Below are 288358 nucleotides of genomic sequence, written 5' to 3' on the forward strand. Positions count from 1 at the left end.
CTGTTAAGCAGTGATGGTAGGGTTTGTATTGAAAAATGAAGTATACTTTGTCCTAATGGCAACCCTACAGTTAATAGAATAAAATATAGCGCGGCACGGATCTTGCTTCGGAGAAACCGTCGCGTTGGATCGCTTTGGAGGTGACTTACCATTGCGGCGCCAGCTACACTGGGATCGAAGTTGTTGAAGTATTTGCGCGCTGACCCGAATCATTTCTAAGTGTTGTAATGTACTTATCAAGCATTTTTGTCTGCTATACGTACAGGGGTGTAGAAATAAGTGGATAGGACGTTCTTTGTTTGCAATGGATTGGTCAAACGAGCACATGTTAAAATCTCTGAATTTTATGAAGAAGCAGCACTGATTTGGGATCAAAAACCCGTCGCACGTGATTGTAATAAAGTACACAATGTGTAGAAGAGGACAAATGCACGTTTGAAGAAGATTTTTAATAATTTTGCTTTTAAAACTTTAGGCGAAAAAAAGGATGTTTTGATGTCAACATTTAGAAAACTGTTACCGAAAGAAAAGCGATATATGAAGACTGGTAGAGGGAAGAGAAAAGGCACGAATATTCGTATGAAGTTGTGAGCTCGCCTTGCCTTACTTTTTAAAAGATAATTCATCCACCACCGGTGACGTTTCTTCTTATTATTATTCTATCCTTTAACAGGAGAAACTTTCCACATGAAGAAGTAAACATGAGGAAGTAGCATCCTTAGCAGCAACTGTGCCCTATTTTCCATATCGTCGACAGCAGAACACAATCTATACACGCCAGCTACAGTAGTTGTCCGCCGTATGCCGCGCCGAGCCGCCTCGTGTTTTCATTTTCTTTAATTTTTCAGATCCAAAGGCTAAACATATGATATCACGAGTGTTACACGAACCACGTGCCATCTGTAGTCACGTTTGAAGTGCCGGCATTCTAAGATCCGATATTTGCTTAGTGAGAGTAAGACCGGGTCCGCCTCTGTGGTTTAGTGGTTAGTGTGATTAGCTGCCACCCCCGGAGGCTCGGGTTCGATTCGCGGCTCTGCCACGAAATTTGAAACGTTGTACGAGGGCTGGAACGGGGTCCACTCAGCCTCGGGAGGTCATCTGAGTAGAGGTGTTTTCGATTCCAACCTCGGCCATCCTGGAAGTGATTTTCCTTGGTTTCCCACTTCTCCTCCAGGCGAATATCGGGATGGTACCTAAACGCCACGGCCGCTTCTTTCCCTCTTCCTTGTTTATCCCTTCCAAACTTCCCATCCCCCCGCAAGGCCCCTGTTCAGCATAGCAGGTGACGCCGCCTGGCGGAGGTACTTGTCATCCTCCCCAGTTGTATCCCCCGACCCAATGTCTCACGCTCCAGGACACTGCCCTTGAGGCGATAGAGGTGGGATCCCTCGCCGAGTCCGAGGGAAAAGCCAACCCTGGAAAGTAAACAGATTAAGAAGCAGAAGAAGAAGAAGAAGATGATAGTAAGGCCGGTACTATTGCACGTGCATTTGAAACTTGGTCACAGTAAATAAATTATGAGAAGAAACTAAACTTTTTTGAAAGCAAAACCTTGAAGTACATTTATGGAACATCGGAAGATATGTTCTTGCTTTGCGCTTGGTTCTTGGAAAATCATAGTTACTAATTTCGTACCGGGCGAGTTGGCCGTGCGCGTAGAGGCGTGCGGCTGTGAACTTGCATCCGGGAGATCGTGGGTTCGAGCCCCACTGTCGGCAGCCCTGAAGATGGTTTTCCGTGGTTTCCCATTTTCACACCAGGCAAATGCTGGGGCTGTACCTTAATTAAGGCCACGGCCGTTTCCTTCCAACTCCTAGGCCTTTCCTATCCCATCGTCGCCATAAGACCTATCTGTGTCGGTGCGACGTAAAGCAACTAGCAAAAAAAAAAAAGCAAAAAAAAAAACTAATTTCGTGTACTTCGAATATAAAGTGGGTGGTTGTGGTGTATTTGTGTCAGTAATTAGGGCCTGAATCGAGAAGGAAATAGCCGAGTTAGAGATCATTATGGTATGATAATTGCATGTGCCTATTTAAGCCTGCTTCAGGCTAACTAACTGCAAGATTTTGTCACATTTAAGCACCCTGAGAAATGTCACCGACCTCAGCCATGATCCAGGTCGCTATGCTGCGAGCAGAATGCCAAACGACTGCGGTGCTAAAGCCTATGCTGATTACGAAATAATCTTGATAGCTTGAAAGATGATGGTCACAAGGCTCATTCTAAAGTGACATTCGTGCTACGCTAAACAGAAATGGGTTCACTTTTGACAATCGCGGTAGGGACTGAACTGTGATAACTCATCTCCTATAAGCTATCGTTCGAAGAGAGTAGCACCGTTCTTTATCATTGTGATCCATCAGACCGGAAGTTCCCTCCGGAGATTCGCTCCAGTAAGTCTCACTGGGGGATACTGGCGTGGCACTCACTCGCCAGCAGGCGGTGAAGTAAACACTACGACATATTTCAGTCTTCTGGAAAGAATGATGAGGTTGGCTATGTCCCCTACTTTTTACAGGCTGTGATCTACGAAAAGACGTCAGAATACAAGCTGGATGGGATGAAAATATTGTACAGTGAATTGCCTTCCGTAATTCTTGACGTAATGAGAACGTTGTCATTTTTAATCTTATTTAACGAAAATTTATCACAGAGACAACCACGTTTTACAATTGGCTTTACGACCCATGACATCCCTCGACGATGGCATAAGAAGGGAAGGAAGTTTTTCTTTTTACAATTGGCTTTACGTCGCACCGACACAGACAGAGAAGCACCCGTGGCCTTAATTAAGGTACAACCCCAGCATTTGCCTGGTGTGAAAATGTGAAACCACGGAAAACTATCTTCAGGGCTGCCAACAGTGGGTTTCGAACACACAATCACCCGAACACTTGCCGCACTTAAGCGACTGCAGCTACTGAGCTCGGCGGGGGAAAGAAGTGGCCGTAGCCTTAATTAAGGTACAGCCCCAGCATTTTCCTGATGTAAAAAAATGGAAACCACGGAAACCCATCTTTAGACTTTCCGACAGTGGGGTTCGAACCCACTATCTCCCAAATGCAAGCTTACAGCTGAGCGCCCCTAACCGCACGGTCAACTCGCTCGGTGACACAACCACTTCAAGAGATAAAATATACAAGAGGTACTCTTTAGAGTGAAGTTTAATGATTCATCTTCCAATTGTATTTAATAATAATAATAATAATAATAATAATAATAATAATAATAATAATAATAATAATAATGTTAATTGCTTTACGTCTCACTAACTACTCTTTTACGGTTTTCGGAGACGCCGAGGTGCGGGAATTTAGTCCCGCAGGAGTTATTTTACGTGCCATTAAATCTACCGTCACGAGGCTGTCGTATTTGAGCACCTTCAAATACCACCGGACTGAGCCAGGATCGAACCTGCCAAGTTGGGGTCAGAAGGCCAGCGCCTCAACCGTCTGAGCCACTCAGGCCGGCAATTGTATTTATTAACATATTGTTCAGTGTGTTTCAATAAACCTATGGTTGATTATAGTACAGTAATAATGTTACTGGTTTTATGCCCTACTAAATACTATTATGGTTTCTGGGGACGCCGATATCTCGGAATCTTTCCCCACATGTGAATATTACCCGACTTGTGCTCTTTTATGTGTCGGCAAGTTCACCTACATGAGGCGGACGTATCTGACCACCTTCAGATACCATCGGACTGAACTACTATCGAACCTGCGCTCAGAAGGCGAACGCTCTATCATCTGAGCTACTCAGCTCAGCATATTGCTGATCCTAAGACTAGCACATGAGAATGATTTGTAAGAATGTTAATGGTTTCATCCAATACTAGATTACCTACTTGATGAGTAGGTCTAATAGTCTTTTTCAAAACGATAGAAAACTAAAAAATGTGTGCGATAGCAATTTTAGATTCTGTCATTAACCATTCATCAATGTCACGAATACTGTTTCAACAAAAACTGTAACGAGGCAGTCTTTGTATTCACGCTGATCAGATAAATGAAATGAAATGAAATGGCCTGTGGCCTCCGGACAGGCCAGGTGCACTCTTTGATTTGACTCCCGTAGGCGACCTGCGCATCGTGATGAGTATGAAATGACGATGAAGACGACACATACAGCCAGTCCCCGTGCCGGGGGAATTATGGTTAAAATTCGCGACCCTGCCGGGAATCGAACCCGGGACCCCTGTGATCAAAGACCAGCACGCTAACCATTTAGCCATGGAGTCGGACACGCTAATCACATGAAAAGTAGGAAGAGGACCGACTTTTCGAAGAGCGAATATATCGGGAAGGGAAGGGCCACGTTGGCCGCTAGAGTGAAATCATTTCCAGTCCTACTATACTTACTACGGAGTAAGAAAAGACGAAAGAGAGGTGCCCGCCTCAAGATAGGAAACAATACCAGATGTATCAACAATTTGTCATAACAGAAAGAAATATTTCTTGTATATAGTAGTGTCACCTTTGCGACGAGATAGCTTCCCAAACAGGCGAACGCGTTTCGACAAATCCATCCATCCATCCATCCATCCATCCATCCATCCATCCATCCATCCATCCATCCATCCATCCATCCATCCATCCATCCATCCATCCATCCATCCATCCATCCATCCATCCATCCATCCATCCATCCATCCATCCATCCATCCATCCATCCATCCATCCATCCATCCATCCATCCATCCATCCATCCATCCATCCATCCATCCATCCATCCATCCATCCATCCATCCATCCATCCATCCATCCATCCATCCATCCATCCATCCATCCATCCATCCATCCATCCATCCATCCATCCATCCATCCATCCATCCATCCATCCATCCATCCATCCATCCATCCATCCATCCATCCATCCATCCATCCATCCATCCATCCATCCATCCATCCATCCATCCATCCATCCATCCATCCATCCATCCATCCATCCATCCATCCATCCATCCATCCATCCATCCATCCATCCATCCATCCATCCATCCATCCATCCATCCATCCATCCATCCATCCATCCATCCATCCATCCATCCATCCATCCATCCATCCATCCATCCATCCATCCATCCATCCATCCATCCATCCATCCATCCATCCATCCATCCATCCATCCATCCATCCATCCATCCATCCATCCATCCATCCATCCATCCATCCATCCATCCATCCATCCATCCATCCATCCATCCATCCATCCATCCATCCATCCATCCATCCATCCATCCATCCATCCATCCATCCATCCATCCATCCATCCATCCATCCATCCATCCATCCATCCATCCATCCATCCATCCATCCATCCATCCATCCATCCATCCATCCATCCATCCATCCATCCATCCATCCATCCATCCATCCATCCATCCATCCATCCATCCATCCATCCATCCATCCATCCATCCATCCATCCATCCATCCATCCATCCATCCATCCATCCATCCATCCATCCATCCATCCATCCATCCATCCATCCATCCATCCATCCATCCATCCATCCATCCATCCATCCATCCATCCATCCATCCATCCATCCATCCATCCATCCATCCATCCATCCATCCATCCATCCATCCATCCATCCATCCATCCATCCATCCATCCATCCATCCATCCATCCATCCATCCATCCATCCATCCATCCATCCATCCATCCATCCATCCATCCATCCATCCATCCATCCATCCATCCATCCATCCATCCATCCATCCATCCATCCATCCATCCATCCATCCATCCATCCATCCATCCATCCATCCATCCATCCATCCATCCATCCATCCATCCATCCATCCATCCATCCATCCATCCATCCATCCATCCATCCATCCATCCATCCATCCATCCATCCATCCATCCATCCATCCATCCATCCATCCATCCATCCATCCATCCATCCATCCATCCATCCATCCATCCATCCATCCATCCATCCATCCATCCATCCATCCATCCATCCATCCATCCATCCATCCATCCATCCATCCATCCATCCATCCATCCATCCATCCATCCATCCATCCATCCATCCATCCATCCATCCATCCATCCATCCATCCATCCATCCATCCATCCATCCATCCATCCATCCATCCATCCATCCATCCATCCATCCATCCATCCATCCATCCATCCATCCATCCATCCATCCATCCATCCATCCATCCATCCATCCATCCATCCATCCATCCATCCATCCATCCATCCATCCATCCATCCATCCATCCATCCATCCATCCATCCATCCATCCATCCATCCATCCATCCATCCATCCATCCATCCATCCATCCATCCATCCATCCATCCATCCATCCATCCATCCATCCATCCATCCATCCATCCATCCATCCATCCATCCATCCATCCATCCATCCATCCATCCATCCATCCATCCATCCATCCATCCATCCATCCATCCATCCATCCATCCATCCATCCATCCATCCATCCATCCATCCATCCATCCATCCATCCATCCATCCATCCATCCATCCATCCATCCATCCATCCATCCATCCATCCATCCATCCATCCATCCATCCATCCATCCATCCATCCATCCATCCATCCATCCATCCATCCATCCATCCATCCATCCATCCATCCATCCATCCATCCATCCATCCATCCATCCATCCATCCATCCATCCATCCATCCATCCATCCATCCATCCATCCATCCATCCATCCATCCATCCATCCATCCATCCATCCATCCATCCATCCATCCATCCATCCATCCATCCATCCATCCATCCATCCATCCATCCATCCATCCATCCATCCATCCATCCATCCATCCATCCATCCATCCATCCATCCATCCATCCATCCATCCATCCATCCATCCATCCATCCATCCATCCATCCATCCATCCATCCATCCATCCATCCATCCATCCATCCATCCATCCATCCATCCATCCATCCATCCATCCATCCATCCATCCATCCATCCATCCATCCATCCATCCATCCATCCATCCATCCATCCATCCATCCATCCATCCATCCATCCATCCATCCATCCATCCATCCATCCATCCATCCATCCATCCATCCATCCATCCATCCATCCATCCATCCATCCATCCATCCATCCATCCATCCATCCATCCATCCATCCATCCATCCATCCATCCATCCATCCATCCATCCATCCATCCATCCATCCATCCATCCATCCATCCATCCATCCATCCATCCATCCATCCATCCATCCATCCATCCATCCATCCATCCATCCATCCATCCATCCATCCATCCATCCATCCATCCATCCATCCATCCATCCATCCATCCATCCATCCATCCATCCATCCATCCATCCATCCATCCATCCATCCATCCATCCATCCATCCATCCATCCATCCATCCATCCATCCATCCATCCATCCATCCATCCATCCATCCATCCATCCATCCATCCATCCATCCATCCATCCATCCATCCATCCATCCATCCATCCATCCATCCATCCATCCATCCATCCATCCATCCATCCATCCATCCATCCATCCATCCATCCATCCATCCATCCATCCATCCATCCATCCATCCATCCATCCATCCATCCATCCATCCATCCATCCATCCATCCATCCATCCATCCATCCATCCATCCATCCATCCATCCATCCATCCATCCATCCATCCATCCATCCATCCATCCATCCATCCATCCATCCATCCATCCATCCATCCATCCATCCATCCATCCATCCATCCATCCATCCATCCATCCATCCATCCATCCATCCATCCATCCATCCATCCATCCATCCATCCATCCATCCATCCATCCATCCATCCATCCATCCATCCATCCATCCATCCATCCATCCATCCATCCATCCATCCATCCATCCATCCATCCATCCATCCATCCATCCATCCATCCATCCATCCATCCATCCATCCATCCATCCATCCATCCATCCATCCATCCATCCATCCATCCATCCATCCATCCATCCATCCATCCATCCATCCATCCATCCATCCATCCATCCATCCATCCATCCATCCATCCATCCATCCATCCATCCATCCATCCATCCATCCATCCATCCATCCATCCATCCATCCATCCATCCATCCATCCATCCATCCATCCATCCATCCATCCATCCATCCATCCATCCATCCATCCATCCATCCATCCATCCATCCATCCATCCATCCATCCATCCATCCATCCATCCATCCATCCATCCATCCATCCATCCATCCATCCATCCATCCATCCATCCATCCATCCATCCATCCATCCATCCATCCATCCATCCATCCATCCATCCATCCATCCATCCATCCATCCATCCATCCATCCATCCATCCATCCATCCATCCATCCATCCATCCATCCATCCATCCATCCATCCATCCATCCATCCATCCATCCATCCATCCATCCATCCATCCATCCATCCATCCATCCATCCATCCATCCATCCATCCATCCATCCATCCATCCATCCATCCATCCATCCATCCATCCATCCATCCATCCATCCATCCATCCATCCATCCATCCATCCATCCATCCATCCATCCATCCATCCATCCATCCATCCATCCATCCATCCATCCATCCATCCATCCATCCATCCATCCATCCATCCATCCATCCATCCATCCATCCATCCATCCATCCATCCATCCATCCATCCATCCATCCATCCATCCATCCATCCATCCATCCATCCATCCATCCATCCATCCATCCATCCATCCATCCATCCATCCATCCATCCATCCATCCATCCATCCATCCATCCATCCATCCATCCATCCATCCATCCATCCATCCATCCATCCATCCATCCATCCATCCATCCATCCATCCATCCATCCATCCATCCATCCATCCATCCATCCATCCATCCATCCATCCATCCATCCATCCATCCATCCATCCATCCATCCATCCATCCATCCATCCATCCATCCATCCATCCATCCATCCATCCATCCATCCATCCATCCATCCATCCATCCATCCATCCATCCATCCATCCATCCATCCATCCATCCATCCATCCATCCATCCATCCATCCATCCATCCATCCATCCATCCATCCATCCATCCATCCATCCATCCATCCATCCATCCATCCATCCATCCATCCATCCATCCATCCATCCATCCATCCATCCATCCATCCATCCATCCATCCATCCATCCATCCATCCATCCATCCATCCATCCATCCATCCATCCATCCATCCATCCATCCATCCATCCATCCATCCATCCATCCATCCATCCATCCATCCATCCATCCATCCATCCATCCATCCATCCATCCATCCATCCATCCATCCATCCATCCATCCATCCATCCATCCATCCATCCATCCATCCATCCATCCATCCATCCATCCATCCATCCATCCATCCATCCATCCATCCATCCATCCATCCATCCATCCATCCATCCATCCATCCATCGTGAATTTTTTTGAATGGAAAGTCGTATTACTTCTGGTCACGATAATTATTCACTCAAATTCTTGTATTGTTGGCGAATGAATATATTTGTTCCCAGAGATCTCTTGTAATGATTGGTTAGGATGAACTTCGAACGCACTGTGAGATTAAAAAATATTTCTTGGATGCCAGAAAAATGTTAGGCCTAATCTTAAAAAGATAAGTGTGTGTCTGTTATTTTGTCTGGAATTGAGTTCTTCTAAGCGTTTCGAGTCATTCTGTGACGCCTATAACAATTTCGTCCGCAGTCTTACTGTCTCTCCTTATGTTTATTTGTTTGTTAACTCGACATGGGAAGGAGCTGATCCAAATTATGTGAAATTTTGATCCGCGTTAGAGCAAATTATAATATAGGATACGTAGTGTTTTGTCGGTCAACACGGGACGGAATATGAGGTTAGGGGAAGGTTAGAGTATCAGTGTGGAGAAAATGCAAAGATATTTTAAGGGATTCGATGTAAGAACAAAAACTCTCAGGCCCTAAGGCCATGCAAAGTATAGTTCAAAATCCCAGGACAAGCTTGTTGCTTGTTAGTCTCGTGGACCATTCCTTACCATTCACGCCAACAAGGTGACCGAGTTCAACCGCTTGCCAGTAGCCTTCCGTTCGCTGTTCGCTTGGAGTATTGAGTATACGCAGTTTAAGAGCGTACTGTGTTATATCAGAGCGCTATGTCGTTAGTTTAGTCTCTTTTTATACCTATGCTTTCATGTATTGTGTTAAAGCGACTACCTGCCACTCATCCACACCATTTCAGCATTCCAGGTTCCAATCTCCGGCGTTACGCTGTAGGCGGAGCAGATTTCCTTCAAAATCTCTCCTTCCCTCTGTCAGGGATTTCTACCTGCATCTGAGGGCTGGTTCGAGATCTACTTAGCTTACATGATTACAACTGAGGAGCTAAAGCAGTGACATAGCGGCCCCGGTCTAGAAAGTCTCGTAATCTGTAGGCCTTCTTGCTGAGCAGTGGTCGCTTGGTGGCAATGTCCCTTCGGGCTGTTGCGCCATGGCGTTTGGTTTGGTTTGGTTTGGTTTTGGTCAACGTTTCAACTGACTTCCTTCTTACAGTATACTGTTAATCACAAGTACGAACTCACTGCATTAGCTTTGCTGCACATTGATTCAATCTCACTTTCTGTACTACAATCCTGGGAGAATACATATACTAAATACTTGAAGTTATCTACCTGTTCCAGCTTTGTATTCCCAAACTGTCGTTCAATTCTCACAGGTTTCCTACTTACTGACATCACCTAAGCCTTGGAAAGCCTAATTTTCATGCCAAACTGCACCTATTTTCAAGCTCCAAGAAATCAGACTGCTCGTTTTCAGCACAGTTTGCCATCGCGAAATATAACCAAATATAAAACGTTTTCACATGCATCATTGATATTATGTTTCACAGTGTCCTTAAATATTCTAAAATCCTTTCTTCCTCGTTGTAAGCGATGGAACGCATCCTTTGCTGCACCTGTAGCCATTTCCTTCTCAGCTTTCCTCTTGCCGTTTGTCCTTGGTATAGTTGAGTTAGCACTGCTTCAGTGTCGCTTTGTTTTTTTGAATATCTCTGAGAGCTACATACACTGCCGGAAAAAAATGTACACCCTCATAGAGTTTTCCAATTCACTCAAGATTTATCATTGAAGCAGTGCATATAGAATATAGCCTCCGTGGCTCAGGGGGCAGTGCGTCGGCCTCTCTCCGCTGGGTTCCGTGGTTCAAATCACGGTCACTCCATGTGAGATATGTGCTGAACAAAGGGGAGGCGGGACAGGTTTTTATCCGGGTACTCCGGTTTTCCCTGTCATCATTCATTCCAGCAACACTCTCCGATATCATTTCATTTCGTCAGTCATTCATTAATCATTGCCCCAAAGGAGTGCGACAGGTTTCGGCAGCCGGCACAATTCCTATCCTCGACGCTGGATGGAGGCTTCATTCACTCCATCCCTGACCTGGTCGAATAACTGGAAACAGGCTGTGGATTTTCATTTTCATTTCATAGGTAGTATATGAAATGATTACTTTTACAGATCAATACCTCAAGCGGTACTGAGCTACCAGGTGTCGATCCATGCTGAAACACCCACATTAGTACGTGGTGTATCCTCCACGGGTGGCAATGCAGGCGCTGATTCTGGCATCCAATCGATCATGCAGATGGCGAATACTGTCTTGGGATACATTATTCAACGCCTGTTCGACCTGTTCACGTATTTCTGCAAGAGTTGTGGGTTGAAGAGTCGCACGTGCCAGTTGTCGTCCCATCATATCCCACACGTGCTCGATGGGAGACAAGTTCGAAGATCGTGCTGGCCAGAGAAGTTGCTGCAGGTCTTGCAGAGCACGCTGAGTTTCACGAGCAGTATGGAGCCAAAAATTTTTCTGTTGGAACAGCACATCACCTCCTGTTGCAGGAATGGCAAAAGAATGGGTCTTACAACATTCTGCACGACAGAACGCTGGTCAGCGTTCCCTCCACAAACACCAAAGATGAATGAGAGCTATAGCTTATCGCACCCCAGACCATAAGGCCTGGGGTGGGGCCAGTGTGTGTTGGACGAATGCACTCTACGTGACAGCGCTCGCCAGGTCTACGTCGTACGCGCAAACGGCCATCACTAGCGTGCAGGCAGGATTTGCTTTATCGCTGAAGACCACGGCCCGCCGTTCCATCTTCTAAGTGATCCTCTGACGATACCAGTCGATGCTGTGGCGTGAGTGGAAGACGGGCTAGAGGTGTGCGTGCCCGTAGTCCCACTGCTAGTAACCAGTTGGCAACAGTTCTTGTTGACACTTCTGGGCTCACAAACCCTCTTAGCAGTGCTGTGGTAGCTGTACGATCTGCCACTGCTGCCCTCACAATGCGACGATCTTGATGGATGTCTGTGCTGCGTGGACGTTCAGTACCTTGTCTGCGGGTGTGAGAATGTTCACGTGACCATTGCAACCAGCATCGTTGCACAACTGAAGCAGCACGTCAGAATTTTGTGGCAGTTCTCCGAAAGAACCATCCCGCCACTCGAAAGGCCACAATTTGACTCCTTTCAAACTCGCTCAGTTGGCTGTAAGAAGCGCGAGTGCGTCTCCTTGGCATGGCGCCTGTTTGCATCACACGCTTGCATCACACTGAGCCTTATGCCTGTAAGCATTCCCTGTTAAAGGGTAAATGCAGATTGCGCTCTGCCAGATATGTCACTACGCTATCTGTTGGCGAGCGACGTTGAAACCATTATCAGTACATTTACTATCCCCCAGGTGGCATCTGCCGTCATCGGATCAAAATCGATGTCGTCTTTCCAGTTGTACTAACTTTTTATTTCCGGCAGTGTATAAGGAAGGCTGATATCTTTGTACAACTGACTGGAACGCGTTATACCGTCTTTCAGAAACGTTACTGGTACGATGTTCACCATGTATTATCGCAGAATAACAATTCCAGTGTAATGGAGGGAATCTCGGTATTTCAGGGTAACTTCTTCATTTTCCAGTTATACCAGAGACGTACGTGGTCTTAATGTAAGATGAAATTTCACTAAGTTTTTAAGACATTTCAACAAGCAATTCTTCATATCCATGTAAAACATCTTCGACTGGTATGATGGCAAGAGCTAACATGGAAGGTGTTCCAGTTCTTAATGCTCTATCATTAGGATCATTGAAAATTCCTTGCAGTACCTACTTCACTTTATACCTTACGGTACACTGACATTGTTTTCCATATTGTTTAGGAGCACGTCTATCTGGAAAATGTTAAAAGCACGAATTTTGATGTTCTGACGAGAAAAGAGGGTAAATAAATTGAATTTTAAGGTTTCATTCCTTGTGGATATCACTCGAAAAATAGTGAAAATCTGTGTAAATATGTTTGGGGTAATCTGGAGGCACCATGAACATACCTAGTCCCTGATTTCAGTAGAAGCTCCGCGTTTCTTCTTGTTCCAAACACCAAAACTCGTTCTCCGCCAGGTTTTAAATCTTCCTCTTCACAGGAATCATTAAATAAGGAGTTGCCGTATCCACCTGTACAGCATCCATAATATCCGCATCCACAGTCGATTCGGATTGATCGACAGTGACGGAGGTGGTCGATTGCACGGCGGTCGCACTCCTCCGCGCGCCGCTCTCTCACATTCCCTGTGCAGTAGGCTACCTCTTTAGCCTCTCAGCATCAGAAAAGGGCATCTATTTTTTCTTTTTGATTCACCATGATATATTTCCTAATGACCACATCATTTGGACATATGATCAGTAGAAGGGCCGGCAGGGTTTATTCTCTACACTTCCCGGTCCGGTCAGTCCCACTCACGGCTAACTTTTACCATTCACTCCAATCGGTTTAAGCACAGCTTCTCGATTTTGACTTGGGTGAATCAGCCATTGTAACACGATGTTACGCCAAGCTTCCAGTAACAGTTTTAAACGCGCAAAAACTTCAAACACTGGGCGAGTTGGCCGTGCGGTTAAAGGCGCGAAGCTGCGAGCTTGCATCCCGGAGATCGTGGGTCCGATCCCCACTGTCGACAACCCTGAAGATGGTTTTCCGTGGTTTCCCATATTTACACCAGGCTGTACCTTAATTAATGAAACGGCCGCTTCCTTCCCACTCATAGGCTTTTACTCTCCCATCGTCGCCATAAGGCCTATCTGTGTCGGTGTGACGTGAAACAAATCGTAAAAAAAATCCTTCAAACCCCCTGCCGATATTCGTTGCGCTAACGTTTCTACCGGGAGACCGAATTATGAAACGCTTCACATCGAAACATTCTGCTTTCACTATGTTGGTGATAACTATTTGCAATAGTTTCACCAAAAGCATGTTTATATGTTTTTTGTAACGATGCACAGTTAGGTGGAATTCTAAACATTTGGGATGAATGTATGCTTAATTGCAGACCCCGCGGTGTAGGGGTAGTGTGCCTGTCTCTTACACGGAGCCCCGAGTTCGTTTCCCGGCCAGGTAAGGAATATTTCTCGGTCTGAGGGCTGGTTCGAGGTCCAATCAGCCTACTTGATTACAATTGGAGCTATCCGACGTTGAGATACCGGCCCCGGTCTACGAATTCAAGAATAACAGCTAAGAATTTTCGTTGTACCCACCACACACCTTGTAATCTACAAGGCCTTCGGGCTGAGCAGCTATCGCTTGGTAGGCCCAGCTGGTCCAAAAAGTCATGGGGGTTGGGTTTAGTTTGATTTGGTTTGGTTGGTTTAATTACATCTTACGGTTTGTGGATATAGAAAGGAAGAACTGAGTCATATGATTTTGGACCACACTTACAAACTATCTGTAATATGATCTCATAAATGAAACAGTGTTACAGCACGAGAAGTACGTTTTAGTGATTAGGCGCCTGTAACGACCACTTGGTGTAGAGGTAACGTATTTGCTACTCACCCGAAGGCAATAATTTTTCTATTAATAATAATGTTATTTGTTTTACGTTCCACTAACTACTTTGACGATTTTCGGAGACTCCGAGGTGCCCGAATTCAGTCCCAGAGGAGTTCTTTTACGTGCCAATAAATCTACCGATACTAGGCTGACGTATTTGAGCACCTTCAAATGATATTTCACCAAGCAATAATCAACCAATTATAACTACGAGGAAATACGCGTATTGTATTTAAAATACACATAATTTCTCAAGTCACATACAAAAATAAATTGAGTCAATCCTAAGTGCAACTTAAAAAAATATCTATATATTTCAAATGCTGTCGACTATACCATACATGTTGATGAGAAAGTAGAAAATTATGCTTGATCGAAAGGAAGTACAGTAGTAGCTACGGGCATGACAAATCTTAGGTTTTTCTGACTTCATAGCGTTCGTTTTCAATTTTTAAGATTGTGGAATCGAATATCAGCTCTACGGTTGATATCTGGAATGTTTTGATGAGAGAAACGAATCACTAGAGAGACCGGCACATTAGGTAAACCTTTCCCAAGGCAATACGTCAACACTTCAGCAGCTTTAATTTAAAGAAATAGCAATCAAGTAACCGTTTCGAGGAACGATAAAATAGGTTATCAAAACATGTGTTAGTTGTTAATATACACAATTAGACTCTTTTCCGTAGTTCTTAATTCTATGGATCTGCTTAAATGTTATTGATTTTACGTCCCACTAACTGTTATGGTTACCGGGTGAGTTGGCCGTGCGGTTAGGGGCACGCGGCTATAAGTTTATATCCGGGAGATAGTGGGTTCGAATCCCACTGTCGGCAGCCCTGAAGATGGTTTTCCATGGTTTCCCATTTTGACACCAGGCAAATACTGGGCCTGTACCTTAATTAAGGCCACGGCCGTTCCCTTCCAACTCCTAGGCCTTCCCTATCCCATCGTCGCCATAAGACCTATCTGCGTCGGTGCGACGTAAAGCCACTAGCAAAAAAAATTATGGTTTTCGGAGAGAGAGAGTGCAGTGCTGAGTGGCTCAGACAGTAGGAAGTATTTGAGAAACTTAAAATAACACTACACTGAGTTACAATCAAAACCGCCAAGTTAAGCTCAAAAGACTAGCCGTCTGCGAAATTAGTGTGGTATTTTAGCTGTTGGCATTCTACTCGGACGACGTAAGTTCACATCTTGGTCGATCCTAGGTTAGAATTTTCTCTAAAAATTCATGTATCAGGAAGGGTATCCAGCCAAAACCCAAAATGAACCAGGCTCCCTAAAAATGCTAAACTTGCCTGGGATAAGGTGATTAATGTTCTTACTGAATCCTAATACCTGATGCTTTTTTTTTTGCTAGTTGCTTTATGTCGCACCGACACAGATAGGTCTTATGGCGACGACGGGACAGGAAAGATCGAATATGTTGAGAGAGAAGAGAAGCAGAAGAGAAGGTCAAAACTCTTCAATGGAATATCTCTTTCGCTGAATTATGATTCACTGAAAGGATTTAAAATGAGTTGAAATATGGCTAAAGTGCAGGAGGAGGATCGAAGTATTATCATTGCATACATACTAGCAAGCATATATTTTGTAATAATAATAATAATAATAATAATAATAATAATAATAATAATAATAATAATAATAATAATAATAATAATAATATTCGTATGGTCTTAGTTATCATGTGCAAACATTTTAATTTGAATTCATATAGGCTGCCTGCGTGTCAATTTTAATGCTCCGCTTTATTCTACCAGATAGCAGAGTACCTCGGATCTCTCTAGGGCGATGGCTGAGTTTTAATTGATTTTGCTGGGTAAACCCCAAATGTGTGTCACCAGGGATCTCTTACTTGCCAACATCGTACGACATGGAGTGTCGAATGGACTATTTTTCATCCCTCAAAAGTTGACTACCTCTGCCAGGTTTGAACCCATGATTTTCGGATCCGGAGGCCAACACTCTACCAGTGATTCTCAAGGGGAGCTTGGTCTGCAGAAAGGAGGTAGAACGTAGAAGTGTTCTTTCAATTACCTTGATGTAGGCAACCTACATTACGTACTTGTTTGGAGGATCTGTCTAATGCAGCTCTTTTCTAGGAGTCTTTCATGTGGCTGATCTACGAAAACGTAAAGCAGCCAAGTTAACAAGTCTTACTGACTTACTGCTGATGTGAAACTCATCTGTATATGGCGTGCTTGGTGAAAAAAATACAACCTGTGATATAATCGACAGCCAAGCGGGTAGAAATATTTAGATGAGATATGACTAATTTCGTTATTCGTACTAGTTTCCGTGTTTCAGTAGCTGGTTACTTTCCTAATGTTCTGCGATTTGAGGAAGAGAAATAATTGACATCTTGTACATTTTCGTACAATATTGAGTTAAAATACAAATAATTTCATTCATGAACTACCTGTTTTTCTGAGCAAGCTTTAAATCCTCTTCTACCACAAAAATGGAAACAAGATCGTTATTAGTATCACGATACTGCTATTAGTACAATGAGAATGATTTTCTCAGCGATTACCATGCTTCTTGTGTACTTTAGGAAAATAATGGGCTTGTACATTCCGGATAAACTATTCTCCCCTTTATCGCCACGGCCAAGTGTGGCCGACATCTGGTAATGTATTACACATAACCTTTAATTTAGAAATGTGCTCTGCGATTTTATGTAACTAATTCATATCCAGTGTTCCTAGCAGTTCTGACAGTTTTTTTTACATTTTTCTCTATGATTCTCCTCATCTAGAATATCTGGAATGACTCTGCTTTAGGTAACACAGTGCCATAACACAGGACTTTTTAAAGGTATAAGAAAGAATGCACAACAATTAACAAGACATGTAACGCATTCAAGATAAATAAATAATTAATTTTCAAATAACAGAATTGATGTTTATATCATAAATAACCTTTATTCAATATACAGTCATAAATATCGGCAATGTAATCACAACAGCAATATGTATATGAAAGTAAACATGCCAGAAATTCAATAATCACTTCTAAAAGTCCTACTGAAAGATGGTATTCATTTTGCATATTTCTTGTGTACTTTACATAAACAACGGGGTTGTACAGTAAAGTCTGGAAAACTTAAGGTATAACTTGAGTATGTGAATATTTGTCATGGAGGCAGTCTAGAAGAATGCGTTTTATCTACTCACTATTCAGCTACCAGAAATGAACACCTCCCGATATATTATTTCTAAGATTTATATCATTGTTATAATGATACACGTGTATCATTGCTTAACTCAGAAAAATGCAAGAAAAGGAAGAATTATATTTCGAAATTAGTCAAAGTAATTAAATAACCATGACTGCTTGGGAGAAAGTTGAATATCCCCCTGCCCTCTTCTGAACTTCGTTGTGCGGCCTTTGCGTTAAGCAACAATCACGGATTAACTTTTCCTCGATACCACATAATACCGGAGTTTTGGATAATACATGCATTAACCTTTGCATTACTAAGGTAAGAGCAACAATCCACGACGCATGTTTATACTTGTCCCATATTTACAAAGGAAATGAACAAAATCTGTGAAATACTAGTGTATTAAAGTAATTTGTGTAAATTATTCAATAAAACTTACAAATCTAACTAAATGTCTCCAGAAGTTTACAGAACAAAATTTAGAAGAGAGAAAATCCCATGGTTCAACACCCCGTTTGGGTCTTGGATTGCCAACAGGACTGCCACCTTGCCACATACCTTGTAGATACTAAAACCAAACCCCATGGCACTACAGCCCTTGAAGGGCCTTGGCCTACCAAGCGACCGCTGCTCAGCCCGAAGGCCTGCAGATTACGAGGTGTCGTGTGGTCAGCACGACGAATCCTCTCGGTCGTTATTCTTGGCTTTCTAGACCGGGGCCGCTATCTCACCGTCAGATAGCTCCTCAATTCTAATCACGTAGGCTGAGTGGACCTCGAACCAGCCCTCAGGTCCAGGTAAAAATCCCTGACCTGGCCGGGAATCGAACCCGGGGCCTCCGGGTGAGAGGCAGGCACGCTACCCCTACACCACGGGGCCGGCTCCTTGTAGATACTGCAGTGCCATAAGGTCAGCTTGACGGCATCCTCAGTCGTATTGCTTTGATATATTGACCATGTCCACAGCGAATCGTATCAAAATGCTCCTCAGTTATTATCACGAGGCTGAGTGAGCCCTTTCTAGCCCTCAGTCCAGAATTAAAGTCCATAATCTGGTCGAGGATCGAAGCAGAGCCTCTTGCTAAGAGGCAGACATTCAACCTCCATGATTCTCCTCATCTAAAATATCTGTGTAGCTGTGTTAGAGTACATTCGAGAAGGGAAAATTATTCGTGCTCAGTAGCTCGTGGCTGAACTAAGGTTGAGAGGGATGCGTCACAGCCATACAGCTGACCGTTCGCTGACCATGACGGAATGACATTTTAAGAAGGTACATCAACAGAAACATCCACTGGTAAGGGAGGTTTTGACTCGAGAGGATGTTGTCAGCTGACTTCGTGCCCTGGTTGCTTGTCGAAAATATTTTGTTTGTAAACATAACCGCGTGTCCTGTACTGCCCCGTATAACACATTTATTATTATTATTATTATTATTATTATTATTATTATTATTATTATTATTATTATTGCATTATTTTATTTTTACCCTTTTGAGATGCAGAAGTAAATAACAGCATGGAAATAGCTTGTAAGTTCCATAAATTATAAACAATATTATAGAAATTAACGTGATGGTAAGCTTTTGTTTATAATGACGTTAGGGCAAAATCTAGCGAACTTCAACACCTAAATAATGCAATTTATCAATGCCGTTATATTATAATTAATTTGAGGATTATAGTCCATCGATAGCTACAGATTTGGATCATCTCCGCAACCAGGCCGATACGTACTGCTCAAGGGCATTCCATTGCGTTTGATCTCTAGGCTGTTAGCGACACAGACCCAATCAGACAAGAGCTTCTAGCCGCTACACAACACACGGACCACAATAGGTTATGCGCAGGTAACCACGTCTGGAATGTGCTGGCTCTGTTGCAATGGATTTCTGTCAATGAAGAAAGCATTATTGAATCTCTACTCAATGACCCTTAACATAACAAGACTTCAGGTCTACCATACGAATATTCTTTGTTGTAGAAGTCACCACATTTTTAGTTTCCTCTGCTTATTTACGTTCTCACTGAAAGTATAGTCGCTCAAAGAAAGAATGAGCGCATGGTATTGTATAAGTTCCCGGCAGGTACGCTTTTCTCGGAAACAACTGAATCTATAGACGTGATTTTTGAGTATTTTCACAGGTTCTGTATATACGTAGGAGGTTAATTACTTTGATAATTATTGAAATGACGTCTGATAATACTAGAAACATACAGTACAGTACCATTATAACAAACAACACAGTGACACAGTTATTCAAGTTTACATGGTTATCACATTAACACAGCGAACAAATTTGATGACTTACGTGGCTTTAAATAAATGTCTGACTAGCTCAAGTGGTAAAGGCATGATCGGAAGACCCAGAGGGCTCTAAGTTCGATTCTCTGTCAGAAAATCGAAAATATTAGAAAGGGGATTTTCCCCTCCTGTAGGGGTATATAGCCTTGAACTGTGAAGTAAAAATCAGCATTTCTTATCACGACAATGTCCGACTCGTTGGCTGAACGGTCAGCGTACTGGCCTTCGGTTCAGAGGGTCCCGGGTTCGATTCCCGGCCGGGTCGGGGATTTTAACCTTAATTGGTTAATTCCAATGACACGGGGGCTGGGTGTAGGTGTTGTCTTCATCATCATTTCATCCTCATCACGACACGCAGGTCGCCTACGGGAGTCAAATAGAAAGACCTGCACCTGGCGAGCCGAACCCGTCCTGGGATATCCCGGCACTAAAAGCCATACGACATTTCATTTTTTCATCACGACAATGTGCCAGTGCGCGTATTGTTACCGGTTCGCATCTTTAGCTTCTGGAGATACACTTGTGCTGATCTGCGATATGATAGGGCCAGTTATGTGAACAAGGTACATCTGCGACGCATTACGTCAACAGAGTTCATGAATAATCTACTATCCGTTTTTTGGGTAATGGAAAGATTTTAATCTTCCTAGTAAACGCAGTAGAGGAAATTTTTGAAATGGATTGGTTTTACGTGAGAATGTCCTTGATCACTATCGTTATTGAATTTATACGTTACAACCTGTGGAATCATCCATACGATGTTGTATACGATGGAATATTTAATATTCTCTATCGGTTGGCATATATGATACAGTTGTAAGAGTATTGCAACATTTGTCTAGAATGATTGTGTAAGACCACGCAGGAAATACTGTACTCGATATCTGCTCAAGGATTGCTACTTGTGATGATCAAAACACTGAATGTACCGTACGCGCACCTTTTAGCGATACATGGACACCCTAGTGCTGAATAGGTCGACATCGGGTATCTTCGAGATTCGTACTGGCAACCTTTGAAACACAAACTATGAATCGCTTATGAATCGCTGTGCGACATCTGGCGTACACTTTACGTACTAGTACTATTGCTGTTTACACAGCAAAGCCAAACTATAGAATTCATGCTGGGAACAAGATTCGCATCGACAAATGTTATATTATGTTATATAATGTGTGTATGACACAGTTGTTGGCTTAAGATAATAAAGGTTTAGAAAATTCATATCGATCGATCATATTATCGATTTAATTCAGCTTTCATTTCCATTCAGTTGTCAGTATTACCGGAACCGGGAGAGCTCCCTCCTTACTCCTCCTACCAGCACAAAGAAATATCGCTAAAAGGTGCGCAGACAATAGGTGTCTCATGTTTTCACGAAATAACATGCTAAAAGGTTGATTAGATTTACACATCATGCTCAAGATTGTAGGAAAGATAAACGGTGCAGTCACTTGGCATTTAAATGCGCTTAAATTCGAAAGACCCCTGAGAGTTGATTTGCTGATATGTTAAGGAACCTTTTTTAAGGGGTATAATATAATAATTTCGTGTGGCTATTTCTAGCCGAGTGCAGCCCTTGTAAGGCAGACCCTCCGATGAGGGTGGGCGGCATCTGCCATTTGTAGGTAACTGCGTGTTATTGTAGTGGATGATAGTGTTATGTGTGGTGTGTGAGTTGCAGGGATGTTGGGGACAGCACTAACACCCAGCCCCCGGGCCATTGAAATTAACCAATGGAGGTTAAAATCCCCGACCCGGCCGGGAATCGAACCCGGGACCCTCTGAACAGAAGGCCAGTACGCTGACCATTCAGCCAACGAGTCGGACTTTTAAGGGGTAATATTCCGGTAATTGTGTGCCTCTTTAAAACTGTAATAAAATGCGTAAATGAAAACACAGTTCAGCCATCACAGTGGTTGGGAAGAACTTTTCCAAGGCCTAAAAGAGCTCTTCAGGTCGGCTCAGGACAAGTGAAGACATATTCATCATTTATTTGATCAATATTCAAGGGGTTATATATCGCGAATTTGTGCAACTCGGACAAACTGTTGATCAATGGAAAAATGTGGACAAGTTGCGACATGTGACAGAAAATATGAGGAGGAAGATACCCGTGCTCTGAAAAAATAATCAAATTAGGTTTCCCTGGTCACGACAATGAGCGGATGTACGGCCCCTTGCGAATGTTGTGGATGCACACTATTTCCACCGACTCGATTACATCTTATTGGGTATTTTCGGGCGTATTTATCTCCAGAGGCTAGAATAGGGAAGACGACGTACTCGGTTATTACTCATAGAGCTTGCCGTACCCACTTCCTCATTTTGTACAATCAACCGCACAAAAACTAGTCGGCAAATAAATATTCCATTATCCATCTCGAAACGCGAGACACAGTATTCCTAAACTGTGGATTGCCGGTGGCCGAAGAAATGATAATCAGAACTATAGCACCTATTCTGAAGGTTCATCCTTTCACACAAGAGGATTTTGAAAAGAAGCCAATTTTGAGCGGTTGAGCGTACACAGGGTCTCTTATTCAATGCTCTTAGATTTACTCTTGTTTCGTCAGTGGTACATTGTACAGTATTTGAATTAGAATACTGAGGTATTTTGGAAAATTTCACAAAATTCTCAATTATTTCACAATTGTTTATGCGCCTAGCCACGTTTCCTCACAAATATTATTGCGTAGAGGAAAGGAACGACGCTTGGCAGTACGGGGTCTCGAGTTCTACTTATTTCACCACACTATCTGAGCTCCGATTTCACCACAAAATGGTGAAAATGATGGATGCGTAAGACGATCACTATTCTGCCACCTGACCTTGAAAGCTACTTGGGTAGACTCCCTGAACCTTCCTTTCGGTTATTAGTTATTCTATTTTTGCTAAGTTTTACAGTTTTCAAATTATTGAAGGAAGGCTGCTATACAAGTTTTTCGGACACAAGGGTATTACGGAGGGCCCAGTACTGGAACGAAATGATGGAACAGAGATGCTCAGCTGGGCGCTCGTTAAGGCTAGCCCAGTACGGCTGGAATGACATGACGTAAATGCGGGCTGCTTACGTAGCAAGCATATGTCTCTGTGAAGCGAGAGACCGAATGCACTTTGTAGGGAAGGGAACAGTGACGTTCGATTGTCATTACGAAGCTGTCCTCCACTATTCAGCGAAATGCTGAATGGGATACAGTAAGGAAACATCCTATAACCGCAAGAACACCGACCTTTTGAAGATATTCCGGTTTGATTTATACTGCGATCGACATAAACAGTCAGGTTTATTTTCTTACATTTATACATTCAAAGCTGGCCCCATGGCATAGGGGTAATGTGCCTGGGTGTATTGTGTTGTCTTAATCATCATTTCATCCTCATTACGACCCGTAGGTCACCTACGGGAGTCAAATAGAAAGACCTGCACCTGGCGAGCCGAACCCGTCCTGGGATATCCCAGCACTAAAAGCCATACGACATTTCATTTCATCGCCTGCCTGCCTGCCCGCCCGACTACAGCGCCGTGGGCCCGCGGGACGAAATACCCAGCGTGAGCACCTCTGTGTTAGAAGCTACGTCAAAAGAGATTGTTAGGAAACTATTACCAGGTCTTTGATTTTAACCAGTGACAGTGAACGCGACTTGAATCAACCAAGTGCAAACAGGGAGGCGGTCATCAATACTTCGCCCTGCCGGTGACAAGCGGGAGTAGAGTGCGACAGTAAGTCTATTTACTCGTTCAGCGAGGAGCCGGCAGCTTAACACGATTATAAGTTGCGGCGCGGCGCCGTGCAGCGGGGAAAGCTTTTGGTGATCATTATTCAGAAAGTATTACGCTTGTGTTTACTGACAGCGCTTTCAAAATGTCCATCAACACCAAGAATCTCTTCCCTTGCATACTTCCTCATCAATTAACCTCTTTGGGATGTTACGTGTATCCCGACTCCAGAGTCCTCATTAAAAGCCAATTAAAGTACGAGTGGGGTGGTGGGGGGGATTTTGAATACATGACGGATGTAAGGAAGGAATTAATGTAAGTATTAGGATATCCCGGGACGTCATTAAAAACTAATATGAACAGAAATGAAATCTGTCACTCAGCTCTTTAGATGTTATATTCCATCGTTATACGTTTATTTAATTCATTAATTTGCGCTGTGCGTAACAGGGTGTACAGAAATTATTACCTCGCTTTCCTATCATCATCATCATCATTAAAATTATCTGTAGAGTGGAAACTAAAAGAGCTAAGTGTCCAAAGATTAGTTTAATTTTAACTTTTAGCACAAATATATTTTTATTTTCAAAAATGAACATGTTAAATTCGATTGTTTTTCGAAATATCTCATATGTTGTTAGTATTCTGGTGCTATATATTTGAGAATAGAATAACTTAATAATAAGTCAAAAATTTAATGCTTTAACTTATTAATAGACCTAACCCTGTTTACTTGAGTCAGCTTGATATCTACTGAAGAATTAATTCTGCACTAAGAACCTTCATTTTCTTCGAGAACGAACCATAGGTCTGGAGGAGTGGTGATATCTTAAAGCTTCTAATTCCATTGATTTAATATTTTCCACTGTTAATAACCTTGTAGAAAACACGAGAAGTTTCTCACTTGGTAAATTCACTGGTTTTCTTTAAACATAATGACACCAGACCTGTCTTTTAACACCCTCAGCCATGATACTTTTGATATTTTCACCTTGGAACTGTTTAAGGCTGTTTCTCCTTCTGCCTTTTAGAATTCATATCTAAGACACAGGATGGTCTTATTGTTGTTATTATTTTCTTTATACTTTCCACTACAATGGTCTTTCCATTTTTACGCTCTGGTGTTGCCTTTTTCTAAAAGATTTGAATGTTTTTGCATCTGTAAAAGCATTATTTTCAACTATCATATTCAATGTTATATACAGTACATATGAAATTATGGAATATGGAATGATGCAACAAAAAATTAGCTCTCACTCTGCGAGGGGTGCCGCTACTCAGTGCTATATCTCACCCCCCATACAAAGGCACATAGACTCATTAGCTCGCTATTGACCTTCGCACATAGCTCGCTTGGCCAGAAAGAACTTTAAAAAAATTCAATTTTGGTTCTTAGATCCACTTTATACGCCTATGACATTATCCGATCGAATGTTCCGTGATGCATCGTATGCTTTCCAGATCAAGGAACTGCGCATCTTGAACTATCTAATGTATCAATTAGTAGTAAATGTAAAGCCTTCATGAAGTCCTTATGTCGATGTTTTGACTTGCCTCTTGTTAACTTCAGGTTGATAGACAGCACTAGCTACGTTGTTAGATTCATCACGTATTATGAGGTCATACCGTATCCATAAATTACAAAGCTACCTCTTTAACGGCTCTACAAGTGCTATATATTTTAAGAGGCGTCAGGATGCCAAAATTTGTCTTGCAGGAGTTCCTTTACGTGTCGGGAGGCAACCCATAATTGTCACATACAGTATAAACACCTTAACTCATCGACCGCAGCCAGGATTAAGCCCTTTATCTAGGAGAATCGATAAACAAAGAGTAATCCAATGAGTGACAACTTAGCAAGAACACATTTACCAAAGACAACGTGCCTATATCTTTAATATTAAAATTAGTTCAATGATAGGAATGAAAGGGAATTTAACATCTATCTCTATATTAAAAGAGTTCACTACAAACAGTTTTGGCAAATCCATCTGTCCGTTCTACTGGACCAATTTGCTTCATTTTTGCTTTTTCTGTCCGGAATTATCTGCGGGTGTCTCTGATGTCAGCCCAATTTGAGTAATCATAAAATCAAACCATTAAATGATCACTCCAATAATTGCAGGCGAAGCTTATCCTAACCCGCAATACATTCTGTAGTCAGTAGGTTGCTAAGCGACGAAAACTTTTATTAATATTCTGATATACGTGATTTTCATTCTAAATCATGTCATTGCATGTACCCTTGTTTGATTACTACCTGTCAAGCCAGAGAGTATACACTTTCTCTGATCAGGGAAGAGTGCTGTTCTCTGCTACAATAGTCTTCGACTCTTTAATCCTTCCCAGTTTCCAAATATATTCAACAGATGGCAGACGTTCATGCTGCTAAGAGAAAAATGTCTACGTACAAAAAGACCCATTCGTGACATACGCCTTAGACATTATCTGGAAACACCTATCGAAGGACAACCTAGCTACACTACAAAAGAGTGAAGGCCATGTATCTTATTTATTTATTTATTTATTTATTTATTTATTTATTTATTTATTTATTTATTTATTTATTAATTTGTGTCTTTATTAAGTGGCGAAGTTAGGGCTCTTGGCCCTCTCTTACACTTAACCACATACAGCTTTTTATTTTTACAGTATTAATATAAAATATCACTGTAATCAATTACTGTTATTGAGATATGAAAGTCAGGTAAGGAATTGCAATAATAAATTAAGGTTTCTACAGATGAAAAATTATAGGATAAATAGAGAGTGGATAGTAAAAAAAAATATATCAACTTAAAACCTAAAGAATATATCTACAACTAGCTTAAAAGAAAACTTATTCAAATATAAGGCTAAAATAAATTAACTGAATATTAGTATGTTACAATCTGAGTATACTAAAAATTGATGATACTATGTAGTCTATTTATACGAATAGTCTATAGCCTTAAATGAGAGTAGTAATTCTCTGCCTGGCATAAAACTCTCCTTCGAGACTATGAGCTCACAAGGCAATCGTTCAATATAGAACTGTGATTAAAAATTCAGTTGCCTTCTACGACAGAATACTAAGCTTCACATCAAGAACTGCTGGAAAAAGAAAGCTAATATATGGATGGATTTTTACCAAACAAACGGCATGATGATGTCATTAATTCTGATTACGAACTCCGGCATACCATAAAGTACTTCCTATTAAATGTTCATAAAACCATTGATATGGGCAGACAATGCAATATACCTACGACAGGTATATCAAGACGAGTTATCTGACCTGTTTATAACGAATGTTGCTGAGCAGCGCGGCTCCTCTAGTTATTGCGTGAACATTTTTGTTTGCTACTGTTTTAACGTCGCACCAACACACCGAACGTTTTCGGTGACGTAAAGACGGGAAAGGGCTCGGATTGGGAAGGTAGTGGCCGTAGTTTTAATTAAGGTACGGTCCCAGCATTTGCCTCGTGTAAAATAGGAAACCACGAAAATCCATCTTCAAGGCTGCCGACGGAGGGAATAGAACCCACCATCTCCCACCAGCTCAAACCTACGCCAAACCAAACGTATAGCCATCTCACTCGGTTGCATTTTAAAGCTTTTACCATCATCCGGTTGGATGTCATACTCCCTATAAATCGTCTTCTGCCGATTAAACGAGTGTACGCTACTTTACACATTGGTCCTGGGTCGCAGCTTCAAAGTTCCCATTTTCTTCAACTGAAACTTGACCTTCAAAAGCAGAGAATTATACTGCTCTATAATGTTTGGACTATTCACTGATGCTTTCAGAAAAGCTGGCTGACAACGAAAATTAGTTTGAGGTTTTTTTCAGTATAAAATTTCTGATCTTCTACAATATCATTTTCCAGAAAACATAGTCTCAAGATAATTGAAATCATGTAGGCCTATTTTCCACCATTGTAAGGTGTTGATTTCAGGAAACATACACATTTTGATTATTATTGATGTCTTATTCCAGAAAAGGATCTAAGAAGATTATTGAACATATTGAAGATATCCATATTCTGTATGATTATCTTCTGTAGATAACAAGCCCTTTAAAACAAAAATCGTCATATTTCTGATTAATTTCATACAAATACACTGACTGACAGAGCAAATGCAACACCAAGAAGGAGTGGTTCGAAAGGGATGAAAGTTGGGAAAAAAACAGAGACGGCACGAACGAATAATTGATGTTTATTTCAAACCGATATGCAGGTTACACAATGCGCACGGCATCGACTCAGTAGGATGTAGGACCACCGCGAGCGATGCACGCAGAAACACGTCGAGGTATAGAGTCAATAAGAGTGCGGATGGTGTCCTGAGGGATGGTTCTCCATTCTCTGTCAACCATTTGCCACAGTTGGTCGTCCGCACGAGGCTGGGGCAGAGTTTGCAAACGGCGTCCAATGAGATCCCACACGTGTTCGATTGGTGAGAGATCCGGAGAGTACGCTGGCCACGGAAGCATCTGTACACCTCGTAGAGCCTGTTGGGAGATGCGAGCAGTGTGTGGGCGGGCATTATCCTGCTGAAACAGAGCATTGGGCAGCCCCTGAACGTACGGGAGTGCCACCGGCCGCAGCACATGCTGCACGTAGCGGTGGGCATTTAACGTACCTTGAATACGCACTAGAGGTGACGTGGAATCATACGCAATAGCGCCCCAAACCATGATGCCGCGTTGTCTAGCGGTAGGGCGCTCCACAGTTACTGCCGGATTTGACCTTTCTCCACGCCGACGCCACACTCGTCTGCGGTGACTATCATTGACATCACAGAAGCGTGACTCATCGGAGAACACGACGTTCCGCCATTCCCTCATCCAAGTCGCTCTAGCCCGGCACCATGCCAGGCGTGCACGTCTATGCTGTGGAGTCAATGGTAGTCTTCTGAGCGGACGCCGGGAGTGCAGGCCTCCTTCAACCAATCGACGGGAAATTGTTCTGGTCGATATTGGAACAGCACGTGCTGAAGAATGGCGGTTGACGTGGCGTGCGGGGCTGCCACCGCTTGGCGGCGGATGCGCCGATCCTCGCGTGCTGACGTCACTCGGGCTGCGCCTGGACCCCTCGCACGTGCCACATGTCCCTGCGCCAACCATCTTCGCCACAGGCGCTGCACCGTGGACACATCCCTATGGGTATCGGCTGCGATTTGACGAAGCGACCAACCTGCCCTTCTCAGCCCGATCACCATACCCCTCGTAAAGTCGTCTGTCTGCTGGAAATGCCTCCGTTGACGGCGACCTGGCATTCTTAGCTATACACGTGTCCTGTTGCACACGACAACACGTTCTACAATGACTGTCGGCTGAGAAATCACGGTACGAAGTGGGCCATTCGCCAACGCCGTGTCCCATTTATCGTTCGCTACGTGCGCAGCACAGCGGCGCATTTCACATCATGAGCGTACCTCAGTGACGTCAGTCTACCCTGCAATTGGCATAAAGTTCTGACCACTCCTTCTTGGTGTTGCATTTGCTCTGTCAGTCAGTGTATGTTAAATTATAATGTAAAACAGTTGCTTTCACTTTTTGATAGTGGTTTAACGTCCCAATAACATAGCGAATGTTACCGGTGATGCACGGAGGATTGGGAAGGTAGCGACTCTGTAAGGTATAGCATGGTGTGAAAGTTGGAAACCACGCAAAACAGTCTTCAGGACTGCCGATGGTAGGATTCGAACCCATCAAACGCCGAATGCAAGCTCACAGCTAAGCTACTCTAACCTTGCGACCAAGTCACTCGGTACTAAAAATACATGAAAAGTTTAAGGTTGCCGACGTTCACATTAGTACGGTGACAAACGACAACCATCGACCCATGTTCGTCTTTGAAAAAGTTTACAACTGATATAACTACGGTATTAAAAATTGTTTCTGGTTTACTGAATGAAACGTGTTATGAATCAAGGTTTTCATTTTCATTTCCTTCTCCTTAGAATTAAACTCAAGTTCCCATTTTACCTTACTTCATATCGATAGAATGGGACACATTCGACAAACCATTGATCCATGGTGTTCTACATCGATTCTACAAAAATTATAGTCAATTGTTTTAGTACCTGGTTTTGGGTTTGGTATTCCATTGAGGCTCAACTTGTAGTATTCCAAATAAATAAATAAATAAATAAATAAATAAATAAATAAATAAATAAATAAATAAATAAATAAATAAATAAATAAATAAATAAATAAATAAATAAATAAATAAATAAATAAATAAATAAATAAATAAATAAATAAATAAATAAATAAATAAATAAATAAATAAATAAATAAATAAATAAATAAATAAATAAATAAATAAATAAATAAATAAATAAATAAATAAATAAATAAATAAATAAATAAATAAATAAATAAATAAATAAATAAATAAATAAATAAATAAATAAATAAATAAATAAATAAATAAATAAATAAATAAATAAATAAATAAATAAATAAATAAATAAATAAATAAATAAATAAATAAATAAATAAATAAATAAATAAATAAATAAATAAATAAATAAATAAATAAATAAATAAATAAATAAATAAATAAATAAATAAATAAATAAATAAATAAATAAATAAATAAATAAATAAATAAATAAATAAATAAATAAATAAATAAATAAATAAATAAATAAATAAATAAATAAATAAATAAATAAATAAATAAATAAATAAATAAATAAATAAATAAATAAATAAATAAATAAATAAATAAATAAATAAATAAATAAATAAATAAATAAATAAATAAATAAATAAATAAATAAATAAATAAATAAATAAATAAATAAATAAATAAATAAATAAATAAATAAATAAATAAATAAATAAATAAATAAATAAATAAATAAATAAATAAATAAATAAATAAATAAATAAATAAATAAATAAATAAATAAATAAATAAATAAATAAATAAATAAATAAATAAATAAATAAATAAATAAATAAATAAATAAATAAATAAATAAATAAATAAATAAATAAATAAATAAATAAATAAATAAATAAATAAATAAATAAATAAATAAATAAATAAATAAATAAATAAATAAATAAATAAATAAATAAATAAATAAATAAATAAATAAATAAATAAATAAATAAATAAATAAATAAATAAATAAATAAATAAATAAATAAATAAATAAATCTACTAAACTAGAACATCTAACTAGCAATAGAAGATAGCATTAGTATATGTGGTGTTTTTCAGCATCAATTATACCCTCTATTATGTTGTACTCTATATTTTCCAAGTGAGTGACAAAACCTTAAGATCTGCAAATTTTTTGGTGTATTATGTTTGATCCAGACCCGGAAAATAAGCTCTGTCCATTAATAATGTACAGTCACTCAATAAAAGGGAACGAGCGGAAGGTATTATACACGTTCCTCACACATTCACCTTTCTCAGAAACAACAGAACCTATCACAGAAGATAATTATATTTTGATAATCACAATTGCCTGATGAAATATTATTCGAGGAACATAGAGTACCATGCGCTCATTCCTTTTCTGAGCGAGTATGCGTTCGTTAGATATGTTTTCATCTAATGTGAAGGTTCTCCACGTGGGAAGAGTGACCTTTTGGCACTTGATTGTGTGCCATCGATTTTATGTTGGCTGGTGCCTCCCCCGGGACACGATACGTTGATAGGTCAAATAAGGAGTGGGAGTTGAAGTACGGGTGAAGAAGAGGAGAGTAGAAACTAGTAAAGGAGAAAATAAAAACTAAGTTTTACTGCCAAGACGTAAAGAAAAAACTTGAACCACTTCGCTTCAATATCTCGGTAAGTAGAGAAATGTAATGATTTATTCTCGCAGCACGTACAGCCGATAACCTTATAGTTTTATCCTCCAAAAAACAAGGATCATCATCCGTAAAATCAGCAATAGCACTTACTTCTCATATATTTTCCGATCAATGCAACATAAAAATATATTGGAAAAAACAAAATCCCGGACACCATTATCCAGACCGTAGCAGACATTGTCTTTGGCAATTGTTAGGCACCATTTTTTGTATTCCCTGACTTAAAATACCATGCAATGGATTTTCTTTTTCTAATACGATGTGAAAAAGAAAATCCGCCTAATGGTTCGCCAAATTTAATCCTGAGTTTTAATCCAAGCCCTACTTACATCCAAACATAAAGTAAAAAAAAAAGTTCATGTCAACTGATCAGGAGGCCGATCTTTCGATTCCCTAACACGGGCGGCTAGCAGGTAGTTTAGATAGATGCTCTTGTTCTTCTTCTTCTTATTTTTAAGTCAGTAGGGAATAATAATATCCCTCTTAGGTTCCCAAATATGACGACTACACCTTCAACATTATAGTATCGTAATCTTCGTTACTGCTACCATTATTAGCTGTCGTCCTCGGAGGCCTGGGTTCGATTCCCGGTACTGCCAGAAATATAAGAATGACAGGAGGGAGGATATGCGGTTAAAATGGTAAATGCCGATCATCTCCCCTGGGAGTGTGCGTGAAAATAGCTGCAACACCTCAGGATGAGGACACGAGTATACATTTTATGTTCGTTACTATTGAAGGAAATACGTCTATAATTTTTCGAACTGTCCTTAGACTAGTGAGTATTACAAAAACAAGAAAGTTTTGAAATCAAAATAACTTCTAGACAACAGGCGTGACAATAGTATTCAATATTTTATTTCTTTACTTATTTAATTATTTATTGTCATTATGTCTTTGTAGGTGGGGAATTTAAGGGCACACTTAACCAGAGTACATAAAAATACTTCAATAGGAACAGAGCTTACTGTAGTGTACAAAAAGATATACCAGGTGGTCACCAGCCCCTTTAGTTTTCGGAGGTAGGTAACCCAACTAACGCGTATATCATAGTCATGCGAAAAACAATAGTACCTGCTGCATTAAGTTATGCCTTTTTTTTTGTTATTTGCTTTACGTCGCACCGACACAGATAGGTCCTATGGCGACGATGAGGCAGGAAGGGGCTAGGAGTGGGAAGGAAGCGGCCGTGGCCTTAATTAAGGTACAGCCCCAGCATTTGCCTGGTGTGAAAATGGGAAACCAGGGAAAACCATCTTCAGGGCTGCCGACAGTGGGGTTCGAACCCACGATCTCCCGAATACTGGATACTGGCCGCTCTTAAGCGACTGCAGCTATCGAGCTCGGTTCTTTATGCCTTAGTACAACCATATCGTTTATATAATGCTCGCGAGTATGGTTGAAATCATTAGCGGCAGTGTTACTTCTATTTTTTAATAATAATAATAATAATAATAATAATAATAATAATAATAATAATAATAATAATAATAATAATAATAATAATAATAATAATAATAATAATAATAATAATTATTATTATTATTGTAACGGGTGGTACACCTCCACGCCGCTTATTTAAACTTTGCGCCAGTTGAAACTCCTCTACTGGAAGAAGTCTGAACTTTGTCTTATGTGTTAATTTTCAAGTTACCCTGAAGATGCCACTACTTGGAAATTTTGAAGTTTCTGAACTGTGTTGTTTTCGATGTAATTTTGTTTTGCTTGTAGTAAGAAGTTTGAACTTTCTCTTCTAGAGGACACTATTGAAGAACTACAACGGTGCACCCTAGTGCGAAGTGAAAGAACTGTTTTTTTGGAGAAAATTTAATTTCAAAAGTTTGTTCTTTGCTAAATTTCTTTCTGTCATTGTTTAAGTTGGCAATATTAACCCTTTCTTTCCCCTTGTTTTGAATTTAGCCAATCCCGAATTTCTTTAATTAATTTTCCACCAATAATATGTTTCTTCTTCATATTGTGTAGGGGGTTTCTTTATCCACCAATAAAATGATTGTGGGCGGGTGTTTTCCTTCCTGAAACGCCTCGAACTTTCCGCGAGAGTATATAAACTGCTGATTTTAGGGTCTCTGCGCCACTTCAGTACCATCTTTCAGTGTGTAAAGTACATAGCAGGGGGCGGGAGGCGCCTCTTTCTTCGGGGAGCAGTTCTACACCAAGGTAATGGCCTTTTAATAACTTCTTTTCTTGCTAGCTCAGCAGTTTAACTCTCGGGGCAGGTCCGAAGCGTTTCTACCATGTAACTTTCCCTAAAATGTAAAGACTCTTAGCATCTATTCTCTTTTAAAGCTACATATTGGGATAGAGAGTGCTTAACCCTCTCGAGCTCCCACTCATATTGTTTTGAGGTGAACTTATTTCTCACAACCGATTCTCCCTTAATGTAATGTAAATTGTTCTTTTCTAAGTCACCTCTGTAGTATGGGATTAGCCCTTGCATTAACGGCCTAGAGTCAGATTAGGTTTTAAACAAATGTATTAGGAGTGCTGTTCGCCTCCTCTCAAATTGTTATTCTAGAGGTCATGTACTTAACCTTTTTCTCACTTAATAGACCTCAGTAGGTTGGGTATGTTACCCCTGTGTATATGTCCTTAGAGGACAACTTGAAGGTGGAGTTTGGTGTGGCCTTTGATAGACTTAAAGTTGAGAGCGAGTGGCTCTTTTTCGAAAATTGAGTGTTGTATGCCTCGAGGAGGCTTTACTGTGTAATCTGGAGCAAGCGCTCCTGGGCTTGATTGGGGTCTTCTGCCCCTTTGTTGAATTCTGTATATCGTAAAGTTGGGCTAATTGCTCAAGAATTGTGTGTCTGGCTCTCGGAGCCCAAATCATGTAATTGTACATTCTCGATTAGTGGTTTTGCTACTCTGTACCTGCCATTATTGTTATTTCTTGTTTTTGCTAAGAAAATATAACATTGTTCAATTTTAAATTCACGTTAATTTCGTAACCTGAGACCTGTTCACCCCCCGCACCTTCTTTCACCTCTAACTACCACGGAAGACTCCGTAACAAGTGGTAGCAGAGCGTGGTTGAATGGGTCTCAATTTAGCCCCTTTTGACTGCTAAACATTGTTTTGATTCGAACTCTAACAATTTTCTCTGTTGCTGGAAATTTTGATTTTTTTCTTTTTCAAAATTGTTCTGTCATCATGCCCGGCCCTCGCGATGTTCTCCATCTTAACTATTTGCGCAAGGAGGAGTTGATCTATGAATTGACTATTAGAAATGTGCAATCTGGAGGCACGGTTGCAGTAGACACAAACAAGCTTAGAGAGTCCCTTGATTTGCCCATTTCCATCCCCCCTTTGGGAGAGAAAGAAATTGACGACTCTCTTTCCACGATCACCGAGAATACTACTGGGCTAGCATCTGTAGTTAGTTTTTTTGACGAAAATGATTCTTCTCCGAATCAAATTAAGCGGGTGCAAGGCAGGCTATTTCATTTTTCAAATAGAGTTAACGATCTGTTGTCTCTGAAGTTGAATGACGTTCAGAGGAAGGAAGCTAGTACGTTGCTTGAAAGTATTTCTGAATTATCCAGTAAGGTTACCCAATTGTTAACTGGGGAAGTTCCTCCCAAAATCGATCAACCCACCACGGTGAATGTAGGTAGCGAGGAAGAGCCTCCTAAGAGAGAAGTCAATAGGATAACCGTTGGAGCTCAAACGATCTCTGCCCCATTGGACAACGAGTCTGAACGCCGTGCATCGTTGAATAATGTACGTTCTGAATTAACTTCTTTGCCACTGAAACCTTTATCTACGATGTCACCTGGGTTCAGCAGCTTGCCTCATCCATTGGCAATGTTGCTCAGAGGTATCTCGAAGTTTTCTGTTAATACCACCAGTGAAGTTATTTCTTTCTTAAGGTTTTTAGTTGAATTTCAGGATCATGCCCTTGTTTTTTCTCTTTCCCCATGTCAGATTTTGCAAATCATCTATCCCTATGCAATAGGTATTCTCTCAGACAAAATAGTTAGAGCCATTGCCGAGCAATCATCGATTGAAGACTTCCACGCCCACTTGCTAGCTAACTTCATCCCGGCTAGGGCAAGGTCCTCCCTTATTCAGAAGTACTATTATCGGGTACAGCGCTTGGATGAAAACTTGGCAGATTTCATCCAAGATATTAAGTTCTATACTAGGGTGTTTGCTCTTCACTTCCCTGAGGATCAGATTGTACAAGCTATTGTGGAAGGCATTTCACCATCCTATAGGTCATATTTGTGTTTCGCGGCGTGCCCGCAAACTTTCTCTGAACTTGAAGCATTGGCCGTCTCAGCGGAAGGAGTTAGATACGCCGATTCTTTGCGTGTCGCGAAAGAACCCCCTCCCTCTTTTAGTAATCTTCGGCCTCCACCTCGCCGACCAGTCAATCCCCGTAAATGTTATGCTTGCGGGTCGCCTGACCATCTTCGCAATAAGTGTCCACTGATCAAGTCTAGTAGGGCAAATAATGGAGCTGGTTCATCACAAGGCTGTTTTAAATGTGGGGCTTTCTCACATATCGCCAAGAATTGCCCAAACTCAAATAGCACCCCCTCCTGCTCAACGTCTGGTGCAAATTCAACCAATGCCAATAATAAAAAATGACTAGTGGCTTCGGCTGAGTCGACTAATCCCTCTTCCCGAGGCTCAGCCCCTGGTAAACAGGTCGAAAATGCAGGGAACGTTCAATCTTCAAATTCATCTTTTGAATGCCCCAAAGAATGTCTTAGGATTGCGGCGGATACCCCCGCACCGGTCCCCTTTCTCAAAATTGAGTTAAATAATGAACCAATAACAGCTTTATTAGATTCAGGCAGTGTTTGTTCAATTATTTCGGATCAATGGTATTCAAAATTGAAATCTGATTGTAAACTACCTGACTATGGTTCATCTCCTGTTCAATATGTTTCGGCTAATTCATCTCCATTAGAAATTCTCGGTTCTGTAAATGTCAAAATTCGTATTTTTAAATTTACATGGAAAATCAAATTGTTTGTGGCTAAGCACTTGTCTTGCCCCATCATATTGGGAGCCGACATTATTTCTCACACTGGTCTTGTGCTCGATCTTCAGAGTAGGTCGTGCACTTTCAAATTTGCTTCCAATTGTAAAATTCCCTTGTTAAAATGTAATTCTGCATCATGTTTATCTATTTCGCCTACCCAGGATGAGATGTTGTTAGACCTTAGACATCTACCTGAGGAGCAGGCTGATAGTATTCGTAAGTTGTGTCAGTCGTTTCCAGAGGTGTTCTCTGATACTCTTGGTGTTACTGACCTTATTGAATACAAAATTGAGGTCACGGATTCGATTCCTGTCCGTTTTCCACCTTATAGGCTATCTCCACCAAAAATGAAGGCTCTGAAAGAAATCATCGATCAGATGTTGAAGGATGGTATTATTAGGCCCTCTAAGTCGGCGTATTCTTCACCTATTTTTCTAGTCCCGAAACCCCAAGGAGGCTTCAGGCCTGTCATTGATTATAGGGCTCTCAATCGGAAGGTGGTGTTACAATCTGTGCCCCTTCCTGACCTTCATTCTTGTTTTTCATGGTTTCGTAAGGCCAAGTTCTTTACTATCTTGGATTTGAATCAGGCCTACAATCAAATTCCCCTAGCGGAAGAGTCTAAACATCTAATAGCGTTTGCCACGGATTGGAATTTGTATGAATACAACCGCGTGCCTTTCGTCCTCCCCACGGGAGCAGCTGTACTCACTAGGCTGCTAGATAGGGTCTTCTCTGACATCAAATTTGAGTACTTGTATCACTACTTGGATGATGTCGTCGTATTTTCGGAGACCTTTGAAGAACATCTAGATCATCTGCGAGAAGTTCTCAATCGCCTTCGTAAGGCTGGGTTAAGTGTGAAGTTGTCCAAGGTTGCCTTTGCTAAGCCCTCTATGTCGTTCCTAGGGCATATTGTGTCACCGGATGGTGTTGCCGTCGATCATTCTAGAACACAGGCCATCCGTGATTTTAAACCTCCCAAGGACATTAAAGGTATCGCCAGGTTCATTGGTATGGTGAATTTTTTCAGGAAGTTTATTCCTAACTTCGCTAATAGAGAGGCGCCCTTGAACCTTCTTCGTAGGAAAGGCATCAAATTTGAGTGGGGACCTTCTCAACAAGCCGCGTTTGAAGATCTTAAATTAGCTCTCTGTAATGCCCCTGTACTTGCTATGCCTGATTTCTCGAAGAAATTCATCGTCCAAACCGACGCGTCGTCGTCGGCGGTAGCTGCAGTCCTTCTTCAAGAGACTGAACTAGGGAGGCGACCCATCGCCTATGCATCTAGGATGCTATCGGCTCAAGAAGCAAAGTATTCCATATATGAGCTCGAAGGTTTGGCAGTCTTATTTGCCTTAGAAAAGTTCCGTCTCTATCTGGAACATGTCAAATTCGACCTGGAGACAGATAATCAAGCCTTAAGCTGGGTCTTAGGTAGGCCGCGTCGTACTGGTCGTATAGCCCGTTGGGCCATCCGTATTTCCGCCTTCCAATTCGATGTCAGGCATATCAGAGGTACCGAAAATGTTGTTGCTGATGGACTCAGCCGTATGTTTTCCAACGAGGTCGAGACCCATGATCCGGTCGATAGTTCTTCTCCTCCCGAGTCCATGCTATCTGATGTTAATGCCATCTTAACAAATGCTCCCCTGCTCTTTAGGGATATCGAGAAATACCAACGTGAAGATCCGACGCTGGCTCCGATAATGGAAACCCTTTCTTCTGGGGAACATGTTGTCCCTTATGTTCTGAGGAATGGTGTTTTATGTTGCCCATCAAGGCATGATAAGATGATGAAGGTTGTCGTTCCAGCTGTTCTTGTACCTATGATCTTCAAGTACTATCATGAGACCCCATTAGGGGGGCATCTTGGATCTTTAAAACTGGTGAAAAGATTCGTGAAAGGTTCATATGGAAGGGTATGGACGGTGAAATCCGTGAACTAGTAAAAGCTTGTAAATCTTGTTTGCTTAGTAAACCCACCATGTCCACCATGGTCGGCCTTTTGTCTTCGCATCAAGCGTCGCGCCCCATGGAACGCCTGTATATTGATTATGTAGGACCCGTCCCCCAGTCAAAGGGAAATGCCAACAAGTTCATCTTTGTATGTGTAGATGGTTTTACAAGATTTTCCTGGTTATTTCCGACTAAGCTGGCTACCGCTCAGTCCACCATTACTTGCCCAAATTCTATTTTTGCTTCTTTTGGGCCGTGCCAATATATTGTGTCTGATAATGCTAAGGCGTTTACATCAAATCTTTTTCGTAAATTCTGTTTTGACTTGTCCATCTCTCATGTGACGACTTCCGCTTATTACCCTCAACCATCTCTGGCTGAACGGGTTAATCGTAATCTCAGGTCCGCGCTTATTGCCTATCATCATGAAGATCATTCTAGGTGGGACACGTCCCTGCATTGGTTAGCTTTTGCTTTGAATTCGGCGGTTCATGAATCTCACAAGTTTACTCCAGCTTCTTTGATGTTTAAGTTCGTTCCCAACACGCCGCTCTCTAACCTCTGGACTCTGAGTGACATTCTACCCGAGACAATAGATCCGGATAATATCAAAGATCTTTGGAAGAAAGCTAAAGCCAATCTTAAGGTGTCTCATGAAAAGGTTAGGCAAAGATATGATCGTGGACGGAGACCCACCAATTTGAAGGTAGGTGACCAGGTGATGGTCAAGAACTTTGTTCCCGCGGGCAAGCTTGCCCCCAGATTTCATGGGCCGTGTATCATTCTCGATTTCCTTACGTCGGTTACGTTATTATTAAGTAATCCAGCCACCGAGAGGATATTTAGGGTTCACCTGTCACAGGTGAAACCGGTGTAATTTCTGTGTTAACTTGCTTCATAATATTTTGAAAGAAATAGGAAGGTTATATATATATATATATATTTTTTTTTTTTGAGGGGTTTCACCTTTTAGGCCTTCTGCCCTTGGGAGCTGTTGCCTTTATGTGTAATTATTTTGTGTAAACCTCCCCCGATTAGTTAAACTGCCATCCTGTCCTTGCCACGACCATTACCACGCTCCCGTCTCCTGCTCCCCACACACTGTGGCTTATAAAACGCCATGGATATCTGCAAGCCGCTGGCCCCTCAACCTCTCCACCAAGCCTATGCCCTCAAAAAAAAAAGATGATGGTCCAACACAATTCTGCCGCCTAGCTTTATGTTTCAGTGTTCCCGCAGCCGCGCGGCGCCGTGCAGCGACTGGGATAGAGGAAGGGCCCCCTCTACTCCAGCGAGGACGACAGGTGCACGGCGAGCCGGAGCCATCGTCCCGGCCAAGGCTGATGTGCGGCCCACAACCTGTAACTGGCCCGCGACCTGCATGTTCACCGCGGGCGCGGCGTGCTTCAACACCACTGCTCCCCTCATAGTGCGGGCGAGCGGTATCTCAGGGTACTTGAGGGGTCCGAGCGGCCGCCTTTGGACACAAGCTGCAGCGACTGGTCTGGCCGTCAAAATTATCAACGTTTAAATTACATATCCAACTACATGGACAATTTGCTATCAGCAATTACTACACTTGGGAATTCTACTGCAATATTTGATGGACTTTAAAAATTTTTCTTCACTTTCAAGTATTAAGAGATTTTCGTCTGAATTTAATTCCTACAAACTTAAATACATTAATTCAACGGTTACTACAAGAATTTTTGAAACTGGATCAAATCAAATTTTCACTATTTTTGATAAACGCTTCTGCAATAGCAACAGCATAACTTGGACCTTGTTTTCAAACAAAAGTTTATGTTCTTCTGTGTTACCCTTTAGAGGAACTTTTGGGGGGGAGGTCTGTACCGGGCGGTACACCTCCACGCCGCTTATTTAAACTTTGCGCCAGTTGAAACTCCTCTACTGGAAGAAGTCTGAACTTTGTCTTATGTGTTAATTTTCAAGTTACCCTGAAGATGCCACTACTTGGAAATTTTGAATTTTCTGAACTGTGTTGTTTTCGATGTAATTTTGTTTTGCTTGTAGTAAGAAGTTTGAACTTTCTCTTCTAGAGGACACTATTGAAGAACTACAACGGTGCACCCTAGTGCGAAGTGAAAGTACTGTTTTCTTGGAGAAAATTTAATTTCAAAAGTTTGTTCTTTGCTAAATTTCTTTCTGTCATTGTTTAAGTTGGCAATATTAACCCTTTCTTTCCCCTTGTTTTGAATTTAGCCAATCCCGAATTTCTTTAATTAATTTTCCACCAATAATATGTTTCTTCTTCATATTGTGTAGGGGGTTTCTTTATCCACCAATAAAATGATTGTGGGCGGGTGTTTTCCTTCCTGAAACGCCTCGAACTTTCCGCGAGAGTATATAAACTGCTGATTTTAGGGTCTCTGCGCCACTTCAGTACCATCTTTCAGTGTGTAAAGTACATAGCAGGGGGCGGGAGGCGCCTCTTTCTTCGGGGAGCAGTTCTATACCAAGGTAATGGCCTTTTAATAACTTCTTTTCTTGCTAGCTCAGCAGTTTAACTCTCGGGGCGGGTCCGAAGCGTTTCTACCATGTAACTTTCCCTAAAATGTAAAGACTCTTAGCATCTATTCTCTTTTAAAGCTACATATTGGGATAGAGAGTGCTTAACCCTCTCGAGCTCCCACTCATATTGTTTTGAGGTGAACTTATTTCTCACAACCGATTCTCCCTTAATGTAATGTAAATTGTTCTTTTCTAAGTCACCTCTGTAGTATGGGATTAGCCCTTGCATTAACGGCCTGGAGCCAGATTAGGTTTTAAACAAATGTATTAGGAGTGCTGTTCGCCTCCTCTCAAATTGTTATTCTAGAGGTCATGTACTTAACCTTTTTCTCACTTAATAGACCTCAGTAGGTTGGGTATGTTACCCCTGTGTATATGTCCTTAGAGGACAACTTGAAGGTGGAGTTTGGTGTGGCCTTTGATAGACTTAAAGTTGAGAGCGAGTGGCTCTTTTTCGAAAATTGAGTGTTGTATGCCTCGAGGAGGCTTTACTGTGTAATCTGGAGCAAGTGCTCCTGTTCTTGATTGGGGTCTTCTGCCCCTTTGTTGAATTCTGTATATCGTAAAGTTGGGCTAATTGCTCAAGAATTGTGTGTCTGGCTCTCGGAGCCCAAATCATGTAATTGTACATTCTCGATTAGTGGTTTTGCTACTCTGTACCTGCCATTATTGTTATTTCTTGTTTTTGCTAAGAAAATATAACATTGTTCAATTTTAAATTCACGTTAATTTCGAAACCTGAGACCTGTTCACCCCCCGCACCTTCTTTCACCTCTAACTACCACGGAAGACTCCGTAACAATTATTATTATTATTATTTCGTGTGGCTATTTCCAGTCGACTGCAGCTCTTGTAAGGCAGACCCTCCGATGAGGGTGCGCGGCATCTGCCATATGTAGGTTATCGTGGTGGATGATAGTGTTATGTGTGGTGTGTGAGTTGCAGGGATGTTGGGGACAGCACAAACACCCAGTCCCTGGCCATTGGAATTAACCAATTAAGGTTAAAATCCCCGACCCGGCCGGGAATCGAACCCGGGAGTGACTGAACCCAAGACCAGTACGCTGACCATTCAGCCAACGAGTCTGACATTTAAACTATAATGAATGTGGAAAACCATCACAGCTGCGAATAACATTATATTACAGGAAGTGTCTATAAGAACAACAACGTGCTAGATACGCACCGAGTGTGGTGATAGCGAAGGTGGCTAAAGCATGTGTCACTGCTGTTGCATCAGGAAAGCTGTGTGGTAGTAGGTTCGAATTACAGGCTGGTAGACTTTATTTTTTCGATTAACGCCGTTTACAGTGACTGTATTATGGCCGCGTTTCATCCTGTTCCAAAGAGTGAATTTTTATTTGGTCCTGAAAAGGACCGTTTTATCCGATGTTACGTAAACAGGTTGGATTACGACGTGATGCTCTGTAGAAAGGAAGCAGTGTACCCTCCATACTCAGTGTAACAAGTTGTCGAAGTGTTGACCACTTCAGTGTTCATTTACATTTTTACTATTACGGAGCACGTGACATATATTTTAATTCCACAACACTTTCTCCATAAATTAGAAACACTTCAACGTACTCTTCATAAGAATACGCCATGGGTAAGTGAATAAGTGCTGTGATGTGACCTGGTAGGTGTGGATTATTATTTGTGCGCGTTGGATTCGATACATTGCGGATTTGAATCCCATGCTGGCCGTCTTGAATACGGTTTTCCTAGGTTTCCCATTTTCACCACTAGGCGAAAGCCGGGACGGTACCTTAATAAGAGACCGAGGCCGATTTCCTTTCCAATCCTTCCCCCAGCCATCCTTGAAGAAAATACTCCAAATCAGAGCGCACCCCTTAAAACTCATAGCAAAAAAAAAAAAAAAAAAAAAAATTATTAGTGTATCCCCACTATAATGGAGCACCTCTATCGTCCAAAACGTTTGCCTTATGCCGGATTCAAACCACTACGCTGCCGATACTCACACATCCTGTGCTCCAGCCCTTAACTGATTCAGCCACTAAATCATCATACACAATGATTGCTAGTACTTAAGTACGGCCGTTGCACTTCGAAAGTTAACATACGTGTCAAAATATTCAGTGAAGGTTTACAGTGTTCATTTATCTTCCTTACGCCATAGAGCACGTGGCGTAACCTACTAATCCGATCGTATTACTGGTACCTGTGTTATTTCAAGGCGTCCTTTGCTAGGTCCATAGATCAATTTACAGTGATGCCACACAAGCAGGCCTTATTGACCATGAGGAGAAATGTGAAGTTATTTGGTGTTCATAAAACTAAATTATAATGATCTTTAGGTTATACGCGTTATTTGGGTTGCCTGTCTCCGAAAAAATAAGGGGCTGGTGAACCACCCGGTACTTAATGAGTCTACTTATTAATACATCACACTTTATTTACTCAGAGTTATTCACACATTCAGTCATACAAGTTATTCAGCTGCATTCAGCACGTGTTCCCGGCAAGCGGTCTTAAATTCTTATAATTTGTTTTTACAAGTTGATTTACGTCGTACCGACACAGATAGGTCTTTTGGCGACCATGGGATAGGAAAGGGCTAGGAGTGAGAAGAAAGTGGCCGTTGCCTTAATTAAGGTACAGCTCCAGCATTTGCCTGGTGTGAAAAAGGGAATTTCGGTAATGAGGTATTATCTCTAACACTGACAGTCAGGGAATTCCGAATCTGGAATCCGTCACAAAAGGTTGTTATACACAGAGAATCGGTGGATAGGGATAGAAAGGGAGGAACATGTGTAAGGAGACAAGTATTTAAGTTGGGATGAAATGCATATTGGTGTACCTTCAGTGAACAGCCGATATATCTCAACAATATATAAGTTCGTCGATTAGTAGGTTCACATTGTAAGAAAATCAGTGTGTGACCTATGTGATGACGTCATCTCTTGATGCAATAGCACCAGCATCTTGAGGTACCAATCGACCTGTCAGTTCAGGGATTTGGATGTGTTATTGACTTGAAAACATACCTATGGACATGTGGATGCTAAATATGTAATATGGTTAAAATATCCCCAGTCGTTTTCTAGTTATAAGAAATATGCTTTACAGGCGCCCCCTTTTGAGTTAAGAAGACTTAAAAACCGTTCGTTAATGATATCTCCCTTATTAATCCTCATATCGAAATGGTGTACATCAGAAAAAAGTTTTAGAAATTGATTTCCATTAAAGCAGGTAGATTTCCATTTAGTTTGCGTATATTTTGTGGGAGTAAAAAATCGCGGTCTCGGTTTTGTATAAACCTTCAGTCATTTCAGGGATTTAGAAATAATATTGGCCCTCAAATCTACTCAAGGATACGTGGATTGTAAACATGAAGTTTGGTAGAAATATATCCAGCAGTTTTCATGTTACAAGAACTCAGAAAAACAGACACCAAAGCTAAAAAATATGCAAATGATCGTTATTAGACCAGAAACAGATAAATGAACGGAAATTTCGCCAAAATAGTTGTGTACAGACACGCGGTTGTTACAATTTTATTTATATAGATTAGGAAGAAAATGCCAAAATTACTGGAGACTATTTCGACGAAATCTACCACGCAGTACGTATTTTACGGCAAAACGGCCGTGACCTCGACACAGCACCTTTTCACATATTAAATAATACTAATGAGTCTTATTCTTCTTCTTCTTCTTCTGACACTTTTACTACTCCCTGGTTGGACCGCGCCTGCGAACAGTGTCGCAAATGTGGATTTCGCCCTATTTTACGACCGGATGCCTTTCCTGCCGCCAAACCTAAGTAGAGGGATATATTCACTATTCTGTCTTTCCTGTTGGTTGTATGGTGTGCATGATATATTAATATGTATAATGAAAAACATAAATCCCTGTCCCCGAGTCACGGGAATTATTTAGACGTGGCTGAAATCTCCGACCATGTCGTGAATCGAAACCAGGACTCCCCGAACTACTGACCATTCAACCAAGGAGCTTCATTTCTATGCTATGCAATACTCAGATAATATTTAATTTTTAAAATAATGGAACCTAAACACATTTCAAGATTGTCTGTCGCAAATATGTGTTACAGCTTATAATGTTTGGTGAAATGAGAAGATTACGCGAGTCGCGTAATGGTCATACTATACGTACAGTTCCAGTTATCCTGACCGCAACGATCCGGCCGTTGCGAAAGCCTATGGATGTCTTGTTACAAGAGCTGCCAATATGTGATACAGGTCCGCATTTAGCCTTTCGAACCAAAACGCCGAATTTATGAGTTTCCTTAAGGGGTCTCCGAAGTGAAAATGGCATGACGCCATGTGTGGGCTGTAGTGTGAAAGTTTCAAAATCTTCCGTGGGAGTTTGCGCAAAAGAGCGATTGTTTCGTGGGAGATAGACCTATGTGATCTAGTGTTATCGTATAAAAACACTACACTAGAGCTTAACATTCTAGGTCTGTATGGCTGCACATAAACGATATAGCGTCTTACATTTCGTTCTACTGTTCATGGTAGCCTTTTGCTGGAGGAATGTTTAATGCCTAACTCCTTTCTGGATTGCTGCTTCTTTTTCAAAGCCCTCGATTCTTATCACTGCAGACTGATTTTTATCATCATCATCATCATCATCTGTTTACCCTTCAGGTTCGGCTTTTCCCTCGGACTCAGCGAGGGATCCCACCTCTACCGCCTCGAGGGCAGTGTCCTGGAGTTTCAGACTCTTGGTCGGGGGATACAACTGGGGAGAATGACCAGTACCTCGCCCAGGCGGCCTCACCTGCTATGCTGAACAGGGGCCTTGTGGAGGGATGGGGAGATTGGAAGGGATAGACTAGGAAGAGGGAAGGAAGCGGCCGTGGCCTTAAGTTAGGTACCATCCCGGCATTCGCCTGGAGGAGAAGTGGGAAACCACGGAAAACCACTTCGAGGATGGCTGAGGTGGGAATCGAACCCACCTCTACTCAGTTGACCTCCCGAGGCTGAGTGGACCCCGTTCCAGCCCTCGTACCACTTTTCAAATTTTCGTGGCAGAGCCGGGAATCGAACCCGGACCTCCGGGGGTGGCAGCTAATCACGCTAACCACTACACCACAGAGGCGGACACTGAGTTTTATACAGATTGTAAATAATTCTTCGTTCTCGGTATCTCATCCCGATCATCTTCAGAATCTCAAATAGCATGGCCCAATCAACATTATCAAATGCCTTTTCATGTTCTACAAACGCCCTGTGTGGTGGGCTTGTCCTTCTTAATTCGATCGTCTAAAATCAAACGTAAAGTCATGATTGCTTGACGTGTTCCTACATTTCTTCTAAAGCCAAATTGATCTTTTCTAAAAAAAAAGTTACAATTTGTCTTTTCATTCTTCTGTAGCTTTCTTGGGAATAGGTATAACAACATTTTGCAGAAAATAAGGATGGCACTTCTCTTGCCTCATTCACGTTACACACTAAATGAAATAATCTTGCCATGCTGGTTTCTCTTAAGGCAGTCAGTAATTCAGAGGTAATGTCATCAAATCCAGGTGCCTTGTTCCTATTTAGGTCTTTGAAAGCTCTGTCAAATTCTGGCCTCAAAATTGGGTCCCCTATTTCATCAGCATCAACAGCCTCTTCGTATTCCCGAACCATATCTTCTACGTCTTTACCTTAATAAAACTGTTGGATATGTTCCTGCCACCTTCAAGCCTTGTCTTCTTTCCCTAGAAGTTTTTTCCCCTCTGAGCTCTTAATATTCATACACCTAGTTATCCTACCACCAAAGGTTTCCTTGATGCAGCATCTACCTTTCCTAGACCATACAACTTTCAACATCCTTGCACATCTTCTTCAGCCATTCTTCCTTAGTTGTCCTGCATTTTTCATCCACTTCATTCTTTAATCGCCTGTATTCAGTTTTTCCCTCTTCATTATTTGAATTCTTGTACATTCGTCGTTTATCAATAAGCTCTAGTATCTTCTGAGTCATCCATTGTCTCTTAGGTGATCTTTTCTTTCTTCTTACAATATAATTAACAGTAGCCCTAGAGATCTCCATTATTCCTCTATTGTGTTACCTTCAGCCTTTTCATTTAGTCCTTAGCTGCCTCTGTGGATCAGTGGTAGAGTGTCGGCTTCCGGATCCCAAGATAGCGGGTTCAAACCCGGCAGAGGTAGTCGAATTTTTGAAGGGCGGAAAAAAGTCCATTCGACACTCCATGTCGTACGATGTCGGCATGTAAAAGATCTCTGGTGATACATTTGGTATTTACCCGACAAAATTAATTAAATCTCAGCCATAGACGCCCAAGAGAGATCCGGTTTACTCTGTCTGCCATCTAGCGGACCTAGAGTAAAACGGAACGTCGAAATTGACGAGCAGACAGCCAGATGGCGTCAAATCGAAATGTCTGCACACGGTAGCTGAGGCCATACGATTATTATTATTATTATTATTTAGTCCTTGTGCAACATGCTCCTTGAAACAGTCCCTCACACTCTTTAATTCCACCTGATGTAGATCCCATCTTCTTGCATTCCTTCCCTTATTCAATTTATTCAACTTCCGGTGGCATTTCATGTCCAATAGGTTGTGGGTAGAGTCCACGTCTACCCCTGGGAAAGTTTTTCAAACCAACAGTTGGTTTCTGAATGTATGTCTAATCATAATAAAGTCTATTTGATACCTTCCCATGTCTCCAGGTATCGTCCACGTATACAGCCGTCGTTGGTGGTGTTTGAGCCAAGTATAAGCAAGGACTAAAATATGATCGGTGCAGAATTCAACCAGCCAACTTCCTCTTTCATTCATTTGCCCCAATCCAAATTCTCCTACTGTATTATCTTCCCTTCCTTTGGCCTATCACTACATTCCAGTCTCCCATCACAATTCTATTCTCGTCACCTTTTTGCGTATTGTATTAAATCTTCTTTCTCTTAATATATTATTTCGATTTCATCATCATCTGATGAACTAGTAGGCATACAGGCCTGCATTATTGTGGTCGGCATTGGTTTGGTGTCTATCTTAACAACAATGATCCTTTTACTATGCTGGTCGTAGTAGCTTACCCGCTGCTCTATTTTCCTATTCGTTATTAAACAAACTCTTTAATTTCCCCCGTTTAAATTTGTGTTGACAATTCTGTAGTCGCCTGGCCAAAATTCCCGCTCTTCCTGCCAACGTACTTCACTTATACCAACTACATCTAACTTTACTCTATCCATCTCCCTTTCCAGATTCTCTAATCTACCACAGCGATTCAAACTTTTAATATTCCACGCTCCGACTCGCAGAATGTCAGTATCCACCTTCCTGATGATTGCCCCCTCTCGTGAAGTCCCCACCCGAAGATCCGAATGGGGAACTATTTTACCCCCGGAATACCTTACCGGGAGGAAGCCATCATCAGTATATCATTCATCCAGAGAGAGCTGCATGTCCTTGGGAGTTAGTTACGGCTGTAGTTTCCCCGTTGCTTTCAGCCTGCAGCAGTATCAACACTGCTAAGCCATGCTGACTATTATTACAAGGCCATATTTAACAGACACTACGAGTTCAGGAGATCGGTAGGTAGCATACTGTATATGCTTGCACACCAGAAATAACTCATCACGTTGCCGAACTTTCGGGGATAAACCCTGATAATATATGAAATATTGTAAATTCAGGGTGCTGTCCTAGTGGGAAACCTCTTCATGAATACCGTCAACAGACAGTATTATTTCTGTTAAGCAGCTTTCTGCTGCCGGATATAAACTTTATCCAGTGGTTGGATTTTCCCGTAGAACCAGGACGAAGCTACAGTAACTATGGTCATGTTTGGAGGAATAGTTTCTAGAGAAGTCTTATCACTGCAGAAATCGAAAAGCAGGACATAACTGTCTTCTGAAAAAGTTAAAAAGTTTCTTGTTAACCATTGTTTTAACTCTATTTTTCCTATTTTCTTGATTTTGTGATAATAACAACGTACCGGGCGAGTTGGCCGTGCGCGTAGAGGCGCGCGGCTGTGAGCTTGCATCCGGGAGATAGTAGGTTCGAATCCCACTATCGGCAGCCCTGAAAATGGTTTTCCGTGCTTTCCCATTTTCACACCAGGAAAATGCTGGGGCTGGGGCTGTGCCGCTTCCTTCCAACTCCTAGGCCTTTCCTGTCCCATCGTCGCCATAAGACCTATCTGTGTCGGTGCGACGTAAAGCCCCTAGCAAAAAATAACAACGTTGTTATCTTTACATAGTATTTCAGAATATTTGAATAAACATTCCTCTCAGTTCCTGAACCACAATACTTTTGATAATATAGATCCTTCCACACTGACTGCGGACATTGTAGTTTGCGACTCTGTACGACTAATTGATTGGGGTACTATGCGAATACTCCCCTTCCCCAACTAAACAAAAAGAACAGAATTCCGTTTTGTTGGTTATTTGCGTTCAAATACACTTTGGTCTGTGTTGTAAATGGAAGAGAGAGTGTAATGAATAAATCGCTCCCTGCGAGATTCAAGAAATTCCCCCGCAGCCTATCGTTGTCTGGTTAATCGTGAGCATGGAAGTGGGATACGGATCTCATAATTTTATTCCCCTTAACTTCATGTTCCTTCTTGAATCGACTGATCCAAGCATATCATGGAAGGGAATATGTATTTTCGGTATTGATTTCTCGTGAAATTGCCATAGTCCAGTGACATACGTTTGCATCACCCGTTGTTCACTGTGGTCTAATAGCTTCCTCAAAGCGAGAGTGCAGTTCCCACACACTATATATATATATACATTTCCTAGTGGCTTTACGTCGCACCGACACAGATAGGTCTTATGGCGACGATGGGATAGGAAAAGCCTAGGAGTGGGAAGGAAGCGGCCGTGGCCTTAATTAAGGTACAGCCCTAGCATTTGCCTGGTGTTGAATGGAAAACCATCTTCAGGGCTGCCGACAGTGGGATTCGAACCCACTATCTCGCGGATGCAAGCTTACAGCCTCGCGCTCCTAACCGCACGGCCAACTCGTCCGGTACTAAATATATAACGTTCAAGATGATAGAGCGGCATAATGGAAACTTGTCTCTTCCATAAATAAAGTTGTCGCTCTGATGACACCATACGAAAGTTTCTGTGGATATTTGATAGCGAACGTCACTTCTTGCCACTTTCATACAGTCAGAAATCCACAGCTTTCCTCTTGTATTCGTTACTTATGTTCAAGTTAATATTTTTTTAGCGGACTGACAACATAACTAGACCAGGAGGGTTTGCAAGGTGAATGACTGATCACTTGATTGCGGGGATTCCATCTTTCTGCTGAAACTCGTACTGAAGTCAGCAACATCCTGCGTTCGCAGAATTGGCGTCATGATCATTATCACCGGATTCATTTTTGTTGCCTTCCACACGTATCTCGAGAACTGTCTCGGACAACACACGTCTAATTATTTTCAATCAATTATATCATATAAAGCGGCCGCTTGGTAGGCCAAGGCCCTTCAGGGCTGTAGTGCCACGTGGTTATGGTTTCTATATTTCATATTGGGCCATTTTCTTGACTTTCGTGTTTTATATTTCCGGTAGAAGAAAAAATCGTGGAAATTCACAAAATAAAAACATATGGATCCTGCCGTTCACAATCATTGGTTCACAGTGCGACTATTCTATGTACTGTATTTTTAAACTACCTGTGATAGATATTATAATGATTTCACGAACAGCAAATCAAATGTCAACAAACAGCTTGATCTTTATCGCAATTCAACTGATTTACTTCCTTCTCCAGGCATTCCTCGCAGTCAGGCGCGACCATTCCGGTCCAGCCAGTTGTTATTTGCCTGCAGTTTAAATGGATGGTGGTTTGGAGCTAGATTTCGGAACGCAGTTTAAACTGGCAGCTAAGTTTTTGTAATATGGCATTCTTATTGTACATTGATTCTTCCACTGAAATTTCAACCTAGGTTTCGGCTTGACATGTGTGATACTTTCCGTGTTAAATCAAAGGTCTCTAGCTTCCAAAGACTGCCGGTAAGAGGATGTGATATCCGAGGTTATGGCCTCCTTAGAGGTTATCGATGAAAAAAAAAAGGAAAGGAAAGAAAGACGAACGACTGGAGATGTATATGAATGCAGATAGAATGCCTATGTTTGTGGACAGTTTATGGACCAATAAACGGATACAACTGAAGCCAAACAGTTATTCAGATATCACTGATCGTTTAAGGAGAACCACCTTAATAAAGTGTGGTTAAAATAAGCTAACCAAATAACGCCAGTCAGCAAATTCCGTTCACAATGTATTTGGGGCGAAGGAGTGAAATGGAGGGAACATCACATTGCTCAGGCGTGGAGAGGCTTGGACAGGATGGAGTTATGGTATATTACTGGCACTGTCTTCTTTTGGGTGATTGTGATTTTAATTTTTTTTTTTGCTATTTGCTTTACGTCGCACCGACACAGATAGGTATTATGGTGACGATGGGATAGGAAAGGCCTAGGAGTGGAAATGGAAAACAACGGAAAACCATCTTCAGGGCTGCCGACAGTGAGATTCGAACCCACTATCTCCCGGATGCAAGCTCACAGCTGCGCGGGCCTAATCGCACGGCCAATTTGCCCGGTGATTTTAAATTAATCATTTAATTATATTTAACTTAATGTTTGATGAAATTCGATAGATAGATAGATAGATAGATAGATAGATAGATAGATAGATAGATAGATAGATAGATAGATAGATAGATAGATAATAAGAATGATAGCTGCTAGTTTACATTGGACCGGGCGGGTTGGCCGTGCGGTTAGAGGCGCGCGGCTGTGAGTTTGCATCTGGGAGATAGCGGGTTCGAATCCCACTGTCGGCAACCCTGCAGATGGTTTTCCGTGGTTTCCCATTTTCACACCAGGGAAATGCTGGGGCTGTACCTTAATTAAGGCCACGGCCGCTTCCTTCCAACTCCTAGGCTTTTCCTAACCCATCGTCGCCATGAGACCTGTCTGTGTCAGTGCGACGTAAAGCCACTAGTTACAAAAAATTTACATTGATTTGTGTATAACATTTTGAATTTCTCTGAAGAGCGATTATGATTTCTGTGAATGAGAATTATGGCTCAGTATTATCACAGTCTGGTAGTGCTTGGTATCTCAGTTATTTTCATACTAAATTTGCATTCAGTCTGTCTAGCCAATTTTGTGCTGATCTATAGCAACGGAACGACAATGACAGACAGACAGACAGACAGACAGACAGACAGACAGACAGACAGACAGACAGACAGACAGACAGACAGACAGACAGACAGACAGACAGACAGACAGACAGACAGACAGACAGACAGACAGACAGACAGACAGACAGACAGACAGACAGACAGACAGACAGACAGACAGACAGACACAGTATAGATTCTACTTTTTTATGAAAATAGTATCAATTGCATTCAAATTTGATGACGTAATATCGATTCTGAAGGGTGATGTGCTGTCTCTTATGTTATTTTCAGTTTGATACCGCTACGTACTATTACACGAAGCCGAGTTAACGTGATGAACATTATGCACAGTGAAAGCTCTGTTAATGGAGATAGCTATAACTTACCCTAGAGTAGTATTTGGGATTACCTTGTTAAACCAATTGCTGCAGCATGTCGATATACATTACTGTTATATGTTGTCGGTGTGGTACATGCACATTGTGTTATACGGCGATATTGTAACCTTCGGAATAACTAACAACAGCTATAGATGGGTAACGTGATTTCTATTTTCCGAGCACTTGTATGGATGCTCCAAGGCCCTGCCCTAGTTCAGTAACCGGTTTTCTGCTGAGACTGACAGTGATCTTCGTATTTTTCTAACATGTGTTTACTACACGAGATAAATTTCATCGCAAAGCCCATATATCGTAAGAAATTACTTGTGCAATTCTTAATCATGCACTCCATCTTTACAGTACAAATTGCCTGTCTTTATTAACATTACATTAAAGAGCCGATGCATGTTTCGTCCTTTATCAGGACATCTTCAGTCGAAAAATAAATGTACAGACCTTAAAATTGTAGCAAGTATATTAAACATATTAAATATAAAAATTCGAAGATGATTGCGTCCAGCTACAATGCGAGGTATGAAACGCCATGTCATAACAATACTAAAATATCAGTGAATTTAAAATAGCACAGAGAAAATCTTAGGTGAGCCTGTCTGTGTGTGTAATGGTATCATGATCTAGAACGAGGTATACAATCAGTCACTACTGATCTGCATTTAGGGAAGTCGACCAGGTGGTAGATTCCCTATCTGTTGTTCTCCCAGCCTTTTCTTAAACGATTGCAAAGAAACTGGAAATTTTACTCCAATCCCTAACTCCCCTTCCTATGAATGAATATTTGCCCCAGTTTGTCCTCTTGAATTCCAAGTTTATCTTCATATTGTGACCTTTCCTACATTTTAAGACACCACTCATGCTTATTCTTATACTAATGTCATTCCACGCCATCTCTCCACTGACAGATCGGAACATACCACTTAGTCGAGCAGCTCGTCTCCTATCTCTGAAGTCTTCCCAGCCCAAACTTTGCATCATTTTTGTAACGCTACTCTTTTGTCCGAGATCACCCAGAACAAATCGAGCTGCTTTTCTTTGGACTTCTTCCTGTTATTGAATCAAGTAAGCCTGGTGAGGGTCCCATACACTGGAACCACACTCTAGTTGGGGTCTTACCAGAGACTTATATGCCCTCTCCTTTACATCCTTACTACAACCCTTAAATACCCTCATAACCATGTGCAGAGATCTGTACCCTTTATTTACATTCCCATTTATGTGATTACCCCAATGAAGATATTTCCTTATATTAACACCTAGGAGGTACTTACAATGATCCCCATCAGGAACTTTCACCCCATTAACGAAGTACTTAAAACTGAAAGGACGTTTCTTTTATGTGAAATTCACAATCTGACTTTTAACCCCGGCTAGCTATACGGTGACTATGAAGAGCTATCTGATACAAAATGCAGCAATTCTGATCATGAAAAATGACGCTGACAATATTGAAAGTCACCCGGTTGATGACGTGATGACAGAAAGGTAGACATTAGCTCGTAGGCGTGGGCTGCTCATTCATTTGGATCTGTTTATTTATTTGTATAATCAAGTTCTCAGTACTTTAGACGGAACGACCGTAACAAGGAAAATAATAATAATAATAATAATAATAATAATAATAATAATAATAATAATAATAATAATAATAACGTTATTGGCTTTACGTCCCACTAACTACTTTTACGGTTTCCGGAGACGCCGAGGTGACGGAATTTTGACCCGCAGGAATTTTTTTAACTTGCCAATAAATCTATCGCACGAGGCTGACGTATTTGAGCACCTTCAAATACCACCGGACTGAGCCAGGATCGAACCTGCCAAGTTAGGGTCGGAAGGCCAGCGCCTCAACCGTCTGAGCCGCTCAGCCCGGCAAGGAAAATAAAGCAGAGTCTGAATAGCTGCATAAGATACACCTTTAATCCGCTATACGATGTTCATTTATCACCGTATAATAAGGAGCTGTCATGGCTTCGTGTGCAACAGTGCCGTGAGCTTAACATATTATCTTTCTTACACTGCTTTTCACAAACGTTCTCAACAATCTCTCTTCACACTTTCCTCACGTCTCTTCCTATCATTATTCTAATACAAAAACCGCCTCCTCTCTTACCGTACTCATAAAACCACACTGCTGTCTACGACCACTCTTTCCTGATTACTGCGTACAAGTCGTTGACTTTACATCTTTTCACGAGTTTAATATGGCCTGCTGCGACCCCTTACTGAAAGGATTCTACCGACTTGCTGGATGTCGTTGAATGACACGGATGAATAACTGAGAGTATTTCTTATTTAAGGGAAAACTGCTCACCACGTTAAAATTAAACAATACTGACATTCAGCGAGTCGGAGCGTGGAATGTTAGAAGTTAGAATTATTGTTATAGGTTAGAGAATGTAAAGAACAATGGATAGACTAATATTAGATGTAAGTTAGTTGGTACAAGTGATAAACGTTAGCACAAAGAGAAATACTTTTGGTCTGGCGAGTACAGAATTATCAACACAAAATCAAGCAAGGGAAATGCAGGAGTTGGTTTTATAATTAATGAGAAAAGAAGGCAATAGGTAAGTTACTATTGCCAGCAGAGTGAACGGATTATTGTTGTCAAGGTAGATACTATACACTGCCCACCACAATATTACAGGTCTATATGCCTATTAGTTCAGCCGATGATGAAGACATTGGAAGAATATAAGAAAAGAGAGAAGATGTAATACAGTATGTAAAAAGAGATGAGAATCCAATTATGACGGGATGCTGGAATGCATTTGTAGGCCAAGGAAGAGAAGGTACTGTAAGAGAACTTGGACTGGGTCAAAGGAATGAGAGAGGACGTCGGCTGGTAGAATTCTGCACCGGTAATAATTTAGTCCGTGCTAATACTAGTTTGAAAAACCACAAACGACGGGTGTATACGCGGCCAAGGCCTGGGGACACTGGAAGATATCAAGTATACCTCATTGTGATTAGGTAGAGATTAAAAAACCAGGTGTTGGAGTGCAAGACCTTCCCAGGAGGAGACAGACGTAGACTTTGACCACAACATGATGGTAATGAAACCCGTCTAAAGTGCAAGAAATTGAAGAAAGGAATGTAAGAAAATGGAATGTGGACAAGTTGAAGTAAAGAGAGTGAGGGATTGTTTCAGGGAACAAAATGCACACGGACTAAATTAAAAGGCTAAGAGAAACACAATAGATGAAGAGTGGATAATCCTGAGGAACGAGATCAGAATGATGAAGAATTTACAGGAAGGTTCATCCACTCCTTGCGACCTAGTTTTATTCAACCCCCCCCCCGCATTTACTGCAATTCTGAAATACATAAGTCCCCTCTTCCTAAACTGGGATAACATAACTATATATGTGGATACGGGCTAGACGACAGCTTGAATCGTGAGCGCCACTATTAATTCATTATGTGTACATTCCAGGCAATTGGCGTTCAAAAACCTTTTGTGGGATTCGAACTTCTGTACCCTCGAGCACTGTCCACTATCATACCTCCGATCGCGTCCCTGCCAAGAGAGCTATTACGAGATTTAATATGAGCGGGCAGTTTGGAGCCCTATGTCTTCTGGTATGGGCTATATCAAATTTGTTACTTTCATTGACCTGTCTCAGTCTTATACGAGGCTTTGACAATATGAAAGTGGCTGAGGTATGAGTGACGCTAGTAATGCCATTCCTTATGCAGCCAGTCCCTGCTATGAATGGTGTGAAAATGTCACTCACAGGGTCAATTGGTGCACGCATTTCAGTGGGCTTGGCAGACTGATGTGCAATAGCAACTTCTGGCTCAGTGAGGAAAGCAACGGGAAAATACCTCACTCCTCATTTCCCTAGTACGCCTCTTCAGTGACACCTAGGCCATCTATGACAGTTAATAGTGAACCTGTTGAGGATCCAACCAACCTTCGGGCTGAATACCCATACAGTACTTGTTCCTGGTCTGTGTGTGTGCACCTCCTGTTGTAAGGCAGGCGTTCTTCGTATCTATGGTCGTTTTACGGATTCATTCGGAGTACCCATAAATAATTAATAGTGGTGCTCACGATTCCTGCTGTCAACTAGCCCGTAACCGCATATCTCATTTTATTACCCCGGTTTAGGGGGAGGGACCGATGTATTTCAGAATTGCGGTAAACGCGGGGGTTGCATAAAACTAGGTGGGTGGACAACCCGGAATAGGCAGAAAGGGAAGATCAAGTAAGACTCAATGGATAATCCATGAGATACTAGACCTGACTGGCGAACGGCAGACGAACAAGAATGCAAACAAATAAGGAGGGCGGAGTAGAATACAGACAATTAAAGAATGACTCACATAGAACCTGCAAGACAACTAAGAACGAATGTCTGAAGAAGAAGTGCAAGGGTGTAAGAAAGACGGATGCTACGTATGAGAATCTCAAGGAAACCTTCGGTAAAACGAATGCTAGATGTATGAATGTTGGAAAAACAGACTGAAAATCACTTCTAGGGAGAGAAGGTAAGGCAGAAAGATGACAGAAATATTTTAACTACTACTTAAAGGGAAAGAAACAGATGGTAAATTTCTGGAACAAGAAGAGACTGATGGCAGACCTAATTTTGACGTCAGAATTCATCGGAGGAATGCACCTGGAACTGACGATTAACCGTCAGAATTACGGAGTGCCATAGAAGAAACCGGCATGGCGAAATTATTATTCCGTTTAGTATGCAAGATGTATGATGCAGGAGCAATACCATTAGATTTTTTTTTTTGCTAGGGGCTTTACGTCGCACCGACACAGATAGGTCTTATGGAGACGATGGGATAGGAAAGGCCTAGGAGTTGGAAGGAAGCGGCCGTGGCCTTAATTAAGGTACAGCCCCAGCATTTGCCTGGTGTGAAAATGGGAAACCACGGAAAACCATCTTCAGGGCTGCCGATAGTGGGATTCGAACCTACTATCTCCCGGATGCAAGCTCACAGCCGCGCGCCTCTACGCGCACGGCCAACTCGTCCGGTACCATAAGATTTTAAAAATAATATTGTTATACCTCTTCTGAAGAAAGTTGGTGCTGACAAGAGTGAAAACTACCTCACCGTTAGTTTAATGTCTCACATTTGCAAAATTTTAACACCTATTACTTACAGAATAATGCAGAGCAAATGTGAAGCTAAACTGGGAGAAGATCAGTTTGGCTTCAGAATAAATGTAAGAACACTCGAAGCAATTCGACTTACATCTAATCTTAGAGGATCGAATTAAGAATAAAAAGCCCACGTACATGGCATTCATAGATCTAGAAAAAGCATTCGATAATGTTGATTGGACCAAGCTATTTGAGATTCTGAAGGTGATTTCGTTTAGACACCGAAAAAGAAGACTTATATAAAATCTGTACAGGAAGCAGTCTGTAGTGATAAGAATTGAGGAACATGAGAAAGAAACAACAGTCCAGAAATCTGTGAGGCAGGGAACGTGCGATAAAGGAAATTAGAATTTAGAAAATGAGTCACGATCTACGGTAGGTTCATAAAAAACTGACATTTGCCGATTATATTGTTATTTTATCTGAGTCTGCAGGAGAACTGGATACAATTGCTGAATGATATAGATACCGTCTTGTAGGCTGAATACAAGATGAAAATAAATAAATCTAAAACAAACGAAGTCAGGATGCGGGATATATTAGATTATGAAATTAAGTCTTAAGGGAGGCAGACGAATATTGTTACTAGGATTGCAGAATAAATAACGATGGAAGAAGTAAGGTGAACATGAATAAATGAAGTATGGAAGGTCTTTCTAAAGAAAAAAAATGTTCACTTAAACCATTAATATACAAACTGGAAAGGTGTTTTTGAAGACTTTGATCTGCAACATAGTATTTAGCAGGGGAAAAACCCGTAGAGGAATTAATGGTGGAATTTAAAGCAAGCACAAAAGATGGAAGTTCAGTATCCCATAGCTTCTGATTATTGGAGTGAAAAATGGATAGGAAGGTTTTCAAATTCCTATGGTACCGTTCAACAGTATTGGCTTGAGGATGATATGGAGAAGTACAGATTTTTTTGATACCTAATGAAAAACAAAAATTATAAAATAATTTCGACGTGAAAATGGATGCATTGTCAGAAATAAGAAATTTAGGGAGACCAGTAATTGGAAAAATATGGTTAGACAAAATATTTATAACAATTTGAGAGGAAATATTTCGCAAAGGGCGAACAATGAGAAATTTGGAAAAACCATCTAATAAAGTAAAAATATAAGAATTTGATTTAGACGATTTGACAATAGGTCCGACAATGTCAACATAAAATTTGTCACAAGTGTAGGTAGCGGGAGAGGCGACAAAGGTGCCATAAGGAAGGTGATTCAATGGCTTATGGCGTTGACAAGAGGCACAAGAACGCACCCATGAAAAAATATCCTTGCGCATTTGGGGCCAATAGAATTGGGAGGCAAGGCATGCATAAGTCTTAGCTCTCCCAAAATGTCCCCCTACAGGAGAGTCATGAAAGTATTGATAAACCATGGACCGTAAACTGGAAGGAAGAACAAGGCGAGGAGTGGCCTTGGGAGTAGGCTTAAAAATAAGAAGTTGCTGCTGATGACGAAACGGGCCAGAATAATTAGGGGAAACCAGGTCACGAGAAATTTGTTGGCAGTAAGGGTCAAGCTGTTGATGTTGTAAACACGATTGAAAAGAAAGCGGAAAACTAGTTAACGACGAAACAGAAAAAAACAGAATTAACAGGAAGTGAATCGAGCTCAGAGGGTTGGAAATGAGGTTCTTCAAATAAACGAGATAAAGCATCGGCAACGGAGTTGTTATATCCAGAGACGAATTTAAGAGAAAATTTGAAACGTGAGAGGCGGAGTAACCAACGACCCGTACGACCAATTTTCGGGGCATTATGGAGGAGCCAAGAAAGAGCCTGATTGTCGGTACTAACAATGAATGGGCGGTGGTCAAGATAATCAGCGAAGTGTTCAATAGAGAGGATGAGGGCAAGAGCCTCTTTTTCGTAGGTAGAATATTTACGTTCGGCAGGGGATAATAGACGGCTAAAATATGCAATAGGGTGTGTGCAATCATTAATAGTTTGTTGGAGAACGGCGCCTATAGCAGTATCAGAAGCATCGGTGGACAATTCAAAGGTGACGTTAAAATCAGGAATCTGGAGAAGAGGTGCATGATATAATTTAGTTTTTAAAAGGTCAAAGGCAATTTGTTGTTGAGAAGACCAATGGAATTTAACACATTTACGTTTAAGAGCATTCAAAGGTTCAGAAATAGCAGAAAAATTTGGGATGTATTTGGCATAGAAACCGACCATTCCCAAAAAAGATCGTAAATGTTTTAAATTAGAGGGAGGCGGAATTCTAGTAATAGCAGAAACTCGTTCAGGGTCAACAGCAATACCACCAGAACTTAAAATATGACCCAGAAATTTAATGGAGGTTTGAGCGATCAAAACCTTAGACGGATTTACGGTTAAGTCGACGTTGCGGAGACGTGTAAGGACTTCGCGAACGTGCGACAGATGAGATTCAAAATCGAGAGAAAAATCAAAATATCATCAATAAAAGGGAAAAGGTATTTGTACTTAATATCAGAGAATAGGGAGTCGACGAAGCGTTGCATAATTTGGGAACCTAAATTCAAACCGAAAGGGACTTTTTTAAATTGGTAAAGGCCATTAGGGGTAATAAAAGCAGTATACCGGGAGCTAATGTCATCCAACGGGAGCTGGTTGTAGGCCGAATTAAGATCGAAAATCGAAAAAATTTTGAACCGGAAAAATGTTGAAATGCAGAGTTTAATTTGGGCATAGGGTACGCATCATAAACAATTTTCTCATTCAACTTACGAAAATCAACAATGAACCTCGCGGAGCCATCAGGCTTATCAACCACAAAGGCGGGCGTGGCGTAATCGGAAGATGATGGATTAATAGTATTATCATTAAACATTTTCTGTATTAGCTGATTTAAAACCTTCATCCGAGGAGGACTAAGGAAATATGGAGAGGAGCGAACAGGGGTGGAATCATTAAGATCAATATGGGCAAAAAAATCCTTGACAGTACCGAGCTTAGGGGTGATGACGTCCGAAAATTCAGTGAGAAAAGCTTGAACTTGATCGGAATGAATAGATTTAATTATAGGAAGGGGAGAATAGAAACGAGAAGGGTAGTCAAGAGTATGGATTAAGGGAACAGATTTATCAGAAAATGGAAAAGAAACTTTAGAATGCGCGGAATCAAGAAGAAGACCAATATAAGCAAAAAAGTCATACCCCAAAATGATAGGGAGAGATAAAGATTCAGCGATAAGGAAGGTTAACACTTTATAGAATTGATAGCTGATAAGAGAAACAGCGGCACCTGAATCGAGAAGGGCGACAGAAGGAGAGTTATTGGCAGTAACTAAGACATGACAAGTGGGAGGTAAAAATGAAGCCAAATTTGAAGTGGATTGGGAAGATGCCGTTAATAAAGGAGGCAGATTTTCCCCATCTAAGCGTCTACTGCCTAGCGACGCGGGTGGAATTCGTTTCCCGAAAATGGAGTAGTACACTGACGCGCAAGGTGGCCGGGAAGTTTGCACCGATAACAAGTGATAGGAGGGCAGACAGCGGGAAGGGAAGGTACGGGTAAAGCAGAATATTAAGAAGTAGAAGGAATAGTTGGAGGAGGAACAGATGAATAGAACGAACGATCTCCTAAAGAATTTATAGTGTGCTGATGGGCTAAATTATAAAGTTGCAGAAGGGAAACAGGAGGAGCTAGAACGTTAAAGAGCATGCGAAATGAGGGAGCCGCGTAAAACTGTATAATAGAAATCAATTCCTGGGTATTATGTGATATATTCAAAACATCGGTATAAGTTATGATAGAGTCAAGATAATCATGAGCAGGTTCATTAGGTAACTGATGTCGTCTGATAAATTCATTACTCAATTTATAACGTACTTCCAGGGGTAGAAAATAATTATGAACAGCGTGCCTCAATTCGTACCAGTTGGAGAAGTTGGACATATTATCAAGCCAAAATGTGGAGAAAAACCCGTGGTTTTCGTGGAGAGAAGACCAATCAGTTGAGGAAAGGAAGCTACTTTAATATTTAAAAATTTACGGGCTGAAAATAACCAAATTATAAGATTATGAGGATCTGTTGCTGATAACTGGGGGAATTGAAGTAAAGATTGTTTAATAATCTGAATATTGAGAGAACTATCCACCGAAGTGGTAGGAAGAACAGGGGTAGGAGGGTATGGAGGGGGGGCATAGGGTATCGGAAGGGAGGAGATTTACTCTCATCAGATGTTACATCAGGCGCATGATCAGTAGAAGACGGATAGACTGAGGAAGAAGAAAACGAAATTAAATTGGGTACAGAAGGATTTGGAAGTGACAAATTTTGAGGAATTGGTGAAGATAGTAGGGAAAGGTCGTCCCCTAAAGGGAAATTATCTGAAAAACAAGCCATGATATACAGAATAATAAAAGAAAAGGACTGAAGTAAAGGGTAATCTGCTACCATATGTAACGTTCTTTGTACTTGATAGTGTCTTTGCTTACTATCAATTTGGTAGAAATTGCGTTGTTTTTGAGGTTTGCTTTTAAGAGAGTGCCCTTGATCGGGATACTAGACAACAAGATATCAAAGTACTCAGAACTGACAGTACACAAGCGCGCAGAGTGCCGAGAAGCGTGCAACATGAGAATATAACAGTTCAATACATCGTGCCAACATTACCGTAAACAGTGCAATTTAGAGCTCCATACATGTGCATAAACAAGTTAAAGGGCCGCTACCCAAGAGAATTGCCGTGGTAGGTACACGTGGAAACAGAAGTAATGGGGGAAAGGAACTCGTGAAAGAGAATTTTGGAAAAGAAGTTTGAAAATAACAAATATATTATACCAATCTCAAAGGGGTAACAATTTATCTTTACATCAGAACAAATAGTATGAACCAGCATATGGCGTAATAAAAGCGTTAAGTTTGATTTTAAGACACGTAGGTGATACAAAATTTGATTACATCGTCATAATCGAATTAAGGACCAATCACTACAATCTTTGGACATATGTTCCAACACTTCAATTAGGGGAAAGGAAAAAAGAATGGGGGGAGGGGAACCCATAGATTCTGAAAACAGTTTCTTTGCATTAAATTACACAATACGCTAGAAGGGAGGTACATCAAATAAAGTTTCAGGTTCGTGCCGTAGAATACAAAGTTGGTAGTGTCATATACTTGCTAGATTACAATGTTTACAATAGGACATTGTAATGTAACCTTATGCCAAACAATTCAAGAGATTCAGAATTGAAACAAACCAATCTCCAGTCCAGGGAGTGATCCTTTTGGTAGATTAGAAAGAAAAATAGGAATTCTGACAAGTGATCCCAGAAGGGATTAAAACACACACGCATGCGCAGAAGCGATAATAAAATTTAAACTAACCGATGAACATACAAATTAAATTAGCAGACCACATCTTTTGAGCAAGCACCATTTTTACGCAAAAATGAACAGATAGATGGGATAAGAAAAGAAATAAAGATAGGTAGAAGATAAAGGATAGAACAAGGAAATAAGAAACGGAGGAATGGGATAGGATAAGGATCAAGCCGCCAAGTCCCCAGCACTGACAGACGCGATGCAAAAGTTCATCTCAGAAGGTAGGAATGTTTATGGACTAGAATTTTAAATCAGCTGTCCAGTACACCATTTACACCACATTTTAGGAATATAAATGTCCAAAAGGCAGAACATTTGCGCTGCACGAATACTCAGATGCGTGCTGAAGGGACCAAAGTTCAATTTTCGTTACTACGGCGAAGCCCAAGTATAGCAAGGTAGGGCACGTTAAATGATAGAAAGAAACAGTGTCTGCTCACCCTTGACAGAAGTCCAGCACGAAGTTCACAAGTAAAATGGACACGGTCCAGCCGTGTTCAGAGTTCCAGCTCCCACTGTCTTTAACAAGGTTATACCACAACTGACCTGCCGAATGAACGACACAAGGCCATATATATATGCGAGCAGGGTAGATCGAGAACATACTATAGGCGTGACGTCAGAGTGGATGCGCCATGCAGGCGAGCAGTGACAGCAGTAGTACAAGTAGCTGGGAAGCCGACAGTTCGTAACAGCAGACGGAGAAAAGAGCACCAATTCGAAGGAGAGAATTTTATTACGTAAGGTAAGCACAAACAGCTCGCAACAAAATTAAGAATAAAAAGCCCACGTACATGGCATTCATAGATCTAGAAAAAGCATTCGATAATGTTGATTGGACCAAGCTATTTGAGATTCTGAAGGTGATTTCGTTTAGACACCGAAAAAGAAGACTTATGATAGAAAGAAACAGTGTCTCCGTACAGGAAGCAGTCTGTAGTGATAAGAATTGAGGAGCATGAGAAAGAAACAACAGTCCAGAAATCTGTGAGGCCGGGAACGTGCGATAAAGGAAATTAGATGAATTTAGAAAATGAGTCACGATCTACGGTAGGTTCATCAAAAAACTGACATTTGCCGATTATATTGTTATTTTATCTGAGTCTGCAAGAGAACTGGATAAAATTGCTGAATGATATAGATACCGTCTGTAGGCTGAATACAAGATGAAAATAAATAAATCTAAAACAAACGAAGTCAGGATGCGGGATATATTAGATTATGAAATTAAGTCTTAAGGGAGGCAGACGAATATTGATACTAGGATTGCAGAATAAATAACGATGGAAGAAGTAAGGTGAACATGAATAAATGAAGTATGGAAGGTCTTTCTAAAGAAAAAAAACATTTACTCACTTAAACCATTAATATACAAACTAGAAAGGTGTTTTTGAAGACTTTGATCTGCAACATAGCATTTTATGGATGCGAAACCTAGACAATAACTAGTTCAGAAAGAATCAGAATTGATGCTTTTGAAACATGGTGGTCCTGAAGGTGAAATCAGTAGATAGAATCAGGAATGATGAGATACTGAATCGATTTGAGGAGAGTAGAACGATTTGGGAAAAATGACTAAACGAAGAGATGCAATGTCAGGACACATTTTAAGACACCAGGGTCTTTCCAAAGAAAATAAATTTGCTCACTTAAACCATTAATATCCAGGAAGTAAAGTTGCAGCTATTCCTGAAGATGCGACTGCTACGGCAATCATTTTTTCTGAAAGTATTTCGGCCAGTAAACGATTTATCAAAATATCTTGCCAGTACCACCTGCAGCGTCTAAAACATATGCTCTACCAGCGTTAGCAGCATTCAGACTGTCAATGAGGAGTCGGTAAACTTGATTTTGTTCGTTGTTTAATCTTGGTTCATTCTGATTTATCGTATGCTGAAGTTCAACTGGATCAATATTTGTGTGTTCAATATTTTCTCTGTTCAAATTATCAACAATCCCATTGGTCACTTGTGGAGATGGTAAACCATAATGAGGGAAATTATTATGGAAGGAAGAATGTCTCATAACGCAAACAGAGCACGGTTAGTAAAGTTTTGTAAATGAGCATTTATGTCTGCATCTGGGTAATGTCGTTGGAGGTCTTTTATATAATCTTCCATGAAATGATCTTTAAACTTGTCCCATCATTTTGAGGGATTAGAAACATTGCAGAATACCAATATAATGGCAAGTAGCTCTCGCAATTGAGATGAGCTGTTTCTTATACTGGCATTTGTTAATGTGTCGCACCAGTGATTATCGCCTTCTAGTAAACCAAGTGCAAGGCATGCTACTTGATATTATGTAGAATGTAAAATACCATTCATGATTTTGAGAATTTCGAAAGAAGTTCGTCCCTTGACAACATTTAGTAACATCCTTAGATGATAACATTCCTGATTATTAGAATGAATTGCATAAATTCTGCCAAGAGTATGCTCGTGCAGCATCCCTACATGGAAGTACCTCGGCGTCGCCGTTGGAATGTGCCATTTTTTTAATTAAATGTGTAATAAGCTGGTAATTCTTCATACAATAAACTGGCTGCAAATTCGTCGTTATGACACAGGGCGAAAAACGCCATCAATGTGGTATTCCTTGTATTCTCTACCACTCCAGAGGCATTGTCTGGATCAAAATAAAATTTCTGACCATTTTCTAAATGGATATCCACGTGTGTTACTGCGGGGAACTGTTCGTGAATCGAAAATGACAATATGCGCCAGATTGCTTCGGAAGTACTAATATATCTTGCATTTTTATGTGATGTCCACCGTTATCATTTTGTACCCCATTCTTCATACATGGAGATTGAGGATTGTATAGGCCACATGGATCGTGTGCCATCAAATAGCTCTGGATAAACTTCTCTGTCTGGTAATTCTGCTCGAATAAAATCATCAATTTGCTGTGATCTCGTTTCGTTTCTGACCATTCTAACCATTTCTGCCATATTTCAGTATACATAACACAGCGAACGGAACCGTAAATTTTTTCTTTCACCAGGAGATCAATATTTTACCCCTCGTTTTTGTTCAAAACCTCCTGCTACAACATCATGCCGATCAGAAGCTAACTGCCCAGTAAAACGTTCGTTTGTAATTTCATTCCATTTAGTGTTGGTCGTGAACGTTTTTAAAATATCGGGACGTCCACATTTCCTAACATAACAAAACGCACCCTGTGTGCGTTGGTGCATATATTTGGGTCCTCCCGTAAACGATGAAGGTAGAATAACTAACTGATCCAAGTCCTCTACATTTTCGTTATGATTGCGTCTTGAAGGTGAATATAATTGTCAACTCGAAGCTTTTTTTTTAATTAGTTCGTATAAAAATGAATCTCTCTGTTTCTATTTTAGTGTATAGGTGAACTAAGTATTGATTAAATAATTGTTTGTAATAATGCAAATGATTGTACTCATTCTCTCTAATCATTAATAGGTAAGAATAGTATTGTACTGCGGAAATTTTTTTGTTGTTCATTTGGTTGGCCTGTGTTTGGGTCGACTTGATAGACCGGAAAGTTATATCCGTCTTCCCCATAAGCAAACATCTGAGGATACTGTAGGGCATCATAAGATTTGTGAGTTTCGGCGATTCTCTGCAATCTATTGTCATGTCTGCGAAGTACTATGTCCCGTTTATCACAATCTTGATTTGCCAGTAACACATATACTTCGTTTGTTGTCGGTTCGTTATGGCGGCCTCTGTGCTCTGCTGAAGGCCGCCAATCAGAATTTATAACTAATGGATAGTCATTTTGGTTTGAATCTGTTTTGAAAGGTTGAAGAACAGTTTTGAAATCACGAATGTAACTGTTTATTTCAATAAGCATACTTTGCAAGCTTTCTACTAACGAAGTTGTTTAGATTTGTAAAACATTGTAATCGTGCGTCCCGTTGAAGTACATAATCGCTAATGAAATATATTTGTAAAAAACGATTATCTCGCATTATCTATTGGAAGAAGGGAACCAATTAAATGATACACCTGCCCCTGTATTTTAAACGTGGGAATATAATTTCCTTCATGAACTTCTTTTGCCCCGAAGGAACTCATTTGAAAAGCCGAATTATAACGTCTAATATTATTCATGAAATGTTGAGATTGATCATGTTTGCCACATAACAAAGACTTAAGTGGCTCAGGTGGCTGCTGAATAGTTCAAGCGCACTTTCCCAGAAGAACAAAAAAGTCCTTTTGAATCATCTTTCCATCTTAAAGCTTTACAGTAGTTGCAGCAAACATTCACAGGCCTATCTCTGATGCTGCAGAATAATTTATTTGGCATCAGAACTAAACCCACTGTTATGTTTTCCTGCCATGCAATGTTACGTCCATTAGTTCTTATTTGGTCATTATTCAGCCGTTGTTGCCGGTTCTCTTCACTTTCAATATCCCGCATAGCACTTGTCGATTGTCTGGCAGTAACCAGACGCCTTTCCTAATCAAATTTTCTTTCTGACGGATGAATGGTACTCACAACATTACGGAGCTGTGCTAAGCGCTCAATTCTCTTTCCTAGTGATTTATGATATCGATCACATTCTTCAGTAACACGGATGCCATGTTGTTCTTGACCTTCAAATTCACGTTGATTTTGGTGATGACGACGATCACTTTCCAATCGCTGGTCTCTAGAAACATATGTTTCTAGATATCGCAACACAGAGTGTCGAATACGGTCGTCTTTTAATCGCTGAATCATCCGATTCCAGAGATTGCAATACAGAGTGTCGAATACGGTCATCTCCTAATCGCTGCTCTTAGAGAATCGCCTGATTCCAGATTTTGCAACACACAGTGTCGAATACCGTCATCCTATAATCGCTGCTCCCTAGAATCATATGATTCTAGGCTTCGCGAGACAGCGTGTCGAATACGATCGCTTTCTATACGCTGTTCTGTAGACTTCTGAGATTCTTGACTCCTTAACAATGAATGACGGGTTCTATCTAACTGTAATCGTTCGTTCCTCTCAGAACTATTTTCATTCGACCTAGACATGGTTTGTCTCAATCGACAATATGTAAGACGACATTCTCTATCTTATTGAGATTCATTTTCGCGCTGCAATTTTGACTTTTGGCCTTTCTCGTGTTTTTAGAGAGATTTTATTTTATTTCAGGCATGACTAATAACTTTACTCATTAAGAACGAACACAAGCACGGCTCAACCATCCGCAATAGCCTGCTCGTGCGTACTGAGCCCGGGCGGCAGTCAGCCTTTGTGGTAAGTCGTTTGAGGAGGAAGCGGTGGGAGGCACCTTTCGATGCGGCGAAGGGGAACGCGTGGTACTGGACAGTGAGACCACCAAGATGGCTCTCAGTACTAGGCCAAGATCTGTTGTCTTAGAAACGCTTTAATGGAAGAGTGGAGTTATGTATCTGGTTGTTAGTAGTATCTATGGAGCCGGGCTGAATGGCTCAGACGGTTGAGGCACTGGCCTTCTGACCCCAACGTGGCAGGTTCGATCCTGGCTCAGTCCGGTGGTATTTGAAGGTGCTCAAATACGTCGGCCTCTAGTCGGTTGATTTGCTGGTAAGTAAAAACTCCTGCGGGACTACATTCCAACACATTGGCGTCTCCGAAAACCGTAACAGTAGTTAGTGGGACGTAAAGCAAATAGCATTATTATTAGTAGTAGTATGTATGGAGACCAAGAAACTTTAGCGAGTTGATGGTAGTTAGGGCAAGGTTAGCAACCAGTGTAAGTTATCTATGGACCAATTGTAGCAAATTTCAATATGGAGGCACTTAGTTCAATAAAATTAAAACAAAATATGCCCTCAAATCAATTAAGACAAGCTGTAGACTTCTAAGATAACACGTTCACATAACGATCATACCAAGTAAATGTGTACATATTCCCTGATACCCACTAACACTATGCAGAACACGAGAAAATATGTTAAGATCGCGGAGCTCCACTACACATTATCTCTTCCAGTGAGGCTGTACTTCGATCTTAGCCAAGGAAGCGTTTCTGTCATGTACCGTTCATCAGCAGTAAGTCATGTCGACAAACCGACTACGTCATAAGACACCTCGTTTAGCATTCTACATGGTTGGGTCTATGAAATTTTTTCGTATCCCCTGTATGTATGTGTTAGACTGAGTTAGAAAACATTTGAATAGGGTGACATTCGAGGTACAGTTTTCACACATTGCTTTATTTTTCAGGTACAGAAGTACAGTAATAGCTGCAATCATAATTTTGGGCTTAAAACGGCCACTGGTTATCCCAATACGTGTGCCGAATTTGATTATTATATCCTTCATTTAAGTGTGACAAATTATAAAATATACGTGTTTAAAAGTACAAAATTGACCTACAATTGAGAAACGAAGTTCCATTTAACGTATAAGAGAGATACGAAAAAGCGTCATAGGACCAAAGTTGCAGATCTCTTCATGTTGAGTACGACTGTGTTATTTGCTTTGTGATACGACTTACGTTAGAACCTCCAATTACCCAGAAACCAAGTTCCGCACCGTCATTCAATTTGCCTCGATATTTCCGTACTTTTCATGGGAAAATGATAAACATTTGAACAAGTTCGAATTTTTCCGTCGGTTACAGGTTAAAATCTATAATGTTTCAGAATTTCAATGTTCTAGCTCGTCTGGCAATGTGTGCCACCGTAATGATTTGCGGGGTAAAAATTAGGATTTTTAGGAAACTTTCAATCCCATGAAAACTATAGGTCATCGTACTAGGTATATTTATATTTCACGCTAGTAATATTTGTACCATATTTAGTTGACAGCTTTGTTGGAACATACATACATACATACATACATACATACATACATACATACATACATACATACATACATACATACATACATACATACATACATACATACATACATACGTAATATCGGTCATATTAGTCATTTTTCACCCTTTATCACCCTGTATGCCAAAGGGGGCTGAACTTGGACTAAAAATTTTTCCAGAGTGTCCTATTCATCTCAGCGACCCCGAAAACTATGGATTCGACACTATTTTCGATTATTTTTATACCTCACCCCCTGACCCCCTAAACCTAAATGTGCTAGGGGTGGCTACTCCCACAGTGATCGTCTCCAGATAGTAAGTGTACCATGTTTGGTTGAAATGGCTCCAGTGGTTTAGGAGGAGATGTGTCATTTACATACATACATTTTTTTATATATTGTAGATAGATTATTTTTGTACTTTACCCCCTTACCATGCCTACCCATATGGGTGCTATGAATGTCTTACCCATACAGTATAATTTTTACAGATAGTAATTCATATGTGTACCAATTTTTGAGTCGCAAATCTCGCTGCTGTCGAATCTTTAAGCTGACTTTGTTATGGTTACAGCTGGTCGTTTCTTTATCGGATTCCTAGAGCAGGGGTAGTGTGGTTCCAATATCTCCGTAACGGTTCTTTTAAGGGCCTTAAAGCACGGTTTTCGGGCCCGTAGGTCTTACCGAATTTTGCCCTTTGCGTGAAGAGTCTTAAAATGAGCTTTGTCTCGTCCCTGTACGACAAATTAGATATTTCGCCTATTATTCTTATTCCCCCCCCCCCCCCGTCGTCCCCTCTAATTGTTTCGAAAACTTAAAAGTAGCCTAAGTTATACCTTATACTATCAGCTATCTGCCAGTGAAAGTCCTGTCAAAATACTTCCAACCGTTTCGTAGATTAGACAGACAAAAATTGTGAAAAATGGTTTTTAGTTGTATCGTATATACTTTCATACGCACTTCGTAAAATGCTGTTACTTTGACATTACAAACAAACACTTCAATTTTATTTATTTGATAATGATGAAGATGCCTGTTGTTTAAAGGGGCCTAACATCGAGGTAATCGGCCCCTAATGGCACGAAATGAGACGAAATGTACGGACAATTAAAAATCCATATTCCTCCACTGACCAGAATTCAAAGCGTGAGGATGAAGAATGAATGGATGGATATGATGTTAAAACAATCAGTGGATCCGGCCCGCAATGCTCCACATTCCCTGAAAATAGCGTTAAACAATAGTATTACTGATCAAAGCACAATACTGAATCGATGGTGCTTGTAGTCTAAACGGGTCCAAAATCCAGGTCATCGGCCCCTCATAATGGTACTTATCACTAAGAAAGTAGAACCATAGTATTTGTCATGTTGCGGTACTAATCAAAAGTAGCGTCGACTTGCGGTAATCCACACATTACGATACTACTCACAGGTTATGTAATGCGCAGATGTAACACAGACCTATGGTGTTTCGCACATTGTGTCCCTATTTACAGGCAATGCAAACCTATACAGGCAAAGCAAACCTATGATGTTCTTCACATAAGTGGACTAACCACAGGGATTCGTACTATCCTGCATTGTTCCTCACATAGTGGGTACTAATCATAGGCAAGGTAGAGCCATGGTGTCGCTCATATAATGGTACGAATCATAGGTGCTGTAAAATGAATCCTGAGCACATACTGTCGCTACTAATCACAAACCTATCGTGTACCTAACATAGTGGTTCTACGCGCAAGCAAAAGCGACCGATGGTGTTCCCTGCGCGGTAGTACTAATTACAAGTAGTATCATGGTTCTATTTTGATCATCCCTTGGTCGTCCCATTTTGTCGCCTCTTACGACAGGGAGGGGATACCGTGGGTGTATTCTTCATCTGAGTCTCCCACCCACAGGGTTTGTGTGTTTGGTCCGCGAGAGGTATTTTATTTCCCTGAAGTTCACCAGCAAGCCGGTTAGGAACCCCCTATCCGCCACCTGGGACGCGCCACGTGGAAGTACCACCTCTCCCTCTGCTACGCCAGCGTAGTAGATTCGTGGTTATTTATTCGTATATATTGCATGTCTCTTAGCACTATCCGAGAAACAAAACAGGAAGGACCCTGTAGGTTGTTTCCAATGTAAGGTGCGCATTGGGGTGTTTTGATGATAATGGCAGGTCACATTTCCTACTGCCATTCTTAATCGCGTTCGGGAGTTTCTACTATAACATCAGGATCACTTCTGAACTGCCATTCACAATAGTGATGAGAAGCTTTGATTACAAAGAGAGGCCCCTTTTCTACTGCCAGTCGAAATCGAGTTGGAGATAATTGATTATAATGGAGAAATGCGGCTCTATCTAACGTACACGGAATCGAGATACGGCCAAAAGTCATAGGAACAAAGTCGCAGATATCTCCAAAGTGAGCTGCGATTGCATTATCTGTTTAGTGATATGACTTACCAGTTAGCCAACATTTACCCCCAAAACGAAGGTCTGCACCGTCATTAAAATTGCTTTCATAATTCGATATTTTTCGGACCCAATCTATATGTTTGAACAGCTTGGAATTTATTCCCAAAGGAAAGTGTCCAGGTTTCGGCATTATCACTCGCATACACACGGAGAAATTAAGGAAGAAAATATAGAGTTAAGAAAGTTGACATTAATACAAAATAGAATTATAACTGCCGAAAACCGGATATGACATACAATTATGTAAATACTAAGTGGATGTGTTGGGAAATGAAATGTCTCTCTCTGAATTGTACTGACATGAGCTACGGAATTCAGAAAGCGTTAACAGAGGAGATGTTGAGGCGCAGGGATTTTTGGGTAAGCAGATAAGAAGATGACTTATGGTGTTATTACTTAAGCCTAAAGAGGCAAGGCAGAGCCAAAAAATTAAAGCAGAAAACAGAAGTAGAATAGAAGTACAATAAAAATTACAGAAAATGCCAGGAAACAACTTACGGTGCGAAATTATGGGCTACACACTGCGGTGGTGTTCAAGTGTTAACAGCCACTGTTAATGCTATTCGAAGACGATCGTAACCTCTAACGGTATTCGGTAACTATACTGCAGAATAACAGATTGAACAATCTCTCACTTTCTACCCCAGGAACAACCACGAGTGTACAGGAATGGTGACGAAAATAGAATAACGTTACTTCCCTGGTCGCAAGCAGCCAGAGACGTTGCCGTAGGAACTGGTAGGTTCGTTGTCGGTCTGTCGGTTACTCTATTAATATTAATTTTCTGCCTCATTTGAAGTGTAAGCGAAATTATGTAAGAAACAAAAATTGTTTAAAATGAAGGGACGTTTTACATATAGTCCACGAATTTTACAGAAAATCAATAGTATAAGAGAAAATTGAAGAAAACGGTTCTAGCTTTCCTATAAAGCACCAGTCTATACAAAGATTTTAAAATTATACGCATATTTAAACCCTTCCCTGGATGAGTATACTCGAAATGTGGAGTTTGGTGGAGATCTATCCACCCGTTTCACCGTGATGGTGGAACAGACGGACAAAGAAACAGACAGACGCTGATACGGTCTTGAGTTGACCTAAACGGATAGGGCCTAAATGTCTGAAAAATGGGTTATAGATTATATTGCGAGCCTTACTACGAATAACTTTATCACGTTTCCTTTTACTTGACTGTAACATCGTAGTTGACTCATCCACTGACAAGTGACTGGTTTCCTGGTACACACTGTAGGGATCTAAACTCTTGCCGTCCGGGAGCGGCCCCAGGACAAGGGATGAACGTGGCAAGTTCTATGCCACTGACATCTACTGCTCCCAAACATTTTTCCATACAATCTTTTTCTAAAAGTATTTCTTCATTTTAGTATTTTTCCCTTGTAGTGAACATATTTCACTAAACGCAATCTCTCCTCAGATTCCTTTAAGATACAAACAGTTAAGAAGTCACGCAGCAAACGGGCAACATGCAGTTGTTGCTTGGGAAAATCCGAAGTTTAGTATTTAGTGCATATACCTAATGACTAAGAGCGGTCGATGTTGAGTTGTCACGTTTCAGTTATTAAGGCACTAGTGACAAAATATGTAATAAACCCATGAACATAAAAATATATATCGTTAAATATTATTATATGCTAGACTACATGGGATTATTATAAGATTATAAATTTTAACTATATCTATGCCATTGACATCTATTGCTCCCAAACATTTTCCCATGCAATCTTTTCCTAAAAGTATCTTTTCATTTTAATATTTTCCCCTTGTAGTGAACATATTTCACTAAATACGATTTCTCCTCACGCATTATTGGCCAAAGTTAATCTTCCCAAAATCATTTACTCCCTGGCCATTTTTGTTTGTTTTTCGAACTGAGCCTTTATGGACTCTGTGTTAACAACCAATCTCATTTTCAGCGGCTGCGTCTTATTCGTCTGCCGGCTTTAGCATCCTCCCCGTCCGTCTTCTGGGTTCTGTCGCCACGATAAAACCCTGTTAGCTTTTCGTCATCCTTCTGAAACTAACCATGTCATTGATTTTATCGACCGTAAGGCCTAGCTTAGAACTTTGACAGGTAAATAACTGTCAGCTAAGGTTCAGCACTGTGCAATGATCCTCAATGAATTCTCATTCTATGAGATGTGTGCTGCAGGTCAGTATTCCTCCAACAACATCGTTACATAGGGGCATTCGCAGGTGCAACGACGACAGTTTATCAGGGTATAATACTTCCCAAAATAAGAAGGAAACAGCAAAGCGTCCATTTCAATTTCAAACAGTAAGGCAAAACTCCATGGGCAAGGAACTCAATGTCGAAAATATCTTAGGGATATGAGCTACGAAGTTTAGGTAAATTAAATATAATGAAGTATGAGAATATATTATTTATTTATTTCCAAAAATTACAATCCTTTTCTTAATCACCATTATCCGGTCGATTAGATTAGCAGTATGTCTTTTTCTACCAATACGAGCCGTAATGTGAGCCAATGTATTGTTTCATTTAAGTACCACTACGAGCGCTAACGCGAGTCAACTCAAGAGTTTCACTTAAGACCTTATAACTATATTCGGTGTGAACATTTTTCAAAAAGTCAAAAAATAGCCTGAGGGTATTGAACATAGGAACGCATTACAGAAGTATTATGTAAATGCGTTAATTTGACCAGGATTTGAATAAAAAAAGAAAACGAATAGAGAAACAAAGCGATTTTAGGCTGTTTTTCTGGAACTGAATTTAGGCCGGAAGTGATTTTAGAAATTTGTTTTTTTAGTTTGATAAAGCTAACCAAAACTCACAATTTGAAAACTTTCTAGGTCTGTTAGCCCTTCAACTTTCGGCACAATTGAGGAAATTGCTTAATTTTACTGTTTTTCGTAGTATGGGACCTCTACTTTGTTTGCTGAGCAATGTTGTCAACATTAGAAACTAAAGAACAATTACTCTAATTGCAATAAAGTAGCCAACGGCCGTAGCCGTGTTGAAACACTGGATCCCGTGAGATCTTCGAAGTTAAGCAACATTGGGCGTGGTCAAGATGTGGATGGGTTGCCAAGCGCTATTGGTGAGGGATAAGAGAATGGAGTAGCGGAAAGGAACTGGCCATCCTACCGTACGTAAACTCCGGTTCAGGCACACCTCTGCGGAGGTACGAATCTGCCTTCGGGCAGAATACACCCTTACCTTACCTTGCAATAAACAATACGTTCCACAAACATACTACAATATACCTACAAGGAATGGGACACGATTTCCCATTATTTAAGAGCTCTGGGCTAAATTTTTTCACATTATAAAATATATTGTGCTTTGTGTTCAGACTGATACTGATTTTGAAATAAATTACTGTAAAAGAAAAAAATATTCTGACGGTATTGGGGAATATGTATACGGAAAAAATGGTTGTAAGAATAAAAGGTATTGGGAAAAATCGTGCTGGGGAAAATGATCCTAGAGAAACCCTCCTTAGGGTAATCCGCCGGGAATCAACAACTTCATCTCTCAGGAAAGATTCAGTAGCGGCGATTGGGAATTAGAAGTGTGGGGAGGTGGGAGGCAAACACATTTACCCACAACAAAAAGTACCCGGGGGAAGGGTTACGGTATATATACATAAAAATCTCTGAGGGAATTTCTTTTTTATTTAATAAGTTGCTTTACGTCGCACGGGCACTGAAGGTCTTACGGCAACGATGGGATAGGAACGGGTTAGGAGTGGGAAGCGTCCGTGGCTTTAATTAAGGTGCAGCCCCAGCATTGGCCTGGTGTGAAAATGAGAAACTACGGAAAACCATCTTCAGGGCTGCCGACAGTGGGGTTCGAACCCACTATTTCCCGAATACTGGATACTGGCCGCACTTGCGCGACTGCAGCTATCGAGCTCGGTGAGCGGAGGGAATTTAGACAGAGAGGTAAGAGTTGACAGTTTACCAGCTTATGTACGGTAATTTTAATTTTTTCGAGATTTTGATTCAGTACTATACAATGAAAGAGCCTCCGTGGCTCAGACGGCAGCGCGTCGACCTCTCACCGCTGGATACCGTGGTTGAAATCCCGGTCACTCCATGTGAGAATTGTGCTGGACAAAGCGGAGGCGGGACTGGTTTTTCTCCGAGTACTCCGGTTTTCCCTGTCATCTTTCATTCCAGCAATACTCTGCATTATCATTTCATAGCATTCATCAGTATTAAAAATCACTTTGGGAATGGCGACCCCATCTTACTAATAGCCTTCATTCATTCCACCCCTGACCCGGCCAATGACTAGAAAACAGGTTGTAGGTTTTCATTTCACTCTACAATGAAACTTTCACCAAATATTAGTCTACATACGTATCGCAATTACATAGAAGTATGGCGTGATTGTACATTTAAAATCATTTAGTATTTGAATACACACTAAGAAACGAATAGACACTAAAGAGACTGCCAGAGTGACGATTGCTCACGGCAAGCGGGTGAATCATACCTCAGCGTCCATGACCATGGCAAAAAATATACCCCAGCTACCCTTCCTAATAGAATATGCAAAGTGTCCACTACTTGCTGTGCCGCTATACAAATTGGTCAGCCACGATAAACAAACGACATATTTTGAGTATTTCTGCTAATAATTTTGTTAATAATTTAAAATGAAGTAAATAATTAGCTGATAAGACAACAGGGCTTGTACAGGTGGCTTATTTGAATAATTCCTACAATTTCCAAAAATGTTATGTTTTCTCTACAAAGTGGAATGGGGATGGGGGGGGGGGCGACTGCACCCCTCACCATCCCTAATCACCGCTACTGCAAAGTTTGTCTTCACTTTTCCATGCGGTATAGAAGATAAATAATGCACGGGAAATTAGTTCTTTCTTAACCTTACCTGTCACACATTGGCAGTTCAATCCCGTGAGAACGGACTCACCTGTGAACACAGAAAATAGCTATACATTCAGTGTGTTAGCTAATATTACATAAATGTAATATCAATGACAAAAAATACACACTCAACCTAAGTCGAAACGAAGAAAGAAAAGAATTCCTCTTTAACAACAACAAATGAACACACACACACACACACACACACACACACACACACACACACACACACACACACACACACACACACACACACACACACACACACACACACACACACACACACACACACACACACACACACACACACACACACACACACACACACTAGTTTAGTCGTCATTCTGTTCTCAGAAATGCCATGTTTTACCCTAGCAAGATTTATCCCAGCCGAATATGAAAATTGCATACTGTTACCTTCCGGCACCTTAAAGGATTCTTAGGAAAAATGAATTCCTTTGAACTGCAATACTGATTTTTATTATTATTATTATTATTATTATTATTATTATTATTATTATTTTTTTTTTTTTTTTTTGCTATGGGCTTTACGTCGCACCGACACAGATAGGTCTTATGGCGACGATGGGATAGGAAAGGCCTAGGAGATGGAAGGAAGCGGCCGTGGCCTTAATTAAGGTACAGCCCCAGCATTTGCCTGGTGTGAAAATGGGAAACCACGGAAAACCATTTTCAGGGCTGCCGATAGTGGGATTCGAACCTACTATCTCCCGGATGCAAGCTCACAGCCGCGCGCCTCTACGCGCACGGCCAACTCGCCCGGTGTTATTATTATTATTATTATTATTATTATTATTATTATTATTATTATTATTATTATTATTATTATTATTATTATTATTATTATTATAAAACTCGGAAAGGAAAACTTCACTCTATTACAGACTACAACAAATCATAATATCATTACTGACAAGAATTCTGCTATGAGAGATATTACACACTTACTAATCCAGCACACTTCAAATACAGGTGAAGTGACGCTAGTAACCTTGTTTTCTCTTTCTTTCACGTAGATAAATCACGCGAATTAACTATTTGTAATAAGTGACAGACGATAACATCAGTTAAAGAAAGTAGAAGGAACAAGTGTGAAACAGTCCAATTTATAATCAGGTCGCGTCTTTCTTTGGTTGTTCAAATTTCAGATACATAAGGAACGATGTGAGAGTAACAAAATCTTCCTCACTTTGTTTCCTTCTTCGGCTCCAGTCATGTAGAAGATCATTTCCCACATTTTATTACAGGAAAAGAAAGGAAATATTTGCGACGTTATCAAGACATTTCAGTTTGTCACTATCTTTTCCACTGTAGCGAAGAAATTCGTGACATGACAGTTGTTATTACTGTATGTACTTTATGACAGCTTCAGATGTTCTCTGCCTGTTTCATTTCACATCTTCCCACGAGATAACATTACACCAATGGAAGTAAGACTGTCCTATTTCTTACAAAGTGCTCTTGTCTCGCCATTGTGTAAAGTATTGTGTTCATAGATGATGAAGTTCGGGAAATAAAAATTCTTGGCAAGAAGTAAAGTCAAATAGCAACTTCTCCTATACATGCCAAACTAGTAAGGCTAGGAAAATTTAGAACTCCGAACACTTAAAACTTTCCAATCAATTATTTGTGTATATGTATGGTAAGTGTTCCATTTTATCATCCAAGAGCGTATTTCTAGGATCAATAGTTGAAAAGGAGAGAAGAATTTTCATGATCTTCTTGATAGGCCTATACAAAATATGAATTGCCATCTAAGAATAATACTTCAAATGAGAAGACAGCTTCATGCCTATATCCGTAATATTGAAAGGAGCATTCTGACAGACAGGACTGGAGAGAGAGAATTACACGTGTAAATACACGGTGTTGCCACATTCCTGTATTCTTTTCTCCTTCCCCTCGCTTCTGGCCCACTTGTTTGGTCAGACCGCTGTGTTCTATTGTACACAACTCAGCAGTGAGAGGTTTGGCAACTCCAATCAACACGAGCTGGTCAGCAGGCTTGTCTCAATGGCAACCGCAGTGGACCAGCACACGTTTCCTTGGCAACCAAACCCCCTACTCCCTTCTTTCCACCCAGGCCTCCCTCTAAGAAATGTCAGACTGCTTCTTTGAATATTACGACCTTAGTTCATACTGTGTAAGAATCTTCATAAGAATTCATCTGAGTACCTACCATCCAATTAAGATGATTTACCAATGTAAGAAACGTAGGAACCATATTCGGTAGGAACTTTAATTGAGGCACTCACAATTGAAGACATGAAAGGTAAACTGGGACTTCAGCATGAAGAATCCAATAGAGTGCGTATCAACTCGAAAAATGGTATAGCTAAATCGAGTCCTAGAAAACCAGTTCTGACGAGTGTTAAGTAGCCGATGTCTGTACTAATTTTCTCATCTGGCAGCCCATTAGTACTACTCAGAAAACACCAAGTGGAGGTTGATTGATAACAGTTTAAAATAATTAAAATGTCTGACGGTAAAAATTTCAAATAGATTGTCTTCGCGAGTAAAAATATAGAAATTTCTTCCGTTGTCGTCAGTGTCAGTGTGATAAACTATTACTTTTCATTTCCATTTTTAGTATGTTTCCCTGTACTACTAGACAAAATACAGATTTCTGATTGAACATTTTTTAATGTGGCACTGAAATTGAAAAAAAAGAAGGGCGACGTTGAAGGGTGAGCGATTTAAAAGCATGAATTGAGGAAAGAACGAAAGATTCACATATATTGGTAGTTCTTTTTTTTTGCTAGATGCTTTACGTCGCACCGACACAGATAGGTCTTATGGCGACGATGGGACAGGAAAGGGATAGGAGTGGGAAGGACGCGGCCGCGGCCTTAATTAAGGTACAGCCCCAGCATTTGCCTGGTGTGAAAATGGGAAACCACGGAAAACCATTTTCAGGGCTGCCGACAGTGGGGTTCGAACCTACTATCTCCCGAATACTGGATTGGTAGTTCATTTTGTAGAGGTTAGTGCTTGTTTAGCCCCAGTCGAACACATCTCGATCTCGAATATATGTAAATCTGTTTACAATTAAGAAATAAAGTATCAATGCCGGGCTAAGTGGCTCAGAGGGTTGAGGCGCTGGCCTTCTGACCCCAACTTGGGAGGTTCAATCCTTGTTCAGTCTGGTGGTATTTCAAGTTGCACAAATACGTCAGCCTCGTGTCGGTAGATTTACTGGCACGTAAAAGAACTCCAGCGGGACTAAATTCCGGCAACTCGGGTTATCCGATAACCGCAAAAGTAGTTAGTGTGACGTAAAGCTCTTATTATTATTATAAAATATCGGCAATAAGTAATGAATAGATACATTATTTGACAATACCTACAATTCTAAACCAAACCTAAGGTCGTCCGCCGTAACTTTGAAACGCTCCCGATAAGCCTTGGTGATTTTGGAATTTTTTGAATTCTCAGGAGCCACCAAATTCTCTCCACGTGTTTTCGATAATTTTGAAGTCATTCATTGTTCATATGCGAAACAAAGAAATGTTTTGCAATTCTTACAGCATAATTTTCCTAAATCTTCAGTTTGATTTTCATTTTCCTGATACGGTTATAACCAAACGACACCTTTCAGGACGTGCTACCACTCTGGAGTGCAGTACTGCACTATTGCTAGCCGCAGGATACGGTAAGTTTAGTACCTCAAGATGGTAGCACTATTTCGTAATTCAATGACGTCATACCTCTGTCAGACTCCTTTTGTTACACACATTGTTTCTTGCTATTTAAAATTAGATATTGAATGTCGTCGCACGTGTTTTCTGGAAGAACGTTTCCGAGTTTGTGCGACGTTAAAATAAAAGCAAATAAAGAACATTTGGAAATTTCGATTTGAAGACTTTCATGTTTGTGTAATGCTCACCAGCTAAAGTGATGTTCAGAAACTATAGGCGTATTCTGCTCCAAACAAAGATCTGCGCTTCCTTAAACTGCTTAACTGCGCCGTGGTCCCGACACAACCTAATTTAAGTTCTGTTTTAAGGCTTACAATATCTGAGGGCCAATTTGATATATGCTCAATACATTTTCCTTAAATGTACTCACTTCATGACTTACATTTTTTCCTCCATACGACTATTCATGATTGTGATTTTCAAAATTTCCTTTCTTTGCTCGTGTATTAACGTCGTCCCAATCCTAACAGATTTTTGGGTGACGATGGGATAGTGAGTGGAATGATCGTGACCTTATATAAGGTAAGGTCCCGGCAATTAACTCGTATCAAAATAGAAAACAACGGAAAATCATCTTCAGGTTTTCGATAGGAGGGTTAGAATGCATCATCTCTCGATTGCAAGCAGATGCACTACTCGAACCATGCAACCAACTCACCCGGTCAAATTTTCAATTACACTGTTATCTGAATTATTTTGACAAACCAAAGACCTAATACACCGAGATAGAGGACTCCATCGTTAAATTACGAGATTGGAATCACCCTGACCCATCAAAGTGAAGTACAGTACTGTTTCGTCAATACAACTTTATACCAGAAGACTTTCAGATTCTGACGCCGGATTTTTATTAACTCAATAAAATAAACAGTTTTTCCGACGTGAATTTATGTTACGATCATGCGTGTTTTCTTCATCTTCTCCTCATTACTTTTCTTGTGAACGGCAGGTACTGGAATTTTGTCTCATAGGACTCTCCTTACGGGCCGGTTAATGTACCGACATGAGTAAGACCTATTTGAACTCCGTTAAATACCACCGGACTGAGCTGGAAATGAACCCGCTAACTTGGGCTGAAACGACCGGCGCTGTACGGTCTGAGTGGCTCAGATGGTAGAGCGCAGACTAAAATGAAAATATCTGCCTCTTGAACAGAGAAGATATCGTAGAAAGAAAGGCGAGAAAATGAAAGCCTCCCTAGTTCGTAGTCATCTAATTCCATCGAATTCAGGAGAGGACACAAGTGAATGAAGGGTGGCGGGACATGTCAGGTGAAAACGATGAGCATGGAAAAATAAGTGGGTGTGGCGTCACACACAGCAGGAACCCTGTGCTCAAAATTTGACGCTCACAAGTTGATAAACTCTAGTGGGGCATTTGTACGAATTGTGTATGTCTGCTGACTCATTACTAAATAATATTACTAATAATGTTGGCGGTAATTGAAGTTAATGGGAAGAATGATTTAGTGGAAGTTTATTTTATTTATTTATTTAGCGTATGGCCCATACAATCAAGTTGAGTTCAGAAATAATAATAATAATAATAATAATAATAATAATAATAATAATAATAATAATAATAATAATAATAATAATCGTATGGTCTCAGCTACCGTGTGCAGACATTTCAATTTGACGCCATCTGGCTGTCTGCTCGTCAATTTCGACGTTCCGTTTCACTCTAGGCCCCCACTAGATGGCAGGCCGAGTAAACCGAAACTCTCTTGGGCGTCCATGGCTGAGATTTAATGAATTTTGTCGGGTAAACACCAAATGTGTCACCAGAGTTCTTTTACATGCCGACATCGTACGACATGGAGTGCCGAATGGACTTTTTTCCGCCCTTCAAAAATCCGACTACCTCTGCCGGGTTTGAACCCGCTATCTTGGGATCCGGAGGCCGACACTCTACCAGGCAGCTAGTTCAGAAATAAATTATATACACATTTACATAGCAAGAAAACAATGAACAAGAAAAGGCTCCCTACAACTGAATGTCAAGATCATTGATCCACTGTATTGCTTCTGGAGTTGCCATCAGAAAATCCACTTAGCTGCCTGTGTATGCCCGCGTTTCACACTCTCTGACAATAGGACGTATGGTGTGTCGTGCAGCTCCGCAGTTACACGCAGGTGTCGGCAACTTGTTCCATTTAAACAACATGTCTCTGCATCTACCATGGCCTGTTCTTATTCTGTTCAGAGCAGACCATGTTTTACGTGGTAGTTGGAATCCACTTGGAAGTTTGGCATTCGAGAACATACTGTGCAGGTGCATCTCCGTTGCTGCTTCCCACCATCTTTTCCACTCTGTAGTTGGGTTGTAGCCTCTAGCAACCATGTCTAAGGCGTTACGTAAAGTTGAATGGCGTGAACGTAATCTGTTTTGGGTTGATGTTGCTCACGTCCGTAGGTTTCTCAAAATACCCTACACGTGACCCCTGGGTGGTGCTAAGCGAGCAACAATATATTTGGCAGCCAGTCTATCACTGCGATCTCCTGGCAATTACATACAATGAGATATCAAACACGTCTCAACAGCTCTTTGAAGAGCTCCCTAACAAGAAACATTGGACCAACGATTCGACTCCTCCAACTGAATGTCGAAAGTATCAGCAAAGCAAAGTGTGAAGTGGAAGTGTTCGGGCACTGAAGAATTTAAGTAACGGATAAAAGAAAGAATGAGCAAAGAATGGTATGAAATTGGAACGTTCTTTAGGACTGTTAATCATAATATTAGGTTTAGAGGGGACCAGAATTTCTCCATGGAAGTCAAACAGAAAAATAAAAAAAGAGGAGTCTAATAGCCGAAAAACTACCAGATTCACCTAGAGACTCGTGATCTCCCCACACGGTGAGCACCGCTTCGATTAGATGTCTATGAGAGATCTAGCACGTTAAAATTGCTACAAAATACTGAATAAAAGTTAAGTTTGTTATTTTATTAGCATTATTCACTGTGTTTTCTCCGTCGTGACATCGACTCTGTAACAGCCCTCATCGAGATCAATCGCACTGATGGACTTTGCGATTTGTTTAGTGGTACGTGGGTTGAAACTGTATTGGCGAGGTTAAAAGGAGGAGAGAGGAATTGAGAGGACGTCGAAGTCCGCCCGGGGATCCCATCGAGAATGCAGCCCACGGCTGTCGACTGTCCCAACGCAGCTATCAGAGCTGATACGCACGATCTAAACTCTTCCCCTCGGGCTGGGTTTAGAGAATTCGGTTACAGAATTTCCTCACAACCAAGAGAGAGGCGGATAAATTGGACCTGCGACGGAGTTACGTAGTCTAATCTCTCACTGCTGCTAGTGAGAAAATTCAGTGGGCTCCAAAATTGTTAGCTTGGGAAGAACAGAACTAAAATAAATAAAATGAAACTACCTCTTTCATTGCGTCAGGCCAACCTGTAAAACAATGCATTTGAAGAGAAGCCTTGGTTCAACCCAGAACACTGCTTGATAGCTTCTCTCATTGTGGATATTTCGAATACTCTCTACCTGTCGCTACGCAGTCCCCGTCTATACGTAGGCCCTGGCATTGTTTCCACTTGTGCCAGGCCCCTCAATTTCATCCATGATATCCGAGCTACCCTGATTAACTCATGTACTTCTCGAACCCGACGATATTAGGCTTGTGAGGTCTAAAAAGTCTCGTAGCGCTTCCATTTCCTTTCCAGATACCTATAATCTTAGAAGTGTCAAAACCGGGTGAGTTGGCCGTGCGCGTAGAGGCGCGCGGCTGTGAGCTTGCATCCGGGAGATAGTAGGTTCGAATCCCACTATCGGAAGCCCTGAAGATGGTTTTCCGTGGTTTCCCATTTTAACACCAGGCAAATGCTGGGGCTGTACCTTGATTAAGGCCACGGCCGCTTCCTTCCAACTCCTAGGCCTTTCCTATCCCATCGTCGCCATAAGACCTATCTGTGTCGGTGCGACGTAAAGCCCCTAGCAAAAAAAAAGGAGTGTCAAACCTCACCCCTTTTCCCCTTCGATTAGAGTTAATAGGGGATGGTTGCCTCGTGGTAGTTACCCTTGAAACAGTAATCACCACCATCATCTACCAACCCCAGCGATGACTCACTTTTATTCCTCTTTTCATGTATTTTCTCTTTTTGTAATCAGATGCTCTAATTCGTTAGCGGTCTGACGTCTTCCTACTTCTACGATTAATAATGAGAAGAGATGATAATGCCTCTATTTTTCTCCCATAGAAGACCGTTATCACCTCTGTATCCCCAAAGCATCCTGTAAAGACACTCCTTATCAAATAATTTACAAACAGAATAATCAATCAATAATTCATTCTCATTAAGATTAGAGGTTTTTAGCGTCCAGTTCTTAAGTGCTCGTGGACAAATTTTGTACTTTAATAATCTTCTTTACGCAGACCACCTTTCTGCTTCCATATTCGTAACTTTGGAATAATTAAATATGTATTAGAACTATTGCCTTCCAAACCTCCCTCTTCTTCTCTTATGTTCGATATCTGAATAAACATGTCTACCAAGTAACCTTCCGTTCTCCACTCATCTAACACGATTCCACCATCCAAGCTGACCAACACTGATCAACTGAATTTGTAAATCAAATTAAACCGGTACGCAGAGTGTAGGGACTTCCCTCTTTCCCATGGCACATATGTACCGTAAAGGACCGTGGTCTACCAAAATAACTGCTGCCTAACTAGTTCGTCTGAAGATATCATAAAGTCTCATGATCATTGCAACAACATCCTTAGCCACAACTCTTGGGCTTGTTGACTTGGTTGACTTCCTCTCATATAAAAAACTTCTCAGTTGCTCACATGAGGCAGAGTGAAACCCTATGTAGCCTTAAGTCCACGATTAAAATCCTTGAGCAAGCCGAGAATTGAATCCAGGACTCTTAGGTAAGAAGCACGTACGTTACCCCTATGCCATGAGGCTGGCCAAAGAGTATTTGAAATTTAAAATATTTCTAAAACAGAATAGCTTGTCTGGTGTCTTACAGAAACACGAGACAATGAGGAATTAATTGCAAAGTGAATAAAAAAGTAAAAGATAAGTTCGAAACTTCCTGTTAACAAATATATTTTTGTTTAGATGATGCTGAGAAGATTAATGAAAGGTTAATTAACAAAGCTCTCCGTGGGCATTTTACCGTGTGGATACAGTGTCAGGTAATCCACCACTACTGACTATAACTATATTATAGTAAGATATTTGGCATTCTTTCCAAAGCAATAAAATTCAGGACTCTCAATTATATATTATTAGCGTTAAGTACAATCGTTTTATCATAATTTCTTCAATGATATGCAGTAATGATCACACACACTGGTCAGGTGTACTTTGATATTAAATATCCATAGTTTTGGTCTGGGCACGCGTGAGGTCTTCTTGGGAATTCATGTGTTGTTTCAACGTTGTATGGAAATAAATTATATGCGATATGTACGCCTGTTCCTTGGATTTCTCTAACGTTTTTGATACGTGTCTTCAAGGCAGAATTACCAGTGAGCTGATGATCACAGGGGTGGATGGAAAAGACATCCGTATAATCTGAAACCTTTACTGGGGTCAAGAAGTAACTATGCGCGTCGAAAACAAACCCACGGAGCGAGTCACGTTCACATTCTTGTTTTCCATTGTAATGGAACTCGTCGCAAATAGAACAAATTTTGCTCTGGAATGGAATTAAGGGATTCCTTTCCGATAAACTCGTAGCCTCCTCTTCGAAGAATTCTCTTGCAGCACATATCATTTCCCTTCCTTGGTGATGAATTGTCACACCATGGCCGGCGGTATTTTTTTCACGAGGTGGACGAGTCCTGGGCCTCCCTCTCCCTCGAGGAGTATTCATCGTACTCAAAATATAAATACAATGATTGCACGTGCGTACGTACGTAAATAGTATTTAAAATACAATTAGAAACTTACTAACGGCCACTCACACTGAACTGCTTGCAACAAGATCTAGCTCACAAGTGAAGTGAGAGGTTTGGCAACTCCCAGCAAGACGAGCCTCCCAGAAGTTTTATCTCCATGGCAACCGCAGTCGCCCCACCCTCGTTTCCATGGCAACCACACAGCCACTCCCTTTATCCCGCCTCGGCAGGCAGTAAAAGGACCTCCCTCTACGAAATGTCACAAGCCATCTCTTATTATTAGAAGCATGCGACACGGCCGCGTGCTGTCCCCACAGCCGCTCAACCTACACAACGGCGAAGTCATCAACAGCATACGGTATGCAGACTGTACTCATTGTCGACAGACAAGTATGCCATGCTAGCCTTCAATATGGTCTTGATATTAACACATTAAAAGACAAAGTAAATGGTCATCAGGAAAACTGAATTGTCACTCGATACACTCAAGGCTAACAGTCGATCAGTTGAGAGGGTAATTAAGTTCACCTTAATTGGGGGTTACCGTAACTTAAAAGCGAGATCCTTTTTCTTTATAAATCAGATACCACAAAGAACGAACAAGAAACACCTCTATTACAATGAAAAAAAAAATGCTACGTAGTCATGACCTTGGCTAATCTTGAAGAGGTTAACAGTGATGTGTTGCGTCTACTCCTCACATCGTTACGGTATCGAAGCTTTGGCACTAACCGATGCCATGGAGAAGAAAATCCAAGCGTTTGAATATGTGGATCTACAGGCACCTACTCAAGATTACGTGGGTCAAACTAAATCATGTTTACCATTAAGGAGAGGAAACTGCAGTACCAAGACCTTATAAAGCGAAATGAGTCCAAGTACCGCTCCTTGCAGCTCTTTTTGCAAGGAAAGTTGACAGGAGAAGATGACGACCTGGGAAGAGAAATACTTCGTCTTTGGATAACGTTCGAGGATGGTATGATATGACGTTTGAGAAGGTCTTCGGGGGGGGGGGGGGTGTATCAAAAGACAACATCGCCAAGACGATCGCGGACATCGACGACGGATATGGCACCAAGAACAAGTAGCAGTTTCGATCAATATACCTGACTAATTAAACGTTCGCAATGCTGATCTGGAGGATTTCATTTCTATAGGAGTCTTTATTTCTTGGTAACCTCGTATAAATTGCCAGTATAATACAACTTATTTAAACAATTTCAAACAGTCACCATTGATCTGTATTTACAGCTGTCGCCCAGGTAGCATTTATTTACCTAGTCTTTTCTTAAATTATTTCAAAGGAGTAATTGCCCCAATATGTTCTCTTCAATTCGTCAATTCCAAATTTTCCTTCGTTTTATAATCGTTCCTACTTTCAGAAACTATTCTCAAGCTTATTCATCGAGGCTACTAATGTCATTCCAAACCATCTCTCTACAGACAGCTCGAAACATTCGCTTTAGTCGAGCAATTCGTCTCTCTACATCCAAGTTCTTCCCAACACAAAGATGGCAACATTTTCGAGACACAACTCTTTTGTTGTAAATAAATAAATAAATAAAAATAAATAAAAAATAAATAAATAAATAAATAAATAAATAAATAAATAAATAAATAAATAAATAAATAAAAAAATAAAAAAGAAATAAATAAAAAATAAATACATAAAAAAATAAAAAAATAAACAAGCAAATAAAAAAAAATTGTAACTGATGTGCATTTAGGACTGTCGCCCGGGTGGCATATTCCCTATTAATTGTTTACCTAAACTTTACTTCTATTATTTCAAGGAACATTGACATTTATCGAACATTTCCCTTGATAAATAATTTCATTCCCCAATTCACCTTCTTATAAAGGAATATTTGCCCCAAATCGTCCTCTTGAATTACAATGTTATCTTCATATTATGTTCTTTCCTACTTTTAAAAGCTTCGTTCAAGCTTATTCGCCTACTAATGTCATTGCATGCCATTCCTCCACCACATACCGCTTAGTCGTGCTGCTTGTCTCCTTACTCTCAAGTCTTCTCAGCCCGAAATTTGTAACATTTTCGGAACACTGTTATTTTGTCGTAAACCACTCAAAATAAATCGTGATCCTTCAGATCCGTTCCATTTCGCGTAGCAAGTAACCCTGGTATGGGTCCCATACACTGGAACCCTGCTATAATTTTGTTCTTACCAGAGGCTTATACGCCTCTCCCTTACATCGCTACTGCAACCCCTAATTACGAACAGATCTGTAACTTTTATATACAGCCTCGTATATGTGATTATCGCTGTACCAGGTGGTACACCTCCACGCCGCTAATTCAAACTTTGCGCCAGTTGAAACTCCTCTACTGGAGGAAGCCTGAACTTTATCTACAGTGTTAATTCTCAAGTTTATCAGAAGATGTCCCTACTTGTAAATTTTGAAGTTTCTGAACTGGGTAGTTTTCGATGTATTTTTGTTTTGCCTGTAGTAAGAAGTGTGGACATTCTCTTCTAGATGGCACTACTGAAGGACTACAATTATGCACCCTAGTGCGAAGTGAAAGAACTGTGTTTTTGGAGAAATTTTGGGTTCATAAGTTTGTTCTTTGTTAAATTTCTTTCTGTCATTGTTTAAGTTGGCAATGTTAACCCTTTCTTTCCGCCAGTTTTGAATTTGACCAATAAGGAATTTCTGTAATTAATTTTCCACCAATAAGGGGTTTCTTCTTCGTCTAGTGTAGGGGTTTTTGCCATTAACCAATAAAAGGCTTGTGGGCGGGTGTTCTCATTCCTGAAAGGTCTCGAATGTTCCGCGAGGGTATATAAACTGCTGATTTTCGGGTCTCTGCGCCACTTCAGTAACATCTACCATTGTGTAAATTATGTAGCAGGGGGCGGGAAGCGCCTCTTTCTTCGGGCAGCAGTTCAACCACCAGGTAATGGCCTTTTAATAACTTCTTTTCTTGCTAGCTCAGCAGTTTAACTCTCGGGGCAGGTCCGAAGCCTTTGACCATGTAACTTTCCTCTAAAATGTAAAGACACTTGGTATCAATTCTATCTTTTTAAACTACAATTTGGGATAGAGAGTGCTTAACCCTCTCGAGCTCCCACTCATATTGCTTTGAGGTGAACTTATTTTCACAACCGTTTCTTCCCTTCTAATGTAATGTAAATCGTTTTCTTATATAAGTCACCTCTTTAGTATGGGATTAGCCCTTGCATTAGTGGCCTAGTGCCAAGTAGGTTTTAGTAAAGTATATTAGGAGTGCAGTTTCGCCTCCTCTCAAGTTGGTATTTTGGAGGCCACGTAATTGTCCTGTTTCTTCACTGAATAGGCCTCAGTAGGTTGGGTATTTTTACCCCTGTGTTATTTGTGTTTGGAGGTCACCTTGAAAGTGGAGTTTGGTGTGGCCTTTGATAGGCTTGAACTTATGAGCGGGTTGCTCTTTCTTAAAATTTATTTCTGCGTGCCTCGAGGAGGCTTTACTGTGTAATTGGGAGCAAGAGCTCCTGGGCATGATTGGGGTCTTCTGCCCCTTTGTTGAATCTTGTATATCGTAAAGTTGGGCTCATTGCTCAAGAATTATGTGCACTGTGAATTATGTGTAGCACTGTAATTGTACATTCTCGATTGGTTGCTTTGCTACTCTGTACCTGCCACTCTTGTTATTTCTTGATTTTGCAAAGAAAATATAACCTTGTTAAATTTTATCTTAATTTTAATTTCGTATTTGGAGACCTGTTCGCCCCAGCACCTTCTTTCACCTCTGCACATCCACAATACTCCGTAACAATCGCCAATGAAGATATTTCCTTATATTAACACCTAAGTACTTAAAGTGATCCCCGTGAGGTACTTTCACTCCATCAACACAGTAATTAAATCTGAGAGGGCTTTTCGTCTGGGTGGAACTTACAACCTGACTTTTCATCCCACTTACCATCAACCCATTGTCTGCTGTCTATCTCACAACACTGTCGAGGTCGTTTTGCAGTCGCTCACAATATTGTAACTTATTTGATACTCTTTACCGCTACAGTATAACTTCATCTGCGAAAAGCTTTATCAAATTAGTACATAATTAAATATAAAGGTGCAAACTACAGGCCAGCGGTGGGCTACTTAATCGCTGCAGGATCAGATAATGCCTCACCTAATCTAATTCTGAGAGTTAAATTTTTTGGAAATTTATCCAACCATACCGTCACTCTTTTGTCTATTCCAAAATCCTTCAGTTTCATAAATAATCTTCCATGATCTACCCTATCAAAGGCCTTGGGTAGGTCAACCGCGATAAAGTTCATTTGACCTCCTGAATCTAAAATATCTGCTAGATCTTGCTGAAATCCAACAAGTTGAGCCTCACAGGAGTAACCTTTCCTAAACCGAACTGCCTTTCATCAAACCAATTAGTAATTTCGCAAACGCGACTAATATAAACAGAAATAATGCTTTCCCAGAGCTTACATGTAACACACATTAAGCTCAGTGTTTATCACCTTTGAATTTATACACTCTACATTCATTTTGTTTATCTCATTTCTTGCAAAGCGTAATTAAATATGTACATCAGATATAATACTATATCCCAACCCATCTCCAGAAATCTTATCAGCTCCAGCTGCCTTTCTAGTATTCTTTTGTAATTATCTTTGTTACAGGAAAAAGTTTGGTTCTTCGGTACATTATTCTTCTATCTTAAGGTGTTGACTAAATACTTCTGCCTTCTGTAAATCCTCACACATACACTCCCCTTGGTCATTTATAGATCCTGGAACGTCCTTCCAGCAACCCTTTCCTGCCCTAAAGTATCTGTACATATCCCCTTCCAGTTTTTACAAAAACTCATACTGACTGCAAAATATGTTTGTCATCACGTTATCCTTAGCTGACGTTTTTGTTGAATTCAATTTCCTCTTACTTCCATAACTTTTCCTAACTCTATTAATTTCCAATCTGCACTTCATCCTTAATTTATTTGTTTCTCTACTATAATATAGTGGATCTTTGCCATTACTTACCACCTTTAAAGGTACATATTGTTGGGAGATGAAAAGAATGCAAGGCTGAGGAATGTGGCTTCAAGCACGAATTTCCTGTCCTACCCACATCGATATACTTTTTGTCTGTTACTTAAAAACACGGATTCGAACTTAGTAAAGTTCAACCTCTTGCCTGCGAATACACAAAGTGTCATGTATACAGTAATTAAGGGAGAATTTGTTCACTCAGGTGATTCAGTGTGCTACAACTACGAAATCGCATAAATAAGCAACAAAAGAATTATTTCGGAAATATTATTTCAGCATGATACGAAAACACGTGTTATTGTTGCCTCAAAAAACTGCCTGGAAAACTTCCAGCTCCAGAGTTAGAGACAAAGGTTCAAAGTTTATTTTAAAGCAAATCTCAAGTTATTAACGCCATTAGTTAATTGGAAAAAAGGAATGTATTTAGATGCGGTCGCCGTTACTTCAAAATGCTTGAGGTTCTAGGGAAATAATTATTCTCCAAAACCAAACCAAACCAAACCCCATGGCGCAACAGTCCCGAAGGGCCATGGCCTACCAAGCGACCGCTGCTCAGCCCGAAGGCCTGCAGATTACGAGATGTCGTGTGGTCATCACGACGGATCCCCTCGGCCGTTATTCTTGGCTTTCTAGACCGGGGCCGCCATCTCACCGTCAGACAGCTCCTTAACTGTAATCACGTAGGCTGAGTGGACCTCGAACCAGCCCTCACATGCAGATAAAAATCCCTGACCTGGCCGAGAATCGAACCCTGGGCCTCCGGGTAAGATGCAGGCACGCTACCCCTACACCGCGGGGCCTGCACAATAAGTATTCTCCATAAGGATAAAATGTGCTGAATGTAAGGTCTAACATTATTTAGGTACACATTTCGTGTTCTAATATTTTAATATACCTTATATTGCTATTTCAATTATGTCTGGTTATCCTTGGAATAACACTCGTCCGTTAGGACATAATGATGTTTGTTTTCTAACTCTCTGTTGCGGTACATTAATTTGCCATAGCAATGAATCAGCCACACTGGAAGAATACACGTAACATACAATGGTGAGAGTACATTCTTCAGAACAGTAGTAACCTGACATCTATATAATTTTTGATGAAAAGTCATTAAGGTATATCAGACATACACTTGTATTCTCTCTGGACACCGAGCTCGATAGCTGCAGTCGCTTAAGTGCGGCCAGTATCCAGTATTCGGGAGATAGTAGGTTCGAACCCCACTGTCGGCAGCCCTGAAAATGGTTTTCCGTGGTTTCCCATTTTCACACCAGGCAAATGCTGGGGCTGTACCTTAATTAAGGCCACGGCCGCTTCCTTCCCACTCCTAGCCCTTTCCTGTCCCATCGTCGCCGTAAGACCTATCTGTGTCGGTGCGACGTAAAACAACTAGCAAAAAAAAAATTCTCTCTGGAAGTAATTATAAGGTGTACATATTTTTAATGTATTTTAATTTCATGCTGTTTAATAATATGACTTTATTATAGAATTATTATACCTTTCGTGATGTGGCATCAGTTATGTAATTATATCCACAAAAACATAATATTAATATTTATCTGTTAACCTTCCCTCAAAATTGTTATTGTGTATTATTCTGTGTCTTATGGCAAATCTAGGGTGTCCTGGATCAGACTAAATAAATAAATAAATAAATAAATAAATAAATAAATAAATAAATAATTAAATAAATAAATAAATAAATAAATAAATAAATAAATAAATAAATAAATAAATAAATAAATAAATAAATAAATAAATAAATCAGTTTACAACGCATACCGGTAATTAAAAGACTTTCTGTCAAAAATCTTAAAATGAGCAAGTATTAAAATAGCATAAAGATTATCAATATGATGCACAGAAAAATGCTTTATAGGCAACGCGAATATATGAAATTAATGAAGTCAGTTGGATGTACGGTTGTGTTCCAGTTTCCAGTTTATGACTGAATAAACGCATAACCTACAGTAGCCTACTGTGGAAAAAGTGAAGTGACGTTAACTAAAATGTAGATGGGGACACAGTAATTTTAGAATTTGAACAGCCATAAAAGCATTAAAGATGAGAGTGTGTAACAGGATTTTGATTGATCACTTTCATCTTCGCTCCCTTAGAGTTAGAATATGAACCACCAATTCCCCGTCGTCGTCACTGGAGTCTAGCATACAACGAAACTGTATATACTGCACCTCCCAACTACCCACCCTTCTCCCAGAACGCGTTCTCCGCTTTCATGACGTGTTGACATGAATTCTTCCCAGTCAGCATGTGTCACAGATGCGATAACATTCAACGTCACTTCCTGAGAAGTTCCTATAGTTTCATTAACGAGGTGTCAATCGTAATGTTTTGCTCTTGTACAGTTCTTTTGATTTTGGCCTAGGCCAGCTCGATGGAAATCAGTTCATATATGCAAGGAGGCAAACATAGAAAAGCGTGCTGATATAATCTCAGTAATTCACCGAACCTATATTATTTTTCTGGATTTATGATCTGCTGGATCAGTACAAAAAGCTGACATTTTTTACATTCATTCACAAAACATCCCTTTATTCTCTTGTTATCCATTTCATCACATCACTCTCAATGGCATACGGAGAGGGTGCTTAGTTTTCTTAACTACCGTGGTAAGGGGCATTGTCAATTATTGTAATACTTCTAGAGGGGACGTTAGGAAGGTGTTTATCACTCAACCACTTGCAAGAATTGACGTTGATTCATTTGGCCACAGGAATCTTCTGCATCATTTCCTGCTCTAAAAATCAACTTTGCGCCATCGATAAACCTATTATTAGAACCAGCATGGACGGGCATCAGTCTGTTTGAAGAACTTCTGCTGGTTGGAACTCACTGAATACTCTTACTCTGTCAATATTGTAAAAGTATTTGTTTCACGTCGCACCGACACAGACAAGAAAGGGTATAACTAGGAAGGAAACAACCATGGCTTTAATTAAGGTGCAGACCCAACGTTTACCTGGTGTAAAAATGGGAATCCATGGAAAACCATCCTCAGAGCTGCCGACAGCGGGGTTCGAACCCACTATCTCCCGAATGCAAGCTAACAGTACTTGACGCAAACTGCGTGGCCAACTTGCTGGATCCAACATTTATTCAATGTAAGGTTATTGTCTACTCAAGATTCATCAATATAAATTATGTTCATGTTCTGAGAACGATAAATTTTCATGCGTCTTAAATAGTTTCCTTGTCAATAAGCAACATGTGGCCAGTGCCATATTCCTCTTACTGGCGTCTCTTCCATTTGACTTCCATATTATACAAGAAATTTCTTAAAGTGTGCACCTTCCACAGAAAGTTTATTTTCTATTTAACTGTCGTCAGTAGCTTAGTTGCTGTGAGAATAATTATCTGCAATACATAGAAGTCGTTTATGATTCTCGTATGACTCTTATCAAAGCCATCAAAATGAATGTATTCCTCAGATCTAGGCAATCTTTTTCCTGAAGTAGTCTACTCAGTGGGGAGTGGAAACTCACTAGCGGAAAGTCCTTCCCTTAGGGTGATTGAGATCGTTCGACTTGATACATCATCGTAATTTGCAGCTCGCAAGTTACTCTCTTTTACCAAATACAGGAATTTTCCGTATTTAGTTTCCTGAACAGACTAGTTTATAATGTTCCTTATCACTTCTCTAGCTTCATTACGAATCGTTTCTCCATTCTTGCTAACGACAGACATTACAGAGTCTTTACAAAACAATTACTCCCACAGACATAAAAAAGGAAATAATGGACAATAGCGGTAATAACGGATATATGAAAATAAAACGAAGGAAGAAATACAAACGAACGCGAAATAATGCAATGGTAGTGAACGTAGAGACTGCTGGATTGCAACGGATAGCGCCTATGTAAAAATAAGTCGCCTGGATTATAACGGGATTGCTACAGTAAGGATTACGTCACTGGCTTGGCTGGCGGAAACCCCTTCTCCGCGTGCCTCACAGGGCATAAGCTATGCATTCTTCTCGTCTCCCAACAGTACCTGCTTTTACACTCCTCAAGAATTGCTTTAAACCCATCACAAAGGTTGTTTATATTTTTATTTACCTATTTCCACAGATTATAATTACTTTTAAAAAAACTTCTTCATGCCTTCCTGATCAGCAATATGGTACTGCCCAATATTCTTGCTTTTACAAAACTTCCTGTTTATAACATTTGTTTTAATAGTACTGTAAGCCTGTCTTCGACATTAGAAATTTCTGTATATAGAGTAATTTGGAAATTCTAAGTGGATTATTAATATTTCTTATACATAAATGTAACACTTTCCAGGTTTAATACGGCATTTGAATGGAATTAAAACAGGTTTCATAGCATTTACTTACAAACTATATGAGTGCAGTTGTAGCTTGGAGTTGTACTTTGACGTCCATGGATCTGAGTAAAAAGCTATGTACAACTGTCCAAAACACTGGGGAGACTCACCCCATCTTTATAGTTTATCCTGATGGCTTATTCATTGTGAAAGAGAAGGCTAAATGTAGAGAAAATTGCCTTCGTTAAAGAAGGAATGGTATTCCCGCATTCAAAGGTGCTAAATCTATTCTTGGAATAAAACACTTTCTTCTTGTCGCTAAGCCCGTATGGACTTCTGCATGAACGATATTTTTGTCAAGCTTCCATAGATTCATAAACCAGCTATGTTAACTTCAAAAATATCATCGCACACTATGGAATCAATGGTAATGTAGCCCCAACGTTATTTGGTCATCTTTAAAGTTATTCAGAACCTATTGGTTGATGGTATTAACTTGGTTTTTTTCGGCAAAAAATTACTTCTTTGGAAAACATTGTACTCTCATTTGGATGAAAAGAAGAACCAAGTGAATCTCGCAGAATATTTTTTTATTTACCGTTTTGTTGACTCTCGATAGTGACATTTGGCCTACTTATCCGTATGAGCAACAAAATAACAACCTCACGTCGTTGAATGAGAGGAATTTTAAAGAGAAAGAACCAAGCGTACGAAATTCCAGCTCAGCCGAAACATGTTTCTGGCATAAAAACACTTGCAACGAAGCATTGAAAATCAACATTTGCTAAGATGTCATTCCTCAAACTTGTATGTACAACCCGTACGGGGTCGGGTATGAAGTGAGATGAATCTTCGTAGCGAGTTTTTACGATCGGATGCCCTTCCTGGCGTCAACCTCCTCAGTGGAGTTAATGAGATAAAATGAATGATGTGATATATGATAGTGGGAAGGGAGAGGTTGAAACCCCTGTCGACACACAACCTACTACTGTCTAATAACACCAAAAGTTCTGTTCAAGGCTTTACGTCTCTATCCGACAGACGAATAACCATCAACAGCGTCATATGTCCTCACGATATATGACTACTCCGAACATGTTTGGAATTTAATCCAGGCTTTTGGGACGCATTATACCCTACTGGCCAATATTCTAATGTTGTTTTGGATTAACGGCACTTGTACTGGCTAACCACGGTGTCCGATCATTTTGCCTGCAAGCCTGAACAATCATCGCCACCACGCGGGCTGTGCTAGACCGCGTGCTTTTATACCCCAGAATGAAAACAGAATTCATGCATTTCACTAAAAGTATTTTTCATTAAATAGTATGATCGCCGGCATTGCATTGTTCTTGTAATCCAAATAACTTCGTTCATAGAAACACATTTTTCTTAAAAAAAAGTACAAACGCCATGGCCATGAGAGGTTCATTGCATTTTCTTGTAGAGTAAACAAAACAATCTGTAACTGGTAACAATTTCGGCTATTGAAATCTTCCTGTTTTCTCAATATCGCTGTGAATGACAGACAGAATAGGCATTTTGTATTTATAGACTACTGCTCTTAACTTAATTTGAATAGCTACGATATGAAATGATACAGCTACCTCAACACCAAATACCGTGGTTTTTATTAGAGAGATTTGAATAAGTTAATGGTGATCTCCTGGTTTCAACCTTCATTGTATTCATTTTCTGTCTACGGGCTAATATTCAGGTCCTACTACGAATTCAAGATACACTTAAGAAAATGGAAATTGCAACACCATGAAGACATTGGTCGTTTGTATTGATTTTCAAGATATGGAACGATTCTATGTAGATATGTAAACGATCAAAGTTTCAGACCCATTGGATTGTTGCTACAGGTCTCCCCACGTGATTGGTCGCGGAGGAATCAACTCCAGTATACGGACTCTGGTGTAGCGTAGTTGACTTGCAGTCTGTACAGTGAAGTGTTCCCTGTCAAACATGCCTCGACGACAGAGAAAAGCACGCTGTCAACAACTGTCACCGTTTGAGAGGGCTCGGATAATTGGGCTGTGTAAGGCTGGATTATCGCTAAAGACTGTCGCTGCACGTGTTGGCCGACAGGCATCTACGGTACAACGTGTATGGCAGCAGTGGTCAAAGGAAGGTACCCACACTCGTAGTCCTGGCACAGGCCCAGCGCGAGAGACAACTGTGAGAGAGGATCGCTGCGTCATTCGGATGGTCCGGATGGAACCCCATGCAACAGCAGCAGAAATTCGAGCAACTGTGGCAACTCACGTTACACAACAGACAGTTGGTAATCGCCTGCGTGCAGCTGGCTTACGAGCCCGTGTCCCTGCAGAAGGTCTTCCATTGACCCCACAACAGCCACGTGTAAGGCTGGCCTGGGGTCGAGAAAGATCGACGTTGGTCGACGAATGGCATAGGGTCGTCTTTAGTGATGAATCGCGCTTCTGTCCTGCGTGCAGTGATCGCCGGAATCGTGTGCGCCGACGTACCGGGGAGAGGGGTCGCCTAAATCTTATTGTCGAGAGGCACACAGGGTCAACACCAAGCATTATGGCCTGGGGAGCTATTGGCTTTAATGTGAAATCACAATTAGTGCTTGTTAAGGGCACTATGACTGCTCTACAGTACGTTGATAGGGTACTCAATCCAGTGGTTGTCCCTATGATGGCGAACATTGCTAATGGGATGTTTCAGCAGGACAATGCCCGGGTTCACACTGCACGCATCTCCAGAGAAGCTCTCAACGACATCACAACCTTAGAATGGCCCGCCAGATCCCCGGATCTCAGTCCTATTGAGCATGTGTGGGACATGATGGCTCGACAACTGGCCAACCGTCCTCAGCCACCGACAACTCTGGAACAACTGACCCGTGCAGTGCAGCAAGCATGGGCCACAATTCCTCACGAAGCGATCCAGGGCCTTATTGACTCCATGCCTCGACGAATTCATCAATGTATTGCAGCTCGTGGTGGGCACATCCTGTATTGATTGTTGTCCAAACTTGCGGTCAGAGGGACCTGAAAGTGTAATCATCGAAGCACAACCGAACACTCGTCCTGCATGTTCAATTGCAGCAATGTAGCACAATTCCTTCTGGGTGTTGCAATTTCCATTTTCTTCAGTGTTCGTTTGAACATCGGTGATCGGATTTACTCGTGAAGAAACTCATGCGGCTATCTCATCGGAAAGGGTGATAATGTCAAGAAATCAATCGGCCAAACAAAATTTATAAAAACTGGGCGAGTTGGCAGTCCGGTTAGAGGCGTGCAGCTGTGAGCTTGCATCCGGAATATACTGGGTTCGAATCCCACTGTCGGCAGCCCTGAAGCTGGTTTACCGTGGTTTCCTATTTTCACACCGGGCAAATGCTGAGGATCTACCTTAATTAAAGCCACGGTTGCTCCCTTCCCACTTCTAGGCCTTTCCTATCCCATCGTCGCCATAAGACCTATCTGTGTCGGTGCGACGCAAAACAAATTGTAAAAAATAGTTTATGTAATAAATGTTACTATATTAAAAGAGACACAAAATAGGACATAATATCGTTTCACAACGATTTTCTTTAAGGTGTCATGTCATAAATTTCCTTGATGTAATCTGGTTTACCCTATTGAAATTGTTTTCACAGTCCACCTTTTGACGAGTCGACACTTCTAGCCAGTCAGATTATCTGAAGAATGCAAAACAGAAAATAGTAGACCAACTGAAGAGCTCACTAGGTTAGTCACTCGATTCCCGTGATCATGATTACGATATGGATCTCCGGAACAGTCAGTTAACTCGTATTTTAGAATAGAATTTCGGTCTTCCAGTGCAAGTGTGTTCGAAGGCGATAATTAGATGAGAGGAAATTAAACAAGCAGCATTCTCATCATTGCCACATCACTGAAATAGTAAAAGGTTGCTTGCTTGTTGTTTAAAGGGGCCTAACATCTAGGTCATCAGCCCAATAGTAAAAGGAAAGGGTGTAAATATATCAATAAATGTGATAATAGATTGGGGTCAACTGCCACTACATTGAAACTCCTATAAATGTGTAGGATGGAAAATATATTGAAATATGACGCACGCCTTTTCCATCGGCTTACACGTACAGGAAATGAAACCTAATCGATGCTATATTTTAATCCATATGGAATTAGTTTCACATAAAGTAATGGAACTTTTCAACGAATCCCATTTTTGCTGCAAATGCGAGGATGCTTGTAAGTTTCAGATATGAGCATCATTTCGGACGTATACGTGATTACATTCAATAGTATGCTTTTTTAAACAAAACTGCTAAGGTAAACAAAGTACGTTAATTGAATACATGTAACTTTAGTACTTTCTCATTTTGGAACGATTGTCAAGAATAGATTGCTTCAGGATTGACAAGTGTAAATCGCGGTGGCACCATGTTACCAGAGAACTGTATTCATACGTAGTAGACAATAAAACTGTCATATGTCATTATTAAGAAGTATTTTTAACATCGACGACACTGTATTATTATTATTATTATTATTATTATTATTATTATTATTATTATTATTATTATTATTATTATACCGGGGGTACACCTTCTCCGGCCAGTTAAACTGTGCGCCATCTATAAGGCCATCCATGTAATTTATCTTGAACTGATGTTATGCAAGATACTTGGGTTTTTAAGCGTTAGATATCTCTGTCATCGGTTTTGTTGCTCCCCCTGGCGGGTCGAACTCTAATTAATTTTTTAAGAAATTTGTATTGTGACAGGTGGCAAACTTTAAGATTTGAAGTTTGTTTTGTTAATACGTAAACTTTGTTAACACTTCTTCTGGTTCCTTCCTTAATAGTGATCAACCAATCAGAAATTTGTAAATATTTTCGCTAGCTAACTAAAATTGGGGTGTGTGTACAGGAATCCAGCCTATCTGTAAAGAGTTCTGGAAACTTCCTCTCGAAATACTATAAAAGCTGGGCGCTTTAGGGCCGTGTTGTCATCTTCAGCGCTCCAGCTTATTGAGTGCGGCGTGTCACAACGGAGGCAGGGGCCACTGGCGGCTTTTGGAAGGCCCAGCAAAGCAAGGTAATGGCAGAATTTCCGGCAGATAGCTTGAGGGGAAGGTTTAAAACATCTTATTTATGTAAAGTTCTAAATTCGGTGGTTTAAATGTAGAATTTCGACAAGTCTGAGGACTCTGTTATTTTCTCTTCTGAGAAACATGAAAACTAAGAGAACAAAGAGTGATTACCTTCTGTTGATTCCCACTCAAACTGGAATGGGGTGACTAAGATTTCTAAAGCTCCAAATTTCTTAACACTATTTTGGCATTTAATGTTTCTTATTTAATCACCCCTCTGTATAATACGCTTGGCCTCTGTATCATTGGACCTATAAACCCACTTACGGTTTTTAACCATTTCTATAAGGAGGGCAAGAGTTTAGCCTCCTTTTGTTTACAGGCCAGTCTTGCTCAACCTTTTATTTTTCACATTAAGGCTAGTAGTCTGGGCAATCATGCCCCTGTTTGTTAGATAATAGTTTGTGGTGTGAAGTTCCTGTTATGAACAGCAGGTTATGAAACTGTTGAGCAATGACAAGCCCCAAATCAGGGCTACCTGATTGTGAATACCTTAATTGAGGACCCCAAGTGTAGCCTTGTGCGCAACAAGAAATGTATGCCTATGCGACGCTGGACTATATTACCGTTTGGAGCTTGTACTCCTAGGCGATGTAAGTGAGTGGAGCACGGTATGTCCTTCTTGAACATTGTACCTGTCTGGAGCAATTAGGCTCATTATTGTGTAAATTATCACTTCGATGATTCTGTAAAGTTTTGTTGTTGTTGGAGCTGACAAACTTATTCTCATTAATATTGTTGTTATATGGTTGTTGATCATTAAGATTTTCTGTTTCTCCAATTTTAAACTAAAAAAAAGAGGAAAGAAATAAAATTCCAAAATTTGTTGTATTAAGTTCTGCTATTGTTAATTACTTTTCCACCCATTCACCCCTTACGCTTCTTATCCCCCTGTGAGCCACGGAAAGCCCGGAATAATAATAATAATAATAATAATAATAATAATAATAATAATAATAATAATAATAATAATAATAATAATAATAATAATAGTTTTACGTCCCACTAACTACTTTTACGGTTTACGAACACGCGAACGTGCTGCAATTCAGTCCTGCAGGAATTCTTTCACGTGGCAGTAAATCTACCGACACGAGGCTGACGTATCTGAGCGCCTTCACATACCACCGGACTTAGCCAGGATTGAACCTGCCAAGTTGAGGTCAGAAGGCCAGTGCCTCAACCGTCTGAGCCATTTAGCCCGATAAAAGAAGGAAGAATACCTCACAGGCCTTCGGTTTAGAGGGTTCCGGGTTCTATTCATGATCGGCCCAGGGACTTTAGCGACGCCTGATCATTTCTCCTAACACGGGAACTGGTCGTTGGTGTTAATTCGAAAACACAACACTTCATATAGACACAACACCTAACACTACCAACAACCACATCGGCAGGCAATAGTGAATACATCCCTCTACGTAGGATTGGCGTCAAGAAGGGCATACGGGCGCTAAACTGGATAAATCTACGTGTAGCGCCAAACTCAAAACGATCAGGAAGTAGAAGAGGAAAGAAGACAGTCTTAATCCTAAGAATCAGTACATAGTTGCAATCTACGTCAGCAATTTACAATATGGAGGTTTCCTTCAATATGTAGTTTCCCGTGGTTAAGTTCCAGCCAGCTTTGATATTGTTTTTCTTCTAATTTCTTATAATTTCCCAGTCCAGTTAGAAATTTTCCTGTACGTTCCTCCATGCCCTCTTGTCACAGTCATTAGTTTCAAACTTACTTAGAATAAGATTTACCGTACCCTACACAATGTACTTCAAGTACATACCTAGTTCTGGATTATGACTCTACTACTACTCCACTTGACATTTATTACGTGGTCAATGAAGAATAAATAAAAGGTAAGTATTCTAAAATAGTAAGAAAAGTCGGCGAATGCGTTTTCTTAGAACCTTGTGAATTTCTTTTATTACGAATTTATTACCTGCGAGCATTTTACTCAGATACGGTATTAGAATATGATATTGTTTCATGTATATCTCTTACATGTTTTGGAAGATTATTGCCATCAGCGTTGCGGGAAAGATACGAATTATGCATAATGCTGAAGCAAAGCTCACGGGAAATAGAGTGATAAATGGTTTAAGTTTCCTTGTGGTTAAGAATGCTAAGTAGAATTAATTTTAGATCTGCTTCACATTAAATAATGACTGGAAAATAATCATAAGGGGAAATTGCCTGTGGAGACTGTAAAGGACAATCTACGATCATAATATGTTTCACTAATGAGAAACCAATGCCTGTGGCGATCACTAATGGGAGATGTTTGATAAATTTCGAACTTCTTTGAAATCATTTATGAACAGACTAGGTAAAGAACTGTTAGGCTATGTGTCACCTGGGCGACATCCCTAAATGCAAATCGATAGTGATTGGTTGATTGATTGAGAAGTTAAGTGGAAATACTTGCATGTAGACAACGAAGTGGAGCATACAGCAGTCTAATGACTGAAGTAATTACTCTTCACGGTTGGTCAAACTTGTTAATCAGTGGAGAAGCAGGCATGTGTGTGTCCAACCCCTACTCCAGTTTCACGACAGCGGCAGGGGATGAAATGTTATATACCACGATTATACGGCTGGAATCCCTTCCTAACGCCAACCTAAATGGATGAGCTAGTGAAGGTGAAATGAATGATGGAGAATTGATTTGGGTAAGGAGATGGAAGGAATCGATTGTGGCCATGAATAGGGACTGCGGAGGCATTCGTCTCAAAGTGAAAATGGGAAACCAAAGAAAACCATTCTAAAGACGGTTCGAACCCACCATCGACGCGTTAACACACTCCACTCGGTTAAAGAAGCATGCAAGTAATAAAGAGAATTCGATTCCTGTACACTGTAAAGGAGTGTTATTTCTTTTTACCTCACAGGTAGGCTATATCGATATCTGAACACAGTCATGTTTCTGAACATAGTTTAGAATTTTGAGATATATGTCTGACGTAGAATTTTTACTGAAGAACAGATTTTAGACATAGTTATCTAATTAAGAAAACTGGAATATATCATGTGTGAGTGCTGTTAGCCGCTGCATTGTTGTTGAAATTTGGAAAGGTACAGAATTCTTTCAAATAAATAAATAAATAAATAAATAAATAAATAAATAAATAAATAAATAAATAAATAAATAAATAAATAAATAAATAAATAAATAAATAAATAAATAAATAAATAAATAAATAAATAAATAAATAAATAAATAAATAAATAAATAAATAAATAAATAAATAAATAAATAAATAAATAAATAAATAAATAAATAAATAAATAAATAAATAAATAAATAAATAAATAAATAAATAAATAAATAAATAAATAAATAAATAAATAAATAAATAAATAAATAAATAAATAAATAAATAAATAAATAAATAAATAAATAAATAAATAAATAAATAAATAAATAAATAAATAAATAAATAAATAAATAAATAAATAAATAAATAAATAAATAAATAAATAAATAAATAAATAAATAAATAAATAAATAAATAAATAAATAAATAAATAAATAAATAAATAAATAAATAAATAAATAAATAAATAAATAAATAAATAAATAAATAAATAAATAAATAAATAAATAAATAAATAAATAAATAAATAAATAAATAAATAAATAAATAAATAAATAAATAAATAAATAAATAAATAAATAAATAAATAAATAAATAAATAAATAAATAAATAAATAAATAAATAAATAAATAAATAAATAAATAAATAAATAAATAAATAAATAAATAAATAAATAAATAAATAAATAAATAAATAAATAAATAAATAAATAAATAAATAAATAAATAAATAAATAAATAAATAAATAAATAAATAAATAAATAAATAAATAAATAAATAAATAAATAAATAAATAAATAAATAAATAAATAAATAAATAAATAAATAAATAAATAAATAAATAAATAAATAAATAAATAAATAAATAAATAAATAAATAAATAAATAAATAAATAAATAAATAAATAAAACATTATAATTGAAAATGATTACATTATAAAATACTAGAAGCTTACTTCATGGTCGACTGATCCGACTCTTTTACCGCAACGTCACATGTGCTGTGCGCTGTGCAGGGGGAATTTTTTATCTCCTTTCCGAGTGTTGGTGTTCACCTGTTGTGCTCGTCCTCATTATGGACGTAGTCGCTGCTGACATTCAGATCATATCTCACTCATGGACAATTCATACGCCGACAAGAGGGAAATGGAAGGATCAACTGAAGGAACGTTTGAGACTACAAAATCTGAGCAAATATGGCACTACCCACATTGACGGCTAAGATAGAATCAAAAAGCGTCGACTCTTTCACCACCCTTGTTGGTGAAACATTCCTGGACTCCCGTTCACGAATTAATGCTGCATGGATGAAAAGACACCAGGTCATTGGTGTGCTATGTTATAGGAAAATGTCCGTCCAGCTCATGGGTAAGTTTTATAAATCCGTGATGTGGCTCAGATCTGATCCGATAAAACATGGACAGACCCTACATGTAACACACTGCGCTGGTTACTAGAGGTGAAAAGCAAGTAAAGCAAGCATGTCGATTTACGCGACTGTTGACACCGTTTCCTTAGCCACAAGACTTCGAGTTTTCTGAGAAACAGAAACGACAAAGATGTGACTTTTCATTTTAGAATTCCCACATTCATTGGCCGGGACTCGAACTGCGGACACCTTCATGAGAAACCAGTGACAATGCCACTCGACTATCAAGTAGGGCTGAAAATCTTGACCATGTCAGAAATTCAAACTTCAGGGACCAAATGGGAGTCTCAATTACAGATACGATGCGATGTCTCAAGCGGTACGGACATATTGTGGGTTGCGACAAGCACTGAATACCGGGAGTGGTTCTCCAATAAGACAAAATATGAAATCGGACCCATGACAGTGTCCTAAGAAATGATGGCCGAATCAAGATGGACATCGTCGTTGCGCCTAGAAAAACCGCTATGAGATATAATTCAGCTTAGAACTCTGACCAGAAAGTTTCTCTCATCTAAGGTTGTGTCTTTCACGAATCATATCAACGAATTCTTGTCCCAAGTGTTACATGTGCTGCGCGTCAGTATTTCTCCGACAACATTGTCACATAACGGTGTTTCGACTTAAATGAAATGGCGTATGGCTTTTAATAATAATAATGTTATTTGCTTTACGTCCCACTAACTTCTTTTACGGTTTTCGGAGACGCCGAGGTGCCGGGATTTTGTCCCGCAGGAGTTCTTTTACGTGCCAGAAAATCTACCGACACGAGGCTGACGTATTTGAGTACGTTCAAATACCACCAGACTGAGCCAGGATCGAACCTGCCAAGTTGGGGTCAGAAGGCCAGCACCTCAACCGTCTCAGCCACTGAGCCCGGCCGTATGGCTTTTAGTGCCAGGAGTGTCCGAGGACATGTTCGGCTCGCCAGGTGCAGGTCATTTGATTTGACGCCCGTAGGCGAAAAACTTGTCGTGATGAGGATGAAATGATGATGAAGACGGCACATACCCCAGCCCCCGTGTCAGCGGAATTAACCAATGATGGTTAAAATTCCCGACTCTGCAGGGAATCGACCCTGGGACTCCTGTGACCAAAGGCCAGCACGCTAACCATTTAGCCATGGAGCCGGACTGTTTCGAGGTAAAACGACGATATGCTCACTCTAAGTGACACTCATGATGAGCCCGCGATAGGAAAATATGGAACAGAGCTTTATCCGGGTAATGTCATCAAGTTTTGACGTAGAATACGTAACGCATGGTTGGTATCGTCGGACGATGTATCTAGTCATGAGTTTCAAACATTTTATTGTTGAGATTTTATTTCGGAATTCTTAGAAATTTTCATCGTGGTTTGCTTGTGTATGAGAAGTAACATTCATATGGAACAAGATCAACGTCAATATTTACGGATGAAAATTGAATCTATTTGTACCACGCAGTGTTCTTAAGATTCGGTGGGCGCACCGAAGTCTCACGGAGTCACAGACTCTTGTTGTTCCTTACCAGGAAAGTCAGTATACACATCTATTATTTCCAAATCATTTCCCCGTACTACGGTAGAAGATGTGCTCGGCTGTGGCATCAGGACTGCGGAACTCACCTTACAACGCTCGGCCCCCCGTAATTTTGAATATTTTGAAATTCTGAACATCCTATCTATTCTCTAAAATGCATTTTCGATCATTCTGAAGTTATTTACTCTCCATACGTCGAGACATTTTGCAAACGGGAAACATTCTTCGCACCACAATTTTCTGAAATATTCTCTATTAGATATTTTCACCGTATGTTTATAGAATTCACTGAGACGAATCGAATGACACCCCACACAACTTACTACCACGCCGAAGACCAGAGCTACATTATTTGTTACCCCCGTGGCACCGTGATTTAGTATCTCAAAATGGCAGCACTTTTGCTTCATCCAATTATATTATACTCAGAACAAACTCTCGCTGTTCGTTACAAGGCTCCTTCGTGTTTATAATGGCATATTAAATCCTGTAGTCACAAGTGTTGCCTGGAAATGATTTGAATTGTTTAACTTCCATGTTTTGTAACGCTCACCAACCCAACTACGGTTCCGAAACTATGCACGTATTCTACGTCCAAACTTGAGGATGGTGTGCAAGCACGTGGACCCTGCATTAGTGCTAAGGATTATTATTATTATTATTATTATTATTATTATTATTATTATTATTATTATTATTATTATTATGTACGGCTCCATGGCTAAATGGTTAGCGTGCTGGACTTTGGTCACAGGGGTCCCGGGTTCGATTCCCGGCAGGGTCGGGAACTTTAACCATCATTGGTTAATTTCGCTGGCACGGGGGCCGGGTGTATGTGTCGTCTTCATCATCATTTCATCCTCATCACGACGCGCCTACGGGAATCAAATCAAAAGACCTGCACCTGGCAAGCCGATCATGTCCTCAGACACTCCCGGCACGAATACCCATACGCTATTTCATTTTATTATTATTATTATTATTATTATTATTATTATTATTATTATTATTATTGTTATTATTGTTACGGAGTTATCCGTGGAAGGCAGAGGTGAAAGGAGGTGCGGGCTTCAATCGGTCTAAGTACAAAGCTGAGATATTAATTAAAATTGAATTAAAGGTTATATTTTCAAAAACTTAACAATTTTGTCATAGAATTTGAACATACAACAAATAACAACAAGTTAACAAATCAGGTACAAGACCAGGAAAGCCAAGATTTAGACATACTTTAACGATCTGGGCTTCAAGCCCCACCTTTTACAATTCCTGAGTTCTCAGCTCACAACCACATATTACCACAGGGCAGAAATCCCCTTATTGCATATAACACTTGCTCCCTCCTTTTAACCTCAAGCCTCCCAGAGGCACTTTTAAAACACAAGAAAGAGCTGACCCGCTCTCAATTTTTCAAGCCTATTAAAGGCAATACCAGACTTTTACATTAAATTGCCATCAAGGCACCGCTTACATCAAATGAAACGGGGGTATCTCGTACCCAAAGTACTGGGCCTCAGTGGAAAAGAACAGATGAATTAAATGGCCCAAAATACCAAGATGAATGGAGGCGTTGCTTGCACTCCTACATGAAATCTTTTAAAACCTAAGGGGCACTAGGCCGATGACACAGGGGCTATTCCCAAACTAAGGAGGTGACTTGTATAAGAAAAAATGTTAACACATTAAGAAGAGAAGAAAATCGGTTATGAAAACGTAGTCACCTCAAATCAAAAATGAAGGAGAGCTCGAGATGGTAAAGCACTCTCTATCCCCGATTTACAGTTAAAGTAATAAGAAAATTTGACATAAGCCGGCACTGAGTTACATTATTAGACAGGTAGGTTACATTGAAAATGTTTCGGGCCTTCCCCGAGGGTTAAACTGCTGAGCTAGCAAGAAATAAAGATGTTAAACGGCCATTACTTTGTTGAAGAGCTGCTGCCCGAAGGAAGAGGCGCTACCCGCCCCCTGCTACACGTCCATACACTAAGCTAGAGGTTGAAGAAGTGGCAACGAGCCGTGAAAATCAGCAGTTTTTAAACCCTCGGGGAAAGTTCGAGACCTTTCATGAATAATTAAGACACACCCACTCAACTTTATTGGCTGGCTAAACGTTACACATCGAAATTGAATAAGGAGGACACGATTGGTCAAAAATTAATTACCGAAATTCTGGATTGGCTAAGTTCAAAACTGGCGGAAAGAAAAGATTTATATTGCCAACCCACAAATGAAAGAACGAAATTTAATTATAGGAAAACTTATGAGTACACAATATCTTCAAGAAAAGTTCCTTCACTTCGCACCAGGGTGCATGGTCATAGTTTTTTAGTAGAGACATCTGTAAGAGAATGTCCACACTTCTTGATTAATGGAAAACAAAACAAGTTGAACGCCACACAGTATTGACAACTTTGTAATCACAAAATTTATGGTAGTGCCATCTTCTGAGAAAACTTATAAGTTGTTAAAGGTCAGAGTTTCTCCTGTAGAGGAGTACTTAACGCGGAAAATTCAAAGGTGCGGCGTAGGGGTGTACCAACCGGTGCAATTATTATTATTATTATTATTATTATTATTATTATTATTATTATTATAGTTACGGGGTTTTCCGTGACTCAGAGGGGAAAAGAAGTGGAATAGGTTTGCAAAGTTATCTTTTCTTTTCTCTGGATGGAAATCTTTTCAGAACAACAACAATAACAACATAACAATTAAAGGGAAATAGCCTACATAGTGTATTTAAAAGGTATAACAACAAACAGCAATTTTACTCAAAAGCTCAGTAAACAAATTGAGCAGGAGGAGGAGAAGCACTTATTTTTCCTATACAAGACGTTAAGTCTTTACCCGACCAGTGGGTCATCACCTATCTTTCGCATTGACTTTTCACCCAAAGTTACAATTCAGAAACTCTATCGATCCTTGGTCTTCGTTGCAAATATTAGAAAGAAGCTACAGCTTCCCAAATAATTTTAAGAAGAGGGGCACCAAACCTTCAGCATCAACCAGTTACATGTTCGAGGGCCTCGAGTCCAATTTTCAATGGTCCAAAGGCCCAAGAATACACCTTAGGTACCTCTAATTACATTCAAGAGTGCATACCAGAACACCTTTTACTGTACTTTAAAGCAAATCAGCCATTGCATTCGCTACCTTTATTCCATAGGGAAGCCATGCACAAAAGATCCAGGAAACACAGGAGCCAAAGCTAACACTAGACGGCTAAAAACTTTAATAACAAAAGGCTAATAGAAAAGCCGAGAAACAAATGAACTGGGATGGTGAATACCTCAACAAATCTAGATACGATCTCTCATAAAACCTAATGGGGCAGAAGGCACGATGACACAGACGATAAACCGTACTACACGGTCACTAAGGCAAAAGAAACTAAAGGCCGAAACGCAAAATAGAAAACTTGAAAATAGAAAAATGTCACCGGAAAGCAAAGTGAATAAGGGAAAAGAAGGTACACACGCGTACGTAATTAATACTACATGGTCCCCACGAGGGTTTACAACCCTGTCCGTAGACAGCCTAGGAAACCTAGATGATAAAACCTAACAGAATATAAGGAAACCCTACATTAAAATTAAGGTAATCGCAACATGCCCTAACAGTTATATGTTAGAGAACGCTGGTATCCTCCCTTCACCACACGCAGATAATGCCATATGTTAGGAAAAGTTCTGCCTGCCTTACTGGCGCTACCCTAGTCCCGTCCGCGTCTCCTAGCAAGAGAACTCACTTTAGTCACACTCTCCAAGTTCAAATCATGATATCCTGAGTAGGTTCAAACTCTCAGTATATAAAGGGACGGACTGGGTTCTGATTGGTAGAAAATTACATAAACAGGCAATAGGCTGATTGGTTGATAAATATATCACAAGAGAATACTGGCAACTTAAAAACTAAAGATTCTTGCCCAGTATGGGCTACCCTAATACAAAAGCAATTCTCAACTAAGTTAAGCACAGCAGTAGTGTTAGTAATTACCCAGTAAATTAAGAGGACATAGTTCATTTCAGCCTGTCTTCGAGAGATTTCACCAGTTCCAGGTGTTAAGAGATTTGCCTACGACCAGGGAAAGACTACAGTACTAATACAATTATTATTATTATTATTATTATTATTATTATTATTATTGTTACCGTGTTTTAGCGGTAGTTATGCGTAAAAGAAGGTGCTGGGTGGTGAATAGGTCTCAAGCTACTAAAGAGAAATTAAATTTTAAAATTTAATAAGGTTATATTTTCTTTTCAAAATTAGGTAACAACAAATAGAACAGGTACTTAGTAGCCGAAATACAACTTGAAATGTACAATTACAGGGATTAAAGAATTTGGGCTTCGAGCCCTGAAAACACAATTCTTGAGCAACTAGCTCAACTTTACGATATACCAATTTCAACAAAAGGGGCAGAAGACCCCACTCAAACCCTGGAGCCCTTGCTCCAAAATACACAGCAAAGCCTCCTCGAGGCATACAACTCTCAGTTTTAGCAAAGAGCCACACGCTCTTAAAGTTAAGCCTCTCCCAGGCCACACCAAACTCAACTTTCAAGTTGTCCTCAAAGGACATATACACAGGGGTAAAATACCCAACCTACTGAGGTCTATTAGGTGAGAAAAGATTAATACATGACCTCTAAAATACAACTTGAGAGGAGGCGAACTTGCACTCCTAATACACTTTGCTTAAGACCTACTTGGCACTAGGCCGTTAATACAAGGGCTAATCCCATACTACAGAGGTGACTTAAAGGCAAATTACATTACATTACGGGAGAATTGGTTGAGAAAAATAAGTTCACCTCAAGACGATGTGAGTGGGAACTCGAGAGGGTTAGCACTCTCTATCCCATAATGTAGCTTTACAAGAGAATAGAAGAAAAGAGTAGTTACATTTTAGGAAAAGGTTACATAATGGAAAACGCTTCGAACCCGCCGCGAGAGTTAAACTGCCGCCCTAGCAAGAAAAGAAGTTATTAATAGGCCATTACCTGGTGGTAGATCGCTGCCGAGGAAAGAGGCGCTTCCCGCCTCCTGCTATGTACTTAATACACTGAAAGATGGAACAGAAGTGGCCCGGTGACCCCAAAATCAGCAGTTTATATCCTCTCGCGGAAGATTCTAGGCGTTAGGGGAAATAAAACACCCTCCCTCAAAGTTTTTATTGGTTCGGGAAAAGAAACCCCTACATAGAGGAAGAAGAAACACATTATTAGTGGAAAATTAATTAAAGAAAATCGGGATTGGCTAGATCCAAAATAAGGGGAAACAGAGGGGTATACAGCCAACTTAAACCATGACAGAAAGAAATTTAACAAAGAACAAACTCTTGAAATAAAAATTTCTCCAACAAATTAGTTCTTTGACTCCGCACTAGGTCGCACTATTGTTGATCTTCAGTAGTGTCCTCTAGAAGAGAAAGTTCACACTTCTAACTTCAAGCGAAACAAAAACACATCAAAAGTGACACAGTTCACAAACTCAAAAATTTTCCACGTGGTGACATCTTCTGAGAAAGTAGAGAATTAATAGAATAGATAAAGTTCAACCTTCCTCCAGAAGAGGAGTTCCAACTGGCGCAACTTTTAAATAAACGGTGTAGAGGTGTACCGCCCGGTACAGACCTCCCCCCCCAAAAGTTCCTCCAAGGGGTAACACAGAAGAACATAAGCTTTGTTTCCAAAATAAGGTCCAAGTTTAGACGTTGATATTAAGATTAATTGCGGAAGCATTTATAAGATTTTAGTAATTTGGTTGGTTGCAATTTCAAAATTTTGTTGTTGCCGGTGCAGTAAAGTTTTTCTGTTGTAGTAGTTGAATTTCTGAAGATAAACCTTTAATACTTAAAAGTGAAGAAAAGTTTTGCCATGTTCACCAAATATTGTTGTTAAATTCCCAACTGTAATTATTGCTTATGGTGACTGTCCATGTAGTTGATGTAGATTGAGTCGGATGGCCAGACCGGCCGTTGCAGCTTGCGTCCAACGGAGGCCGCTCGGACCCCTCAAGTACCCTGAGATACCGCTCGCCCGCACTATGAGGGGAGCAGAGGTGTTGAAGTACGCCGCGCCCGCGGTGAACAGATACAGGCTGCGGGCATGTAGCAGGTCGTGCGCCGCACATCAGCCTTGGCCGGGGGGAGAGCTCCGGCTCGCCGTGCACATGTCGTCCTCGCTGGAGAGGAGGGGGCCCATCCCCCTCCCCAGTCGCTGTACGGCGCTGCGCGGCTACGGGGGCGCTGAAACATTAAAGCTAGGCGGCAGAATTGTGTTGGACTATCATCTTCTTTGAGGGTACAGGCTTGTAGAGAGAGAGTGAGGGGCCAGCGGCGTGCAGATATTCATGGTATTCATTAAGCCACTGTGTAGAGTGGAGCAGGAGACGGGAGCGTGGTAATGGCCGTGGCAAAGACAGGATGGCAGTTTAATGGGTCGGGGCAGGTTTCACAAACATGCTTACATCTAAAACCAAAATATTACAGAAGGGGCAGAATGCCTTAAAAGTGAAACTCAAAAAAAAGAAAAAATATAACCTTCATATCCGTTCAAAATACTATGGAGCAAGTTAACACAGAAATTACACCGGTTTCACCTGGGACAGGTGAACTCTAAATATCCTCTCGGTGGCTGGATTACTTAGCAATAAGGTAACCGGCGTAAGAAAATCGAGAATGATACAAGGCCCATGAAATCTGGGGGCAAGCTTGCCCGCGGGAACAAAATTTTTGACCATAACCTGGTCACCTACCTTCAAAGTGGTGGGTCTCCGTCCACGATCATACCTTTCCCTAACCTTTTCATGAGATACTTTAAGATTAGCTTTAGCCTTCTTCCAAAGATCTTTAATGTTGTCCGGATCTATTGTCTCGGGCAGAATGTCATTCAGAGACCAGAGGTTAGAGAGCGGCGAGTTGGGAACAAACTTGAACATTAAAGAAGCTGGAGTAAACTTGTGAGATTCATGAACCGCCGAATTCAAAGCAAAAGCTATCCAATGCAGGGACGTGTCCCACCTGGAAGGATCTTCATGATGATAGGCAATGAGTGCGGACCTGAGATTACGGTTAACCCGTTCAGCCAGAGATGGTTGAGGGTAATAAGCAGATGTAGTTACATGAGAGATGGACAAGTCAAAACAGAATTTACGAAACAGATTTGATGTAAAAGCTTTAGCATTATCAGATACAATATATATTGACACGGACCAAAAGAAGCAAAAATAGAATTTAAGCAGGTAATGGTAGACTGAGCGGTAGCCAGCTTAGTCGGAAATAACCAAGAAAATCTGGTAAAACCATCTACGCACACAAAGATGAACTTGTTGGCATTACCCTTTGACTGGGGGAAGGGTCCCACATAATCGATATACAGGCGTTCCATGGGGCGCGACGCTTGATGAGAAGACAAAAGGCCTACTTTAGTGGACATGGTGGGTTTACTGATCAAACAAGATTTACAAGCTTTTACAAGTTCCCGAATTTCACCGTCCATACCTTTCCATATGAACATTTCACGAATCTTTTCACGAGTTTTAAAGATACCAAGATGCCCTCCTAATGGGGACTCATGATAATACTTGAAGATCATAGGCACAAGAACCGCTGGAACGACAACTTTCATCATCTTGTCATGCCTCGAAGGGCAACATAAAACACCATTCCTCAGAACATAAGGGACAACATGTTCCCCAGAAGAAAGGGTTTCCATTATCGGAGCCAGCGTCGGATCTTCACGTTGGTACTTCTCAATATCCCTAAAAAGCATGGGAGCATCTGTTAAGATGGCATTAACATCAGATAGCATGGACTCGGGAGGTGATGAACTGTCTACCGGTTCATGGGTCTCGACGTCGTTAGAAAACATACGGCTGAGTCCATCAGCAACAACATTTTCAGTACCTCTGATATGCCTGACATCGAATTGGAAGGCAGAAATACGGATGGCCCAACGGGCTATACGACCAGTACGACGCGGCCTACCTAAGACCCAGCTTAAGGCTTGATTATCTGTCTCCAGGTCGAATTTGACGTGTTCCAGATAGAGACGGAACTTTTCTAAGGCGAATAAGACTGCCAAACCTTCAAGCTCATATATGGAGTACTTTGCTTCTTGAGCTGACAATGTCCTAGACGCATAGGCGATGGGTCGCCTCCCTAGTTCAGTCTCTTGAAGAAGGACTGCAGCTACAGCTGACGACGACGCGTCCGTTTGGACGATGAATTTCTTCGAGAAATCAGGCATAGCAAGTACAGGGGCATTACAGAGAGCTAATTTAAGATCTTCGAAAGCGGCTTGTTGAGAAGGTCCCCACTCGAATTTGATGCCTTTCCTACGAAGAAGGTTTAAGGGCGCCGCTCTATTAGCGAAGTTAGGAATGAACTTCCTGAAGAAATTCACCATACCAATGAATCTAGCGATACCTTTGATGTCCTTAGGAGGTTTAAAATCACGGATGGCCTGTGTTCTAGAATGATCGACTGCTACACCATCAGGTGACACAATATGCCCTAGGAATGACATAGAGGGCTTAGCAAAGGCAACCTTGGACAACTTAACAGTTAACCCAGCCTTACGAAGGCGATTGAGAACTTCTCGCAAATGATCTAGATGTTCTTCAAAGGTTTCGGAAAATACGACGACATCATCCAAGTAGTGATATAAGTACTCAAATTTGATGTCGGAAAAGACCCTATCTAGTAGCCTAGTGAGCACAGCTGCCCCCGTGGGGAGCCCGAAAGGCACGCGGTTGTATTCATATAAATTCCAGTCCGTGGCAAACGCTGTAAGATGTTTAGACTCTTCGGCAAGGGGAATTTGATTATAGGCCTGATTCAAGTCCAAGATGGTGAAGAACTTGGCCTTACGAAACCACGAAAAGCAAGAATGAAGGTCGGGAAGGGGCACAGATTGCAACACCACCTTCCGATTGAGAGCCCTGTAATCAATGACAGGCCTGAAGCCTCCTTGGGGTTTCGGGACTAGAAAAATAGGCGAAGAATACGCTGACTTAGAGGGCCTAATAATACCATCCTTCAACATCTGATCGATGATTTCTTTCAGAGCCTTCATTTTAGGTGGAGATAGCCTATACGGTGGAAAACGGACAGGAATTGAATCCGTGACCTCAATTTTGTATTCAATAAGGTCAGTAACACCAAGAGTATCAGAGAACACCTCGGGAAACGACTGACACAGTTTCCGAATACTATCAGCCTGCTCCTCAGGTAGATGTCTAAGGTCTAACAACATCTCATCCTGGGTAGGCGAAATAGATGAACATGATACAGAATTACACTTTAACAAGGGAATTCTACAATTGGACGCAAATTTGAATATGCACGACCTACTCTGGAGATCGAGCACAAGACCAGTGTGAGAAATGAAGTCCGCTCCCAATATGATGGGGCAAGACAAACGCTTGGCCACAACCAATTTAACTTTCCATGTAAACTTAAAAACACGAATTTTGACCAGTAAGGAACCTAGAATTTCTAATGGAGATGAATTAGCCGAAACGTATTGAACAGGAGAAGAGACATAGTCAGGGAGTTTACAAACAGATATCAATTTAGAATACCAATCAGCCGAAATAATGGAACAAACACTGCCTGAATCTAAGAGAGCTGTTATAGGCTCGTTATTTAACTCAATCTTAAGAAAAGGAACAGGTGCGGGGGTATCCGCCGCAATCCTAAGACACTCTTTAGGGCATTCAAAAGATGAATTTGAAGGCTGGTCGATCTCTGCATTTACAACCTGTTTACTAGGGGCTGAGTCTCGGGAAGATGGATTAGTCGGCTCAGCCGACGCCACTAGTCACTTTTTATTATTGGCATAGCTGGAATTTGCACCAGAAGTTGAGCAGGAGGGGGTGCTATTTGAGTTTGGGCAATTCTTGGCGATATGTGAGAAGGCCCCACACTTAAAACAGCCTTGTGATGACCCTGCTCCATTCCTTGTCCCACTTGACTTGATCAGAGGACACTTATTCCGCAGGTGGTCAGGCGACCCACAAGCATAACATTTACGGGGATTGACTGGTCGGCGAGGTGGAGGCCGAGTGTTACTAAAGGAAGGCGGGGGTTCTTTCGCCACACGCAAGGAATCGGCATACCTAACTCCTTCCGCAGAGACTGCCAATGCTTCAAGTTCCGAGAACGTTTGCGGGCACGCCGCGAAACACAAATATGACCTATAGGATGGTGAAATACCTTCCACAATAGCTTGTACAATTTGATCCTCAGGGAAGTGAAGAGCAAACACCCTAGTATAAAACTTAATATCTTGGATGAAGTCTGCCAGGTTTTCATCCAAGCGCTGTACCCGATAATAGTATTTCTGAATAAGGGAGGACCTGGCCCTAGCCGGGATGAAGTTAGCTAGCAAATGGGCATGGAAATCCTCAATAGAAGATTGCTCAGCGATGGCTCTAACTATTTTGTCAGATAGAACACCAATAGCATAAGGATAGATAATTTGCAAAATTTGACATGGGGAAAGAGAAAACACAAGGGCATGATCCTGAAATTCCACTAGAAATCTTAAAAATGAAATTACGTCACTGGTGGTGTTGACGGAAAACTTAGAGATACCTCTAAGCAACATTGCCAATGGATGAGGCAAGCTGCTGAACCCAGGTGACATAGTCGTTAAAGGTTTCAAGGGCAAAGAAGTTAATTCAGAGCGGATGTTACTCAATGACGCACGGCGTTCAGATTCGTTGTTCGATGGGGCAGAGATAGTTTGAGCAGCAACGGTTATCCTATTGACTTCTCCCTGAGGAGGCTCTTCCTCGTTACCTACATTCACCGTGGCGGGTTGATCAGTTTTGGGAGGAACTTCGCCGGTTAGCAATTGAGTGACCTTATTAGACAATTCAGAAATAGTTTCAAGGAGCGTATTAGCTTGCTTCCTCTGAACGTCATTCACCTTTAGAGACAATAGATCATTAACTCTATTTGCAAAGTGATACAGCCTGCCTTGCACACGCTTAATTTGATTAGGAGATGGATCGTTTTCATCAAAAAAACTGACTACCGATGCTAGCCCAGTAATATTCTCGACAATCGTGGAAAGAGAGTCATCAATTTCTTTCTCTCCCAAATTGGGGATGGAAATGGGCAAATCAAGGGACTCTCTAAGCTTGTTAGTGTCTATTGCAACCGTGCCTCCAGATTGAACGTTTCTGATAGTTAACTCATATATCAACTCCTCTTTGCGCAAGTAGTTAAGGAGGAGAACATCGCGAGGGCCGGGCATGATGACAGAACAATTTTGAAAAACTCAAAAAATTCCAGCAACTGAGAAAATTGTTAGAGTTCGAATTAAAGCAATGTTTAGCCGTCAAAAGGGGCTAAATTGAGACCCATTCAACCACGCTCTGCTACCACTTGTTACCGTGTTTTAGCGGTAGTTATGCGTAAAAGAAGGTGCTGGGTGGTGAATAGGTCTCAAGCTACTAAAGAGAAATTAAATTTTAAAATTTAATAAGGTTATATTTTCTTTTCAAAATTAGGTAACAACAAATAGAACAGGTACTTAGTAGCCGAAATACAACTTGAAATGTACAATTACAGGGATTAAAGAATTTGGGCTTCGAGCCCTGAAAACACAATTCTTGAGCAACTAGCTCAACTTTACGATATACCAATTTCAACAAAAGGGGCAGAAGACCCCACTCAAACCCTGGAGCCCTTGCTCCAAAATACACAGCAAAGCCTCCTCGAGGCATACAACTCTCAGTTTTAGCAAAGAGCCACACGCTCTTAAAGTTAAGCCTCTCCCAGGCCACACCAAACTCAACTTTCAAGTTGTCCTCAAAGGACATATACACAGGGGTAAAATACCCAACCTACTGAGGTCTATTAGGTGAGAAAAGATTAATACATGACCTCTAAAATACAACTTGAGAGGAGGCGAACTTGCACTCCTAATACACTTTGCTTAAGACCTACTTGGCACTAGGCCGTTAATACAAGGGCTAATCCCATACTACAGAGGTGACTTAAAGGCAAATTACATTACATTACGGGAGAATTGGTTGAGAAAAATAAGTTCACCTCAAGACGATGTGAGTGGGAACTCGAGAGGGTTAGCACTCTCTATCCCATAATGTAGCTTTACAAGAGAATAGAAGAAAAGAGTAGTTACATTTTAGGAAAAGGTTACATAATGGAAAACGCTTCGAACCCGCCGCGAGAGTTAAACTGCCGCCCTAGCAAGAAAAGAAGTTATTAATAGGCCATTACCTGGTGGTAGATCGCTGCCGAGGAAAGAGGCGCTTCCCGCCTCCTGCTATGTACTTAATACACTGAAAGATGGAACAGAAGTGGCCCGGTGACCCCAAAATCAGCAGTTTATATCCTCTCGCGGAAGATTCTAGGCGTTAGGGGAAATAAAACACCCTCCCTCAAAGTTTTTATTGGTTCGGGAAAAGAAACCCCTACATAGAGGAAGAAGAAACACATTATTGGTGGAAAATTAATTAAAGAAAATCGGGATTGGCTAGATCCAAAATAAGGGGAAACAGAGGGGTATACAGCCAACTTAAACCATGACAGAAAGAAATTTAACAAAGAACAAACTCTTGAAATAAAAATTTCTCCAACAAATTAGTTCTTTGACTCCGCACTAGGTCGCACTATTGTTGATCTTCAGTAGTGTCCTCTAGAAGAGAAAGTTCACACTTCTAACTTCAAGCGAAACAAAAACACATCAAAAGTGACACAGTTCACAAACTCAAAAATTTTCCACGTGGTGACATCTTCTGAGAAAGTAGAGAATTAATAGAATAGATAAAGTTCAACCTTCCTCCAGAAGAGGAGTTTCAACTGGCGCAACTTTTAAATAAACGGTGTAGAGGTGTACCGCCCGGTACAATTATTATTATTATTATTATTATTATTATTATTATTATTATTATTATTATTATTATTATTATTGTTGTTGTTGTTGTTGTTCGTGAAATAGCGTGAAGTAGAGAGGTCATAATTCTCCGTCTCCTCAGATCACCCTCTACATCAGATTTGCTTAGCTGGGCCACGCGTACGTCACAGTCAAGCGAGAAAGTGAACACATTCGGTACGGCACAAGAGTGATGTTCCGTTGTGACTAAGAAGCTTTCCTCGCACCTTTTTCAATGAAATGTTGGAGTACAGCAACAAGAAACACACTATAATCGCAAGAAAAACCTTCTTCAAATATTCGTGTTTGATATTAGCAGACACGGTTTTACTTTCCTATATTTACACATTCAGTGAGAACGTTACTATTTGTTTAACGTCGCACCGTCACAGATAGGTCTTATAGCGACGATGGGTTAGGCATGTGCTAGGAGTGGATAGGAAGCAGTCGTGGCCTTAATTAAGGCAGCCCCAACATTTGTCTGATGTGAAAATGGACCACCACGGAAAAACATCTTCAGGACTGCCGACAGTGTGGTTCGAAGCCACTATCCCTCACTATCTCCCCAATGCAAGCTCATAGCTGCGTGCCCCTAAGCACACGGGTAACTCTTTCGGCCAGTGAAAACTGACAAGTTACAATTTTTGTTACTATGTATAGTCACTTTCTTTCAGAAAAACATGTTACTGCAAGAAACTTATACAACACCTGGTTTGAAGCTTGCAAATACTGTAGTTCCTAATGTTTTGTGAGTTTCCCTGTTCAATGAGTTTCTGAAAATATTATTTAAAACATATTTTCAACCATTTTTATTCGGTCGTCCCCTACAACGGTCTCATGCAAATGAGCATGTTTCGTACTGGCATTCTACATTGCATCTCTTCGATATAACAGACTGTCCACATGGTATGCTGTTTGCACGGTCCACTGCTAGCAAAGAAAAAAGGCTTCCTACTGGCCATCTGCAGTTAGATTCGGTGAGGCCGTCTCTTTTTTCATTAGTGTCTGCCTCCGTTTCGAACTCGAGTATCGCTGCATTGATCGAGAGTGACTAGCAGGCCTTCACCCGGTATTGACCTTCACAAGTTGTGACGTAACAACAAAGTCACTGTAATGCAAGTACACCCGCCCGAGCACTGACATCACCTGCCGTCGACTTGGCGAAGTCAAGGAGTAGTTTCTAGAACTCTTGAACACCTCTAGTTGCAGATACAAAGAAATCCAGCGTTGACCTGTGAAACTTGAAATTCCCAGACCACACGGGACGTTTGAAATGTGAAGAAAAACTTCCCTCTGGCCATACGGTACCTGAGAAATCGTTAAACAGAATATGAGTTGGGATTGGGACATCCAAAGACAACCTGAAGAAGTGGGATTATCTACGAGAAGAACACACCTCGTGCAATTGCAGTGAACATAAGACGACACAGCACCTGATGAATTGCCCGTTATCCCCATACTAGTGCCCATCAATTAATCTGGCACTAGCCAGCAACAACGCCATAAACGTCGCCAAATTCTGGGGTGACTCATTGTAAATATACTTAATAGGTGATTTCTCAGTCTTTTAAATGTTTATGTATGATACTACTTGATATGAATTATTATTATTATTATTAGTATTATTATTATTATTATTATTATAACATCTTTTGAAGAGGTTAATTCTGTGCGAACTGTTTATTGCAGAGCAGCAAAGTGGCGCTCTCTTCCTCGGCTGTTTAACACATTATGAACAGATTAGACAATGGCTACCACCCGCGGCAAGCGTCTGAGGCAGCGTCCACCGCTGCTATTGTATATATTCTGTAGAATAATCAGAGGAAAACGTGATTAATATAGGACAGCCCCCGTACCTGGTGGCCATTGTGCGCTATACACTACGCCGGCAAAGTTTGGAAATGAGTTTTGAAGTTAGTCAAGGGCAAAAAGGAAATTGATATTTCTGATATTAACTTAAGGTGTGTAATTGATAAATTGCTATCATCAAAGTGGACTTTAATTGAAGCACCAGGTAATAATTTACCTACATACAGTCTGAAAGGACTAGAAAGCATTTCAGTCTATTTTATATCATTTGCTGTGCACATTGTAACTTGTGGTAAAACGAGTGAATTATTGACTCAAAAATGAAGAAGCATTAATATCCATTCTAGGTCATTATGTCAATGACAGAAAATTCCAATCCGAAGAAAAATGGCAATAATAGCTGGCGGAAAGGTTAAAGACTCTAAACTTGTTAGATAGCATGTTGGATCTTTACTTTCTTGACATGAAATGTTTCTTAATGGTTCTTCAGTAGTATGATAACATCATTCGTTTTGTACGCCTCCATAGCATAACAGATAGCGCTTCTAGCTGTCGTTTTCGGAAGACCCAGTACTGTCAGATATTTTCCAAAGGTAATCGCACCTCCGATAACCCTAATTCAGTATGCCAACGATTGTCAAGACGTCTGGAAAGCCAACTTGACGAGTTCAAAGGGAATCACACATGTGGTAAAGCTAGTTTTAAAGGCAGTCGCACGTGTGATAACCCCACGCAACTCCGCAAACGATTCCCAACGTAACTGCACATATGGCAACCCTATCGACACTACAAGAAATTGTGAAGGGTATCCATTTCTGGTAACCCTATTTGAACTAACCAGTTACCATCTCCCATTTCCACTGTTTCAACAACCGGGTGAGTTAGCCGTGCGGTTAGGGGCGCGCGGCTGTAAGCTTGCATCCGGGAGATAGTGGATTCGAATCCCACTGTCGGCAGCCCTGAAGATGGTTTTCCATGGTTTCCCATTTTCATACAAGGAAAATGCTGGGGCTGTACCTTAATTAAGGCCACGGCGGCTTCCTTCCAATTCCTAGGCCCTTCCTATCCCATCGTCGCCGTAAGACCTATCTGTGCGACGTAAAGCTGTTTCAACAGCCTATTAGCCAGCTTAGAGATATGGGATTCCAACTGATGAGGTCACTAACACACTGGAGTGAAATGCTGGTTAAAGATAATTAAATCAAATTGAATTAAAATTAAATTAAATTATTGGTCCCTACCGAGAACTTAATTTTGTTTATGAAAGCCAAAAGTGGGCATTTATATAGCATATAGTTGTTCATATATCCTCTAGTGCACTGTCATTGCATTGTGCTGGAAAAGAGGCTTGGAGCAGAATGGAGTCTTACAGTTGCGTTTCAACTGGCCATAGGGATGATGTTCGCCCTTGGGTGGGTAACCCTGTCCCCTGAGGGCCGGAAATGACAGCATTTAAATGAATGATGTTTCAACCACAAAATTATTTAAACGATCACTCATCCCCCTCAATCACGTTTAAATAGTGTGCTCAGTTTTTGTGTCACACAATGAACATCCATAATCCATATTCTACATACGTATGCACAAATATCTAGAAAAATAAGATCTTCATTGTGGCAGCCAGTCTCTGTCCTCATGAAATCATTCTTTTTTTTACCCTTCTTTACATCGCACCGACGTAGATAGGTCTCACGGTGACGATGAGATAGGACAGTGCTAGGAGTTGAAAAGAAAGCGCCCGTGTCCTTAATTAAGGTACAGCCCCAGCATTTGCCTCGTGTGAAAATGGGAAACCATGGTAAACTACCTTCTGGGCTGCCGAAAGTGGGGTTCGAACCTCATTCAATCTACGTGATATATAAAAATGTACGTTACAAGAAAACCATCCACACCAAGCTCGATAGCTGCAGTCGCTTAAGTGCGGCCAGTATCCAGTATTCGGGAGATAGTAGGTTCGAATCCCACTGTCGGCAGCCCTGAAGATGGTTTTCCGTGGTTTCGCATTTTCACACCAGGCAAATGCTGGGGCTGTACCTTAATTAAGGCCACGGCCGCTTCCTTCCCACTCCTAGCCCTTTCCTCTCCCACCGTCGCCATAAGACATATCTGTGTCGGTGCGACGTAAAGCCAATAGCAAAAAAAACATCCACCAGCTAAAATACCTCTACCTTCCTTCATTCGTATGAAACATCAAACACCTTTTGTTCACCCTTCTCCTACTTTCAGCACCCGTTTCCCGCCAGCTCGAATCTCCTGACCAGAGGGAAGGCGTCACCCTTCAGGTGGCTCGCGCCACATTGTCAAGGTGCGGAATGAAAACTTCTACAGATAAATAGATAAATAGATAAAGAGACAGATCTTGCTCTCTATATATAGATAGATGAAGGTAGTTCAGTGTACTAACCAGCGTCTCGGAAAAGTATGGTATTCGAATTGATGAGACCACTGCCAAACTGAACCGAAACGCTCATTAGTCCAGGACTGAGAAAAGCCCGTATACATTCAATTATATTGTTTATTGAATCGTCCTTGTTATTAATAAACGGGCAATGGAATCACTGATTATTTGGGATGAATTATATATTTTAAAAGAAAGATTTGAAAGTAAAATTTAGAGAGAAAAACAGTGTAGAAAGAGAGAATTGTAATTGCTAAGAGAACAGTTAAAACCAGAATGGTAACCATAAACCGGAAGGCTAAAATTAAGTTAGCACTGGCAGCCTGCTTAGTGATGCAGCCATCCCAGCCAGGCACTGAGTGAGTAAGCTGCGACGCGAAAGGATCAACGGGGCCCGACAAAGCCGGCAGCTAGACACCCAGCCGTTAGTATGCAAAGCGACACAATAGCAGCGACATTACTTATTCATTGAAGAGCTCAGGAAAAACAAGGGACAACCAGTTTGTGCTAAACCTTAAAACCAACGGGCTAGGCTTCAGGCCATCCATTGTGTCTACGCAGAGATTACACAAATGCGATATATAACATTTAAATTAGTGGATTTACTGAAAAAAGTTTCATTTACGGGCCACAGCGGATTAGCTGTCCGCATTCTAGACGAGATAACCCGCTGAGTACACTGTGTTTTAACATCAAGCCTAATGGACCACATGTCACAGTTCAGTCCGAGGTTTAATCAAATATTCACCACGTGTATATACAGCAGTGTGAGTTAATTACTTTCATTCCTACGATCGGATGAGGTATTTAAGGTTTAAGTGAAAATAAGAAAGCAAGAAGATGGCTGTTGTGTTCGAAATGTATTGATTAAGGATTTAATATAAACTAAGTAATATTGAACTTCAACCTTGCATTTAGGAGGTAGTGGGTTCGAACCTCACTGTCGGCGGCCCTGAAGATGGTTTTCCATGGTTTCCCATTTTCGCATCTGACAAATGCTGGTGTTTTGCCTTAATTAAGACCACGGTCGCTTCCTTCCTACTCCTAAATCTATCATATCCTATCGTTGCCAATAAACCACATATGTATCGGTGCGACTTAGGGCAAAATTATAAAAATATAAAATTACCAGAGTTTCGGCTCGGTGTGGCATCGGACTCATCAGTTGGATTGCCACACCTATTCAAGATGCTGGTACTAATAGCTAGTGCGCCGTTCAGGCATCACTGCTGCAAGCCTCCTGGGAAACGCATACCGTGACAGTGCACTAGGGGATACATGTCTGCCTTTGTCGTTTCGGAGAGGTGAGCCAATCCAACCAATGAGTCTTATGCCACACTGGGGCAACGCAATGGTTATTTCACGATTGGGGAAACCTAAAGAGATGAAATTTTTTAAAACGATATTCCCAATTTTTATAACACACTTATTAATATACTAGCTGATGTACCCGTGCTTCGCTACGGGATTCTCAGAAAGACTGACTTGGTGGTTTTCCTAACTGAATTCAACATAGGTCATTACAAAAACGTCCGTAGGAATGTAGCGATTGAAAGCAATGTTATCATATAAAATACTCGATCAAATGAGAAACCGCACATTTTCTCACTTTCAAAGAACAGTACTACGGTGCCGATCTAAGAGTCCAAAGTTCCAGAGCTGGAATAAGCAGGTCGCAGACTGCCGTGAACACTCCTCTGTCATTATTCCGTTAAATATGCACACTACTCATTCCAATCAGTGGCTCAGAGTAGGGATTGTATAGCTCGAATACTATGATGAACCAGTGTGTTACGTACCAGATATATCAGAAAATGTATGAACCAGAGGAATGGCATGCTGAAGAAAAAAGTTATCTTACACCCCAGCTACTTCCCACCAATATACAGGCAGGCTGTTACAGTCGGTACGACCAGGCGAGTTTGCCGTGTGGTTAGGGTCGCGCAGCTGTGAGCTTGCATCCGGGAGATAGTGGATTCGAACCCCACTGCCGGCAAACCTGAAGATGGTATTCGGGAGATAGTGGGTTCGAGTCCCACTGTCGGAAGCCCTGACGATGGTTTTCCGTGGTTTCCCATTTTCACACCAGGCAAATGCTGGGACTATACCTTAATTAAATCCACGGCCGCTTCCTTCCACTTCCTAGACCTTTTCTATCCCATCGTCGCCATAAGACATATCTGTGTCGGTGCGACGTTAAGCAAAAAAAAAATTGGTATTCCGTGGTTTCCCATTTTCACACCAGTCACGCCAGGCTGTACCTTAAAGCCAAGGCCACTTCCTTCACACCACTATTCATTTCCTATCCCATCGTCGCCATAAGACCTACCTGTGTCGGTGCGCCGTCAAGCAAATTTAAAAAAATCGGTACGCTGCAGTAATCCTATCTATCGGGGATGAGAGGAAACAGAAGACAAACGGCACATCACAACAAACAATGGTCAATGTAATGTTATTGTTGATAAAGTTTATGAGCTTTCTATATTGCAGGCCTTCACATTAGTTTTCTTTCGACTCTGTGATATTAGGGTGTCTTACAAAATTATTTATATCGTAGACTGTAGTTCCTTATTCTCAGACTTTACATACCGATTTTCACTAAATTCTGTTTACCCATTTCCTAGTGACTCGGCGCTGATATGGACTTAGTAACAAAAATCCAAATTCATGAATATCTCCGATTATATGCGGTACAGTAACAATGTATAAGACATAAGTGATCGGAAATTTAATAACTTCTTACATAACTACTACTAACCTACGACATAACTAAAGTTATGTTAGTTATGTAGTATTTATCGATACGGCCACTAATAACATAAATAACTTATGTGAGAATTACATTTCAGACCTTCCCCTAAACTACCATTTCACTCAGCGTGAATAAAATAATTTGTAGCCTAGATTGCAGTGGTTCATCACCCGACATTACATACTGATTTTCATTAAATTCTCTTCGGCCGTTTTATCGTGATGCGTGTACATACATACATACATACATACATACATACATACATACATACATACATACATACATACATACATACATACATACATACATAAAAAAATGCATTTCGTTGTTACTGTGGACATGACCGATACAGAAATACCATTCTTTTCAAATTCTGAGTAATGTACAGACAAAACTCTTATTTTATATATATATATAGATTTATCGATACGACCACTAATAACATAAATAACTTATTTGAGAATTATATTTCAGGCCTTCCCCTAAACTACCATTTCACTCAGCGAGATTAAAGTAATTTATAGCCGAGCTTGTAGTGGTTTATCACCCGACATTAATACCGATTTTCATTAAATTATTTTCAGCCGTCATCTATTGATGCGTGTACAGACAGACAGACAGACAGACAGACAGACAGACAGACAGACAGACAGACAGACAGACAGACAGACAGACAGACAGACAGACAGACAGACAGACAGACAGACAGACAGACAGACAGACAGACAGACAGACAGACAGACAGACAGACAGACAGACAGACAGACAGACAGACAGACAGACAGACAGACAGACAGACAGACAGACAGACAGACAGACAGACAGACAGACAGACAGACAGACAGACAGACAGACAGACAGACAGACAGACAGACAGACAGACAGACAGACAGACAGACAGACAGACAGACATTACGGAAAAGTAAAAAATGCATTTTCTTTTTACTGTGGACATGACCGATACAAAAATACCATTCTTTTCAAATTCTGAGCAATGTGCAGACAAAACTCTTATTTTATATATATAGATTACTGTTAAAATGTCGGTATAATGAATGAAATACAATTAAGGTGTAGAAAAGCTAATGCAGTGAGCTCGCAGTTGCGTCTAACGCTGGAAAGAAGTAGTAAGTTCTTGGACGAAGTTACCATTGCATTGGTCTGTTGTGAGACAGAGTTAGCTGTACGAGAGTGAAGTTTAGGTGGACTCAGGATGTCATATTCACACAATGGAAGTAACAGACATAAAGGTAGTGAGAATAATTGCTTGTACAGAAGTGTGCCAACAATAGCAGGAGGGTACTTGAAATGAGGAGATAAAGGTTGAGTTAGAAATAAGTCGATGGGTGAAACTGTGCGGATAAACCGGCTTTTTTGGTGGGGTCATGTGAGGCAAATGGAGGAGGATAAGTTACCATGGACAGTAAGAGAAGAAGGAGGAGGCTAAGAGAACAATGGATGAACTCATCTTTTAATGGTATAAGAGGTAGTAAGTGGTATAGAACCAAATGAAGCCACAGAACTAGTTGCAGTGGTGAAGGCGCATATTTAATTTACAGTGGCTTGCAGACTGGACGCTACAAGGATAAATAATAAAACATGTTAATTATGTATGTATGTAATTACAAATTACTATACAGATGCATGGACGATACTACGTGCTAACACCTCTCGGTATGCAATCAGCCCTGTCATGAATTACTTGTAGGAATGGTTGGCATTTACTTTCAGTGGGCTGAAAACTAAAATCCACAGTTTGTTTCCACTCATTCGACCGGGTCAGGAATGAAATTAGTGAATCCTCCTTCTAGCGGCGAGGATAGGAATTGTGCCGAATGCCGAGGCCTGTCGCACTCCTCTGGAGCAATGATGAAATGAAATGGCATTGGATAGTGTCGCTGGAATGAAAGATGACAGAGAAAACCGGAGTACCCGGAGAAAAACCTGCCCCTCCTCAGTTTTGTCCAGCAAAATTCTCACACGGAGTGACTGCGATTCGAACCACAAAACCAAGTGGTGAGAGGCAGGTTACTTTCCGCCTGAGCCACGGAGGATTTTGGGCTATCTGATATGTATTACTATTTTCTGAATCAGTGAAAAACGCAAGGTACACCCCTGGGAAAATTCCTTCAATAACACCTGATGGTTGAACTGTTGGTGATCCACCCAGTCTTCGACCTAAGGAAGCAAAATTCTATGGGAGAAAGAAAGACATTTGTGATCATCTGAAGATTGAGAATAAGGTAATGATAGCCACAAGTGGTGCAAAGATTGAGGAATTCCTAGGTCTCAAAAAACCCTTTTGTTTCATGCAGAAGTCCTGAAATATTGTGACCAAAATCTCCGTGAACTTAATTCTGTGTTGATGTAGTGTCTGCCCTAGAGTATATATATGTGTAATTAACTGGGAAGGAAGCATCTGTGGCCTGTATGTTGGATTCCTTCTCGCAGGGTTGAGTGGCTCAGACGGTTAAAGCACTGGCTATCTGAACCCAAGATGGACAGGCTCGATCCTGGCCCAGTCCGGTGGTATTTGAAGTTGCTCAAATACGTCAGTCCCGTATCGGTAGATTTACCGGCACGTAAAAGCACTCCTGTGGGACAACATTACGGAGCCTCGGCATCTCCAAAAACCGTAAAAGTAGTTAGTGGGACGTAAGAAATAAATAACAATATTATTTTTAGATCCCTTTTCCAGCTTAGTTTCTTGAAGAAGGGGACAAAGAGAAAAGAAAACAGAAACTTTTCTAAAACTTTTGAGTGTGGAATTTTGACATTTCCCTTCTGAGATGTGTTGTGTACCCTCCTACGGTGTTTTAAATCAGTATTAAACTTGTGGCTGAGATGGGAATGAAACTTCAACGAACCAGCGGGGTGTTACTGTGCTGAACCTTAGATCCCAAAGACAGGCAAGGAAAACCATGAGCTCTATATGATAGTTCCAAGTATTCCTTATCTAAGGATAAACACTAAACTTGTAACAAGTCTCGGGATTCGAATTCAAATACCTCGATCTTCAGGCTGGTGCGTTTAAGTCCTTAAAGTATGTCGACGGACAAGAGAATTACGTTTAGTTCACAGAACTTCAAATATATGTCTCTGAAGATATTTACAGGGCGTATATTAAATTATCTTCCAATTTATGTATAAAAGTGAAACTGTGTGTGTGTGTGTGTGTTTGCGTGTGCGTATGCGTGTGTGTGTGTGTGTGTCTCACATGGACTCCAGAACCACTGGACTGATTTCGCTGAAAATTTTAAAATTTGTTCTTATTACTTGTGAGACAGCTTAGGAAGTGGTTTGAACGAAATCCGATGGGTAATTTTTATGGTGGGTAATTTAATTGCAAAGCCGCACCAAGGTTGGATCGATTTGATGAATAGACTGTCGCTAAGCGACAGCAACTTGCGCTGTATCATGACAGTCCGGTAGAAATGCTGTACATAGGAGTATGGGAACACGCCGCCATGTTTTATGAAGTACTTTCTTGCTATGAGGTTCATGACCGTGCCGGTTATTTGAAAATAGCATTCCAACATGCAGTGATCGAGATGTACTTTCATGTCATAGGACCATCTTTGATTGGTCTGCCAAGTTTATAGAATGTTTTTTTTTGCTAGGGGCTTTACGTCGCACCGACACAGATAGGTCTTATGGCGACGATGGGATAGGAAAGGCCTAGGAGTTGGAAGGAAGCGGCCGTGGCCTTAATTAAGGTACAGCCCCAGCATTTGCCTGGTGTGGAAATGGGAAACCACGGAAAACCATCTTCAGGGCTGCCGATAGTGGGATTCGAACCTACTATCTCCCGGATGCAAGCTCACAGCCGCGCGCCTCTACGAGCACGGCCAACTCACCTGGTTTTATAGAATGTAGCTGCGTATTAAATGTGAAACAATATTTAAGAAACTGTGAAAAATGTGGAATATCAACAGTGGAATGACACGAGTTATCACCCACTCCAAACGAAGAGCAACTGGGGGTTCCCTACGAGCAAAGACGAGTCTATGTAATATAAAACTGGAACTATTTAGGCTGTGAGTATAAATTCCACATCTCCTCGCAAACCATTGGAGCAGTTTCCACTAAACTTGATACACATATAACTTACTATCTGAAATAATTGTTGTAGCGGCAATAAACCCCTTGCACCACTAAGAACGGAGGTGGGTGAGGGTGGCATATATGTAAAAATAATCATCGAGTGAGTTGGCCGTGCGGTTAGGGACGTGCACCTGTCAGCTTTCATCCGGGAGAACCCCACTGTCGGCAACCCCGAAGATGGTTTTCCGTGGTTTCCCATTTTCGCACTAGGCAAACACGCAAAATGATCAAGATTATGGATATATGCATGTACCAGCATAGATGTATTTTAATTAAGGCCACGGCTACTTCTTTTCCACTCCAAGGCTTTTCAGTTACAATTTGCTTTACGTCGCACCGACACAGATAGGTCTTATGGCGAAGATGGGACAGGAAAGGGCTAGAAGTAGGAAGGAAGATACTACAGCTAGTTTTAAATAAGTTTGAAAATGTTCATTTTGCTCGTTGGAAGGGAACTTCCGTGAAGGTCAAAAGGAAAAGGTGGATAGAAACTAACGCTGGACCAGCATTTATAATAATAATAATAATAATAATAATAATAATAATAATAATAATAATAATAATAATAATAATAATAATAATAATAATAATAATAATAATAATAATAATAATAATAATAATAATAATAATAATGTCACTTAGTCGTGTCCGACATTCGGAGGTTCAATAGGCCCACGTATCCCATAGTCCCAAACTTCGTTTTCATGTTTCATGGTAAGATCCTCATGGACTTTAAATGTGTGAAACTAATGCAGCCTTGGTGTCCTTGTCTTGTTTCACTGAGCATCTCGATTATCATTCATTTTCCAGAGAGTATTACCGTAAAACGTGACTAAAGTAAGTAAGACTTGGTCCAGCGATTTTTTTTCTTCAAGCAGTAGTGTGTCTGGTAAGTATTCTCAAGCTTCTCCTTTCGTACATTTTTATGCCCTAACTCGAATATATTCACCCTATTTTCATCATCCAGCTTTCACAATCGTGTGTGTATATTGAATTCTCTTATTCAGTTACTACCTTTCACCAATGAAGATTTGCGTAATTAATACACATTATATCGCCTCAGACGAACTTCCAGATAATAACAGGTAGATGATCTCTCACGTACGTGGATTTAATTAGACTGTAGCTAAACTAGTCCTATTCCATCACGTGATGTTCATCAAGTTATCTTCACGTTTAAAATTTTCGTTGCTTGTTTAAAGTCGCACCAGCATGTAGAAGGTTTGCGGTGATGGAAGGATGGGAAATGGCTAGGATTGCGAAGGTAGCGGCCGTGGCCTTAATTAAGGTACAGCCCTCACTTTTATATATTGCACAAGTACATTACTCTACACGAGGACGTTATAAACACAATACATCATAAACAAACTGGGTAGGCTGGTTAATGTAAAGGGTTTACTTAAAAAAAAAGTACCCTTCTTTCTACACGTGAACACTACAGGACACACTACAACAATATTCGCTCACGCAAATAAATCCGAAGATCCCTATATTCATTGCTATCTCACTCGAACATAATCCACATACATTTCACACAACTCGAAGACCATCTTCCCTTAATTATATCTGCCCATGAACTCATTCTCGAAGACCTTTCATTTCAAATATTAACATACCACACTTAAATTATATATTTATTCGAAGATCTGCGTACCAAATGTATTGTTCTGATGATGATGATGATAATGATGATGATGATGATGCTTGTTGTTTAAAGGGGCCTAACATCTAGGCCATCGGCCCCTAATGGTACGAAATGAGACGAAATGTAATGACATTTTAAAAGTCCAAAACTCATCCACTGACCAGATTTCAAAACGTGTTAATGAAGAATGAATTGATGAATATTAACATAACCAGCGGATTCGGCTCTCAATGTTGAAATTTAAAAATAATTCCTAAATTAATCCATTGAGTAGAATTAGAAAAGAAAGGGAAAAAGAGACGAACTTAGAACAATCAATGGATTCGCCCGCAATGCCCCAACTTCCCAGAAACTACCTAAAAATAGTATATAATGACCAAAGGGCTGCTTCCAAAGCACAATCCTGAATCGACGAAGTTCGTCGTCTGCAGGGGTTCAAAATTCACCTCAAAGGCCCCTCATAATGGTACTTATCGCTAGGAAAGTAAGGGCCATTGTATTTCTCATGTTGCGGTACTAATCATAAGTAACGTAGACTCACGGTGTTCCATACACAATGGTACTACTCACAGGTAATGTAATGCGCACACGTAACGTACCTATGGTCTTTCTCACATTATGGCGCCACTCATAGGCAACGCAAAACTATGGTGTTTCTCACATAAGTGTACTAAAACAGGAACTCGTATTATCCCGTGCTGTTCCTCACACAGTGGGTACTAATCACAGGCAACGCAGACCCACGGTGTCGCTTGTATAGTAGTACTAATCGCAGGCAACGTAAGACGGTGGTGTTCCGCATTTAGTGATACTAATCACGGCTACTGTAAAACCCACACTGATTCACCTTCTGCTGCTACTAATCACAAACTTATTGTGAACCTATCATAGTGGTACTACTCGCAAGTAAAGCCGACCAATGGCGTTCCTCGCGTGATGGTACTAATTACAAGTAGTCTCATGGTTCTAATAGAATCATCCCTCGGTCGCCCCTTTTAGTCGCCTCTTACAGCGGGCCTGGATACCGTGGGTCTATAGATATTATTTACAGAGATTTCATGGTGTGATCACTTGCCTACACCATTTTTTTGAATCAAACAGGATGTGCAGAGCCGGGCTGAGTGGCTGAGACAGTTGAGGCCCTGGCCTTGTGATCCCAACTTGGTAGGTTCTTTCCTGGCTCAGTCCGGTGGTATTTGAAGGTGCCCAATACGCCAGCCCCGTGTCCGTAGATTTACTGGCACGTAAAAACATCTGTGGGACGAAATTCCTGCACCTCGGCCTCTCTAAAATCCGTCGAAAGTAGTTAGTGGGACGTAAACACAACATCATTTTTTTACAATTGGCTTTACGTCGCACCGACACATGTAGGTCGTATAGGAGGATGGGGCGTAAAGCATGGTTCATCAGCTGAGAACTTAGAACACGTGGCATTGATCGATGATTTTTAAATAATATATTGCACCCGAAAGACTAGTATTTAAAAGGGTGCAATATGAAGCCACTTATTATTAGTTTCGACCCAGCTAAAATAAAACTGTTTGGCTCTAGGAAACTAAACTTGAGTAAATAAATGTATAAACTATTTCAAATGAAAACATACGGTAACGGTAACACCCCTGATCTTTTTCAGGTGAGGTGGTGGTGGTGGTGGTGGTGGTGGTGATTATTGTTTTGAGAGGAAGTCCAACGAGGCAACCATGCTCTATATACCATTAATCAGAGAAAAAACGGGAAGGGATCCTATATTTCAAAAATGAAGGTATCTGCCAAAGAAAAACTAGGGCCACGAAGTGCGTGAAAAATGAAAGACTCCCTAGGCCGAGAAAACCTAATATTGCTGGGGTCGGAAAAGATCAAGAGTTGAGGATGGATGAAAGTGAGTAGCCTGGCACAAGTAAGTGGAAGCAATGGTCCCGTAGTCGGCAACCGACGCACCCAAGTTAAGGGCCCGTGGGCTCCTTTTAGTCACCTCTTACAACAGGTAGGGGATACCGTGGATTTTATTCTATCGCCCCCACCCACACGGGATGAACGGGGTGGTGTATTATTGTTACCTTATGTTTTGCTCTTTCAGTTGATAAATGTATTTACGAAAAATTAGTTTCAACAGACTGAAGGGCCTAATAGTTACTGTATATATGGGTTGATGCCAGTTGTTTCGGGATAACGCAGTGTTCGGGTTTGGCGAAAACCCAATGAGGCCTATGAGGCAGGCACTTTTGAGGCTCTTGATAGTTCCGTACCGATGCGGACGACATTTCGTACAATATTGATTGGGGCCACTGGACCGTCAAAATGTGTTATTGAAACGTATCCTCAACAAAAGCAACCTCAGTAGCCATCTTCAGACATTCATAGACTTCATTTTTTTGGATAATAACATGGGTATTTTAACAGAATAACGTAGGCTATATATTGTTCAGTAGTGGTTTCCAGGATTGGTTTAGGGAGCATTCTAGATGGGTCAAACCAATGACATGCCCATCACTTTTGCCCAACATGAAACCAACTGGGAACTCAACAGACTGTGTTGAAAGGCTCATTTGAACCCGTGATCCTCCATCTACAAATACAACAGTCACCAGAGACGTATGGGAAGCTGTTCAGACAGCATGGGTTAAAATGTTCCCAAACGTTTTCCATGTATTAAAATAGAAGTTTAATTTACAGGAGCGTACCGCGTAGCCAACTCGCTTGTGTGTATATTTGTGTTTGTACCCTGTGAAATCCTGGGGTCTAAGATGGTGAGTGTGTGTAACAATTATTAAAATCAGGGTTGAGGCATATGCCAGTCACATAGTGTAGTAATAACCACTCTCTGTCCTGAGGCTTCGGATTCGATCTCAGTTTTGTCAAGGATTTAAATACTAAACGTTATTTCTGTTCGTTTTACTGTACGTCGTACTGAATCAGACAGGTCTTACGCCGATGATGGAATAGGATAAGGTTGGGACTGGGAAAATGTGACCGCGGGCTCAGTACTTGCCTGGTGTAAAAATGGGAAACCATGAGGACAATCTTCAGGGCAGACAGTGGGGTTTGAATTCATCATCTCGAGACACGAACCGTGCAACAAACTTGCTCTGTAAATCTGAGTATATGTAAGATATGAGAGGCAGTAAACTGAGCCTTAAGAACGAAGGGGTTGACACGTTAACCATGTTACACTCCCAATAGGCCTATCTATAGACTACCATTTGGTTGAGCAGCAGTCTCCTGGTTGGCCTAACGTACTATGAGAGCTGCTATGGGCCATGGGCCTATATTTTATTGTTGTTGAGATATATGCTCTGGAACTTGAAAGTAATGCATTATACCTACATATTTCTAGTGCAGTGAAAGCCGTCCGAATTCGAAACAGATCTATGAATGGTGAAACTTAGTCTTTCTGCTGAAAGGACTCGGCAGTGCGGGTGTTTCCTTCATGATGAAACTCACGAGTTATTCGATATTACTCCACAAAATTTCTGCTGCATTTCGGTACAGAGTAAAATTAAAGTAATGACACATTAAACAGTGAAGCCATTACTGCAGGCACGGGAGGGGTATTTTAAAATCTGCGCAGCCAGCAATGACGAAGTTAATGTAGCTTTACATTGCGATATTCGCTGGCCACATTTCAAATCACATGAAATATGCGTTGTTATTGGGAAGGTAAATGTGCTCGTATGGGGGAATAATTGCCCGTTCAAACGGAGGTTCTCAACACACACAAATGGCTTTATTAGAGAGTCTCTGTGAGAACGGCACAACACTACTCAAATCGCGAAGCACTGAACGTTCCCAACATCCAATTGGGTTATAAACCTGTGCAAAATTTTCTGCTAACTTAGCCTTTCACTTCTACAAGACTGCCAAAGCAGTCAAAATGAATTGAGTAGCAGTAAAATGAGGATCAACTCCCAAAACTAACTCTATAACCCTACTGTCAAGAAATTGCCTGCATTTATAGATGATAACCTCTCCAGATCAGAAGCAATACAACAGACAGTAGGGGTCCTTCAAGGGGACCCGCTAAGCCCGTTAATGTTAAATATTGCAACGGTGGACGTAGTTCCAGTGACAGCAACGGAAGAGGTCTCTATATACAGTTACTTCCATAAATATTCGGTCAGTCTGATTTTTCACACACTTTTATTGGGTAGTTATTCTTACAATATAATGATAACGTTAAATACAACGAAACATGTAGGGAAACATAGTTACACGTTCTACAAACATTGTGATGTAATTCAAAATCTTCTGACAGTCATTAGTACGCCCTCTGTCGTACATTAAATAAAAGCATTAATTCCAGTGCCACCTCAAAAATATTCGGCCACTATACAAAAAGCAACATAAACTCGCATAATTCACAACATTGTTACACATTCAGTACTTTGTAGGTCCACCTTGGTGTCTTAGGACCTATTCCAGTCGATTCGGCATACTGGCGATAACTTTCTTGATATAACCAGGGTTTAATGCCGCCCATTCTTTTAGCAGTCTCCTCTTCAAGTCTCTGAAGGAACTTGGCCGCCGAATTGCAGAGCTTCCTTCATTCGACTCCATACCTTCTCGATGGGGTTCAGGTCTGGTGATTGTGGTGGAGTTTCAAGACCTTCGGGCAGTTATACAACAGCCACTCCCTGACAAGTTACGACTTGTGCTTGAGGTCGATATATTGGTAGAACTTGAAAGTACACTGTATACCAAGTTGTTCCGCAAATTGTCGCAAATTGTTTTTTAGGATAGCCAAATACCCCCTTTTTCTGTCAAAGTATCTTCAATGAAACTCAGTGCACCAACCCCGTTCGATGCTATACATCCCTACACGATTGCTCTTCCTCCACAATTTTTTTACCGCTGCTTGTAAATTGCTTGTTCTCAGTTCCTCGTGACGTTTCCGCCACACAAATTGCTTTTCACCGGACCCAAAGACGTTGAACTTTGACTCATCAACAAATAACACATCCTCCCACCAAGCACTGGGTTTGCGTACGAAGGTTTTTGCAAACTCTAGCCGCTTGTTTTTATTTACTGCACTAATGTATGGTTTCCTCCTAGCTCTTCTCCGAAAGAACTCATTCCTTCGCAGTGCTCTTCGCACGGTATCAGTACCTACTTTCTTTCCACACTCCTCTACAATAGCTGCTGCCAGTTTCGAAGCACTAATTTTCGGATTTCATTTTCCATTCTGAAGTACAACCGCTCCTCTCGTTGTGTCAGCCTTCTTGGTCTGTCTGTCTGGGGAATTGAATCAATTCTGTCTTCATTTTTGCATCGTCTTATTATATCTCCAATTGTTGTTCTGATTATGTTAAGCATCTGCGATCTCTTTCTATGCGATTTACCTCCAGCACGATGGAATATCACGAGCTGGCGTTCTTCAAAAGTGGTATTGTGTTGTCTTTTGCACCCCATTTGATATCATTCCGCAACACTGCAGCAAATGATTTCTGCACGACGTGTCTCGCGACACCGCACTCCTGAACTGAACGTTTTGCAACGCTATCTGCCCTGTCTCCGTCAATGAAAACAACGGCAATCCCGGCCTTTTCAGGTGTCCGAATATATTTGAGGCGTGTCATTTCACCCATGTCCACTATGGCCTCTCTTTTACAGCAAACTGTACATCAATGTTCCGCGATTCGTCTTCGGCCTAAGCAATCAAATGTAGTTTCATAACTTGGACACATTTGGTTTCACATTCGGCTCATGGGTGCGTTATTGTCATCACCTTTTCGCGGATTTTATCAGTGGCCGAATATTTATGGGAGTGACTGTACATCTATGCAGACGACATGGCGTTGATGTCAAATCACAACAAAAATGCAAGAAGCTTTCGGTAAGCTAGTGAAACTTGTGCAGGCAAACGGACTTAAATGAGTAGAATTTTGCCTAACTTTTGATTCGATCGTTTCCGAACTATGGTTACTTATCGCAAATTGGTCCATTTGCCGTCCTCCACCATCCCCGAAAGTTTATAACATCATCACGGATACACTTTGTAGAGTGACTGCTTTACCTTCTACCTCGAGTTGTTGTACGAGAGGTTGACATTCACGGGCCGTTACTGATGGTTTGTGAATCAAACGTATAGACTGAATGATAACTGAATACTGTAGTTAGCGTAGTGGCACTCCGTTCAGAGGGCCCCAGCTTCATTTCTCGTCTGGGTCTGGGATTTAAATTTTCAATGGTAAATTCTCTTAGCTCGGTGACTGGGTATTTGTATTGTGCCAACATTCATGCAACTCATACAACACTATCCTCTACCACAACAAACATGCAGTTTTCTATACACAGCAGATGCCACCCACCGTCGTTAGAGGGTCCGTCTTAGAAGAGCTGCACCAGGATAGATGTAACCACACGAAATTGTCATTGTTATTGGATGGCAACTTCAAAGTCAGGTAGAATGAGTACTTTCCCAATAGTGGAGAAGGAGGCACATTCGTGTATGTTCGACTATGCCCTTTCTCCATTCACCACCCCTGAATTGTATCTACAGTTTGTGGAAAATAAATAAATAAATAAATAAATAAATAAATAAATAAATAAATAAATAAATAAATAAATAAATAAATAAATAAATAAATAAATAAATAAATAAATAAATAAATAAATAAATAAATAAATAAATAAATAAATAAATAAATAAATAAATAAATAAATAAATAAATAAATAAATAAATAAATAAATAAATAAATAAATAAATAAATAAATAAATAAATAAATAAATAAATAAATAAATAAATAAATAAATAAATAAATAAATAAATAAATAAATAAATAAATAAATAAATAAATAAATAAATAAATAAATAAATAAATAAATAAATAAATAAATAAATAAATAAATAAATAAATAAATAAATAAATAAATAAATAAATAAATAAATAAATAAATAAATAAATAAATAAATAAATAAATAAATAAATAAATAAATAAATAAATAAATAAATAAATAAATAAATAAATAAATAAATAAATAAATAAATAAATAAATAAATAAATAAATAAATAAATAAATAAATAAATAAATAAATAAATAAATAAATAAATAAATAAATAAATAAATAAATAAATAAATAAATAAATAAATAAATAAATAAATAAATAAATAAATAAATAAATAAATAAATAAATAAATAAATAAATAAATAAATAAATAAATAAATAAATAAATAAATAAATAAATAAATAAATAAATAAATAAATAAATAAATAAATAAATAAATAAATAAATAAATAAATAAATAAATAAATAAATAAATAAATAAATAAATAAATAAATAAATAAATAAATAAATAAATAAATAAATAAATAAATAAATAAATAAATAAATAAATAAATAAATAAATAAATAAATAAATAAATAAATAAATAAATAAATAAATAAATAAATAAATAAATAAATAAATAATCTCTTCAAATGTAGAGTCATTTATTGCAATGTGAATGGCTTCAATTTCACCATCGTAGGTTGTTGAATGTTGTCCCACGGAGAGATAGAAGACAAGTAGATCACAGTAGATGCGCCTGCATGTGCTTTTTTTATATCCACCAATTCGTGACACATCTGTGAACATGTGGAGCGAATTGTCTTTTGGAAACTTGGTGTTAGACTACTGTTCCCAATGCTAGGAGCCTAGGAGTCTGAGGGGTCTGGTTCTCGTCTTAAGCCATGTACTTCTACAAAGAAATAACACTAGAGTTGGATTTTTGGTTGTTTCAATAGCTGAGGTCTACAATTAAACTGTAATTTCGATTCAATTTCTGATTCCTTTTTTACAAATACACTTTGTGTTTTATTATCTTCTTCTTCTTCTTAATCTGTTTATCCTCCAGGGTCGGTTTTTCCCTCGGACTAAGCGAGGGATCCCACCTCTACCGCCTCAAGGGCAGTGTCCTGGAGTTTCAGACTTTGGGTCGGGGGATACAACTGTGGAGAATGACCAGTACCTCGCCCAGGCGGCCTCACCTGCTATGCTGAACAGGGGCCTTGTGGAGGGATGGGGCGATTGGATGGGACAGGCAAGGAAGAGGGAAGGAAGCGGCCGTGGCCTTAAGTGAGGTACCATCCCGGCATTTGCCTGGATAAGAAGTGGGAAACCACGGAAAACCACTTCCAGGATGGCTGAGGTGGGAATCGAACCCACCTCTACTCAGTTGACCACCCGAGGCTGAGTGGATCCCGTTCCAGCCCTCGTACTACTTTTCAAATTTCGTGGCAGAGCAGGGAATCGAACCCGGACCTCCGGGGGTGGCAGCTAATCACGCTAACCACTACACCACAATTCGCATACTCATTTTTTTATTTTTTTACTTACTTGGGAAACCAAAACAGCGAGAAGCCGAATTACAGAATTTTGCAATGAAAAATATATTTACAATGGAGTAGCACATTGCAAACATAAAAAATAAGTGGAAGAACAACGAGGAAAAAGATCTAATGATAAAAATAGACGAAGAAATTAAAAACTAACAAAATAACTGTAGTGACAATATTGAAAAACAAACGTAAAGGCAAGAGAAACGAGGGTAATTAAAGATTGAACGTAAAAATGAAGAGAAGAACTTGTAACTAAGCACAGGAAGATAAATACAGAAATAACACATAAGTAACGGTGCAGTACAGTAACATATTAATAGTACCACGTATGGTGAATTTCTTCACAAAATACTTCCGAAACCAAAACTGAGCAATCTCTTACACAGGAGAATCAGCACCAAACTTTGTATACCTCATCCCGTACTATGGTCCTTCGTAATGAAACATTTGTCTACTCTTTAATACAGGTCTGTCCAAAACACACTTTAAGAACAAACTTGCATAATTCTAATATGTTCAGAAAGTAACAGGCAGCGTTGAAGGTAATTTGTAGCGAATGCTACTATTTAAAGGGGCTGCTTAACCGAGGTGGTAAAGGCGTGCTCGGTTCGCCCGAAAGGTCGTGGGTTCGAATCCCCGTCAGGAAGTCGTAAAATTTAGGAAACGAGATTTGCACTTCAGGAGGTACACATGGCCCTGCGATTCACTTAGCCTACACCAAAAATGAGTACCAGGTTAATTCCTGGGGACAAAGGCGGCCGTGCGTAGAGCTAACCATCCTACCCTACAGGCCTTCACGGCCTGTACAGAGATGAGAGCTTTGCTACCATTTCAAATCGTTCTAAAATTATAATATTTCACCCTGTTATCGACGAAGTGTAGATAAACCTCTGTGTTAACTATCCAAGACATTTTTGGACGATGTAAGTTTATATTCAATTGGTACGGCAATAAACCGCAAAAGACTGCCATTCTAATAAAAAAAGTTACTCCGTGGCGTCAAGCAATTCAATAATGTAAAATTCCCGTACTTCTTTTTTAATGCTATTTTTGTAAGAATGTCTAAGTTTGCACAATATTATTCTCGTTCCCTTTAAGACGTTAACGTCTATTCTCATTTTATAAAGGTCTATAACATGGAATACCGTATAATGAGTTTATAATAAATTGGTTGAGATCACTCACCCTTTGAACGAAGTCATTTCTGTTATCGACGCCAGCTTCACATAGAGGTGGCTGGTTGCCGTTGTAATTCCGGCCAGTGAAAGGGATATCTTAAAAATAAAATGTCACATTCTTTTGATTCGAAGTGGACAAATCAAATAAATCTCTAACATTGCTTACCCTTTCTTTCGTTTGTTTCTTTAGCGATCTAGAGACAAATATAAAATCAACGCTATGTAGTTGAATGTGAAAAGTACACCTATAGTTTGAATATCCGGCCCCGTGGTGCAGAGATAGCGTGCCTGCCTCTTACGCGGAGGCCCCGGGTTCGATTCCCAGCCAGGTCAAGGAATTTTATCTGTATCTGAGGGCTGGTTTGAGGTCCACTCAGCCTATGTGAATAGGATTGAGGAGCTATCTGACGGTGAGATGGCAGCCCCGGTCTAGGAAGCCAAGAGTAATGGCCGAGAGGGTTCGTCGTGCTGACCACTCGACACCCCGTAATCTGCAGGCCTTCGGGCTGAGCAGTGGTCGCTTGGTAGGTCATGGATCTTAGGAGATGTTACGCCATGGAGTTTGGTTTGGTATAGTTTGAATGGATGTAGTTTGTATTACTGTCCCATGAATTGTTCAATTGTACATGTTTGATACGTGAATCTTGACTATGCGCAGTACACAATACTATATTTTTAAAAGAGCTAGTCTTAGAAACCTAATTAAAATCTGTTTTAAACAAGAGAATAAACTGTTGACGTAAATCACAATATATATTATTTCTCTCTTTTTTTTTTTTTTTTTGGCAAGTTGTTTTACGTCGCTCTGACACAGATAGGTCTTATGGCGACGATGGGACAGGAAAGGGCTAGGAGTGGGAAGGACGTGGCCGTGACCTTAATTAAGGTACTGCCCCAGCATTTGCCTGGTGTGAACATGGGAAAACACGGAAAGCCATTTTCAGGGCTGCCGACAGTGGGGTTCGAACCTATCTCCCGAATACTGGATACTGCAGCTATTGAGCTCGGTATATTCTTTCTCTCACAACTATGGTATATACTAACTAAATACGTATTAATATCTGATGAAATGTTCCAAACTAAAAAATATACTGAACTAGGGAGAAATAAACCATTAATAAATCATCCAAACTGTAAAGAAGTGTTATATATAGAAACTGTACATAAGGGCTTTAATGCCAGTACTGATATATTTATACTGCTATCAAGTGCTCATTTTACAAACAAACAACAATCAGTCATTAGCTGTCAAATGAGTTTCAAGTATCAGAGAAACTGTGAAAGAAATCGTGTTGGCACCAGTCATGTTAGTTTTCCGTGCAGTGAGTAATGTGCTGTTGAAGTTAGAGCAATCATAATCCTTTATCCCTATATGTTTTACAGTTCTTACTTCCCATTTCTAGCGAAAGTTGCGCGTTTGCCCTCAATTCCTCGCCATCGATTACAAAGCAGCTCGACTGAGAATGGCTGTATTGGGAGCAGTAAAGACGCCTATGTGGACAGGTCGACTCCAGTGGGTATAATACGAGCGAGATTGAAACTTTGTACCGTAATGCTAAATGGCTTACTGAGGACGAGGAAGCCCACTTTTCTCACAACTTTAGAGGGGCAAACACCTTATATTGCAACACGTGGTTTCTAAACCTCATAGTCTATACATCAACATTTTATTATACATCAGGGTGTTATGAAATGTGTTTTAGCTTCGCGTCATTACGGATAAACGACACGAATGTGTAAATTAGTTAATTATTCGCCCTATGTTTATCTCACAGCGGCTCCAAGAAGTATTCGTCATGAATCAACGAAGTGTTCAAATATGACATCATAAAATACAATAATGTAATAACGAAAATTTAATTCCGTTGTTAATGTTTTAAGAACACTTACGAAAATAGGCATTCTACGCCACTTTCCTTACATTAAATAAAAATAAAAATACAGAGAACTTCTGTCCTCCACTATGAATTTGTCTGAGTGCAGTAACACAAATATAAACTGGCCAGCAGCCCAGGCAGTGCAGATAGATATTTATTACACTGAGTACAGTTTGTTGTGGGTACGAAAAAGCACAGGAAGGAATAGAAGAGCAAAGGGAGGAAATAACAGAGGGGGAAAGGATTGTACTGCGTCATTTTAAAGCAGGCGCATCTTATAAAGAATTAAGTAAAATTATCTGTAGACCAATCACAACAGTGAAGAGAATTATGGAATACAGACTTAGTAAGCGTTCGAAGAAAGGATCCTCCATCAATCCTAACTATGAAAAATAAAAAATAAAAAAAACGGCTACGTATCAGAAGGATTTAATCCAATTTTTTTTTTTTTGCTAGGGGCTTTACGTCGCACCGACACAGATAGGTCTTATGGCGACGATGGGATAGGAAAGGCCTAGGAGTTGGAAGGAAGCGGCCGTGGCCTTAATTAAGGTACAGCCCCAGCTTAATCCAATTTAAAACTAAGAGTACAGTAAATTAAAGTAGAGATTGCAAATAAATATGGAAAGACAGTTTCAGAGAATGAAGGAAGAAATGTCCTCTAAGAAGCTAGGTTCCATTGACGAGAAGATCTCTTATAAATTTTCTCCCTTGTACGATGCCCTAGAAGATCCACCAACAACTCGCCTGAAATCACGCAAAACACCCTGGACTGATTTTAAAAGTATCAGTTCTTTCGACATGGCCTATGAGTGGCGACAACGTTGGTATGAACATCCACCAAACAACGCTCACTTGGTTCAAGATCCAACACAGAAGGTTGAAGGATTACAACTGCCACGTCAAACCTGGTCGAAGCTGAACCGAATTAGAACGGGTCATGGGAGGTGTGGTTACATGTTGAAGAAATGGGGTTTCCGTTCATCTGCTGACTGCGACTGCGAAGTGGAGGAGCAATAGAATACATTGTTAACGAGTGCCAACTTCGAGCATTTAACTTTGATCTGAGGCTTCTACACCAAGTGACTCCGAGGTTGTCAAATTTGGACATTTCCATTTGATATTAGATATTTTGTGTACTTGCAAAGCCATACGACGTACTGAGTGGTCCACCAGCCACTTGCGATCCATTTTTATGCATCCCTTTACATTTACTGCAATTCTGAAAGACATCGGTCCTTCTCCCTATTCCGGGCTAATATAACGATATGTGTGTTTACGGGCTAGAAGACAGCAGGAATAGTGAGCGCCACTACTAATTCATTATGGGTACCTCAAATGAATTAGTAAAATGGGTACAGATTCGCAGAACACGTACTTTAAAACAGGAGCTGGACGCACAGACCGGGAACACGGTATTATATAGGCTATGAAGTGGGCGCAGCAGGTCAAGTGTCGCAGTAGCTTACGTGGCAAGCGAGCGGGGAGATATGTGATAGTGGACGGTGGTCGAGGTAGGAAGTTCGAATCCTACGTAAGAAAATGTTAACAGCCAGTTGCCTGGGATGTGGTAAGGTTGCGTGCTTGATAGCTCCAAGGACTGATTAGTTTATTTGACCCTGTATGAGACCGTATGCATCGTTACATTGTGTATGGTGCTGGGTTGGACGAGGATGTGGAGATGATGGTCGATGAGCAGTAAGCTACGTCGTACATGTTGCAAGCTTCGTAGACCACAGGTAGGGCAATGTATGCCCCGCTGGAACGATAACAACATGCAATGGCAGGTAAGTGTGTAGCTGCGCGATCTTCCCTCCTTCGAAATAATTCACAGCACAAAGTTCATTCACTGCCTCGAGATGTATTCCAGTGACGAGTATGTGGGTATGTTACTTATCCACGGAAAAGCTAGACAGAATGCATATTAGGCACAACGCCTGTACCAAGAACGCTGTCCGGATAGACAACAGACGGGCATGCCATTTCGGAGTGTGGAAAGACGCCTGCGGGATACTGAATCTCTGGGACGGGCACGGCCTATTAGAGATCATCCCGTGATGTTTGCTGACAATGAAGAGGTCGTGTGACTTGGAAGGAGGAATGAAAACGTGTGACCTTCAGTTGTGAAAATTAATTCATCTTGGATGGTCCTGATGGTTGGTAATACTGCTGACTAGACTTTAGGAAAGGAGACCAGATAGTGTGTAAGAGAGAGCAAGGAGGAATGGATCTTTGTATGGGGTCGATTCCGTTATCGTGGGAAACAAGTAATATTTTTCTCCCAGACCCCACGAAAGCTACAGATTATCAGAAACTGATGGAAAGCCATATTTTACTACATGCAGGCGAGTTTTGGACAGAGTCCTGCGTATTATAATAAGACAGTGAATCAATGCATCCTGCCAAATCCAGCAACAAGTGGTTTTGGAATTAAAACATTAACGTAATTATGTGATCAGCCATTTCTCCAGACTTAAACCCTACGGAAAACTTGTAGGATATATTTTTCAACACTGTATTTGATTGAGGGAATCAGAATGACAATGTCAAAGAACTGAAATCAACTATTTTGTCTGCATGGAGGAAGATAAATATTTCTGTATTACAGAATGTTGTGGAGGGTATAACTGATGGTGTATTTCAGGAAGCTGTGAAGAAAGGCTTGAACTTGTTATGTTTCAGCTATAAGTACTCTTGTTTTCAGATACATAGTAAATAAGTTGCAAGTAAATTAATATAAATTTAATTTGCATTTCTTTCACATTTTGCAACGTATCTTATAAATCAAGCGAATAGAAGGAAGAGACTTACAGTACATATACGTATGCAATAGTCTACAAGAATAGGGACTTCGTGTTTTGGAAAAGGGCTGTCTTCATGGACGAATGCAAATTTAACATTTTCAGGTCTGATGACAGAGTGACAGTGTGGATAACAAAAACTAGTGATAAAGAAGAGAGGAGCTTCACTGCTACTGCCAAATATTGGAGGGAGTACGGTACACGTTTGGGGCTGCATGACTGTGAGTGTTGAGGGGGCCTTACATCGTACTGAAGTTATCATGAACCAATACAGATATTTGGTGATTCTGAAGGATCATCTTGCCAAAGACATGATGATACGTGTCTGACTGGGGATCACACTTTTTCCTGGGATAACGACCTTAGGCACATGGCTTATACTACCAGGATATGACTACCGTTTAATACCCCACACTATATATAGACTCCTTCCCAGTCACTGAACATCAATCCAATCGAGCATTTGTGGGATGTCTTGGAACAAAACGTAAGAAGAGGATACACAAGAACGGGCAGCTTTTACTGGAAGAGTGGTATACATTTCTAACAAACACGCATGGGACATTGTGGGACGTCAAATTCAGAGTCAACCAATACAAGTATTAATAGGTGCTGATTTTTCTGACCAAGTGTAACAGGCGTAGAACTCCAGACCACAAGACGACGTACGGCCCCTGTATGGCACAATGAATAAACTTCTGCATATTTTCATTAAAAATCATGGCAACTACAACACTTATTAATGTGCTAGCATGTCACATTAGTACAAATTATAATAGTTTACGAGATAGATAAGTTTACAGTTGGGAAATTGAGACGACCATTTCTCTGATAGTAAGTGTTAGAATTGGACAATAATAAGCCATGGCACATGACAATACGTGATAGATTTTCATAAGTTTCCAAGAACTTGTCTCAAAACGAAATGAAGACAAATTTATTCTAATTTTTACATTAACATGAAATGCCGTCAATAATAAGGAAATATGTCCCAAGATAATTAGTACTCTTTCTTTCTAATTTAATTATTTTCCTGCAAGGTCAATTGGATAGTGTAGGATGAAATGGTACCGGTACACATTAAAGCTACGCCTACCTCGAATATTTCTCGTACATTTCTGAATGTCCAGTGACTCAAGAGATTATGATGACGCGGAGTATGGATGCTGAGGACCGGTGTGGAGTTTACAGTCTGTGCCAAACGGGAAGCTGTTTCTACTGCGGTCGTTTTATGATGTAAAAATATTTTGGCCAGGCACAAGTGATATTTAACGCAATGACATTTTCTACGGAACGCAGCGCATTGAGCGGGACTGAGAACGCAACATAGCAGTCGCTTGGATGGACAATTCTACGTTGCCTCTCTGGCTTCTTACTTGGCACTAACTTTGGTAGTAGTTATCAAATAGCTTTTGTGAAAAATCTCTTCTGATCTAGTCTTGTTTTCTATGAACTCCAATACTAACAGGACTTGTGCCGGCTAAATTTCATTTACACCCGGGCTGAGTGGCTGAGACGGTTGAGGCGCTGGCCTTCTGACCCCAACTTGGCAAGTTCGATCCTGGCTCAGTCCGGTGGTATTAGAGGATTCTCAAATACGTCAGCCTCGTGTCAGTAGATTTACTGACATTTAAAAGAACACCTGCAGGACTGAATTCCGGCACCTAGGCGTCTCCGAAAACAGAAGTAGTTAGTGGGACGTAAAGCCAATAACATCATCATTATTTCATTTAAAATTCGTCTATGATGGTCCTAAGCAAACCAGAAAGCTATTGGCTATGGATATCGTGATCATATCCACGAGACATGGAGATTGTAGGAATTTGACGTAGAGTGATGTGACTTCTCATTTGAAAAATTCCACGTGTTATGGCCAGCATTTGGACCGTGGGTACCTTGGTGAAAAGTCTTTTGTGATTCAAATTCTAATATTCTTATTCTAATTTCTGTAGGGTGGGGGAGTTTGATTCTCCGTGGATCTAATCTCTGCAAATACATTAGGGATTTTGAAGTAAAAATTTACAACCCTATGGTTAGGTTTACATGCAAAACTATAAATACCATGGCTATGATCATGATATGAATAGTCACGTGAAACTTTTTTTGAAACTAGTGTTGTAACGTCGCACTAACACACCGAAGATTTTCGGCGACGCAAGGGTGGAGAAAGACTAGGATAACGAAGATAGCGACCTGGCCTTATTTACTATGACAATGGGAAACCACGGAATACCATCTTCAGGCCGACGACGATTGGATTCGAACCCACCATCTCCGGTTACGTGAAACTGTGGGATTAGACACTTTTATTGTTCTTTCCTCCTGATGAGGACTAGACCCATTTAACCAAGATGATCACTTATTACAGTTCAGTTATGATTCTGAACAAATTATTGAACATGTTTTCTGTGAAGAAAGAATATTTCTTTTGGTAGCGGTGAATTACCTCGTGAATTAGTGAGCGATATTCCATCCAGGAGAACCTTGTTTACCGATGGCATACAGACGAGCTACTAATGTGTGGTCTGACGAGTGAAATAGATGTGCACGTCAGTAACCAGCCTCGCTTGTGTCTCGAATACATGCAGATCAGAATATATAAGTGACAGCAGAACCTGAGCTGCCACGGTCACATCACTTTATTGAATGAAACTGTAGATGTAGAGACCGTGTCGTCAGACCATTCGTTTTATGCAGTTGCTCAAACTGTAAAGTGAGCTATGTGATGGGCTGGGTCGAGCCAATACATCACTTTGTAACAAAGTGATATACAAGTCACAGGAGACAGATATGTACTGTAACTCCTGGATATCTAGCACACGCCAGCAGTTCGCGTCACAGAATATTATTAAGAATTATTGGATAATAAACTTTAATATCGTTGTCACTGTGTCCCGTACAATAAACCTGAGATGTTGTATAATAAAAATGGCTGATGACCTAGATGTTAGGCCCTTTAAACAATATTATCATCATCATCATCATCATCATCATCATCTTGTATACTTAGAATGGCATAGAGTCTTAATAAGACTCAATGATAAATGTTCATTATAAATTAAATATATTATTTTAGATAATTATAATAAGAACAGATGATCAGATCCATTGCGTTCAGGGGCCAAAATGTATTCAATATATATACACAGTAACTCAAGAAAGGATGAGCTTATGGTATATTTTCCTCACAGGTATATGATAATAATGAATAAGGAATTAGGGCAGAGGGTAAGCTACTCTTATCAGAATAGTGAACGGATTATGTTGTCAAGTTGGACATCAAGCCATGCCCACCACAATAGTGCAAGTCAGTGGTTTAGTTCAGCGGATGATTAAGAAATCGAAGGAATATGTGAAAAGGTAGATATCATACAAGTTGTTTATGATTAGTGAAAGATTCAGAAACCACGTATTAGACTGCAAGACCTTCCCAGGAGCAGGAGATGAAAATAAACGACTGGAGGAAGCAATCGGAACTGGTCTCCCAGTGACAACTTAGTTTCAAACTCCTGCAACATAAATTTTCGGGGCATCTGTGTGAACTTAAGAGAATAGGGGCATGCAAGGATAAGGATTTCAACACGAGGAAGGTATAATTTTGAGATTCAGTCCTTTCAAATTCGACGCTTTTCGCTTCAAAATGATAAGAGCTCAGCGATGTGAGAAAAGTGTTTAGATGAATCGATTGTAGAAAACGATCATCCCCAAAGAGGCACGTAACTGTTTAAGATCCTGGGAAGGGGGAATCTGATTAATGGGTAGGGATAATGATCGACGGAAAAGATATTTCCGGAACGGATGACTCCAAAAAGCTTTGATTTGATTTGATGTGATTTGTTTATTTATCATCAACAGAGTTATTGATTCTCCAATTACAGATTATATAACACATTCAAATAATAACACTATTAACATAACTTACTACTACCACTAATTATAACTAAGCAATATATAATATATACATATTTACAAAACACATAAGGAAGAAAAAAAAAAGACATGAAAACAGAAAAGTGTTTATACATTTGAAATGACCGAAGGAAGGAAGTATAACTTTCAGTTACTAAATGGGCAGAACAAGATACAAGGAACACTCTGTCCATGAAGCGTCCATAAGATGCCTGCGAATTTCACTAGCTGACGAGTGAAATATATCCACTACCCCGCTAATTTCGTTCAGGGATCTTAGGGCCTGCATAAACCAAGAGCTCCTGTGTGATTCCATTCTGCACCTGGGTAAGTGAAAGGTGACAGCCTGTCGGGTATTGCGGAAAGGAACATGAATTGGTAGCAACTGGAGTAAATTGGGACAGTCAAGGAAATTACTGATACATTTGTGTATGAAACGTGCGTTGACATACCTGCGCTTAGTTCTAAGAGACTCAATACTCATGTTTGTACAAAACAAATCATAATCTGTCGATGACAGCTTGATACCCAAACACTTTTTACTGATCCATTTTGTGAATCTGATCTGCACTCGCTCTAAGGCATTAACTAAGTATTGCTGTGAGGGGATCCACACTTCAGAGCAGTACTCTAGACTAGATCGTATAAGCGAAAAATACAGGGTTTTCAATGGGGCAACAGACTTAAAACTCTTGCAATTTATTTTGAGGAAGCCTAACGTTTTAAATGCCTTGTTAACGATATTTAACACATGCTCATTGAAAGATAGACCATTTTGATTACTAAAAATAATACCAAGATCGTTAATTTTATTAACAAGCTTCACTTCTTGATCCACTACATGATAAATGAATACATTAACTTGCATTTTTCTCGTGAAGGATATTGCACTGCACTTTGAAATATTTAGGGTTAAATGCCACTTTTTGCACCAATCACTAATATTATTTATATCAGACTGTAACAATTCACAGTCACTCATCTTTTCAATTACCCTGTAGATTTTAAGGTCATCAACATAGAGCAGGTAGTTGCTCGAATGGATTTGTGATGGCAGATCATTAACAAATAGAAGGAAACATAAAGGTCCCAGTAGTGAACCTTGTGGGACGCCAGACATAGGCTGATAAGGGCGAGAAATTATACCCTCGAATTTTAATGAATACCTTCTTTCGTAAAGATAGCATTTAAACCATTCAAGCAAGCTTCCATGAATGCCATATGCTGACAACTTAGTCAGAAGAGCATTATGCTGCACTGAGTTGAAAGCCTTGGAAAAGTCCGTGTACACGGCATCAACCTGCTTGCTATTGTCCAGAGCGCTAGATATGAAGTGGGAGTACACAGCAAGACTGGTCGTAGTTGAGCGTTTCTGGACAAAACCATGCTGGTTAATATTAATTAAACCACTGACTGCACTGTATACGGCTTTGTATACGACTCTTTCCGCTACTTTGGAACTGAGTGAAAGAAGAACTACTGGTCTGTAATTGACAAACGAAGATCTGTCACCTTTCTTAAAAACTGGAATAACATATCCTTTCTTCCATTCGGACGGGAAATTGCCTGTACGAAGAGACCAGTTGATTATCGTGGCTAGTGGGGTTGCCAGCTCCTCAGTACACCCACGTAACAATTCCTGGAATTTGATCTGGACCACAAGACTTTTTCGTATCCATCGACTTCAAGATATTGCAGACTTCCGATGCCGAAGTTACTAATGATGATAAATTAATTTCCCCGAATTGTTCGGTGTGAGAATTACATGGAACACTGGATGGATGGAATGATTAGAAAGTGTCAGCAAAATTATCCAGAATTTCTTTCAATGAGCTAATTTCCTTGTCTTCATTAATCATCATACATGGTAGCCACCTAGATTTTGATTTGCAATAAATAAATTTCCAAAATCTTTGCGGATGTCTGATAATATCTTCCTCAACAGACCCGACATAATCCTTGTACTTTCTCTGCTGCATTTGTTTGTATTCCTTTCTTAGCGTCGCGAATTCAATGTAATCTGAGGGAAGTGAAGACCTTGCAGTTCGTTTCCTTGCTCTTTCCTTTGCCCGCATTTTGTCTGTAAGTTCGGAATCATACCAAGAGGGAAGATGCCTAGTCTTCATTATGCGGGAAGGTACGGCGTCCTTAAGAGCGCTGTGCAGTAAGTCATAAAACAAGTCAACTGCGGCATCAAGAGATGGACAGGATTCGAGCAATTTCCACGGACAACGGGATAAGATATTTCGTAGATGGGGAAAGTCTGTTTTTGTCCAAACGAATAATGATTTTGTAGTCTGTGGTAAGCGAGGAACACGGGAAATATGAAATCTGAGCTCAAGTGCAGAATGATCTGATTGTACTAACTGTTCTGTTGCTTCACACAGGGTATTATTAGTGACTTTTTAAGACACGAAAGGAAGGTCCAGGAAGTTATTTCCTCGTGTTGGAAAACCGCAAACTTGGCGACGGTTAAATTCGTTGGTGATCTCTAAAAGAAAGCAGGCTTCCTCGTTGACATGGGCGAGAATAGGATTAATAGATCCCGAATCGTCTGAGGCCCAGGCTAATTGGCTTATATTAAAATCGCCGCACACGATAATGGTGTCATTTTATTTTGCTACGCGATTGATTCAAGCCAGGGTTTCTCGGAAGTCTGTGAGCCGTACTTTCACCTCGTCCGGGGGCAGGTAACAGCAGACTATGTATAGCGCTCGGCCAGGGGATGGGGTGGCTTTCACAACAACACATTCCCAGTTTCCTGTGAAGTCAGCTCATTGCACTGAACCGTACGCAGAGCTCACTGCTATTAAAACCCCACCTCCCTTGTTCTTACTAGTAATGATATTTTGCCTATCTTGGCGGAAAATAACATAATTCTCGTGCAGTATTTCACTATTGTCGATTGAAGAGCCGAGCCAGGACTCCACTAAACACACGCAGTCGTAATGCATGTCACTCAGAGCGACGTTAAAGTCCACGCGTGATTTCTTAAGACTACAGACATTCTGGTAGTAGATGCTAAGACTGTTATTTACCTCCGATCCTGGGTTTAGCTGGACATCGCCGGCAACTGCTAGTAGCAGAACACTCAGCGTTAGGATGGATGTGTCACTGGCCTAAGGCTTGTGCTTTACACGCTGACTGGACGCCATTCGCTGCTGCTTGCCGTTAATACACAACACGTGGGCATTTATTTTCAGCTTATTATTGGAGAGTATATCTTCCCAACAAGTTACACCGCACTTAACATCAAAGTATACGCTAGTCGGTTCAATTTCATTCACACGTAACCGCGATAAAAGCACTTGGAACACAAGAAACACGATTAATATCAGGAACACACTTACAACACGCCGCCTGCAACCGTCCGCCATCTTGGTGTTGTCTTCATAGAAGTTGAGGCAATTGAATGTTTTGATGGATTTGCTGTCGAATTAGCAGAATGTAATCTGGAGAGTATCCCGCTTAGGTGGGAAATATGGGAAGAAAAACCCGGACTGAAATGATTAACACAGATGATCAATCTAAGTGTGAAATAATTTATATTTAATACCTAAGAAACCGGGTTAGTTGGCCGTTTGGTTGGGCGCGCACAGCTGTGAATTTCCATTCGGAAGACAGTGGGTTTGAAATCCACTGACGGCAGCCCTGAATATGTTTTCAGTGGTTTCCCACGTTCACACCAGGTAAATGCTGGGCTGTACCTTAATTAAGGCCACGGCCACTTCCTTCTCACTCCTAGGCCTTTCGTATCCCATCGTCGCCAAAATACCTATCTCTGTATATATTATTATTATTATTATTACTATTACTATTATTATTATTATTATTATTATTATTATTATTATTATTATTATTATACCATAAAATAAGGAATCGACTATGTGTTGGATTATTCGGAAGCCCAAGTTCAAGAAAAAGAGAATTTCAATAATTTCATATAAATCATTTTGAGTAGTCAATGCAGTAAGTATTCCGCTAGTACAAATTCAACGTATTGAATCAGAGGAAATTACAGCGAATTCTTAAAAACTCCCAACCAGCAGTTCACTGTGATATCCCTTATTTCAAGTCCAGTCAATTATTAATTATTCAACGTATTAAAAAGGTATAACTGTACATTTTAGATCTCGAAGGAAAATACATGTTATTATACAAAGTTTACAAAAGCTTGAGCCCTAGCAGTTGTTGACCATTAGGGCCTATATGTCAAATTTTCTTCATTTTCATCCTCTACTTCCTCATCTTCTACCACTTTTGCCATATTTACGGGTTGTGGGTGCGAACTGTGTCACACATGTGGATTTGGCCTGTTTTACGACCGGATGCCCTCCCCGAATCTAACCCTATGTGGAGGAACGTAATCACTTGTAAGTATTTCTGTGGTGGTTGTTGGTGAAATGTGTTATCTGAATATGAAGAGGTAAGTGTTGGGATAAACACGATCACCCACTCCGCGGGTCAAAAGAATTAATCAGAGGCGATTCAAATCCCCGACTCTTCCTGGAATCGAACTTGGGACCCTTTGAACCAACCAACCAACCAACCAACCAACCAACCAACCAACCAACCAACCAACCAACCAACCAACCAACCAACCAACCAACCAACCAACCAACCAACCAACCAACCAACCAACCAACCAACCAACCAACCAACCAACCAACCAACCAACCAACCAACCAACCAACCAACCAACCAACCAACCAACCAACCAACCAACCAACCAACCAACCAACCAACCAACCAACCAACCAACCAACCAACCAACCAACCAACCAACCAACCAACCAACCAACCAACCAACCAACCAACCAACCAACCAACCAACCAACCAACCAACCAACCAACCAACCAACCAACCAACCAACCAACCAACCAACCAACCAACCAACCAACCAACCAACCAACCAACCAACCAACCAACCAACCAACCAACCAACCAACCAACCAACCAACCAACCAACCAACCAACCAACCAACCAACCAACCAACCAACCAACCAACCAACCAACCAACCAACCAACCAACCAACCAACCAACCAACCAACCAACCAACCAACCAACCAACCAACCAACCAACCAACCAACCAACCAACCAACCAACCAACCAACCAACCAACCAACCAACCAACCAACCAACCAACCAACCAACCAACCAACCAACCAACCAACCAACCAACCAACCAACCAACCAACCAACCAACCAACCAACCAACCAACCAACCAACCAACCAACCAACCAACCAACCAACCAACCAACCAACCAACCAACCAACCAACCAACCAACCAACCAACCAACCAACCAACCAACCAACCAACCAACCAACCAACCAACCAACCAACCAACCAACCAACCAACCAACCAACCAACCAACCAACCAACCAACCAACCAACCAACCAACCAACCAACCAACCAACCAACCAACCAACCAACCAACCAACCAACCAACCAACCAACCAACCAACCAACCAACCAACCCAAACCAAACCAAACCAAACCAACCAAACCAAACCAAACCAAACCAAACCCAACCCAACCCAACCAAACCCAACCCAACCCAACCAAACCAAACCCAACCCAACCAAACCAAACCAAACCAACCAACCAACCAACCAAACCAACCAACCAACCAACCAACCAACCAACCAACCAACCAACCAACCAACCAACCAACCATTTGGGCAACCAACCAACCAACCAACCAACCATTTGGGGCCCTAGTCCATGTGGCAAATTACCTATCAATTACTTACTTAGGTTTTTCTTAAAAGATTTCGAAAATCTTTGGAATTTACCGAACATTTCCCTTGATAAATTATTCCGATCCTAATTCTTTATCTTTCCATGGTGAATATGGTATTTCTAATCAAACTCACACTATATCTTATACATGATTCTTATTTTAAACAACACATCTGTAATGAAGACAGCGGCGTCACCTCGGCCATCGAGCTAAGCCCCGCCTCCAGAGTTCGAGCAGCGTGAGAAGAAGACTATTTCACTTTTCCGGTCAACGTGGCCAAAATCACACGGCGCTCGCTGTCGGGAGCGTAAGATATAGCTACGGTAGAAATATACGTTTCTATTAAAACCAACGTACGTAATAAAGAACATTTATTTTAAAAATAATTCTGGTGAAAATAAATGACCTAATTCTCATCAGTAGCCATCCCTGAGACAATGACATCATGGTTGACAGCCCCTGCCTTAAACTGTATTCATAAAACGTGCCCGATTCTTAGCTGCGTATTAATGTTTGGGGAGGTGCGACTGAAAATACGCAGGTAGACGGGAAAAAAATGTAAGTTTTCGAAATGTTCTGTAAGTTAAGAATGATGAAGATGTATACCCTCTTTCGGCACCAATCTTTTATTTTTCGACATAATCTTCGAAGTTATTCAAGAATAAGTCACAGTGCACACTGAGTGTCTCCTTTCGTTGATGATATGAAGTTGCATCCCTATTCGTTGAATATCTCTAACTGATTCAGAGTCACATGCTTGTCCTCGCGCACCATTTCAGATCCGAGCTTTGTCTGGTGGTATTTGAAGGCACTCAAAAACGGCAGCTTCGTGTCAGTAATTTTCTGGCATTTGAGAAACTCCAATGGGAGAAACGTACAGAACCTCAGCGTCTCCTAAAACCACGGAAGTGGTTAGTGGATGTAAAATCAATAAAATTATTATTGAGAAAATGTTAGGTAAATAGAAAGGAGAGGAAGAAAAAATTGGCGCCTGTCGAGTTGGTCGGGCGGTCAGGGGCGCGTGGCTGTGAGCTTGCATCCGGAAGATAGTGGGTTCGAACCCACTGTCGGTAGCCCTGAATGTGGTTTTCCGTGGTTTCCCACTTTCGCACTAGGCAAATGCTGGGGCTGTACCTTAATTAAGGCCACGGCCGCTTCCTTCCCCCTCCTAAGCTTTTCCTATCCCTTCGTCGCCGTAAGACCTATCTGTATCGGTGCGACGTAAAGCCAATTATTAAAAATATGGCTCAGTATGTTTAAAGGCATAGATCTGTCCTCGGACTGCATGCTTCACTGATGTCATCGCGAAAGCGTCATCAGGTCAGGGGGGACCTGTGCAGCCAATCTCTGATCTTGAATGGCACAGCTGTTTTTATAATATTTCATGCAGTTGGTTCCGAACTCTAGAAAGACTAATCGTAACTCAGTGACTTGCTGGTGTAGTTATGAATTATAAATGAACATAGAAAATACGTAAGAATAGCAGAAATTAGGAACAGAATGGAGATATGTTTACTCGATGTTGACATACTGACACAACGCCCATGGCTTATAAAAATGCCGAGATATTTCGTCATTGGAGGATTAACATCGTAAAGGAAAATAATACAGATGTGGATACAAGGGGTATTTAATATATAATTCTTTCAGAAAAGTTAGATCGTTGTGTGGTGGAATATACTGCAATGGCTGCAACAGCTGTTGCTGAAATGTTCTCCGACTGACATCGCAGCGTAATTGACGCTCAATCGGCTACCTACAGCACAGCTGTGCACATTGGGTTGCTCGACAATCAGGCTCTCACGAAGAGTAGTCGGTTCATTGGGAAGCTTGGGGTTTACAATTTGTGTTCAAGGGCATTGTTATTACTAATGAATGTTAGAATTACTTTATTATTATTATTATTATTATTATTATTATTATTATTATTATTATTATTATTATTATTATTATTATTATTATTATTATGTGCGTATGGACCCAGTGAAGCACGCAAAGCTCTAACGATTCTGTTTTCTGAGTTGCCAAACAGCTCTCATCCTTTCTCCGTGGATCCTTTTTCGTTCTTCTGTTCACTTTGCTCCAGTCTTCTTTTTCATTTCGTTCTCTGGTTGCACTTTCCATTCATTAATTTTTTTCCTGTAAAGGTTCCTGTCCGCGGTGTCACTTGTGTTCACCTGGGCTTTTCCCAGATCCTTCTTCACTTCCAGTACCCATGGAATATTTATTAGATGTTCTATGTAGGTGAGAATCTTGTGTGTCAGTCTACTTGCCGGCAATCTGCGAACGTGCCCATAAAATTTCAGGCGTCTTTTGCGGATGTCTGCTGCAATGTTGGAAAGCTCTTCTGTCACTATGCGTGACCTCAGTCTATATCCATCTTCTGTTTTTCGGGGGCCGAGAATTTTCCTCAGGATTCTTCTTTCTTCTTTTAAAAAGTTTTCTAGGTCACGTTTCCCATTTAGTGTAAGGGCCTCGCTGGCATATAAGACTTCGGGCTTGATTACTGTATTATAGTGTATGATCTTTGCATGCCGAGACAAGCACTTTTTATTGTATATGTTGTGAACTCTACCGTAGGCTTTCCGAAATTTTTGTAAGCGAATTTTCTGGGCAGCCTTCTTGCCTCCCGTTGGTTCAAGTATTTCTCCCAAGTACTTGAAGTGTGGTACTCGGTTGATTTGCCCATATGTCGTGTTCAAATTTTGGATGTCAAATTTTGAGCAGAAGAACTTGGTCTTTTCAAAGGAAATTTGTAGGCCAACCTTTCCAGCACATTCACTAAGGGTTTCAATTTGTTTAACGGCTGTGACTTCATCATCTGTCAGTATTGCAAGATCATCTGCATGATATCTCAATACCGTCTTTGGGTCGTCCTAGTCGTATGGGGCGCCAGTATCCCGTGTCTTTCAATCCCTTCTCCCGCTCGCGGATGACTTTGTCTAGGACGAGGTTGAAAAGAAGGGGAGATAAGCCGTCACCTTGACGGACGCCAGTTTTAATCGGGAATGGTTCAGAGACTTCCCCCATGAATTTAACTTTGGAGATAGTGTCAGTGAGTGTTGCATTGGTGAGGTTGAGGGTCTTGGAATCAAACCCCACTTCCTGAAGAATAACGAAGAGAGACTGTCGATCAACCGAGTCGTACGCTTTCCTGAAGTCAACAAAAGTGCAGAAGACCGGTTTGTTCCTCAATGCTTTGTATTCAAGTGTTGCCTTCAAGTTGAATATTTGTTTTGCACACGAGCGACCAGGGCGGAAGTCTGCTTGATATTCGCCAATACTTTGTTCAAGTTGTTCTTGCGTTCTCTTCAAAAGGCAAGCTGAAAGAATTTTGTATGTCACTTGGAGAAGAGAAATGCCCCTGTAATTAATCACGTCAGTCTTATCTCCCTTTATTTATTTATTTATTTATTTATTTATTTATTATTTATTTATTTAATTTATTTAATTTATTTATTAATTATGCCTTTGTAGGAGGCGAAGTTAGGGCTCCTGGCCCTCTCTTACACTTAACCACTGTAGTGATACATTATTGGGAGCAGAGTTTGAGTACATAATATTATATAGTAAATAATAACCTACACAAAACTGCATTACACTTTTCTAATTCACATTCATTCGATCATCCAGTCATACAAGTTAGTTAGCTGCATTCAGCAGGTAGTCTCGGCAAGCAGTCTTAAATTTAAGTAATGAGGTGGTATTTCTGACACTGATAGACGAGAATTCCAAAGTCTAGAACCCGTCACAACAAAGGAATTGTTGTACGCAGAGGATCGGTGAACAGGAATAGAAAGGGAGGAACCAGAGCGGGTATTACTGCTGTGAAAGGAGGACAGATACTTAAGCTGGGATTAAATGTATAGTGGTCTGTCTTCTGAGAGCAGTCTGTATATCTGTACCAGTATGTGATACGTTCGTCGTTTGTCAGGTTTCAGCCATGAGATAGTGTGATAGTATGGGGTGACATGTGTATCATAACTCAGACTGTATATAAATCTAAGGCAACAACTAAGTGTTCGCTGAAGTTTCGAAGTCTGCTCTTTTGTTGCGTCTACAAGAATGATATCACAGTAGTCGAGGACGGGAAGCACTAGTGTTTGTATGAGTTTGACTCTCACAGTACGAGGTAAAATATCGCCGTTTCTTTTAACTAAATGAAGTATCGAAAATATTTTTCTACACACATTCTTAATATATTCAGACCAATTTAAAGTTTCGTTCATTGTCACTTCACTATTTCTCACAGTTTGGCTGAATGGAATAACTCTACCACTCAGTAAAACTGGAGGAATAGTTTCGTATCGTAGTGTGGTCAACAATTTGTGAGAGCCAATAATGATTGCTTGTGTCTTGGAGGGGTTAAGAAGGAGGGAATTTTTCAAGGAGTAAGCATTAAGTCGCTGAAGGTCGGCATTGATGCCGGTTATGGCTTGAGGATAATAAATTAGAGGTCTTAGAGTGACAGTATGTTTGTAAGTCATCTGCATAAAGATGGTAGCTACGATTCTTTAAATTATATGAAATGTCGTTTATGTACAAAATAAAGAGCAAGTGGCCTAAAACACTACGCTGGTTAGCCAGTTACAGGTTTGATCAGGGGATATAATTCGTTGCGCGCGATTTTTGAGGTACGATGAAAAGAAATTAATAGTTCTTTTATGGAAGTAAAAAGATTGCATCTTGTTTAATAGAGCCTGTATGATTATAGGATCAAATGCGCTACTAAATTCGAGGAGAGTAAGTACTGTCACCAGTCTTTGGTCCATTGCGTGTCGTATGTACTCAGTCACTTTGAGCAGGGCAGTTGCTGTGCTGTGTCCCTTCTTGAAGCCCGATTGCAATGGGTCTGGGGGAGAATGGTTGTTTAAGTATTCCAACACCTGCTCATGAACCACACGCTTGAGTGCTTTGGAAATCGCAGGTAAAATAGAAATTAATCTGTAGTCGGATGGTTGGGAGGGGCCAGGTTTCTTAAGCACAGGTATAACATTGGCTAGTTCCTACAGTGAAGGAAAGGTTCCGTTTATAAGGTAGTAGTTAAAAATGTGGGTAATAATTGGTAAAACAGCACAAATAATGTTGAGTAAGAAAGTTATAGAGATGTCATCCACTCCTCTGGTTTTTGATTTGAAACTGAAAATCCACAGCCTGTTTCCAGTCAATGATCCGGTCAGGAATGGAATGAATGAAGCCCCCATCTTGCGGCGAGAATAGGAATTGTGCCGGGTGCATAAGCCTGTTGCACTACTCTGGGGCAATGATTAATGAATGACAGGTGAAATGAAATGATAGTGGAGAGTGTTGCTGGAATGAAAGATGACAGGGAAAACCGGAGTACCCGGAGGAATACTTGTCCCGCCACCGCTTTGTCCAGCACAAATCTAACATGGAGTGACCGGGATTTGAACCACGGAACCCAGGGGTGAGAGGCCAACGCGCTGCCTCCTGAGCCACGGAGGCTACTTGATTTGATAGAATATAATAAATTTTAAACTTTATTAGCAGTAATGGGGTGGAATGTAAAATGTTGTTGGTCAGGTAAAGGGTTCATTAAGGAGTTGGTTACTTAGTTTGGGGAATTTAGTTCATTAGGTGGTGTTCTTTCTTCAGTAAAACTCATTTAACTTATCGAGTGGTATGTCTGGCACATGAGGTTTTTTGCTGGTGGCTTTACGTCGCACCGACACAGATAGGACTTATGGCGACGATGGGAGAGGTAGGGCCTAGGAGTTGGAAGGAAGCGGCCGTGGCATTAATTATGGTACACCAGCGTTTGCCTGGTGTGAAAATGGGAAGCCACGGAAAACCATCTTCAGGGCTGCCGAAAGTGGGATTCGAACCCACTATCTCCCGGATGCAAGCTCACAGCCGCGCACTCCTAACCGCACGCGAGGTTTTTGCTGAGGTTTCCCTATGCCTAAGGAACGAAGTATGTTCCAAGCACTGCTAGAATTCATGTTTGCAATCGTGTTTCTCAAGTAAGTAAATTTACGGTTTCTAGCGATCTGTTGTCCGACTCGTTGTCTGAATGGTCAGCGTACTGGCCTTCGGTTCAGAGGGTCCCGGGTTCAATTCCCGGCCGGGTCGGGGATTTTAACCTTAATTGATTAATTCCAATGGCCAGGGAGCTGGGTGTTTATGCTGTCCTCAACATCCCTGCAACTCACACACCACACAACACTATCCTCCACCACAATAACACGCAGTTACCTACACATGGCAGATGCCGCCCACTCTCATCGGAGGGTCTGCCTTACAAAGGCTGCACCCGCCTAGAAATAGCCACACAAAATTATTATTATAGCGATCTGTTTAATTCGATTTCTAAGGACCCGATAATTTTCGAAGTCACTATGGTCACGAGTTCGTTTAAAGCGTCGGTAAAGTGCGTCGCTGTGGACCATCATGCTTTTAATTTCATTATTTAGCCAAGGACAAGATGTCGCGTACGGGCGTGTTGATCGTACAGAGTGATTACAAGGGAGTTAAAGTCGTCTGCTTTCGCGTCTATAATATCGTCCAAGAAGAGTTATGTCATTCCAGGGTAGACTGTAAGCGTCATGTCTTAACTCGTCCATATCAATGCCATTTGTGTTTCTGGAAATGACATACTTAGGTTGTGTTGCTGGAATGAAGGATAACAGGGAAAACCCGAGTACCTAGAGAAAAACCTGTCCCGCCTTCGCTTTGCCCAGCACAAATCTAGAATGGAGTGGCTGGGGTTTGAACCAAAGAAACCAGCGGTGAGAGGCTGGCACGGAGGCGTTACTGGTTCAGCTATAAAACAAATTATTATATGTAACAACATAAGGTACGCCTTACCGAGATAGTTGGTCGTGCGGTTTAGATCGCGCAGCTGTGAGCATGTATTCGAAAGATAATGGGCTCCAATTCCACCGTCGGGAGCACTGAAGATGATTTTCCAAGGTTTTCCCACTTTCAAACCAGGCAATCACACCTTAATTACCTTAACTAAGGCCACGTACGCTATCTTTCCAATCCTAGCCTTTTCCTTTGTTTCCGTCGCCGAAAACGTTTGATGTGCTAGTGTGACGCTGAACAAGTAGATAAAGGATAGGCCTTCGATTAAAGTATGTGTATGTCCAAGATTTGTTCGAGTACGAAATGAGATGAATCTTCGGAGTGAGACTTACGGACGGATTCCCGTCCTAGCGTCAACCTAATCAGAGGAGTTAATGAGTTGAAATGAATGACGTGATATAGGAAGGGAGAGTTTGAAACTCAGCGCCTGCACACAGCCTACTCTTGTCGAAGAGCACCAAGGGGTCTTCTCAATGCTTAATATCCCCATCCGACGGAGTAAACACCATCAACAGCGTCGTAGGCCGTCACTCCATATGAACAGTGTGGAGAGTTTTGGAATTGAACCCAAGCTTTTGGCATGCAATCTAGTGATTGGAAATAGTATACCACCATCTCTTCTACCCTGTCGGCCAGCATTCTGATAGTGAATATTTTGTCGAGCAACGGGACTCGATCTAACTAACCACGATGTCTGGTCAAATAGACGTGATGCCTTAAGATCATGAACACCAGGCGGCCAACTACCTTTAAAGTATGTTCGTAAGAAAACAATATACCAATCTAAAAACCGAAAAATTCTCAATGCTTAATATCCCCATATCTTCAATATCTTCAAATTGTCAGGTGAGAAATCTCCAAGTCAATAAGTGCTTGTGAGAAAAAGCTCCTTAGTACGTAATAAGTAGTTTTTATTCAAATAATGTTAAATCACTGCTGTTAAGGACGCACTCACCTTCAACTGTACTGGTAACTTCTGTTTTAACGACATCACTTACTTTACACACTTAACAATTACCACTATATTCACACTATCACCATATGATTTCTGTACTGCAAGTTCAACACTTTGAAAGATTTTAATAGCTTCATAAATTTCCAAACCAGCATCTACATGAGTAATCGCACTCGAAATAATTCCACAGTTTCACTTAATATCAATTACGTTTTCTGATAAAGTATTGGAAAACAATTGTAGCATACACTATTAATAGAAGAGGGCCTTTGTTGATGAATAATTAAAATCAGAGATACCTGGCTAATAGCGTGTAGTACTCTCTTTCACCCTGAAGATGACAGTAACGTGGCGTGACACGGACTCCACAATATATCAAAGGCGTTAAGGAGCGATATTGATCTGTGACCCCACACAACCAACCCTAATGCACGGAGATTAATTAACGTACGGTCCAAGGCGTGCAGATCTCTCTGGATAGCATCTCCGAGGTGTTAAATAGGACCGGTGTCGGCTGCCCTTCGGGAATAGCCGAGCTTCCGCATGTCTGTGAAGTGTTCATTGAACATATCGGCCGCAGTTAGGGAGCGATGTGCCTGTGCATTGTCTTGCTTCAGGAAAAGATTTCCTGCAGGATACTGGGGGTGAACAAATGGGTGGACATGATCAGAGAGCAGATTCCGGTAACGTTCGCCGGTCGCTGGCAGATATACCACGGGTTCCATTTCACCCCACGTAAACACTACTAATAACATAATGCCGCTGTAACCTACTGGCAAGATGTGACGCAATCGCACCGTGCAATCATCCTGCACCAGCTCTACCTCGACTCATCTGACAAGGTGAACTTTTTTCGTTCTTCGAAAGTCCAAAGGTGGTGTACCTTTTCCCATGTGCCTTCTGACGTGCAGTGAGTAGAGGTATCCTTATGGGTCACCCTATTTCGAGAGATAGTTCTGGATGGCTTGGCTGTTCACAATTCACTCTGGGCCGGTCTACCACCTTTTACTACACGACTAGCCGACTGTAACTTTCGTCATCAACACGTTTAACTCTATGCCAATTGATCTTGGTGGTGGTGGTATTGCCTGAACCCCCGTGAAAATCCAAGGGTCTGCACGACCTCAGAGAAGGAATGACCCATTCGTCTGGCACGGATAATCTGGCCGCAATCAAATGTACAGAGATCTCGTGTCTTGCCAATCCTGTGGTCATCCGTTACACGGCCAATACGAAGTTTGACGACATCGCAGTCGTATACTATGCCGTACTACAACATTTACCGGGACGATCACAGTGCCATTTTGCCGAAAAGGCAGCTCTCTCTAATTCAATTGTTCATCAGTGTATTCTGTGGTTGAGCAGTTACCTCTAATTCAATTGTTGATCAGTTATTTTATAGTGGAGTAATAATGCACGGTGCCATTGAGCTTGCTGTTTGAATGCTGCAACCCACAGTAGAGCTTTTACGAATATTCTTTCACCTTCGGTATTAATTTAGGGACGTATGGGGAAATTTTGACGAATGTGCTCACCCATCCTTTACATAGCATCCGCAAGGCAGATAAAGTGAATTATTTTTGGATAAAACACCTTGTGCCGGGCTGAGTGGCTCAGACGGTTAAGGCGCTGGCCTTCTGACTCCAACTTGGCAGGTTCGATCTTGGTTCAGCCCGGTGGTATTTGAAGGTGCTCAAATACGTGAGTCTCGTGTCGGTAAATTTACTGGCACGTAAAAGAAATCCTGCGGGACTAAATTCCGTCACCTCAGCGTCTCCGAAAACCGTAAAAAGAGTAGTTAGTGGGACGTAAAACAAATAACATTATTATTATTATTAAAACACCTTGAGGTCTCCAGCATCATCACTAATGACGAGAAGAACGCTCTTCTACTTGATTCCAACCTACAAAAAGTTCCTTGCACTATCAAAAAGGATCCCAATTGTTGAATAATTTACTCTTTCCAGAACTTCTGATGCTAGCAGAAAAATGTGCCCGAGGCGGTCAGCAAGGACTGTGCCAATAACTGCATTTCCTATGTGTTGACCCACAGCATCAGTCGTCTCATCAAATTACACTCAAATCGTGATATCTGTTAAATGTGCCTTATTCGGTTTAGGGTATCTTCATAACAACGTTCATAACAATGATCTAGAGCTTTGTGGTCCTAGATGTCATGGATGCACCAAGTGCTTGTCATTGTTCTCTCAATGAATACCAATGTAACAACAGTGGGTAACATATTGCCCGTCGGCGGTTTCAGAGTAGGCTTCGGCCTACAGGTGATCATGGCTGGTACGTGGTCCGACAGTTCTGCCCTCGGACTGACCAACCGAGCAGTGGAGGGGCTGTTATGAGAATGGTTTTCCGTGGCACTAAGGCGAATGCCCGGACAGTTCCTAGTATAGGCCAGGGCCACCATCCCCTATCACTTTCCCCACACATACAAAGGTTGGAACTTAAATAGTGGTAACTATCTATTTACAACAGATACAAAGGCGTTACATGTTAGCAACCTTTAGTGTCCTTCAATGTAGTCACCAGCGTTATCTATAATCTGTTGCCGGCGATGTGGAAGTCGTAATATACCTTTAGCAGCGCCTGTTCTGTTGATGGTGCGAACGGAGCGGTCTACTGACTGTCGAATCTCTGCAACAGTTCTGAAGCGAATGCGATCTCATGAATCGTCTGGTTTCGATCACTGTCCAGTAACGCGCTAAGAGCACGCACTACTTCTTCACTGACGCTCGTAGGACGACCTGCCCGATGAGTGTCCGCCACAGTTTGCCGAACATCGTTGAAGGCTTTCGCCCAACATGCCACTGTTCTGTAAGGCAATGCAGATTCCCCGCAAGCCTCCTGAAGACTTTGATGACACTGTCGTGCTGTACGACCTGTGGCACATTCAATCTTGATCCAACTCCGTTGTTCCTGTTTGGAAAATATAGTGATAACGTTACGTTAGACCGCTAGCTCACAAGTGGCTGTGTTTCTCTCGCTTGTGCGCACGCAGGTGATGTGGGAAGGGCGAGTCCATTTGCTCTGAGGTAAGGTAGGTATGTCACCAACATGTGCTATCAGCGACAATATTAGATTCCGTTGCATAGCGTCTCCACAGCAGTGTTGCCACTATTTAAGTTCTAACCCTCGTATCATCATCATCATCATCATCATCATCATCATCATCATCATCATCAGTATCATAAATCTCCTGGCCTGAGGGACGGCGTCACCGTCTAAGAGACCTGCCTTCCCTTCAGGGGAGGAATGAAAGCAATTTTATAGTAACAGTACATATTGCCCTTCTATACGGTAAGTCATTTGGCTATGACTTGTGTGACTTGTAGTCTGGACGTACAATGGAGCTGCGAGAGGATGACTGAGCTTTCTTCAGAATTATAGAATACTAGCTGTAGTATCCGGGGTTGCCGAATAGTTGTTTAATGTTTACCTTTAAGAATTTTATTACCAGTTAAGTGTGAAGCGTACTTTAATAGAATTCCTTTTGGAGATGTTGATGTTGGAGATGTGGTATTTTACGGTCTGTTATGTAGTTTTAGAGTTATTTAGATGTGTTTGATTTAAAGTTTTAGATTATTCAATTATCGAGTAAAACTTTGTCCTTGTGGAAGCTCGAATTGACTAGGAAGTATTTGATCCTTTCCAAAAAATAATAAGTGATAACTATATGTAGGTGTATTTACCCGCCGCTCTGTTGATATGGTGTACAGGATTTCAACTGTCATTGACACTGACACTATTCAGCCTTATGACCCCAAAAGCAGTGGGTTCAACACTAATCTCGGTTATTTTAGACTCGTCACTTTCAAGCCCCTCTAAGCCCCCCGCTCAATCGAGGCTGAACGTGGACTTAAATGGCATCCACCGAGCTAGTTGGGCGTGCGGTTAGGGCTACGCAGCTGTGAGCTTGCATCCGGTAGATAGTAGGTTCGAACCCCACAGTCGGCAGCCCTGAAGATGTTTCCCGTGGTTTCCCATTTTCACACCAGGCAAATATGGGGCTGTACCTTAGTTACGGGCACGGCCACTTCCTTCCCACTCCTCGTCATTTCCTATCCCATTGTCGCCGTAAACCTATCTGTGTCGGTGCGCCGTAAAGCATCTTGTAAAAAACTGTATCCATAACGTCATAATTCGTCTCAGCGGCACGTAAACAATGCATTTAACATTAATATCGGTTATTTTCCATTATTTTAATGTGTCAACCCTCCCATTCCCCACCCCGAGCGGTGGTTGGAATGTTTCATCTCCATAGTATTCTTTCTCCAGATGGTAGGCCCTAATCCATGTGCGTACCAAGTTTCGTCCAGAGCTATTCTGGTACATACCCACATACATCCATAACGTCGGTTATTTTTACATTTATTTTCACCCCTTCTCAACCTCTCAACCTCAATACTTATTAGGGCTGAAGTATCACTTAACCATCCAGAGTGTTACATTTCAACTTAGTGGACTCGTAAACAATGTATTCGACATTAATATTCGTCATTTTCGTTTATTTTTATATTTTACCATCTTACCGATGAGTGCTAGTGGTGTTTTACCCCAACAGTATTTCTTTTCACACAGTAAGTCATATGCGTACAAATTTTGTATGAGGGCTATGCTGGAATGAGAACACATACAACCTGTTAATAGTCGGTTAGTAGTCCTGTACTATCAACATACAGTAGATGAACAATGCACGGCAGTGATCTTACTGTCCTTCGAATTAGTCCCCTCCCATAACAATGCACTGCTGAGATCGGCCATATATGTCCTGGAAACTTTGCAAGAAGGCTCCCTTTGGGATGGTGTTCAAAAGCCTGGTCACGTTTCGTTGGATGTCAGGAATATCATCATATCATTTTCCTTTCAAAGCGAGTTTGAGTCGTGGGAATAGGAAGAAGTCTGGCCTCTAAACATGCCTGCTTCCCATCGTCAGTCGAGTCCGACTCGTTGGCTGAACGGTCAACGTACTGGCCTTCGGTTCAGAGAGTCCCGGGTTCGATTCCCAGCCGGGTCGGGGATTTTAACCTTAACTGGTTAATTCCATTGGCACGGGGGCTGGGTGTATGTGTTGTCTTCATCATCATTTCATCCTCATCACGACGCGCAGGTCGCCTAAGGGAGTCAACTAGAAAGACCTGCACCTGGCGAGCCGAACCCGTCCTGGGATATCCCGGCACTAAAAAAAAAGCCATACGACATTTCATTTCATCGTCAGTCAAGTGATGTGACACAAGACGAGAACACGTTTTCCTCTTCCCAAACTTCTGGGTAACGATTTGTTGTACTGGCCGCTACCACTGTCCCCGTGTGCAGGGGGCTGAAAATTATCGGCACTTGCTACTGCCTACACGTGAACGCGACTGGATTCATCTCACGACACTGACTCACTGACACACTCTCCCGCTCCCTTACCGAGTGAGTATGGTGATTCATATTTTCGTGTACATCAGCAGAAGTTGATTCTGGATATTTCTCGTCAGAAGTATTCTACAATGTTGCTCATGTAGTTATGTGTAGAAGAACATTAGTATACAGTACAAGTTACGAGTCATCTGGAAATATTCTCACAGCGATCGTAATTAGCCTTCTAAGAATATTGGTAGTTTTCCCAATATAATCTTTAAACGAGAAACAAGTTAGATGACTTGCCTAAATAGTGTTAAACTGGAGGACTTGATCACATCATTCGAGGTCCTTAGATTATTTCATTTTTTATTTGCGAATTGACCACTAAGGATCACGCTACAATTTCATTTTTTCTTTGTCTGAAGTTTCCTTCCCGTCTTTGCCGTTCTTTCGACTTGAAACTCTTCCAAATTTTGAATCATTGCCAGAAATATTTTCCTGTCTAACATCTGAACTTCCTGGATGTTGGACTTCTCTAGATCTTTACGACCCTCCTTATCCATGTCATCCTTGTCTTCTTGTTCCTTGTATTATTATTATTATTATTATTATTATTATTATTATTATTATACACATAAATCATCAATATAGACCGTTATGCCCATTAGCGTTCAGTCTGCAAGCCTCTGAATTTATTAAACGTCGCCACAATCCTAAATTTGCAACTAGTGCTGTGGCCTCATTTAGTTATACATCTCTTATCTTTAAATCGTAAGAGACTGAGTCTAACTATCGTCTTGTTCTTCCTCTACTTGTCTTACCCCCTATAATAGAGTCTATTATTCTCCTAGGTAACCTATCCTCCTCGATTCGCCTCACATGACCCCACCACCGAAGCCGGTTTATGCGTACAGCTTCATCCGAGTACATTCGTAATTTAGCCTTTATCTCCTCATTCCGAGTACCCTTCTGCCATTGCTTATTATTATTATTATTATTATTATTATTATTATTATTATTATTATTAATAATAATATTTTGTGGATCAGTGGAAGAGTGTCGGCCCTTGAATTCCAAGATCTTGGATTCAGTTTCGGCAGAGGTAACTGGATTTTTGAAGGGTGAAAGAAATCCCGTTCGGTATTCCATGTCGTACGATTTCGGTATATAGAAAGATCTCTCGTGACACATTTGCTGTTTACCTCAAAGTTGAAATTGACATGCAGAAAGTCAAAACGACGTCAAATCGAAATGTCTGTACATGATAACTGAGGCCATGCCATGCGATTAATAATAATAATAATAATAATAATAATAATAATAATAATAATAATAATAATAATAATTTTATTCATATTGCTTCGATAAGTACCTGCAAATGTAAAAACGCCAAATCGCGATTTGAATTATCGTACAATATTGCAAAAGTTTGAAACATTAATGTTTTTAACGTCCGCCTCTGTAGTGTAGTGGTCAGTGTGATTAGCTGCTGTCTCCGGAGGCCCAGGTTCGTTTCCCTGCTCTGCCACGAAATTTGAAAACTGGTATGAGGGCTGGAACGGGGTCCACTCAGCCTCGGGAAGTCAACTGAGTACAGGGAGTTCGATTCCCTTCTCAGGCATTCTCGAAGAGGTTTTCCGTGGTTTCCCACTTCTCCTCCAGGCAAATGCCGGGATGGTACTGACCTTAAGGCCACGGCCGCTTCCTTCCCTCTTCCCCGTGTGTCGTTTCCAATCTTCCCGTTACCCCATAGGGCCTCTCTTCAGCATAGCAGGTGAGGCCGGCTGGGCGGGGTGCTGGTCCTCCTGCCCAGTTGTATCCCAAAGTCTCAACATTCAGGACACTGCCCTTGAGAAGGTAGTGGTGGAATCCCTCGCAGAGTCCGAGGAAAAAACCAACCATGGAGGGTAAGCGGATTTAGAAAGAAAGAAAGAAAGAAAAAAAGAAAGAAAGAAAGAAAGAAAGAAAGAAAGAAAGAAAGAAAGAAACAAACAGACATCTTTAATAGCTGCTAATAATACTATCACCTGTGTATTACCTTTGAATAGAATTATCATATGAGTAAGTTGTCCTCATTTCAACAACGTTCAACTTGCAGAAAAGTGTTGAAGGAACTTTTTTTTATTTATTCGTTGAAGGACCTTGCTTTATTTATTCTGGGGAATGCAAATCGTGGATGTACATTTCCTTAGTGTTCTTGATAGCAAATAGTAAAATATCAGGTGCTTTACCTAACAGACACCTCCACTTTCCATTGATTTATTGTGCCTGGAATAAATCATACGTGCTAACGACAGAATTAACATGTCTGTTCGACTCATACATGCTATCTGTATATGGGTGTCACGTATGTATTGATATATGTGCTCGAATATTGGCCACGTGAATGTCCGAGTATTATCTCTGTTTTAAAACGGAACTATAACTCACAGTACAACATAATAGCATATTCACGACTGATTTACTGTAATGAGTAAAGCATTTGTAAATAGCGCCAGACGAAGAGTATACATCTTTGCAAATTGAACTAGCAGTTGATTTTCCGTCGTTCGATTATTTTTGTACTTCATTTAAGAGACAAATGAGAGTATGTTGCTATTTAAGTATGAGAAAAGATTCGTGGGAGTATCTGTTATTGAAAGAATAAATTTACTACCCATGACTGTATGTGAAGTGATCATCTAATTTTAGCAGAGTCAGTGTTTAATATCAATATAATGGTCCGTTATTGGACATTATAAATTTTCCAGCTAACTCATTCTTGGTTGCCTGCGTTTCGCCCTCGTGTGCTATGTTGGGCTCATCAGTTGGTACTTAGCACACTTACTAAGACGCAAGGCTAATGCATACCGTGGAGGCCACTGCATAGGCTAATTGAAGCCACCAGCGGTGCCAATGCACTATGAGAGACTATGTCTCACTTCCAAAAATGCACTAGCCTTGCGTCTTGGTATGTGTGCTAAGTACCAACTGACGAGCCCAACTTAGCACACGAGGGTGAAATGCAGGCAACCAAGAATGAGTTAGCTGGAAAATTTATAATGTCCAATAATGGACCATTATATTGGTATTATAAATTTACTCATTCAGGACAAATATTTCATGTTCTCTATGGGAATCAACATCTGTATCATCGAGTCAGTGTTTCTTAAAATCATCACCAACAATAACAAAATCAAGGAAACACGAACGAAACATTCGTCTCAACCAGCCAGACAAAGCAGCAATAGATGAGCACTCCCTATCGTCGGGTCATGATGTCGTGTTCCAGGATGCTCGAGCTCTTACACTATACACCACAGGTTCAGGATTATACGGGAAGCTGTGGTAATAGGCCTACGTGGAAAACCTAACAATTTCAACAAGGACACTGGCTATCAATTAAGTGATACGTGGTTGCCAGCCATTAAGGATTTACGGAGGTAGTTTCCTTTCCTGTCCCTTCACTATTGTTTTCTCGTTTCGGTGTTTTCCATCACCAGATGTAGTATTCCATGCATGTGTCAGTGTCATACATTCATAATGTGTGTACACCTGTCATGTGACCCCCACTCAGACTGATTCTGATGGTGCCGTCAGCTTCCGCTTCGAATGCTAGCGCTGTACCGCGTACGGTGAGCCATCTGGTGACGAATGAACGTACCATTTCCACTTCTATTAGTAACGTCTAAATTCAAACTCTCATTCTTGTTGAAGTCTTCCTCGTGAACAGTCGAGATTTTCTTCTGAAGACGCTGAGCAAAGTTCTCTGCGAAACGTAAAGAATTTAACATTATTTTTTGACACGGCACAAGCCCAAAGTCCTATATCATGTCTATAACTACGGGCCGTGAAAGCATCAATGGTAACAATAACAAATTTCACGCCACCTAAATCATGGAAGAGGCTCACACAGTTTTATGGCATTTAGGAATATAATTATGTATTTTTTTCGTGTGGCTATTTCTAGCCGAGTGCAGCCCTTGTAAGGCAGACCCTCCGGTGAGGGTGGGCGGCATCTGCCATGTGTAGGTAGCTGCGTGTTATATTGGTGTAGGATAGTGTTATTTGTTGTGTGTGAGTTGCAGGGATGTTGGGGACAGCACGAACACCCAGCCCCGGGCCACTGGAATTAACCAGTGGTTAAAATCCCCGACCCGGCCGGGAATCGAACCCGAGACCCTCTGAACGGAAGGCCAGTACGCTGACCATTCAGCCAACGAGTCGGACATATAATTATGTGATTTATTTGTTATAGAAACTCGTAGCACATACAACCAATTTTAAAACTTAGCTTGCCAAGACGACTGCTGTAGAGAGAAGTGGCCTGCAGATTTTGTAGTGCCATACGGTCAGGGCGATGACTCCTTCAACTGATCGCTTGGCTTCCGTGACTGGGTATGCTTCCTCTCGTATGAAACTGTTCCTTAGTTGGCCTCACGAGGCTGAGGCTGAGATCTCAAACGGTAAGATGGAATGTGCGAAATACGGGTGAAGTGAAGGGAAGTATAACTTCGCAACCATCATCGACATACGAGCGAAAAGTAAGGGGATTGTTCGTAAGGAATGCTCAGTAGTGATACCGGCTAGTATAAAGTATCATTGAAACTATTTATGACAATTCATATTTTCACTTCGGATATTTTGTGACAATCAAATATACAGCTGAAAATTTTAGTAACTTAATTTAATTGTGAGTATATCTAGTCCTCATCCCGAAGGCTGAATTCCACCATCAGATAGGGACGAGGTGTCACGGAAAACTACACCGAGCCCAAACTACAAGTTTTCAACTGCAAAGCATGAAAATTCAACAGGAAATTGTACCCCAGGTGGTAACCAATCCACCGTCGCCTTGAGGGACGCAAGCAGGCCTTCGGATTCTGGGGAGCCTGCACCTACATGCAAGGAGGTATCGGAGACTCCTAGGAACAAAATCAGACACAAACAACGAAATTTTTTTTTTGCTACCTTCAATGCCAACTCCTCCAAGTGCCAGGAACTGACAAATTCCACGTTAACATTAGATAGCAAAGTAAAGCAATGTCACCTCCGTACAGGCCATGAAGGCCCTTGGAGGAGTGAAAGGTAAAGGCTTCCACCATTGTTAACCTCGGCACGTGATGGGGTAGAGTGGTTAGCTCTACGCCCGGTCACCTTTGCCCCCAGGAATTAACTCATTTTTGGTGTAGGCTGAGTGAACCTCAGGTCCATACGCACCTCCGCAAGTGGATATCTCGTTTCTTAAATTTTACGACTTCCTGACGGGGATTCGAACCCACGTCCTTCCGGGCGAACCGAGCACGCCTTTGCCGCCTCGGCCAGGCACCCCCTTAACATTAGATATACCATATACATTAATTCATATACAACATAATAAATTGCCTTTCATAAAAAAATAACTGGTATGTTATACACAAAGTATAATGTTGATATTAAAAAGAAAGAATATCAAGCACACTTTTCCCTAGCATCAGTGGAATTTCTTTGCTTTTATTCCTTCCTTATCGATATTGTATTAACTGAAACCCGGTCTCTTGAATGTCTTACTTTTATTTAAAGCGTCCATTCGAATAAAAGAACGGCTTCTCATGAAGCAACTTGCAAGCTCATAAATTTCGGGGAATTTCTTCTTCAGGATATCCGTAAGGTTTGTGATGATGTTAGAACCCTCTTTCAGTTCTTTACCGTGGTAAAATTGAAACTATCAAGCTCGATAGCTGCAGTCGCTTAAGTGCGGCCAGTATCCAGTATTTGGGAGATAATGGGTTCGAACCCCACTGTCGGCAGCCCTGAAGATGGTTTTCCGTTGTTTCCCATTTACACACCAAGCAAATTAATTCAGGCCACGGACGCTTCCTTCCTACTCCTAGCCCTTTCCTGTCCCATCGTTGCCGGAAGACCTACCTGTGTCGGTGCGACGTAAAGAAAATAGAAAAAAAAATAAAAAACCCTCTTTTGAAATCTAATTTTCACCCCTTCTAGTTTGACCTGTTTTCTCTCCGTAAATGCTTTCTATGTCCGCCTCTGTGGTGTAGTGGTTAGTGTGATTATCTGCCACCCCCGGAGGCCCGGGTTCGATTCCCAGCTCTGCCACGAAATTTGAAAAGTGGCATGGGGGCTGGAACGGGGTCCACTCAGCCTCGGGAGGTCAACTGAGTAGAGGTGGGTTCGATTCCCACCTCAGCCATCCTAGAAGTTGTTTTCCGTGGTTTCCCACTTCTCCTCCAGGCGAATGCCGGGATGCTACCTAACATAAGGCCACGGCCGCTTCCTTCCCTCTTCCTTGCCTATCCCTTCCAATCTTCCCATCCCTCCACAACGCCCCTGTTCAGCATAGCGGGTGAGGCCGCCTGGGCGAGGTACTGGTCATTCTACCCAGTTGTATCCTCGCCCAAGAGTCTGAAGCTCTAGGACACTGCCCTTGAGGCGGTAGAGGTGGGATCCCTCGCTGTGTCCGAGGGAAAAGCCGACCCTGGAGGGTAAACAGGTGATGATGATGATGATGAAATGCTTTCTATATCGAGGTTCTTCTTCTTTACCCTAAAAGCTACAATATAACCTGTGAAGTTTTCAAGCAGCTCATCACGATCCTTAGTTTCGCGACTGTCCTCGAGCTGTTTTACTAGCTCTTCAAGGCCTTTAACGAACCCTTGCTCATCCTCCGGTAAAGAATAGGTTGTTGTGGGCTCAACGCTGGCCTTAGACTGGCACACGATATCCGAGTTTCGATCGAGTTCATCAGCAGCATGTAACATATTTTGGGCGTAATGTTTCATAATCTTCCGGAGAAGAGATGGAATTTCTTATTACCTTGGAAGCATTGAGGCTAAAAGGAGCAATGATCTCACCTTTCGCGTCACAGCTGTCGGAAGAGGAAGGTCATAAAGCCTTCCGAACCCTCGAAGCTGAGAAAGCTTTCGATAATGTTTTGATTACTTCTGTCACCATTTATTTAGGTCAGTGGCTTTCTTGAATACATGAAAGTGTATGTTTCGTTCCTTCGCATGCCTATTATGATTTGTGCAGCCTGCAATGGCATGACAAAGCATACTGAAAAGTGTACACTATTACTACTTCTTTTTTACGTTTTACCACATAAAATAAACACACACGGTTTCTTATACACCACAGATATGTTACTATCGTGTATTATTAGCACCTAGCTTCTGCGTGTACGGCGATTCTTATTCGAACTAACTCTACCTCATTCAGAGCAGATTCAACGCGAGGGTCCTGCGTGACGTCACAACTCTACTTTGCTACTGCGCACCTCTCTCGTGATCCCTACCTTGTATTCTACGTTCCTTGGTGGAATGTATAGCCAATAACGTTAATTTAGACATATATATATCCCAACCCATAATTGTAGTGGACTCATCTGCTGCGTAAATATTAAACCACTGAATTCCATCCCCACTGCTAATACCACTAAAAACAGAGCTCGATAGCTGCAGTCGCTTAAGTGCGGCCAGTATCCAGTATTCGGGAGATAGTAGGTTCGAACCCAACTGTCGGCAGCCCTGAAAATGGTTTTCCGTGGTTTCCCATTTTCACACCAGGCAAATGCTGGGGCTGTACCTTAATTGAGGCCACGGCCGCTTCCTTCCTACTCTTAGCCCTTTCCTGTCCCATCGTCGCCGTAAGACCTATCTGTGTCGGTGCGACGTAAAACAACTACGGTAGCAAAAAATGTATATATATATACCACTAAAGTATATAATTTTATGTCTAACAGGGGCTTTAGGTGCTCGGTAGAGCGGGTAACGACGTCTGAAACGTCTGATATCATATATTCTTCTATGAAACGTTAATACGTGTAAACAAGCTACTTTATTTAAATGAAGAGGCTATAGAGTGGGATGGACTAAAATCACGGACTATCCGTGCAATCCACGTTATTATGGGTAAATAATAATGAAATGAGAATAAACGATGCTCTTATGGCAGAATAAGCATTCATGAAAAGTTACAGTTATTGAGACTAATTCAGCCCCAAGCCAAGTATAACGAATACTATTGTAAATAGGTTCTGGTTTCTTTTTTTTTCAAAACATCGCAAATTCTCCCTTGAATTTCACTGCACCTTCAACAAAATAGTCAATCTCAGTAGCGCAGTTGGTTAATCATTGTCCATCTGCTCCTCAGGTACTGGGTTCTATTCCGGTCAAGGTCGGTATAATTTCAGGAAGCTTAAGTGCACTGGATTCAAACACGACAATAAACTCTTAGAGAACAAAAAGTCGGCCTCTTCGTGTTTCATTTGTTAGCGAAATGGATGGTGAACAATTATTATTATTATTATTATTATTATTATTATTATTATTATTATTATTATTATTATTATTATTATTATTATTATTATTATATTTTTATTTATACTTAACATAATCCGATATTCAAGACAACTCTGCTGCATGGAAATAAAAATGATTGATTCAAGATGATTTTCATCCCTTATTCCAAACTTTTGTTGTGGTGTGTATTAGCTGTTCAATATTTTTGTTCCCAGCACTTAAGAGAAATATTTAAAACTGGTTTGTATTCTTCAACATCGTCACCGTCTTGAATTATGTGATCCTGCAAACCTCTGAGGATATTTAGAGAATATTTTATAAAGCTTTCTTTTTGTAAGTAGTTCGTGTGAGATTCTCTTCCCTTTTCATCAACTTAATACGTATGCTTTTACTAACAATAAAACGTTGTGGTAGACTTTTATGATCTTTGAATTTCAATATTAATTGTTCCCTGATGATGTTCACAAGAACGATGCTATTCATAACAAATGTATATAAGAAGCGTTCTAAGACATCTATTCAGATTATACTGCAAAGAGCGTACTCATTACAATGGAATAAAAATAAGAATTTTGAGGTCAAAATTTAATGTTATGTGACATTATTAATTACACTATCCGACTCGTTGGCTGAATGGTCAGCGTACTGGCCTTCGGTTCAGAGGGTCCCGGGTTTGATTCCCGGCTGGTTCGGGGAATTTAACCTTCATTGGTTAATTCCAATGGCCAGGGGGCTGGGTGTTTGTGCTGTCCCCAACATCCCTGCAACTCACACACCACACATAACACTATCCTCCACCACACTAAGACGCAGTTACCCACAAATGGCAGATGCTGCCCACCCTCATCGGAGGGTCTGCCTTACAAGGGCTGCACTCGGCTAGAAATAGCCACACGAAATTTAAAAAAATATTAATTACACTGTACTAAAATTATAACGTTTTGTTTGCCCATTGAGGAAAATTTTGTGATTTCACTTGTCATTAATATGGGGAATAAGGATTTGAAAATAATAATATTCCATCACATACCACTTTCACAAACCAGATGTTTTATTAGTTCGGAAATATACATAATTTTGACCCAATTAAACGTTTAGAGCGAAATTTTTGTTCATTTCCGTTTTCATTCATGTTCAACAGTGTCTCTGAACGAACACAATTCTGCCAACATACTGCAGTTTCGCCGTCCCACAAAGCGCTTTTCTATTACTGCATTGTCAGAATTACACATATAGAAGGAATTTCCTTGTTGTATGTGAACTGAAACTTATTTCCGTAACAAAGAATAAAATTAACACGTATTTCCGTAACAAAGAAAAACTGATATACTGCAGAAATGGTATCTGATGGAGAAAAACTAAAATTATATCTGAATTAACCATACGAGAACTAGTCATTACCACATATTTTAATGCAAAGGGCAAAACTTGTTGTATAGTATTATCTATGCACGTTATTATAATGTTCTTGGGAGAAATATGTTCCCCTACTTAGTAGTTTAATTTACATCCACCTACTGACATTTTATCTGTCATGAATTCAATGTTTATTGTGGATTAGTAAATAGCTATACTTGTTATTAATGAACTACGAATATTTTAAGGTCTGGAATTCGAATGATTTTCGGCTTTAAGGGTTGTTAAGATCACACAATAAATTCTAAAAAATAGACTTAAGGTTCGTCACGTCGTACAATAATTTACAATTTAAATAGGGTTCTTTGGCAATACGCGGTGTGGTTTCTATTATATGGAAATGGATTCAAACATATAACCACGGTGATGATATGGTTTCAAACTCTAATGAATTACAACAAAGCTGTAGATTCTTACTGTAGAAATTATCAGGGAACATGGACATTTACACGTTTAGTAATAACGTGTTATGGTACAGAGAAAAAGAATCATCAAGAAGAAAACGAAATAATAACACAAGGAAAGGAATATTATATGTTTATTAATTTGCTTATAAGGTTATAAGAATGAAAGAGCCCTGGAAGTTCGTTTCATTTTTTGTAATTATCAGCTGGAGTCAACATATTCAGTGCGTAATTCATGTATTGTTATTTCTTTTGATGAAGGATGTTTAATTACGGATTTGTACATGAAGTTAGCCTGGATTAAAATTAAGAAAAGGACGGAAGTTGTCCGTAAATATAAGTACATACACACGTAAGGGATTCCCCTCTGGATTGCACCATACTTCGTGTCTCTGGTGATCACATATTTAACTTCACAAACTGCCGGAATGTTTTAATTGAGTTTTTACGGATTTGGGTTTTATAATCATCTATTCTGGATTTAACCTTTCTTAACAGCATTATCGCATTGTACTACTGCTACCATACCAATTACTCCTTTGCGCACTGCCTTGTGATTCGTCGGTTCAAAATTTCCGCCGGTACATCCCTTTAGCTCTATCTCATCTCGTTCTCATGTTTCTCTCTCTACCAAATGGAAAATTCCAGTGCTCCTCTGATGCAACATCCGCTAATCCTCTACACGTGTAACTACGAAGACATGATGTACCCCGCCGGATTTCACATACATCCTGTTTCAAATGCGAACTCTTCTTTCACATACATTATTTTCTCATTAAATCTCATTCATATGCCAATGACATGAACCCTTTTGGATCAATATATTTCCTTAAATCTACTCGTATTATAACACATTTGAGCCGAGAAATAGGAAGGTCGTACATATCACATAGAATTTGCCGCACTCCAATGAGGATATCCTCAACCGTCGTTGGACCATGCAAGCTGACCAGATTTGTTAGTTCTTCAGCAACTTAAGTCTCTGCTAACAAATCTAAAAACAACAAATATTTAAACGTGTCTGCGACATATGCAGACTTGTCCACAGAAATGTCGAATCCGTTTCCGTTAATTACATTTAATACAGTCACTATTGGTGAAAGGATTGCTTCCTTCTCTGACAATTCTTAAATTTATTGTCGTAAAAGCTTCAATTTCTTGAACACGTTTCTTAAACATGTTTTGTTGACAACAAACCTCACATTTTGATGTTTACAGTGTATGTTCACGCACCTTGACCTTAAAATTATCGAAGGTTTTACCACGCTTTGTTTAGTCGCGACGACCAATATTGTACTGCTTAGGAATAGCAATCCGTTCATTACAGACCAGAAATTAATTTGCCGTGTATCTACAACGAAATATTTCACTGATCACTTAGCATTGAAGATATACATTCACTTTCCCCTTTTCTCGGTTTCTTTCCGGGCTAAATGACTCAAAGCAGTTTAAGCTTTGGCCTTCTGACCCCAACTTGGCAGGTTCGATCCTGGCTCAGTCCGGTGGTATTTTAAGGTGCTCAAATACGTCAGTCTCGTGTCGGTAGATTTACTGGCACGTAAAAGAACTCCCGCGGGTCTAAGTTCCGGCACCTCGGCGTCTCCGAAAACCATTAGTGAGACGTAAAGCCAATGACATTATTATTATTATTATTATTATTATTATTATTATTATTATTATTATTATATTTTCTCTTTTTTACTTTGAACTGACAAAGTGCACACGTGCGCCCACGAGAACAAAAGCATCAGTCTCAACCTAAACAGAGGGGCGGTGATCACTGCCTTTTGGAGAGATTCGTGGAAGTCCAGTGAACAGGTAAGAGAAAGCACTGCAGTCACGTCACTCCTGGCCACCTCCTTATGGTTTACGATGATTGGTGGATCAGCAACACTTCCAGTGGTCCCTCGTAGAGTTATCTAAACCGTTAGAATTGCGTTCTGCATTTGAAAACAAATTTTTTTCCCTTGATTTCCTGATAAAACTAGCTTTCTCGTCATTCAGATCTATACATTTTCCTCAAACTTAAGTTCTCATTAAACTCCTTCGCGGGTGGGTTGTGGCCAGCGAACCGTATTTTAGAGACTCCTTGTTAATAGTAACTATGACTATGGCATAGTGCGCGCATGCCCATGGGGATTTCGATAATGCTGTCCGTGTGTCGTCTTTGACCAAACAAGTCCTCCGAACAGACGTACATTGTCAGGAAACCATAGGCAACGGAAAAAAAAATCGCATCATCAATGGGAAAATAAATGGCCAAAATCAAGGGAAAGCACACTGTCACGATGTGGATAAAAATAAGTTCCCTTCCGATCAGAGGCAATAAGAAACGATCCATCATGCCCAATCCAGAGACTCCTAGGTGCAAGTAACATGATGCTACCATAATCTTATAAAATATTACAACAGAAGAGCTCTCACTCATCTTACTAAAAAAAATGCAATTCTATTGTTTCGTGTATTTGCTCAATGGGAAGATCACTGGAAGGAAAAGAGAGTTCGTCTGGAAGTATTCTTCGTAGGGGCTAGTTGAAAAACAGGGGAATTTAAAAATTAAAAATATGTAAGCTCATTTTATCCTGAGATAAATAGTGTGAAAATTGAAATGGCATTATGTATATTACTATCAGTTTGATGTAGTTGCCGTACGGTACCCCTTGTTGTAGGGCAGGTATCCCTTGTGGATTTTCTCTCTCTTCCTAGCTCGCGTGATCTGCAGATATTTGTCGGTACCGACTGCCGATTTAGAAGGGAAAGGTTACGGATAGATTGCTGCTTTAATATAAAAAATAATAGAGGATTTTCATAGAAACAATGTGCCACGAGGGGTTTATAAATTTGTATCCCCTCTCTATCTAGCTATGACTATGCAGAGATATCTATCAACGATTGCCCGATGTTGTGATCAGGACCCCGTTTGGAAAGTTGCTTACGAAAAGTGTCAATGAATATAATATTAGAATTAAAGGCAGACTAATTATTTCTTTTTCATGATGTCTACCCTGTTTAATCTTATATGTTTCCAAAATTCATTCTTCGAACCGTGCAAAAAAAGTGACGGAAGTTGGCACTTACAGCTAAACCATGGATAGACAAGGGTCTGAGAAAGACTCTTTGAATATAAATCCAACGCTACTTCTCGTAGCTCTACAGGGTCACAAGGGATATTCCAGTAGTCTATTGATTTAGCACTATTTGTCACATCACTTCTGGGTTTAATAGAGAATATGCGAATACGAGTTAAAATGCCACTTACCACAGCTCTAATGAAGTCTGTCTGCTATATGAAGTAAGAAAAAAAATCACTCTGTGCTTTCTTGCCAGTAAATAACTCTAATACACCGTTAATTCATTACCGTTGTGTAGCAGGAGGATTCGAACACCGATTGTGTAAAACTTTCCTAACAGGCATTTCAGAAAACATACAGAACATGTTCTATGTCCGACCACCTCTAAAATGCTGTTGATTTATTTTACTGTTGTATAGTAACAGGTGTTACAAACACTGATTTTAGCTACATGAAACATGCTTATCGAACCTACCTGGAATAGCTTGCTGAAATATAAAAACAAATGGAACACGTTAAATTAAACTGCACATTTTTTCTCGCACTGTTATGCATAGACACATTTTTGTCAACCCAATGATAAAAATGCCCTGCAAGATACGGAGCTATCATACGGAAGAACATGGATATTGCAAGAAGCGCCACTCAACGAGCATATTTTCCGCTATATGTTATAGTGGTCACGGTACTCTACAGCAGTGCACGTGTTTTTCTTTGCATTGATCATGCATATAAAATAAATGGCGTTATTTTTCATGAAGCCGACAGTAGTTTATATTATTTGTAAACATAGCGACTTTTTGTCAGCGAACGTACAGTCGCTCAAACAACGACGCATGGGCGCATGTTCATAACATTTAATATTCAGTTAGATTTAATTATTATCAACGAAAACTGTAAAAGTAGTTAGTGGGACGTAAAAAAAAACAATTATTAATATTTATTATTATCATCAAAATATAATTCACCTCATATATCAGGTCACCTGCCGATACTACCTGCTGAGGACAGCTAACTGAATGGCTGAAGTATGAATGTGTGCGCGCATGAGCATTAGTCATTATTAAGAGTTCTTACTATGAATTAGTTTTATTATTAACTTAGTATTGTATTTAATAATAATGTTACTTGCTTTACGTCCACCTAACTACTTTTCGGTTTTCGGAGACGCCGAGGTGCCGGAATTTAGTCCCGGAGGTGTTCTTTTTCGTGCCGGTAAATCTACCGACACGAGGCTGACGTATTTGAGCACCTTCAAATACCACCGGATTGAGCCAGGATCGAACCAGTAATGTATTTACATTTGTTCTCAATTCTATTAATTTTTTTGTTTGGTTTTAACTATTTTAAATATCTCATAAGTTTATTTATGATTTTGATTAGTATGTGGTTAAGTGGAAGAGAGGGCCTCGAGCCCTAACTTCGCCACTGAAAAAAAGGGCATTAATAAATAAATAAATAATAAATAAATAAATAAATAAATAAATAAATAAATAAATATAGACACAAATTCTATGGATAACCACAATAAACATATCTACACGTTCAATTGTTTCCGACAAAAGCGATCCTGCGACGAACTTATACCAAATACAGTAGAGACAATACGCGACACTTAGCGAGATATCGAGGGGCAGCTATTAGAGCTCTCTCTAGCGGATTGACCTGAGAACTACTGATTCTGTCATAAGAGCACGTGTACTTGTGTGTGAAGTTTTTGGCGTTATTTATGCGTTTGCATTAGGTTCACATAAGTAAATAGTAGCGTGTGTCATTCCTTTATATCTCCTTTCAATATGAGTGGAAAGATATTAGCTGTGTTTAGCTGCAATAACTATGAAGTGCAGAAGGATTCGTGGTCTTTCTTCCGTTTACCTCGTGACAAGAAAATATAAGTAAATATTGTGTTTGCATATATATTCTTCCAGTTACAAAGATATTTTTATAGTACCTCCTAAACTTCTGACCTTCGCGACCCACATTTTAATTGGCTTAAAATATAATAAGCTTATTTTATTGTATAGTGCAGCAGTTAACCTGCAATAGCGATGTGTTGTTGTAGGTGTGATATGTGGGTTTGATTTAATTAATGGAAATACATATGCATATGAGTGTGGCTGGTTGTGTTCCAAGTTACCCCATTTGGAATGCCGTAATGCGTTGTCAAGCACTGAAGAACATATGGGTGATTTAAGAAATGTACATATTTTGTTGAATTATGATGATGCAAATTTGCTTTACCCTAATGTAATGACACAAGTGTTGCTTATAGGGAAAGTTTGAATGTTTTCGAGGCTAAATTTATAGATTTTCTTTCTGTTAGTAGGCTTGAAGTTAAAATGAAAATTGTCCAGCTCTTAAATGTAAATTCATTGAATCATGTGTATAAGGAATATGTCGATATTTTTGTTGACATGTGTTTTAATATGATGGTACGATGCTTTTAAATGAGTAAAACGAAAAATCTAGCCGTGAACGTTCAGGCGAGAATTCTAAAGCTAAAAAAGTAACGCATAAATGAAAGATCAAGCCCTTTCACACCAGTCAATTTCCCGTCTTGATTATATGTCTAATTTCAGTCTTTAAATAATAACCTGTTAAATAATTCTTCATTCATTTACCTAGAATTGCTTTAGCAACTTTCAAGTTAATATCTTAGTAACACTTTCTTTGTAGACGTAATTTATTTATCCCTTTCCGTATATACATTTCCGCTGATATTTGAATTTAACGCGAATTTTCAGGTCAAGCTACCAGGAGCGCCACTTGTGACTTGTCTTCCATTTTTATAAGGCTAAATCCGGAAGTGCCGCGTATTGTCTCTACTGTATTTGCTTACACAGTGTAATGTACTCGTTGCATTTTGAACGAGTCGGGCTGAGTGGCTCAGGTGGTTGAGGTGCTGGCCTTCTGACCCCAACATGGCAGATTCGATCCTGGCTTTGTCCGGTGGTATTTGAAGATGCTCAAATACGTCAGCCTCGTGTCGCTAGATTTACTGGCACGTAAAAGAACTACTGCTGGACTAAGTTCCGGCACCTCGGCGTCTTCGAAAACCGTAAAAGTAGTTAGCGGGACGTAAAGCAAAGCAAAGTCATCTCCGTACAGGCCGTGAACGCCTTTGGAGGGGTGGGAGGTAAATGCTTCCACTATCCGTAACCTCGGCTCTTGATGGGGTAGAGTGGTTAACTCTACGCCCGGCCGCCTTTGCCCCCAGGAATTAACCTGGCACTCATTTTTGGTGTAGGCTGACGACGACGACGATGATGATGATGATGATCATGCTAGTTGTTTAAATGGGCCTAACTTCGAAGGTCATCGACCTTGGTGTAGGCTGAGTAAACCTCAGGGCCATGTGCACATCCGGAAGTTGAATTCTCGTTTCTTAAATTTTACGACTTCCTGACGGGGACGTAGAGAAAATATAATTATTTTATTATTATTTTGGGCGACTACACATTTCGGGGCAACAAGTTGGCCATCAAGATCAAAACAGTTGCGTTACAATGACTGAATTTACAAGCCCCATTTTAAATGTGCCTCCATCTGAAAGAATTGGAATAGTCATATACATTATACAGATCATCAGTCCGCAGCTACAAGCATGTAACATCAATTACTCGGCCCATTATACTACCAAGTTCACATTACCCGGAAATCAATACCCTGCAACAGATTCAGGAGACCCTGCATAAATACCATAGGAGGAGGAACGTAGATATCACAGCAACAGTTTATAGTGTAGAGGCAAAATGATGTCATGTAACTATTTGCGACTATCCTACTTAAACCAACAGCACATATTTGCCCTTTTGAGACCATTACACATATGAAATAAACACACACATTTTCCTATTACAATTATTATCTCTACACGAAGTTTCCATCTTGAACTAAGGTGCAAAGGTAAAAGGCCAACATAAATCTATCTGTACCACGAAGAGAAAATCTCTGTTTTTTTTTTCACGTGTATTTATCCCTTTACTTTCAACGGATAATGAGTTACGATTACATTGATGATGTGATTCAAAACGAGTATGTTAGAGAAAGAGTTGCATTGTCGTAATCAACCAAATGATAATAGCACTCAATGGATCAGGCTTCTTAGCAGAATGCTCAGAGTGGTGAGGTGCTAAACTCAAAAACTTTGGCTGAATTGTCAGCGTAATGTCCTTCGGCTCAGAGGGCTACGAGTTCCGTTCCCAGCCACAACGGGGACTTCATAACTGTGCATAGTTAATTCCTTGGGCTCCGGGACTGGGTATTTTCGTTCGTAACAATGCGCATCTTCATTTATCCATAACACACTATGCTGTCAATACGTAATAGTGATTACTTCCCTCCACAGAGGATTGACATCACACGGTTGGAAAACTGGGCTGACACAAAAATTGAGGAGGAGAAGAAGAATAAGAATAAGAAGAACAACGGTAACAACAAAGAGGTTCTATGTGTTTTTAAATGCAGAGTCAGAAGAGCTTTATAAGGAAGACGGTTACGCTGCATTTCCAACATTTCTCGGGATATTTGATACTACAGTACTAGTCAATAATTGTCCGGCTCCTTGCCTAAATGGTAAGCGTATTGTTGGGAGATCAGAAGAATGCACACGCCCGGAGGGGCACGGGGCGAAGGGGTTTTCACCAGCAGAGCCAGTGACGCAATGGTTACCATAGCAACTCCGCTACTACCCAGGCGACTTATATTATCTTCTACTGGCAGCTCTTCGCCCTTGTCAGTTGTAATCCAGCAAACTGCAAAGTGTGAGTCTATGTTTTCGTGTAGCATATAAGAGCAGATAAGAGCCGATCTGTCTGGGCAGAACAGAAAGTTCGTGCTTGCAGGCCACACTCCTCATTCTTGCATTCTACTCATCTCTACACAGTACTTGCCTTCGGTTCAGAGGGTCTCGCGTTCGATTCACGGCCAGGCCAGTGATTTTAAGTGTGTATGGTTATTTTCTACGGCTCTGAGACTGGGTGTTCCTGATTGTCCCAACCATTTCTCTTTTTTCTTTTTTTCTAAGTTGCTTTACGTCGCAGCGGCGACTGGGGATAGGAAAGGGCTAGGAGTGGTAAGGAAGGGGCCGTGATCTTTATTGAGGTACAGTCCAAGCATTTGCCTGGTGTAAAAATAGGAAATAACATAAAGCATTCCTCTTCATGTTCACACACACACACACACACATCGCAATACTTATCACCACAGAAACACATAATAGTGAATACATCCCTCTACACGGGGTTGGCGTCAGGAAGAGCATACGGCCGTAAAACAGGGCCAGATACACATATGTGACATAGTGCGCACCCGAAGTCCCACCAGTGTGGGAAAAGCGGTAGAAGTAGTACTAATCAATAATTGTGACAGTATGACAAAGAGGAACCTAGCAAAAATAAATGGAAGTCCTATTTGTTGTGACTCTTCGAGGCAGGTTACTGTGAAACAGAGAATTTTTAGGCTGGCAGCGACAGCTCTGCACTGAAGGAAAAATAGTGTTAGATAGAAAAGGTGGTGATTATAACATTCAGGTAAAAATAGCGAGGTTATTAACCTATGTTATTGTAAATGTAATGATAAAGGATTCGCTCTGACTAATTGGAATTAAATACGATGGAAAAAAACATTATTTAGGCTACATGGTAATAAACGTTTTCCTAGGCTACGCCAATAGGCAGCTTTAGAAAGGAACACGAATTGACACAAACGAGGAAGATGAAGAAGAAAGTGGAAGACATAACAGATTCAGAGAGCCATTATCACCATGCCACACCTCTCAACTTATCTTCATAATAACGTTCGATTTTAGAGTGTAGAAAGGGACACTGCGAATTATACCATAATGTGTCAGCAATTAGAAATCAGTGACCAGGTACCGGCAGGCAGGTTAGTTGATGCAAAAGTCACATAATAATAATAATAATAATAATAATAATAATAATAATAATAATAATAATATGTGCATGTCTAGCCATTAATTCCATTTCCTGACACGGTGTCGGGGATAAGATGAGTGAAATTGTATGACATGTTTAACGGCTTGATGCCCTTTCTGTCCCCAACCTCAGTTGAGGAGTTAATGAAGATGAAATTGGGATGGAAGCCATTCTCCGGACAGCCGAAGGTGGGGTTTGAAATCACTTGTCGCAAGAATGTGGAGCTTGGGTCAATAGTCGTAACGCCCTAACATACGAGGCCACTCGTAATAATAATAATAATAATAATAATAATAATAATAATAATAATAATTGTACCGGGCGGTACACCTCCACGCCGCTAATTTAAAATGTGCGCCAATTGAAACTCCTCTGCTGGAGGAAGCCTGAACCTTATGGACAGTATTAATTTTCAAGTTTCTCAGAAGATGTCTCTACCTGTAAATTTTGGAGTTTTTGAACTGTGTCATTTTCGACATATTTTTGTTTTGCTTGTAGTAAGAAGTGTGAACTTTCTCTTCTAGAGGACACTACTGAAGATCAACAATAGTGCACCCTAGTGCGGAGTGAAAGAACTATTTTTTTTGGAGAAGTTCTTATTTCAAAAGTTTGTTTCTTGTTAAATTTCTTTCTGTTATTGTTTAAGTTGGCTGTATACCCCTCTTTTTCCCCTTGTTTTAGATTTATCCAATCCCGAATTTCTTTGAGTAATTTCCGACCAATCCGATGTATCTTCCCCCAACTTGGATATGTTTCTCTACCCTAGCCAATAAAGTGATTGTGGGCGGGTGTTTTCATTCCCCTAACGCCTAGAACCTTCTGCGAGAGTATTTAAACTGCTGATTTTAGGGTCTCCGGGCCACTTCTGTTCCATCTTTCAGTGTATAAAGTACATAGCAGGAGGCGGGAAGCGCCTCTTTCCTCGGCAGCGGTCATCAATAAGGTAATGGCCGATTAATAACTTCTTTCTTTGCTTGCTCAGCAGTTTAACTCTCGGGGCGGGTGCGAAGCGTTCCACCATTGTAACCTTTTCCTTAATGTAACTACTCTTTTCATATATTCTCTTTTAAAGCTACATACTGGGATAGAGAGTGCTAACCCTCTCGAGCTCCCACTCTTATTGTTTTGAGGTGAACTTATTTTTCTCAACCTATTCTTCGTTAACGTAAAACTATTTGTTTCTTTCTAAAGTCACCTCTGTAGTATGGGATTAGCCCTGGCATTAGTGGCCTAGAGCCAGATTAGGTTTTAAAAAACAAGTGTATTAGGAGTGCAAGATCGCCTCCTCTCAAATTGTTATTTTAGAGGTCATGTAATTGCCCCTTTTCATTTAATAGACCTCAGTAGGTTGGGTATTTTACCCCTGTGTCTATGTCCAGTGAGGACAACTTGAAGGTGGAGTTTGGTGTGGCCTGGGAGAGGCTTAAATTTTGAGAGCGAGTGGCTCTTTTGAAAATTGAGTGTTATATGCCTCGTGCAGGCTTTTCTGTGTATTTTGGAGCAAGGGCTCCTAGGTATGAATGGGGTTTTCTGCCCCTCTGTTAAAACTCGTGTTTGGGGTAAAACTGAGCTGATTGCCCAAGCTGTGTAAAATCAGGGCGCGAAGCCCAATTCCTGTAAATATTGTAACTACCCTTTTTGACTTGCTACTTTGTACCTGCCATGCTTGTTATTTCTTTGTTTTTGAAAAGAAAATATAACCTTGTTAAATTTTAAATTAATTTTGCTTTCGTAGCTGGAGACCTATTCACACCCGCACCTTCTTTCACCTCTACCTACCACGGAAAAATCCGTAACAATAATAATAATAATAATAATAATAATAATAATAATAATAATAATAATAATAATAATAATAATAGTAATAATAATAATAACATTGCTATGCTCTAACGTACCACGTGCAGGCATTTCGATTTGACGCCATTTGGCAGGTTGCACGTCAATTTATACGTTCAATTTTATTGTGACAAATGGTGGAAAAGTGGATCTCTATTGGGTGACGTATTGCTCAGGTTTAATTAATTTTGTGGGTAAACACCGAATATGTCACCAGAGATGTTTTAAATGTGGACGTTATACGGCACGAGGTGGGTGTCAAGTGAAATTTATTTTGCCTTTCAGAATTCCGACCACCTCTGTCGGTTTTGAACCATTACTGCCTTGATCAGGAGGCCGACACATTGCACTGATTAACACAGGGAGTTATGGTAAAGGTAATGTTCTTGGAAATATCGTCCGCTTGCTTGCCTTTGCATAAGAAATAAAAAAACAATTTAAGGCTCAATAGCTGCGTGATTACATTAACAGAATAATATTTTACCATCTATATTCAACACAAACACCTTTAGAATGAATGGACGGATAATTTAGAGAAGGTCTCTTGCACCGTATATTCTTTATGATTACTGATGAGCCCATTAAAGGAACGTGACGAAGGAAGAAACAGACCCATACACCCTTGCTGTTTTAAGTAGCACCCGATCAGCAGCACATTGCGATTAGGATCTCCGAAATTAATTCTCAGAAACGTATTCTTTTCCACAAACACGAAACCTGTGGTTCACGCTTACAGATAATAAATTGCAGATTCTTCATACTTATTTACTTTGAAAATATAACGTCAGTTGATATACACAGTGAGACACCTAACATTTCCACCGGCAACAGTTCTTAAACAAGAAGGAATTTTGGACAACAATTCTCACGACGGAGCGTTAGCGCTCCTGAAATTAGTGGATACAATTACACTGACTGACAGAGCAAATGCAACACCAAGAAGGAGTGGTTCGAAAGGGATGAAAGTTGGGGAAAAAACAGAGACGGCACGGACGAATAATTGATGTTTATTTCAAACCGATATGCAGGTTACACAATGCGCACGGCATCGACTCAGGAGGATGTAGGACCACCGCGAGCGGCGATGCACGCAGAAACACGTCGAGGTACAGAGTCAATAAGAGTGCGGATGGTGTCCTGAGCGATGGTTCTCCATTCTCTGTCAACCATTTGCCACAGTTGGTCGTCCGTACGAGGCTGGGGCAGAGTTTGCAAACGGCGTCCAATGAGATCCCAACACGTGTTCGATTGGTGAGAGATCCGGAGAGTACGCTGGCCACGGAATCATCTGTACACCTCGTAGAGCCTGTTGGGAGATGCGAGCAGTGTGTGGGCGGGCATTATCCTGCTGAAACAGAGCATTGGGCAGCCCCTGAAGGTACGGGAGTGCCACCGGCCGCAGCACATGCTGCACGTAGCGGTGGTCATTTAACGTGCCTTGAATACGCACTAGAGGTGACGTGGAATCATACGCAATAGCGCCCCAAACCATGATGCCGCGTTGTCTAGCGGTAGGGCGCTCCACAGTTACTGCCGGATTTGACCTTTCTCCACGCCGACGCCACACTCTTCTGCGGTGACTATCACTGACAGAACAGAAGCGTGACTCATCGGAGAACACGACGTTCCGCCATTCCCTCATCCAAGTCGCTCTAGCCCGGCACCATGCCAGGCGTGCACGTCTATGCTGTGGAGTCAATGGTAGTCTTCTGAGCGGACGCCGGGAGTGCAGGCCTCCTTCAACCAATTGACGGGAAATTGTTCTGGTCGATATTGGAACAGCCAGGGTGTCTTGCACATGCCGAAGAATGACGGTTGACGTGGCGTGCGGGGCTGCCACCGCTTGGCGGCGGATGCGCCGATCCTCGCGTGCTGACGTCACTCGGGCTGCGCCTGGACACCTCGCACGTGCCACATGTCCCTGCGCCAACCATCTTCGCCACAGGCGCTGCACCGTGGACACATCCCTATGGGTATCGGCTGCGATTTGACGAAGCGACCAACCTGCCCTTCTCAGCCCGATCACCATAAAGTAAAAAGTAAAGTCGTCTGTCTGCTGGAAATGCCTCCGTTGACGGCGGCCTGGCATTCTTAGCTATACACGTGTCCTGTGGCACACGACAACACGTTCTACAATGACTGTCGGCTGAGAAATCACGGTACGAAGTGGGCCATTCGCCAACGCCGTGCCCCATTTATCGTTCGCTACGTGCGCAGCACAGCGGCGCATTTCACATCATGAGCATACCTCAGTGACGTCAGTAAGTTCTGACCACTCCTTCTTGGTGTTGCATTTGCTCTGTCAGTCAGTGTATTTGAAAAATGTACGAAAGTATAATTGTATCACAAACTTACGTATTTTAAATGTAAACCTCTGTTATGTATGTATACATATTTACAATTTTCTTTACGTCGAACCGACACAGATATGTCATATAATGACGATAAGATAGGAAAGGCCTAGCAATGGGAAGGAAGCGGCCGTGGCTTTAATTGAGGTACAGCTCCAGCATTTGCCTGGTGTGAAAATGGGAAACCACAGAAAAGCATCTTCAGGGCTGCCGACAATGGGGTTTCAACCCGCTATCTCCTGGATGAAAGATCACAGCTGGGCGCTCCTAACCGCACGGCCAACTCGCCCAGTCCCCCATTTTCTTTAGCATAATTGAAAGGAGAGTAAAATATTTTAAATGCCGCGCTGAGTGGCTCAGACGGTTGAGGCAATGGTCTTCTGACCCCAACTTGGCAGGTTCGATCCTGGGTCAGTCCGGTGGTATTTGAATGTGCTCAAATACGTCAACTTCGTGTCAGTAAATTTGGTGGCACGTAAAAGAACTCTCCGGGACAAAGTACTGGCTCCTCGGCGTTTCCAAAAACCATAAAAGTAGTTAGTGGGACGTAAAGCAATTAGCATTATTATATTGAAAAAGCCTACAAACTGTTTTCCGTTCTTTGACCGGGTCAGGAATGTAATGAATGAACCATGTACAGGCTGTTATTACAATGCTGCCGCCACTCACAAAGTGATTTTATTAATGACTGATCAAGCAGTATTATATTAAAATATATTAATAATGGCGTTTATCCCGCCATGTTTTCATGATCGTTAATGCATTGAAGGCTAAATGGTCTGACACCGTGGTTAGCCGGTTCGAGTCTCGTTGGTCGAAAACATTTTCACCATCAGAATGCTGGCTAGCAGGGAAGGTGAATTGGTGGTATACAACTTCTAATCACTAGATAGCGTGCCAAAAGCCTGGATTACATTTCAAACCTCTCCACAATGCTCGTATGGAGTGAGGGTATATGACGCTGTCGATGCTGATTCGTCCTTCGGATGGGGACGTTAAGCCTTGAGCAGACCCCTTGGTGCTATTCAACAGGAGTAGGCTATGTGCCATAATATAACACGTCATTCATTTCATACCATTAACTCCTCTGATGAGTTGACGTCAGGAAGGACACCCAGTCACAAAAGCCCACCGCGACAGATTCATCTCGCCTCATACCCGACCCCGTAGAGAAACGAGACGAAGGTTGGACAAACATATTAAAATGGCGTTTGTTACAATGTAATATGTTAATTCAATCTCTCTTTTTTTTTTTTTTTTTTTTTTTTTGCTAGTTGCTTTACGTCGCACCGACACAGATAGGTCTTATGACGACGATGGGACAGGAAAGGGCTAGGAGTGGGAAAGAAGCGGCCGTGGCCTTAATTAGGGTACAGCCCCAGCATTTGCCTGGTGTGAAAATGGGAAACCACGGAAAACCATTTTCAGGGCTGCCGACAGTGGGGTTCGAACCTTCTATCTCCCGAATACTGGATACTGGCCGCACTTTAGCGACTGCAGCTATCGAGCTCGGTAATTCAATCTCTAGTGGTTGTAATGCCTCTAGTTGACGCTTCAGAATACCTCAGAAGTTGAAACAAACATGATCTATGACCAGTGAGCAACATACGTGTATGTGTAAGACTACCACAATATTTCTGATTTTGGCCGTTATGTTGAGTGTTTGTTTTAGCTGTACTTAACATATCTTAAATATTTGAAAATATCCACTTGTTCCAGCTTTGTCTTCATGACCTGATGCTGAATCCTCCTATTTTTTTTTCCTACTGACATGATTTTAATCTTGTAAAAGCAAATTTTCGTTATCATACTTGCATCACCTCTTTTCAAGTTGATACGAACATACCTATTGCATGCTTTCAGCGCAGTCTCTCATTAAGACCAAGCCGTCGGCAAAGAACAGAGTGTTTACTACATTAGTACACAAGTGAATCACTTCCTGTTATTTTATACCTTTCAATAGATGTAGTCTTCTCTAACCCCTGTAACTATTTTGAACTGAACTCATTCTACCATCATTTCATACCGAGGCCCGATTGTCAACAGATCTTCCATTGCATGCAATAACATACTCTTAATCCATAATCCCTCAATACTTTAACATGTTTATAATACTACTCTAGGTCTATGAAACATAAACGTAACTATCTATTCACCTCGTAACATATTTCGGTTACTTGGAGCAGAATGTAAATCTGTTCTTAACAGCCGCTCTGTTGCCTGAAAGTAAACTGCATTACTTACTCTTGAGTAGTAATGGGCAACGCTCTCGCTCGAGACTGACGTCACGTATCTTGGGTCCGATTCTCTTGTGCTGCGATCTGTGCAACGTTCCAGTAACTACGAGTGTAGGTTCATAAAAAACCAGAACACCTTGAAAGACTAGAGATAGGTTTATATTCACAGGACACGTGCATTAGTATGTTATGAAGAAATTATTATCATTTGAACCATGTCGGCCTTCAGGTTCAAGGATCACATCGATATCTCGGCGCACCACCACAGACTGGTAAAATATGCCTGCGGCTCTCGTTGTCGCTATAAACTGAAGGCAATTGATCAGTGTGACTTGAGCAGACGTGCAGGATGCCCCGCAGACGTATGCGAGAACCGTATTGTCAAATGAGTGAGTTTGAAACATGGCGCATTATTGGCATGAGAGAACGTGATGCATCATCCGGGAAATTGGTGCTCATGTAGGACGAAGTGTGTTGTCATTGCAACGGGTGTGTACAGAATGGTTCACAGAAGGCCACAGAACACGACAAGATGGGTCTGGTCGCACCACACAGACCACCCCCCGAGAAGATCGACACCTCATACGAATGACATTGCAAGACAGATATGCGTCCTCCTCGGCTCTGGCGCAACAATGGAACAGTGTAACACATCGTACACTATCAGAAGTGACAGTCCGTCGCCGTTTATTACGGCCTGGGCTACCGCGCGTCGTCCACTTCTCCGCTTACCTTTGACTCATGTGCATAAACATGCTAGATTGTAATGGTGTATGGAATGACATCACTGGGGGCGGGAATGGCAGCAGATATTTTTGGACGAATCCAGGTTATGGTTGTTTGGAAATGATGGCCGCGTTTTGGTTCGCCGCAGACGGGAGGAGAAGCATCACAATGACTGCATGCGCACAAGACATTTAGCTCCAAATAAAGGCCTTTAGTGTGGGGTGCTTTTGGGTACATCCACAAATCACAGTTGGTGCGTGTCCAGGACACTGTGACCAGTTTGACCTACGTGAATGACATCGTGCGAACTGTAGCCATACCCTTTCTGCACGACATCCCAGACGCCATATTTCACCAGGACAATGCGAGACCACATGTTGCTGCACGAACACATGCCTCCTTGTTGTCACAGGATGCCAGATTGTTGCCCTGACCCACCCAATCACCGGACTTGTCACTAGTCGAAAATGTGTGGAATATGGTGAAACGTCGGATGCGGCGCTGTGGCCTAGTGCCAACCACCAAAGATGAACTGTGGAACCAGGTGAATGCAGCATGCGTGGCTATACCTCAGGTTGCCATTCGCGCCTTATACGTGTCGATGCCGTCACGCATGGAACAAGTTATCAGTGCCCATGGAGGAACCAGTACCTACTAGGCAACAGGACACATGCTGAACCCAGCTGACTGAAATGCTAATCGTTTCTGCATTACATACTATTATACATGCCCTGTGAATATAAACTTCCTATCTCTAGTGTTCCAAGGTGTTGTGCTTTCTATCTACATTCGTGTTTATCTATAATTATTGCGTGAAATAACGTTCTCATATGGAAACATGTGTGCCGATAAATTTTGTCAAAAGTCTGGAAAAGTACTGCATGTTCAACTGTGAACCCCTTAATAGGTGCCATTTAAAAGTGAAAAAACGAATGACAGTGTCTTAAACTCTTCATGGCCGGGCGAGTTGGCCGTGCGGTTAGAGGTGCGCGGCTGCGACCTTGCATCCGGGAGATAGTGGGTTCGAATCCCACTGTCGGCAGCCCTGAAGGTGGCTTTCCGTGGTTTCCCATTTTAATACCAGGCAAATGCTGGGCCTGTACTTTAATTAAGGCCACGGCCGCTTCCTTCCAACTCCTAGGCCTTTCCTCTCCCATCGTCGCCATAAGACCTATCTGTGTCGGTGCGATGTAAAGCCAATAGAAAAAAAACTGTTCATGACTTATTTGAGATGGACATCTTAGATGAATAACCCTGTATAATTTGTGAATAGGTAGGATGTACAGCTACATGGATATCTCGCAATTGTCTTCGACAGGATAACTTCTTGTGATGCACGCCGGACTGGAGGTTTCCTCTGAGATGATTCCCTTCAGCAATATAATGTGTTTTAAGTGTCGGGTCCTTCCAGAAGTATTTCTGCTGATATATTTTACTTCTTTTGAATAAACACAGCGGGCTTTGTTATGTGGCATTTCTTCCAAATACCCTAATCCATGACTTACGTTGCTTTTCGGACAACGTCTTACAATTAGACACAGTTACACATTGCACCGTCATGTACCGAAGTACCTAATTATGACGCAAATACTCTATAATATTGTAAGGAATCATTTCCTTCGTCATCAAAATATCGGTTAAACACAAGCAGTAGTCATATGGTATTGGACGTGCGGTCTGATATCGATATACACCTACCTGTTGAAATAATTGGGCAAACTGAGGCAGTTTAGATTACATTTTCCACTCATGCTTAATGGTGGTTGCATATGCAGCAAGGTGCATCTTGCTCTATCTAAGAGTTCGAATAATGCACGCCTCTAGTATCCAGGTAGGTGTACCTACAGTAGTCGTCACTTTTCGTACTTAGCTACTCATTTGTGTACCTACAGCTGTATGCAATGCCAAAATGCGTGTCCTGATACACTGCGTCAAAACAGACCTCGGTAGAGATGAAAGAAATGAACACCCTATGCTCTTGTTGACACGTATTTACGGAATGGAGAAGACCCGTGGTTGGCTATTCGCATACTTGGCACACACACCATTCAGCTCGTCTACCTATATGCCTACGACACACTGATTGCCACTCAATATGGGGACAACGCTCTCGAGGTCTCTCGAAATTTCTCACGAGAAACTGTGCCTCCGATAGTCTCAAGAAATCTCGAGAACCCGTCTCAAAATGTCCATCACTACCCGTAACCATTGATCGCACCCTCCTTTTCAAAATGTCTGTGAACATATTTCCTTGTATATTGGTGAAATATGTGGATTGTTGTTGCATTCCTTCCTGTTCCCTTATAATTACTGCTTTCGTCTAAGTTACCTTAAATGTCATGCTAATCCTATTACTATGTGAATACATTTCGTCCCCGTACTCCTACTATATTTCACCATTTCACATCTTGTTTCATCAGTTCCTGCAGCTTCATGACAATGCAGTTTATTGAACATCCTTTCTACTTCCTTCACCATGGTTTAGGAATAGTGTGCCGGCCTCTTACCCGGAGCGCCTGGGTTCTATTCAGTTAGGTCGTGGATTTTTTACCTGTATTTGAGGGTTGGTTCAAGGTCCACTCAGCCTATGTGAGAACAATTGAGGAGCTATCTGAACATGAGGTATCGGCCCCGGTCTAGGGAGACAAGAATAGAGGCCGAGAGAGTTTGTCGTGCTCACCACATGTCACCTTGTAACATTCAGGACTTCGGGCTGAGAAGCGGTTACTTGTTTGGCCAAGGCCTGTCAAGGCTGTAGTGCCAAGGGGTTTGATTTGATTTCCACCTCCTGGAGCGTAATTTCACTGCCAGCATTCTTCCCTCACATGGTGATTGCAATGAGGTGATTCTTTCCCTTATCTCGAAAACCAACAATATCAGCCATTCATTCAAGGGCTAACAGAAAGTAAGTTTTCCTAATGAACAATCCCATCCCACAATATCCCCTCTTTCCTCTTCAACAACCGTTAAAGACACCTTACACTCTACTATCTCTTACTCGTTATTTTCCCGTAACCGATCGTTATTAACTCCTAACGCACCCAGGCGCATCCTTCTTGCTGACTCAGCTGACTCTTTCCTACGTCCCATCACCTGTCTACCGAATTCAATTTCGTTCGCCATGTTGTTTCCAAGGAGTCACTGGTCCGTCAAATGGAAGTGAGACTCCGTCACTCCCATAGGCCCAGGGCTTACCAAAAACATTCTGATCTCGATACATTTCTGTGAAGTAGGATGCTACCGTACTTACGTAGTACGAGTACCAGTGGCAATCTATCCTGTAAAGGTTGACAGACTGCCGTTAGACTGTATAGTCATAGCCTTCGGAGAACAAGCAGAACCACGACTCAGAGTATGTCCGCGATGCCCAATTCTATTCCATAGCAACTGGCATCCCGACTCTGAATACCTCAGGACATCTTACCATGCCACTCAGCCGTTGCCTATGATTCACGAACTAGGACTAGACTAGAGTAACCCACAGCACGGTCCAATAAAGTAATTTTGTGCAGCTCTTGCTAGGATGACAGGCTGACACTCCGATGAAGGTGGGTGGCGCCAGCCGTGTGTAAGAAACGGTCAGTTTGAGGTAGTGGAGAGTGCGTTGCAGGAATGTTGAGAACAGCACACACACTCCCAGTCCCAGAGCCAAGGAGAGTACCCATTTTAAGATTAATATCTATCAACCTGTCAGGGGATCGAATCCAGACTCCCAGAACCAAAGGCCAAGACGCGCTGACCCCTCGACCACTCAGCTGGACAAATTAATGTTATGAGGAACGTACGAACTTGTTACTTTACATCTTTAAGGGGCATCGGGACTGAATTTTTTTTTTTTGCTAGGGGCTTTACGTCGCACCGACACAGATAGGTCTTATGGCGACGATGGGATAGGAAAGGCCTAGGAGTTGGAAGGAAGCGGCCGTGGCCTTAATTAAGGTACAGCCCCAGCATTTGCCTGGCGTGAAAATGGGAAACCACGGAAAACCATCTTCAGGGCTGCCGATAGTGGGGCTCGAACCTACTATCTCCCGGATGCAAGCTCACAGCCGCGCGCCTCTACGCGCACGGCCAACTCGCCCGGTGGACTGAATTTTGGAACTTCCGTGTTTCTCAACGGAACTCAATGAAGTGTTTATAGTAACTAATACTTGGAGAATAGTAAGTGTATCAAATTCTATATCAATTGGACATTCTTGAGATACAGTTTGCTTTGATTAATCTGATTGTCAAAAATGCCTCGTTAATCGAAACCTTTCACATGGATTAGTGTGTGGATTAGAAAACTCATCATTTATATTGCATACTAAAAATGTTCAACTATTTAACATGCAACAGATACATTTCGGAAAGCTTCAACACTGTAATGTTTTGGATAGCGCACCTTATTTTTATTTTGTAAATTTCTTAGGAAAAAAGGCTTGCTTCAGTAAAATGATACCCAAAAAGTAGTTCGGAAATTTCATTTTTGGTGTCACCTTGAATATTTACGGAAAAATTAATTTAATTTATACAAAATTCTATGCGAGTTGAACAATTAATATATAAAAATGCAATTTTGAGAAAAAAAAGAGTTTTGATTTATCGACTTGTTGCGTTGAACGCTTGTGTGTTACTTGAAGTATTAAAATGCTCCTCCTTTGTAATGCTTGCATTCCTGCTCTTTATTAGCAGCTTCAAATTATTTGAACAAAAATCACGTGGTCTCCATAAAATACACTAAATTTAGAGTTTCAAATTGATTTTTACCGAAATCTCAGTCCCACTGTACTTTAACCCGCCACCTCACCACTACCAACCTCTTCTTGTACTTCCATTCTCCCCTCTATCTTTTTTAGCAGTCCGCTGAATTATTCAGACAAAAAGGACCATGTTTTTGACGCCACAGTTTTTCCGAGTTTAAACTTCTATGCTTAAAATATTGCCAACTGGTGCAGAATATCGAGTGCGGACATGTCGGTTTTCTAACAATAATAACAGACAGCACACCACAACCGCAGAAACAAAATGTCGAAGGCAGCTGCATATCTTCATTATATGGTTCAAAGCTTATGAATCACTGAGGTGCTAATGTAACGGTTGGTATATGTAGTGCTAAGGACAAAACTACTATTGAATCATGGAATCATATCTGTGGAAATCAAATATAATAGCCCACGCTCGCTTTGGTGGAGATGAAACTTGCGAGCGGGTGAGAACGAAGTCATAAATTCGCCACGCATTGTTTTCGTTATTTAATGCGGCGGCCGGTGGTCTCTTTCCCATGGCAATCGATATCACTACACAAGTACGGCTGGCACATGTTGCACAGAGTTCAAAGATAAATGAAATTGCCTTTTAAAATCAGTTACTGTATTACTTTCAGATGAAAAAATAATCCCTAGCAGCCCAAAACTTTTGACTGGTTTCATAACTGTATTCATATTTATTTCTAACAATATATATATACTAATGATAATATTTTTTTACTTTCTATGGCATCGCATCGCCACAGGTAGACAGGACGGTCGGCGACGAAGGGACGAGATACTATTAGGACTGGAAAGGAAGGGTTCACGGCCTCAATTTTGGTACAGCCCCAGTATTTGCCTGGTGATAAAAAGTGTGAAACCACGGAAAACGATCTTCACGGGGATTGCTTATACCAGGGTTCAAACCAAAGCTCACCACGTAGCCGACTCACCCAGTCGAAGGATAATAGGTATTTTGTTAATCAGAAACTGAAATATAAGTACTTCACTGTCTATTTCATCGTCATCCTGAACTTTATCAGTTATAGCCTCCTGAGGCCTGGTGTCGTTTTACAAGGGCACTGTTCAAAAATGGAATATACATAAAAAATGAGCATATCTTTGTGTTCCAATTTTTTGGTAATTCATTGACCTGGGTAAGGTATGCTTCTCACTTCACTGTCTCCCACCAAGACACTGTTAGAGAGGTACACACTTTTATGAGATACGACCAAAATTTTCTGGCCCTCAGGAAGATAGAGATACGACAAGAACCTATGGTGGCGCCAAAATGAGGCGTACTAGGCAAGATGAGGAGTGAGTTAGTTTGCCATTGCTTTCTTCAATCGGATAGAAAGTGCAACTGCAACACAAGTGACATCATGAGTAACACCTTTTATAACATTCAGATCCATTAACAATGTTCTTAATGCCATTACCTATAGCTAAGCAGCTTCCATACTGCCGCAGTCATAAATGAGGTTGAGACTTCAGTGGAAGCTACATTTTGCTCTGACCTGTGACACAGGACAGATACAAAATTACTTCATCTATCGAGAAATAATAACAGGTGATTATATACAGCTGGAAATACAGAGTTTGTTGATCTACATCTCTTGTTTACTTTTACTCACTGTATGCATTCATTCATATCCTAAAGGCAAGGCATTGTCGCTACAACCATATTTTTTCAAATTAAGCCTGTCCATCACGGAATACAGATATTTCTTCCTCGGCCTTCCTCTTCCTTTCTTACTCAGAATTTTACCTTTAAGTATAGTCGTGAGGAATGTGTTATGTCGAAGTGTGCGGCCAAGGATTTTGATTTTCCTCTTTTCTACAGTGTTGATCATTTCCGTTCTTTCGTCTATTTCCTTAAGGACCCTATTGTTTGACTTATTCTCTGGCCAACTAATTTTCAGCATCCTCCTCCATATCCGCATTTCCGTTGCTTCCAGGTGTTTTATATCCTGTTTTGCTAAGACCCATGTTTCGCAACCATACAACAAAACACTCCACACAAACATTTTGGCAAATTCTTTCCTAATTTTAATGTTAATGTTCCGTCTTGTCAGAAGCTGTTTCTTGTTACTGAAGGCTTGTTTGGCTAGAGCAATCCTCCTCCTTATTTCTGAGGTGCACCTGTTGTCCTGAGTGATAATGCTTTCCAAGTAGCTAAATTGACTTACTTGTTGTACATTTTCATCACCTACCTTAATGTTTATTGCTATTCCTTCAGATGAATTCTTGACAACAAATACTTTGTTTTCGAGGCGTTCAGTTTCAATTTTGATTCTTGTAGTGTTGATGTTAAAACTCGTAGTATTTTATTTTCCTCACTATATAACATGATTCAATGCAACCACTTAGGTTTATGCTAATTATACCGAAGAGAGTTTGGAGAAGAAAAGGTTTCTATTCCTTCATTTTCCTGTCAGGTACTATACTCAGCACTGTCTATTGTAATCTTCTGAGTGTGCGCTGGTGGCAGGAAAACTCTATTCCAAAGACAATGAAGAACTACTTCATAGGCGTGATATTGACTAAGAATCATTAACAGCTTAAGCACCGGATGGGCAAAATGAAGCTCGCCAGGAAAATATTTATTAGACTGACACGGAATTCACCTTTGTTCATGAACGGAAAATTGCCCATCACAGGAAATGTTGGAAACCATGATTTCGATGCACCAATCGGTTGCTGTCACATGTCTGCGCGTGCACATCTCCCGCATACTCAACACATGAAGGTTTGTCTGGACGCTTTAACACATGCACAGCAGTAAATACAACATGTGACAATAAAGTTCGGTGAATAGTCCTGTACTATCAACATCAATATACGATGCACGACAGTGATCTTACTGTCCTTCGAAATAGTCACCTCCCATAACTATGCACTGCTAAGATCGGCGATAGATGTCCCGGAAACTTTGCAAGAAGGCTTCCTTTGGGATGGTGTTTCAAAGGTTCGTCACGTTTCGTTGGATGTCAGGAATATCGTCAAATCTCTTTCCTTTCAACGTGAGTTTGAGTCGTAGGAATAGGGAGAAGTCTGGAGGATTAAGATCTGCTGAGTATGGGGATGTTCAAGATGCACCACACCCTTTTTTGCCATGAACTGTTCGACGATATTGGCTGTGTGTGGGCGAGCTTCTGAGTAACGATTTGTCGCACGGATTCACGGTTAATCTGCAGTTCATCCGCTATCATGAGCATAGTTAATCGCCGATCATTCGTGATTAACGTCCTCACCTTCTCAATATTTTCGTCACTGACGGCGGTCGCCGGTCTTCGACTACGGGGGTTGTAAGAAACACTTTCCCGGCCTCCTCGAAAACGGGTGAACCACTCGTATACACACTTCAAGGACAGTGCTTGATCTTCATAAACACGTAACAGCATCGCATACGTTTCTTTCCGTGTCTTGCCAAGCTCAAAACAAAACTGTACATTGATCTTTTAGTCGTTCCTGTTCCTGTTCGCAGTTCAGAACCAACGCACTAAACACGCACTGTGTCAAACAGGTCTTACACGGCACACACGCGATGCTGCTCAACTGAACAACATTGGGAACAGGTGGTCAAAACCTGCTGCCACGCAGATGCAGCGTTGCGTGTCGCCAGTGGTGCCGGATCGACCGTTCTGACTTCATTCACCGAACTTTACTGTCACAGGTTGTATGTAAGGATACAGATGCAGGTCCTGTTTGATAATGTTTCCACACGACGACCTCTTAATTCCCACTCGAAGACATAAACGGCGTTGAAATTTTGTCGGACATCTTTCCAGGCTTTCCTTCAGTCGAGCAATGTTTTCTGGTGTTCGAACACTTTTCGGATAGTTACGCTACAGAGTCCGTTTCGCGTCATTTTTCCACTAAGTCTTGCATTGCAGACTTTGCTGGAGGTTTTGCCCAAACACTGCCAGTCTTAAAATCTTGCGCAAACACATCCACAGAGGTTTTCCTCGTGCTTCACATAACACTCGACAATGAACACGCTCACTTTTATAACTGGACCGCTCAAATGCCCAAAATCTCACACGTGCAAACTAAGGCGCAGAGTTCGTGTGCACAGTGCATCGGTCCCACTCGGCTCGGCTCGGAGCAACGCTTCGTCTCTGAGCTACTCGGCTAAGCTCGGAGCAACTCGGCTCGGATTTGGAGCGCTACGGAGCAAGTGCGGAAGAGAGAGACAGGCGGAGCGAGCGAGACAGGCGTGGTGAAATAGAGAGACAGCGCTATTGCTCCAAATCGAGGAGTGGGGGCCTGCACTCTGGCCAACCAAGCGAAGTCGTCTTTTGCACCGTGCACAGCGCAATGCACTGGTGCATGCACCCTGAGGGGCCCTGTTTTATAGTGAGGACCATTTTGTGTTGCATTCAACTGGTCACTAAAACGTCTGTTCCTCTCACGCAAGCAGACTCTCCGTACTCCCGACAGAATATGCGGGAAAAGCGCACGTGCAGACATGTGACAGCAACCGGCTGGTGCATCGAAATCACCGTTTCCATCATTTCGTGTGTTGAGGAGTTCTCCCATTCATTAACAAGTGTGAATTCCGCGTTAGCCATACATATTTTTCGCACAATATATACAGGCTGGTCGGAATGGACTGAGTAAAACTCGCAGGATGTGAAAGGGGATGTCGTAGGAAGTAAACTGTTGATACGGACCGATAGGAACGATGGTGGTGACGCTGATCATTGTTTTAAGAGGAAGGACAAATGGACAACCATCCATTAAGTAACGCTAATGGTGAAAACCTACAACCGGTTTTCCAGTCAATGACCGGGTCAGGGATGGGATGAATGAAGCCTTCAACTTGCGGCGAGGATAAGAATTGTGTCGACTGCCGAGGCCTGTCGCACTCCTCAGGGACAATAAATAATGACTGACAGATTAAATGAAATGACAATGGAGAGTGTTGCTGGAATGAAAAATGACAGGGAAAACCGGAGTACTCGGAGAAAAACCTGTCCTGCCTCTGCCTTGTATAGCACAAATCTCATATGGAGTGATCGGGATTTGAACCACGGTATCCAGCGGTGAGAGGCCGGTGAAGTAATGCTAATCAGAAGGAAGAAAGAAACAAGAGTTCCGACACTTCGAATAGTGAAGGTAACGGCAAAAGAAAGGTAAGTCGCTTAAGTGCGGCCAGTATCCAGTATTCGGGAGATAGTAGGTTCGAACCCTACTGTCGGCAGCCCTGAAGATAGTTTTCCGTGGTTGCCCATTTTCACACCAGGCAAATGCTGGGCCTGTACTTTAATTAAGGCCACGGCCGCTTCCTTCCCGCTCCTAGGCCTTCCCTGTCCCATCGTCGCCATAAGACCTATCTGTGTCGGTGCGACGTAAAGCAAAAAAAAAAAAATGTAAGGGACGAAGAAGGCGCGAAAATGCACGATTCCCTAAGCCGTTGGGATTGGAAGAGAACAACATTTGACCAAGAGAAACTGGACAAGAGAAACGTGAGAAGTATTACACATGTAAGTAAAAAAAAGTGCGAGAATGAGGTGATCGCTAACCTAAGCACTCTAGCTGGTTTCCTTTTAATCGCTTCTTAAGGCAGGCAGGAATACCGTGGATGTATCCCACCACCCCCATCCACAGGGCTTCAAATAGGTACGGCCAGCACACACTGAGCTATTGCAAAAAATTATCGGTAGTACAATGGGACACCCATGACTATCTAGAAAGTAACGTCATGAGCAGACCTCGGATTTTAGGCAAACGCCTATTTCGTTCCTGAACAGATAACTTAAAACGATGATGTATGTACTCGTTCCATGTATTTATAAGGCTAAAAACGATGGTCCTGTAGTGCCTAAATTGACGTTAGAACTTATATTTGCTTATACTTCTATAATTCCTATATGCTTTTCATTTGTAATTTGAAACTAAAATATTTATCGACTCGTTTTCCATATCTTGAAGAGTACATTCTTGAAGCTTTTCAAACAAAATCTTAAAATCGGGAAGCTGAAAACTGCACTCCCCGGAAGACCTAAGAACCTCCCTCAGTAAACACGCCCATGTCACGAAGCGGAAGACAGTGTCCATTGACCTGCTGGAAACAAAATTCTTGATTTCATTCTCTGAGAACATTCCAGTCTTCCGTTTATTCAGTGTGATGATTACGATGCTTGTTGTTTTAAGGGGCCTAATATCGAAGGTCTTCGACCCCTATTTCCAGTGTGAGTGTTATGCCGAAAAAAGAGTCACTTTACAAGTCGTCGTTAATTAAACAGTGGTTACAGGAGTTCTCTATTTCATTCAGATTGTAAAATATATTCCGTGACGTTTGTAGCAGAGAGGTGAGTGAAATTTGTTTCATATTTCTCCCTAGCGGGTCATTAATAATTTAACAAAATACAAATATTATTTTAATTTATAAATGCTTAATGAAACACGTACAATTTAAGGCGTCTAAATTATATTTTAGAACGTATTTTTTCATATTTGAAAGCCTATTTTAGGCACTTGAAATAACACTTTTTAGCATCTAAAAATCTGAGGTCTAGTCATGAGTTGTGATGCTGTGCAGGCGAAAATACATGTAAATACTTATATTTCAAATGACTTAAAAATAAAAGGTTGACGTGTCCACTTTAACCGGCATAGTATTAACCCGATATGTCCCAGTTTTGTCGTATGGCAACGCTGGGTTACATGTGTCTGTTTTATTTGTTGGCTATTCAACAATTCACTTTTCATGAATTACCATCCTAATTATGCTTATTTCGATACATGCTTTCACACCCCTGTGATTTTGTTCCGTCAGTTCCGACCAATTCGTATATCGGAACAGTTCGGTCATAGGAACACAACAAAAGATTGTGATGTCGGAGCATTCCGACCTATGAGCGCAAAGTATAAATCCTATAAGCCTTTACACTGGGTGACGTTTGTTTCAATTCATGATATCTGGCTCCAGTTGGTTACTGGGGCGCTTGTTGACAATTTATGTCTTGTTTGGAATTAATTTATTTAGGCAGGTTAGTTAGGAAGTCATTAATAGGATAGCTAAAATATGGATGGGATTTTAACTCAAGACATAGTGTACCTAGTTGAAAAATTTCGAAGTAATAATAACTTCGTGACATAGGTGGATATTGAAGGAGGAAGAAATTGCCAATATCTTCAACTAGAGGATATTATTGGGATAATAATACTTGCTATTTCTTTTACGTCGCACCGATACAGGTAGGTCTTATGGCGACGATGGGTTAGAAAAGGTCTAGGTGGAAGGAAGCGGCCGTGGCCTTAATTAAGGTGTGAAAATGGGAAACAACGGAAAACCATCTTCAGGGCTGCCGACAGTGGGATTCGAACCCACTAACTCCCGGATGCAAGCTAATAGCTGCGCGACTCTAATCGCACGGCCAACTCGCCCGGGAATAATAATAATAATAATAATAATAATAAGAAGAAGAAGAAGAAGAAGAAGAATAGTTGTAACAGCAGAGGTGGAAGAACTAAAGGGAGCGGCAGAGCCCCGGGCCTGGACGAAGAAGTTGGTGACGAAATTAGACTTCAATTTTACCTTATATTTAACAAGTTTGACGCTTTCTTTTTTTCAAAATAATTAACAACATACTTAGCAATTAATTAAATAATCCAGAAGAGAGAAAAAAATTAAGCGTGTTCAAAACAAGGATGAATTTTATATAATTAACAATTCTAGAAAACCTATCCGTTATATATTTGAAAACTAGTTAACAAGATTCATGCTCTTAGAGCACTGGAAGATTTCTAAGAGTGAAGGAGTACGTGGAGAATGTGTTTTCATGACCCATTTAACCCCAGAGATATTTCTCTCCAGTACATTCACGTACCGCAAAAGGATTTTCGGGTATTAGCACTACGTTACTCCAGAAAAGGAAACTTCTAAATGGTTCCAGCAAGCTAGTCCAAATTGGGATTTCTTTCCTAGAATGTAAGAGCTAAACTCATACTACAGTACATTACAAGTCGAAAGACAAATTACATCAAAACCAGAAGAAATAATTGTTTTAGAAAAGGCCAAAATTTGCAGAAGGTTGGGGTTTAAATATAACATTAGCTCAGTGGCTTAGCTACTGGCTGCCCACCCAGAAGGCCGAGGTTCGTATCCCGGTCGATCGTGGGTCGAGGTTTTCCTCTCAGGAATCACGTGCCGTCAGGAAGAGCATCCGGTTTTAAACCTCCTCGGCCAAAGTCAAAATGAGCCTGGGAGGCTGCAGTGACCCTAGAAACACCTGGGACAAGCTGAAGAATGTTGAGCCCTTTATATTGGCCATATTTGTCTCCTACGAAACTCTTAATTACTGATTTGGGATTTTTGAATTGTTCTGCAGCCGTATGACTCAAGGATATGATGATAAAATCGACCATCGATCTCGATACTGAAATTAGGTCTGTACATCGAAAGTACATTACGGACTAATAACGTACGAACCACTTTGTGATATTCGCCGGCGGAATTAGGAGAGAATGTGGCGTGTTAAGTTGTACTCTTTCATTCCAAACGTAACATTCGTAACAGATCGTGCAGTTTCAAGACTCTAAAATTAAGCGATAAGAATACTTGTTAGCTCAATCGTGTTACTCTAAAATGAATCAACTGTGGCTTACTTCAAGGTCTTGTTGAATAAAGTAATATACAGTAAATTTCCCATATGTGTCACAGAGATTGCGCATGTAAATGAACAACATTTATAAAATAAACATAGAAACAAATGGGCTTGGTATAACCTTTGCTAACCACGCTCAAGAACAGCGAAACACGCAAGTATGATATACCGGTAAGCTCATGAGTTCATCTCAACCACCTACTGAACTTTTTATTTTTTAATAAGACTTATTACGTCGCACCGACACAGATATGTCTTACGGCGACGATGGGATAGGAAAGGCCTAGGAAGTGGAAGGAAGCGACCGTGGCCTTAATTAAGGTACAGCCCCGGCATTTGCCTGGTGTGAAAATGGGAAACCACGGAAAACCATCTTCAGGGCTGCCGACAGTGGGGCTCGAACCCACGATCTCCCGATTACTGGATACTGGCCGCAATTAAGCGACTGCAGCTATCGAGCTCGATACTGAACTTTTAAAATTCAGGCAATCTGCTGATATGTCATCATTAGGCTCTAAGGAAGTTCACTCGCAGCTTCGCACGTGTCGACTTCTTTCCAGTTTGATATGAATGAATTTCAACCAGTAGTAGCTCCCGTCTGTGTTCTCGCGAGCTAAGGGTAGTGCTTCAAAGGTCCATGGGAACAGTAGACTATATGAAGCTCGAGAGTATGGAAGCGACACGTATGACGGTACGTGGATCAGACTCAAAGAAAGCGAAGGAAATCCGGACCTTGTGGTACCGGTTGCCTTTCCTCACTCTTGGCTTTTGTCACCGCGCAAGTAGGAGGGTTAAACCGAACCATCTCTCCTCGCCTCTAAATCCGCACGTCAGCGAGCCTGAAACTGCCGTAGTAGTATCTGCGCGTGTTTTCTTAAACTTTTCCTAAAAATATACCAGTGATCGAAAATATGAATACGTTACTGAAGGTTATTATTCCGTTCCTTACTCTGTAGTTCATTTTCAGAAGATCTTGGAGGTTTTTGCAGCATTGGTCTATACATTTTACCGACAGTTTTTCCGACTCTGTACTCAACGTGTGACCGCCATCTGCTGCATGCACAAAATTCTCTTTTAAAATACAGAGAAGCGCAATTTTTTGAATAGTCATTTAGAGTTACGAAGACAATGCGTATGAGCGTTTGTATAGAAAATTTTATGTATGCTCCTTTTGTTTGGGATATTAACATTTCACCCGTTGTTTTAGATTCCATCGGATAAACCATGCGCCAAAGAGAGAATGGCATTTTTTTCCTGGAAAACATATCAGGGTTCATAAACATATTTTCTTAATAACTGAATTATAAATGCACTTGCCAGGCTCCATTCTCTAATAGGACTAAATCGTATAGGCAGCGTGTTTCATTTTAAAGATCCCAGGCATAGATTTTCCTCCGACTTGATGCATTTACATTTTGTCTTCATAGCCCTTTTAATTAAGAGAGGACAGGATAGCAAGTAGCTTACATGTCAAATAAGATACCAGCTATACGCTTGCTAAATTTGAGCACGGTCGGTCAAATACCTCGTACGTGAAAGAAAGAAAGAAAGAAAGAAATCATAATAATCATCATCATCATCATAATCATCATCATCATCATCATCATCATCATCATCATCATCAGCCAATTCAATCATTATATGATGTGGCCTCTTAAAGTCGTGAACTCATGTAAGTCTTTAGCAGAACTCTACAGGTGGAACGGTCTCGAGCAGATCTCTGCCAGGTAGCACCAGCTATTCCCTTGATGTCTGTGTCCCATCTGTCTGGCGGTTTTCTTCTAGGCCTTTGATGATCTCTTGGACTCCATTCTAACACTAGCTTCGTCGATCTGCGATCTTCCCTTCGACCAATATGTCCAGCCCATTGCCATTTTAAGGTGGATAATCTCTCAATACTGTCATTACCTTTAGTGACTGATCTGATGTCTTCTGCTCTCTTCTTACCTTCTTTCTTATATTCTTATCTTCTTTCCTTGTAAAACCCAGCATTGACCATTCCATGCATCTCTGCGTTGTCCTTTCTCTTTCGTAAATTCGTTCAGTGTCAAGGTCTCACAGCCATAAGTCAGAACTGGTAGAATGCACTGATCATAAACTATTTTCTTCAGATTTACTGGCATATTTGATCTGAAGACAGTTGAGTTTCTTCCATACGCCTGCCATCTTAGATTAATGTGTCGAAAAATTTCTGGTCTTATATTACCTTTCATATTCATCAACTGGCCCAGATAGATAAATTCACTGACCTTATCTAACGGCGTGTTGTTGTTGATCACATTTACTGCTGTGACCCACTTGTTGGCCATGACTTTTGTTTTGGAAAGGTTCATCTTCAAGCCGCCTGACTCACATTCCATGGCCAGAATGGTAACTAATGCCTGGAGTTCGTCATTGTCGTTTGCCAGTAATGCAATGTCATCGGAAAATCTCAAGTTGTTAAGCCTTCTGCCATAGATCATTAAACACTTCCTTCCCAAGAGATATCGTAATATAAATAAAGGTCATTGTATAAATGTATGTTTGTTCCACATCTCCTCCTGAACCACCAGGTCGATTTCAACATGATCCCGCTCCTATCCGTACGTGTGTCAGGGATGTCTTACCCCATACATTTTTTTCCAATTAGTGATATGAGTATAAAGTTTTGCATGGGTATGAGCCAGTTATGTAAAACTCTGCCTGTATCATATTAACCTTTGCACGATCAGCTCAGATTGCTGAAAAAGAATGTGTGCCCGAACGCGCGTATAAAATGTTGCAGCTTTCACTTGGGACACGCCTGGCTCCGGAAAATTGTAAGCACTGGGCTTACATGTGAATACGTTAATGAAAATTGAGAATTAGGCAAACATCTCAACTATTTCTTCGGATTGCAGTATGTGTCTCCAGACGTTGTGGGTGAGAGGTTTGTTGAATTACACAGTATGTATAATAACTGATAATATGAAATTAATGCTTTCGTTGAATAGCCTATGTATTGGAAAACGACATCAGTGATGACACCAACTTTACACCTGTGTTATGGGCTAGTTATCCTTCACGCGATGGCAGAACAAGAAATTGGGAAAGAATCGTTTCATAGATATAAAAACAACAACAACTCTTTCAGGAACCACATACTTCTGTTCATGTGCAAACTGATGATGATGATGATGATGATGATGATGATGATTGTTGTTGAAAGGGGTCTGACAATTATGTCATGGGCCCCTAATGGTAGAGCTGCAACGAAATGAAACGATAATTAAAACTTCAAAGTGTATCCACTGACTAGAATCTAAAACGAATGGTGATGAAAATCACATCATGAATCCAAAACAATCAGTGGATCCAATTCACAATGCCGCATTCCCTGAGATGATGCTTGTTGTCCGAAAGGGTTCAGAAACCAGGTCACCAGCACCTCGTAATAGTACTAATCACTGTTAGAACCATGGCGTTCCTCCTATAGTAGTACTAATCACAGGTAATGTAGACCCATGGTATGTCACACACAATGGCACCAGTCATAACTAAAACACAGGCCCATGGCGTTTCTCATATACCTAAGGGAACTACTCACAAGTAACGCAGGCCCATAGTCCTCATATAGTGATACTAACTGCAAGTAAGTCGACCCATGGTGTTCCTCGCGTGATGTTACTAATCAGAGAATCACTTGGATCAAGATCCATCATCCAATGGTCGCCCATTTTAGTCACCTCTCACAACTGGCAGGGGGTACCGGGGGAGTAGTCTTCATCTGCGCCCCCCACCCACAGAGTATGTGTGCTAAATGAAATGTTTTAGCTACTCCAGAGTGAAATGTACACTCAATTGCACAAACATTTGCCGTTAAAGAAATATTTAACTTTATACATTCCCGAAATTCGAGGTATTCGAAAAGTGTGATTAGCGGTGAAAAAAGAGATTATACTTGGAATCCTACCGACAGTACAATATGTTCATCGTATTTCAAGGAAAGACATCATCTACGACAGCTAATTTTTGTGCTGTTGAGTGTACATCTCGATCAATTCTGTTACGAATAGAAAAATTAGAAATCATGTCATCCAACAACACAATTGGAACATGAATTTTGGCATTTTCAAGTGGTTCAGTATCCTTATTACAATAGATCAAAACGTTGGGACACCATTACCAACCACAGCAGCTGTAAAGACAGACGAATCCTTTGGAGAATGCCGTGGAAAAGATGTTCACTATTTAAAAGGTGCAGCAGTTGCAACAATTTGAAGTGTACGTGGGGACAAATCATGACGGCTTCAGTTCCTGGAAGCGAGCTGGAAGACAGCAGTCAATCACACTCTGCACCCTGCTGAGTTAACGAGTGATATGATCGTTGTTTGTTGTGGAGAGGTTGCAAACCACTTTCTTCCACATTCTCTTCAGTCTTTACCCTTTCTTCATCTGAAGTGCAGTAGACGATTTGGCAACTCCGGCTACAATAGACGTAGTATCCTGTAAGCCTCTAATAGGCACCGGACTACCGGTGGAGTGTTGTGGTGTGAGGTGAGGTCGTCACGTTTTATCCCCAAGTATATTCATTTGCGTTAATGTATTGCCCATTTTTGCGCTAAAGTAACCATAATGATTTGTGCAAAATATGCCCACGTTTGTGTCTGCGCCCCTTAAGCAGTAGCTTTGCTGTGCTGCAAAGTTTACTTCCGGTTATCTCGGGAGTTAACGCCATTCGCATATCATAATTTCAACCTCATATTAAGGGGACATTCCCGTGCAAAATATTTAAAAAGGATCAAAATATGGAGTCCATATGTTAGGTAGTCACCTTTCAATAGTTTTAATGTGTTGCTGTTTGGGTCATTAGTCCAGAAACTGGTTTGATGCAGCCCTACATGTCATCCTATCCTTTGTTAACAATTCCATTTCTACGTAACTAATAGATCCTACATCTACTCTAACCTGTTTGCCAGAATCATGCCTTGGCATACCCCTACCATTCTCACTGCCTACCAATTTTCTCAAAAACCAACTTTTTTGCTAGTGGCTTTACGTCGCACCGACACAGATAGGTTTTATGGCGACGATGAAATATGAAACGCCTAGGAATTGGAAGGAAGCGGCCGTGGCCTTAATTAAGTTACAGCCCCAACATTTGCCTGGTGTGAAAATGGGAAACCACGGAAAACCATCTCCAGGACTGCCAACAGTTGGATTCAAACCCACTATCTCCCGGATGCAAGCTCACAGCCGCGCACCCCTAACCGCACGGTCAACTCGCCCGGTAAAAAACAACTGAACAAGTCTTGGTTGTATTAAGAACTGTCCTATCATTTTGTCTCTTACTTTGGTCAAATTTCGCCAATTCCATTCAGTATCTCTTTATCTCACCTTTAGCATCCTTCTGCAACGCCACATTTCAAACTCTTCTATTCTCTTTCTTTCTTTACTAGTTATTGTCCATGTTTTACTTTCATACAATGCCGCGTTCCAGAAAAAAAAGGACTTCAAAAACATCATTCTAATTTCTATATTAATGTTCAAAGTGAGCAAATGTCATTTCTTAAGAAAGGCTTCCCTTTCTTGTGATAGCTTACATTTTATGCCCTCCTTACTTCTGCCATCATCAGTTATTTTACTACCCAAGTAACGAATATTCATCTATTTCCATTAAGAATTCATTTTCTAATCTAATATTTCCTTCAGCGCCTTTTTTCATTCGACTGCAATTCACTGATTTTGTTTTCGATTTATTTATTGTCATCTTGTATTTGTGTTAATGTATAGGTCAAAATTCTAATTATTCGTACTGAATTGTATACAGCTTTGGGGATAATATTACAAATCCAGATGAAATAGTAGTTTCTAAATAGCCCATCACATTACGCAGCGCTTAATTAATTGAAGTCTGAAAGATGATATCAGTCACCATTATCAGAGCTTATTGTTTTAACGTCAGCTATTACAGTAATTATCGTATCTACCAGTAATCTCCCTTTGCTCTGCAGAGAGATTAGAGATTTAAAGTTGAACTCTTAAACCGCGTATGTGGTTCGTTATTTGCAAGTAAGCTCGTAAATACGATACGGTATAACTGTTTCCATGGTCTGATTAAATCCGGCGAGTGGACACGACACCATTTCGGAGATAAATTCCGGGAAATCGGAAAAAGCGCATAATGCTCTTGGTTGACCAGCCTGTTCATTTACCATATTATTCATCATCTCTACTAATACATGAAATACTGTATATACGAATGCAGTAAACACCAAATTATTCGCATGTTGGTAATCCACTTGGTGGGTTATTCGTCAAACATTAAAAATATAAAAAAATAAGAAAACATATGTACCAATAAATACAAATGTACTGTAGGTATAGTACATAATGTTGCCTAGTTTTGAAGGGGGCTTTCTGTAGCTGAAGTTGAATTGCGAAAAAAGTTGCTTTATGATAGCAATAAATCACCTCCGCGCGACAATAGCGTTGCCCATTGTTATCGTTCTAGCATCACTATGAAAATTGACTTTCGTGTTATTATTCAATGTCTACGATCTTCAGTTTTATCTCTTCATGGACGAAAACGGTCAAAAATCTATTTTAGCTAAAGCAAAATTTGGAAAATAAATAAATAATTTAGAGAAGAAAGAGTCGGCTGCTAAATTCTCGGCAGGTTATGGAATAAGTGTATAAGCAGTCCACAATTTTACGAAATATATAGCTGAAGATTTTTGTGTGGACCTGTGGAGGGTATTTATGTAAAAAGTTAAATGTTAACACTTCTATGGTCGTTACAAATGAAAGAAGGCAAACAGAGGTCGAAAAGTTTTACTGTGACTGGTGCGAGTGTAGAGATAAAATGTTCAATGAATTTTCATTGAATAGGATTATCCCTTTTTCGATTTTTCTTGCATGCTGTTCACTTCATCAGCCCGGATACCCGGTCGTGTACTGTATATGAAAAGCGAATGTGACTCTATCGGGTATGGAAGGACGACAAGATATCCATGAAGACTAAACCACATGTCTTTCGAAGCAATGTAAGGACGTGGAAAGTAAATTATCACTTTCAAGCTGTAGACTTTCGTCAAAGGCAGTTTGTGAAGTATTTTGAACATCCACTGGCCAGATGTAATTACCAACTATGAAATCGGGACAGTTACGGGAGAAATCGAGATATCCATACAGCTTAAGTGGTGGAAATAAAAATGGATTGGTTATACACCGAGGAATGGAAACGAAGCCTTCGAGAGAGAGGCCTTGAACTGGAGAAAGCGGAGAAAAGGAGGAAAGAGAGGTTCATGCACTAGGGACGAATATTTGTCAACAACCAGGCACTGGAAGAAGGAATGACTTGGATTGAAGTAACGAGGTTGGTCATCAGCAGAACAAGAATTATAGCGATATTGCGTGGAATGCTTGTAAAGCCTTGTGCTTTCGTGCTACATGTGTAATGCGCACAAATCATGATTTTAAATCTTTCACTTCTACTGGGTGAAAGTGCTATGACATATTCTGTAAAAGGGGGGACCTGATAACAGATTGAGGAAACGGGCCATTCGTATTGGCCAATTCTGATTAAACGAATATATAGTAAACCTTTCAAGACGGTAAAAAGAACACTTACTGTACGTGCACAGGCTTCTTCTTCTTCTCCTTCCCCCTCCGCTTTCCCATATCTGTGGAGTCGCAGGTGCGAACTGTGTCACACAGGTGGATTTGGCCTTGTTCCACGGCCGGTTGCCCTTCCAGACGCAAACCCTATATGGAGGGGTGTAATCACTATTGCGTGTTTAAAATACTTGGACTGGTTGGGAATCGAACCCGGTACGTCCGGGAAAGAAGCAAATGCGCCCACCTGACACCAAGGAGATTGCACCTTTCAACGACCACTGGAGTCAATTTCAGATAAAATTTAAATTATTTATTAATTTTAAGACCAGATGAAGTGAAACAAAAAAATATCTATCTCAACGAATGTAGCATTTTGACGGCGATTAATTTCACAAGAACGTTGTCTATATCAATACAATCGTAACGACCATGTGTCTGTACATCGACTATTTTGGCGTAATTTTCGTACAGTTATCCTTTTCAGGTGTAAAATTTACCATCTGCTTATTTGAAAGCTTTAGTTTCCTGAAAGTCCTCATTTTTAACCCCCCTAACCCAAAGCAAGTTTGAGGCACAATCTGCCAGAGGAGCTAGAAAACTGAAATTTGGCAAAATTTTATGTCTTAGCCTAAATCGACGGAAAGCTTCCGAGGTCTTAAAATATTTCATTTTTCACCCCCCAAAATATCGGAATATTGAGGCAATTTTAATGTCGGTGCAGACCTTCGTTTCGAGGTATTTCGTGGCTAAACGGTAAGTCGTATCACAAAACGGTTGGCACAATCTCAGTTCAATTTGGAGTGATTTACAACATTTGTCCTATGACGTTTCGTCGTATGTCTATTTCTTATGTGTTAGATTTGTCTCGCTTAAACCTACATTTTGTTCTTTGTACACGCATAATTCGTAGTTCGAATCACTTATATGAAAAATAGAATCATCTAATTCTACACGAATATTGGCCCATACGTGAGCCAAATTCTATGTTTGTAGCTGTCATTGTAGTACCCGAAAGTAATGCACTGTGAAAACCTTACGAAATTTTCACCCTATTCAACGTTTCTAACTAAATTTTACCCATTAATGGAAGAGACAGGAGAAAATATAGTATCTTCAGAACAGCCATTTAGACCACTACATGAGGCGTCTTTTGGTACGATCCGTTGTCGATATGATGTATCGTTTAGCAGTAGTTAATCTGTAAATGAATGCATATACGAGTACTTCGTATATATGTATATATGTGCATGAAGTCCATTTGTAGCGATGTAGAAAGAGTGTGATTGGCATTATAATTAATATTTTTCATGGATAGTAACTCTCAGCAGGAGGCCGTCTGCTATTGTAATCATTACTCTCCACATCGACTTTGATTGGCAGTACGAACGGGATCCTTCTCCAACGCCTTTGTAACTAGCATTAGCAAGGAGGGGCTACCATTGTAATTAATAATTCCCTTCTCGATTTGACTGTTAGAAGTCGAGGGAGCATGCAATTTTATCCAAAACTCCCCTAACCGATTGTGTTTGGGAGTAGGCAAGTGTGTCTGCTATTATAAACACATTTACCCATCCAAAATGCGACTGGCATTAGATAAGGTGGCCTTGCTATTATAATGGAAACTCACCAACTCGGTGTGACTGTCATTAAGAAAAGGGACCTGTCATTATAATGATAACAGCACAAGTTAATTTTAACTGGCAGTAGGGAAGGTGCCTGCTATTATAATAAAATCTCCTCAACTGTAAACTGTCTGGAAGTACGAACGGGTTCCTGCCTTTCTAACGAAAACTTCCCAAATCGACTGTGACCGCACAGTAGGTAATGGGGCTTCCCGTTATAATGAAAACTTCCCCACTCGAATGTGAATGGTAGTAGGCAAGTGAGCCTGCCGTTATCATCACAACTCCGCAACTCGCACTTTGCATTGGAAACAACGAATGGAAAGCTCCCCCTGTTGTTTCTGGATAACGCTAAGAGAATTACAATTCAAAAAATCTTATTCACTGCATGTACAGTAATTTACTTCGATAGCCGTATACAATGCAGAATACCGTAGCGAAGCACGTACATTTGCTAGTCCGTGGCATATTTGTGTACCTGCATATTTACATCGAATTACAATAGTATAGAACGTTTCATTAATTAACTCTTTAGTGCATGCAACCATCAAGCTGAAAATGTCAGAAATTTTTTTGAAAGCTAAGAGGCATTATAACATATTTGGTGCTTATTACATACTTAGCTGTGGTGTTACCGACTTCTAATATTTTTGTTTCTAAGTTAATTATAGAAGTTAACAAGAATTGTAATGGGAAAATATGGGGACAATTTAGTGAGAACCTACAACCTATTTTCCAGTCAATGACTGGGTCAGGGATGGGATGAATGAAGCCCCCAACTTGCGGCGAGGATATGAATTGTGCCGGCAGCCGAGGCCTGTCTCACTCCTCTGGGGCAATGATTAATGACTGACAGATGAAAGGGAAAACCGCTTTGCGCACCACAAATCTCACATGGAGTGACGGGGATTTGAACCACGGTATCCAGCGGTGAGAGGCCGGCGCGCCCCAGAGGAGTGCGACAGGCTTCGTCAGCCGGCACGATTCCTATCCTCGCCGCTAGATGGGGACTCATTCCATCCCTGACCTCGGTCATTGACTGGAAAACAGGTTGTAGGTTTTCATTTTTATAACTCCGCCTCTGGACTTCATAACCGCCTGGATTCGGTTAGGGTGCGAGTCCACAAGGATGTGCAGATACGTCGCATTCAGGTTAAGCCACTCGCTGAGGATTTGAGCGCGCAGTTTTGCCAAATTGCGGAGATACTGATGTCGGCGTTTTACCCGCTGTTCCTACATGTCCTACCGATTTTCAATTGAGTTCAAGTCAGGTGATTTTGTAGGCCAATGGAGATTTAATAGGGTGTGCAAATATTCATAAAACCAGTCACATAAGCGTCCATTCCACTGAACTTTGCTGTTGTCATCTTGAAAAATCGGGGTATCGATAGCATACTCTTCATGCAGATGTTGACTGAAAGGCAAGACCTCATCATCCAGAATGTTTAAATAAACATGCTGGTTCATGTTAGTGGTCGCCTCAATGAGCGGGCCCAATCCATGATAGGAAAAAAACACCCCAAAAACATCACAGACCCACCTACGGCTTGAACCTGACCTTGCACACATCCAGAATGAAATACTTCATTTGCCCATCTTAAGTGAGTTATTGGAATTCAAGCAAAAACGCAATTCTTCAGAACTCATTATGTTCCGCCAGTCAGCTACTGTCCATGTTCGATGACTTCTAGCCCATTGAAGACACACATCTTTATGTGCCTGTGTGAGCAATGGCGTCTTGCGAGGTGACCGACTCCATGTTCATTGCATGCAGTTTCCGTCGCAATGTTCTCTAACTAACAGGTTGGGATGGACCTTCATTCACTGACTACAGCAATTTCTGTCGGGTCTGGAAGCGATTTTGATTTATAAGTCGTGAAACGCGTCTCCGATCCCTTTCAGTCAGGATCTTTTTCCGACCACAATTCTGGCGCCATGTTTCGTGGACTCGTGTACACCACTGTTTACAGATCTCTTGAACAACCCGCTGCAAAACACCATAAAATCCAGCAACTGGATGCACCGTATGGCCATGACCACGGCAAACCACTACTGGCTCTTTTGGCCACACTGTCACATCCTTGCATCTACCCATGTTGACGAACACTGTCCGCTTGAAACATCAAAGTCTCATTGATCGCTACAGGCTTGTACTCACGTAGAGGCCATCTGCACAGGCTTAACAATCCACCTGTGCGTGACTAATTTTTTGTCCGGTGTGATTGCATGTATAAGGTAGAGTTGTGGCACACGGTAATAACATGATGAAGAAGATGACGAAGACTTAGGATAGAGAGATGACGAACTCTTGTTATCCTGGTTACCACGGGATCATTTCTACGCCCACGCAAAATTGTCTACGCTAAATTGATGACGGTAATTCCAGATAAACCTCCAGTCCGAAAAAGTAACAAGTGTCTTCTAAATTCCACGTTTAAATGTCATCCAGATTTTGTCTATGTTTCAACAATGGATTACAACTGATAAAGACAATTGTGTTGTACTCTACTTCAGGCTCTCTTTTATCTTCAAATCGGCCGCTATAATTTCCATATGCTCCGGAACTGAGTATGTATGGATATTTTATTTTATACAGAGAAAATGTGGATCATTTTGTTTTGAAACATAATATACCGTGTTACAAGGAGGATAACGGCTATGATAAAGCTTTACTTTGAAAAATCAACAACGATTCCAGTTCGTTATTATTCGTTATGGTGTATTGACTTTACCTGTCGGTGCAGTATTGGACTTAGAGTGTTATATCTGTCTGAAGCGCTGAAGTTACACTCGCATATTATTAATGAGTTAAGAGGATCAGAAGTGTTGCGAGGGGTTATCTGTCTATATCATGAGTGCTACTGCTGGATGAATATACTACCTGACTGTGTTAGGGTAACGTTAAATAGCAATGGTTTGAATTTTTCACATTTACTAAACTTTTAACAGTATTCTAGTAGAGTTTTGATGGTAAAACTTTTCACACTTGTGAAACGAAGGAAATTAAAGTGTTTTAACTACGAACGCACCACTGTTCTTGAGCTTCTAATAAGAAAATATTTGTACTGCTATTTCAGTGTGCTCTTTCGAGGACTGTCTTTGTGGTAAATGTACAATTACGTCTAAACCGTGGATATTAAAGTTATTCGCAAACTTGCTTCAAGGAGCACGACGGGGTGAGGGGAGTGCATTTTTCGTTAAGTACTTACAAATTATTAAGTAAATATTTTTTCCCGGCTCCTCGACTGAATGTTTAGCGTAGTGGACTTTAGTTCATAGGACAATGGGTTCGATTATCGGCCGGGCTTAAGAGTTTAACTGCGTATAGTTAATTCCTATGGCTAGGGACTGGTTGCTTGAGCTCGTATAGTAGACTTCTCTTCACCTACATACAAGACACCATACTACCAATCACCACAGAAACACGTAATAGGGCCTAGTTAAAAATTGCCTTCAAGTTTGGAGCGTGCGCTGTCAGACTCCACCCCGTCCCACGTGACGCTGTGCGCCACCATACTTCATAGATTCCTTGAACGTACTACTACTACTACTACTACTACTACTACTACTACTACTACTACTACTACTACTACCACTACCCAAGCTATTGAGAGGGTGATTCAAATACAGGCAGAAAGCAGTGAGAAATGGGCTGCCTTGATAATGCTAGATGTCAAAAATGCTTTTAACACTGCTTCTTGGAGCATTATTTTGAGAGAACTTCGTAGGAGGAACATTCCTCGGTATCTACAACAAATAATCGTTAAGTACTTCAAAGGACGAAGAATGCGAGTTCATGATCTAGAAGACCTTGAAATGAGTGCTGGCGTTCCACAGGGGTCTGTCCTAGGACCCACCTTGCGGAACATTCTACTGTATATGATGGTGTTTTACGCCTGCAGCTGACAAAAGGGAAAACATCTATTGGTTATGCAGATGACCTTGCAATAGTGGTAATAGCAGAGAATGCAGAAGAACTGACCTTCCTTACTTTTGGATGGTAAATAAAAAATTGAGATTGTCTCCACATAAGACTGAGGCTGTAATTTTGAAAGGTTCCAGGAATTGGAAAAATGTCCGTTTCTTATTAAATGATACAGTGATTATCCCAGGAAAGTCTGTACGATACCTTGGGGTTCTTATTGACAGGAATTGCACATTTGGTGCACATGTGAAGGCAGTAACCCAAAAGGCAGAGAAGAAGGCATCGGCATTAGCCAGACTTATGCCTAACATCGGGGGACCAAGAACAGTTAAGAGACAGATTATGTGCTCTGCAGTATATTCCATTTTACTTTATGCTGCACCTATCTGGCACAATGCACTCAGGAGGAAGATTCACCGAAGAGCTATAGAAAGAGTACAGAGGAAAATGCTGCTCAGAGTTACCTGTGCATATCGAACTGTTTCGACAACAGCTTTACAAGTTGTAGCTGCCAGTATTCCCATTGACCTCCTCGTTGTAGAGAGAAAACTTCGGCATGAAAGGGGTGCGACTATATCTGCTGAAGAAAAGAAAGCCTTGAGGAACCAACTCTTACTAGACTGGCAAGACCGATGGGATGGCACAACCGATGTTGGCCAATGGACAAAAAAGCTAATACCTGACATAGGAGACTGGCTTAAATGTAGACATCGGCAGGTAGATTACTATCTGTCGCAGATCCTGACAGGACATGGAAGATACGGCGTATACGCCATGAAGATTGGAAAGACGCAGGGAGATGGTTGTCGGTACTGTTCTGAAAGGGATACAGTAGAACACACTTTTTTCTACTGTGTTCGATGGGAAGAAGAACGAAGGAAAGCCTGCCAACAACTTGGCCGACGACTCACGCCAGGGAATCTGGTTCAGATTATGTTAGAGAGCCCGTTTGACTGGAACACAGTAAAGGCAATAGCGACAAGCATTATGGGGATGAAGGAAAAAGAAGAGAAAGGAAGAACTTAATAATAATATACATCACTCCATTCTGATGTCATACCGACAGGCAGTTCCAGAATGGGCTGAGTGAAGAGGGCAGGGGTTTTTAGTTGGTGGAAATCCAACTCCCACGCAGAGTGGTGTCTTTAAAAGATTTTCCCCTGCCATAAAAGAAACTACTACTACTAAACGATTTTCCCACACTTGTGGGGTCGCGGGTGCGACAAGTGCTCTATCCCGTGACATGGCAGTAGCTGGCTGGGTCGTCTGTTTCTCTATCCTATGAGCGCTAATGGAAGACTCAAAAACCACCGAATACGCGTCTAGCAGCAATAGTACTGTAGTCCGATGTTACCAGAGCAAATGTGGTTTTTCGATTGCCTCAGAGCATACTCCCAAGACACCACTGATCAGCAGCCATGGTCGACCAGTAGACCACACCGTCTGCAGTGGACGGTAGTGCCTTCTTCTTGGTAATCTCGATCGAAATGTGACACAGTGAACTGCAGAGTACTGAACATCAGCACAACTTCGATTCGAGCTCTATTTAGGGAGAAGGATCGTCGTGATCTGTAGTTGATACAATTCCAACATTCATATCGAGTTGAATTAGTTCGGCTGTCTTTTTCTCTAAATACTCATAACATAAGCAGGGACAGTCTACTCCTCTTGCAGAATTTATCGACTGCTAGGTGCATTCCGAAAATCAGGTATTGACAGCCTCTCTATGGTCTGACACTGCACAGTTTTCATACATCCTCCACCTCCGATCACACCCTCTTTCCTTATACATCTATAGATATGTTGCTTAGTACAATTATTATTATTATTATTATTATTATTATTATTATTATTATTATTATTATGACCGTCTTCATAATTTAACGGTTAGCACTATTAAGTGCCGTCCTCGGGAGCAGGTTCGATTCCCGGTACTGCCAAAGTGTAAGAATGACAGGAAGGCTGGTATGAGATTAAAATGGTACATGCACCTCACCTCCATTATTATTATTATTATTATTATTATTATTATTATTTTCTTAGTGAATCAGAGTACTGTATGCACAACGTCAGGGGATATATATATAGTCTAGTAAGGCAGTTCACCAACACACGGAAATTCATAGATGTTCTATATTTTGATCATAATTGATATCAGTTTATTACTGTTAACTTTAATGAAATGAATATTACAATGAAAATCATATATTGTTCACTGGGTTATTTAACATCAATAAAAAGCCACAGGTTTGTGATATTGCATTTCCTGTAATGAAGTGCGCTCTTTACTATTAAAAAGAATAAATACTATTCAAATTAATTTCGAATTTTTGACCCGGTGAAAGTTCGTCAGATATAGACGAGCATCCGATAGAAATCGGAACAAATAAGCAAAATATTTGGAAGTATTTATTTATTTATTTATTTATTTATTTATTTATTTATTTATTTATTTATTTATTTATTTATTTATTTATTTATTTATTTATTTATTTTATGTGTCCAGGATATAAATTTTACTTGGTTAAATACAGAAATCTCTGTAAGTATACACTCTACATTACTAGATGGAATGCGAGGACCAAAGTTCAGCAGTTTTGATGGATTTATCATTAGCAGAAACTAGATCGTTCATGTTGCAACTTTCAGGCAGGTTTCTACAGGTCAACAGATGTTGTGGGTCCTGTAAGTCACCACACTCGCAACGCCCGTCTTCAGTGATGTATCCCCATTTCTTCAGATCACCTTACATCGGGACAGTCCAATTCTCAGCCTATTTAACGTCTTCCACGGCAAATGGTAGTCCGCCGTAGGTATTTCCTTAACATTCTCCCAATGCCTTTCAGGTAACGAATCTCGCCACAGTTGAAGTCGACGTTTATTAGCGGTTGATGTACTTGCCACCGTTAACTGCAAGAAGCTTTTCCTTGATCTTAGCCTTGGAATCTGTTGTTTGTGTCTGTACAAGGGATGTCTCAGGTCAGATTCCTGTTTCTGCTTTTTCTCCATTTCCGCAGCTGTTCTTCTCCCAATTATTCCCATGTTTTGATATGTTTTACGGACAGGATGGCACGATGCATCCGGTCTCATTCAGAGCTACATCAATCTGTATAGTACGTGCGGAATTCCGCCACACTGGTGCCGAGTATTCTGCTGCTGAGAAGCACAACGCCAAGGCAATGTACGGAGTACATTTGGCTCTGAACCCCAGATGGTGCCAGTTTACGAATTATGTTATTTCTAGCTGATACTTTCAGCTTCACCTCTTCGCAGTGAGTTTTCAATGTGGGGGATCGATCTAACTTTCCTCCTAGATATTTTGGAGTATCACAATGAGATAGTAGTTGTCGCCGCCATGTTATGTTTAACTTCCTTCTGGCTTCCCTATTTCTCAAAATGAAATGCACATGCCTGCGTCTTTTCCAGATTGGGCTTCAACAGATTATTACTACAATATCTGGCCAGGTATTCAAGTGCTGTAGTCAGCTTCATGTCCATCTCTTCAAAGGTTCTGCCTTGGACAGCAGTAGCTGTATCATCTGCATAAATGAATGTTCTTGTCGCAGGGCTGATTGGTTGGTCATTTGCATAGATATTATGTAATAGCGGGGCCAATATACTGCCCTGTGGTAGACCATTTTTCTAAGTTCTCTATAGACGAGCAAAGTAACAATGATTAAATCAGGACTAAATTTTAGTTATCAATCAATCAATCAATCAATCAATCAATCAATCAATCAATCAATCAATCAATCAATCAATCAATCAATCAATCAATCAATCAATCAATCAATCAATCAATCAATCAATCAATCAATCAATCAATCAATCAATCAATCAATCAATCAATCAATCAATCAATCAATCAATCAATCAATCAATCAATCAATCAATCAATCAATCAATCAATCAATCAATCAATCAATCAATCAATCAATCAATCAATCAATCAATCAATCAATCAATCAATCAATCAATCAATCAATCAATCAATCAATCAATCAATCAATCAATCAATCAATCAATCAATCAATCAATCAATCAATCAATCAATCAATCAATCAATCAATCAATCAATCAATCAATCAATCAATCAATCAATCAATCAATCAATCAATCAATCAATCAATCAATCAATCAATCAATCAATCAATCAATCAATCAATCAATCAATCAGTCAGTCAGTCAATCAATCAATACTGATCTGCATTTAGGGCAGTCGCCCAAGTGGCAGATTCCCTATCTGTTGTTTTCCTAGCCTTTTCCCAAATGATTTCAAAGAAATTGAAAATTTATTGAACATCTCCCTTAGTAAGTTAGTACCATCCCTAACTCACCTTTCTATAAACGAATGTTTGCCCTAATTTGTCCTCTTGAATTCCAACTTCATCTTCATATTGTGATCTTTCCTACTTTCAAAGATACGACTTGAACTTATTCGTCTACTAATGTTATTCTACGCTTTCTCTCCTCTGACAGCTCTGAACATACAGATCTAACAGATGATATAACAGGAAGCAAGGTTGCTCGTGTAGACAGATTATCCAGAGACTTGCTGCGGGAACGGCGGCTAAAATCTCCATTAAATGCTTCCTGTTACCCCATTCTTAAACAACATTTTCACATCAGTTTTTCTGCTGATTATAACGTCAATTTTTAACGTCCCTTAAATTGCTATGCATTATAACTGACGTCAGGGTGTTGGAAATTTGTCTCGCAGGAGCCTGTTTACGTGCTGGCGGCCAAGAGGACGAGCTGACGCATTAAAACACTCTTAACTGTCACTGACATCAGTCGGGATCGAATCTGTTATCTTGTGTTTTTGTACAGTAAACATCCGACAATTTGACATGCATTGAAATAGGTAGGTGTCGAAAGAATGTGGATACAGAGCAAGTGGTTTTGTGCGTTTTGGATCACGAAGCTATCAGCTTGCATTCGGGAGATAGTGGGTTCGACAGCCCTGAATATGGTTTTTCGTGGTTGCCAGTTTTCACACTAGGAAAGTGCTGGGGTTGTACCTTAATTAAGGCCATGGTCGCTTGCTTCCCACTTCTAGCGTTTTTCTATCTCATCATCGCCATAAGACTGTCGGTGCGACGTACAGCAGATTTAAAAATCCCACATGGATGTGGATTACATTAAAAATTTGTAAATATTATAATAATAATAATAATAATAATAATAATAATAATAATAATAATAATAATAATAATAATAATAATTCTTCTTTTCCTGCCGCTTTTCCCACACCTGTGGGGTCGCGGGTGCGAACTGCGTCGCACATGTGGACTTGGCCCTGTTTTACGGCCGGATACCCTTCCTGACGCCAACCCTCTATGGAGGGATGTAAGCACTATTGCGTGTTTCTGTGGTGGTTGGTAGTGTAGTGTGTTGTCTGAATATGATGAGGAGAGTGTTGGGACGGACATATACACCCAGTCCCCGAGCCAGAAGAATTAATCAGAAGTGATTAAAATCCCCGACCCGGCCGGGAATCGAACCCGGGACCCTCTGAACCGAAGGCCAGTACGCTGACCATTCAGCCAACGAGTCGGACAATAATAATAATAATAATAATAATAATAATAATAATAATAATAATAATAATAATAATAAATATAATAATAATTGTACTTGGAGGTACACCTCAATTCATCTCATTCAAAAGAAACGCCTTAAAGAACGCTATCTCTCATGCAAAACGTGAAACAACTACTGCTTGAAGTTGGGACACTAATCAGAAGACGTCACTACTGAATAACTGAGAAGTTTTTCATTTTTCAGTTTCCTAAACTGTCTAGATTTCTTTTGTTTTTGTGTAAAGCAGGTAGTCTGAAAATTTCTCCATAGATGTCCTTATAAAACTTAGGTAATGCACTCTGGTGCAAGGGGGAAGAACTTGTGATTTAAAGTAGTTTTGTGTTTCTAGGTTTTCATAACTAAATTACATGTTCATTTATTTTTGGGTTGGCAACCCTACCTTCTCATCCCGCCAGGTTTTGAATTTGGTCAATTAGGAAATTTTGTATTTATTTTTCAGCCTATCACATGCTTCTTGTAGGTTTTTGGTGTAAGTTTTGATTCAACCGATAAAAATGAGAGGGCGGGTCCGGATTTATTTGATAACTCTCGAACCATCCCCTCGCGTATAAAAGCTGCGGCCTTTCCGCCTACCTTGTCTTTTGATCGCCGTATTTCTGAGAGTGTGTGTTATGACATTCTTCGGCAGGCAGTCCATGATCACCAATCTTATTTTTCTGTAGCTACGTTCGCAGACTTGCACGAGGGGAAGGTTCAAATTTCTAATTATGTAACCTTCTGTTTTCCAAAATGTAATCCTTCTTTCGGCTAATGTAAAATTTCATAAATTCTTAAAACTGAAAATCGGGAATAGAGAGTGCGTTACCCTCTTGAGTTCCCCTTCAATTTAATTTGAAGTGTGCATGATTTTGCATCCTTTTCCCTTTTCTGTAAAGTGTTAGATTATTCTCCTTTCTAGTCACTTCAGTAGCTTGGGATTAGCCTCTGCATCATCGGGCCGAGAGCCCAATTAGGGTTTTATATGTAATTTTCTAGGAGCGGAAGTGTACGCCTCCATTCATTTTGGGTTCGGGCCAGTAATTTAACTTGTTCTTCTTTCCACGAAGGCCCAGTAGTTTGGGTAATTGATACCCTGTGTAAAAATTTTAAATTGTAGATTGTGCCTAGAGAGGGCAGAGGTTGTCAGGTTTTGTGTAATGTTGCCTTAAGCGGGCTGTAAGAAATTAGTTAAAGTGGGAGAGCATGTAAGCTCTTTTCTGTGTTTTCTAAATTCAACTGTAATATTGACGGGTGCCTCTGGAAGGCTGTGAATTTGTTGGAGCAAAGTGCTCTTAAATTGGGATATTCCTGTCCTTGCATGGATTTTGCAGAAATAATGTTCCTCAAGAAGATCTTCGGAACAAAGAAAGTCGCTGGAGAATTTACCTTCCATCTGTATGAGAGGATTGAGGAAATAACCACCAAAATGAGGAGGAGGATATTGCCATTTTATGGAAATTTGAAGAGAATGAGGCCAGACAGACTGGCATATAAATGAATTCTCCTTCAAGAAGAATGGAAAACTTATCCCCGCTGGTTGAACGAAGTGCATAGAGATCTCAACGAATGAGGTATCACGCCCACAGAAATTCCAAATAGAAACATCTTCAGAAATAAAGTTGCGGAACCGAGGGATAATCCAGAGAAACGACCTTCTAAACCACGGACCATCTCGGTGGAAGAACGGTACAGGAGGAGCTAATGGTTAAAGAACCTTTTGAGAGAATGTAAAGAGAAAAGTATTACCTATAGGAGGAAACGTGGCACGTTGCTGGTGCATTTGTAGCCCAAAGTTGGCTGTATCGAAAGAATGAAGAAATAATAATAATAATAATAATAATAATAATAATAATAATAATAATAATAATAATAATAATAATAATAATAATAATAATAATAATAATAATAATAATAATAATAATAATAATAATCTATATATAAAAAGCAAGTCGGTCTGGAGCGATGTGTATATAAATATTTTAAAATGAAATAAGACGAATTTATGAGGCACTTCCAGAAAATGTCAGAAATTTGAAACTTGGTACGGGAGAAGCTGATGACCACATGATCCCTAAAAAAATCGAAAATTCTCAAAACTCCCTGAAGGGGGCACGCTGGGGGCCTCAAATTTTGAGCTCAGAATAAGAATGCAGTCGTATAATTTATCCAAAACGGCAACCTATAGGTTTCATGGGCTTAAAAATTTTCAGGAATTTCCTTATTTGTATTTCCCGTCCCCAAAATCAAGATGGCGGCACAACCTGCCACAAGAGGTAGAAAATTGAAATTTGGTGAAATTATAGCTTTTGGACCCTAACCAACGGAAAAATTCCAAGATGATCAAAATTTTCACTTTTTACCCCCAAAGATATCGAAATATGGAGGCAATTTTAATGACTGTGCAGACATTCCTTTTGAGCTGTTTGTTGGCTAAACGGTAAGTCGTCTCACAAAACGGATGGCAAATCCCCCTTTAATTCGGAGTGATCTACAACTTTGGTCCTGTGACATTTTGTCGTATCTCTCTCCCTTATACGTTTGATTTGGCCGTATTTCCGAATTGTTCGTAAATTTGCTGATTTTTAAAAGTATTTTTCATTGTTTGACACACTTACGGGAATGATAGGATCATAAAGTTGGGTGTGCATATTAGCACGATCAAGGGCCATATGTGGATCGAATTTCATGATTCTATCTTATACACAAGTAGGAAAAAAGTAATGTTAAACGTTAAAAATGTACCCAAATTTCACCCTATTCAAATGTTTGAACTCAATTTACCCCCCTGAATATGGGAGATACGAGGAAATAGTTTAGAAACAAACATGTAGAACGATAAATGAGGCGTCTGATGATGGAAACTGTTTGTTAATATCGTACACCGTTTAGGAGTTATGAATCTCGATGTGGAGGTCTGCACTTTTCAACGTGCTCATGCTTATCCGTCATCTATATATATACAAGCAAGTCGGTCTGGAGCGATGTATATATAAATATTTAAAAATGAAAAAGACGTGAATTAATGAGGCACCTCCAGAAATCTCAGAAATTTGGAACTTGGTACGGTAGAAGCTGATAACCCCAGGATCCCTAGAAAAATCGAAAATTCTCAAACTTTCCTCAAGGGGGCACGCTGGGGGCCTCAAATTTTGGGCTCAGCATAAGAACGCAGTCGTATAATTTATCCAAAGCGACAACCTATAGGTTTCGTGGGCTTAAAAATTTTCAGGAATTTCCTAATTTTTATCCCCCGTCCCCCCAAATCAAGATGGCGTCACAACCTGTCAGACGAGGTAGAAAATTGAAATTTGGTGAAATTATAGCTTTCGGACCCTAACCGACGGAAAAATTCCAAAATGTTCAAATTTTTCACTTTTTACCCCCAAAGATATCGAAATATGGAGGCAAATTTAACGACTGTGCAGACATTCCTCTTGAGCTATTTGTTGGCTAAACGTATCACAAAACGGATGGCACAATCTCGCTTCAATTCGGAGTGATCTACAACTTTGGTCTTATGACATTTTGTCGTATCTCTCTCCCTTATACGTTAGATTTGGCCGAATTTCCGGATTGTTCGTAAATTTTCTGATTTTTACAAGTATTTTTCATTGTTTGACACACTTATAGGAAAGATGGAAACATCAAATTCTACTCGAATATTGGCCCACCCAGTAGTCGTATTTGTGCCAAATTGTATGTTTTACGCTGTCACATATCTGAAAAATAATTCTATATGTGAAAAGCTTACACCAATTTCACCCTATTCAACTTTTCTAAAACAATCTCACTTTTGAATAGATGAGATACTATATTATTTCGATGACGTCGATTTGTAGCGATCTAGAAAGGGTTTGTCTGACATTGTTATTAAATACTTTGCAAATCTATAGTGACTGTCAGAAGGAGGGCGTCTGCTATTGTAATCAGTCCTCCCCACATCGACTTTGACAGGCAGTAAGAATGGGGTCGTCCTCCACCTCCTGTGTACTATTTTAATGCATAATTCCCTTCTCGATTCGACTAGCAGAAGACAAGAGACTGTGGAATTTTTTCAAAACTCTTTTACCCGATCCTGTTTGTCAGTAGGCAAGGGTGTCTTCCATTATAAACAAATTTACCCATCTGACGTTAGGCATAATGGCCTGCTATTTTAATTGGAACTCACCAACTCGGTGTGACTGGCAGTAAGCTGACTGGCATTAGAAAGTGCATCTGCCATTATAATGATAAGAACGCAACTCACTTTTGACTGGCAGTAGGGAAGTTCCTTGCAAATATAATAAAAGTTCCTCAACTATAATCTATCTGAAAGTAGGAAATAGGGTCTGCCATTGTAATGAAACATCCCCAAGTCGATTTTGGCCACGCACTGGGCAATGGGGCCTGTCGTTAAATGAAAAGTACCTACTTCTTTGTGAATTGCAGTAGACAAGTGGACTTGCCGTTATCATCGCAATTACGCAAATCACACTTACATTGGAAACAAGGTCTGTGGATTTCACAATGCTGTTTCTCGGATAAAGGCAAGACACATCCAATTTAAAAATCTTATTCACTTCATGTGCAGTAATTTACTTCGATATCCGTATACAATGTAGAGTACCGTAGCGAAGCACGGGTACATTTGCTAATAATAATAATAATAATAATAATAATAATAATAATAATAATAATAATAATAATAATAGGTTTACATATTTAAACACGAGTATAAGTGATAAAGTGACGAGAAGCTGAACAGGTAACCTATTCTGAAATCGTGAACATAGAAAAAAGAGCATTAGTTGCTGTACTACTCTACTGTACGACGTTCCCGAAGAAGAATCATATTCAGAGCATAGTTCGAATTGTTAAAAACAGGACTGCTTCCTAGACGGAAAATGATAATGATGCACTCACACACATAAAATTCTCCAAACTTGAAATTTCCGTAGTTGTATGACTTGTGCAGTCGGATCTTTTCATTATTTCCACCACAGCTACGAAGTTAGAGCTGATGGAAACTTTTCTTCATGTCTGCTGGAAGTTACGAAGTAGCTTCCGAGAGAAAGATTGAGGGGAAGTTTAATTTTGTGTGAAGATTAAAGTCAAAGTTCTCGTGTCTCCAGCCCATTAATCAGCCTTTGGATGAGGGACTTGGAACTAAAAATTGACATTATTTACAACTCTATGATGGAGAAACGCTTTTGTGTCAAAGTCATTCCTGCCATCGTAATAAGAACGTAACTAGCATACAGTATTTCTGCCACTGTTACAATGGTCAGACTAAGAAGGCATAATGTAGTGTATTGTCTCGAACATTTAAAGGCTTTGATGTGCGATGATTTCATACATTGGAATGGAAAATGTTCCGAGTTCCAAATGAATGGATTCAAGGAATTTGAAGTGTACAGGAAACTCATTCTGTGTTCACTAACATAGTTGCTGGAATATTAACTTTTATTTATATTTTAACTTTTTATGACTAGTATATGCGCTTAAACTATTAATACTGCGTACTTTATATTTTATCAGACTAACACAGGTTTCTAGCGACGATAGGTCAGGTGGTGGTGTTGATTATTGTTTTAAGAGGAAGTAAAACTAGGCAACCATCCTCTATGATGGGTTAGGAAAGGTTAAAGACTGGGAATGTAGCGGCCATGACTTTACTTAACGTACAGTCTCGGAATCTGCAAGTTGTGAAAGTTTGAAACTACGGAGAAAAATCTTTGTTCTTTTTCTTTGTTCTGCTTACCATGATTGGAGATCGTGAGCTGGGTCCAGCAAAAGGTAACCATTTGACGCCAGGTCTGCAGGACATGTTTAATATTTTGAGACTAAAACTGCTAAAATTAATATTAGTAGTTCATGAGGGAAAAAAGTGGTGAGAGATGTGATTGCAAAAGAAAGCTACCGTACCTCCATGCCCAAAAAATGCATGGAAAACTTAGAAGAATATTATATCTGCTTCGAGTGTAGATGAACAGCATTCTACGGTTGGCTACATACCCTGTAAATGAAGTAAATGTTTCTGCCCTGCAATGTCTGAAAACATAATAAATATCCTGCAGGTGAAGAGTGAATAACATACCAACCCCTATTGAATTTCAATGAGCGTGAGGATATAAAACGAATGGATATAATTCTTTTTACTTTTCAGCTGCTCTTCTGCCATCAAATTAAATCTATTTCAATTCAATAATATTATTAATAATATTAATAATAATAAAGTTTCGTCATAAACTATTATATCTTAATGAGATGTAACATATAGGCCAATATAAAACAAGCAAACCCCATGGGGCAACAGCCCCGAAGGGCCATGGCCTACCAAGCGACCGCTGCTCAGCCTGAGGTGTCGTGTGGTCAGCACGACGGATATTCTCGGCCGTTATTCTTGTCTTTCTAAACCGGGGCCACTATCTTACCATCAGATAGCACCTCAATTGTAATCACGTCGGCTGAGTTGACTTCGAACCTGCCCAAAGATGCAGGTAAAATTCCCTGATCTGGCCGGGAATCGAACTCGGGTCTTTCGGGTAAGAGGCAGGCACGCTAATCGGCCAATATGCCAATTATTATTTTCTGTTATGAATGGACTTTAACTTCTTTGTTAACTGCGATATTCAAAGTTTAAATATCCCCCTGATCGAATTCCTTCGTTCTACCCCTTCCTCCAAGAAAATCATCTCCAAGTCTAGCCTTGGCACTGTTACCTTTACATGCGAGTGGAAGAGTGAGATCATCTTGGTGTCAATAAAACACAGACTTTTTACATCTATATGAGGTGTCGGTTACTGTAGTCACATCCTAGTTCGTGAACCATGAGCAACGCCTGAGTGGCCTAGTAAGTGGTCCTGAGAGTCGGGATACCAGTTGCTACGGAATGGGAGTAGGCATCTCGGACATATTCTGAGTCATGGCCTTCCTTGGGCTCAGGTGGCTAGGGCTCTACAACCAACCGATGGTCCCTAACACGATAGAGGGGATATCCTCATTTGGACTATGTGTAAGTAGGGTAGCATCCTGCTTCATGAATTTGCCGAGCTCAGAACGTTTGAAGCAAGCCTCGGACCTATGGGAGTAACGGTAACGGAGTCCCACTCCCATTTGACAGGCGAGGGACTCCTTGGAAACAACTTGGCGAACTAAAAGGAATTCGATGGGAATTTATCAATATTATGGGGCTTACGGAAGAAAGAAGGTAGAACTGGCTGAGTCAGCACAGAGGATGCATCTGGATTTGCTAGTTGTTAGTGATATTCGGGTAAGGGTAGATAACGAGAAAGAGATAAGAGGTTATAACGTGTACTTGACGGGTGTTAAGAAGGGAAGGCCAGAGTCTGGGGTAGGGATGTTCACCAGGAATACTATTGAACGCAACATAGTTTCTGTTAAGCACGTAAACGAGCGGTGTGGGTAGATTTGACAGCTGGAGGAATTAGGACGAGAATTGTCTCAGTGTATTCACCATGTGAGGGTGCAGATGAGGATGAAGTTGACAAGTTTTATGAAGCATTGAGTGACATCGTGGTCAGGGTCAACAGCAGGGATAGAATAGTGCTAATGGGCGATTTCAATGCGAGAGTTGGGAATAGAACTGAAGGATACGAAAGGGTGATTGGTAAATGTGGGGAAGATATGGAAGCTAATGGGAATGGGAAGCGTTTGCTGGACTTCTGTGCTAGTATGGGTTTAGCTGTTACGAATACATTCTTCAAGCATAAGGCTATTCATCGCTACACATGGGAGGCTAGGGGTACCAGATCCATAATAGACTATATCTTAACAGATTTTGAATTCAGGAAATCTTTTAGGAATGTACGAGTTTTTCGGGGATTTTTCGATGGTACAGACCTCTCTCTGATCTGTAGTGAACTAAGTATCTCTAGGCCTAGGGTAGAGAAAGTGAAATCTGTCTGCAAACAAATAAGGGTAGAAAATCTCCAGGACGAGGAAATTAGAAGTACATGGATATGATTAGCGAGAAGTTTCGAACAGTAGACAGTAAGCAGGTTCAGGATACAGAAAGTGAATGGGTCGCATACAGGGATGCTGTAGTAGAAACAGCAAGGGAATGCCTAGGAACAGCTGTGTGTAAAGATGGGTAAAGGCGAACATCTTGGTGGAATGATGAAGTGAGAGCAGCCTGTAAACGTAAAAAGAAGGCTTATCAGAAATGGCTCCAAACAAGGGCAGAGGCAGACAGGGATTGGTACGTAGATGAAAGAAACAGGGCGAAACAAATAGTTGTTGAATCCAAAAAGAAGTCATGGGAAGATTTTGGTAATAACCTGGAAAGGCTAGGTCAAGCAGCAGGGAAACCTTCCTGGACAGTAATAAAGAATCTTAGGAAGGGAGGGAAAAAGGAAATGAACAGTGTTTTGAGTAATTCAGGTGAACACATAACAGATCCCACGGAATCACTGGAGAGGTGGAGGGAATATTTTGAACATCTTCTCAATGTAAAAGGAAATCATCATGGTGGTGTTGCAAACAGCCAAGCTCATGGGGAGGAGGAAAATGATGTTGGTGAAATTATGCTTGAGGAAGTGAAAATGATAGTAAATAAACTCCATTGTCATAAGGCAGCAGGAATAGATGAAATTAGACCTGAAATGGTGAAGTATAGTGGGAAGGCCAGGATGAAATGGCTTCATAGACTAGTAAAATTAGCGTGGAGTGTTGGTAAGGTACCTTCAGATTGGACAAAAGCAGTAATTGCACCTATCTATAAGCAAGGGAACAGGAAGGATTGCAACAACTATCGAGGTATCTCATTGATTAGTATATCGGGCAAAATATTCACTGGCATCTTGGAAGAGAGGGTGCGATCAGTCGTTGAGAGGAAGTTGCATGTAAACCAGTGTGGTTTCAGACCACAGAGAGGCTGTGAGGATCAGATTTTCAGTATGCGCCAGGTAATTGAAAAATGCTACGAGAGGAATAGACAATTGTGCTTATGTTTCGTAGATCTAGAGAAAGCATATGACAGGGTACCGAGGGAAAAGATGTTTGCCATACTGGAGGACTATGGAATTAAAGGTAGATTATTAAAATCAATCAAAGGCATTTATGCTGACAATTGGGCTGCCGTGAGAATTGATGGTAGAATGAATTCTTGGTTCAGGGTACTTACAGGCGTACCTTTGTTGTTCGTTGTTTACATGGATCATCAGCTGAAAGGTAAAAATGGCCGGGAGGGATTCAGTTAGGTGGAATTGTAGTAAGCAGTCTGGCCTATGCTGACGACTTGGTCTTAATGGCAGGTTGTACCGGAAGCCTGCAGTCTAATATCTTGCAACTTGAAAATAGGTGCAATGAGAAAATTTGACTTTCGAAGTCTAAATAGATGTCAGTAAGATGTAGGTAAGAAATTCAACAGAACTGAATGTCAGATTGGTAATACAAAGCTGGAACTGGTATATAAATTCCTCCCAGAATGGTAATATAGTGAGTGAGATTGAATCAAAGTACAGTAAAGCTAATGCAGTAAGCTAGCAGCTGCGATCAACATTATTCCGTAAGAAGGAAGTCAGGTTCCGGACGAAACTATCTTTACATCGGTCTGTTTTCAGACCAACTTTGCTTTCCTGGAGCTAAAGCTGGATGGACTCAGGATATCTTATTCATAAGTTAGAAGTAACAGACATGAAGGTAGCGGGAATGTTTGCTGGTACAAACAGGTGGGAACAATGGCAGGAGGGAATTCGGAATGAGGAGATAAAGACTGTTAGAAATGAACTCTATGGATGATACTGTACGCATAAACAGGCTTCGGTGGTGGGGTCATGTGAGGCGAATGGAGGAGGATAGGTTACCTAGGAGAATAATGGACTCTGTTATGGATGGTAAGAGAAGCAGTGGGAGACCAAGACGGCGATGGTTAGACTCAGTTTCTAACGATTTGAAGATAAAAGGTGTAGAACTAAATGAGGCCAGAGCACTAGTTGCAAATAGAGGAATTTGGCGACATTTAGTAAATTCACAGAGGCTTGCAGACTGAACGCTGAAAGGCATAACGGTCTATAATGATGATGTATGTATGTATGTATGTATGTATGTATGTATGTATGTATGTATGTATGTATGTATGTATGTATGTATGTATGTATGTATGTATGTATGTATGTATGTATGTATGTATGTATGTATGTATGTATGTATGTATGTATGAAATATTCATGACACCTGAAATGCACAGTTATATCTCCATATAGAGTACAATTGCAAACCACATGTGTGATAATTATCACCGAAAAATCAGTTTGTTAATATCACTGGGACGTAAACATTGATGTATACAATTCTATTTACTCTTCAGCTGATGTTCTGGCATGAAATTAAACCCACATCCATTCAACTAAAAACAAATGAAATATCCGCAATATCACATGCCATGTGGAATCTCACTTCCGCAAGCTCCAAATCGATAATCTAGAACAGTTGTAACCGGATGTTTGTATATTCAGTAGAGATTGCATTATTACCAAAATCACATGTTAACATAGTTCGTTGAATTAAAGCTGCTTTTAATTCTGTAATGAAGGGAATGTAATTCCATTTTTGCCGTCGTAGAATTAAAGGATTTGGATATGGCAAAGATAATTCCAGTGTAGTGTGAAGTTTACCTTTTGCTACACATAATATTTATTATTGTTATTTATTTATTTATTTATTTATTTATTTATTTATTTAAGGTAACTTAGGGAGATACCGACATGAGGGAGAACTCGACACTTTTAAGCTTAGCGCCTCTGGTAACCACAGTAATGCACAGGTCAAACTTGCAACTACATTTACTGGAGCCGTATGATTTTGTGCTCATGGTCACCCTGTTCGCTGAAGATTATCACTATAAATACAAGGCATATGAACAATTGAAGATGAGTACGTAAGTGATATATGATTTAAAAGTAACTTGCTATAATATGGTGCGTAGGTTGTGTAACGAAATAGGTAGATATGCGATACTTTTAAGATAATGTTTTAGGTTAGGCGCACTAAGCAAGTTTCGAAGAAGCGGTGATGTCATTTCCAAATAGCCAAACCTTCAGCTTGGTAATTGTTGCGAACTCTTGCCTGCCAATGAAACTCGGAGAGATCTAGACACGACAAGCTGGGAGATCTCGACACTGTCGAGATCTCCCTCAATCTCTAAACCGGGATACATTTTTGGGGACATGGTTTAATGGTGCGTTAGTAGGAGTAATGAATGATGACAATGTAGTGTATTAGGATATGTATAATAATTTTGTAATGCGATATTTTTATAATTATGTTTGTAGTGTTAAATTAAACTCAAATTACGAAGGTTGGAGACTGATGATAAAGTAGAAGTTTCGCATTAATATTTTTGCATCCAAATGATTATAGGTGGAGGATGCCACGGAAATTTGTGTACAAAAGTCTGCTTGGACGATGGAATGCAGAAGATATGGCTGCTGCTATTAAGGACGTGAAAGAAAATGGAACTACTTTAGCAACAGCTGCGAAGTATTTCAGTATTCCGAGGAATACACTCAGATCCAGAATACTATCTGGTATAACTTACCAACAGAAAACTGGAAAAAGGAGCAACAATTGACAAAGCTATGGAGGACCAGTTAGTCAACCTTTTTTTATCTCGATTCTAAAGGGTTTGGGCGAACAGTGACCGACTTACGAGAACTGGCTTTTAGGTTCACTCAGAGGAATGGTGTTAAGAAGCATATTTAAGAACCAAAAGGCAATGGTTGGATATGGCTGGGTTTTTCAAGAGCCTGGTAATATTTTGAATGTCCATGAAACTGGTGTTCAGCTCATATTTAAGGAAGGGAAGATTATTAGTGAAAAAGGAAAGAAAAACGTGTTTCACAGCACCACGGCAGAAAAGGGATCTACGGTAACAGTAATGGTGTGTGGTAATGCTATTGAATATGCTATCCCACCACTTGTTATAATGAAATGGGTAAGGCAAAGATACACTCAAAAGGAATGCCCAGTGGATCAGTTGTTAAAATGTCCGAATCATTATTCCTTGATCACCTAAACCGTTACAAACCTCAGAGCAGGATTCGGTTCATAATCGACGGACACTCAACGCACTGAAAAGATCCGGATGTGCTTGATAAGGCATAAGCTGTATGAATAGGGATGTGTTGATTCCCCTCCCATCCGCCACGGTGACTTCACAGGATTATCCGGAAAATTTAAAGAATAGGAAACGCTAAAATGAAAAGAATCCTTCAAATCGAAGGACAACAACGAGAACTCGGCGTGCGCAACGGAGAAGCTAGTTTCTCAAGCAGCCTTCTTTGCTCTGAGAATTACTGCGCAGTATGTGACGACAACCGTAATGAGGCATGGGTCCAATGTAGTGGGGAATGCAGGAAATGGTTCCACGAGATGTGTGTGGAAAATGGAAACGATGAGCAGTTTATATGTACCCACTGTATACAATAGTTGCGTAACTATTCGGAGGTCCTACCTAGTGTCAGGTTCTCCCTAAATGCGGGAGAAGTGGACATTATTGCATCCTTTATTTATTTGATATTTTAACAGGTTATGAAATGTTATTTTTTTCCATAAATAATAGAAAACATAAACTAACTGTGTACAAAATCACCTGGGAAATAATTGAAATATTTTACAAATAAAGGATGATGAAAATTACAGGTTTTTGCTTAGCGTGTCGAGATATCCCGAAATTACTATATTTATTTATTTATTTATTACAAAAATTGTAAGTACAATTATTGGCGGCAGAAAGAGAAAGAGCAAGCCCTACATACATAGATGTTCCCCAATCTCCGTTGATCAAATATACAGGGTGAAACAATAAGTTGTGGCCAAACTTTAAGACATATTTCTCACACGTGGGCTTAGAAGAAAATATATTATATGGAGAATATGTCCGAAAACGCTTTATTTTCATGTAGGAACTCATGTTCTTTAACTATACATAGTGCATTCATCATGGGAAGAATTACAAAGGAACAGAACGTACCAGCATAACACAAAAATTCTTTCTTACATGGGATCTTGAAAATGTCCTCTGTTAGAACTGATACATTCATCAACCCGCCGCCTTCGCATTGCACCTCGGATACTTTTATGTAACTCAGGAGTATTGCATGTGGTTCCCCTAGGATATTAAGAAGAAAAATAGGTAGCTTTTAGAACAAAAATAGTGGAGAGCAGAACCATTTTCGTACAGGCCATTAAGTTCTTTTGGGGGATAGAAAGTGAAATCTCTTATAGGACTATATAAATTCTGCACTAACGAGGGGAACCAGTCAAGTCTAACAACCCGATTTGCCAGAAACGTCGCTCAATGAAAGAGGGTCGAACTAAGCGAGCACATCTTTCGGCTCATCCGTAGGTACTCGACCGTTTCCGTGAAAATGACGTGTTTGACGTGCCTTTACAGTAAGTTCAACCGCGCCCCGTGTTCAAATCCCGATGAACTATTTTGTCTCTTTTGTTTGTTTCATTTATTTACTTTTGTCCACTGTCGATTATTACACGAATGGTTTTGTTCAATGTGTTTTAAAATATCGTTGTTCTTTTTTCGTCTATTAATGCTCTGTCTGGTAAATTCATTTTAAAATGTCAATTCTTCTACTGTACACGCATTGCACAGCAAAGGGATATCATGACTAGACGGGATACAATAAAAATCCACGCATTGATTCATAATCAACTGCAAGCGCAAGTTTTTGTAAAAATGATCCCTTATGCATGTTTTTTCGCAAAATTATTACCAACCCGCGAAATAGTCAGTAATATTTTACGACGTTTATTTCCCACGTGACATTCCTGCCCAGAAATATAACTGTGGCAAACCTACCTTCGCGCGATCCTCGTCGTGAGCAAAATTTCTATGTTTTGAATGTTTCTACGATCGATATCATCCAAGGGAATGCACCGTATTTCCCTGAAGCACTAATATAAGAATGAACATACAATACATTGTACATTGTGATCCCTGAAAAATACCATATATATATATATATATTAAATACATATCACTTATTGAGAAACTCAGTAGTAATTTTACAATCAACATAACGCCCTTGCATCCACTAACTTGATAAGGAACATTCGTGTAGTAATCGTCAGTGGACGTAAATAGATAAACGAAACCAGAAAAATAAGAAAATCTATGGGATTTGGACATGAGGCGTAAAATTCAAGAGCCGCGGCGATAGTCGCTGCGCCACCACGTCAGTTGAACTTATTACGCTCTAAAAGACATGTAACCGAGCTCGATAGCTGCAGTCGCTTAAGTGCGGCCAGTATCCAGTATTCGGGAAATAGTAGGTTCGAGCCCCACTGTCGGCAGCCCTGAAAATGGTTTTCCGTGGTTTCCCATTTTCACACCAGGCAAATGCTGGGGCTGTACCTTAATTAAGGCCACGGCCGCTTCCTTCCCACCCCTAGCCCTTTCCTGTCCCATCGTCGCCGTAAGACCTATCTGTGTCGGTGCGACGTAAAATAAACAACTAGCAAAAAAAAAAAAAAAAGGCATGTACAGCACGCCGGAAACTTCAACCGTTATTTTCTCGGAAACAGTCGAGTGTCTACGGATAAGCCGAAACATGTATTTCCGGAAAGTGGGGTTGTTACACTTGGCGTAAGTCGGATACAGTGGTTAGCTCAAGGCTCGGTTGACTTTTTTTCTCGGAAATTAACCTGATAATTTTGGTGTAGATTATGTGAACCCATAGCCTTACGCCTCTCCAGAACTATACATTTTAAACTTAACCGCAGGAAATCGAATCCATGTTCTTTCCGACGAACAGAGCAGTCTGTATATTTTTAATGAAATGCTCACTGAAGAGAGGTGTATTTCAAGGCTAACATACAATAGAACTCTAAATACTACAGAATATAAGAAAATATTACAGTTTTGTAGACGGTACTTTTATACCGGGTGTCGCACCTCAGAGTCGTCAGATGCCTTTTCTCCGGTGATTGGGTAGATATTTTGAATTTCGTTTTGTAATGTGTACAGTGGGTAGAGTCAGCCCAAACAAAAACTGCTCACCCTGTATATCACGCGACGTCCAGTATCAACGGAAAAATTCGTTCAGGTCCTCACTGCAAACTAAATATTGATTAAAGTATTTTAATTCGCCCAATCGATAGAGCAGACTCAAATTAGTCTAGCCGATATTCTGTTTAAGGATATTTATTGGCGGGGACTGTGTGTCTTCCCTGGTCGCGCTGGCTGTACACCGGTTTCATTCAGGCGCTACAAGAAATACTAAATATTCCTCTTGTACTGTCACCGTCGATAAATATCCTTGAATGGAATATCACAATGGGCTAATTTTGGGCTGCTCTATCGACTGGGCATATAAAGTTTCTCTTTGAGCAACGTTTAGTTTGTAGTGAAATCCTAGACGAAGTTTTACGTCGACATTGGATGTCGAGAATTGGCTTAAGACGACGATGGGGGTGCGAAAAGTGGGACTCGAACCCAGTATCTCCAAGTATTGGATGTAGCATGACGTATCTAATGAGCAGTCTTTGTTTGGGCTGACTGTCTACACATTACAACACGAAATAGAAAATATCTTCTGAAGCACCAGAGAAAAAGCGCTTGACGACTGTTAGATGAGACACTCGGTATAATTAACTATTTATTTATTTATTTATTTATTTATTTATTTATTTGCTTTACGTCGCACCGACACAGGTTTTATGGCGACGATAGGAAAGGAAAGGGCTAGAAGTGCGAAGGAAGCGGCCGTAGCCTTAATAAAGGTACAGCCCCAGCATTTGCCTGCTGTGGAAATCTAAAACTACGGAAAACCATCTTCAGGGCTGCCGATAGTGGGATTCGAACCGACTATCTTCCGAATGCAAGCTCACAACTACGCTACCCTAACCACACGGCCACTTGCTCGGTAGTATAATATTAACGTATTGACCATCCTTTTAATCAACTGCATGATCTGTTGGTGATATAAACTTAGGGAAAATATAATGATCATTTACATGAATTTTATATATTTGATGATTCTATTTTTTATGCTTAAAACTAGATGTAGTTTGTTATGGAAATTCATAATCTGAAGAGATTCAAGATGATATCAGCCTATAATTCATTGGTTTAAAAGTGTAACAGAAAGTTAGAAATTTCAAAATTTGGTGTGTTTTGGAAACATTATTAACAAGGACCTGAAATTTACCTGCAGTCTGACAGTACTGAAGCCTATCAATTTGTAGGAGACTGTAAATACTAGTATATATCCTGAAGTACTTCCATAGTATACAGTATAATACGTGAAAAATAAAAATATATTATGGAATATAACTTCTATATGATTCAACAGGAACGAAGAATGTTGCAGTAACGCAAATGTTAGAATTCTGAAGAAAAGGATAGTCAACGTGTTCTGCATATAGAAAACCAGCCTGCAATTGTAAGATGTACGGTATAATGATAGCCTCATCAATGGTTCGTTAACGAGCATGGATTCATAACTAACAATTCAGACTCATCGACGAACCCTAAGATTATAAAACAAATTTCCTGGCATTATTCTATTTGATGTTACATCATCATTAGCTATTCTTCACTTACTATCTCGTGCTACCGCACTGCAAGAGGAAAAGTATGTTCTTTCCAAGACGAGTTCGCGCTTCAGTCAACAAACCCTTTGATGAGAAAAATAATTATCGATATTCGCGGGATGAAGTCCGTGCTTTGATCAGACCTGGAAAACCTTAGTTTGGATATCCGTGCTTCAAATCCCGATGTGATAGCTCTTATCCCTAGCAGCCATTCAATGTGGACGCAATTGCAATTCCAGTCAACGTACGTGCGAACTTTCAGTTATGTGCATATAGTTCAGATTCCATATGAATGACAAGGTTACATAGTTTGTGACAGTTTAATAGTTTATAGTTATTTTACAACAAATAGTCCACTCTAAAAATATATTTCACATGAAATTAATCTAACAAAAAAGTGTATATCTCAACATAACAGGCAAGGATAATAATTTATTTATATGTTTTTAGGCGTGTAAAACAGTGCAACCTTCTTCCTTCTTCAGAAATGCTACCTAACCGGTGTTTTGTCCTCGGGACTTTCAAATTAATCACTGCTGATAAGAATCTGGTTGAATAATTAATTACCGGGCGATTTGGCCGTGCGGTTAGGGGCGCGCAGCTGTGAGCTCGCATCCGGGAGATAGTGGGTTCGAACCCCACTGTCGACAGCCCTGAGGATGGTTTTCCGTGGTTTGCCATTTTCACACCAGGAAAATGCTGAGGCTGTACCTAAATTATGGCTACGGCCGCTTCCTTCCCATTCCTCAGCCTTTCCTGTCCCATCGTCGCCATAAGACCTATCTGTGTTGGTGCGACGTAAAGCAAATAGCAAAAAAAAATCACTTATACATAAATAATTATAGTGTGTTCGACAAAACCTCTGTCTCTCTCTCTTCACCGCTATAGACAATTACGCATGTATATATGAGACTGTTTCCATTGCTGCAATTATTCGAGTCGAACGATGAATAGTGTTTACTTCAATTAACATTAGTTCTCAACTTAGAGCTGGGAGCGGAAGGAGTAATACGGATGAGTAATCCGGTTGTAGCGATAGAGCGCACCACCGATCCCCACCGCTTACAACTGCAAGTACTCGCGGAGGACCAGAGCAGCGCCTCCTAGAGAACAAGGCCTGGCAATACGAATGAGAGAAGCTGATGACGTATGTTGAAGTTGGCCCACGCCCGTAACTCAGTTAGCTTGTTGCCGCTTGGTGTATTTGGACGCGTTTCCCTGTTATGTGTGTTTTCATCGATTATATTAATCTTAATCGAATCTTGTGTGTTAACACTCGCTTAATATTCCTATTAGTGTAAGTTCAGTTAAAGGTGTTAGTACTTATAAATTGTTAATATTAATAAATTGTGTTTAAAATGCCGGTATGGCCACCACGTGAGGTTAGAATTGAGCTTATTTTTAATGGTGTGTTGTGAATTGCGATTTTTCAAATTTTGAATAACGATGCCTCAGAAATGCAGTGTTCCAAATTGTAAGGGCAATTATCGCACTGGCCCTAAAGAGAATGTTTTCTCATTTTCAACTGACGACTCGAAGAGAGCTAAGAGGTTAAGAGCTAAGAGGTTAAGAGCTATTCGCCGTGATGATTTCGTTCCTTCCAAAAATGCAAAGGTAAGTCTTAGTTATTAGTATATCGTATCTGATTTCAATCATTCAATGCCTTAAGTTGTGGGATGGTCCTTGAAGTGGAGCCCTGTGTTGTAGGTGTGCGAGCTCCATTTCAAAACTCATGAGGTTGAATGGACGACCAGCATGTATGATGAGAGAAATGGGAAATTATTGACTGCACCTTTATCTCATCCAAGGCTTGTGAAAGGTTTGTGGATAGGTCTCTTATATCTTTGCTATTTATAAATGAAATAGGAGACTTTTCCGGGGTGATTTATATCTTACTGATTTAAGCATTTGCTGTATTGAATTTACCAGTTATTACATTTAGTTTGGGATGTGCTGAGTATTCACCTTACTTTATAGGACTACTGTTGTGGGTATAGTGATATTCTGGGAAAAATTATTGGGCCTAAATTATGAAGGCATATAAGGTATTGGCTTTCAAGTATTCCTTCTTAGCTGAACCCTTAACTGCAAGTGAGGCAGTTATATTTATTATATCGCATGAGGGACTATACCTTAGTGTGGGTTAATATCTTTAGTTCAGGCTAGACAGCAATGTTATTGTGTTTATTTCATTTATGTTAGGTTCTGTATAATTATTGTAAATTACATTCACTCAATGATTTTCTATGTCTCCTTGTGTGCTATTCATTTTATATTAAAATCAACCAGATATATCTAAGACATGACATGGTCCTGTGAAGTAAGTGGTGCCATGCATTAATAGACAAGCGCATTTATATCTAGGTGAATACATTCTAATTTGGTCTAAACGTTTTAGGAGCTGTTCCTTCTCAGTTTCCAAACTGCCCAGAGTACTTGTCTGATACCACATCTGCCCACCGAGAAGCTCCAGATGATAGGCGTTGTCGAGTAGACAATGAAAGTTTGACCAAGACTCTTGTTCAAAGTTTAGAGACCTATAAAGCTCATGTCAGTACTGTTTCTTTCAAGAACTTCAGGAATTTTAAAAAAGTTCAATATCTCTAAAAGAAGACTGGAACTGCATTGAAAAGGAACAGTGTGTTTACTTCGTTTTAATCAAGAATGAGCCTATCCCACACTGATAGTAGTGAATACAGTATTTTCTAAACTAGAAACACTTGCATTTATATTGGTGTGTTGTTATTTGCTAGCTTTGTGTCTCATGGTAGGCAATTTAGGTCCTACAAGATTTTTCACTTCTTGTGTTAATATGAAGTATTATTAAATGCATATTACAACACAAAATTGATTATAACTTCATCTCATATACTTCATAGGGTACTTTTACTACTTATGATAAACAAGTAATACTGTCTACTAAATCTCTCAATGCAATGGTTGGTTGCCTTTGTTGATTTAAGAATAGCAATATTTTTGTTTGAATTGGTAAGAAGTGTTTGAGTACCTGTGGCAACACAAGTGCTCCATCACTCAAAACTGTGGTAATTGTGCTACTTGTTCTGCAACAATTGTCATCCAATACAAGAATTGCTTATGCTGGGGTGGGTTTGTTGGTTCCAGAAATTCCTACCTGGTATGGGTGTGGTATTATTGAACTTGTGGTATGCTTGTGGAATAATAAATTTCCAATTTCTTTGCAATCATTTAAGAAAGGACTAGAAAAACAACTGATAGGGAATCTGCCACCTGGGTGACTGCCCTAAATGCAGATCAGTAGTGACTGACTGATACTTGAGTATGTATCAAATCAATCACTACTGATCTGCATTTAGGGCAGCCACCCAGGTAGCAGATTCCTTAAACTATTCATTTTATATTAAAATCAACCAGATACTGTATATCTAAGACATGACATGGTCCTATGAAGTAAGTGGTGCCATGAATTAATAGACGAGAGCATTTTTATCTAGGTGAATGTAAGCTGAGGGGGTTGTATTTTAATTTTGTACATGCCATATTATTTATTATGTTGATAATGTGACAATATTTAGAAGTTTATTGAGCTATTCTTTTATTATCTGGGCAACAAGATCTCTGTATCTACAGTATGTACTTCTTAACACATTGCCAAATTTAGTAGCTGTGTTTTCCATAGTAATTTCTTTAGAAGAGAACACAGTAATAACACAAGAGCACTTTTATTTTATCATGTTTATTGCCAGGTGTCAAATTTTCAGGGAGTGATGTTACATTTGAGAGGGCACCTTTTATGTTAAACAGTTATTTTGCCAATTAACAAATATGATTCATTACCTTGGTGGCACATATCCTACAAAATTATTAACCCTCCTTTTCTTTTGTCTGTGGTAAGCTGAGGCTTTCTCATTTTTTGAGTACATTACTATTATTAATTACTCATTTGTTGAACCTCTATGAATTCCACTGAAAGGGAATGTGTAAACTCTGAATTCAGGGTTAATCACTGTAAGCTCCTTCAGTAGTAAACATTCCTGTTTGAGTAATTGTGAATTCAATTATGAATTTCCTCTTCCAGCATTATGCCTATTCACACTTTGGTTATGAATTTTGTCTTGGAGAAAGTACTCCTTCCAGCTTTTGTTATTGCATGTAATGAATGTAACATGCATCTGTGAAAAATTGGGGATTGATTACTTAATTGATCTCATGTGTGTCATATCTATACAATGCAGCTGGTTCATAAAGCATGAAATGACTAGTTCAGTGTGTGTTCTGCTAAATTTTTATGAATTTAATGGCAGGGATGTAAGTTCTTAATATGGTTTCTTAGGATTTTAACAAGTAATGTTCGAAGAGATTTACTTTTATATTTTCTTATATCATGTTCACCCCATGTCCATTTCAATTTTAAGCAACCTGGTGAAGTTAAATTGAGAACAATTTCAGAAAATGTCTGGGTGAAGGTCAGTTCAAATGTTATCAGAATTGGCATGCTACTTTTCAAATTTAATAAGTTGTTTTATTTCCAGTTTAACTTCAATTTTTCCCCTGTTCTGGTTATTTGAATCAGGGTCCAAAATCATAAGAGTACATTTATATACACTAGGGAATGCGAATATAATTTTGATGACTTGATGAACAAACTATTGTTGGCATGTACTGTAATCATTCTCTTTGCATAACAGCCAAATTTTGTGAGTTCTTCACCCCCTTAATTTATGTTAGGCTTCTATTGTAAAAAAAAAATGTTTACCTGTTTTCATGAGCGACAACACTGAGCATTACAGCTTGTATGTACCTGGACTGCTACTAATATCCTGTAGGTAAGGTAGTTTATACGTTATTATTTTTATTTAATAGCTTTTGCTGTTCTTACATGTTGTTTTTGATCTGTTATCAGCAAGTTCAGTTTTGTAAAAGTTTTCTTTTTTTGCTAGTGGCTTTACGTCGCACCGACACAGAGAGGTCTTATGGCGAGTTTTGTAAAAGGAACTGATCATTTTTGACTCTGTCCGACTCGTTGGCTGAATGGTCAGCGTACTGGCCTAAGGTTGAGAGGGTCCCGGGTTCGATTCCCGGCCGGGTCGGGGATTTTAACCTTAATTGGTTACTTTCAATGGCTCGGGGACTGGGTGTGTGCGGCGTATTCAACATTAGAAATCATTCTAGTTAGGGCCCTCATCTTCACAGACATGCAGGTCGCTTAATAGGCCGTCTACTATAGAAAGACCTGCCACCAGGCCTCTCCGGAGGCCATATACGCCATTATTATTATTATTATTATTATTATTATTATTATTATTATTATTATTATTTTGACTCTTAAATATATGAAAGAAAGTGTCATATAGGCATATTATTAAAGTTGTTCAGTATTAAGACTCTTAAAAGAACTTAATTCTTTCTTGCATTTTTAATTATTGTTCTTCCTAATTATTACGGTATATTACTAATTTCGCTTCCGATATGCGCGCCTACGATAAAGAATATTCGTAGAATGTAGTTTAACCAGCGTATTTTTCAATTATCGTAAGGAATTAGCTTCATCTACTATCCACTCGCGCTGAGCCCAGTCGCGTGACGTCACGAATCGTATTGCCAGGCCTTGTTCTCTAGGAGGCGCTGACCAGAGCACAGCGTAACGCACGACATGTTTGAACAGTACTCTTACCCGTATTTAATCTATGGTTATCAAATTTGCGTCTATATTTCCTCCGCTTGTTGTTTTTTGTAGGTAATATAAAGTATGCTAATAATAATTGTGGTGTTAGCTTTATATTTAACCCCCTTTTTAGATGGCACTTACGTGTTTAGAAAGCCAAAGGAATTTAAAAGATTTCTTACGGAAGATTTTGCCACAAATATCACGAAAACCGTCTGATGCATGGCATTTGTTTGAAATTACTGATGGTAAAGAAATCACCAAAATGAAAATTTGCGGCCGCATTTACGCGACGGGTGGGGACATATCAAATTTGTGAGATCATATCAAGTATAGTATAATTTATTCTTCCCTCAAGAGGCCTCACAAGGATGAAATGGGAAAGTCCGCTTCTCCAGCAGAAAACAACATTGCTGTATTAACCAAAACAGTTATGTTGTGAGAAAACACCATTGAATAGAAGGGTGAAATACCTCTGTATTGTCATACCAATAACGTGTTTAAATGTGCCACTACAGTACATTCACTCAGTAGTTCACGCGGTACAACCGGGTGATGACGTCCCAACTGCTACGTTCCGCACCGCTCCGTCCTAACCACTACCTAAACTCACCAAACAACTGTTTCGATTATCAAACGTACTACCTGGAAGCAACATAATAAAGCCTGCACTCCAAGACACTTAGAGTATCTTAAAAGTAATGTTTAGGAAAACGAACTGTATTTTATGCATCCAAATTAACTAAGAATATCAAAAGCGAAGATCTGTGTTTCCTCAAAATGGTTAAGTGTTACAATTATTTCAAACTAATTTTCAAGTTAATTTGGGTATCCTAGAATACAGTAATATTTAAACTAAAATCTCCAGTAAAGAAACCGTGATTTAATTCCGTAACTTAAACAGCCTCTAAGATCCATCTGCCTTGAACAGTATTTTATTAAAGAATAGAGAATTTCCGAAAATAAAGGAGTCATTTTTAGTATAAATATGCTCATCGTACTGAAAAACACGTAAACCTTCAGTTTTACGAGACTGTTGATACTACTGTAATAATAAAAGCCTTCACTTTTATGTTTTTAACTTCAAATGCTGGGGGTTTACTTTCATTTAGAAATTATAACATTTATTGACAGGAATTCGATCCGCGGTCATCTCTGTGGGAATTCTGAGAAAATGTCACTCAGCTCTCACGTGTACAAGTTGTTTAATGTTGAGATTTTAAAGACTATAATTACAAATTATTTTTAAAGAAAGCAGGTACATTTTGTTAGGATATTACCTCTACCAAATATCTATCAATTAAATTATTTTCTAAATTAGGAACAAAATACCAAAACCACCGAATTAGACAAAGAGTAAGGCCAGTCATATTTTAATGATTTATTAAATAATATGGCGTTGTTAAATTAGTCCGACTGATTGGCTGAATGGTCAGCGTACTGGCCTTCGGTTCAGAGGGTCACGGGTTTGATTTCCGGCTGGGTCTGGGATTTTAATTGCTTCTGATTAATTCTTATGACTCGGGGACTAGGTGTATGTGCCCGTTCCAACACACTCCTCATCATATTCAGACAACATACTACATTACCAACCACCACAGAAACACGCAATAGTGATTACATCCCTTCATATAGAGTTGGCGCCAGGAAAGGCATCCGGCAGTAAAACAGGTCGAAATTTACATGTGCTACGCAGTTCACACCCAATACACCACACGTGTGGGAAAAAGTGGTAGTAAAAGAAGAAGAAGATGACGTTTTTTAGTTACACTGGAGGAAAATTAAATTCCAACACCAAGAAGACATTAGTTGAGAGGAATGCAATTTAGGCTAAGCGATTGTATAGTTAAAATATTTATTTGATTAACGTTTCCTGGTCATAGGTTCAAGTTGCACCGATTTTGAATGCAAACATACAAACGTGCATGCATTTTGTCGTACAGGTACCGTATGTCATTTTGTAAGATGGAGTTCCACGCCTGTTGCACTTGGTCAGTCAAATCAGCAACGGTTAATGCTGATATTGGATTACGCTGGATTTGTCGTCCCATAATGTCCGATCGCGCTCAATAGGCAAAATGTCTGGTGATCTCGCAGGCCAAGGAATTCCTCAGAGCACGTTGGGTGAAGCAGCGGTATGAAGACGAGTGTTATACTGTTGGAAACATGCCCTTGAAAATTGCGAATGAAATGCAGCACGACCGGTTCAGTCACCAGTCTGACGTACAAATACATTATCAGAGTTCTTGGGATAACGACCAGAGTGCTCCTGCTGTCAATGGAAATCGCTCCCAACCCCATAACTCCTGATGAAAGTCCACTGTGTCGACATCGCAGGCAGCTTGGGTCCTAGCGTTCAACTGGCTTTCTACTTACTAACCTACGGCCATCACTGTCACCAAATAAGGAAATTGCTCTAATTTGAGGACACAACACTCCGCCCTCCAATGAGCACTATTTGACACACCTGAATTTGCAGATGGCAGTGAATCGGAGTTAGTGTCATGAACGCTACAGGACGTTTAGCTCGGAGCTCTCACTCAATTAATCGATTTATTACAGCTCGCTATATCACTCTGGTGTCAAATGAATCTCTGATGGCTGCTGAAGATGCAATACGATCCACCACAGCCATATGGCGAATATGGCGGTCTTCCCCCTTCGTAGTGCCCCGTGTGCGGCCAGATCCCGGTCTTCTTGAGACAGTGCCTTCCCGTGACCATTGTTATTGCCAACACCGACACCCTGTGGATACATTCCTGCCAAGTCCTTCTGCAATATCGCGGAAGGAACATCCACCTCCTCGTATGCCTATTACACGGCCTCGTTCAAACTCAGTAAGCTGATAATACTGCCTTCTTCGTCTCCTTGAAGGAATATTTCACTCACATACCTCTCAACGTCAACACCGGACGATGTCTAATGCTCACGAAGTGTGCAGCGCGTATTTAAAAATATTGCTTTGCAAGGTCATAGCGGCGCTACCAGCACCACTCTCCGTTGACTAGCGCGAAAATTTGAGGTGTCATCTTTCAGGTGCAAACACACTCCCCGAATTTCGTTAATCTGGAACAAATCCATCTTTGTTCGTATTTAATTTTCCCCCGGTGTATAAGGCCTTAGATAATTGGAGCCTTTCTGATGTGTAACTACTTTTCTTGAACAGAGATAGGAATAGGTGTCCTAAGACCTAAAGAGATGTACAATTCCATTATCGCGAGAATAATGTAAAAGGATTTGTGAGAAACTATGTTAACTATAACCACTGCCAGCATGACTAGGATCTTGTAGCGGCGAAAGTTTCCTCTTCCGTTCGTATTGCAGAGCATACATTAAAAAAAAAAAAAAAAAAAAAAATTGTTCGGGGCGTCGACCTATGGAGATATTTTAGCCCTACTTGCACCATGTGATATGAACCTGCGGGTAATTGGAATGGAGGAAGTGTACAGTTGAATGTTGAATGTGAGAGGAAAGGAACTTTAAGGACGACACAAAAACCCAGTCCCCAGCCCAGGCAAGGGATATTAATAATTTACAATTAAAAAACCCTGACCCAGCCGGCAATCGAACTCAGGGCCGCCGGGTGACAGGCGGACGCGTTGTCCCCTACACCGCGGGGCCGGACGAGCATATATTTAAGAGTAAATACTGTTTTCGAAATAGACTTTCAACCTATTAGGTCGCATTACGTCCATATATTACGTGTTGTAGAGATGCTGAGTACAGAACAAATATGATCACGGCCACCGTAGCTCAATGGTAGAGCAACCGACGTGAAATCAGGAGGTTGTGGGTTCGGATCCCACTGTTGTCCGGTTGGCAATTTCTGTTCTGTACTGAACATCTTTTCAACACGTAATATATGTACGTAATACGACCTAATAAGTTGAAAGTCGATTTCGATTACAATGCGGTCGTGAAAATTCAATATTCAAATATTGTTTATTTAAAATAAACAGATGAAGGATATATCAACATTCCATACAATTATAGGATACTAAGTTGTAAGGTAGTTGAGGTGGCAATTCTCAGGTAATCCATATCCCTCTACATTATCTTCTTCCTTCCTGGACTTTTTTTCCAAATACTTGCTGTCGGCTCTAAATGTGGATTAAGTCAAACTCTACGGCCGATTGTTTATTCTGGGGCCAATCTCATGTGAAAAAACGTAGTGTCGCTTGCACTGAGTGACATGTTCACAAAGATGTAATTCAGTGACTCTTGCACGGAATGGACATTTTCGTGGGAAATTTGATAACTGGATGATTAATACTGTGATACCTGCACAACGGTAAAGGTTGAGGGGTGGAGTTTCTGTTATTGGGGCTCGAGATAATCGAAAAATCCTTTCGACTATGGACCTGCCAAAGAGAAAGGGAAGGGTAGTTAAAATTTTACTTAATATTACTGTTTGTAAGGATTATTTTACATACGATTTCATGGTTCAATGCACACGATAGAAGTATGACAATCTGTCACTTGCAATGATTTAAACTATAACATGACTCCTTTCTTTTAAAAAAGAGCATTCAGATGTCTGGTATTTACATTTACCCACGTTATGCCGGGTAAATATCACAACCCGATTTGTGACTCTCTCAAGGTTGATCGGTACGTAGCCAGTTCCGTGCAAGTGTCACCCCATACAAGTGTTCGAAGCGCATGGAGGGCTGTATTCACTTTGTGTGCGAATAAATTACGTGTTAGTACAGTGTTTTGAGTTAAAATGAAGATAAGGGTATAAAGATAAACATAAGCACACATTCCTCGAGCTAGAGAGCCTGGGAATCGAAACCAGGTTTATTGAACCGAATCCTTCTATGCTGACAATTCAGCTAGGCAACCAGTCTCTCATGTTCTAGTATCATTACCATTTCTTTGGTCTGAAAGGTTGTTTCTGTCACACCAAATTCTAGATAGCAAGCCAACAAATACAATGGTAACGTTACCTCACTCTTGTAGAGCTGAATGTAGAAAGGTCTTGACAACATACTCTTACCTGAAACAAGAAATAAGAAAATGTTAGGTTTAGTGTCGTGTAATACTTTGATCTATTATCTGCACACAGTATTAGTTATTGCCACTCATTATCCTCGAACACAAGAGAGAGAGAGATAGTAAATCTCGAGGCGAAACGTTAAAGGAAGAATGCAAAATTCCGTATCATGTCGTCAGCTGTACCTTGAAGGCATAGGCACTATGCGACCTATCTATTAAATCGATAATAAGAACAGCTTGTAAGATAAAGTAGGTCGTTACGCTGGGAATTATTCACTAATGTCGGTCAAGTGACAATATTTAACTAAATAGTAAACACATGGCCACTTGGAATCTCATAAGCAGCATATAAACATTTCAAACCAAACCAAACCAAACCCCATGGCACTACAGCTCTTGAAGGGCCTTGGCCTACCAAGCGACCGCTGCTCAGCCCGAAGGCATACAGATTACGAGGTGTCGTCTGGTCAGCACGACGAATCCTCTAGGCCGTTATTCTTGGCTTTTTAGACCGGGGCCGCTATCTCACCGTCAGATAGCTCCTCAATTCTAATCACGTAGGCTGAGTGGACCTCGAACCAGCCCTCAGGTCCAGGTAAAAATCCCTGACCTGGCCGGGAATCGAACCCGGGGCCTCCGGATGAGAGGCAGGCATGCTACCCCTACACCACGGGGCCGGCTATAAACATTTCAAGTCCCAGTTATTTTTAAAGTTGAAAACACTTCTTAACAGATAACTAACCCACACTACCAAAAACTTAAAATTAAGTTGTTCCTCAATTGTGCCCGAAGTTGAAGGGTTAAAGGGCCTGGAAAGGTTTCAAATCGTGAGTCTTGGACAGATGTATCAAACTTAGAAAACACATTTCGAAAATCATTTCTGGCCTAAATAGAGTTTCGGAATAAACTGCCTAAAATCGCTTGTTTTTTACTCCTTTTCTTCTTGATTCAAATCCTAGCCATATTAACTTATTTAAATACTTTACATAATGTGTTCCTTGTTTCAATACCCTAAGGCGTTTTTTGATTGTCCACACCGAATGTAGTTGTAAGGGGTTAAGTGAAACGCTGCATTGACTTACACCATCGCTCGTAGTTGTGCTTAAGGGAAACAATGTATTGACTCACATTAGCGCTCGTAGTGGTAGAAAAAGGCAAACTGCTAATCTAGTCAACGGATAACGATGATTAAAAAAAAGGATTGCAATTTTTAGGAATAAATAAAGTATATATTCTCATACATTATATTTTATTTACCTAAAATTCGTAGCTCATATCCCTAGGATGTTTTCAACATTGAGCTGCTTGCCTGAAGGGCTGAAACTCTGGATTTTGCTGCTTCTATTCCAGAAAGATATCGTTTGCACTTCATTCATTCGTTTCCGAGTTAAAATACAAAATACACCGACTTTTCATTTAAAAGACTTGCGCGCCAGCATACGAACAGTGTCCGCCATGGCACTCTTTCACTCCATTGTGCAGTCTCCCAATAAAAAAGGAAACTGATTTTATACGGGGTTTGAGCATGGTATTTTGCTTTCAATTTTCCATCAGGGTAAGAAGTATAGTCGTACTCACTAACCCTAAGCACTGCTCTATGTATGAAGTGAATCTATATATATAAAAGTGGATGTTGGTATATTTGAGATTAATAGACCCAAAACTACTGGACAGATTTCGCTGAAATTTTCACAGTTTGTTATTATTACTTCTGAGAGTGACTATGAAGTGGTTTGAACGAAACCCGTTGGGTAGTTTTTTATGACAAGTAATTTTAGATAATTTTATGTAATTGCAAAGCCGCACCAAGATTGGATCGACTTGATGGGCAGATTGTCGCCAGGCGACAGCAGCTTACGCTATATCATGATAGTTCGGTAATAAATGCTGTATATTGGAGGATGGGAATACGACGCCATGTTTTATAAAGTACTTTTCTTGATAGGAGGTTCATTCTTAGGCCTGTTATTTGCAAATAGCAATCCAACATGCCGTGATCGAGATGTATTTTGCTGTTATCGGACCAACATTGTTAGGTCTGCACAGTTTGAAGAATGTAACTGTGTTTTACATGTGTAAAATTGTTAAGAAACTGTGAAGAGTGTAGAATATAAACAGTGGAATGACACGAGTTATCATCCACTCCTAACGAAGAGAAATGGGAGTTCCCTACGAGCAAAGGCGAGTCTATGTAATCTACCACTATAAGTCTATATACAGTATAAAAATGTCATTGTGTGGGTATGTACGTATTACATCTCCTCCTAAACCACTGGAGCAATTTCAACCAAACTTGGTACACTTAAAAAGCACGTGGGGATAAGACACCACAAGCACCCTTAAGGTCGGAGAACGAGGGGTTGAGGTATAAAAATAATTTAAAATGATGTCGAAGCCCTACTTTTCGGCGTCGCTGAGATGAATCGTGACACTCCTGACTTTTTAAAGTCCATCATCCTTTGGGGTGGGGCCGACGGGGGAGTGAGGTATAAAAATAATCGGAAATAGTGTCTAATACATAGTTTTCTGGGTCGCTGAAGTGAATAGTGACAATCCGGATGTCGTTTAAGTCGATGTTGAGCCTTAATCGACAAGGGCGCGAGAAGGGACGAAGAAAAGAAAATGTCTAAATTACCGAGATTATGGATGTTTGTGTGTATGTTCCAGCGTAGGCGTCAACTAAACTTGGTGCAAATATTACCTGCTATCTGTAAAAAATAATGTGGGGGAAAGACACCCGTAGAAGCCATAGGGAAGTGGGCGAAATGTAAATATAACTAAAAACGACCGTTGTTAGTGTTGAATACATACTTCTCTGGACTATGGGAGTGATTTCAATCAAACTTGGTGCACTAATGACTTACTATCAGAAGAAAGACTGCGTGCAGGTATGATAACCCTAGCACCTCTAGAGTGGGGTGGGAGGGGTTGAGATGTAAAAAATAATGGACCATAGTGTCGAATACATAGTTTTCGGGGTCACTGAGAAGAACAGTGACCCTCCGGATGTCGTTAAAGTCCATGTTCAACCCCCATCGGCGTGGATATGAGAAGAATGGAAAAGAAAATGTCAAAAATTACCAAAATTTCGGATGCATCTGTGTTTCTTCCAGCAGAGCCCTCATACAAAATGGGTACACATTTGACTTACTATCTGAAAAAATGCTGTTGGGGTAAACACCCCTAGCACACCTAGCGGAGATGGTGAAATTGAAATAATAAACGAAAATTACTGATACTAATGTTGAATGCAACATTTACAAGGTCACTGAGTTGAGCTGGGTGGTTAAGTTATACTTAATCACAATCAGTATGGAGGTCGAGGAGGGGTGAAAAATGAATGCAAAAATAACTGAGATTATGGATGCATGTGGGTTTGTTACAGAATATCTGTGAACGAATATTGGTGCACACGATTTACCATCTGGAAAAAGTGCTATGGAGATGGAACATCCCCACCCCAGGGGATGACATGTACAAATAGTAGAAAATAACCGATATTAATGTCGAGTCCATTGTTTGTGTGTCTATGAGACGAATTTAGACCATTTCAGTCCACGCTCAGCACCCCTTGAGACGGTCTTAATAGTAAATAGCTTAAAATGACCGAGATTAGTGTTTAATCCACTTATCTTAGAGTATCAAGGCTGATTTGTGACAGTCTCAGTGAGAGTTGAAATTGTGTACATCATATCTATAGCGCGACTGGCAAATACTTGTAGTTTTCACTTAATATTTTTGAAAGGATCAAATACTTCCCAGTCAATTCGAGCTTCCAGAAGGACAAAATTTTAATCGAAAATTAAATAATCTGAAACTTGAAATCAAACACATCTAAACAACTATAAAACTACATAATATGTATGGTAAAATCAACATCCCAAAATGGCATTCTATAACATTTCACTTCATGCATAACTAACTGGTGATTCCAGTCTTAAGAGTAAACATTCAAAAACCATCCGGGCAACGTCGGGTATTACAGCTAGTTTTATATATAATTAATGAATTTACACTAGAAAAATGTTAAATTCTAAGAAATTAATTTCAAGAAATTCCGTCTATCAATACTACCAACTTTATTCCATTGATAAATGGATTTTCCCTGAAGGAATTATAAATAATACACCAAGATTCCATTTTATGCTAATATGAGCGACACAGTGAGCTTTAAATTTTCCTACCTTCCGAAATCTGCATTGACCAACATCGAATACACGAACATACTGGAGGTTCAGGGAACCTATGGAAGGCATGACGTGAACGAACAGGGCGTTGCTCCTGACATATTCAGTGGGGGCTAGAAATATTGAGTCTTTGCCTGGAGGACTTAGGACCATGTACTAGAATGTAGTTTTAACTACCAAGGTATCCTACAGAGTAGTCCTGGACAGTTATTTATGGACTTGAAAATAATGAACCTGTCCAGTATTTTTGTCATGAAGTATTGCGAGGTATTCCAAGTAAACCCGTATCATATCCAAGTTAGGAAATTTGAGCTTCAAAACCCGTCACCTCTGTGCTATCTTAGTAAAAGTAGAAAACAGATCTTTGCCAATCATTTCTACTTTAAAAGCAACTAGAATATATTGAATAATTTAATATGCTTGAGTACTAATCCAAGGTCACCTGCTCAATACATTATACAATTTATACAACCACAATAGACAGAAACGCAGTGATCATTCATGGCACAAGGACGAGAGGACTAATCAGAGATTCATTTAATAAGCTGCCCTGTATCCACATATATATAAAAAAATTCTACAAGAATAAACTGATTTAAATAGTTATTCAAATATGGTGGCGCAACTGCCAATCTACCTCAGCTATATTTTTAAAGTTATGGGTACATTTTTCTCAAAAACCATCAGAGCTACAGCAATCAATTTCGGAAACTTCTTTGTCTGAAAGCTAAAAAGGAAGACTTTCATAGAGTATTTTTCCTAAGCTATTAATATGATACTAACCACCTCCAAATTTTGAGAGAAAATACGTTTTGAATAAGTTCACAGTGTTATTAACTTGCACAAAATGATTGTTTTAGTTATAAGACAATAATAGCGTGTGGGAATATTGATTCCAAAGCTGTAAGATCATTTTTTATTTCAATTTTTAAATGTTTTTTTTTTTTGGCATGTGTATCTCTATTAATGATCTAAGGAATATATACTGTTGATGTTACGCATGTTCAGTGTTTTGCCCTAAATGATGTTAAAAAGTGAACGAAGTTTGTTACCCTTGGAACAGACAGTTTTTATAAGTATGAATCTAAAAATTGGGCCTTAAAACACGCTAGCTTCACATCCAGATGCCGTTAGTTAAGCTGATTGTAGAGTCCAAATCTATAAGAGCTTTATACGTCTCAGAAGCTCCCTACTTTAATTACCCCGGAAGAAATGTAATACTACAACGCAACCCGCCTTACTAACATGTCAGGCAGTTTGCATCTTGTCTGTCTGAAGGTATTCAATTCCACTGGCTGCGACGATTCTACTGCCTTGGTGAAAGTAAGTGATTTATATAACGTCTCTGCAATAACCCCCAACACTGACAACATGAAATAGAGATACTGACGGTTAAAGTTTTCGGATTCAAAACTATGTTACAGAGGCGTGTTCTAACTCTTAAATTTGTAACAAAAATATATAAAAGAATCAACAGGCTCTTTTTATTTTTAAAAGACACGAACGCATTAGAATGGTATTGTTTAAGGGTTTTGCATAGTCATTTATATAATTCAATTTAACATACCTAACAAACTTGCAAAACAAATCACCTTTGTATCCTTCAACAGTATGCAAATGAACCTGGAAGTATAACGTGAATAAAACGAAATGAGAATTAATAAGAGAAAAACAAATATCATGGGGAACATTTCATGACGGAATAAAACAAACGTGCAGATAGGCCTGAAAGTTATTGACCAAGTGCCAAACTTCAGATATCTTGGAAGCGCAATAATCCAAGGCATGAGATGTAGGTGATCTTGTGTTGACCAACCGAAAAGTCTAAGTTATTATTTTGAATCTATCTGATGCCTGTTGATAATTCTGGCTTTTTCTCTGTTATACTTGTGAAAATGCAGTTCCGAGCAAAGTCTCATTAACAGTTGAGGGAGTAATAGTAAATAAAACCTTTGTTTTAAGTACTTTTATGGCTTTCAGAGAGGCCGAGGTGCTGAAACTTTATCCTGTAGGATTTCTATTATTATGTCCCGGTAAATGTACCGACACGACACTGATGTATTTTAGTGCCTTCGAATACCACCGGACTAAACCTTCCAGCCTGAGTTCATCAGGCAGTGCTCTACTGCCTGCGCTACTCATCCCATCAGCAAGAGTGTGGAGGATGTTGACGTACGGACAATTCTTAGTTGAATGCGAGTATTGCGTCAGTAAGCTACTTACATCGTCAGTCATACTGCACTATCACCCTTTGGCTCAGTGAGGAAAGCAACAGGAAACTGCCTCACTCCTCGTCCTGCTTAGTATGCGTCATTATGACGTCGACATTAGTTTTGAGTTTTCCACGTATTTACTCAATACCAATAACATGGCACCAGACTCATAAATATCCAGCAGATATCGGTAATAATCCAAACCATGTCTATTTAGTGCGTAGTTCATGCTTGTGACTTATATAAAACTAACGTTTAAAGTGAGTTTAATTCAATATAAAATGAATAATTTGCTATCATACACGTCACGTATTTATGCTGAAGCCCACCGATTTAATGTAATGAAAGACAATAAAGATCATATGGGATTCTCTGTGATATGATGACAGAAGGCCAAATGAAAGAGAAACGTGAACCTAGGTGGAGAAGATTATCCTGGGTGTGGAATCTCCAACAGTGGTTCAACGTTCTTGAATCGGCAGCCCTGATATAATACAGAATAGGAATGAATAATCTACGATAGTCCCCAAACTTATATGAGCATATATGTTTAGGAGGAAGGAAAGTAGTTTAATAATAATAATAAGAAGACGACGATGATGATAATGATGATGAAAAGAAGAACGATCTGACGCGAACCAAAGCGATTGTTTCTTCCTTCCTTACTACTCCTGAAAAATGTTATCACACACTTCATTTGTCCTCCTATGGTTGGGGAACGACTAGAACGCATACACGGTACTCTTGCCTGTTGTATGATGAGATGTAAAGGAGACCACCTGCGCTCTCAACGTCGGAGTGTGCAGTGGCAAAGACGGATCTCTTGCAGCACGTGAAACTGTCATTGTATCCACCTACTTGTGCTAATCTCCTCTTTCACGTTTCCTTCAGATATCCCGTGCAACTTCCGACCCTGACGGTATTGTTTGTGAGTACTACGGAGTCCTTCCTTATTTATTTATTTATTTATTTATTTATTTATTTATTTATTTATTTATTTATTTCTGTACATGGCGGGGCTCAGGCTATGAAGCCTGCTATTATGCCAAACCATATAATTGTACATCTGCGTAAACAGAACATTATAACTACTTAAAATTAAAAATAATTTTAATATAATTTAAAATTAACGTGAAACGTAATTTAACTGAAAATGTAAAGTATCATAATTTGTTTTTAACATTTTAAAATGAATTTATAGTATTTACTATTATTAAAACTATACCTCGAAAATTGTCAGTGTTACTAATCTTACATTTACATTTTATTCATTTGACTTAATCTAACATTTGAGGGTACTTCTTGGAGTAAATTACTCTGATTGTAGATAAAAGTTCCAGCACATTCTTTTGAATACCTTTAGGTTGCTTATGTCTCTAATTTCAGCCGGGAGGGAATTCGAAGAACGTATGGTCCCCGGTACAAATGAGTTGTTATACATCCTACTGTGATGAATGGGGATGGACAACAGGGATCGTGTTGATGACCTTGCGGGTGTTCTACCTGAGGGAGAGAGGTAGCTGAAATCTATTTTCAGGTAGTCTGGTTTACCTGTTCGCAGTATTTTGTGCAGAAGAGAAACAGCATGGTGCTTGCGTCTATCGCACAATCTTAACCAGGACAGCTGATGGAGGAACGGGCTGATGTGGGAATGGAGCGGAACATTTAGAATGAATCGGATGCAGGCATTATGCGCCCGTTGAAGTTTGGAACCAAGTGAATAACTTATGTTATTATAGACTACGTCACCATAATCAAATATTGGTAGAATTAGTCCTTGAACGAGCAGTTTCCTGGTTTTGACAGGAAGAAATTCCCCCACTTTGTGCAGTGAGTGTAATGAGCCGAATACACGTTGACAAATTTTTGTTACGTGCTCTGACCAACTTAAATACTTATCAAAAATTATTCCAAGGTTCTTAACGGAGTCTTTCAGTGTTATAGGTGTTTCATTGATCTTGGTAACCGGTATATTGATACTTTCTAACTTGGCATGCGCTTTTTTAGATCCTATTATGATGGATTGCGATTTTAATGGGTTTACCTTCAGGCAGTGGCTACTAGTCCATTCGTTAATGTTAAATAGGTCTTCGTTTAGTTTCATGGTTGCTTCTTGTATGTCATTCGGCTTGGTATGAATATACAATTGGATATCGTTAGCATATAAGTGATATTTACAGTTCGTCAGTTGTTCTGATAGGTCATTCATGTATAGGGAGAACAGAAGCGGTGATAACACCCCACCCTGTGCTACCCCCATCTCAGTATTTAGCCATCTAGACATATTGTCTCCCAGTGACACACATTGTTTACGTCCACTGAGATAGGAACGTGCCCAGCATAATACATTATTAGAAAATTTCATCGCTTCTAATTTGGCTAGTAAAATGTCTTTGTCTACGCAGTCAAATGCTTTTGTAAGGTCGAGAAGAATTAGAATTGTCATTTGTCCGTTATCCATTGCTAGCTGAATGTCGTTAGTTACTTTTACCAATGCTGTGTTGGTACTGTAATTCGATCTGAACCCTGATTGATATCTGTCGAGTAAGTTATGATGTAAGATATAGTCTGTCATTTGTTTGTGTACTAGTTTTTCCAGTACTTTTCCTAGTACAGGGAGGATACTAACAGGCCGGTAGTCGTCAAAGGTTATAGGGGTAATATTTTTCGACAAGGGTCTGATGATGGCATTTGTCCAGTTCTCAGGAAAGATTCCCGTCATAAGAGAGGTGTTAATAATGTGCGTTATTGTAGGAAGAATGATGTCTAGAATTTTTCTTAAAAGGGACAGGTTTATTTCGTCGTGCCCGGTAGACCCTGATTTTATGTCATTGAGGGCGCTCTTTATATCACGTGGAGTCACATGAGAGAAGTGGAATGTTTCTCCACCATGCTTTCTCTTTGAAGATATTTTGTCGATAGTGGCTCTCTTGGTATTTCCATTCGTCTGGACGTTTCTTGAGCTAAAAATTATTATTCAGATCGTCCAAAGGTACATTACAGTTACTACCGGTATCCTTTGTCTTTATTTTATTTAGACCCATATCGCGGAGAGTTTTCCATACAGCTGCAGAGTTATGTGTATTTAAAACTTCGTACGAGTAGCGTATTTTAGCGTTTCTTATCATCTGCGTTGTTTTATTTCGGAGTCTTTTATATTTCTCAAAATTGTCCTGTGTTGGACATTTCACATAGTAGCTATAGGCTATGTCTCTGTCTTTCATTTGATCACGAATTTCTTGATTGAGCCAAGGGTTAGAGGGTCGCTTTACTCGAGCAGTACGTAATGGGGCATGTCTGTCGTATAAAGTTAAGAGAAGTTCGTTAAAATGAGATACTTTGTCGTCAATGTCCTTTATGTACTGAACTGTGTGCCATAGTGTGCTCAGAGCGTCCTCAATGAGGGCTTCTTCGTTCAAATTTTTGAAATTTCTCTATGTGATTATCTTAGACTTGTTTTTGGACACTTCAAAGAGTATGCTGCGTAAATCATATCATGACGGGAAAGGCCTGGCACAGGCATCTGTCCATGTGACAATATACGGTCTTTATTGTTTACAACGATTAGGTCAAGGAGTGTGTGCGATGTTGCAACATGGTGTGTGGGTTGTAAGGGCAGAATTGTCATATTAATGGATTCAAACATGCATGTTAGTCTCCTAGATTCTGTAGTTGCACTTGTCAGGTCAGTGTTAAAATCTCCCATTAAAATCATGTGTTCATACCTGGATATTAAATCCTGTAGGGCTTCCTCTAGATCCGTTGTGTTTCCGGTCTTCGGTGGGCGATACACTACACCGAGTAAACACTTCGTACCACGAATTTCAATTTCTACGAACAAGAACTCCGGCCTGTGAGAGTATTCACTTGGCGATTTGAATATTACCTTGTATTTCAAATCGTCACGTATGAACATTCCGACTCCGCCTCCAGGCTTTCCTTCTCTACCGTTCCTAATTAAAGTGTATCCACTCATTTTAACCAGTGCTGAAGGGATAGACTGACGCAGCCATGATTCTGAAATCATTATAGCATGCAGATTACAGGTTGAAAATATTTCGGAGAATTCTGAGAAATGTGGGACAATGCTCTGTGCATTGACATGTGCTATTTGTAGAGAAGTAGGGTAGGGCGCAAGAATGTCTTTGAGACGGTTAGCGGTATTCTTCGAGGGGGGTGGCACGACGGGGTAATGACCTGTCTGGGACAGTAGTGAAAGGAGGCTGAAATTAGAGATATTTGTTTTCTGGTTGCTTAATGCTGCCAACTTGAACGTTATGACAACTGATAGTAAGAAGTACCTACTACAACTATAAGATTAGCACCTAAATCAACACTACAACTATGTGGAAAATTAACTTAAGTGAACTAAAACAACTATGGCGGTCCTTATATTGCAGAGAGTCTGCTCATGGCTAGTGAATACTGTTCAAATCTGAACGATTAGTAATGGCTATTTTTCGGTTACCATCTTTTACATATATGATCCCATCTCTAGACCATACGTTTTGGACGGTAAATTTTGTGACTGCGTCCTGAAGAAGCCGGAGTCTTGCTGGAGTAAGGTCCCCGCGGATGGTTTTATTCGAGCCCTTACGTTTCTTTCTGTTCGTGACCATAGCGTTTCTCTTACGGTATGATACAAACTTGACAATCATAGGTCGCGGACGCCCGTTCTGGATTTTTCCAACTCTGTGAGACCTATCAATGTCATCCACGGAAAGACTGACCCCGATTTCCTTTGCAATGTCTAGAACTAAGTTGTCAGTGTTCTCGTTCTCAGTTTCCGGTATACCGAACACACGTAGGCACTGCCTTCTTTGATACTGTTCCAAACAGTCAGTTTTATCCTGCAGTTCAGTTTTTAGATCACTGATTGTTTTGTCCCGCTCCTCCAGGGCCCTCCTAAGTTCTTCAATTACACTCGTATTAAAATTAATAGTCTCCTTTAATTGATCAACAACTGACTTTGTTACCTGGTCCTGGATAAGGTTAGCAAGCGTGCCAAGTGTCTCCTTGCTGCTCAGCGCTTCTTGTACGGCCTGCTTAACCATGGCTTCCATTGGCACTTGCTTCACCTTGCGTGGCATTATTAATTTATTGAATTTTTGCCTTACGCTTTCACGAATCACTTCACTAACACTCACACGGAACTACTGCACTGGTAGAGATAGTGTAATAAACTCTAAGCTGCCACACTACGAAAATTCACCTGCTAAATTCACGTTCACCACGAGCCTCGAATTCTGCGTCTATGCACTGTCCGCCATTTTAAGTTATTAGCTGTTTCCTTTCCTTGAAAGAAGTTCCCCTTCTTTTTGTCTTTCTCATTAGTTTAACAGGGGAGGAGAATGCCTAATTGCACTTCCCCTTGAATATTAATCGGCATCAGTACTCTTTGTTAGACTGATAATCTACACTTTTGTGTATTTTTTGTGACTGCTTTATACGCGATGATATGTATGGTCTTCATAATACCCTTAAACGTATTGTGGATAGTTATAGTCACACATTTAGTACGAAAGAGAATAATTTTTTATTTCTGAACCCATTACTGCTTTACAAAGCTGATCTTACATATTTTTGTTTCATCATATGCCCTGTATCTGTGGAGACCGTAGTATATTCTCTATTTAAAAGTCGTAGTAGTAGCCTACTCTTTAATCACTCATTTTTAATATATGGCAGTGTTCAGGAACCAGTATGTTACTGTTTGAATTGAATGCTTTAGTCGCTCACAGGGTATGTGAGAGCTATGAATGCGCCGCAGTACACACTGGCAGATAAATGTACGATGAATGAAATTGTTCCGATAAATATTTGGTTAAATGTGAACGGTTAGCAAAATGAATTTTAATGAAGAGAACGTTCACAATACTTTGGAAACGCTGCAGGTGCTTTTTAAACGAAGTTACTGCATTGAATTAACTGTTGTGGTTTGAGTTCTATAACCTTCTATTGACTGGTGTCTGATGGTGAATATTCTCTCTCTGTTCCATACAACCATTCGTTATTTAAATTCCACTTGTACGGTACATATGATATCTATTGAACAAAACACTTATCATTCCCTTCACAGGTCAGATTAGGTTGAAAGCGACTAGACACAAGCGAAACAGCTTGTATTTTTAGGCGATTTGATTTCATTTTTAAACCTAAGGGAGCTGCAATTTTCGGAATTTCAAACACAGGGAGTGAATTCAATTCAAAAATCTCGTATACTTATGCCCGAATCAAATCGTGAACGCCTTAATGAATAGCCAGTGATGATGCAATTTGGTTATTATGATAGATTTCGTAATTGACAATGACAATATCTATGTAATTTGGAGGTGTAACACAATATTGTGGGGAAAAAATCAATATTAACGTCTATGTGTAATAGGCCAAAAGAAATGTCTCCATCTCAGGGTTACTAGAAAAATATTATTTATTTCATTAAGTCCTTTATTTGCATAAAATAGTCATTTATTCGAATGAAACGACGCTCAAGTCATTGAGTTAATAATATTTGCCAGTAGATGGCACTATGAAAGTTGTCACCATTGATACTTCTATGCCAGACCGATAGAGGGCCCTGTGAAAGTTGTCTATGCAGATCTATGAGTCCGATAGATGGCTCTGTAGAATCAAGTAAGAACTTTTCTTTTTAGAAGGTACAAGGGGCTGTGGACAACTTTTGTTTATTCAAGTTCAGTACACACGATTAGAAGCAGATGTGAGATTGCACTCGCTACTGCATGGACAGAAATTGCAGCTTTGTTATTATCAGGTGGTAAGACAATTCACAAAAAAATTTGGTTTGCCTGTTCCAGTTACGGAAGATTTAGATTCGCGTACTAAATGGAACAGCTCAGAAGCAGACGTTTTGCGAATATCAGCCGTTTTTGTTACTGTTATTATTATTATTATTATTATTATTATTATTATTATTATTATTATTATTAACAAAGTGATTCCTGCATTAACAGTAAATTGCATTGATCCTCTACTAACGGACATTGTGAGATGTGAAAAAGAAATGGGTGGTAAGATTGTCATATTTGGAGAAGTTTTCGTCAAGTTCCTCCCGAAGTATCCAAAGTTGGAAGATCTTAGGTTATTGAGGCATTTATCCAGAATGCTCAAATATGGACAACAATTAAAATATTTCACTTGAAAAAAATATGCATATGCGTGCAAAGCCTTCCGAAAAGGAATTCGTGGCATTTCTGCTACAATAAGGGAATAGTGAAATTAAAAGTGAAATAGAAAAGATTCCCAATGACCTCATGGCATTTTCTGCAATTTTGAATGAAAGTCCACAGCCTGTTTCCAGTCATTCGACAGGATCAGGAATGGAATGAATGAAGCCCCATCTAGCGGCGAGGATAGGAATTGTGCCGGCTGTCGAAGTCTGTCGCTCTCCTCTGGGGCAATGATTAATAACTGACAGATGAAATGGAATTATATTGGAGAGTGTTCCTCGAATGAAATATGACAGGAAAAACCGGAGTACCTGAAAAAAAAAAAAAAAAAACGCCCCGCCTCCACTTTGTCCAGCACAAATCTCACATGGAGTGACAGGGAGTTGAACCACGGAACCCAGCGGTGAGAGCCTGGCACGCTGCCGCCTGAGCCACGGAGGTTTCAGCAATTGTATAGTATAGACTTTAATTCTTAAACGTACTATAACAACGGAATATTGCAAGTTTCTTCAATGATGACTGTAACAGCATAACTGAAGACGTTCTTCGCCTAATCCCAGGAAGTTTTAAGGAAAACAACAGTGTCGATAATCTGTTGTCAGATAATGATACTGACACAGATTTCGTAAGCAGCATATCCATAAAATACCTAAACTCCATTATGCCATCTGGAATGCCTAAACATAAAACCATGGCGCAACCGCCCCGAAGGGCCATGACCTACCAAGCGACCGCTGCCCAGCCTGGAAGTCTGCAGATTACGAGGTATCGTGTGGTCAGCACGACGAATTCTCTCGGCCGTTATTCTTGGCTCTCCAGATCGGGGCTGCCATCTCACTGTCAGATAGCTCCTCAATTCTAATCACGTAGACTGAGTGGACCCCGAACCAGCCCTCAGATCGAGGTAAACATCCCTGACCTGGTCGGAAATCGAACCCGAGGCCTTCGGGTAAGAGGCAAGCACGCTACCCCTACATGTATTAAAATTGAAAGTTGTTGCATTTGTAATGTTTGTAAAAATTACGCACATGACTTTCGGATTATTAAACGGAGTACGACAAAATTATAATAATTATTATGTTATTTGCTTTACGTCCCACCAACTACAGTACTTGACGGTTTCTGGAGACGCTGAGGTGCCAGAATTTTGTCCCGCAGGAGTTCATTTAGGGTACCAGTAAATCTACTGACACGAGGCTGACGTATTTGAGCACCTTCAATTACTATCGGGCTCATCCAGCATCGAACCTGCCAAGTTGGGGTCGGAAGGCCAGCACCTCAACCGCCTGAGCTAATCACCCGTCAATATGACAAAATTATAAAATTAGAAGTCATTACAGGTGTTTCCAAGAATCAGATAATTTATCTACCTAGGATTGATTTGGTGTCTACTGACAGCAACCTGCCTTTAAAATATAAAAGGGAGGCAGTTTCCATTACTTCTTGCCTTCGCAGTGACCACTAAAAAAGCGCAGAATCAAAGTTTTGAAATAAAGATATACGTGGCATTTAGTAGAGTTAAAGGTTGGAGGCATATCAAAATTAAAATTATGTCTACACAATATCAGGATTAGTTCTACGAAACTGAAAGGTATTTCACAAAAATCATACTTTACAATGAAATACTAAAATCAGTCAACGAACAGAACAGTCAAATGCAATCACTTACAGTGAACTTTAGCCTACTTTTTTAATGTGATTAAAACTTGAGTGTTACAAGAACGCACAAGAAGATTATGATAGTGCAATTGCCAAGGTTAAACATTCCATGTGTATAGTTATAACGGATATTTATATTTTATGACAAATAAATGGTCTTCCAGAGTTCATACTTTCCGTTACTTTTCTCACGCTTCCTTTTACAATCAGTTTACTTGTAATCTTTGTTCGCTGGTATTGCTGCCACTAGTACTTAATTCATTTTGGTTTAGACAAACTGATTAGAGAAAGATTATAACCGAAGTGGGATGATTTTGTACACATTGTACAATGGACATTCTGGTTTAATTATGAAATGACATTTCTCAAAAGAGGATAATAATAATAATAATAATAATAATAATAATAATAATAATAATAATTTTTCGTTACATTAACTATATTTATGGTTGTTGAAAGCGCCGAAGTGATAGAATTTTATCACGTGGAATTTCTGTTCCGTGCCTTCAAATATCACCGGACTTAGCCGGAATCGAACCCGCCAACCATTCAGGCTGGAAGGAAACAGGTGTGATTCTAAATATCATGAGGTTTTAACGTTCAGCCTATCACCAAGGAACATACAGTTCGCGTTTCTGTCAATGGATTTTAGGTTTTCAGAAGGAGGTCATGTTTCAGATGATCGGTTTCCAAGAAATATTATAGGTTTCATAACTTACAAAAACAGTATCATATAAAATTAATTAATAATTTCCTTAATCGTAAAAGGCCATAATATAACACAGATTTCATTAAATTAAAAATAATTAGTAGTGAATTATTAGGCTGCAATAGATCCCCAATGATATTAGAATTGTGTTATGTTACCTTACGCACGATGATTAGTGTCAAACCTGTTCTTATATTCTGAAGAATAACCTCACGTTCCTTTTCATCATTTTCCAATATCTTCCAATAGGTACAAAAACATATGGACCATTTCATTTTGCTATTTGTTTTACGTCGCACCGACAGAAGAGGTCTTATGGTGACCTTGAAGTAGGAAACGGAAGGACGTGACTGTTACATTCATTTTGATACAGCCCCAGTATTTGCCTGGTGTGAAAATGGGAAACCACGGAAAACCATATTTACAGCTGCCGATAGTGGGGTTCGAACTCCCTTTTTTCTGAAAATGAGACTCTTACCGGTCGATTTGTAATCTCAAGGAACCTCTCTTCGGTAATTTTCATCGAAATCTCTTGAATCGTTTTCAGGAAAGTTAGTACATAAAGGATTCGCCCCTTTAATAGCATAAGATGTAGATAATCATAACGTTAATAACTGTGCCTCCGAGAAAGTGGCCGCCCGGTTTGGTTAGTTGGCTATCAGCTCGAACCCCACTGTCGGCAGTCCTGAAGATTGTTTTCCGTGGTTTCCCATTTTTACACCAGGCAAATGCTGGGTTTGTACCTTAATTAAGGCAGCGGTTCCTTCCTTCCCGCTCCTGTACCTTTCTCATTCCGTCGTTGCGATAAGACCTATCTGTGTCGGTGCGACAAACACAAGTTGTAAAAATATAAATATAACTCCGCCACAACACATTCATTAAATAAAGCTGAAGAGGGGAGAAGCTGGTATTTAACGTCTCAGTTATTCGCTAGCTATGCTGAGAGGTTGTGCATTTTAAGTTAACAGTTGCATTACACTTCGGAATATTATAATTTTATGATGCAATTGTTTGGAGAGAGTAAGTATGGTAATAATTTACATATTAATCTTAGCATCTTATTGAGTACATTTTTTATTAGACTTCATGTCAGGGTGAGTTGCTTTAACTGATTTTAGTAGCGATCAGTCTAGTGAAGAAAGAGAAACTTCTGGAAGCAAGCTACAGTATCTGATAAAATTAAATTACATCCGCAGTTGTAGCTGGATCTGGCAGTGCACAAGGCATTCATGGCGAAGATCGGAGAGAATGGTCTTAACAGGAATGCAATCTTTGGCAAATTATAGTTGGGACAGTCACAGACAGTAATTTTACAACTACAAAAATTTTAACAGCTGGTAAGATTTCAACTACAACTGCATTACTGACTGCAGTAGCAGCCGAAATTAGAGTTACTGTTCATGCTGTAGTGAAAGTGGTTTCGTTTTTAGGGAAAGACCAAGTAATATTTTCATAAATGATGTCAAAAAAAAAAAAAAAGTTCATCCGAATAGAAAGGTTGTGTTACTCAGCCGGCAGATCTATGTTGTCTGGTTCGATCCCAGGTCAGTTTGGTGTTACTTGAAGATACTAAAATAATACATTCTTGTGTCGGTAGATTCACGTAAATCAACTCCTGTGGGACAAAATTGTGGACGTTGATATCACCGAAATAAGACAAGTTGAATGGGACGTAAACCAATATTATTATTATTATCATTATCATTATTATTATTATTATTATTATTATTATTATTATTATTATTATTATTATTGTCCGCCTCTGTGGTGTAGTGTTAGCGTGATTAGCTGCCACCCCTGGAGGCCTGGGTTCGATTCCCGGCTCTGCCACGAAATTTGAAAAAGTGGTACGAGGGCTGGAACGGGGTCCACTCAGCCTCGGGAGGTCAACTGAGTAGAGGTGGGTTCGATTCCCACCTCAGCCATCCTGGAAATGGTTTCCCGTGGTTTCTCACTTCTCCTCCAGGTGAATGCCGGGATGGTACCTAACTTAAGGCCACGGCCGCTTCCTTCCCTCTTCCTTGCCTATCCCTTCCAATCTTTCCATCCTTCCACAAGGCCCCCGTTCAGCATAGCAGGTGAGGCCGCCTGGGCGAGGTACTGGTCATACTCCCCAGTTGTATCCCCCGACCAAGAGTCTCAAGCTCCAGGACACTGCCTTTGAGGCGGTAGAGGTGGGATCCCTCGCTAAGTCCGAGGGAAAAACCGAGCCTGGAGGGTAAACAGATGATTATGATGATGACGATGATGATGATTATTATTATTATTACTATTATTACTATTCTTCTTCTTCTTCTTCTTCTTCTTCTTCTTATTATTATTATTATTATTAAAGCCCCGTACTGATTGGTATACAGTGGTCAGTCTTTTGTCTGCCTTTATCTCAGCAATCAGCCTAGTACTCATTTCAGATGTAGGCTGAGTGAACTTGAAGGTTACTCCAGAAGTTGAAGACTCTTTTCTAAATTTCTCGATTTCTTGACGGGGTATCGAAATCAAGTCTTTTAGCGGATAAGCTAGACAGCCAAATGAAGCGTTTGTCGACCAGAATATAAGTTCCGAAATTGAGTTTTTATTTTTTGATTTATTTTTTTACAATTTGCTTTACGTCGCACCGACACAGATAGGTCTCATGGCGACGATGGGATAGGAAAGGGCTTAGAGTGGGAAGGAAGCCTCTGTAGCCTTAATTAAGGTTCAGATCCAGCATTTGCCTGGTGTGAAAATGGAACACTCCGGAAAGCCATATTCAGAGCTGCCGAGAGTGGGGTTCGAACCCAATATTTCTCGGATGCAAGATCACAGCTTCGCGCCCCTAACCGCACGGCCAGCTCGCCCGATGAAGACTTTAGTAGGCGGGTATGAAACAGGGAGTTCCCTTTATGAACACGTTGAAATATTACACGCGGATTCGAACATTGGAACAATAAAGAGGATGTTAATGTAAATCGGTGACGAGCATGATTGCTGTGGACGGGTCGACATTGGCTGCACCGGGCGAGCTGGCCGTGCGCGCAGCTGTGAGCTTGCCTCCGGGAGATACAGGTAGTGGGTTCGAACCCCACTGTCGGCAGCTCTGAAGATGGTTTTCCGTGGTTTCACATTTTCACACTAGGAAAATGCTGGGGCTGTACCTTAATTAAGGCCACGGCCGCTTCCTTCCCAGTCCTAGCCCTTTCCTATCCCATCGTCGCCATAAGACCTAGCTGTGTCGGTGCGACGTAAAGCAAATAGCAAAGAAAAAAACATTGGCTGCAGTCCATACGCACACAGTCATTCCACGCACCTGCCTGCTAAAATAAAAACACTGACTACTTTCGAATGCTTACTACAGTGAAACATTCTCTTTGACAATGTGATCTCGAATAATGTTCTGAACTACTTGTTGGACTGCAGGGTTAGTTCTAATCAAGATTCCAAAACCTCACGAAACTCGCACATCAGTTTGACATTGCCTACTTTTAAGTCCATTTTCAGTCAATGTTGATTCCGTCCTTTCGTAGTTATAAACTTTCGATTTCCAGTGAGACAGAGATTAAAATATAATATTTAGAGACAAAACGCACTGGATAGGTTACTACTGGAAGATTCCTATGCTTACATAATAACGAGGATGAGATGGTAACTATGCTTGGTGCAACATACTTGTATGGGCGGTTACTAACCTACGTACGTCTGGTGAAAAACAAAACAAAGGTTGTCCGATAAGAACCTGAAAGTTGTCCTTGGGTTAAAATGTCTAGTTTTTTTAGAATTTTAACGTAGCGCTAACACAAAGTTTTCGGAGTATTGAAGATGAGAAAGTGCTAGGGTTGGGAAGGTAGTGGCCTCAATACTTTCCTGATGCGAAAATAGAGAAACATCTTCCTCAGCTACCGACGGTGGGATTCGAATCCAGCATCTCCGGAATGCACGTTCACAGCTATATATATTGCGAACCGCGTAGCCAAATTACTCTGTAGGTTAAATGTGCGCAGATTATAAGTCCAATGAATGAACGCTTGGTTAATGGAAAAGTAACAGGCAAGCATTAAGACCATAAGATATTTATAAGAACAAACATGTTGTTTTCAAGAAAGGCATAGTGTTATTTTTGTGAAATATGCGCAATTAGTTGTTTCAGTTTGATAGTAAAAAATGTTTCCTGCGGCACATATATAACCATACTTTAATAGTTTGTTATAAACTCATATTTTCCCTTTGACATATTAATTTATTACTTTAGTTCCTTCATCAATAACATAATTTACATTATGGGCACGGCACGACACGGCATGGCACGGAATGTCACGTCACGTCATTGACGCACCGAAGTCAAAGCTGAGAGCCCTGTACATCGCCAGCTCTAGGAAGAAAGAGCGAGAGCCTACGCGATAGGGCTAAAGCTGCCGGTCACTCTTATTTGGAGAATACAAAACCCGAAAGAGCCCCCCCACCACCACCGCCACCCCTTAAAAGGAAACATATACACAAAGAGAGAGAGAGAGAGAGAGAGAGAGAGAGGAGGACTTTAATAAAATCGAGGCTGAGCGCAGGAATAATATAACTGACCCTGAAAATCAATATTTCAGAGTGTCTCTTCATAGCTCACATAATTATATTAATATGATTAGTTAACACGGTAAAATGGTATCGTATTTACAGTATACAGTCCACCCAGAGACTCTCAACTCACTTGTGAGGAGTGTGGAGTGGCACCTGCGTGGCCCATATTTGATAACGACGTTGCTTCCAATTATGGCTGACTTTTTAATTTTCGTATGCTTAGTCCGATTTTTTCCTAATCAACTTTTGTTGTCCTGCAAGTATGATAGTATTAGGTTGCGTGTCCTAATGAGTACTTCATCGTCTTTACCACTTTTTAGCGACACCTTTATAACTTTACTGTTATGTATGCATCACAATTGTGTCATTTTTAACTTAAATAATTCTACTTAAAACTTGGTTAAATAAATATAACTATCGAATTGTCCCCCAATTTGGGCGCTGGAGATGAATCGGTCTACTCCACTTAGTGCCATTACGAATAGTGGAAGCCTTCGCCTTAAACTCCTCCGGGAGTCTTCATGGCCTATAAGGAAATAATTTTTGATTTGATAATGATATGTGTGTAACAGCATCATATAGACGGTGTGCCTGAATTTACCCAGTACTGGTGCTAATCTCTCACACCGCCATTCACCGCCATTTTGTACCGTCCCATCACATCGAAATTAATAGCATTTTTAATCTTTGGCACGCAAATGTTGTACAGCAGATGTGATTGCTTACACCATGTAATTATTATCGTTAGAGCCCTTAGTAAAGGCGATAGCGTTCGCTCTTCTCGTGAATACAGAGTTATAATATCTGAACTTGCTCGCTTGAAGTAGCTGTGTGGAATTAATCACGATAAAAATAATGTACCGAGCAAGTTCGCCTTGCGGTTAGGGTCGCACAGCTATGACCTTTCATTCGGGAGATAGCGGACTCGAACCTCACTGTCGGCAGCCCTGAATATGGTTTTCCGTGGTTTCCCATTTTCACACCAGGAAAATTCTGGGGCTGTACAGTAATTAAGGCCACGGCCGCTTCCTTCCCACTCGTAGCCCTTTCCTGTCCAATCGTCACCATAAGACCTATCAGTGTCGGTGCAACGTAACGCAAATTGTAACAAAAGAAAAAAGAAAAATCGTATAACTTTGTTAGTCCAGGAAATACCTCAGAAGCTCAAGGTTGTCCAATTTTTGAAGATACGTCCAAGAACATGCACATTGGATGTGTACTGTATTAGTACATTTTTAAATTATTTATTGTTAATTGGTATTTTTGTTCATTTGTATATGTTTGGTATTTTGTAATAAAAAACTAACTGTATGTAATGTTATTGTTAGATTATAATACAATAAACGAATACTCTCTCTCCAGTTGGTCGTCAGTGACTGGGAGAAAAGTATGTTCTATTCTGTTCACTCATTCATAAATCTTCTAGAGAAAGAAGAAAATAAGAACTTTCCAGGGAAGAAAAAAGTATTTGACTTCTCTCTCTGCCATCAGTCTTCAAATAGACCGGTAGGCCTACATTAAGGAAGAATCAGGCTGCAAGTACTTTATATCCGTGTCTTGCCTTCTTCGTCAGGCTTATCGATGTGGCTAACAAGAGCTTGGCACAACTTTTCACCCGTCTCTGTGTCACGATATCGTAAAACAAACTAAAAGTAAATCTTGTGTTGCGGTACTTCGTGTGGCTCCAAGAGCCCGCCTGTCTGCTCATCTGCAGGAAATGCATTGTGGTGAACGGAGAAAACTTCCCGCACGCTGCCTGCCAAGTGTAGAAGGTTCTGTTCTCCTCCACCCAAATCTGATATTTAGAATGCGTATAGCAGTGAATAAGTTAATTTATGCTTATACACTAGCATAAAATGCTATGAACTAATGGCTTTTGCGATTCATCTACCTCAAGTATTATTAGCTAAAATTAAACAGAAATAATCGAATACCAATTGAGGTTATTGTCTGTCATGCTGTCCTCTAGCGGAGGGAATATACTTTTGGGTTCAGTCCTGGCACAGGGAGTCGAATTTTCGGCACTCTATGTTATACGATGTCGGCATGTAAAACATCTTTGGTGACAAATTTGGTACTTACCAGACAAAATTAATTAAATACTCAGCATTGATCACCCAAGAGGCACGCTTCTCTGCTGTCTGCTATAATGAAACTCGAAGTAAAATTTGACTCTCAGGGAGCCTGAGTCAAATCAAAATGTCTGAATATGGTAGCTGAAGCCATATTATTATTATTATTATTATTATTATTATTATTATTATTATTATTATTATTATTATTATTATTATTATTATTATTCCTTTGCTGGCGAGACCCAATGTTTAAAGTTCTCTATGTCTGGTGGCATGGGCTAGATCAAACTGTTTAACTTCATTGACCTGTGTAAGTTTCATCTTTGGCTTTAACGATATTAAAGTGACTGGAAGTATGAGCGATGCTAGTACTATGGTCGTCTGACGAGAAGTCGCGTGGATGCGGGGTAAGAGGTGCGAGAGGTAAGCATGGTTCACGTCTCAAGACCAGACAATAAACACCAGTTCCACCCGTGGTGACTCTTGCGAACTGAGAAGTTGTCGTATAGTTTCATAGCGGTAGCGCAATTGTGCCTTAGGTACACATTTACTGTATGTACTGCATAATGAATAGTTTTATAAGGAAGATGCGTTGTTTCAAAGAGCTCGCACTGTCTGTCATGACTGATGTTTATAGCTAAGAGCGTAGTATTTGTTACTCCTGCCATACCTTCTCGTCAGACGCAGATAGTAGTGCCATTCCTTAAGTAGTCAGTCCCCGTTATAAATGGTGCGATAATGTCGCTCATAAGGTTAGATGGTTCATACATTTCAGTAGGTTTGGCAGACTGATATGTAATAGCAACTTCTGGCTTGGCGAGGAAAGCAGCGCGAAACTACCTCACTCCTCCTTTCCCTATTGCATATCTTCAGTGACACCTTGGCCATCTTTGACAGCTGATAGATGAGCTGTTGAGGATAAAACTAGCTTTCGGGACGAATACTCAATATACACACCACCACCACCACCACCACCACCACCACCACCACCACCACCATCATCATCATCATCAGCATCATCATCATCATTCCGGTCCCGAGGTATAGGGACAGCGTGCCTGTCTCTTACTCAGAGGCCCCGGGTTCCATTCCTGGCCAGATCCGAGATTTTTACCCGGATTTGAGGGTCGGTTAGAGGTTTACTCAGCTTACGTGATTACAATCGATGAGCTGTCTGACGGTGAGATAGCGTCCCCGGTCTAAAAAGCCAAGAACGACGATCGTGAGGGTTCTTCGTGTCAACCACACGACACCTCGTAATCTGCAGGACTTCAGGACGAGCAGCGATTGTTTGGTAGGCTAAAATCCTTCGAAGCTCTGGTGCCATGCGGGCTGTTATTATTATTGACTAGCCACTATGATGCAGTGGTATAGGTAGAGTCACTCGCTTTCTCTGCACAAGGTAGTGTGATCAAACCTGGCGCAGTCGACTCGCCCTTAAGTGTATCTAGCAAGTTACTCACTTCGGTACGATTCTTCTAGTTGTAGGCTTACATTCGGGAGATGGTGGAATCAAATCCAACCATCGCCATCTTGAAGATGGTCTTCCGTTGTTTCTCCATTTTCAAACCGGGCAAATGTTGCGGCTGTACTTAAGGCCATGTAGCCTACCTTCCAAACACCAGGCGTTTCCCATCCTCTTGTCACCCAAAACTTTGTCTTTGTTAGTACTACTTTAAACCATAAGCAAAAGAAAATATTTTAACCGCATCATCACCAGCCCAAACTCTTAGCCCTTTCCTATCCTATCGTCGCCATAAAACCTATCTGAGCGAATGCAGGTCACATCTACGAAAATCTTCCTTTCGAACGCATCTACCATAAAACTGATAAATTTCTGTCGATATTTGGTTTTACGCATGTTTGTCAAATATTTTATTCTGTCATGAAACTTCATAAGTCACGGTTACGTGCAAGCATGTCCGATAAAAGCTTGACAAGCAATTTGCTATTATTTATTTGTCATACATTTGTGTCGAGTACTAGTTCCGTCACTGCTTGGATACAAATTTATTAAGTTCATAAGTTTTTGTGCCTGGAAAACTTGTGTTTTTCGATAGCCTATTAAATAAAACTTATTTTGGACACATAAAATAAAACAAAATATTAATAATAAACAGAAAACCTTTACTGCATCAGGGGTTGTTGTGTTGTTATAATATGTTGCGTCATCACAGCTTTTTGTATAGAGTAATGGGAAGGGAGCTGAAGAGTGGCTTATTCCATCCACTACTTATCTGTGTAAGGCGAGACAGGCATAGTAAAAGAAGATAAGAATAAGTTTGGAGGGAACCGTCCAGGTAAGAATTCAGTGACACACACATGCAAAATCTCTTCACAAGTGCGAGATTCTTGGCCATCCCTGCCTTGAAACAATGCTCTTCACCTGCCAACCTTTCTATTTTTCTCCTTGTTTCGTTCATTCCCTTATGTGAGGCACAAACCTTACAGCTTACACACCCTGATGCAGCCAGTACAACTGTCCAATGATCTCCAGAATTATGCATTAAACATCTGACACCGTAAATATTGTTAATTAACTGACGCAGTCCAAATTTGAAGACACACTGAGTATTACCTCCATACGCTTTTCTTCATTAACAAAGTTTGTCCATGTCATTCAATGAGTGATCAAGTAACCAATAAAGCAAACTACTTTTCGACTTTTTAGTGTAATGGAAAAGCCACTTAGGCGTAAACACTTGCACTTCACGAATGCTTTAGTTGTGAAATCAATTATAGACTCGGTCAAACGGATACTAATGAGTGGGACAAATTACTAGCCTCCAACATACGCAACTGACGTAGGTAAATTAATTAATTATTGTATCAAGTAATTTGGCAGGTCTCTAACAGAAATTAATTGACAATCCCTGATTGTATGCAACGATTCAAGTAAATATTGTTTACCAATGCTTAAAGTATTACTTGTTTGAACACTGAACGGAGTGAAGTGTTGAAAAATTGGGATTTTATAAATAGGGCAGATTTATTTCAAAAACTAAGATCAGGATGTGAGTACGCACACAGACAAACAATAATCAAGATGACTTTGTTAAAGATAAGATTAGTGTAATTGCATTCAACGAAATACAGCATGCGTATTAAATCAAGGTTTTTTAAGGAGGTATTAAACCTACTGCTACCGCCACTACTCCCACTACGTTTCTTGTTCTGCTAGTTTATTTCCCTTATTTTCCAAACTCTTATTCTTCTCTGGTAGCATGATCTGGCCTTTCTATTTCTCCCCTTGTTTCGTTCATTCGCTAATATATGAGAGGCACAAACCCTTACAGCTCACACACCCTCCTGCAGGCAATATATCCAACACTTCTTTGCGCTTTAATAAGGATTTTCGTACTTCCTGACTAGGGAAGAAAGTGCGCGTCACAACCGCAAATGTAAAATAAATAATAACCATATGAAAATAGTAGCACAACTCCGATTCCATATCTCACCCAACTTCAAAGTTATCTCAAAGTAATCTGAGAAATACAAGTACCCAGAGGATGCGTAGTTGTGATATTTAATAATCCGGAATTATATAAGTTAATATAATTATGACTAGTGAATTTCTTCTTTAAAGTAAGTTATTTCATAACCACATAATTATAAGAAGTCCTATAATTTTGCCATGGATGCTTTCACGGCCCATACTTATAGACATGATGCTGTATAGGATTTTGGGCTTATGCCGTGTCAATAAAATAAGAAAATAAATTCTTTCACCTTATTTTCTTGACACGGCATAAGCCCAAAAGCCTATACAGTCATAATTATTCAACATCCTTCAAAAGCACCAGCACCTCTCTCAGATGTATTAGTCATATTATTCAGTCGTAAATTGTTCGTGCAATTAAAATGGATTTAATTTGCAATTTATTCCCTTTTAAGTCAGAACATGAGTAGATATTACTCGCACTGTAATACTTTTCAACGTGTGGCTCACTAAAATAACTAATATGATTACAAGAGCCGATTAAAAAGTCTTGCGCGGCTCTGATGCAGAAATAAATTACTGGCTTGGTATGGTACACCCACAGTGAGGACAGATACGATGGAACTCCTTCATAAGAAATAATTGTCTCACTGTAACTATAATCGTTTATCGCAGCATGAAGCCTTCAGCCTGGAATGGTATGCAGGTTTGCCAATGTAGAATCTACAGAGATTTGATAATAAGACCTGTCGTATAAGGCTTGTTCACTGAAATATATTTGAGACGTCTAGCGTGGCGGGATATCTTGATTTGAAAGAAGACCCTTTACGGCATGTATGGGCAAACTCCAAACTCGGAAATCCAGCAAACAACACGTAGTTCGAAGCGAACCATTAGATAAAGGCATAAATGGATTTTGATTCATAGACAAATAATGATTATTGCTTACATATACCACGACTAAAGTAAATATATAATAAAGTACAAGATTTATACATTAAATTAAATTTATTTTACATTTGCAATCATTTCACTTAAACCTGGATTTATTTCAGGTAAAGGTATGTTCAGCTGTGCGAACGGATATTCATCAGTCGAACGGGATCTATGTTTTAATTTGGAATAGTTCATTGTGAAAACAGTTTCTCCCACAAATACTTGATAACAGTATACCCAAACATAATCGAAGTTTCAGGTGAAAATAATCTTAGTTTCATGTGCTTACCATTTGAGAAGTATTTGAATACATCTACACTAACTTTACCGTGTCACAGATGTTCAAAAGAAACCTATTATTTTTAAGTTAAGCGCTTTGATTTGTACATTTAGCATTTTGTAGTGATTACAGTATTGTAATTCAGTGCTCTATAGCGGTTTGGTTAAAAGCATACGATTTGAGTCAATTATGATAATTAGGTCTTTTGATAATAATAAAGTGAAATTAAAATTGCATTTGCATACTGTTAGGGGAGAAATAAAATACATTAAGTACAATATAATATACATTATTTTAAAATGGAAATAGGCTAAAACATTACAGAAACAAAAAGTTAAATTGATGCAAAATCAGAATAATAAAAATATACCAAATAAATCATGACCATGAATCGGTGACAATGGTGAAGAACGTATGGAACACACCTGAACATTTTGTCCTGTTACTCGTGGACTCCCATCACTCAAAAATAAATTGTGTTTACTGAAATATTTTACATCAACTATAATCTTCGTTGATCCACCATTATGGTCCTATTTTTAATTTACTGCTATTTTACCACAAACAATGTAATATCAATAACTGTACTGTAATATTATGCTCTATTGTGTGCCATTAGGTGTCATTATGTAATTGTTACATAATTGCAATTTGTTGCAGTTCTAACCGTGAATTAAGTGAAGATGGCGCATAGAGTTTTGTTTATCCCATTGTTTCAACCTGGGACGGAGTGAACAATATGCATTTTATGCTTGATGGGGCACCTCATCATTTTGCATTGATTTCATGAGAGTGGCTTGACAATGCTTTTTCGGGCCGCGTTATTGGACGTCGCGGAAATGTTGAGTGGCCACCGAGAAGTCCAGACTTGACCCCATTGGATTTTTTCCACTGGGTGGGTGGGTATTTGAAAGAGAAGTTGTATGTCAGAAAACCGCGGACTTGGACACTTTGGAAGCAGACATTAGGGAAGCGTGTGCGCTGGTACCAAACGACATTTTCCAACGGTCTGTCAGGAACTGTGGGCCCCGACTGCAACGCTGTGCTCCCAATGTTGGTGACTACGTTGAAATATGAAATGGCAAGGACCAAAGTACATAATAGAATTGAAAGCAACCATGTAACATTGTTAATGGTAGAAATAATTTTATAAATAAAGTTGTAGGGGGTCCGCTGTCTGTAATTCCTTTTGTTTTGCCAAATTATCAAATATTTATCCGTTTTAGGTCAACTCAAGACCGAATCGGTGGTTTTTACTTTTCGTGTCTGTTTGTTTGTCTGTTTGTCTGTTCCACTATCACGTCAAAACGGGTTGATGGATCTCAATCAAACTTCATATTTAGAGTATACTCATACCGGGGAAGGTTCCGATATGCATATCATTTTAAAATCTTTGAAAAGGCGGGGCTTTTATAGGAAAACCACAACGGTTTTCCTCCATTTTCTCTTATACTACTGATTTTCTGTAAACTCTGTGGACCGTATGTGAAAGGTCATTATGTTGATAATTTACCTTACTCTTCAAATGACGGAGAAATTTACTATTTTCTGCCGATACAATGCTCTGCATTGAGTGACCGACAGACCGACAATGAATATATGGGTTACCATGGCAACGTCTCTGACTGCTTGCCAGCAGAGAAGTAACGTATTGCCATTTTCCTCATCATTCCTTTAAATTCGTGGTTGTTCCTTGGGTAGAAAGCAAGAGAGTCGTCAATCGGCCATTCTGAGGGATATTGGTGGAATATCATTGGAGGTTATAACCGTCCTCGAATAGCATAAGTAATAACACAAATATTCATTTTCTTATCTGATTACCTAAGAATCCCTGCGCCTACATTTCTCTCCGATTACCGCTTTCTTATATCCATAACTCACACCGGCATAATATCTTGAGGAGCATTTGATTTTCCAATACATTCACTTGGTATTTACATACTTGTCATCCGGATGTCCTCAGTCATAATCCATTTTCGATTAATTTCAACTTACTAAACTGTATTATTTTCTTCCTTAATTACCGCGTATATATGCGAGTGCTAATCCCGAATGCTGGACACTCTTTTTTTTTTTTGAGGAAATATTCTAAGCTATGCAAATGTATAACTTTTGGCCCAGGAAAATTCCGAAATATGGATGCAATTTTAACGACGGTGCAGACCTTCGTTTCGGGGTAATTGGTGGCGAATCAGTAAGTCGTATCACAAGTCAGAAAGTAAATGGCGTTTCATTTTGGAGAGATCTACAACTTTTGCCGTATGACTTTTCGTCGTATTTCTATCCCTAATACGTTAAATACAGCTGTATTTCTCGATTTCAAGTTGATTTTGTACTTTTACACGTATATGTTATCATTTGGCACACTTATAGGAAAGGTGGAATCATGAAATTCGGCACGCACATTGACATGACCATTGGCCATGTTATAGCCAAATTTTATGATTCTATCTGTCACATGAGTATCAAAAATATAAAGTAGTATGTGAAAACTGTACAAAATTTCACCCCATTCAATGACTAACTCAATCTAACCCATAAATATAGAAGGTAGAGAAGATGTCATAGGACCAACAATGTAGAGCACTGAAAGGGGCGTCTGATGGGGGAGTCCGTTTGTAGATACGTCGTACAGTTTCAAAGCAGTAACTATCGAAATAAAGGTCTGCACTTCTAGAGTGTGTCTGTACATTGACAATTTTGGCGAAATTTCCGTACAGTTATCCGTTTCAGGTGTAATAATGACCATCTGCATATATTCAGTTTTTGTGTCTGTCTGTTTGTTTGTTTGTTTGTTTGTTTGTTTGTTTGTCTGTCTATAACTTGGAAACTACCGGATATATTTCCACCAAACTTGATATTTAGAAACCACCTGTCCTTTGGTAGGTTTTAGGGTAAATGTTGTTCCTAAATCCCTGAACTGACTGGGGATTATGCGAAACCGAAACCGTGATTTTGCATTACTACAAAATATACACAACATAACTTAATGTATATTTACCTGCCTTAATGGAAATTAATTTCTAAGCCATTTTCCTCATGTGCATCATTTCAATACGAGGATTAATAAGGGAGATATCATTAACGGACCGTTTTCCGGTACAATTCCCACCGGACTTAACTCGAGAGCGGGTGCGTGTAAAGCGTATTTTTTACAACTTGAAAACTACTGAAAATATTTGAGTCAAACTTTACATTAACATCCACCTGTCCAACGGTAGGTGTTAATCGTCAATAACATTTCATGTTCCCGGAATGGACTGGCGGTTTATAGGGAACCGAAATGGTGATTTTACTCTTACACAATATATACAGTACAAGACCAACCTGACTGGAAATCGACCAAACGTGATGGAATTCTATCTCTAAAACATTTTTTCATGTGCATTTTTTCGACAGGAGGATAAATAAGGGAGACATCATGAACGGTCTGTTTTTCCGGTTAAGTCCAGCGGATATAGCCCAGAAGGTGTTGTACGTGAAGCAGGTTCCTTATCTATCTATGTAAATAAAATCGTAACGACTGTGTGCCTGTACATTGACTATTTTGGCGAAATTTTCGTACAGCTACACGTTGAAGGGGTAATAATGACCATCTGCATATTTTTTGGTTTAGTTTCTTGAAAGTCCTAATTTTTACACTCCTCACCGAAAACCCAGATTGCGGCATAATCTGCCAGTCGAAGAAGGATATTGAAATTTGGCAAAATTATACGTTTTAGCCTGTAACGGACGGAAAACTTCCAAGATCTTTAAAATTTTCCCTTTTTATCCCGAAGAATATCGAAATATGGAGGCAATTTTAATGATGGTGCAGACCTTCGGGAAGTGTTATTACATAACGAATGGCACAATCCCCGTTCAATTTGGAGTGATCTACAACTTTGGTCTTACGACTTTTTGTCGTACTTCTATCCCTTTTACGTTTGGTTTTTCTCTATTTCTCGATGTTAAGTAAATTTGGACTTTTCACATACATAATTCATACCCTCCATCATTTATAGGAAAGATAGAATCATCAAACTCTACACGAAAATTTGTTCACCCAGTAGCCATATATGAGCGAAATGCTATGTATGTAGCTGTCACTTAATTATCCGAAAAGCAATGCAATGTGAGATAATCTTACACAAATTTTACCCTATTCCACGTTTCTAACTCAATCTGACCCATGAATAGATGAGATATCATGAGACCAGCAATTTAGGCCGCTAAATCCGGCGTCTTATGGTACAATCCTTTCTCAATATGATGTACTGTTTAGCAGCTGTTAATCTGTAAATGAAGGTCTGCAATATTGTAAACAAGCACATACTTTCGTATGTCGAACTATATATATTCACTGATGTCGATTTAGTAGCGATCGAGAAAGGGTGTGTCTGCTATTATAATCAGTACTCCCCACACCGACTTTGACTGGCAGTAGGAATGGGGTCCTTCTCCAATTCCTGTGTAACTGGCATTAATAAGGCATTGTAACGAATAATTCACTTCTCGATTTGACTTGCAGAAGGCAAGGGAGCATGCAGTTTTGTTCAAAACTCCCCTTACCCGATTGTGTTTGGCTGTAGGCAAGCGTTCCCGCAGTTATAAACAGATGTACCCATCTAAAATGTGACTGGTATTAGGCATACTGGCCTGCTATTTTGATGGAAACTCACCAACTTGGTGTGACTGGCAGTAAGCTGGCTGGCAGTTGGAAAAGGGGCCTGTCATTATAATGATAACTGCACAACTCAATTTTGACTGGTTGTAGGGAAGTTTCCTGCCATTATAATAAAAACTCCTCAATTTGTAATATGTCTGGAAGTACGAAAGGGGGCTGCCATTGTAACGGAAACTTCCCAAATCGATTGTAGAAGGCAACGGGGCCTGCAATTATAATGTAAACTTCCCAACTCGATTGTGAATGGCAGTAGGCAAGTGAGCCTGTCGTTATCCTCACAAATCCGTAACAAGCACTTTACATTGGAAACAACGTATGGGGACCTCTCAATGCTGTTTCTCGGATAACGCTAAGAGACATGCTATTTTAAAACAATCTTATTTACTGCATGTACAGTATTTACTTCAATATTCGTGTACAATGCAGAATACCGTAGCGAAGCACGGGTACATTTGCTAGTAGTGATATAAAAATTGGGGTATAACAGTGGATTACCCTGCATACCACGAGCCTGCCAAGAAAAACTCTGGGTATCTGAGATAAACATCCAACAACATTTTATGGCACTCCAAGGGTACACACGTTCCATAATTTAAGATCCAAGAAGACGAATAAAAACGTAATTAAAGTTTGATTATAAAAACGCCGGTTTCGCATTCATATAGCATTTTGAGAAATTTCCACGTTTTATTTTGTTTTATTAAAACATTAAACTGCGGTTTA

The sequence above is a fragment of the Anabrus simplex genome, chromosome 3, assembly GCF_040414725.1.
Source record: "Anabrus simplex isolate iqAnaSimp1 chromosome 3, ASM4041472v1, whole genome shotgun sequence".
Taxonomy (NCBI): domain Eukaryota; kingdom Metazoa; phylum Arthropoda; class Insecta; order Orthoptera; family Tettigoniidae; genus Anabrus; species Anabrus simplex.